The 210,708-nt window shown below is 35.9% G+C and overlaps 2 protein-coding genes across 14 annotated transcripts; one reads left to right on the top strand and one right to left on the bottom strand.

Moving 5' to 3' along the window:
• The first annotated feature begins 1,217 nt into the window (after nucleotides 1-1,217).
• ank2a (ankyrin 2a, neuronal) lies at nucleotides 1,218-122,700 on the top strand. Of its 2 annotated transcripts, XM_056461465.1 has the most exons (51): nucleotides 1,218-1,687; nucleotides 46,549-46,650; nucleotides 53,827-53,925; nucleotides 55,852-55,950; nucleotides 56,116-56,214; nucleotides 59,427-59,612; nucleotides 61,926-61,949; nucleotides 64,862-64,960; nucleotides 67,612-67,710; nucleotides 68,533-68,631; nucleotides 71,027-71,224; nucleotides 71,304-71,402; nucleotides 72,307-72,405; nucleotides 74,068-74,166; nucleotides 74,255-74,452; nucleotides 76,057-76,155; nucleotides 76,241-76,339; nucleotides 76,553-76,750; nucleotides 78,228-78,326; nucleotides 78,452-78,550; nucleotides 79,166-79,264; nucleotides 79,345-79,443; nucleotides 79,538-79,610; nucleotides 83,432-83,555; nucleotides 84,160-84,244; nucleotides 85,646-85,746; nucleotides 86,036-86,071; nucleotides 88,821-89,045; nucleotides 94,725-94,823; nucleotides 95,216-95,370; nucleotides 97,101-97,312; nucleotides 97,927-98,119; nucleotides 98,221-98,317; nucleotides 99,939-100,167; nucleotides 100,238-100,363; nucleotides 100,477-100,599; nucleotides 100,753-100,785; nucleotides 100,873-100,894; nucleotides 102,447-107,831; nucleotides 108,583-108,660; nucleotides 108,744-108,875; nucleotides 108,990-109,130; nucleotides 109,236-109,437; nucleotides 109,546-109,618; nucleotides 109,947-112,844; nucleotides 114,899-114,988; nucleotides 115,470-115,553; nucleotides 116,903-117,067; nucleotides 117,563-117,736; nucleotides 118,348-118,439; nucleotides 120,855-122,700. In XM_056461465.1, the coding sequence occupies exons 1-51, from the start codon at nucleotides 1,565-1,567 to the stop codon at nucleotides 121,018-121,020; spliced, it is 14,127 nt and encodes a 4,708-aa protein (XP_056317440.1). In that variant the 5' UTR covers nucleotides 1,218-1,564; the 3' UTR covers nucleotides 121,021-122,700. The 2 variants fall into 2 exon arrangements, with proteins under 2 accessions (XP_056317440.1, XP_056317430.1); XM_056461455.1 differs by lacking the exons at nucleotides 109,947-112,844; nucleotides 114,899-114,988; nucleotides 118,348-118,439 and adding an exon at nucleotides 79,693-79,746 and having other exon boundaries at nucleotides 120,855-120,975.
• Nucleotides 122,701-124,767: 2,067 nt separating this feature from the next.
• camk2d2 (calcium/calmodulin-dependent protein kinase (CaM kinase) II delta 2) lies at nucleotides 124,768-199,702 on the bottom strand. Of its 12 annotated transcripts, none has more exons than XM_056461345.1 (22): nucleotides 199,347-199,701; nucleotides 195,073-195,167; nucleotides 166,642-166,701; nucleotides 166,501-166,555; nucleotides 160,878-160,943; nucleotides 160,317-160,389; nucleotides 159,787-159,889; nucleotides 157,946-158,029; nucleotides 156,294-156,388; nucleotides 155,989-156,111; nucleotides 155,780-155,863; nucleotides 153,907-153,949; nucleotides 152,360-152,400; nucleotides 148,789-148,848; nucleotides 141,383-141,427; nucleotides 139,420-139,468; nucleotides 139,004-139,105; nucleotides 135,622-135,642; nucleotides 133,208-133,283; nucleotides 132,803-132,897; nucleotides 129,102-129,330; nucleotides 124,768-126,274 (listed from the first exon to the last, which is right to left on the bottom strand). In XM_056461345.1, the coding sequence occupies exons 1-22, from the start codon at nucleotides 199,406-199,408 to the stop codon at nucleotides 126,271-126,273; spliced, it is 1,665 nt and encodes a 554-aa protein (XP_056317320.1). In that variant the 5' UTR covers nucleotides 199,409-199,701; the 3' UTR covers nucleotides 124,768-126,270. The 12 variants fall into 12 exon arrangements, with proteins under 12 accessions (XP_056317320.1, XP_056317337.1, XP_056317355.1 ...); XM_056461362.1 differs by having other exon boundaries at nucleotides 152,360-152,397; XM_056461380.1 differs by lacking the exon at nucleotides 148,789-148,848 and having other exon boundaries at nucleotides 199,347-199,702.
• Between the last annotated feature and the right edge of the window lie 11,006 nt (nucleotides 199,703-210,708).

The raw sequence follows: 210,708 nt of genomic DNA, 5'->3' as shown, positions 1-210,708 counted from the left end.
GAGCACAGTGGCCTCCATCATCCGTAAGTAGAAGATGTTTGCAACCACCAGGACTCTTCCTAGAGCTGGCCGGCCATCTAAGCTGAGCGATTGGGTGGGAAGGGCCTTAGTCAGGGAGGTGATCAATAACCTGATGGTCACTCTGTCTGAGCTCCAGCGTTGTTCTGTGGAGAGGGGAGAACCTTACAGAAGGACAACCATCTGTGCAGCAATCCACCAATCAGGCCAGACGGAAGCCACTCCCCACCTGGAATTTGCCGAAAGGCATCTGAAGGACTCTCAGACCATAAGAAGGTTTTTTATTTTTAATAAATTTGCAACAATTTAAAAAATATTTTTTTCACATTGTCATTATGGGGTATTGTGTGTAGAATTTTGAGGAAATAAATGAATTTGATTCATTTTGGAATAAGGCTGTAACAAAAAAATGCGGAAAAAGTGAAGCGCTATCAGTACTTTCCAGATGCACTGTATGTCTTTGGACTGTGAGGGGACCCCAAGGAAACCAACGCGAACACGGGGAGAACATGAGATTCCACATAGAAATGCCAACTGACCAAGCCAGGGCTCGAACCAGTGATCTTCGTGCTGTGAGATGACAGTGTTACCGACTGTGCCACCATGTTACCCCTAGATGCATACTACAGTTGGATAGTTATTGAAGTATATAAAGTTTGATGCTATAATTAAGTAGATACTTGGTTAGTTAATTGTGTATATACATAAACATTAGATGGATGCTAGATAAGCAATTATATTAGACGTTGGATGGATGGATAAGTATTATAATAACTAACTAAATAGATAGGTTTTTATAGGTAGAATAGCTATTAATTAAGTGAATTAAATAGATATTGATAGATCGATATTGAATTGATAGGTGTGAGTAAGGAGCAAAGGGGATAATTTTCGCTTTTTCTGGCAACAAAGCTGTTAGTTGAGCTTTAACAAGTTGATGTTTATAGATAACGTTCCCTGCTTTTGGAGCTAAGATGTTACAATGGGAAAGTTCTCAGATATGGGCTGGCATAATTTACCAGAACTACTTGGTTAATTTTTTTCTTCTATATTGTACAAATACTTTACTCCACCGTATACCCCAAATCCCAGGCTATTAAATCCATTTTGATTCTGCCTCGTCATGTGTAAGTGGAGGTTTGGCTTATATGGAGGAGGGGAGTGAGGGAGAGCGAGAGGAGCACGGGAGGGGGCTTCTCAACACGGCGAGGAGAGCATCGCTCATATTGCGCCTCTCTTACACCATCGTATATTTATCTCAGGCTTGTCGCTAATTACCATCATTCATCCTCCATCTGTGCCAGCGTTTCAGCACTGCAGCATCCATCGGTGCGTGGGAACAGCAGGAGTGCCGCAGGACACCGCGCGCGAGACCCGCACCGTCACGCCACAGGACGTCCGTCTGTCTCCCGCTCCCCAAAATCAACCACAACATGAGCCGGAGCTTCAGCCCTGTTATCTGAGGCCGGAGCACACGGCTCTTGACAACCACAGCATCAGGACTGCCAGACACCGTTTTGTGGACACCGTCACGCGCTGAGGCTGAATGTCAAAAAGCTCGGTAGAAAGTCAGAGCAGGGGCGGCTCCGTCCGAGACGTGAGGATGGCCTCTTCCAACAATACCTCACCCGAAGGAGGCTCTCCGCCCCACCAGAACCGCATCCGCCAGGTCAGTTTGTGTGAGTGTGTGAAATGAACGCAGCATTCCGCTTTCTGATGTTCGGTGTGTGTGTGGGCGAGCGTGACACCCGTGTTTCGCGGTCTTATAGTCCATGATGCGGAGGATGAGGCGTTGTCCTGGTTACCGAATCCTTCAGAAGCATCCGTAGACTATCGCAATGAAGTCTGTTTAGCTCATTCATAGCAACGTTGTTTTACATCAGACACGCTGAGGTCTATCTATCTATCTATCTATCTATCTATCTATCTATCTATCTATCTATCTATCTATCTATCTATCTATCTATCTATCTATCTATCTATCTATCTATCTATCTATCTATCTATCTATCTATCTATCTATCTAAAATAAAGGTTCAACAAGGTGATTGTTTTGCAGTGATGTCATTGATCAAGTTAGATTTTTAAATCTGGCGAATAAGTAGCCTAAATATGTAAACTCTGGTGAAGAATTAATAAATAAACACTTTTTTCATAAATTTGTAATTAGAAATTAGTTTAAAGTTCATCAAAGCAAGGTTGTTCACAAACCATTGACACATTAAAAGGATGTTTCAACACAAATTTAAATAAAATTTGAGCAACTTCAACCAAAATTTACATTTGTAAACTGACTTTTTTTTACCCATATTTGAGTTGAAACATTATTTTTAGAGTTTATTATTATTATTATTATTATTATTTTTATTATTTAATTTATATTGATAGTTCCTTTTTGTTATTTCGGCGTCTTTTTATATTTATAATGTGGCTCATTTTTCAGACAAAATGTTTTTGTCTTGAATTGTGAATAAATTTTAAACAATTACAATTCATACTTCCTAAAGTTATGGCAAGTTAACAGGAATTTGCAATTGTGTTAACATTACAGACAGACGGACAGACATATATAATTATATATATATAATTTTAGTCACCAAACATTTTTAGAAATTTAAAGATAATACGATTAAATTCATGCCAAATATTGTAAAAAAATATATACAATCTACAAAATTTCAACTATTTTAAAATGGTTTTAGATAGATAGATAGAAAACTAAACAAATAGCAGGATACGATCGATTTGTTTTGGTTACTTTTCAGCTTAAGTGACGCTGTAGTGACTGTGTGATTCCTGCAGTGAAGTTTCACACCTGACAAACTGCCCAGTTAGAGCAGCATTGTTTGGATCCTTGGTGTTATTCTGGCATGTTTTTGAAGTGCCACCGCTTGAGATTCAATTTATTACCCTTGGTGTTTTTATGCTTGAACTCACAGCTGACGTCCATGCAGAGCTTGTTAAAAAAAGACAATAGTCAAACTCTTCTATCACGCCCTTCTAAAAGAGCCATACAGTAACACTCTTAGCCTCACTCACCCTGCTTATATGCCCTATCATAAGCTAATTTATCAATGTAAGCCAGCCATAAATAAGTGATGGCCTGGCTGAGTCATGTAGGGCATTAGCCTGTCTGCATGGATGCATAGATGCCCTTCCGTGTCACTCAAAGGTGTTATGTGATTTGTTGCTCAGAGCTTTCCCAGAGACATTTTTTCCACCCTATTTTTTTTTTGTTATATTACATTTTTGGAGCTGTCAGATCTAGTGCCTGTGGTGGGGTTTTCTTCATGGTCTGTTGAACTACATTCAAACACTGGCTCTAAATTTGCCTTTCATCTCTTCATTGTGATGAATCCTAAATCAGTCTTCCCACTGCTTCCGATCTGACATCATGGATGCACACTGTGCCAAATGCTCTTGTAAGATTCAGCAGGTATCAAATAAACTGCTCTAACAGTGGTTTGCTGTAAACAAAACAATGTTTTCTGGGATTCTTTTTTTAACAAGATAATAATATTTCAACCTTTCTACTCATACATTCACTGTTAATTTTTGTAAATTACACAGTATTTAACTGTAATATGAACTGTATTTTACTGTAGGACAGTTATGCAGTATGTTACTGTATTTTAAGGTTGCATTGTGAAAATTACTGTATTACTGTATATTATACTTTAAATATGGAAACTAAATGTCGCTGTAAATGTAAATAGAGTATTTTTGCTGTAATTGATTTACAGTAAGTTACTATAGATTCTGCAGGAAATTGTTAACAATGCTGAATTTAATATTGTGCAAATAATTGAGAAATTGTAAGAGTCAGCAGGTAACAGAAACCATGAAGCTTTGACAATGATTTTTATAAACAAACCAATGATTTCTGGAATACCTTTTAATAAGATAATACTATTTGAACCTTTCTAGTCATACATTTAATTTAACATGTTGCAAATATTTGAGAAATTGTAAGATTCAGTGGGTATCATGTAAACTCCACAGCTTTTACAGTGGTTTGCTGTAAAGAAAACAATGATTTCTGGTATACTTTTTTAAACAAGATAATATTTCAACCTTTCAACATTCACTGTTAACGATTTTTGTAAATTACACAGTATTTAACTGTGATATGAACTGTATTTTACTGTAGGACAGTTATACAGCATGTTACTGTATTTTAAAGTTGCATTATGAAAATTACTGTACACTATACTGTAAATATGGATACTAAATGGTGCTGTAAATAGAGTATTTTTGCTGTAACTGATTTACAGTAAGTTACCGGCAAACTGCTGTCAGGTAAGCTACTGTAGATTTAACAGGAAATTGTTAACAACGTGGAATTAGTATGTTGCAAATATTTGAGAGATTTGCTAGATTAAGCGGGTGGAAAAGAAACTGTTATGCTTCGACAATGTTTTTTGTAAACAAAACAATGATTTCTGGGATTTTTTTAAATAAGATAAAACTATTTAAACCTTTCTAGTCACGCATTGAATTTAATATGATGCAAATATTTAAGAAATTGTAAGATTGAGCGGGTATCAAGTAAATACCCAGCTTTGAACCTTTCTACTCATGCATTGAATTTAATATTGTGCAAATATTTGAGAAATTGTAAGATTCAGCAGATACCAAAGAAACCGTTAAGCTTTGACAGTGGTTTGCTGTAAACAAAACAATGATTTCTGGGAAACTTTTTAATAAGCTGATACTATTTAAACCTTTTTACTTGCACATTAAATTTAATATGTTGTAAAATTTGCTAGAAATGTCGTAGTGGAAACATCAAAGTTAAGTCTAGGTCATTTCATCACATATTTGTGCATATTAAATAGATTGTTCACGTTAAAAATCTTTAAATAGGCTTTTATTTACTCTCATTCAGGCCAAAAGTGTAGTAGATTTTTCATTTCCCCCCTTCAGTATGAGAAGATTTTTAGCTGAAACTGTAATCCATGATAAATTCAATGGAAGTCAGTGGCTACTGGCATATTGAGAGTGAAAATACATCAAAATATGTACATTTTATAAAATTTAAATTGCTTTTATTTGCACAGCACCTTTAATACCTATTTATTCGTACTAAGATTGCTATTTGGGTTGATTCTTTTGCATAAATCTTCAAATATACAGTTAAAAGAGTAAATAAAACATTTCTTTAGCACATTTTACAAGAAAATACAGTGTTTTATACTTAAAAACGTCATACTGCACTCATTGTGTCACTTTTGAATATTATTACTTTATTACTTTTACAACCATTTTTGATCACTGTAGATTATAGATGATACAGAACGTGCGCATCTTGAATAAAATATCCTGTTACCTGTTGTCCATATGCTGAAAGAGACAGGGCTGAACTCTCCTTCCGAAGCTATTTCCTGTCAAGCTCTCACTAATGCAGTTTCCTATTGGCTCCTGAGTTATGATATGAGAGAGTGCTGTCAGGGTCTCTCTGCGTAATTAGATTCCAGTAATGGACCGAGCACTGCAGGCACATACACACAGGCGTCATCTCATTGCATGAATACCATCTCACTGCCACTCCTAAAGCCTTTGTCCACCAGCTAAAACAACATTCGTTTGAGTATATGAAAGTCTACTAATACAGTGTGTAACCTAAATAAAAAGCGTTTCGTTTTCATTTAATTTCAGCAGTCAATTTAGGAAGTAATACTGCATAGTCTAATTCAATTAAGCCACAATCTGTTCCCAAACTCTGTGCACCAACTTCTTAAACTGAGAGGGATGAATGAAGATGGGGTGTGGTTAAAAAAACAACAGGACCGACTATATTATGGTGCAGGTCTAAAAATAGGCTACCATCAGTCTAGTCGTTCCTACTGCTACACTTTGCTTCCCTTCAGGAGAGGGTGGTGTATTTCTACCTGCAGGGCCGGCTGGGCAGAATGTATTCAACTGCACTTCTGCCACACGGAACTAGCTGTTAGCGGATGGAAGAACGCCACGAGCATTCCTCTACACTGTAGTAAACAGCATTGCTTATTGTGTTTGTGTTATTCAACAGTTTGAGCTTTTTGTATGACTAGGCAGCTTTATTTTTTATCTATAATGCTTAAAATGCTCAATCACCCAAGACTGGTTACTCACTGGACCTAATCAGGGCCGAGCCTGGTCAGTACCTGGATGGGTGACCACATGGGAAAAATAGGTTGCTGTTGGAAGAGGTGTTAGTGAGACGCTCATTCTGCAGTCTGCGTGAGACTTAATGCCCCAGTAAAAGTGAAGGGGACACTAGACGCCGTCCTTCGGATGAGACTTAAACCGAGGTCCTAACTCTGCGTGGTCATTAAAAATCCCTTGGAACTTCTCGTAAAGAGTAGGGGTGTAATCTCTGTGTCCTGGCCAAATTCCCTCCATCATCCCTTACCCATCATGTCCTTCCAATCACCCCATCCACAGAATTGGCTCTATCACTGTCTCTTCACTCCACCTATAGCTGGTGTGTGGTGAGCGCACTGGCGCCGTTGTCCTGTGCTGCCGTCGCATCATCCAAGTGGATGCTGCACACTGGTGGTATAATGAGTCCTTTCATTGGAATGGATCCACTGTTAAATAAAAAGCAGACACTATTGATTGCCAACCTTGCAATGTCTCTTCATTGTGAGTTTGAACTAAGGATATTGTTAAAATTATACTCCTCTTTGAAGAAAATGAATGGGAATTTTACTCAAGGATCTGTAAATTTGTTGTGATGCTGCACTTTTTAGGGGCAGTTGTGGCTAATGGTCAGTGACTTGTGATCAAAAAGTCTTATGTCAGGCTTGGATTGTAGGTGATGTTAATATCCAGTGCTCTATTCCACCCTCAAACCCACAACTGGGATGAGACCCTTGAGCAAGGCACCAACCCCCCAACTCCCTTTGAAATGTTCACTACTGTGTGTGTTGAACCTTTCTGATCTCACAAGGAAATGCAGCTATTTTACGTTTTGTCAGTTTAGTCGCTAAATTATATAAATTTGTACGAGTTCAGTCGTATGAAAATGTCTGATTTTTACGTTTGCACCATACCCCACCCCTAAACCCAACCGTCATTGGGAGATGAGCAAATTGCACTAAATTGTGAGAATGAGAATGTTCAAATTAATAATTAGCCACTCAATCAAGTAGTTTTGCCATGAGATGGTAGAACACAAATTTTGAGTATGCTACATCATAAATGGCAACATCAAAACTTTCCTTCCTTTCCTTTTTTAATTAGACTTCCTTGTTAAACATGACATTGGATGCTCATTTTACACAAGTTGATATTATTCTTTAGGGTCTTGGTGAACAGTCTGTAAGTTGCCTTGGATAGATTTCTCAATGGTAGTGTAAATAAATACACTTTTTACCCATTCAAAAACACCTCAGATCACAGTGAGCTGTTTTCCTTCATAACTCTTTAAATGCTAATAAGCTAGTGCTCCCCCGCCATGTGTTTTACCAATCTATTCTTGAGGAGCTAAACTCTTGTTAGCCACTTGCCTATCTGTTTACAAAAATAGGTGGGAGGAGGGTGGAGTCCATAGTTTGAAGTAGCTAGGAACGGGACTAGGGATGGACAATACCACTTATTTTCTTTCCGATTTGATGGCAAGTATTTCAAGATAAGTGTCATCGATAAAATCATCTTCAGTATTATTATTAAATAAATGGGCATAATTCATTTTTTTACATTTATTAAAATTACAGAACATTATTAATTAAACATATGGCTATACACTCTGGTTACTTTATAAGGTACACCTTATTAGTACAGGGTTGGACCCTCTTTTGCCTTCAGAACTGCCTTCATCCTTCGTGGCATAGATTCAACAAGGCACAGTGAATATTCCTCTGAGATTTTGGTCAATATTGATATGATAACATCACACAGTTGCTGCAGATTTGTTGGATGCACATCAATGATGCGTATCACCCGTTCCATCACATCCCAAAGGTGCTCTATTGGATTGAGATCTGGTGACTGTGGAGGCCATTTGAGTACAGTGAACTCATTGTCATGTTCAAGAACCAGTCTGAGATGATTCACGCTTTATGACATGGCGCGCTACCCTGCTGGAAGTAGCCATCAGAAGATGAGTACACTGTGGTCATAAAGGGATGGACATGGTCAGCAACAATACTCAGGTATAGGCTGTGACATTGACACAATGCTCAATTGGTAGTAATGGGTTCAAACTGCCAAGAAACACACACATTACACCACCACCACCAGCCTGAACTGTTGATATAAGACAGGTTGGATCCATGCTTTCATGTTGTTGATGCCAAATTCTGACCCTACCATCTGAATGTCGCTGCAGAAATCGAGACTCATCAGACCAGGCAATGTTTTTCCAATCTTCTATTGTTCAATTTTGGTGAGCCTGTGTGAATTTTAGCCTCAGTTTCCTGTTCTTAGCTGACAAGAGTAGCACCCAGTGTGGTCTTCTGCTCCTGTAGCCCATCCGCCTCAAGGTTGGATGTGTTTTGCGTTCAGAAATGCTCCTCTGCATACCTCAGTTGTAATGTGTAGTTATTTGAGTTATTGTTGCCTTTCTGTCAGCTGGAACCAGTCTGGCCATTCTCCTCTGACCTCTGGCATCAACAGGGCAAATGCGCCGACAGAACTGCCGCTTATTGGATATTTTCTCTTTTTCGGACCATTCTCTGTAATCCCTAGAGATGGCTGTGCGTGAAAATGCCAGTGGATCAGCAGTTTCTGAGATACTCAGACCAGCCTGTCTGGCTCCAACACAATCAAAGTCACTTAAATCACCATAATGCCCAATTCTGGTGCTCGGTTTGATCTGCAGCAGATCGTCATGACCATGTCTACATGTCTAAATGCATTGAGTTGCTGCCAAGTGACTGACTTATTAGAAATTAGCATTAACGAGCAGTATGACAGGTGTACCTAATAAAGTGACCGGTGAGTGTATAACACCATATATAACAAAACTTTACTACTAATATTAAGATATTAAAATCATGGATCACTCATTCAGAAAAAAAAAAAACATAGAAAAGATCGATACATTGGCATTACCGAAAATATTGACACTTTAAGATCAATACGGCCACTCCTAAACGCAACTATCCTGAGAAACATCTTGTAATTAAGGCAAATTTGGCCACCTTTGTAATGTCCTTACACCAGCCAATCAGATTGGAACTTGTCATTTCACAGCTCACCATTTTCCGTATAATATGCATCTGGTGGTCAGTTAGCAGACATATGCAAGCAGTCACTGCCAAATACCATCAAATAATAATACCAGGCGTCGTTGTATTCATCTCTTGTATGTATTTCTTTGGTGTTCACTCATACTGCATTTGCTTGAGGCTCAATGATGCTCTGTAGCTCATGCATATTAACAAATAGTCATCTGAATAGCAAGAGAGTAGATTTATCTATCTGGCCTAATGCCTTTGAAGTTTTCTCATTAATTTATCAGCATTGCCAACATCCTGCCGTTCCCTCTGTGAATTTATGTATTGTACTCAATAATTTATGCCACTGCTTTCAGCTCTGTGAGTCATTTTACAGCCGAAACCGTCTGGACAGGTGCAGATCTTGCTAACCAGTTCAGTTCATCTTTGCTTTCCTCGTCTTCTGTTTGTCCATAACTCAGTCGATCTCCCTGTGGGTGAAGTATGATGTGATGTACAGGAAGGAGACTGTAATGGAGCAGAAGGGTTTTTTTATTGCATTATACAGCTGCCCGTTGTGGGTAGCGGGTGCCAGGCCTGGTCTGCCCTCTGAGGACTGTTTCCTTGGCAACCCCGTTGTCCAGCGCTGTCTACACACGATTTAAAACTTTAATGATCAGCATTATTGACCGTCATTATCCATTATCATCATTTCCCACATTATGATTTTGATGCAATATGAAACTCTGCACAGAGGCTATATACAGTAAATGTTGGTGTTTTCTAGTCTGTAGTAGGCTGTGTGTATAGTAGTTTGCCATTTCTATGTATCAGTGAATCATAGTATCATCATATAGCAGGGGTGTCCAAACTCGGTCCTGGAGGGCCGGTGTCCTGGACGGTTTAGCTCCAACCCTAATCAAACACACCTGAACCAGCTAATCAAGCTCTTACTAGGTATACTAGGAACTTCTTGGCAGGTATGTTGAAGCAAGTTAGAGCTAAACTGTGCAGGACACAGGCCCTCCAGGACCGAGTTTGGACACCCCTGTCATAAAGTATTATAGCACAACATGTTTGACCATCTTTAATTGTGAATTTAGTTATGAATCAGTCTTCACATACAATGGGTACGGAAAGTATTCAGACCCCCTAAAATTTTTCACTCGTTGTTATATTGCAGCCATTTGCTAAAATCATTTAAGTTGATTTCTTTCCTCATTAATGTACCCACAGCACCCCAAATTGACAGAAATAACACAGAATTGTTGAGATTTTTGCATATTTATTAAAAACTGAAATATCACATGATCACTGAAGTATTCTGACCCTTTGCTCTGTATTCAGTAGAAGTAGCCTTTTGATCTAATACAGCCATAAGTCTTTTTGGGAAAGATGCAACAAGTTTTACCTCACCTGGATTTGGGGATCCTCTGCCATTCCTCCTTGCAGATTCTTTCCAGTTCTGTCAGGTTGGATGGTAAACGTTGGTAGACAGCCATTTTTTAAAACTCTCCAGAGATTCTCAATTGGGTTGAGGTCAGGGCTCTGGCTGGGCCATTCAAGAACAGTCTACAGTGTTTATTAATGGTTAATTGGTATTTTTTAACATTTCAAATGGTATAAATGAAAATTAGTTTATGTATTTCATATGAACATAATTTAAGCATTGTCTTTCTAAATTGACTAACAAATAATAACCAATAATGCTGTCATTTTAAATAATATAAACATTACCTAAATTAAATTCTAACAACAGCAAATGTTATTTTATTTAGTATTTTATTACATTTTAAAGCACTTTTGTCATTTTAATGCGTTTAAGATATACTGTTGGATATTTATTTATAATATTATTAAAAAATTTTATTCATTTTTATACAAATTTTAGTAATCATATTTTATTAAACAATGTAAATGAGAAATAATAGTATATAATAATATACTATTATTTAAATAATATAAATAACATTTTTAAATATGGCATTTAATTTTTTTGGGTATTTTCTCATAAATTTTTATATTTATTTTATTTAATTGTCGAATTAAATTGCATAAAATAGGGATTATTTAATTCACATGTGCATTCAGTTTAACTTAAAGTATTAAAATTACTTAAATAAAATGCATAAAAACAATAAAGCCTTTAAAACAGACAATAATAATAATAAAAAAACACAATCAAATTACTAAAACTATAACTTGCATGAAAATGATATTATGAAAAATCTAAACTTATAAAGATTTATTAAAAATTAAAATGCTATATCTTGATACAAAAACAATACTTAGTTAAGCATTAGTGAGAAATTCCCAATGATAACAAAATCTTATGGAAATATGAAAGAAACATAATAACAAACATGTTTAAATACTGAACGTATTAAAATCACGAGCAGCTAGTTTCATCATCAGTTAAACTGATTAAAAAGGCAAGTGTTTTATAGTTTAATCTGCATGACTGCCTGTTTGAGGGGTGAGGGTGGAACATGGAATGCATCTCATACTATAAAATATTAATGAATCACCAATCAGGACTTCCCGCAAGAATGGATCAATGATGTCTTGAGGACGAATGAAAAACAGATGGGTGTATGGACTAGGAACAATCTGAAAGAAGTGCTGGATACATTAAGGCACTAGACCTTGAGATGCAATGACTGTCTCCTGAAAAGATTTTTCGTATGATTTTCATGTCCTCAGAAGGACTGATAAACAAATAGACTCTCTGCTACCATCAACAAACCCAGAAACTGGAAAAAAATGAAAACCCAGTAATTGTCTTTTGCTGGTTTATATTTGTTATATTTAAATCAAGTATATAACATTTTCATAGTTTATGTTTTTCATAATTTTCATGTTAGTTTTAGTAATAAAATTTTTTATTTAATTATAGTAATTGTTTTACTATTTTTTGCTATTTTACTTCAGTTAAACGTATAAAAAATTTAAATGAAATAATTCACATTTTGTCCAAGCATGCAAAAAACAAACATATTTTGAGCCTTTTGTGGAGTAGGAAGGGGATCTTTTTATATATTACCACCTCTTAATCTGAACTTTCCACCTATGGAGCCACTGCAACAGTCGCCATTTTGTTTGTTGTGTTTGTTAAGGCTGACTTATACTTCTGTGTCAAGCGCACATGTTTGGTCCGGCGCAGCCTTCGCATGGTCGCATATCCCTCACCGTGGCTAATGCCAATGGTGATGCACACCTCTTAAAATTATAACTACACGTCCCGACGACGTGTAGCGCAATCCCTGTGATTGGTCGGCTTGATAGCGGTGACGAGTGTGGGTGGAGCCGAAAGCTTCGGGAGAGCAGTGAGCCCGATGGAGCGAATGTTTACAAATTTCGAGTCTTGTAAATGAGCTAAAGGTGGAAATGTTTGTTTTGTGTTTACCTCATGATTAAAGTTGTTGCACGTCCGCTTGTTCTCGCCTCTGAATGAGCGAGTTTTAGCTACTTGTAACAATCAGGAAAAACAAAACACCAGCAAAGAAACTTAACACAGAGGAACATAAAAACCTACTGCCAGCTTGCGTTTCGAAAGTGTTATTGCAGAGCAACGCAAACAGCATGCAGAAGTATAAATGCACGGCTACGCTCAAGGCAAGCGATGTCACACCGATCACTCGACGCAGAAGTATAAATCAGCCTTTAATGTGGTGCTGTGCTGTGCTGTTCACACTCATTAGCTAACCATTTGCACCAGTGTTACTTTTAACATGTAAAGATGTTTGTTTGAATACATTTTACATTGATAATGGCAATCTGCAATGTCAAGCATAGATAAATTATAGGTGCAAGAGACAGCCAGCTGCTTGTGATCTCACATTTTGTCATCATAATGTGGACATCCATTATGGCACCATCAGCTGAAGTGACTGTGGTTCTGCCCACTGAGTGGCAAAAACACTTACTGGCAGCATTTGGGTACATCGTGAAATCTGCGAAAACGTCTAAAATGGAGCAAGGTTGTTGTGCGATCTACTGTACCAACAGATTCAACATTAATTACCAATTTCACTTAACTGAATGCTTCTCAGATATCTCATATTCTAATATGATATTTATTGTAATATGAATATTATATTATCTATCCATTATAGGCAGGATGGATAGTCAAGTTACAGTAGGAAAGGCAAACAGTCTTTCCTTACAAGCAGTGCTATGCAAAGTATAGATCGACAGAAGATTAGATAGATAGACAGGCTAGCATTTAAAACATAGCAAGTAAATTGTTCAGTATTGAAATCAATAATAAAGATATTAAAGTTACCACAAATATTGAAACTTTGCTGTTAGTACGTTATTTTGGAAATCACTTTGGATAACTCATGTTGTTTTTAAATTTGATATACAAATGAATATGCAAATATATAAAAACAAAGCCCTTTGCTTAGTTGCTATCGTTATGGGTGATAATTGTCTTTTATATTGGTGTTTTTGCAGCTGCTGCTATTACAACCTGTCACTTTTTAGAATATTTTGCCATTCGAGGACATGTTTATGGGTGTATTCATGTGGAAAAGTAATGTGAATGGATACCCTTAAGCTCCGCTTTCTTCTGGAAAGCAGCAGCTCATTTTCATTTAAAGGGGCATACACAAACACGGTGCATTTTACTTATACCAAAATAGGGGTAAATTTTACGGCCTACATGTACAGTTGAAGTCAGACAGCCATCCTGAATTATGAGCCCCCCTGTTTATTTCCCCCCCCCCATTTTTGTTTAACGGACAAAAAAAAATTACACATTTCTAAACATAAAAGTTTTAATAACTCATTTCTAATAACTGATTTCTTTATCTTTACCATGATGACAGTACATAATTATATACATATATTACATATATTTTACTAGATATTTTTTCTACATACTAGCATTGAGCTCTAGGTGCAATTTAAAGGCTTAACAGGGTTAATTAGATAAGTTAGGGTAATTAGGAAAGTCTTTGTATAGTGATGGTTTGTTCTGTAGTCAGTTGCAAAAAGTTATTGCTTAAGGGGGCTGTTGTTTTGATCGCCAGCTGTGTTTTCTCTGCTGGAGATTACTTCTATTACTTCTACTTCTATTACTTCTCGGTATTTCTGAAGAACTACAACTCCCAAAACCCCTTTTCACTCATCAACTCCTGCAGCAGCTGACAATAATCCGGACACTCACACACAGACACAGCTGCAGCTCATGGTGGACTGATTACATGGACTATATATACACCTTGCATTCACATTCTCATTGCTGAGTCTTGTTTCTTCATGAACATTATAAAGCGTTTTTTTTTTTTTTTGCTTGTTTGTTTTCCTGTGTTTTTTGATTCTTGCCTTGTTCTTGTTTTAATTTGTTGCCGCCTAGCCTGACCTCTCACCTGTGTTTCGACCACATTTATTGGATTACCCTCAACAGAGCCACTGTTTTGCTCCTGTTTTTTTGCCATTGCCTGTATGACCTTGCCTGTATTAAACTGCATTTGGAACCTCACGTTCTATGTCAGCATAATAATATTGACCTTAAAAAATTTAAAACTTCTTTTATTTTAACCATAATAAAACAAAAAAAAAAGACTTTCTCCAGGAGATTTTTTTTTTTTTTTTTTTTTAGAAAATACTGTAAAAGATTCCTTACTCTGTTAAACATCATTTGGGAAATATTTGAAAAAGAAAAAAATGACAGGAGGGCTAATAATTTTGACTTAAGCTATAATAAAAATTATCTGTTGGTTATTTTGAGCTGAAACATCACAGACACATTCTGAGGACACCATCTTATGGAAAGGGCCATAATATGGTGCCTTAAACAAATTGAAAGTGTCCCAAGATTTGCATTCTGGGCAAGGTAATGTCCTGATTCTTGAAAGACTCTGCAAGGAAAGGGCAGGCTGAGTGGCTGGTCTCACACACACATGCACACACAATAGCCTGCCCTTCCCAGAGAGCTAATTGAGTAGAGTGTGTTTACGGAGGCTTGCTGATGCTCTGATGTGATTGCTGGTCCCGTCTGTTGTCTGCATACTTTCATTGATTTTTCTTTATTTTTCCCTCACAGTTTCACCCTTTGTCAATACCCGCCTTCACTTTTTCCATTTTCCTCTTAAAATTTGAGTTCATGTTTTGTCATGATGTTTCAGAATTAGCTTGGCAAACCAGTGATTTGTATTAAGTCGCGTGTCTTATGATTCATTATTTATCAGTTGTTTGGGGAGTGGCTGTTTAGCAAGCGCCTCACATAACTGATATTTCCTCTGCATCCAAATCTCATTATGATGGCTAGAGGGATAAAAGGTATTGGCAATTCAATTGTTTGCAATATTGATTCTTGATACATCAGTTAAAATTGTATTGTTTTAAAAGAGATTTGATTCCCTTTTTTAAATTAAAAATACATTTAAAGCTTTCTTTCTTTCTTTCTTTCTTTCTTTCTTTCTTTCTTTCTTTCTTTCTTTCTTTCTTTTGCTCGTTCTTTTTTTTTCTTTCTTTCTTTATTTCGATATTTATTTCTTTATTTATTCTTTATTTTATTTTTTCGTTCATTTTTGATATTTATTTATTTATTTGATTTCTTGTCTTTATTTATTTCTTTTTTCTTTTTCTTTATTGTTCTTTGATCTTTTTTCTTTATTTTCTTTATTTAGCTTTATTTTTCTTTCTTTCTTCTCTTTATATTTTCTTTTGCTCTTTCTTTTGCTCTTTCTTTCGCTGGTTCTTTCTTTCTTTCTTTCTTTCTTTCTTTCTTTCTTTCTTTCTTTCTTTCTTTCTTTCGCTCGTTCTTTCTTTCGCTCTTTCTTTCTTTCGCTCGTTCTTTCTTTCGCTCGTTCTTTCTTTCTTTCTTTCTTTCTTTCTTTCTTTCTTTCTTTCTTTCTTTCTTTCTTTCTTTCTTTCTTTCTTTTTTTCTTTTGCTCTTTCTTTTGCTCTTTCTTTTGCTCGTTCTTTCGCTCTTTCTTTCTTTCTTTCTTTCTTTCTTTCTTTCGCTCGTTCTTTCTTTCTTTCTTTCTTTCTTTCTTTCGCTCGTTCTTTCTTTCTTTCTTTTCTTTCTTTCTTTCTTTCTTTCGGTCGTTCTTTTGGTCTTTCTTTCTTTCTTTCTTTCGGTCGTTCTTTTGGTCTTTCTTTCTTTCTTTCTTTTGCTCATTCTTTTGCTCTTTCTTTCTTTCTTTCTTTCTTTCTTTTTTTCTTTCTTTCTTTCTTTCTTTCTTTCTTTCTTTCTTTCTTTCTTTCTTTCTTTCTTCTTTCTTTCTTTCGGTCGTTCTTTTGCTCTTTCTTTCTTTCTTTCTTTCTTTCGCTCGTTCTTTCTTTCTTTCTTTCTTTCTTTCTTTCTTTCTTTCTTTCTTTCTTTCTTTCTTTCTTTCTTTCTTTCTTTCGCTCTTTCTTTCTTTTGCTCTTTCTTTCTTTCTTTCTTTCTTTCGCTCTTTCTTTAGCTCTTTCTTTCTTTCATTCTTTCGCTCTTTCTTTCTTTCTTTCTGTCTTTCTTTCTTTCTTTATTTATTTCTTTCTTTCGCTCGTTTTTCTTTTTATCTTTCACTATTTCTTTCATTCTTTCTTTCTTTCATTTGTTCTTTCGTTCTTTTTATCTCTTTCGTTCATTCGTTGGTTCGCTCGCTCGCTCGTTCTTTCTCTTTTTTCTTTCTTTCGTTCATGCGTAAAACATATGCTGGATAAGTTAGCGGTTCTTTCAGCTGTGGCGACCCCTGACTAATAAAGGGAATAATCCGGAAATAAATATGATTAATAACTCTATTTGGAAATAATTCATAATTTTTTATTGATTGTGATGATTTTGTACTTGTGTAAAATATAATCAAAGTATTACAACCATAAATTAGTAAAAACTAAGATACAAATTAAATAAAGAGTGCTTTATGGTTTTGTGGAGAGTCTAACAGTATTGAGGCACAGAAATGAAAAGATCAAATGGAAAATAACATTAAAAGCTTTCATAAAAACATTCAACAACATCCATTCTTGTCTAAGGACAAATTTGAAAAACTTTTCTGATCCACTTTGAATTTTGACTACTATAGTCTTCTTTATATTAATGATTAAATGCAATTATTCTTTGTTAAAGCTACATATAAGATCATTTCTAGTGCCCAAATGGTTTAAATTCACTTGAAATCTTGCAGAGTCACATGCAGACCTAAAAAATCTGTGTTTTGGTTAATTCCCAACACAACATTGCAGATCCTGTGATGTGACAATTGCAGATTCGCACATTGTGATATTAATGCTGTAACGATATATTGTGCAGCCCTTATAAAAACCCTCAAACCACATTTTATCTTTCCGACCACTATCTTTTGATCCCTAGTCTTTTATAATGCCTACTGAAAAGCACCCTGCAATGTCTAAATTGTGGTATTGTTGTAAATAATACAGGCAAATCAATTTCCTAATACGGTGATTATGATGTGGGTTTATTGTATTTCAGAGATAACAATACTCCTAGTGAACTGATTTGACGTAACCATCAATACATTAGTGACATTTAAGCTTTAAGTCCATGCAGTTTGAAAGAGGCAAATCTTAACTATACCAACGCTCACTTATTACATCTGTACTTTTCGTGCCCATGCAAAACATTGAGCTGGGCAATGAATAAGAGGCTTCTAGACCCGGCGTCACCAGGCTTGCTGCTATTTGATTTCTGTAAATATTTTTTTCTTGATGGCGCGCCGAGTTAATGTAGGATGATTCAGACACTAAATCAGCGAGAGAATGGATCATCGTGTACTGTCTGTATGTTGTAGTAAAGATGATGTCATGGTCTGTCATATAGCTCCCTTATATTTGTATATAAGTGCAAGCTTTAGGAATGGCCTGTATCAAAATTAATTGTATGGAAAATATGACATTTAGTTGTATTTATATGCATTTAAAAAAGCAAATATAGAACAAAAAAGCAAAAAGCATATGTGAAAAGAACATAATTATAATAATAAAATACATTTTATAGACTTCAAAAATAAATAAAAATAAGTAAGTATATGGAGCTTTATGACAAGAGGACAAATGGTCGTGCCCAAATGATTTTTTTTTCCTTCACTTTCATCAACTGGTGAAGCTTTGTTCATCCCCTCTGTCGGCCCTTGGTTTGGGACTTGTGGAACTGCTCATCGATGGATATGCTCTTTAGTGTTTGGACTTTCAGTGGTGAAATTTAAACCACACAGAACTGAACTTAACTGAACTTCAGCTCTGAAAACTGGACTGACATACTTTCAATTTACTTAGCTTTTATTAAGCTGCTCTGACAAAATCTGCATTATAAAAGTGATATAGAAGTAAAGATGAACTGTATTGAATTGTTATCATTTGTCACCTTAGAATTATAAGGTTCTATCTGACATTTTGGTCAAAATTTAGTTATTGGCATATTAAATGACAAATTCTTTACATCTATGGGATGTTTTTTTATAAGTTGTTTACATTTTTAGACTTTTTATTTAAAATACAAATGTTACACTCATACTGTTTGCTATATGGAATGCAAAAACTTTGAAGCTCAATATCTCAAAATCATTTTGAACGCAGATAGAACCTTATAATTCCAAGGTGACGAATTCCTCTCATCCATCAATAAGAGGAGGTCATTTTGCTGTGTTGTTATTGTCAGACTAGCAATTATCCATAACAAAACTGATCTGCCAAATCTGGGAAAGTCAATAAGCATAAGATACATATATTTTTTTTCTTTTTGAAAACATGAGATGATTGTTTTAAGTCTATATATTGCTTTTATTTGGCAGTTGTCCAAATCAACTGTTATTTTTTAATTGCTGAATGCAGCAATTTCCGGATTTAAGGAATAATTTCGGGCATTATAATTAATAATGGGGTGTAACGGATCACTGTTGACTTGTGATCCGTACAGATCACAACCTACAGTTCGGAACGTTTGTGACCCGCAGATTAATAGCTTTTTTGAATTCGTTGGTTAATCCAACATTGCAGAGAGATCGCCTCCCATGTCATTCAAATCACATGTATGAAAGCATTTTGGCTTCCCTGTGAAATATAAAGATGATGGAAAAAGTTGTGGTGTGACCTACCTAAATGCTGTCTTAGGCTTTAAATTAAAGGTGTTTTCTGTTACTGCTTGTTCAGCCTGCATTTATGCATTCGGTGTAAAGCTGCACAATTAAACATTAAAAGATTGTGATCTCAATTCAAACCTGCACGCCATGATTGATAAATTTGCATAAGTTTATTGATAAAAATCACAGTTTGATGGAACTTGACGCTGGTGAATATTGTAGCTATTACATTGTGTAACCAATAGGTGGCAACAAACAATCATCAAAATTCCATCACTAAATAGGTTTTCCAAAATAATACACCTATGATGAACCATGAAGTTTTGTATGTGAATTGCCGAATCATTAATTGCAAATAAATATGACATGTTGTACAAGATGTTAGATTTCTATATTTAACATTATCAGCAACAATAGCTAAGATCATTTGAGTATTTGAATATGTAATATGATCTATTTGTTAAAACCAATGCTTTTTACAGTAATATTTTTATATAAATGGAAAGCAAATGACATTTGTGTCCTCCCTTTTTAGCTGATCTGAAAAATGGTCTGATCCGTGACTTAAAAACTGCAGTGTGATCCGAACACTGAGATTTGTGACTCGTTACACCACTATTTAATGACATTTATAAAATGTGTTTTTGTTCTGGTTTGGGGATTCATTTAATGACTGGATTCAAATGATTTGTTCAAAACAACTGATTCATTTAGAAACAACTTTCATTATTCACTCAAATGACTGACTTGAAAACCAAACTGTGTCTAAAATGCTTGCTAATATGAAAATAAATATCATGTTTATGATCACACTCACACGCTGATAAGCAGTGTAATATTTTATTATAAATAATAAAACAATTAAAAATCAATCAAAGGTATTTCTAACAATATTATGATAGGCTTCATCATGCTGTGAATGCTTTTGGACTCACTCAACACTGTTAGCTCAAATATAGCTAAAACAAGAATTGCAGGATTATCGTACAATAAACCACTAATAAAATAGTCTTTATTGCTTGTGCTTGGGTACATTTTGTGCCTTCAAAGTACGTCTGTGTCTGTTGGAAGACCATAGTGTTGCTCTTTTGCAAGTGTGTTGTTCTCTTGAGAGCTTCTGCGCTTGTCTGTTTTCTCACTCTCTTTTTTCTCTCATGACACTCCTGCCTTCATCTTTGCGCTTTTATATGTCTTTCTCTTGCTCTTCCTCAAGAAAAATGTCCTCTTTCTCTCTCCATGCATCTGCCTGTGCGTGTTTGGGTGTGGTCATAGTGATATGAACAGTGTCTGTGATTTGATAATTAATCTGTTTATTTCTATAGTGACATCTGAAAGCAGGAGAGAGGATCTGTTGTTCCAATCATGTCATAATGAAATGTGGAGCAATTGTTTTAGGCCTGTGTAAGATGCGGGGTTGTTTCACTGTCAGCTTCATGACATTTACAGTTGTGTGTGTGTGTATGTGAGACACAGAGATGAAAAGAAACAACAGGGTGGTTTCTTTCATGCCTTCATTTGCTTTCATTGATGTAGCATTCAGTATTTATTGTCAACAAGATGCAGGAATAGAAATATCAAAATGGTGAGGAGAGAAATATTCAGAGTGTGAGTCAAAGCGATGTCACCAAAGGAACACTCTTTCTCTATTTTTAGATGTAAGGCTCATTGGGCTTAACACAAGAGCCTTGATCGTCTTCCTGCGAATGAGCAACCAAGATTTTACAGTTAGCGACCATTTGCGCTGAACACGCAGTGAATGCAACGTATTGAGGTTTGGGCCATTAAAAACAGCTGATCCACCAAGTCTTTCAGCACTCTCTCCGAAAAAACTTGATTGTTCTCGGCTGGCGGATCAACATTCACCACATGATCGCTCTCATGAGCGCCATTGTTTGTAACTTTAGGTGGGTTTGCAAACATGTGTACTTTTCATTGCGTCTGCCTTAACTTCATTCGTTTGCATTTCCCGTGGTCACAGAAGCTCCCTGTCATCTCAGCTAGGTGCGGCTGGAAACTGCGAGCACGTTGCCTCAAGTGCGCGGCCCTCCATTAGAAATAACGAACTTGCCTTAAGCAGGTCGCACACCAAAAGCACTGCTCGGCACGCGCATGCAGCGCCATGTATTTTAGAATTCTAAACATAGGTTTCTATCAGGGTACACACACCAGCGCCACAAGTCGGCGGCTGTCCGCGGCGCCCAGCCATGACTCAGGACACTGTTCATATTTCTGCCGCTCCACAGAGCGGCATCTGAATACTTTCATTTTAAATAACATGCCAATGTGCACATCTGGTGTGTGATACTTTCAACTGTCATGTGCGCGCCGTGTCGTCGCTCTGAGCGGCGCATTCGGTGTGTGACGCCCTTTACTTATAGCCTCAGTCAAAGTTAATTCAGTTTGCATGGTTATTAGTCTTGGTGTACAAGCTCGGAACTTTAAACTAGCACACAGTTGGCTGTAAAACTATACAAAGACTCTAAATAAAGACTTTAAAATAAAGACTTTAAATAAAGCAGTCGCTTTTTACAACAAGCTTGCTTTAGTTAATGTTAGTCTGTGTATTTACTAACATGAGCTACAATTTAACAAAACTTGTAGCATTTGTGACCCTGGACCACAGAACTAGTCTTATTTTGAAAGGGTTTTGAATCTAATGGGTCAAAATGATAGATTATTCTTTTATTTCAAAGATCATTAGAATATAATGGTAAGATCATGTTCCATTAAGAAATTTAGTAAATGTAATTTTTTTAATTAGAAAATTAGAATTAGACACTTGGTTGTGTCTACATATAAGGTTTAAAGCAATGTGTTCTCATGCTTCATTTGTAAAAAATCATGTTATTTTTTGATTTATCTTACTTTATTTATATAATTTCAGCTAACATGAAAAGGACTGTCATATTTCCTAGTTCCTTCAAAAATCCCCCCTTAAAAGGCTCTGATTCGTCAGCTAACATATTGTGCTATGATTTGCGGCTCCACGTCACTAGGAAGTGTCACGTCCAGTCACGCCTCTACTAGCATGCGCTTTGCCTCTGCTGTGTAAATACTGTCAGTCAGTGTAGCTGTGTCAGTGTGGCCTGAATTAGACATAAAATGAAGAGCACACAGCTGAAGCTCATGCCTGCTCTCTAAAATAAAATCTGACAAGTGTCTTTCATATATATTTAGGTTATAAGCATGTGTGAGTACTATAAAACATATCTTTTGCAAGTTTGTTATTTGGAATGTAGGACGCAGGGAAAATGGCCACATAGAGAGACACTGCAGTGCTGGTGAAGAGTGTGGGCATTTACAGTGGTTTGACTGATAAATATGAATTTGTAGCTAAATTGTTAATGATGCTGAACAGCATTTGTTGTTTACATCCTTGTTTACATCCTCACTACAACATATCATTAACACTAGAAACTGTGCATGTAATAGATCAATTTTGACAAATAAAAACACTTACATGTTGTGACTGGCTGAAGCTGCTCCTTCTTTGAGTAGTTTTTATTTGTGGTTAGTAAACAGCATTTTAGCTTTCTCTGCTATAACATTACAGCGCCCCTGGCCATGCCCCTTCGCTGCACAGGGTGTATGCACATAACTTAAAGCATTTGTGATGTCACGAACCCGAATGTATTTTTTTGTAGTCCCCAAATTTCGCTGAAGGCTTTGCTAAGCTAACTCCGTAATGTCTCCCTTTGGATTGAACTTTGAGCATATTACATTCAGAGATGTAGGATTATGTTCTACATTACACATGAACTAAAGTTTAAAATATGATAATGTAGTGCACCGACCCTTGAAACACTTAGAAAAACACTTAAAAATCTTTTAAACCCTCAAATTCCATTATTTGTTTGCAGATTTTTATATATCTTGGCTAAATATTATCCTATACCAAGGTATGCATCATTGGAAAGCTTATTTATCCAGCTTTCAGGTGGAAATTTATGACAATTGTGGTTTTGTGCATGGGCCACATTTATTAAACATAGTAAATATTAATTTTAACATTTACTAATATTTATTATTACTAGTATTTCTAGTATGTATTAAAATCTAAAGGTTTTTGCTTGTCATGCACTGTGAGTTAACAAGAACTAACAAAGGAAGACAATATTTTTTTCATTAATTAATGTTAACAAAGATTAATAAATAATGTAATAAATGTATTAAGGGGAGGCTTGGTAGCTCAGTGGTGAAGGTCGCTGGTTCAATTTCCGACTGGGTCAGTTGCCATATCTGTTTGGAGTTTGCATGTTCTCCCTGTGTTCGCGTGTGTTTCCTCCTGGTGCTCCGGTTTCCTCCACAGTCCAAAGACATAGGTGAATATATAGGTGAACTGAATTAACTAAATTGGCTGTAATGTATGAATGTGTGTGTAAATGTGAGATTGTATGGGTGTTTTCCAGTGTTGGATTGTGGCTGGAAGGGCATCCGTTGCATAAAACTTATGCTGGAATAGTTGGTGGTTCATTCCGCTGTGGCGACCCCTGATAAATAAGTGACTAAGTTAAAGAAAAATGAATGAATGAATATATTATTCATTAGTTGCCCACATTAATAAAGTAAATAAACTAACATTAACTAATGGAACCTTGTAGTATAGTGTTAGCAGTATTGCTCATGTAGCACATTTCACTGAGATACTGCAATGTTTTTTGATGGGTTAGTTACATAAAGCATTGAGGAATAGTACTTTCCACAAAGGATATTTATGTAAGACTTGCTGTCTTTGATTTTGACCGAATTGAGATATTTTTAGAAGCAGCATGATTTGTTTGGCTACAGATTCAGACATTGGAAGTGAAGCTGAAAGATGCCAGTTTTCTGTCTGGGAAGGTGGAGGGTTTTTGAGGCTGAGCCAGGTGTTTGAGTGGCTCTGTGTGCCAGTCATTCTCACTTTATACTTAGCCTTTAAAATCCACTGTTTGTTTACATTCACTAGTGTTTTTTTTTATAGAAGAATGCAAAACACATTTGTGAGTGTAATTTGAAAGTAGCCAGTGTTAAATTTTTTTTTGTAATCATTGTGCTGGTTTGAGGAAAGCAGATGATATGAGCAGTTTACAATTCTACTTTTTAAGAGGTTGCACTATACTTATTATATAGATTTATATAGATCCGTGTTTCCCAACCCTGTTCCTGGAGACACACCAACAGTACATGTTTTGTATGTCTCCCTTATCTGACCCATTAGTGTCAGGTTTTTTTTTTTTTCTAATGTTCTGGTGAGTTGATTCAGGTGTGTTTGATTAGGGAGATGTTGAAAATGTGTACTGTTGGTGTGCCTTCAGGAACAGGGTTGGGAAACACTGATATAGATCATACTATTATGTTATTTCCTTTTTATGCTAGATTTTCATGCAGTCTTTCTTTCTGCTACACTCAAAAAATAACTCATAAGACGAACTCAATTTATAGACAGGATTTCCAATAAATTTGTTTAGTGCCAATTTAAAAAGATTCAATTTAAGAAATGAAATACAATTCAGAGTATTTTTTTTTGTAAATAATTTATTTTTATGTAACTCAGACTGGAACATTTAATTTGATTATATATATTAAAAAACAGTTAGCAATACAGTTATTTCATGTAAAACAAACACACTACAAAAGGTAACAAAAATTAAAAGAAAAAATCCTAAATTTGTAAAAAAAAAAAAAAAAGCCTTGAACTTATGTAGCTAAATAACTATTGACAACTTGTGGAAGTTTGTAAGATTTGTTGCTGTTTTAAAGGCTGTCACGGTCACCAGCAAAGAACTACAAATCTGCCACTTGAACTACAAATGCTATAATGCACTCACACATCTGGTCTAGATCCTCCATGACTGCAAACACACACAGCAGAAGCTGTTCAGTTACACAGACTATTTATATACCTTTCAAACACACACGTTGCTGAGTCTTGTTTTTTTGTTATCAGGTAACATTACAAAGCACAATACCTAGTCTTTCCGTGTCTCGATCCTTGCTTTGTTTTTGGATTACCTTTACAATTTTGTGTTTTTGGATTACCTTTACACTTCTCTTTTGCTCCTGTTTTGATCATTGCCTGCCTGACTATTCTTTGTTAATAAATCTGCACGTGGATCCCAACTCTGTTGTCCAGCGTCCATCAATTACTGTTTATTTAATCAAAATCTAGTAAAAGCAGTTTAATGTTGTTTAAAATAGCAGTTTCTTATTTAAATATATTTTAAAATGTAATTGAATTACATTAAAGCTATTACTGTTGAAATTACTGTTGTAACACTTTATTTTGATGGTCCATTTGAGTATTAGTAGACTGTCTGCTTAATATCCAGCCTGATCTCACGAGAAAACGTAAGTATTTTACGTTTTGACAGTTTAGTGGCTAATTCGAGTTCAGTCGTACGAAATTGTACGATTTTAAAAAGGAGGCGTGGCACCTAACCCCACCCCTAAACTCAACCGTCATTGGCAGATGAGCAAATCATACTAAATTGTATAAATTAGATCTCACGAATTCGTACGAATTAGCCACTAAATCGAAAAGTTACGAGTTGCCGTGAGATTGTGTTGTAACATCTGTTGGTACTGCTCCTTCAACAGACATTTAACTGACTATAAGAAACTTTGCAAGTACATTTCAACTTACACTAACCCTAAACCCAACCTAACAGTCTACTTATAATCTAATGAGAATTAGTTGACATGTAGATGCAATGTAACAAACGGACCATCAATATAAAGTTTGACCATTACTGCTGGAAGTGCAACCCTATGTAAATGTGAACAATGACTTGTGTTTTTGATTGAACTGATGTGTTCATTGATAAATCTGTTCTAGATTTTGCAATATGTAGTTCTGCACTTAGGTTTGAACATATATTAAAAAATAAATTTAAAAATGTACTAAAGTTACTGAGAAAAAGTTAACATGCTGCAAATCAAACTTTTAATCTGAGTTATTATTTTTTTTTCTTAAAAATATCTGACCTCATAATAGTTGTTGGCCATGACAAAAATAAGCCAAGAATCAGCCGATATTTCAATATTGCTGCATTTCTGCTTGAACATCTAGTGCATTAGAGTGATGGATTTGTGAAGAGAAAAGGGATTGACTGAGGGAGCTCTTATGAAAGATCAATGTGTTGACTAATGGCCTAATAACAAACACTCTAAGAGCTTCAAGACAGAACAGGTTACGGATGATGTAAGTGTAAAAGTGCAGACTCAGCTTTAAGAGCATAAACAGTGTCTACAACAAACTGCATGCACATCAATTCATATATTTGTGATTTGAATTATACTCCTTCACTTTTCCACATTTCTTATACAATATATTGTTCCAAACTACTAAAATGTCATTAAAAGTTACTTTTATAGTTGTGAAAAGTTGAAAGAGCAGAGATCAAGGTCTCATAATCCAATCAAAAGCTTTAATAAATGTTAAACATCCAAGAATCAGTAACTATTCATTAACAGATTTTTTTACTTGTGGGGATGGGGGGCTTAGGGTTGCTGCTTATTTTATATTTTCGGCGCAAATGCATTTACAATGGTATAAACCATTATAGGGGTGGTCAAATGTATCTTTACGTTATCTAATATTTAATTAGTAATATTTATTTAAGATACAGATCAGAGCAAACTATTTCTTAACTATTAAAGGTCAGACCCCCCCCCATACATGTATTTTGTTTGTTCATTGGGGGGATCAAGCGTCAATAAGGGGGGTCAGTTACCCATTCCCCATCCCCATTATAATTTGAACCACCAACTGAGTGTGAGAAAGTGTTTTAATATCATCCTTGTATTAACTGTACTGTTACTTTAAATCAAAACACATCTTCAAATGTGTACTTAGTACTTCTGAGCACATGCAAAGCTTTCATTATTTCAGCAGAAGCTCCTGACACTGCACAATTTGCCTTTTAACAGCTGTGATGGGTGAAACCTAAGCATCCTGGGTAATGATGTTCAGTAAGTGTGGAGATGATGCTAACTTGTATTCCCCTGGGAGCGTTGCTGATATCTGAGACCTGGCGCCTCGGCAAACTCTGCTCATGTATATCCGTCTATCGATTCTGTCCTCTGCTTGTCTATTTATCAGTGCGACAAGACCTGTTCAAGCTCAAATGGACCAGATGTCTCTCTTGCTTTAGTGTTTTTAGCATGTTTACTCAAGTTTTACTGCTTGATCTCAATCTTCTTTTTTATGAGGTGATAGTTAGGCAGCAACTTGGAAATTAAAGGGACAGATCACCCAAAAGGAAATTTACTCACTATTTACTCTCCCTCATATGGTTCCAAACCTTTATGAGTTCCTTGCTTCTGTTGAACACAAAGGAGGTATTTTGAAGAGCTAAAAAACCTGTAACCATTGACTTCAGTAATAAGAAAAACAAATACTATAGAAGTTAATTGTTACAGGTCTCCAACTTTCTTCAAAATATCTTCTTTTGCGTTCAACAGAATAAAGAAAATTTAGCAAGGTTACTCCACAGGTTTGGAACAAGTGGAGATTGAATATACAGTGCATTCGAAAGTATTCATAGCGCTTTTTTAAGTTACAGCCTTATTCCAAAATGGATTAAATTAATTTATTTCCTCAAAATTCTACGCACAATATCCCATACAATGTGAAACAAGACTTTTTGAAATTGTTGCAAATTAATTAAAAATAAAAAACCTGAAAATCACATGTACATAATTATTCACAGCCTTTGTTGTGAAGCTCTAATTGAGCTCAGGTACATTCTGTTTCCACTGATCATTCTTGAGATGTTTCAGCAGCTTAATTGAAGTTCACCTGTGGTAAATTCAGTTGATTGGACATGATTTGAAAGGCATACACCTGTCTATATAAGGTCCCAGGGTTGACAGTGCATGTCAAAGCACAAACCAAGCATGAAGACAAAATAATTGTCTGTAGACCTCTGAGACAGGATTGCTAGGGAAGGCTAGGGAAGGTTACAGAAAAAAAATCTGCTGCTCTGAAAGTTCCAGTGAGCACTGTGGCCTCCATCATCCGTAAGCGGAAGATGTTTGGAACCACCAGGACTTCACCAGGAGAAGGGCCTTAGTCAGGGAGGTGATCAATAACCTGATGGTCACTCTGTCTGAGCTCCAGCGTTCTTCTGTGCAAAGAGAAGAACCGTACAGAAGGAGGATCTTACAGAAGAATTTGCCAAAAGGCATCTGAAGGACTCTCAGACCATAAGAAACAAAATTCTCTGGTCTGATGAGACTGAAATTGAGCTCTTTGGAGTGAATGCCAGGCATTACGTTTTGAGAAAACCAGACAACGCTCATCATTAGGCTAATGTCATCCCTACATTGAAGCATGGAGGTGGCACCATCATGCTGTGGGGATGTTTTTCAGCAGCAGGAACTGGAAGACTAGTCAGGCTAGAGGGAAAGATGAATGCAGCAATGTACAGACACACCCTGAATGAAAACCTGCTTCAGAGTGCTTCTGACCTCAGACTGGGGTGACGGTTCATCTTTCAGCAGGACAACGGTCCAAAGCACACCACTAAATATCAATGTAGTGGCTTCACAACATCTTGGTGAATGTCCTTGAGTGGCCCAGCCAGAGCCCAGACCTAAATCCTATTGAACTGGAGAGATCTAAAAATGGCATAGAATACTTTCCGGATGCACTATATGATGACAAAATTTAGAAATTGGAACATTGAAGAAAGTAAGGTTCAAAATAATTCAGAAAATACTGTGAACAAAAAAATAAAATACATTTTTTTTTACAGAATAAAATATTGTATATAAACAGGCAAATTATATGAACATCTCTTTCTGTACAATAGTTTCTAACTAAATATATCAGAATCTTCAGCAGTCTGGTGTTGAAGTGTTCATGAAGTGAAGATGTCAGTTCAGGAGAAAAAATATATAATTTTGAGAAAACAGCCTTAAAATCTACAGACACAAATTGTTACAGTGCCATAAAATAAACACTTTAAGGTATATTTATACTGAATAACATTTTATGAAAAGATAAAAAGTCCAGAATTTTAATATTGTGATGTGCACTGTAAAACGTACCTGTAAATTAGCAGATTTCCATATTTTGTGATTAATGTTTTTATTTTCACCCATTTATATATGCTTTTGAATTGCATTATGGGACCTTGATCTTTCTTCCTAAACTTTGAAAAGTTTGAAAAAGTCACTTTTATTAACATTTTTTAATAGTTTAAAGTGATATAATGTCTGTATATTATGGTACAAAAACCTTATAATAAACTGCCAACACATTGTCTGCTATTTTACAGATTTATTTCTCTATATATTATTTCTTTTCAATTCAATTCACCTTTATTTGTATAGCGCTTATACAATGTAGATTGTGTCAAAGCAGCTTCACATAAAAGGTCATAGTAAATTGGAACAGTGTAGTTCCAATTTACTAATTTATTTCTGCTACATTCTATTATTTCAAATTACTAAAATGTCAATAAAAGTCACTTTGAGTTGAATTTTTAACATCAAAAGCCGACAGAGCAGAGATCAGGGTCCCATAAAGCAATTCACAACCGAAACTAAAGCGAAAACACTTATGAACCACAAAATACAGAAATTGTTACTTAACAGATTTTATTTACAGTGTGCAAAAATCATGCACACTACAGTATTTTTATCTCAACTTAAAATGCTGTGATTTTGACACTAAAATAGCTGATTGTGATCTGGTTAACTGTGACCTAAACAATTACTGCAGGTTGAAGGAATAACTGATCTTCAATCTTTGCTCTGCGTTAGTCTTTTTGAGCTGGTTACACACAGCTTTTGTGTTGCGCTGGAGAATATCAGTTATCATACAGGATCAATGATTTATAGATTTTTGTTCTGCATCTGAATAGATTCTTTCTGCTGATTTTCAGTCTGTTGCTTTGCGCATGAATAAATAACAACCAGCACATGTTAAGGATAAGAATCACTTACTGGAATGTAACACCATCTGTAGTAAATAAAATGTTTTTGATCCATTGTTAATAATTTATTGGAATTGTGGAATGCTGCCTTGCATGAACAGGTTTAAAATAGGGCCTGCTTTTTAAAATCTATTATTATTCATGGATTTTCCAAAAGTGAAAATAAAAGTTTATTGACTTTATTGAATTCTAAAGAAAAATGGTTTTAAAGGAATAATTAAAAAAAGTTTATGTTTTATATTCAACAGGAAAAAAACAGAATTTTATTCATTTATTCATTCAGTTTATTGTTATTAATATTCATTCCTTAATATTCTTTTCGGCTTAGTCCCTTTATTAATCTGACGTCGCCACAGTGAAATGAACCGCCAATTTATCCAGTATATGTTTTAGGCAGTGGATGTCCTTCCAGCTGCAACCCATCACTGGGAAACACCCATACACTCTCATTCACACACATACACCACATACCCACACGAACATGGGGAGAACATGCCGACTCCACTTCACAGTAATGCCAACTGACCCAGCCGAGGCTCGAACCAGCGACCTTCTTGCTGTGAGGTGACAGCGCTTCCCACTGCAACACCACGCCGCCTATTATTATAATAATAATAATTATTATTATTATTATTAATATTATCATTGTTATTATTGTTGTTTACCACAAAACTGGACAAAACACTAATAGGCCTACTGAAAAATAAAATAAAATGTTGTATATTATTTCAAATTACATCAACAATTCAGAATTTCGCTTAAATTACAACAAGTGAAAATAAAAAATTGACAATTCATGATTTGTTTGATATCATTTTTTTCTAATTCTTCAGATGATTTCAACTGAACTATTAAATAAAAATACAATGTTAAAAAATACAATCATATATATATATATATATATATATATATATATATATATATATATATATATATATATATATATATATATATATATTATATATATATATATTTACAGTTGAAGTCATAATTATTACCCCCCATCCCCCCTCCCCCCTCCTTTTTTTTCCAAATGGTGTTTAACAAAGCAAGGAAGTTTTCACAGTATGTCTGATAATAATTTTTTCGGTCCTACTTTATATTAAATGTCCTTAACTACTATGTACTTGCATCAAAAAAATAAATACAATATACTTACTGTGTTCATAATGTATTTAAGAAAACTTGTGGTGCTCTTGAGTTGGCATAGGGGTTGGATTATGGACCGGTTTGATGGTATGGGTAGGTTTAAGGGTGGGTTAAGGTGTAAGGGATGGTCAACAGTGTATTTACAAATGTAGTTACAGAAGTTATTTACAGATGTAATAATTACATACAGGTATTTATTCAAGCCTAAGTACACTGTAAATACATGTATTTACACAATAAGTACATTGTTATGAATTGTTAATTTCTGTGTAGGTACATAGTAGTTAAGGACACTTAATATAAAGTGGGACCATTTTAAGGTCAAAATTATTAGTCCCTTTAAGCTATATTTGTTTTCGATAGTCTACAGAACAAACCATCGTTATACAGTAACTTTCCTAATTACCCTAACCTGCCTAGTTAACCTAATTAACCTAGTTAAGCCTTTAAATGTCACTTTAAGCTGTATAGAAGTGTCTTGAAAAACATCTAGTCAAATATTATTTACTGTCATCATGGCAAAGATAAAATAAATCAGTGATTAGAAATGAGTTATTGAAATTATTATGTTTAGAAATGTGTTGAAGTCTTCTCTCCATTAAACAGAAATTGGGGAAAAAAAATAAACGGGGAGGCTAATAATTCAGGGGGCTGAATTATATATATATATACAGTATATAAATCTTCCTATAAAAGGTGCGTTTTTCTCAGCCTCCTATGTTTATGTTCAGTTATTTCACTTTAAATGCAATGAAAATAACCTATTTCTTGCTATAAGAGTAAAATGACTGAAACTACACACAACAGCTTGAAAAAAATTATAATTTTAGATGAAAATTACAAACGGCTCTTGGAGGTTTTTGCATCTAAACTCTTAAAATTGCAATTCGTACCAGATGTCAAATTTGCTTTGTTCTGTTTTAATTATGTTTTAAATACCCAAAATAATTTTTAGATCATAACCATCAGTTTTCACTTTTTTTTTCTTCCAAAAATAACCCTGTAACCACTAATCATGCTCATTATATGGTACACAAACGATGGTCCATTCTCAGAGAGCGTCTACATTGCTAGAGGAGTAAACCTCGCTTGAGCTCCTGGATGACTGCATAGTTTAACCAGCAGGTGTCAGTGTGCAGGTGTCTGACTCACTGAGGTGTAGTTACTTTTAGAGACCAAAAGGTGGTGTTGAAGTATTTTGCTTCTGCCATGTACACAACAGATGCGGTGTGGTAAAGTCAGCATGGGCTAGTTTGTGTATTAAGGAATATTCTGCATATATTCTGGTAAGGACTACATTTCTGAAATTTTCCTTTGAAACTGCATTGTACATTGTAAAGGCATTGTACTTGTTTGTCATATTATGATACTGATGTGTAATAAAATATATGAATACATTTCATATAATTGAATCTTGAAAGCAATCTTCCTTGATGAACAGAAAGTTCAAAAGAATCTTTTGATTATTACATTATACATTAGACATATTTGTTTGGCTTTGCATTAATGCACAGAGTTAATGCACACATAAAAATGACTTTCTTTTTTATATATATTTTAAATGAGAGTATAGTTATTTTAGACAATCTTGGCTGAAACTCAGAGAATTATGAATGGTGAGAGCTGCAAATTATGAAAACTGATGATTTCCTCATCTTTCATATAATCGACAAGAAATCTGTGCTATTTGCAGTATTTCTCTGTTTCTGTTTCCAGTTATACTTGCAGATATTTGCAAATGGCTTAACCGAGATACTCAAGAATATTTGTGAAATAAATGACTTTTTCCATAAGATCTTATCCAGTTGCCATTTAGAAGACACCTTCAAACCCTTCAAGATTTGCAGACCAATCTCTCTGCATCCTGCATCTCTGTATTTCTAAACACTGTAAAACATAAATTCAGATTGCTCAAAACATTTGAGTACACTAACTCATTATTTTTAAGCAAGTAGAACTTAACATTTTGATTTAGCACCACACCAACGTTTGTAGGTTATTTTATTTCTAGATCCATTTCTATTAAGTACAATTAATTTGTACACTATTAGAGTGTAATGAACTTATTTAATTTAATTTAAATTTTTGGTTTAACAATGAGGATGATGTGATGATGTTGTTGATGCCATGATTCGCTCCTGACACTGACAATTGACTATTTATTACCACTTTGCCACACAGCACACTACCAATCGGATATAAATTATGCATTGTTAGAAAAGCTAACTAGCTAGTCACAACTGCTTTTTGAAATGGTTGGTTCAAACTATCATTAGGGATAACTGATAACTTCTGCTGATTAAAAAGAGAAATCAGTAATGTCAGTAAATTACTAATACCATTCTAAGAACTGCTTCGCTATTCTCTGTTATTTCACTTTATTGCACAGCTCTCTGGAATAATCGATTCTGACTGGTCAATTACGACATTCCAAAGTAAATTATTCCCAGATAAAAACTACTGAAACTAATACAGATACATATAATTCGGGTTCAACAAATCATCTTGTTCATTAATAAGTATATCTGCATGCATATTTATTTGATAGAGATTTATATGGTTTTCTGTCACTCCATTTTTCTGGATTGTTTGGCTCTATCTTGTGACTGAATAGGTTAGTGTATTCTGCATTCATGTTTGTTTCTGTCAGCTTTAATGAAAGAGTAAATTATCACAGCTCATATGAGATTTAGTGCAGATTTTTGTCTAACTGCTTAGTAGCAGTGTAATAAGCAATAATAAGGGATAATGTACATCTAGGTGGTTTTTCTTGCAGTATAAAGCCCTACAATTTATTTGAATTTATAAATTTAATAAATAAAGAAGTATATGCCTAATAGACATCTAAACATAGACAGCTTGGCTTTTTTACACAAGGGGTCAAGCGTTTTTGTGTGTTTAAAAGAAGTCTAATAGACATCTAATAGACATCTAAACATAGACGTTTTGGCTAAAACAAGGCTAAATTTGGGCTGCCAGTGAAAATCTAATAGACATACGTATAGCCCAAAACTAGACTAGTTGTTAAATACACAGTTTAGACAGACTTTACATCCCAGCAAGCATTTTGTGTGTTTAAAAGAAGTCTAATAGATGTCTAATAAACATCTAAACATCGACGTCTTGGCTAAAACAAGGCTAAATTTGGGTGTCAGTGAAAATCTAATAGAGCTCTAAGAATGGCCCAAAACTAGACCAGTCCTCAAATACACAGTTTAAACAGACTTCACAAGCTTTTTGGTATGTTTAAAAGAATCCAGATAGTTGTCTAATAGACATCTAAACATAGATGTCTCGGCTAAATTTGGTTTGCCAGTGAAAATCTAATAGACATAAGAATAGCCCAAACTAGACTGATCATCAAATACACAGTTTAGACAGACTTCACATGCCAGCAAGCATTTTTTTGTGTGTGTTAGTCTAATAGACATCTAATAGACATCTAAACATAGACGTTTTGGCTAAAACAAGGCTACATTTGGGCTGTCAGTGAAAATTTACTAGACATCTAATAGGCCAAAAAGACTAGTCATCAAATATACAGTTTACACAGACATCACATCCCAGCAAGCTTTTTTTTTTTGTTTGTATGTGTGTTTAAAAGAAGTCTAATAGACATCTAAACATAAACCTCTTAGCTAAAACAAGGCTAAATTTGGGCTGTCAGTGAAAATCAAATAGACTTATAAGAATAGCCCAAAACTAGACTAGTCGTTAAATACACAGTTTAGACAGACTTCACATCCGAGCAAGCATTTTTGTGTGTTTAAAAGAAGTCTAATAGACATCTAAACATAGACATCTTGGCTAAAACAAGGTTAAATATGGGCTGTCAGTGAAAATTTAATAGTCATATAAAAATAGCCCCAAACCAGACATAAAATACACAGAAATAAATAACTACAAATGAAAAGTCTGTCTAATCTGTCTATTTTATCATTTTGGGCCATTCAGATGTCTCTTTTCACTGACAGCCCAAATTTAGCCTTGTTTTAGTCAAGACATCCATGCTAGATGTCTATTAGATGTCTATTAAACATAAAATTGCTTGGTGGGAATTCTGTCTGGCTTTATTACAAAAGCACAGACACAAATGCTTCATGAACCGCGCTTTAATTCTTCTAACCGGACTTCTTATTCTTCTAAGATCACACGGCTTGATGTCTGGTTTATTTAGCTTGAGTACATGTTCCATTAAAGTCATATTCAAATGGAAACCACGGATTTACAGGAGTCTGCAATGCAGTTTGTGATCGTTCACTGAAAAAACTGTAGGTAATAACGAAACTTGCATGCATGCAGTTTTGGGAAACACAGCAGTCTGAGTCTATTACTGCAGTAGCTGTGTGTCAGAGCGTATCATTTCCCTGCAGGTAGATTTGTATATGCGGCTTGCCCTTTGCCCCAGTGTATTCATTCCCAGTATACCTCCTCTGTGGTCTTCCCCAAACTCCACCCCAGCAACGTGATGTGCCGTAGGTGTCTCTATGGACTATCTGTTTGTCATGCTCTCCTTATTACCAATTTCAAGCCACTTCTCTGAAACAACAGCTTTTTTTTCCATCTCTACTCAATCCTGGATTGAGTCAAGCTGGATTCCTCTACATCTGGACAGACAGGTCATCTCTCTCTCTCTCTCTCTCTCTCTCTCTCTCTCTCTCTCTCTCTCTCTCTCTCTCTCTCTCTCTCTTTCTCTCTCTCTCTCTCTTTAAATCATTGCTAGAATTTAGAGTTGCAGGTGATTTTGCTTATTATAAGCAAATTGACAATGTGCCTTTTTATTAATTATAGAAGTGTTAGTGATGCTAAGTGAGTGTAGCTTTTTTTGTTCTTGTAAAATAGATTTGAGAAGTGATTTGTTTTATAGAAACAGTACATAAAAGGGTTTCAAAAGTCAAAGTCTCTCTTTCTTATTAAATCATTGCTAGAATTTACACAAAAAATGCTGGATTATTTCAACTCCTGGGTAAATTTTTTAAAATTAAATGTATAGGACCAAATTTAACCCATGGGTTAGTCCATATTTTATCCAATTTGGGTTTAAATAACCCAGGATTTCTTAGAGTGCAGAGTTGCTGTTGAATAAGCATTTTATAAACAATTTGATAATGTACCATTTTTTTATTTAATTTGAGAGTTAGAAAAGTTTTAGCAAAATTAAGTGGGTGTTTTTTGTCAGTTTATCTTTTTATTTGTTTTCCTATTTTTTTTTCTTGTAAAATTGTCTTGAGAAGTGATATGGGCTGTTTCCACTGAGTTGTACAGTACGGTACGGCATGGGTCGGTACGGGTCACCTTTATCAAGCTTGCATTTCCAGTTCCAATGGTACCCTTTTGGTGGGTGAATGCTCATTACTAACCTTTCTATGAACAAGATTTGATCAATGATAGGGCAAAATAGCCTACTGTAACATCTGCAATTATACAAAATAAATAAAAAAAAACACATATATGAACACAGACAGAAACTTACCATCTCCAATATGTTATCAATTACAGAAAAATTACACACAGCATACGTTTAGTCCTTAATTGGGTGCAAAAACAACACGCAACATATAGCCCACAGTCAGTGCAAACCTCTCATCTGTGTCTGTAATCTTCACCAGCACATGTAACCTCTGTTAGAAAGTAATTGGAGTTCATAATAGTCTAAAAGGTGATGATCATATTTAAACATGGCAGTGTGTTCATGTTTTAGGTTGCTGAAAGAATCCTTTGCTCCTTTGTTTTTTACGGCTTCTCCTTTATTTTTTTCGCACGTCACTTTCGCGTTTGTCCCTTTCTGAAAAGATCGGATGTCAAAAGTGATTTAATAATCACGTGCACGTTATTATCATCAGTTCAAGAAGTTTGTTATTTTAAATATAGATGTGCGGCTCGCACACGCGAGAAAGCAAAACCGCTCGCTCTTTAGACGGCCTTGTAAACAACTGTGGGGCACAGGGTAGTTCTTCTTCTTGGCTTTGTGGCTGTTTATCAAGACTACGACAAGGTTTGTTTAAGCTTGGGTGGACCATGGCTCGTTATTTTATGTATATATTATTACGGTGTAATGTCTTGGCTGTGTATTTAAAAATGGCGGTTCCTTTGTTTTCATTCTCCTGCTTGTGCACGAGTTAATGACGTAAATCTGTAAACCAATAGCGTTCAGCTGTGTGTCTGGCTCTGCCTTTTAGTATCCATTTGTTGTGCCAGGTAACCTTTCAAAAGGGTACCTAAAGCCTCATTCACACTATGAGTAACTCGCAGCAGCAAAGTGACAAGTGACCGTTCATTTCAATGGAGAGCGACCTCCCTCTACGCGAGCAACATCGACCAAGTGGGCGTGTCGAGCGACGCGACAAAGTTGAGAATCCTTTGGCACGGTTCGCTTATTGGTACCTTTGGAAAGTGGAAACAGCCATAAAAGCATACTGAATCGAACCGTATTGTATCGTACCGTACCACTTAGTGGAAACGGGCCAATAGAGAAACATTTTAGAGAAGTGGTACATATTAAAAAGGGTTTTAAAAGTCAAAGTCTCTTTCTCTTTCTATCTCTCTTTAAATCATTTCTAGAAATTAAGTTCCTGTTGAATGTTGAATGAGTAAGTGTGTTTTTTTCAACATAGGCTCATTCTGAAAATGTAGCCCTATATACATTTCTGGGGATCTTGAATTATGTAGCCAGAAGTATGTATGGCTGCATTAGGTCTTTAAAACGAATGCTACGGGGCAATATGAAACCGTTCCTTTTCGCACTTATTAGCTGACTGCTTACCTCTGTATGGACGGCTTTCCTGCTGTTACCACTACAGATGGAATGAGACGCAGAGAGGAATTGACCACAACGATAGGGTTCAAGTCCGTTGAAGAATGGTTCCAGAAAGCAGGTAAGATTAAAACAGAAGCCAAAAGATAAAATAAACAAGTAAATAACAGGGTGAGAATGTGGTAAAATCAGAAAATGTGGTAAAAATCAGGCGAGGGCTTTTCTTTTTCTGGATTGCTTTTGAAAACTGTCTGTTGGGTTTAGGGAAGTGGGTGGGCGGGTCAATCGGACAATCAGTCAACAGTGGCCTCTGGTGGATTTGTGTGAGAACAACAGGCGCGAATGGCACTAGCGAGAGAAATTTGAGATCTCAAAAAGCATACACAACGGCCTGTAGTGAATTCGTGAAAACAAAAAACTGCAAATAATTTACCTCCTTGGACGTATTTCGCAATCTCCAGAAATGTATAAAGCGGTACGTTTTCAGAATGAGCCTGGGTTGGTTTATTTTCATTTGTTTCTGTGATTTTTTTTTTTTGTAGCATGGTTTAGAGAAGTGATAGAGAAACATGTTAGAGAAATTGTATGTATTAAAAAGGGTTTTAGAAGTCAAAGTCTCTCCCCCTCTCTCTATCTCGCTCTCTTTCTCTGGTCTCTAGTTTGCACATGGCGATATAAATTCAGATTCAGCAAGTAAGCTTTTCTCTCCAGCCAACCACTGCACTGGACTCTCAGTGAGGGGGAAAAACAGTCAAACTGCACCGAAGAGTGAATTCACAGAGGATCACAGTAGATAAGTTATTCAGAGTGAAGGACAGAGACACGGAGCATTTGTTATCTCTTCATTCAGAGGAGGCGCATTAGTAAGGGCCATTGGGAATGCAGAACAGCGACTCCATCCTTTGCTTTACACAGCTTTAGTAATCTTTCAAGGATTATTCCACATCTGAAGTCATCTGTGTGTGATTTGGCATCATGGCACACGCTGCAGCACACCTGAAAAAGGCAAGGGAACTGGAGCAACCTCCTGAGATAAAGGCTCTCGCTAAAGCCAGAGAGAGACGCAGGAGACATAAAGAGAGGGCAGAACGCAAACGAAAGGTATTGAGATTTACAGACCACTAAAACATTTCATTTTACCTCAAATTTGTCAGACATAGCTCTGATATAGCTGACCTATTGACCTATTAGTCATATTTACTGTATAAGAGCAAACTGCTGGGTTTAAAGAAATCTGAGATCATTTATTTTAAATGTTAAATAAGTCAAAATTAATATGCTAATCATGGCAAAGGAAAGGAAATTTTCAGAAATATTCAGTGTCTTTCTTGATTATCTATTGTACTGTGTTGTTGTGCACTGTTTATTGTGTAGTAATTCATTGTAAATTGTTCATTTCTGTGCTTTTAGTGTTAGCTGATGTAAAATACTGTATCTGTGTTGAGAGTTAATCTCATTGACATTCACATGCACAGAGGGTTTATTAAGGTCAAAGGGTATGATGATGTCATACACGATATATTCTTGATTTTAATGTTCATATGGCATCTTAATAGACGTTTATGAAACTGTGCATGTCAGCTTGTTTTTTTTTTCTTCTTTTTTTTAAATTGCATTTACAGTAAGTCATTTTATAATTGTTAATAATTATCATTACATATTTCTAGTGTATGCAAATATAATTATAGCATTTTTTTTTTAATTCTCATTTGTCAAATCAGTGTTATCTGCTGTATGCAATAATTAATGAATCGTTTTATGGTGGCTTTTTTTCCAGTTTTTCATGCTGCAGATGAGCTCTAGGGATAAATCCTGTAGTCAGCTGTTCTGCACCTGTTTCAGAGCACAGATACTGGAAGAGGCTTAGAAAACAGGATCATCCTGTATGCAGATTTGTCTTTACAGGGCAAAATCTCATTGGTTGCATATGTGATGATGATATAACTTTTTTGACACGTGTTTTTTTTTTGTGAAGTTCTTGTAATCTGCCAAGCACTTTATAGTTTTAGGAAATAATCATAATGTAGCCAAATATCTGTTATAAGAAATGCTAATTATCGATTTCTTTATTTGTCATGTGACAGACATAATGGACAATCTTTCATTAAATACCTATCATTTACAAAGAAGAGGTTTGTAAGAGTTTAAAAAAGCATAAGTGCTAATGGAAGTGAAAGTGTTTGGCATTACAAATGTGCTATTAAACATGTATGGCAATTAAGTGCTTAGCTGTTTGACCCGTATGACCTCCTGGAACCTCTAACTTCTCATATAAGCAGGTTATCATAACTGAATTACATATAAGGTTTATATTCATAAAGAGAATGTATTCATAAATACTGCAGTTTTACTGTAAATACACCTTGGAAATTAAAAAGCATTGGTATATTTTGCAAAGATACAATTTAATTGTTTGGGGTCAGTAAAATATAACTTTTTAAATGTTTTTTTTACTACTTTCTAAAAAATATCCGTTACATTTGCTAAAAGCAAAGCACATTTGTAATTGCACTGAGTTGCAGGAACGAATTACATTTTATAATATTTAAAACATGTAAAAGTTTTTTATTTTTCAAAATAAACCAATAAACCAACCAGAGACCAATTGACAAATTCAATTGACATTTATGACATATTATTTGAACTGTTTATACATAACTTTTGTTTTGTGTTCTAATGATTTTTAAAATGTTGTTTTGAGCATTTTTTAAATAAAATTATAAAAAATGTGCCTTGTTTACAGACATGTACAGTATACACTCTCAGAAATAAAGGTACGCGAGCTGTCACTGGGGTGGTACCTTTTGAAAAGGTCAAATTTGTACCTAAAAGGTGCATATTAATACCTCAAGGGTACATATTAGTACCTAATAAGTACAAAAGTGTTCCTCTCAAAATATATACTTTTGAGGTACCAATATTTACCCTATAAGTACAAATGCGTAGCATAAGTAAATTAAGTAGAAAAGGTACCACCCCAGTGACAGCTTGCGTACCTTTATTTATTTTATATTAACAAAATTTATAGACAATACCAGTGATTTTATATATATATATATATATATATATATATATATATATATATATATATATATATATATATATATATATATAGACACACACACACACACACACTGTGTGTGTTAATGGGATAATCAATGAAACCAAAGACCCACCCAACATGAAGTGCACTTAAAATCCTTAACGTATGGCAAGCCCTTGATTATCATGCTTGTTTAATGGTCATTTACAAAGTTATAGACAAGTTAATTCTAGTATTGCATTTTGCAGCAAAATTGTAAGTTACAGCACTTGCCAACTCTGAATCAGTCACAGGCTGAGAGAGAGAGCTTTGTTTGAAAAGGTGCAATATGCCAGCACGGGCCATGCCACACTTTGAGCTAGACTTTATTGTATGAATGAAGGAGATGGTAAGAGAACAGTGGGATGAAGGGGAAGGGAAGTAAGAGGATAAACAGTAAACAGGTAAGTAGGTTGATTGAACATCCTACGATGATGCCCAGCGACTCAGAGTGGGGGTACCATCTTTGTTATATTTTGGTAGAGTGATTGGACCCTCCAATTCAACCTAGGAGTGAAGAGAGAGTTATAGGATTGTTAATGGGAAGCGTGAAAAAAGAGGGAAGGAGGGTTGGTTCAAGAGAACGAGAAGAATGGTGTTAGAGGGTTGGTCTGCCTTAAAAAAAGTTTTAGGGACTAGATTATTGGTTAAGGAGACAAACCGCTGCCGAACGTTTGTTAACAAGTTAACTCCATTAGATGATTGTCCCAATTTTTGTTATGCTGGTTGAAAGTCTCTTTGCATCCTAATAGTAATCATTAAATGAAGTGGTCCAAGTCTATTTATGTGTATTTTAATATTCTGTGGAAGCTGTAGGACCAAGAAAAGTTTATCCAATCAAAACTTTAAGTCTGAACATTACAATAGACTGTCCTTCCTGCTAGTCAAAATTTGTAATTGCTTACCTCTGCGCACCCTGTTTGAACAGAAAGGACTATGTCATTGGCGTGTTCACGGACAGAGAATGTATGACAAACATCAACAACCTACCTTCTTTTTCAAGTTTGGTCGTGTAATAACTAAGTGTACTGTAAACTTTTCTCTCTGGTAAATGTTTCATGATGAAGAGACATGGCTTTGGATGGCAAGAATTTGTGTTACAGTACCTGCCTCTTTGCAAATAATTCTGAGCATGTTGCCAAGGTGGTTCATCCAAGGTGATGTAAATATCAGTGTCCTCAAAACTACACAGAGAAATGTGTCTCCAATGCAGATAGAAGGTCTCAACACAGGTCACCGAGTTTACTACTAATCTTGAGGGTAGCACATTAATGTAGATCTATGAACGAACTGACTTAACTTGCACCATTAACTGTTGTAAAACCCATTGTACATTGGCATTGACAGGGCAGTGATTGGCACGTCAATATGTCTGTAGTAGAAGTCGAACTAGTGCTGACTCATAGTGTAATCAATGTGAACTACCTCAGGGCCACAGATGACCCACAGACACCAATCTGATTTACTTTACTATAGCGGTTTAGTCTCCTCGTGTGTCATTGGAATTATGTGCTGTTAACCTGCATTGCAAAAGATTTCACAGACTTTTGTAGCTCATATTCTCGCACTAAATGCAAATGGTTTGTTGTTTGGAGACCATAGATGTTTTGGTTTTTCTGAATGCGCCCTCTTTCTTTAGACGTAGTTGTCTCAGTAAATAGACATTCCTGGAGCTCAGGAGGCTCTTCCCAGCTGGCTCTTCCCGGCAGGATTGCCTCTTGCTGGTCCTTGCCCTGTCACATAGCTGCCTGGGCCTGGAGGGGTTAAAAATAACCCAGCCCAGGATTCTGGACGGGGCGGATGTTCAGCCTGATATAGCAATGGAAGACACATTTACGGCCGCAGTTGTCAGTCACGAAGCCAGGCGGGATGAGAGAGAAGACCGGAAAAGCGGAGAAGACAAGGCATCAACACCAACACGGGACCAAGATTCTCACTGAAGGCATGGGGCAGGGATCAGAGAGAGCACATTAGAGATGATGTTTGGGACCTGAGGAGAAAGATAGACATGAAAGTTTGGGGGATTTTGCATTAGCTGGATAGATGCTCTGAAGCTGATAATTGAATGGGCTCCTGGGTACTACCTGAAGACTGAGGATAATGCAAACCCATAAAGCTAAGTGCATGTGAGCCAGTTAGAATCAATCTCCTGAGTAATGGTCTGATGTTTGGTGGCTGGTTGTCACTGGTAAAGACACAGCAAGTGAGGAATCTTACGAAAGACATTAATGTAAAGTGTGGTGCTGGATTTTGCAAAGCTTTGGATCACTATTTACCATGGGCAATGCTGCAATGTGTAGGGTGTGTGGTTCGGATCAAGGCCTGCGGACTGTTGGAAGTGATCTATATCTGGAGCGTTACTACAACTATGAGACGGATACTATGGTAAGGGCATCTTAATGACATCTTGGATTAGTAGAGGATTGTCGATGTGATTTCCCACTGGAACCAACATACAGTAGTACTAACTCAGAATCTTCAGCAACTACTACGATTGCAGTTAATGTGTCATTTAGAACATTTGGTATATTAAATCTTAACAGTGTTATGGTGTTGTCATTTACTGAGCCGCATGTAATTCCTAATTAATTTGATATTATTTACATAAAAGAAGATTTTGAGTATTGTCTTTACAAAGGAACAAACGAATACATAAAAAGGAAATCAACAGCCAATAAAATGGTTTGGATACCAACATTCTTCAAAACCTTTTTTAAGACTTTACATATTATACTTTTTCATTACACTACTTAGAGAGGTTATATGGTCATCACTAATCCTAAATTTTTCATTAGCAGTGTACAGTGCATCCGGAAAGTATTCATAGCGCTTCATTTTTTTAAATGTTGCGAAAATCGATTTATTAATTATTAAAATTAATTTATTTCCTCAAAGTTCTACACACAATACCCCATAATGACAATGTGAATTTTTTTTTTTAATTTATTAAAAATAAAACACCTGAAAAATCACATGTACAAACGTATTCATAGCCTTTGCTCAATACTTTGTTGATGCACCTTTAGCAGCAATTACAGCCTCAAGTCTTTTTGAATATGATGCCACAAGCTTGGCAAACCTGTCTTTGGGATTTTTTACCCATTCCTTTTTGCAGTACCCTTTCAAGTTCTATCAGGTTGGATGGGAAGCGATGGCGTACAGCCATTTTCAGATGTCTCCAGAGATCTTCAATAGGATTTAGGTCTGGACTCTGGCTGGGCCACTCAAGGACATTCACAGAGTTGTTGTGAAACCACTCTACTGATACTTTGGCAGTGTGCTTTGGGTCGTTGTCCTGCTGGAAGTTGAACCGTCGCTCCAGTTTGAGGTCGAGAGCACTCTGAAGCAGGTTTTCATTCAGGATGTCTCTGTACATTGCTGCATTCATCTTTCCCTCTATCCTGAATAGTCTTTCAGTTTCTGATGCTGAAAAACATCCCCACAGTATGATGCTACCACTGCTTCACTGTAGGGATGATATTAGCCTGGTGATGACCGGTGCCAGGTTTTCTCCAAAAGTAACGATGGAGGCCACTGTGCTCATTGGAATAGCCAGAGCAGATCAAACAGACAAAGCAAAGGGTCAAAACACGGCTAGGCTAAACAAGGAAAAACCTGTTGAATTGCTCACAGATAAACAAGACTCAGCCCTGAAGTGTGTATGTGTTTGCGATTTATAAAGTCCATATAATGGCGGATTTGTAGTCCTTTAGCGATCTGCGTGTTTACCAACGATCTGCAGCCTCTAGATTGTTGGTAATCATAACACAACCAGTCGTATATGGTGGTCACCCAAGAGATAAAAAGTGCAACACAGAGTATCAAGTACTTTATCATCAAAACTTCATTGTTGTTATATCATGTTTAATAGTTAAATCTTTGAAGTTTCACAAACTGATTTGAACTTTTGCTGCCTGCCTGCTTGTGCAGGGCTACTTCAAATGTATAGTGTCTGTTATACTTTGGATCCCACACATTTTGGGTTGTGACCTCTGGACCTCAAAAGGAGCAGATGTCAGGAGGTCATTGCTTGAATATTTTGGTCTATAGCTTGTGGTGACCAGACACAGTAAAGCTTCACACTCTACATGACCTGAGAGTTACTGATCTATAAATTAACACCTTAAATACTACTGCCAGAGCTTAGCACCAATGCTGTTGTTTATTGTTATGTTAACAGACTGCATACCTGAATTATTGCATGGAGAATACAGAATATTTGACTTGAGTGTTTTGATATAATTTATAGTCTGACCCTGTCTACCTGTGGCATTCAATACCCAGTGTATTATTGATAATGTGGTGTTGGTATATTTCACATGCAGGTTTTATTGTCACAGTTGTGACTCCTACTGTAACTCAAATGCTTAAAGGAACTGCTCTGTAGTACAAGCTAACACATGTTCATGATTAATGCCAAATCTGAAATGAGATCATGGTGTTAATGTTATTTTTTGCATGGCAAGGCTTTCAGCTTTCAGTGCATGACTGTACACACAAACATATCGCTCTGTGTGTGTGTGTGTGTGTCTGTGTGTTTCATGTCAGCTGCCTTCATTCTGTTTTGCTGTCTATATTTAGCACAGTTATAGTCACAATTACTGATAGGAGAAGATGCTAGCAAATGCTAGCATGATATAAACTATACAAACATGCTTCTGGAATAGTCCCACCATGGTACACACATGCTATTCATCCATTCAAAAACCATGCTAGCAATATGTTAAAACATGACAGCCATATGATGAAAGGCTAGTAACATGCTAATTAATGTCAGCAACATGTTAGCAGTATTGTGATTCATGCTAGAGCTGTATTAAAACATACACTGCAACATCCCTGCTGAAAAAACAGCATATGCCGGTAAGGTATGTTTTGATGCTGGTCTTAATGCTGGTCAGCAAATCCACAATGAAACCAGCAAGACCAGCACTGAAACCAGCAAGACCAGCATCAAAACACACCTTGCCAGCATATGCTGTTTTTTTTCAGCAGGGATGCTAGTAATGTCAAGGCAATGAGCGAAAATATGCTAACAACATACTTATCTATCTATCTATCTATCTATCTATCTATCTATCTATCTATCTATCTATCTATCTATCTATCTATCTATCTATCTATCTATCTATCTATCTATCTATCTATCTATCTATCCATCTATCCATCCATCCATCCATCCATCCATCCATCTATCCATCTATCCATCCATCCATCCATCCATCCATCGTTCTACCTATCATTTGTTTATTCCGTCCATCCATTTTCGAATAGGAAGAACGCCGGATACTAACATTACTGCCTATTTTTAGAAATGTATGTCACATTGCAGTGACAATATGAGTCGAACAGTTTTTGTTTGCACGAATATTGCTTTCTAATCTGTCATTGTTTAAGAGCTGCGCAGATGTTTCCTGATGTTTTCATTGTTGGTTTGTTTCCACAGTCGGACAGTAACACCAGCTTCTTGCGAGCAGCCAGGGCAGGCAACATTGAAAAGGTGCTGGAGTTCCTCAAGAGCGGACAAGACATTTCGACATGCAACCAGGTAACTTATTAGCATACAAAAACACACTTTCATCCTTCTGAAACCAAGAAATGAATGCATTGTTTTCTTAATGTTTTCCTCTCAGCCTAAATGTATTATTTCATACACAATTCAACAACCTGGAAGTTTTGCACACTGTAACATTTCAACGCAGTTCTTAGATTATGTATTTATATGAATATGATCTAAACTGTGGGAATCTGTTGGCTAATGCTAAATTTGAAGACCTCTGACTTCCAAGAATCAGGCTGCCGTAAACGTCTTTCCAGCTTAAGAGACGGGTTCTTTCAACTCTCTGTTAGCTATATGGTTTTTAGAAAGTCCTGGTAGATTGTACTTTGTGAGTAGGGGATAATCCCGATTATTTTAAATGTGTATGTTTTTAGTTTGCTTTCACCCATTGTTGTTTAGCCTGGGCAGAAGCTGCATTGAGAGCAATGCTGATTCCTGCAAATAGTGCAGTGCCATCATGACATCACAGGCTATTTCTCTGCCAGTTCTTTCTAGTACATCAAAGCCTTTTTACTTGTGTGTGTCTCTGGCAGCTGTTCACACTCGCGACCTTCTGTACCTTCTGCATAACCAAACCCTCCCACTGCAACACTGCTGTGTTCAACCTCTTTCAAATTACCAGTGGAATAATATGTTTTATATTTTGACTTATAAAGTTTAGATAGCAGTACTGAAATGGAAACAATCATGGCTCAATTGTAACTAAGCCTCAATTGTAAGTCGCTTTGGACAAAAGCGTCTGCTAAATGACTGCTGTCTACTAAATGTAAATGTAAAAAACTAAAACTTTCCTTACTCAGTCAGATATGATGAGGTTGAATTTTAGTTAGTTTTTTTTTTTAGCAGTGAACAAAAGATGCCACATACAAAAATAGCATTTATTGAGGTTTAGCGGAGGTACAAATGACAAAATTGTTAACCAGACCTCTTCAAGTTCCGTTTTAGTGGTGTGTGCTGGTTAAATATGATATCGTAAATGAAGTACTGAGAGTTGCAGTCTAAAAAACAAATCCGGAAACCATGATATGCTGGGGGAAAGAGTTTTATGTGCCTGATTATTGCACTAAGTTGTTTTTGATTTCTATATGGTTATTTTGGGGTTTTGCAGAAAATATAAACATAGAAGGAATGTTTCAACTCACTGAAATGTCACTTCAAGTCACTGAAATGTCCAATAATTAATTATGAACACAGAATACTGTTAACATAAAACTGCATTTAATCAGTAGGATTACCATATAAACTTGATTTACTAATAACTTAATTGCATATTTCATATTTTAAAGTTTTCATATTTCAAAAATTTTGACCAATCATTTTTTTTTATCATACACTTAAATAGAAAGAAAAAAGACCGTTTCCATAAATCAGTAAAATAAATAAATTGAGAAATTGAAAAAGAAAGAAAGAACGAGAAAGAAAAATAAAATAAAATATATTTTAAACTACTGTATTTAGCTGACACTTAATAACAAAAATACCTCAATGGAAGTTAGTAATTTTAATTAACAGTACATTTTAATAGTAAATAATTAATAGTATTAATAGTAATTAATTAATTTAGTAAGTTTTAATTAACAGTTGCCAATATATCATGATTGTTGTGTGCTTTCTGTTTATTTTGATTAAATTTAAATATTTAAATAAAATTGTATTTTATTATATACAATTATTTACTTCTATTATTTTGATATATAATATATTTATTAATATTAATTATAAAGAATTAATATATAATATACATTTATTTAAATATGTAAATATTTATGTTATGTTTACTAGCAATATGTAGTGAAATATATAATTAAAGACAGAAATTATAGTTATAACATTTGCATTTAGAGTCATTTTTACTATTTTTGTCAGAAATTGCAACATATTTGCAGAATATATTATTTTTTTATTATTATATACACTGTAAGACCCATTAGTCAACTTTATCAAATGAAATGAGGGTAGTTAACTCACAATTGACTGAAAGTTAATTCTACTCATTTGAAAAGAGTTTTGAACTCAGTGTTACAGGTAATGAGTTAATTGAATACCTCATTACTTCAACTTAAATGGAGTAAGTTCACAGTACTTATATAGATTAGTTTTTTAACTCAAATGATTTGTTGCAATCGATTTCATCAAACGGTTTGAGTTGGTTTAACTTATTAAGTTTTACAGTCCTCGGTTTGAGTTCTCTTCTTTATTGGGTTTTACTGTGCTCAAATTGCTTCGTTTTCTCAAATAGATTCAGTTCACAGTACTCATTAGCATTAGATTTTGAACTTAAATGGTTTGTTGTAATCGGTTTCCTCAAATAGTTTGAGTTACCTTAACTTCTTGGGTTTTACAGTGTATACTAAATATTTTTTAATAAAATGCATATTTTTAGAGCTTGAAATATGTAGAAAAATAAATATGTTTTAAAAATGACCATGACTATTTAAGAGGTTTCTAATTCTCATGATAAAAATTATTTGAGCGAATTAAATAAAATTAGACAGTAAAGCAGCTTACATCTTGAGTTTTAGTTTATTTCTAAGCATTTATTTCTTTACATATTTAAAAATATATTTTTTATCTTAAAATATCTAGAAAAATAAATATGTATTAAAACTGACCATAGCTATTTAAGATGTCTAATATCAGGTCTAGAAAGTCTTTTTCAGGTCACACCTTTACATTTTATAATATATTATTTTATATAAATATATATTAACGTAGAGAAGATTTTTTCAACACATTTCTAAACATAATAGTTTTAATAACTCATTTCTAATAACTGATTTATTTTATCTTTGACAGTAAATAATCTTTGACTAGATATTATTTAAAGACACTTATATACAGCTTAATGTGAAATTTAAAGGCTTAACTAAGTTAATTAGGTTAACTAGGCAGGTTAGGGTAATTAAACTATCGAAAAAAAAATTACTTAAAGAGGCTAATAATTTTGACCTTAAAATGTTTTTTGAAAAATTAAAAACTGCTTTTATTCTAGCCAAAATAAAAGAAATTAGACTTTCTCCATAAGAAAAAATATTATCAGACATACTGTGAAAATTTCCTTGCTCTGTTAAACATCATTTGGAAAATATTAAAAAAAGGAAAAAAAAATCAAATGGGGGCTAATAATTCTGACTTTAACTGTATATAAATTATTAGTGCTTTGTAACTCCTTGTAAATTTTGATGCTGAAACTATTAACAAAGTGACTTTTTTAATATTTCTACTCATTTTACTCATTACTCCCTCAGGCAATCCATCTCATGAACACTTGATGATAATAATTGTGGAGCCAACATCACTACTTGCCATACACTTTTATACACATATACACTTATTTAACAACACACTTTACATGCCAATTTGCACATAACAGCTGCACATATAACGTTGTATATAGTAATAAACATGTACATTCACTTGTCAATCTGTATATTTGCACTCACTACTTCTATTTAAAAAAAAACATATTTATTATCTGTTTTTTGTCCTGTCTCTGTAATCCTGTTGCACTGTAGAAGCTCTGTCACGAAAACAAATTCCTCGTATGTGTGAACATACCTGGCAATAAAGCTCTTTCTGATTCTGATTCTGATTTGAATCAACTAGAAATATTATTTATTGAAATTAATCAAGGCGGTTTATTCTGCTGTGACGACCCCATGATGAATTAGGGTCTAAGCCGAAGAGAAATAAATCTATACAATAACAGAAAGCAGCTCCTTTCTTTATTTGTTTATTTAGTTTGAATTACTTTATAATTTAATCTATCATTTCAAACTACCAGAAATGTAAATAAAAGTCACTTTGGTATTTAAATGAGTCAGAACTAAGATCTGAATCCTCAAATGCAATGCAATAGCATAAATAAATGGACGACCAAATAAAATTAATAGTTTATTCATGTTTAGCAACTTTTTTTTTAACAGTGTATAATTGCTTATTCATTTTTACGAGTTCAATATCATAGGATTTTTATGACCCCTTTATTACGTAACATCTGAATTTGTCTCTGCTCTGATCTATAATAGATTTTACTCTGTCATTTTCTGTTATGATGTCATGTGGAGCAGTAATGAGCACAACAATGGACAGGCGTTTCATGCTGTTTTCTCTAAAATCCACTCTTTTAATCCTCGCTGAGTGATATTGCAATATAATCTGCCCATGTTTTAGCTGTTTTTTTTTTCCCTTTGCACTCTTTCACCGGAATCCCTCTCTCCGGATGTGAAAAAGTCCTCCAGCTTTCATTATCCAAATAAATGAGATTAGTGTGCAGTTAATTCTCTCCGCTGTCAATGACGAGTCTGAATGTTACACAAGAGCTGTCAGACACGGGACGAGGTGCATTAGTAGATGAAGACAGGTGCTGATAAAGGGAAGGCCTATTTACAGCTTGAGAAAAAGAGATTAAATGTTAAAATTCCACGCTTAACACGGAAGCTTGAGTTACTAATAACATAAGTGACCTTTGATGTGATATAACAGCTAAAATATGCAATATTTATTCTGCAATGATTATTTGTTACGCCAGGGATTTTCAAATGGGGCTCTGGGGAAAAGAAAAAATAAATAAATAAAAGTAAAATAAATTGTTAAAAATATACAGTAAAATAATAATTTGTCTGACTGACTAAGTAAAGGCTATATATTTATTTATGTTATTTTTTTAATTGAAATTTATTGTTTTATTATATACAATTATTTACCTACATCATTTTAATATATAATATACATTTACTTAAATAAGTATTTACATATTAATGTTTAAAAGCAATATGTAGTTAAATATATAATAAAAAAAAACTATTTTAAAATATATAATTTTGGAGTTTGAAATATCTAGAAAAAATAAATATATGTTTTAAAATTGTCTTACATGTTTGTAATTTTCCATGATTTTTCATTTATATATAACCCAGTGTAAGAAAAAATGACAGACATTGAGTGAATTAAATAAAATGAAACAGCACAGCATCTTGAGTTTTAGTTAATTTCAAAGCATTTATTTCTTAATGATTTTCAAATTGGCGTCTGGGGAAAAGTAAAATAATGGAAAAAAATACAATAAAATGATAATTTGTCTGACTGACTAACTGAATGCTATATATTCATTAATAAATTTTTAATTGTATTATCATTTTATTTTATACAGTTATTTTCCAATATCATTTAATATACACTTACCAGCCACATTATAAGGTACACCTGTCCAACTGCTCATTAGACATGGTCAAGACGATCTGCTGCAGTTCAAACTGAGCATCAGAATGGGGAAGAAAGGTGATTTAAGTGACTTTGAACATGACATGGTTGTTGGTGCCAGACAGGCTGGTCTGAGTATTTCAGAAACTGCTGATCTACTGGGATTTTCTAGGATTTTATCTCTAGGGTTTACAGGATGGGTGCAAATGCCTTGTTGATGCCAGAGGTCAGAGGAGAATGGCCAGACTGGTTCGATCGGATAGAAAGGCAACAGTAACTCAAATAACCATTTGTTACAACTGAGGTATGCAGAAGAGCATCTCTGAACAAACAATACATCCAACCTTGAGGTGGATGAGCTATAGCAGCAGAAGACCGCACCGATGCCACTCCTGTCAGCTAAGAAGAGGAAACTGAGGCTACAATTCACACAGGATCACCTAAATTGAACAATAGAAGATTGGAAAAACGTTGCCTGGTCGGATGAGTCTCTATTTCTACAGCCACATTCAGATGGTACGATCAGAATTTGTCATCAACAACATGAAAGCATGGATCCATCCTGCCTTGTATTAACAGTTCAGGCTGGTGGTGGTGGTGTAATGGTGTGGGTGATATTTTCTTGGCACACTTTGAGCCCATTAGTACCAACTGGACATCGTGTCAATGCCACAGCCTACCTGAGTATTGTTGCTGACCATGTCCATCCCTTTATGACCACAGTGTACCCATCTTCTGATGGCTACTTCCAGCAGGATAACGCACCATGTCATAAAGCGCAAATCATCTCAGACTGGTTTCTTGAACATGACAATAAGTTCACTGTACTCAAACGGCCTCTACAGTCACCAGAACTCAATCCAATAGAGCACATTTTGGATGTGGTGGAATTGGAGATTAGCATCATGGATGTGCAGCCAACAAATCTACAGTAATTGCGTGATGCTATCATGTCAATATGGACCAAAATCTCAGAGGAATATTTCTAGTACCTTGTTGAATCTATGCTATGAAGAATTAAGGCAGTTCTGAAGGCAAAATGGGGTCCAACCCGGTATTAGTAAGGTGTACCTAATAAAGTGGCCGGTGAATCTATAATATACATTTAAAGAAATATTTAAATATTAATGTCATGTTTACTAGTAATATGTAGTTAAATATATTAATAAAAACAGAAATTATAATTATTATGATTACATTTGTATTTATAGTTTTTTTATTTTAGTCATAAATAGCAAAATAGTTTAATATGTATATTTTTTTAGCTTGAAATATTTGGAAATAAATATGTTTTAAAACTGACCATCACTATCTTTAAAGCCCTCCTGTAATTTTCTTTTTCAACTATTTCCCAAGTGATGTTTAACAGAGCAAGGAATTTCTTTTATTATCTAAATTTATATATTTTTTTCCTTCTAGAGAAAGTCTTATTTGTTTTATTTTGGCTAAAATGAAAGCAGTTTTTAATATTTTAAAAAACATTTTAGGGTCAATATCATTAGCCCCATTGAGCAATATTTTTTTCAATTGTCTACAGAACAAACCAAGTTATATATATACAGTGTGTATATCTATCTATCTATCTATCTATCTATCTATCTATCTATCTATCTATCTATCTATCTATCTATCTATCTATCTATCTATCTATCTATCTATCTATCTATCTATCTATCTATCTATCTATCTATCTATCTATCTATCTATAAATGAGTTTTCTCATATATAGATTCCAGTTTTAATAAAAATTAATATAATTAGACAGCACAACAGCTTACATCTTGAGTTTTAGCTTATTTCAAAGCATTTATCTCTTATTTGAAATCATTTTAGGTCCTCTTAAACTGTGCTATTGTAAATCATAAGCAACATTTGTTTATGTCCTGTTTTTCCTATTAACTTAACATCAAATCTGCATTAAAACATTTTTTTTTAATCATATCTCTCCCTCCACATGTTCAGAACGGACTCAATGCGCTTCATCTCGCAGCCAAAGAGGGTCACGTGGAGCTGGTGGAGGAGCTTCTGGAGAGAGGGGCAGCTGTGGACTCTTCAACCAAGGTTAAACACCCATAAACACTCACAAACTGGACACATGATTCCCAAATGACCAGCGAGAATGACAGACATCCAGGAATATGATAAGTAGAGCAGGACTCGGGTGACTTCTGTCATCTGACGCACACACAAACGCACACACAAAAGCACATGCACTGACTGTAAACAAATAAGCAGCAATCACACTGACAGCGAGAGCTCTATACTGCAGGGACGAAAGCTTTGGAGACTTTGTGTGGGTCAAAAATGTGATTATTTTAGTGCTTTTTCATACCATTTGTTTTATTATAGACTAGATCTACAAAAGTCCTTTCTGTTTTTTAGGAATCAGGTCATTTGTCCCATGCAGGCACAAAACGCCTAATAGATTTTTGCCAATTACATTTTTTTATTGTTTTAAAGGGATAGTTCACCCAAAAATTAACATTTGCTAACTATTTATTCAACTTCGGGTTGTTCCAAACCTTTTTGTTACTTCATTCTGTTGAAGAGTAAAGAAGAGATTTTGAAGAAAGTTGAAATCCTGTTACCACTGACTTCCATAGTAAGAAAACAAAAGTCAATGGTTTCAGGTTTCAAACAGATTTAAAACAAGTAAAGGGATTTTTCAGTTTTGGGTGAACTATCCCTTTAAGCTTAAATGTCACTGAAATGTTTTAGTTTTGTGCTAGGATAAAAGAAAATCTAATAAAATCTTTATAAGATAAAATCTGTTTACTCTAGTTTATTTTCAAGATATTTCCTGGATTACTTATTATTTTTAATAATGTCTTATTAGATCTAAAATACAATAAATGCACTTATATTGTCCAATATTAATTTTTTAAAAATGTATTATACCTGAAAACAAAATCACATTTAAAAACAAATGTTAATGTTCTACAGGTTGTGGAAGACCTAATACACACAAAAAAAATGCAGGGTTCCACACTATTTATTTATGCTGTCCCAACACAAATCAATTAAGCCAACATAACACATTTAAGTGTACTGAACATAAAACAATGTCCCCTCAAAATCTCAAGAATTTAGTTGTTTCAGCTAATTTAAAATAAGTTGTTTGAAAAAAGTATCAAAAGTCATTTCTGCAAAATAGGATCAAACTGAAAACATAGCCTTATATACATGACTGGAGATCACAAATTATGTAGCCAGAAGAACGTTTGGCTGCATTTCGTTTGGAAAACGAATGCTACGGGGCAGTATGACATGGTTCCTTTTTGCGCTTACCAGCTGACCGTTTACCTCCATATGGACGGCTTTCCCGCTGTTACCAGTTTGTACAGTTAGCTCACCATGTACGTCAGCGAATTTGAGATGCAGAGAGAAGTTGACCATGATGACAGGGTTCGAGAATGGTTCCAGAAAGCCGGTGAGCCAAAAATAAAATAAACAAGTAAATAACAAGAAGAGAATGTGTCAAAATCTGAAAACGTGGTAAAAATCAGGTGAGGATTTTTCTTTTTCTGGATTGCTTTTTAAAACTGTCTGTTGGGTTTAGGAAAGTGGATGGTCGGGTCAATCGGTGCTTTTGAAAGCACTATTGGTTGGGTTTAGGGAAGGAGGAGGGTGGGTCAGTCGATTGCTTAGTCAGTCATTCAGTCAGTAAAACAGTAAGTCGACAGCGGCCTCTGGTGGATTTACGCAAGAAGAGCAGGTGCGAATAGTGCTCGCGAGAGAAAATTGAGATCTCAAAAAGCGCACACAGCGGCCTATGGTAGATTCAGGAAAACAAAAACTGCAAAAAAAATAGCTCCTGGGATCTATTTGGCGCCCTCCAGAAATGTATAGAGGTGCGTTTTCAGAATGAGCCTGGGTTGTTTTTTGAGTGTATCTTGTGCAATCTTGCTTCCGAAGTAACTCACTCTGTACAGAATACAAACAAATTCAATAATTAAATGTGAATACGTATCTCTCTGTCCTCTTCAGAAAGGAAACACTGCATTGCACATCGCTTGTCTTGCTGGGCAGAAAGAAGTCGCAAAGTTGTTGGTGAAAAAAACAGCTGATGTGAACTCTCAATCTCAGGTGAGAGAAGCCTGACAAAGTTATTATTATAAGAAATAATCGGATAATACACAAAATAATTATTTTCATTTTTGAATGATTAAACTGGAGTATTTCTAATGTAATAACATGATATAATAATCGATCATAATATTAATCTTTATGGTAACCTACATTTTACTCCAGAATGGCTTCACTCCACTTTATATGGCTGCTCAAGAGAATCACCTGGATGTTGTGCGATATCTGCTGGAGAATGGTGGAAACCAGAGCATGGCCACAGAGGTTTGTGATTGACAATTCTCTCTCTCTCTTGTTCTCCCTCTATCTCACTTTGTGTGCACTTGTTTATGTGGTTTACACAGACACAAAATTGTATAATGATATGGGTACGACCTAGTTGTACTCTATGAAGCTGGTTTACGAAGACATGCCTTGTGTCCTTGTAATATAAAATGCCACAATTTGCCACAGTTTTGCTGTGAAGGTTGGATTTAGGCGTAGGGATATGCCCTATAAATAAAGTTATAAAAAGCTGTTTTTACAGTAGAGATACTATAGAATACATTATGTCCTTGGAGAGTCCTCATAAACCATATAAACTACATTTGTGTGTGTGTTTGTATGCATGCTTTTGTGGCATATCAGGACACAAATTTGGGACGTATGGGAGTGTGACAGGGCTATATTTTTTGCATGTTAATAAAACTTTTGATATTATACAACATAGAAAATATTACACATCAACTTTTAGGCTAGTACATAGACCTTTTCCTCAAGAATCTGCATCTGTAATGACATTTTAGAAGTGTTTACAGACCGTTATTGCAGCTCCAAAAACAATTCGGTTACAAACATGTTCAAAATAACTTGATGACTTTAAAATAACTTCCTACGGGTTTGAAATCCTACGGGTTAAATCCTACGGGTTTGAAACGCCATTTTTGGGTGCACTGTGCCTTTCAATTAATTTTTTAAAAGTGAACATGAAAATTTGAAATTATTTTTAATGAACAAGACTTTTTGCTTGGCTAAAACGTGATAAACTGGAACAAAAGTAACTGATTTATGAAACCAAAGTGATTTAAAGTCAGGGTAAATATCAGAATGACTAGCTGCAGGAAAATCTGTTTTCGGCAGAGTCATGAGTATTGGGCGCCTTTCATTACCTGCTGATGTAATAGCTCCTATGTTAAATGTCCAATGTTGATGTCTGTTAAACCTGATCACAGCTGTACCTTCAAATCTGCTTTTGACCCAGAGACAGCCGCCTTCATGTAGGCTATGAAACAGCTTCAGTTTATTTCAAACACTCATAGTATTTCATAGAGACAGTAATAAGAATTTATAGACTCATTCATTCATTTTCCTTCGGCTTAGTCCCTTTATTTATCAGGGGTCACCACAGCAGAATGAACCACCAACTTAACCAGCAAATTATGCCTTCCTGCTGCAACCCAGTACTGGGAAACACCCTACACTCTCATATGCACACACTCATACACTACAGCCACTTTAGTTTATTCAATTCACCTGTACCGCATGTTTTTGAACTGTGGAGGAAACCGGAACACCCGAAGGAAAGCCACGCCAACACAGGGAGAACAGGCAAACTCCACACAGAAATTCCAACTGACCCAGCTGGCACTCGAACCAGCAACCTTCTTGCTGTGAGGCGACAGCGCTAACCACTGAGCCACTATGTCGCCCCACAATTTATAGCTGTTTCAAGTAAATGTTATGTACCAATTATGCTGTCGGTTTATAGTGAGCAGCGTTCAAAATAGAATAAATAAAGTAACCTGACACTTTATCTATGCCAGGGTGACACAGTGGCTCAGTGGTTAGCACTGTCGCCTTACAGCAAGAAGGTTGCTGGTTTGAGTCCCGGCTGGGTCAGTTGGCATTTCTTTGTGTATTTTGCATGAGTGGATGTTGGCGTGGGTTTCCTCTAGGTGCTCCAGTTTCCCCCACAGTCCAAAAACATGCACTATAGGTGAACTGAATAAACTAATATAGTCGTAGTGCATGAGTGTGAATGGGTGTTTCCCAGTACTGAGTTGCAGCTGGAAGGGCATCCGCTGTGTAAAACATATGCTGGGATAGTTGGCGATTCCTTCTGCTGTGGGTACCCCTGATAAATAAAAAGACTAAGCCGAAGGAAAATGAATGAATAAATGAATTTATCTATGCCAGCAGGTGGCAATAAGCATAGGCAAAAATAGTTTTCACTGTCATTTAATCCTGCTAAATCATCAAGTAATGATTCACAATTTTTAATATATATTTTTTTCAAACTTTACGCTTTATTTTGATGTCTATTCAGAATTGTGAAATATCTGTGATCTCCGTTTTAATGAAACTTGTACATCTCAATTTTGCAGCTCTAATTTACAGCGTGATTTTGATGACTTTTTAAGAAGAAATATGCGAGTGTAGGAAAGGTCATTGTTGTTTTCCCTTTCTGCATTATTTGTTAGATTTTTCGAATTATGCTGTATTACATTATCTAACTCTCTATTCTTACTAAATTGTCAATAACTCTCCATTTGATATTATTTTTTGAGTCATATCATTTTCTGTAATGTTTAGCTATCTAATCACCATTCATTCATTTTCCTTTGACTTAGTCCAACGGCCTCAAACTCAATTCCTGGAGGGCCGCAGCTCTGCATAGTTTAGCTCCAACAACCTCCAGCTCACACCTGCTTAATTGTCTCTAGTAATCTTGAACACCTTGATTAGTTGGATCAGCTGTGTTTAATTAGGGTTGGAGCAAAACTCTCCAGGAACGCTCCAGGAATCCAGTTTGAGACCTATGGTTTAGTCCCTAATTTATCAGTGGTCCGCACACCAAAATGAACTGCCCTAATCATTTAGTCATGTGACATAATGATTGTTTAAAAGAACATTAAATGCTGTTTTTAATATACCATATGTAATATAATTTTTAAAACTTGTATTGCTTCTTTTCCGAGTGCCTTTGACTGCAGATTTTGGATTCTTAATGAAGCACCAACACATTATTTATCCCTGAAGCTCCTTTTGTTTGTTTTGGATGTTACCTCATTCATTCCTTCATTCATTTTCTTTTCGGCTTAGTCCCTTTATTAATCCGGGTTCACCACAGCGGAATGAACCGCCAACTTAACCAGCACATGTTTTACGCAGCGGATGCCCTTCCAGCTGCAACCCATCACTGGGAAACACCCACACATACTCATTCACACACATACATTATAGCCAATTTAGCTTACCCAGTTCACCTATACCACGTCTTTGGACTGTGGGGGAAACCAGAGCACCCAGAGGACACCCACGCAAACAGGGGGAGAACATGCAAACTCCACACAGAAATGCCAACTGACACAGCCGAGGCTCGAACCAGCGACCCTCTTGCTGTGAGGCGATTGTGCTTCCCACTGTGCTACTGTGTCGCCTTGGATGTTACCTTTTAAATGATGACTGTTAATCTCTCTCTTCTCTGTGTTTTTTAGGACGGCTTCACTCCTCTGGCCATTGCTCTCCAGCAGGGTCATAATCAGGTGGTTTCTCTGCTTCTTGAACACGACACAAAGGGGAAAGTCCGCCTGCCTGCACTCCACATCGCTGCCCGCAAGGATGACACCAAATCTGCTGCTCTGCTGCTCCAGAATGACCATAACGCTGATGTCCAGTCCAAGGTGAGAGAGAGAGAAGAGTGGGCATTTAGTGTTCATGCTTTGTCACAGATGGTTGTAATTCTATTGTTTCTGGACATGCACGTTTATTTGCATATAACAATACTTTTGAGGTCTATAAGGGGTAACCTAAAACTGAAAACATAAAGTCACTGAAGTCATTTATGTTACTTAAAATAAAAATTAAATAATAAAGAAAAATATAACCTTTTTCTTACTTCAGCTAAATGCATATATATATATTTCACATTAATTCAGTTTGGGGTCACGGTGGCCCAGTGAGTAGCACACAGCAAGAAGGTCGCTGGTTTGAGCCTCGGCTGGGTCAGTTGGCATTTCCGTGTGTAGTTTGCATGTTCTTCCTGTGTTCGTGTAGGTTTCCTCCGGGTGCTTCAGTGTTCCCAACAAGTCCAAAGAAATGTGGCATACATTTGAAGTCGGATTTATTAGCCCCCCTGAATTATTAGCCTCCTGTTTATTTTTTCCCCAATTTCTGTTTAGCGGAGAGAAGATTTTTTCAACACATTTCTAAACATAATAGTTTCAATAACTCATTTCTAATAACTGATTTATTTGATCTTTGCCATGATGACAGTAAATAATATTTGACTAGATATTTTTCAAGACACTTCTATACAGCTTAAAGGGGCATTTAAAGGCTTAACTAGGTTAATTAGGTTAACTAGGCAGGTTAGGGTAATTAGGCAAGTTATTGAATAGCAATAGTTTGTTCTGTAGACAGGCGTAAAAAATATAGCTTAAAGGGGCTAATAATTTTGACCTTAAAATGGTTTTGAAAAATTAAAAACTGCTTTTATTCTAGCTTCAATAAAACAAATAAGACTTTGTCTGGAAGAAAATATATTATCAGACATACTGTGAAAATTTCCTTGTTTGGTTAAATATCATTTGGGAAATATTTAAAAAAGAAAAGAAAAATTCACTGATAATAATAATTCTGATTTCATTCAATAATTCTGGCTAATAATTCTGACTTCAACTGTAGGTGAATTGGGTGAGCTAAATTATCTGTATAGTGTATGTGTGTGAATGAGTGTGTATGGATCTTTCCCAGTGATGGGTTGCAGCTGGAAGGGCATCTGCTGCGTAAAACATGCTGGATAAAATGGCGGTTCATTCCACTGTGGCGGCCCCAGATTAATAAAGAGACTATGCCAAAAAGAAAATGAATGAATGATTCAGTTTGTTGATGTAGTGAAATAACTTTCACTAATAAGCAATTTAGAAATTATTGCTTTTTTATTTGAGTAGGCTATTCTAATATCAGTTCAAAATAAAATAAAATAAAATCAGTTTAATAAAATCCGTTGTTCACTGTATAAAAATATAACATTTTGAAATACGGTAATTATATTTTTCGGCCTATATATTGGTTGTCTGCCTCCAAATCTAAAGAGTTATCGATCGGTTATAATATCAGCCTAAAAATCTATACGGGTGCCTCCCTAGTGAAAATTAAATACTATATACATAGAAATTTGAATACTATATAAAAATGATATACATGTATTAAATAATGTCAAAAACATTCACACATTAAAAATAGATTAAAATAATAATAAAAAAATGTGTGTGTAAAAATATTAAAGAGAGAAATAAAAACTATAGTAGTATCTCTATAGTATATAGTAGTATTAAAATAACACTGTTTCATCATGATGAAAACATTTTTAACTTAATCATGTATTGTTTCAACATTCAGCATAGTATTGGTGGTTTGAAATCATGTAAATACTTGTTATATCAATGTGGTAAACATGTACTGAACAAAGATGAAAAGGGGCTTTCAAGCATCAAAACAATTAAATTGTAATATAGTACATTCAAGTTAGGCCACTATGATTGATTGATTGATTGAAAAAATAATGGCAAAAATATTTTAAGCATTAAATCAATTAAAATGGAATATAGTACATTCAAATTTGGCCTTTTTATTGATTGATTGATTGATTGATTGATTGATTGATTGATTGATTGATTGATTGATTGATTGATTGATTGAATGAAAATATAATGGAAAACGTATATTTTTAGCTAAAAGAAAAGGTATATCAAATTGTTTAGGTATATTTAGAACAAAAATAATAAAATGATATTTTAAAAGACTCACAGGACCTCAAATAATTACAGGGCAGTCCCAAAAACAATTAATTGTAATTACAAATTATACAAAAATACTCACTTGCCTTTGAATCTTCACTTAATTATGTTAGTGTTTTTGAAAGTTAAACATATATTTAAAATGCCATATTTCTAAAGATGCTGCATTTCCTCCCTCATGTGCGACTCTTTCAGATGATGGTCAACAGGACTACAGAGGTATTAAGACTCTCAGCAGAATCCTGCATTCAGCTGTTGTAAAGCCTAATGTGCTACTTAACACTGACAATTTCTTTTACAGTGCATGGATTCCTTATCAGTGTCATAGTGCATGCCACATTGTTGTTTTTGTTTTATTAGCAGCACCGTGTTTCCTCAAAAAAAGAAATAAAAATGGGGGTTTCTTGCTTATCAACACAGATCTCAGTGAATGTCCTGAGCAGGAATCAAGGTTTCTTTAAAGGAACTTTATTTTGGAAATACATGAAGGCTCAAATGACCTAGAGTGGCTCAAATGACCTAGAGTTCAACAGTTACGTTTTACCATATATTAATCCATTCAGCTGATCTCCGGGTCTGACTGGAGCACTTTTAGCTTAGCTTAGCATAATTCATTGAATCAGATTAGACCATTAGCATCTCATTCAAAAATAGTTTTTATTTTTCCTATTTAAAGCTCAACTCTTCTGTAGTTACATTGTGAAGAAAACTGACTCATTCTGGAGTAATAATCAAGGAACTTTGCTGTCGGACCATGGAAATAAATATATATTTTTAGATATTTACAAGTATGTAACTTTGTTCGCAAACACTTCAGGTTTTCCCGATGTCCCACCACTTTCTTAGGTTGACATAATTTTATGTCTTAAAGCAAGCAGTAAAGACTAAATCTCTAAGTTAATCAATATTTTTGCCAATTTACAGTCTCCTCCATTTGACAGTCTCCGCACCTGCTAGTCTGCGAACCTTAATATTGAAATAGACCAGGATACATGGTAAGCAGCTTTGGACAGGGTTCATTCCTCATCTATATGCACATGTCACTGCCTCATTCAATGTAAAGTGGTTCACCGAGTACACATGGTCAAAATATGCTCGCACAGATCGACCAAACTATTGATCCGCAGTGTGATAGGTGTCATTCGGGTTTAGGCACTTTAACCCATATATTCTCGACATGTACTCCTCATTTTGGGGTACAGTATTTCTCTCTCTTTCAGCCATTACTTCTATAGATAATTATAAATTACACCCTTACTTTTTAAACTTTGTGGCCTGTATTGTAATGTAATGTATTACATTGCTTGCTAGACGTGTAATTTTATTAAACTGGAAAAGCCCCTGGCCACCCTCGCATGTAAGACGGCTGAAAGATGTTCTATATTTTGTGGAACTAAGATTAGATACTCCCTTCAAAGATATAACAGAGCGTTTGTTAAAACCTGTAAGCCCCTTTTTTTTCTTATGTTAAAACTTTCCAGCTGGCCGACGGCAAAAGCCTAGTGGTAAGTGCGCTGACATATAGCACAGGGGCTTACGGCGACCCGAGTTCAATTCCCAGCTCGAGGTCCTTTGCTGATCCTTCCCCCCTGTCTGCTCCCCATGAATTCCTGTCTCAACTCCACTGTCCTATATAATAAAGGAGAAAAAAAAACCTTTTAAAAAAAACACTCCAGTTGGATCTAGACTGATCACCATTGCTAGCTCTTGACAATAACAACACATCAAGCTTTTATTAAGCTTTGTAAGCTTTTATTACTTGAATTGTAACATTAAATTTTGTTGCATAAATGTAGATATCTGGGCGACGTAGTTCGAGCCTTGGCTGGGTTGGTTGGCGTTTGTGTGTGGAGTATGCATGTTCTCCCTGCGTTTGCATGGGTTTCCTCCGGGTGCTCCGGTTTCCCCCACATATTTCAAAGACATGTGTTACAGGTAAATTGGGTAGGCTAAATTGTCCGTAGTGCGTGAGTGTGTATGGATGTTTCCCAGAGATGGGTTGTGGCTGGAAGGGCATCCGCTGTGTTAAACATGTGCTGGATAAGTTGGCGGTTTATTCCGCTGTGGCGACCCCGGATTATGAAAGGGACCGGATTATGAAAGCCGAAAAGAAAATGAATGAATGAATGAATGAATGAAGGAATTTAGTTGTGTAATTGGGTTTTATTTCATTTATTTATTTTATTTTTAAGGGTTGTTTGTTATATTTGTAAAATGTAAAATATAAAAATGTAAAAAAATAAAAAAATAAAAAATCAATTTGAGCAAGATGCTAATGGTCTAATCCGATTCAATGATTTATGCTAAGCTAAGCTAAGCTAAAAGTGCTCCCATCAAACCTGGATATGGGTTGAATGGTTTCAAAAATTGAAAAGCTGAATGGTTTTCTTTAGGTTACTTGTAAAAATGAGCCTATTTCCAAAAAAAAAACTGGAGTGTTCCCTTAAGTAGTCTGAACACTTCTTAGATTTACAAACAGACTAAACAGACGTACTGTAATTGTGCATGCAAACTCATTCTTTGTAGAAGTCTCTCGGTCACATTTTGCTGCACCTTTTTGTTAACTGTGTTTTCTAAATCGCACCATGTCTGTCAGAATGGAAAGGTAAGAAAAAAAGGCTCCATCAGACAAACTCAGTAAGACAGACAATGCCAATTTCCTATCTATGCATTCATCTTTAGCAACATGTAGTAGTGAGTAGTTGATGAATCACATTTGTTTGTTCAGATATTTTTATTCATCATCCTTTTTTCCTGTCATTGTCACTGAGAAACTTCTCATCTCTTTTGCAAAGGTTCATACGACACTGGAATGTGCTCATATATTATTATCACACAAATATAATCTTTCAGTTTCTCCCTTCATTAACGTTTATTTCTCCCCCATTCATTAACTATAGCGCATGCTGATCTATTGGTAGCCGATGAGAATCCAGACATTTCTTTAACTTTTCCATTCCTTTGTTTCTTTCCTTTTTTTTGCACAAATGTGATGGTTCATTGGAATGCTGCATGGTAGATCATTAAGGATTAATGTTTCAAATAAGCTGGAAGATCTTTATATTTACTCTGTTTCTCCGTCTCTTGTTCTGTCCCTTGTTTTATCCTAAAACTACTCCATGGTGTATCAGAGTGGCTTCACTCCTCTACATATTGCTGCTCATTATGGGAATGTAAATGTGGCCACGCTGCTGCTCAACAGAGGGGCTGCTGTAGACTTCACAGCCAGGGTATGAGCTTATACTGTTATAGTCTTGCAAAAACATTGGGTCTCATTCACTATGTATAAACATAAATTTGTGTGCGAAATCTGTGTTCAAATTAAAAATTGGATTTACAAAATGTTCACAAAAACCTCAGTCTTATGTTGCATGGGCATATATATGGCTATAGCATGTATGGGTGAAATATTGATTTGTGTTTTATGCCAAAAATCAATAGGATATTAGGTAAAGATCGTTTTCTGTGATTATATATTGTGCATTTCCTGCTGTAAATATATGAAAGCTCGGCTTTTCATTAGTATTGTGCATTGTTAATTTGGATTTTGTTAATATTTAGATTTTTTTTAATCTTTCAGATTGATTCTATCTCTACTTTTAATCTCTAGAACTTCTAATAGTTCTATCTCTGCCAAAAATATAGCCAAACCATGCATCCATGGAAAATGTGTTTATTCAGCTTTCAGATTACAGTGCATCTGGAAAGTATTGACAACGCTTCACTTTTTCCACATTTCTTTATTTTAAATTCCTCTTTGCAGTACCTCTCAAGCTCTGTGAGGTTGGATGGGAAGCAACGGTGTACAGCCATTTTCAGATCTCTCCAGAGATGTTCAATAAGATTTAGATCTGGGCTCTGGCTAGGCCACTCAAGGACATTCATCGAGTTGTTGTGAAGCCACTCCAATGATATTTTGGCGGTGTGCTTTGGGTCATTGTCCTGCTGCAAGATGAACCGTTGGCCGAGTCAAGAGCACTCTGAAGCAGGTTTTCATTCAGGATGTCTCTTTACATTGCTGCATTAATCTTTCCCTCGATCCTGACTAGTCTTCCAGTTCCTGCTGCTGAAAAACATCCCCACAGCATGATGATGCCACCTTCATGCTTCACTGTAGGGATGGCATTAGCCTGGTGATGAGCGGTGCCTGGTTTTCTCCAAATGTAACGCCTGGCATTCACTCCAAAGTGTTCAATTTTAGTCTCATCAGACCAGATAATTTTGTTTCTTATGGTCTGAGAGTCTTTCAGATGCCTTTTGGAAAATTCCAGGCGGGGAGTGGCTCTATCATACAGGCCTGATTGGTGGATTGCTGCACAGATGGTTGTCCTTCTGTAAGGTTCTCCTCTCTCCACAGAAGAATACTGGAGCTCAGACAGAGTTACCATCAAGTTATTGAACACCTCCCTGACTAAGGCCCTTCTTCCCCGATCACTCGGCTTAGATGACCGGCCAGCTCTAGGAAGAGTCCTGGTGGTTCCAAACATCTTCCAATTATGGATGATGGAGGCCACTGTGCTCACATGAACTTTCAGAGCAGCAGAAATTTTTCTGTAACCTTCCCTAGCCTTGTGCCTCGAGACAATCCTGTCTCGGAGGTCTACAGACAAATCCTTTGTCTTCATGCTTGGTTTGTGTTTTGACATGCACTGTCAACCCTGGGACCTTATATAGACAGGTGTACGCCTTTTCAAATCATGTCCAATCAACTGAATTTACCACAGGTGAACTCCAATTAAGCTGCTGAAACATCTCAAGAATGCAGTGGAAAAAGAATGTACCTGAGCTCAGTTTAGAGCTTCACGGCAAAGGCTGTGAATACTTATGTACATGTGATTTTTCAGGTGTTTTTCACATTGTCATTATGGGATATTGTGTGTAGAATTTTGAGGAAATAAATGAATTTAATCCATTTTGAAATAAGGCTGTAACACAAAAAATGTGGAAAAAGTGAAGCGCTATGAATACTTTTCGGATGCACTGTATGCAAAAATCTCAATTTAAAAAATTTGACCCTTACGACAATTTATTTTACATTTACGAAAAATTTTAATAACTGAACTAGCATGCACAAATGAACACATGCTGTCAGTGTATTTATATTTATATAAAGAGAGAAATAATATGTTTTCTATAATTTTACAATTTACATTGCTAGTGGTTTCTTTAAATAACAATGCAGATAAGCACAAACTATGCACAGCTGTAATCTGGGTTTGTACAAAAAATGTTAATTTAATTTAATGTTTTGAGTATGGCACTTTCACAGTAAGTACTGTGTATAATAACATGCACTGTAAATAAAAGATTATAAAAAGCCATCATTTACAACTTTCTAATGCATATGCATACACGTGGTGTGACTTAGGCACAAAGTTTTTGAACAAGTGCTTAAATGTAAGTTGTTGTTTTTTTTTCATGCATTGTTAATTTTTGATATTTTAGGCTATTTGAATGGTTTTCATTTGCACTTTTACATGTTTAGCTTTTTTAAGTAAACTATTTGCTTCAGTAGATCCATCATAGACACACAAAAAAAGCAATTTTCTTAAAATATAATTATATTTTTAGAAAAAAATTGTTTAAACATTTTAAGAATTGTACTGAGGCAGAAATCTCAACCTCATAGCACTTACACGCAACAATGAACAATTATTATCATTATTATTATTGTTAATGTGAAATTAACTTGTTTTAAACCTTATTTTCCAAATAATATGGAACAAATCTTAGAGTTATCAATCAACTGCATATACATTTTTTATGGATTGAGGAAAAAGTAAGCCTTTAATCAGATACTGTCTTCATTTGGGTTTTTTCAGTCACAGTATTTTCACCCATGAATGTATAATCTTTCCTAAAAGATGTATTGTTTATTCAGAATGGAATTACACCTCTCCACGTGGCCTCCAAACGAGGAAACACCAACATGATTGCTCTGCTGCTCGACAGGGGATCTCAGATTGATGCCAAGACCAGGGTGAGTTTTACAGCAGTGCCACAGCATACTCAAAAATTCAATAAAATTCTGAACTATGGCGCTCTCTAGTGCCTGTTTCCTTAACGACAGCTCAGATGTAGAATTCTTTATTAAACACAAATATAAAAGGTAATTATGATAGCTTTAAATATGCACGAAATATGCAAGCGGTTTGGCGATTTGCTGTGTTTTATGTACATTTGCTTGAGTAGTTTTTATTATATACTTCTGCATGTACAGTTCAAGTCAGAATTATTAGCCCCCTGTATATTTTCCCCCAATTTCTGTTTAACGAAAATAAGATTTTTTTTCAACACATTTCTAAACATAATAGTTTTAATAACTAGTTTCTCATAACTAATTTATTTTATCTTTGACATGATGACAGAACATAATATTGCTGGAGATATAGATACTACATATTTTTCAAGATACTACTATCTTAAAGATATTAGAAAGGGCAATTTAAAGGCTTTACTAGGTTAATTAGCTAAGTTAGGGTAATTAGGAAAATGGGTTGTTCTGTTGACGTTCGAAAAAAAATATTGCTGAAAGGAGCTAATAATTTTGACCTTAAAATGTTTGTTTTTAAATGTTTAAACTACTTTTATTCTAGCCAAAATAAAACAAATAAGACTTTCTCCAGAAGAAAAAAATATTATAGGAAATACTGTGAAAATTTCCTAGCTTTGTTAAACATAATTTGGAAAATAGTTACAAAACAAAAACAAAAAATATATAATTTTATTAATAATAATAATTTTGACTTTAACTGTACATGTATGTTTGTTTGTTTATATATGCTGTTTGTCTGTTGTACAGGATGGACTGACACCTCTGCACTGTGCTGCCAGAAGTGGACATGATAGCGCTGTGGAAATACTGCTTGAAAAAGGAGCTCCAATTCTGGCACGAACCAAGGTTAACAGAAGCATGTTTGGATGGCTAAAACATGTATTGTGCTACAGTATATTAAAATGCAGCATTACAGCCCTAATATGTAAAACAAAGGAAACATAGTTGACCATAATTAAACCAAAGACTATTTTTTTAAGGCTATCATACCGTGAAAATATTATGAAATCATATTTTATGTTTTATATATTTATAAAATGCTAAATATAATGACAAAGCCACCATTACTTTAGATTTAAGGGACACATGATCCTTGTGCTGGATGCCTTTATTTAATACCCTAATTAAATAAAGAAATCAGAATCCTCTCTTGGCTATATTTCATAGTTTTGTTTAAGACCATCTTTGTAATGTTGTTCAAGCAATAAATTAGATTCATACCTTACCACAAGGTATCTTGACGGGTTGTGCAAATGAAGCCAATGTCCACTCCAGTGAAGAAAATTAATAAAATACAATTTTATTAATAAAATAAATACAGTGAAAAAGAAAAAAACAAATACAATAGCAAAACAAAATCCTTTACTTTATTCTCTGTTGAGAATAAGAGGCCTAAGACATTCAGTTTACAAAAGTCAGTGCGGCTGGTTTGTATGCTGAAGCCTTTTAAACAGTATTCAAGCCTTGAATATAGGTGTGCCTTTAATGCTTTAAGCTATCAATATTTGATATACTTGAAGATATCAAAAGTTTCATATACTTGTGTACAACACAAATAATACAAATAAGAAATCCCTTTGAGTAAACACACAGCAAAGTAACAATCAGTGTTTGATATACTTGAGAATATCTCATAATACAGAGAAGAAATCCCTTTTTGTTCTCTAGAGCTTAGTAATTACCCCCTAGGTTGATACATTTGAACAAAAAAACCATAGCAAAGCGTTTCTTCGATTACATCAGCATTTGGGCAGTTTTCCAGGGGTCTTGTCCTCCAAAGCCATAGCTTCTAGTTGGCAAAGAATATCTTCCTCTGAAGATAACGCTCCCAGGCGTTCGGTTGTGATAGTTGGTTAGCAATGTCATCTGGACCATTTCTTTTTTTATTGTCAGCAGAAAACTAACCCACTTTAGTACGTCGTCCTTGACCTTTTCGAATTCTGTTGAAAGCATTTGTTATGCGTCTTCACATTATAACAGTTATAACAGTTTTTGCAAGCATATGGCTATCCGAATATCTTAGCCTGATCTCACGAGAAAACGTATTTGTATATGTATATTTGTAAACGTATATGTATTTTACATTTTGTCAGTTTCAGAGTTCAGACGCATGGCACCAAACCCCACCCCTAAACCCAACTGTCATTGGGGGATGAGCAAATCGTACTAAATTGTACGAATTCATACAAATTAGCCACTAAATCAAACAGTTACGAATTGCAGTGAGATTGTGCTGAATATCAAAGTAATGTTTTTGTGTCGTATACAATTAATGTCATTAAACCATCCAGACACTACACCCTTCACATAAATGTATTTTTATTAGTAGTAATAGTATTAAATGGGACCTTGTTATGTGAAGTGATGCTGAGAACAGAGGTGCAGATCCAAATGCAGAGTCTTGATTGAACAGAGAATGGTCAGGCAAGCAACAGTCAACACAGGAGCAAACAGATATAAAAGGGCAATCCAGAGTCGTAGTCAAAATAACAGGAAGATGGTCAAACAGGCAGGCAGCATACAACGTAAACAAATAAAAGAAAGTGAGGGTCAAAAAAACAGCAAGGCGTGGAAAACGCATCGTAATGTTCACTCACAGTTCAACAAGACTCAGCAACAGTGTATGTGTGTGTGTGTTTGTGCTGTTTTTTAAAGTCCATGTAATCAGTTTGTAATGATCCTCTGGCTGTGACAATGTAATCAGTCAGGATTAGGAACCGGTGTGTGTGGTGCATGACTGAATCTTGTAGTTCATAAATGGCGGATTTGATCTACAGCCGCTAGATCGCTGATAATCATAACAGACCTATTATGCCCCTTTTTACAAGATGTAAAACGAGTCTCTGATGTCCCTAGAGTGTGTATGTGAAGTTTTAGTTTAAAATAACCTACAAATATTTTTTCTAACTCTTTGAAACTGTTTAAACCCCTTATAAAAGTGATTTTTGATTAACAGGTGCCCTTTAATAGTATTATCAATGCTAAAACTTGCTAATTAATTATTTGTAATTGTTTGTTTGTTTGTAATTATTTTTTTAGTTTAATAATTTTTGGGTTAGGGCCAAAACAAATGTTTGTACTATAACTGTTGATCATTTTAAGGCATTCGTGCTACAAACAAGAATATGGGAATCATACAGAACCATGGTATTATTTTACCTGATCGAATCACTGTAATATTATTTGTAATCAGATGCTGATCTATATGTATTTTTCCCTCTCTGTTTTCCAACACACACAGAACGGTCTGTCCCCGCTGCACATGTCCGCTCAGGGTGATCACGTCGAGTGTGTGAAACACCTGCTGCAACACAAGGCGCCGGTGGATGATGTCACACTTGACTACCTGACCGCCCTTCATGTGGCCGCACACTGTGGTCACTACAGAGTCACCAAATTACTGCTGGACAAGAAAGCCAATCCTAATGCCAGAGCGCTGGTAATTCAGTGAAAGATGGTAATATTGTATATTCATTAGTGTTAATCAATGTTACAAATGTATGTATTGTGTCTGTCAGAACGGCTTCACTCCTCTACACATTGCCTGCAAGAAGAACAGAGTGAAAGTCATGGAGCTGCTGGTTAAATACGGCGCCTCAATCCAGGCCATCACTGAGGTGGGAGTCTGAGTCTAAATTTACACACTTAATGTAATCTGTAAGATAATGAGGACAATAATATTTGATTTGTCATGTGATTTCCTAATTAATTTTTAGATTTGATAAATCTTAGAGGAGAATAATATGGATCTGTTATGTTTTTTTTTGTTGTTGTTTTTTACATTTTCATAACATTGATTTTCAATCATGTAAAAAAATCTCCAAAGCTGCTAAGTGTATTGAAAAGCAACTTCTCTGTATTGCTAATCACTGTTTCTGAACTTCTTCAAATACATCGATTGTATTCCCTGGGTTATCTTCCAGGAACATACATTTCATAGTGTTCCTCATTTAAAACTTATAGGGATAGTTCACCCGCCAAAAGTGCATTTATTCTCTATTCACACACTCTCAAGTGGTTCAATGGGTGAACATTATTACGCATTTGAATCTTCAATGCTAGACCCAGTTATATCGAGCACAGAAGTATCTCTAACAACTTTAAAATATAATACTCATTCATACCTGCTGATAGCTCACCATAATTATATCAGCAGTTTATACTGACAGCAAGCCAGCAGTAAAGGGACCACCCTCCTCTGGAAAGGGGGCGGTGAGCTGCAACCGATTTACCCTTAGAGAGCCAGGAATGGGCATTTACAACATAGTATAATAAAGGATCTATGTGGTATTTTATGCTGAAATGTAATAGACAACTTCTGATGACACCTAATTTGATTACATCTCCTAAAAGAAGTATATTAGAGGCCTTTAATTATTCATCTGTCTAAAATTTAAGAACATGCACCTTTAATTTAATGTAAATTAAAGTATCTAACTGATAATATTTTTGGGAAGTGATTTGTCTGCTGCTGTTTGCTTATTGTGTTTGTCTCTTTATTTCTCTTCTCTTTTTCTCTAGTCTGGTCTGACCCCAATCCATGTTTCAGCATTTATGGGACATCTCAATATCGTTCTCCTGCTGCTACAGAATGGAGCCTCTCCTGACGTCTGTAATATTGTAAGTGCACCATCTTCATGATGGGTCGTACACTTGTTCAAAACATACTTGACTTTCTTTCTTCTGTTAATTTTGTCTTCTGGAGAAAGTCTTTTTGTTTTATTTCGGCTATAATAAAAGCAGTTTTTAATTTTTTAAAAGCCATTTTAAGGTCAAAATTATTAGCCCCTTTAAGCAAAATATTTTTCGATAGTCTACAGAACAGACTGTCGTTATACAGTAACTTGCCTACTTACCCTAACCTGCCTAGTTAACCTAATTAACCTAGTTAAGCCTTTAAATGTTGCTTTAAGCCGTATAAAATAGTCTTGAAAAATATCTAGTCAAATATTATTTACTGTCATCATGGCAAAGATAAAATAAATCAGTTATTAGAAATGAGTTATTAAAACTATTATGCTTAGAAATGTGCTGAAAAAAATCTCTCCGTTAAACAGAAATTGGGGGAAAAAATAAACAGGGTGGCTATTAATTCAGGGGGTTTAATGATTCTGACTTCAACTGTATTACCTACTATGGAAGGCCAACATTCTTCAAAATAACTTCTTTTGTGTTCAACAGAAAAAAAAAAAGTTGTGAAGGATTTAAAACAACATGAGGCAGAATAAATCATAAGGTCATTTTTGGGTGAACTTTAGTGTGAATTTTAAGGTAAACATTTGGATGAACTAAATTTACTGTAGGGGTGTGCGATTATTTATACATATACATTATTTATGCATTATTTATATATACACACACACACATATATATATATATATATATATATATATATATATATATATATATATATATATATATATATATATATATATATATATATATATATATATATATATATATATATATATATATATGTGGTTATTCATACCACAAGTGTATTTTTTTTTAAATGTGTAATGTTATCTTGTTTCTTGAAATTATTATTATTATTTTGTTTTAATGACATTTTTGAAACATTTGACATTTTTGGAAAAATGTGACATTGCGATATGTTGTTTTTCAGCTAAAGGCAGTATATTGCAATATATATACAAGTTCACCAAATGATTTGAAAAGCACAAATTGTAAATAAATAATTAATTTTGATTGACTGGGATGATTCTACAGGGGAGTGAATCACGCATAAAATGTAATAAACAACTTCTAAGCATAGATAAATGCATTAGAATATTATAAATAGCAAAATTACAAGTGAAATAAACAGTGTTTTGTGGTTTTCTGGGTAGTCAAATAGTATTCAGGTAGTAACAAAATCTACAAAATGGTACCAAAATTTGTGCCTAAATGAACTCTCACAGGGCTCAAAAATGTTTAAATGATAAATGATACTCATTATGGGTCTGTAGTAACCTCCATCTCCACAAATCTCATGCGTTCTAAACTGTGGCCATACTGAACTAAAGTCCCAACTCAACATTGCAGATATTTTGAATGCTCACATTGTGATAGCCCTAACATAAACTATCAAAGTGTGATTTTGCAAAGTGGGTGAAATACATAGTATAAGTTTGCACATCAATAAAGCAACAATGACAAAACTAATATCCACAATACATATCGTCCGCCCTCATCTTATCAGAATTTTCTAACCTACATAAATTACGCCAACATAACATTGGATTTCTTGTAATGCGGCTTGTGGTTGTGTGTGTGTTTCAGCGTGGTGAGACAGCATTGCACATGGCTGCACGAGCAGGACAGATGGAGGTGGTACGATGTTTGCTAAGAAACGGCGCTTTGGTGGATGCCATGGCCAGAGTGAGTCCATAAAATCCACTGAAAATACATTTCGATGGCTTACAAGGAGAGTTGTAAATATACTCTACTCACTGGTTTCTCTCTCCAGGAGGATCAGACACCTCTTCACATTGCTTCTCGTCTGGGTCAGACAGAGATTGTGCAGTTGTTATTGCAGCACATGGCTCACCCTGACGCTTCCACCACTAATGGATACACACCTCTGCACATCTCGGCTCGTGAAGGGCAGGTGGAGACGGCTGCGGTGCTGCTAGAGGCTGGAGCATCTCACTCGCTTGCCACGAAGGTAATTTCATTTACCATATTATTTTGTATACACATGACATGGCCATTAAAAGCTTGGGGTCAGCAAGAACTGTTTTTTAGGTTTATGAAATCAGCCAGTGCTCAGCAATGCTGCACTTATTTGATCTGAAACAAAAACAAACAAACAAAAATATAAAAAAAAAAAAATATATATATATATGTAATGACATATTTTACATACATACCTTATTGCATACATATTTTACATATTTAATACATTTTTGGCTCTATTGTTTTCTTTTATTTGTCATTCAATTCAATTTGAAAGACGATACTTTTTTATCAATATTTTTTCTTATTATTATTATCATCAGTGTTTTTTAGGATTGTTTAATAAATATAAAGTTCATGAAAACATTTTTCCATGTTTGTAGCAATGTAAAACTTCACTTTCATAAATATAAATATTTGTCATAAATTAAACTGTCTTTAATCAGGTAAATCTATCATTGAAGAATAAAAGTATCAAGTTCTTTTAAAAGGAAAAACTCCAAACCTTTTAACATTAACAAACGTTTTCCGAAATATGATCATTTTACAACTCTTGTAGAGTTAAACCTGTGAGTTTTACCCTTTTTGAATCCATTTAGCCAATCTCCAGGTCTGGCGGAAGCACCTTTAGCTTAGCTTAGCATAAATCATTGAATTGGATTAGACCATTAGCATGTTGCTCAAACTCAAAAAAGAGTTTTGATTATTTTCCATACCATAAGTGCAGCAAATGCAATGATATTATGAAGTGCTTTTACCTAGTATCCTGGCTGGGGACTATTTTGAGACTTATTTTTGGTCTCAAAATGTTGTTTTTTAATGGTCCTTGAAAATTTTAAGAAGCATTTTTATTATTCTTAATGTTTAGTTTTTTTGATGGCTTGATAAATATAAAGTTTAGAGGAACATTTTTTCATGTTTGTAGCAATGTAAAACTTTACTGTCTTTTTAAATCAGGTAAATGCGTCATTGCAGATTAAAAGCATCAATTTTGTTTAAAAAAGAAAAACTCCAAACCTTTTAACAGTAAAAAAAAAAAATTCTGAATTATGAACATTTTACAGCTCTCCTAGAGTTAAACAGTTGAGTTTTACCATTTTTTAATCTATTTAGCCAATCTCCTGGTCTGGCGGGAGTACTTTTAGCTAAGCTTAGCATAAATCATTGAATCGGATTAGACCGTTAGCATGTCGCTCAAACTCAAAAAAGAGTTTCACTTTCACTTTCCATGGCTGCAGCAGGTGCAATGATATTAAGAAGTGCTGTTACCTAGTATCCTGGCTGGGGACTATTTTGAGACAAAAATATATATATTTTTAGTCTATAAATGTTTTTTTTTTTTGCCCTTAAAAAATTTAAGAAGCATTTTTGTTATTATTAATGTTTTTTTTTTTGATTGCTTGATAAATATGAAGTTCAACTGAACATTTTTCCATGTTTGTAGCAACTTAAATATTTACATTTTTAATCAGCTAAATGCATCATTGCAGGATAAAAGCATCAATTTCTTTTAAAAAGAAAAACACGAAACATTTTAACAGTAATAAACCTTCAGCTACATTTAACCACAAATAAATATCCTCCCCTTAACAGAAAGGTTTCACTCCTCTACATGTTGCTGCTAAGTATGGAAGCCTGGATGTGGCAAAACTCCTTCTACAGCGGAGAGCACTTCTTGATGATGCTGGAAAGGTGAAAATCAAAACTTGAATCATCTACTTAGTATCATTCCTTATGAAAATATGTATTCACTTTTCTTTTTGAATTTCTCAACCAGTATGGCCTCACGCCTCTTCATGTAGCTGCTCACTATGATAACCAGCAGGTGGCGCTGATGCTCTTGGATAAAGGTGCCTCACCTCATGCTACAGCTAAGGTACTGATTTTACTGCAAGATCACAAATATCAGGCTGTCTGTCTATACATTAATATAAAAAAAAAAGACTAAGTGTTCTACGGATGTCAGTTACCACAAATTCTGGCACATTGTCAACAGCATGACACTCAAAATGCAGACCATACTGTAAAAAAAGTCAAGTAGGATTGTAAAGAATCACTAATGATAATTTCATATTCTGTTTCTGTACAGAATGGCTACACACCTCTCCACATTGCAGCAAAGAAGAACCAGACTCAGATCGCCTCTGCGCTGCTTCAGTATGGTGCAGAGACCAATGCACTGACCAAGCAAGGAGTGAGTCCTTTACACCTGGCATCTCAGGAGGGACACACCGAGATGGCATCACTACTGCTGGAGAGAGGAGCACACGTCAACGCTGCAACTAAGGTACAAGCAGGTTCAGACAGTTATTGCTTTAGCATCCTCACAGGTCATTAAAGGAACTTTTTTTTGTAATATTATCATTTTACAACTTCCCTTGAGTTGAACAGTTAAGTGTTACCATTTTTTTTTATCCATTCAGCTGATCTCCGGGTCTGGTGAGAGCACTTTTAGCTTAGCTTAGCATAAATCATTGAATGGGATTAGACCATTAGCATGTCGCTCAAAAAAATTCAAAAAGAGTTTTGATCATTTTGTGTACCCTGGCCACAGCGGGCGCAATGATATTATCAAGTGCTGTTACTTGTTTATCTAGCTGATATCATTGCACCAGCTACTGTCACAGTATGGCAGCAAAGAGTATTGATTATTACACAAGAATGAGAGTACAGTTCCTAGCCATATCAGCCTGGAAAATAGCAACTTTTAACTTTTCATTGGTCTTATAGTACACAAAGTATCCACAGAAGAGTAAAGCTTTAAAAAGGGAAAATTGTGAAAAAGAAATAAAAACTCTTTGGAATTTTGAATGAGATGCTAATGGTCTAATCTATTTCAATGATTTATGCTAAGCTAAGCTAAAAGTGCTCCTGCCAGACCCAGAGATCAGCTGAATGGATTCTTTTTAGGATTTTTTGATAAATATACAGTTCAAAAGAACTTTTTTTCCATGTTTGTAGCAATGTAAACCTTTACTCCCATTTTTCATCAGGTAAATGCATCGTTGCAGGATAAGAGTATCAATTTCTTAAAAAAATAAAAAAGAAAAACTCCAAACATTTTAACAGTAATAAACGTTCAGCTACATTTAACCACAAATAAATATCCTCCCCTTAACAGAAAGGCTTTCATTCAGCCGATCTCCGGGTCTGGTGGGGGGACTTTTAGCTTAGCTTAGCATAAATCATTGAATGGGATTAGACCATTAGCATGTTGCTCAAAAAACAAAAAAGAGTTTTGATAATTTTCCGTACCCTGGCCACAGCAGGCGCAATGATATTATGAAGTTCTGTTACTTATTTATCTATCTGGGGACAATTTTCAGGTGCTGCGTAATATCACTGCCAATTAAGCAAAGTGTATTTGTTATTACGCAAGAAGGAGAGTACAGTTCCTAGCAACATCGACTTGGAAAATTGCAACATTGGTCTTATACACAATGTATCTACAGAAGAGTAAAGGTTTAAATAGAAAAATCATTCAGAAATTCAGGAAAGAAATGAAAACTCTTTGCAATTTGAGTTGGATGCTAATCCAAGCTAAGCTAAAAGTGCTCCCGCCAAACCCAGATATCAGCTGAATTGATTAAAAAATGGTAAAACTCAACTGTTGCAGAAAAAAAAGTATATCTGCATGAAAGCTTCTCAGAAAGAGGGAGGGCCCTGATTTTCATCTGTCAGGAATTTATTGGAACGTCGTGAAAGCCTTCTATGGAGGCAACATTGTAACACACATATAAATCTTTTGTTGTCTTTTTCTTCAGAGTGGTCTTACACCTCTTCATCTCACTGCTCAAGAGGACAGAGTGCAAGCGGCTGAAATACTGGCCAAACACGACGCAAACATTGACCAGCAGACCAAAGTAAGCTTGTCCTGGAGTTTCATATTAATGTGCTCATGCTGTACTATTGTTATTATTATTATTATTTTAATGAATTGCATAATTTAGTGTCCATTTCTCATGTTACATTTGGTTGTTTCTTCTAGTTGGGCTACACTCCTCTTATCGTGGCTTGCCACTATGGAAATGTCAAAATGGTTAATTTCCTTTTGCAAAATGGCGCTAATGTTAATGGAAAAACAAAGGTAATAATGTTTTCTTCCTCTTTTTCATGTGACTTGATAACACAATTAATGAATAAATATTTATTAAACTGTATTGTTACTAAAAGACAATGCATTTTCAGTTTGTGAGAGAAATTTGAGCTATGATTAATATTTAAGATTTATATATATTTTTGGGGTCTATAATGACCCCCTCCTTTTCTTAACATTAATTTCCAAATAGTAGTCATCACACCAGCCGATAAACCATTCTACAGCCGCTCTATCTTTGTCATGAATACAGTACATAATATTTTACTAGATATATTTTCAAGATAATGATATTCATTTAAAGGCTTATCTAAGTTAATTATGTAGGTTAAAGTTAGGGTAAGTGGGCAAGTCATTAACGATGGTTTGTTCTGTAGACAATTGGAAAAAAATGTTTAAAGGGGCTAATAATATTGACCTTAAAATGGTTTAAAAAAAATTCAAAACTGCTTTTATACTAGCCGAAATAAAACAAATAGGACTTTCTCCAGAAGAAAAAATATTATAGGAAATACTGTGAAAAATTCCTTGCTCGTATTGCTATCTCTGAGATGTTTACTGTATTGATGAAGCTTTTTTCTTTGTTTATTTTTTTTGTACAACCAGAATGGTTACACACCACTTCATCAAGCTGCTCAACAGGGAAACACACACATTGTCAATGTTCTCCTGCAGCACGGAGCTAAGCCAAATGCTGTTACCATGGTATGGGCAACACTTACACTCACAGAAATCATCTTAATTCTGCATGTGACTCCTTTAACCTCACATTCTTTCTCCCTCAGAACGGAAACACTGCACTCTCTATTGCGAAGCGCCTGGGGTACATCTCAGTGGTGGACACTCTGAAAGTTGTTACTGAGGAAATAATCACAACCACAACTGTATGCATCCGTGCATTTATGTAATGTGTTTCTGATATATGCACAGACCACACAGTGAATACGCTGAATGCCTTGTTAATTTGAACTATTGCAGACGGTGACAGAGAAACACAAACTGAACGTTCCAGAGACAATGACGGAAGTTCTGGATGTTTCTGATGAGGAGGGTAAGATAATGTGTTTTATTCTGTTTTATTAAACAAAATCAGGATTTCATATATCTGTGTAAAAGCTGCTGTGCCTCTGTAGCTCAACATCAAACCGAGGAGGAGCTTTTTACTGATGTCTATATGGAGATGGAAGGTATACAGGGTATAGATATAGAGGGAACTGAACTGACCTCTTTACTAACACTACACTTATTACATTTGCCCCCCAAAAAATCTGTTCAGTTCGTTCTGTATCTATTCAGAAGTGTGCTTTGCAGTTTGTGTGCTAACTGGAACGGGCATGATTATTGTATGTAAAAACTAAACTGTGGAAAACTAACTTTGGTCTCAGTTATTTGTCTAAATCTGATAATAATTATTTTTATACAATATATCTTAAAACTGAGAACAATTGATATTTGTGGATTACAGGCAGGATGCGAATTACAGGGGGGTTTGGGGGACATCAAAACAAGTTGTATGGGGTGGGTAAGCCATTTGAATCTGAGAAAAAGTACACTCTGATCAGTATTTTAAATAATAATGTTAATAATTAAAATAATACATATCAATTCGACCACCCCTATAACAATTCATTCCATTGTGAATGCATAATCGTGCCAATCAGTTTATGCGAGGAAAAAAGTCATTCAACAGTCTGAAACCGGCAGATTTAGAGCACCGATATACACGGCAAGAGTTCACAAGACTGATTTCTCGTAAAATAGGTGTTTGCTTCTACATATACTCTAAAAGTAAAGTAAAATTAGATGCATAGTTTGTATAGTTTGACCTGAAGTAATCTGAAATAGCTAATCATGGTCACACTGTACACTAAATAGCCTATCCCACAAAACACTGAAAACTCAAACACATTTTATTAATAAATTAGATTAGTAATTTAAATAAATACCTAAATTTGATTCACTGAAGCATGTATTACACAAACTAACATGATCGTCGATGTATAATTTGCATCACAGGGCATTTAGTTGGCTTGTTCTAGTAATCATAACTATCCCTATTGCACATTCTAGAATTACAGGTAGATCTCCTAGATAAACCTATTATTTTTTCAAAAACAAAAAAATGACATTAAATCAAGTTACGTTAAAAAAAATTATTGTTTGTGTATTTAAGGGCATTTTGTCTTGAAAATATTAACTTAAACTCTCTATTTTTGGCTCCCTCTGCCTACTGAATCACACATTCAGCTTTAATTATTATGAAGTTATACTATTCAATTATACTCATTAACTCTACTTTTGCATGAAACCGCTGTTTCCGGTATTACTTGTAAGTTTAGTAATACTTTTTTATTTTTTTGTCCATCACTATGTTCTGGTCAACTCTGTTACAATGTTTATAAAACCGCCTAACAATCTGTAAAGCACTGATTTAAAAAGCATGTGACTTGCTCAATGTATTGTCACTTCCTGGCCGAAAACTCTGAATGGCATTGAAGCATGCCATTATTCTTCTCTCATTGATTTGTACAGACCAATAGTAGATTAAGTACTTGAATTTGCTCGAAATACTTGATTGAATTTCTCATTAACTTTTTAAAAACAATAATACTTATATAACACTTATATAAAATTCTGTTTCAGTTATTCCATGTGGTGTCTGGTTTGAGATTATCATCTAAAGCACAGTATTGTGGAAAAGCAAAAGTCAAAATAGTCAAAAACAATAATTAGTTACAGAATGAAATGCTCTACGGTATATAATATTTAAGCATTTTGTAGGATTTTACATTATTAATGTAGTCAGTTTACTGTAAAATTATGTATTTGATGTATATCATTGCAGTTTAAGAGAAAAGAATAGAAAACGCTTAAAATAATTTAAGCTTTTAAAGATTTAATGAACCTCAAACTATTGTTATAAGTACTATTAATATTAGTAATTCATCCTATAATCAGTGCTGGGAAGATTGCTTAAAAATTGTAAAGCAAATGACATGTAATCAGTTAATACTCAGCACTGCTTACACTACACGTGTACCATAAAAGATGGCATAATACATAGGCTAATATTAAAATATAAATTAAGATAACTGTATATTTCTTTAATTAATTTTATTTGTCTATACTGTCTCCATACTGTCTCTTTTTGATAATCTTTGTCCCTAACCTGAATGCTTATAATGTTATTTGAATGTTATTCGGTCTGAATGCAGAAAATACTACCTACTGTAGTAAATAGTGCACTTAATTAATAAAGGGTGAGTTCACTCCAAAAATAATATTCCTTTTTTCTTTTTTTGGACCACAAAAAGCAAAGTAAAATGTGTTGTTGTTGTTGTTGTTTTTTTTTCTGGGTAAGTCAGAGTGGACTGCTGTGCTAACTGAGTAACATATGCAGTCAATGATGATCAAATGTGTAGTCAGGATTTTTGTTAACATTTAGAGTAAACTAATATAAATAAATTTTGGTTTGTTTTCCATTAAAAACAATCATACTGTATACATCCAGAGCATTTGGAACATGGCATGTATCGCATATTGGACAACTCTCTGACACTTTTATGTCTGAAGCTTAAAGGACCTTTTTTTTTGGAAATAGGGGCATTTTACAGTTGAGTTTTATAATTTTTTTTTTATCCTTTTAGTCTGTCTCTGTGTCTGGTAGGAGCACTTTTAGCTTAGCATAGCTTAAATCATTGATTGGATTAGACCATTAGCATCTTGGTTTATTTAATTTTTTCTAAGAGTTTTGATCATTTTCCTATTTAAGGTCATATTATGCACCCAGCGCAATAAGGCACAAGATGTGTTTGGCCCGATGTGTTCTCGTGTTGCTATTTTCAGACTAATTGTCCCGCTTTGCGTCACATTGTTTAAATAGTAAATCCATTTGCGCCGCAGTGTGGACTCATGGGTGTGCCAGTCTAGGATGGCAAATATCTTTACAAATAAAAATAAATGAAAGGATTAAAATATTACAAATATGTATTTTTTTACATAAATATAAAAACTACTGCCTCCATCTCGGGGGGCTTTTTTTAACACCGTTGCCTTATCCACAAAAGTGAAGGATCGAGTAAAGAGTAAAAGAGAAAGTAAAGATCTAGTGAAGCATTCAGTTTTTCCACTTAAAAAGTCTGATATGTAAATAGCAAATGCGCCATTGCATGACGCAACTGAATCTTAAAGGGAATGGGAAATGAGTCTCTGATTGGTTTAATGCACATTATTTTCAAAACACACTCATTAAGAGAATAAGCACAACCCTGTTAGACTATGTGCCAAGGCGAAAACCTTATTTTTCCGTCCTTAAAATAGCAAAAGTGGATTCGGACAGGCCCTTAATGCTGTTGCGCCATGCACTTTAGACTTTGCACCTAGATCGTTAAATAGAGCCCCTTTAGTTACTAAGACCAACAGATATAGAATGTTGCTGTTTTCTAGGCTGATATGGCAAGGAACTATACTCTCATAAACAGGAAAATGATAAAACTATTTCTAATCCGATTCAATGATTTATGCTAAGCTAAGCTAAAAGTTCTCCCACCAGATCCAGAGATCATCTGAATAGATTAAAAAATGGTAAAACTTAACTGCTTAACTCTAGATAGCTTGTAAAATGAGCCTATTTTCTGAAAAAGTGGAGTGTTCCTTTAATGCTGGCTGCTATTCACTTCCATTACATGAACAAGCATGATCATTTATTTAATACTTCCATTGTATAGTCCGAAAAAGAATGAAGGGTAAACAAAATTAGATCAACACTTTAGTAAGTAAATGATGAACTAATAAATTTTTTTGAGTGAACTAACCCTTTAGGTCAGCCATTTAAACATGCAATACTCAATGAGGCGATGTGTTTATGAGCAGGTGAAGACACAATGACAGGTGATGGAGGAGAATATCTGAGAGCAGAGGACCTGAGAGAGCTTGGGGACGATTCTCTACCTGGACATTACCTGGATGGCATGAGCTACACTCACAATCTAGACCGGTAAATTAAAGCACAGTGTATTTTAGTTTAAAACAATGAAGTTAATGCTTTACCAACAGATTATTACAGTTTTGTAAAGCAATTTTGCTTTTCAAATTATCCTGGGTATCTTTTTTGGGCATTTGGCTTTTAAAGGTCATGTGCAGTGCTTTGAAATGTGCATTTCTGTTTTAATGTGTGACATAATATGTACTGAAACATAAAAACAGGGTGGAACATAGTAGCCCCTAACCAGCCAATAGCATTCTGACAGTGAGCGTGATTGAGCTCAAGCGCATAACGCAATAATGTCTTAAAGGGATGGGGCATGTCAGATACTAGAGAGCATTCGATTGATCAGAATATTTAATGAGAAACAGAAGTATAATGTGATATAAAATAAAGTTGATCCATTAAGCGGAAGTTACAAACTGGCAGCTTTTGATGTTTATGTCTTCTTAATGCAAATTTTGTCACTGTTTTGGGGCACAATATTGATAGATATCCGTAAGAATAAAATACTCATACTAAAATCTAAAAAATATTATTTTGATTTTACAGGTTATTTAAATATGTAACACATGTAATTCTGTCTTGCTCACCTGTTTGTATTGTCCTGCCTCAGGTCTCATGAAACCCCCAGTCATCTTGCTTACAGAGGCGAAGGAATTCTGATCGAAGACATGATCGCCAGCCACCAGATTAACAAGGTGAATTACACCTCCCTTGTAGCTTAAATGAAATAAATAGTTTAGAAAGAAATATTTTGATTCAACATAGAATTTTTAAAACAAACATTTTAGGCTACAAAAGTTAGTTCCATCTAAATTGCTTTTTTCATTTAGGTTTACTACTTACTAATGTTTTACTATTGTTTATTATTTAATGCTAGTTAACATGAGCCAATAATAGACTTTAGATCACCTTGTCTGTCAGTGAATATGTTCAAATCAATTTACCTGTACTTACATCCACATTCATTCATATGTATCTGCTTGCCAGTCACGCAGCGTTTTTGACTGTTTTAGACTGCTTGTGAATGAATAATACGTAGGTCTGCTGTAGTCAGCCATTTTCGTTTGTCAGCTGTGCGTTTTGACTGTTTGGCGCCATCTTGTGACTGAATAATGTGCAGGTTGGTGCAAAGTCTGTCAGTTATGCGTTTAATTCATTCATTCAGGCAGCTGTGTAATAAGTGAGATAAAGTACACCCAGAAAGTTTTTTTTCCACAGAATAAAGCCCTTCATGCCTTTGTGTCAGGCAGCCGATAAGCCTGTCAGGCTTTACACTGCGATAACATCCTCCAGGATGTACTAAAAATAAAATAAATAGGTACTGCAATTATGGTATTGTTCACTATTTGTTCATAGATACATTAACTTGAACTAATACAAACTTATTGTATAGTGTTACTGAAATATTTGCAGATCATTTGGGCGATTACTCATTCATTCATTTTCTTTTTGGCTTAGTCCCTTTATTAATCCGGGGTCGCCACAGCGGAATGAACCGCCAACTTATCCAGCACATGTTTTACACAGCGGATGCCCCTCCCCTCTGGGAAACATCCATACACACTCATTCACTACGGACAATTTAGCCTACCCAATTCACCTGTGCCACATGTCTTTGGACTGTGGGGGAAACCGGAGCACCCGGAGGAAACCCACGCGAACGCAGGGAGAATATTCAAACTACATACAGAAACGCCAACCAACCCAGCTGAGGCTCGAACCAGCAACCTTCTTTCTGTGAGGCGACAGCACTACCTACTGCGCCACCATATTATACTAAAATATTTTTATGTGAGCAATCCTATTATTTTTTATTTACTTATCTATTTGGATTACTGATTCACTCAATTTATTCTCTTTATACGAAAGGCTTTATATGAATCATGAAGTAGGCCTACTAAAATGACAAAAACTTTATAAAATGAAAATAATTTATGAAATAAATAGAAATAAATATTTTTAAACCTTAAATAACAAATATTTTAACTCCACTTTAAATATGAAATGTAAATAAATGCTTATATTAACAAAAATAAACTAATAATAATAGGTTTCACCTCATGATACACAGTTTTATATTCTGATTGTGTTGTCAGGTGTCTGCATTTCGAGAGCATGAGAAGGACTCGTATCGACTGAGCTGGGGTGCTGAACATCTGGATAATGTGGTGCTAACCAGCACTCTTCTGCAGTCAGGGTTAGTAAGTTTTATACACACTCAGACAGAATTGAAACACACAAACACCCTTGCCTCTCTGTCACGTAAAGCAAGAACATATGACGTTGTGTATCCTTGGTCAAAGCTGGTATGCATTAGATGCTAAAACTTTGAAACATTATAGATATCTGTTCTTTTTTTCTTCTCATTGTTATTTTAAACTTTTTCCTCTCTCTTTCTCTCTCCTTGATTACACTCACGTCATCTCCCTGAATCACTCGGTGTCTCTCTCTGCTCTTCGTGATTGTGTGTTTTGTCCGTCTTTTAGCCAGTCTACCCCATGCCTTGACCATGACAACAGCAGGTGATCCTCCACTACTCTTCCTTGAGCCCCATTGCTTCCCATTATCATAATACATTATCGCATGTTAAAATGAGCATTTTTGTGCTCATTCAAATTTTAATATGCATGTTTTGATAAACTCAGTGAGTCATGTCTCAGTATTCATAGAAAACCTGTGAATAATATGCAATATTATTCAGTTCTTCTCGCATGGGTGATATGAAACTGGACACACTGCGTTTCTCAACTCCTACGCTATTTTTTTCCCCAGTACCTCTCTAGCATGTTCATTCTGTATTATCTAATCTCCCTAGATAATTGATCTTTTTCAGACTTTCTTTATGAACTTCATTTCTTTATGGACAATATATAACTTAACATTCAACATTAAAGCAACACTTAATAATAACATTATTACATTCGTTCAAAAGTTTGGAGTCAGTACAATTTGCATTAAATCAATATGATTGCATTAAATTAAAAACAGTTAAGACATTTGTTGCAAAAAAAATCCCTATTTATAATATTTTCTATAAATATTAGAATCTACACTGAAAAATAGCAGACAGTGTTATTGTAACTTTAACAGAGTTAAGCATAATTTACACTAGAAGCAATTTTGTAGTTTCCTGTCGCTCTGGGTGGCGACCTGCTGCAAATGCTGGCCTGTGTCTGACTACAGCATGGAGAATACAACTAGCCTCTGAGCGAGCTGAGAGAGGATCATGTGAGCTCTATTGGTGCTCCTATTGGCTGTCACTCAAGAAAGTCGCTCTGCATTTGCATAAAGTTGAAAGATTCTCGACTTTGTCGTGTCGCTCGACATGCCCACCTGGTCGCCAATGGTGGCTGTCGCTTGCGTAGATGGAGATCGCCGGAATTCTCTCTCTCTCTCCATTGGAATGAACGTACGATTGTCGCTTTGGTGCTGAGAGTCGCTCGTAGTGTGATTAAGGCTTTAAAATCAACTCTGAGAATAATGGGACAATATGTTCACTCATTCAGAGTTAAAATAACACACTCAAGAGAGTTACTCGTACAACACTATAAATGAGTTATATTTACACTGTATCGAGTTAAAAATAACTGTTCTACACTACTGATTGTTCCCTCACTCTAGAGTAAAAACTGAAAATTCAACACTTTAACAGAGAGACTTTAAACTTTAATTTAACATAGAGATTTTTTTTACTCTAGTCTTTCCTAGTAAACATTAAATACTCATGATTGATAGTTCAAATAACTTGCAACACACAATTCTCCAAAAATTATAGAAAAAATATCACAATTATAATTATGTTATTAATCATTTTTATCAACAAAACATGTTAACACTTGACAACCAGCAAAGCAAATTTACACTTTTTACAAATTAACACTTTTAAGACTGGCATGGCTATTGTGTTCAAATAAGATTTTTGGTCAAATTAATATCTGGATGTTGGAAATAACACCATCATTGATTTAACACTGGAATAAATAAGCTTCGAACTCTGATTGTGTTCATTTATTAAAATCTAACTCTATAACGTCAACACTTCACTCTGAAATGCTTTAACATGGAGAATTGAACACTGATTAATTTGCTGTGTAAGGAATATTTGGATTTCTAAAGGTTTATGCGACACTAAATAGTGGAGTAATCATGTTTAAAAAAAAAAGCTTAGACAATATTAAATTACAATTTAAAATATACTGACATAAAAAGCAGTGGCTTGTATTTTTGATCAAAAAAATGCAGCATGGCTGAACTTAGACTTATTTCTTCTTTCAAAAATGTTTTTCAAATCTTACTGAGTACAAACATTTCAATGGCAGTCCATGTCAGTGCACTGTAAAACTGAAAAAGTTAAGGTAACTCAAACCGATTGCAACAAATCATTTTTGTTCAAAAAGTAGTCCTGAGTACTGTGAACTTAATCCATTAAAGTAAATTATGAAAATTGAGAACAGTAAAACCCAATAAATGAAGAGAACTCAAACCAACTGAGTACTGTAAAACCCAATAAGTTAAGGTAACTCAAACCATTTGAGGAAACCGATTGCTACAAACTGTTTGAGTGAAAAAAAAAACTAAGTACTGTGAACTTGCTCCATTAAGGTTGAAGTAATGAGATATTTAATTACCTCATTATCTTCAACACTGAATTCAAAATTCCTTTCAAATGAGTTGAATTAACTTTCAGTATTTGATAAAGCTGACTGTTAGGTTTTACAGTGTGGTTTTGTAAATTCATCATTTTACAACGTAATGGCATCTGATAATAAAATCAGTTTTTATAAGCTTTTTAATCTTGAAAGCAAACAATTGGACCTTAATCATCTCTGGTGAAATTCGTAATTTTAAAAGGGAAAATATTAAAATGAGTTTATTTTATTCTGTGGAAGCCCACAGAGGATATAAAATAAGTATGGAATCTTAGAAAAATAATAACCTTTACACAATAACCACATGAATATCACATGCGCTTCAAAACATGTGAAACGCATGTGAAACACACATGAAGCATTTGGCTTTAGAACATTTTCATGTACAGAAGAAAAATCATGAGATCACATTTCTTCCACATGAAAATGTTCCAAAACACGTGTGTTCCTAATGTGTTTCCTGTATGACTTTAACATGATTTTTTTGGGTGTTTTTAAGGGAAAAGCTGTGGTTAATCTGTAAGTTTTAGAAATGATCATTTACACACTCTTGCAGTATTCAAATTCACTGTCTTCTTGGTGATGTTCAGCTCTGTCACTTGCTTTGTTTCTACATAAACAGTTTCCTGGTCAGTTTTATGGTGGATGCCCGTGGTGGAGCCATGCGTGGCTGTCGTCACAATGGACTACGCATTATTGTTCCACCTAGAAAATGTTCAGCGCCTACACGAGTCACATGTCGCCTGGTGAAGAGGCACAGACTGGCTTCTATGCCCCCAATGGTGGAAGGAGAGGGGCTTGCAGGCAAAGTCATTGAAGTGGGTCCCACCGGAGCACAGTTTCTTGGGTAAGAAGGTTCAAAAGTTTGAAAATGAACATTTATGCTTTATCACTATGAACATTTTTATGTGTGTGTAAGACGCTGTTATATGTTCTCTCTTTTGTGGTGTCTTGACTGACAGAGCAGATGAGTGTCAATGTTTGACGTGTTCTTACCAGAAGCGATGTTGGAGGGTTTATAGTGACAGTTAATTTGTTTGTTCATGCTGAAACAGCATGAAAGGTTAACCCTTGAGATTAAGTGAATGGAAATCAAGATATTATTTTCTTACTTAGTATTTTTGTCTTCTTTTACAGTACAAATATACATATATAGAGAGTAAAAATAATAATTCAACTTTTCTATTATTATTATTATTATTATTATTATTATTATATAAATGTATTTATATTTACATACATATTTATGGTGGCTTGAAAAGCCAGCATACTGTTATCTATCTTAAACTTATTCTTCTTCTTCTTCTTCTTCTTCTTCTTCTTCTTCTTCTTCTTCTTCTTCTTCTTCTTCTTCTTCTTATTCTTCTGAGACTAATTTCTAAGTGTATCTCCTCCTAGGCCTTTCAAGCTACATACTTCAAACTTTCGTCAAACCTTCGAACTGGTCTGACTCGGGTTGCTATATCTTTTCTAACTGATCCGACCTTGGGTTTTCCGAAAAACGACCCAGAAAAATCCCAAAAGTCCCATTGACTTAACATTGGGTCAAACTTTGTGAGCTCATAACTCTGCATCAGACTGTCCTACAGACTTCTTACTGGACTCATTTAACTCAGTCTAGCCAGCAGCCAATAACTGATGACTTTTTAACTTACTAGCCACTCCCTAGCAACCAATTTCAGCACCCTAGCAACTGTCCCATAGACTTCCATTGTAAAAGACTCCCATTGACTTAACATTGGATCAACCTTTGTGAGCTCATAACTCTGCATCAGACTGTCCTACAGACTAGAGTCTGACCTCATTCAACTCAGTCTAGCCAGCAGCCAATCACTGATTACCTTTAAACTTACTAGCCACTCCCTAGCAACCAATTTCAGCACCCTAGCAACTGTCCCAGAGACTGTGACTAGCTATTCTAACACACGCTAACAGTTTTAACATCCTACTGACATGCTAATCTTGCTAGAAAGGTGCTAGCAACACGATAGTGACATGCTAGTCATGCTAGTAACATGCTAATTCATGCTAGAATCATGCTAACAACATGCTAATTCATGCTAGAAACAAGCTGATTCATGCTAGAATCATGCTAGTAACATGCTAGTTACATGCTAATTAATGCTAGAATCATGCTAGTTACATGCTAATTCATGCTAGAAACATGCTAATTCATGCTAGAATCATGCTAACAACATGCTAATTTATGCGAGAAACATGCTAGTAACATGCTAATTCATGCTAGAAACATGCTAGTAACATGCTAATTCATGCTAGTAACATGCTAATTCATGCTAGAAACATGCTAGTAACATGCTAATTCATGCTAGAATCATGCTAGTAACATGCTAATTCATGCTAGAATCATGCTAATTCATGCTAGAAACATGCAAACAACATGCTAATTCATGCTAGAAACATGCTAGTAACATGCTAATTCATGCTAGAAACATGCTAGTAACATGCTAATTCATGCTAGAAACATGCTAGTAACATGCTAGAATCATGCTAGTAACATGCTAATTCATGCTAGAAACATGCTAATTCATGCTAGAAACATGCTAGTAACATGCTAATTCATGCTAGAATCATGCTAGTAACATGCTAATCTATGCTAGAATCATGCTAGTAACATGCTAATTCATGCTAGAATCATGCTAGTAACATGCTAATTCATGCTAGAATCATGCTAGTAACATGCTAATTCATGCTAGAATCATGCTAATAACATGCTAATTCATGCTAGAATCATGCTAGTAACATGCTAATTCATGCTAGAATCATGCTAGTAACATGCTAATTCATGCTAGAAACATGCTAGTAACGTGCTAATTCATGCTAGAATCATGCTAGTAACATGCTAATTCATGCTAGAATCATGCTAATAACATGCTAATTCATGCTAGAAACATGCTAGTAACATGCTAATTAATACTAGAAACATGCTAGTAACATGCTAATTAATGCTAGAAACATGCTAGTAACATGCTAATTCATGCTAGAATCATGCTAGTAACATGTTAATTCATGCTAGAATCATGCTAGTTACATGCTAATTCATGCTAGAAACATGCTAGTAACCTGCTAATTCATGCTAGAATCATGCTAGTAACATGGTAATTCATGCTAGAAACATGCTAATTCATGCTAGAATCATGCTAATAACATGCTAAATCATGCTAGAAACATGCTAGTAACATGCTAATTCATGCTAGAAACATGCTAGTAACATGCTAATTCATGCTAGAATCATGCTAGTAACATGCTAATTCATGCTAGAAACATGCTAATTCATGCTAGAAACATGCTAGTAACATGCTAATTCATGCTAGAATCATGCTAGTAACATGCTAATCTATGCTAGAATCATGCTAGTAACATGCTAATTCATGCTAGAATCATGCTAGTAACATGCTAATTCATGCTAGAATCATGCTAGTAACATGCTAATTCATGCTAGAATCATGCTAATAACATGCTAATTCATGCTAGAATCATGCTAGTAACATGCTAATTCATGCTAGAATCATGCTAGTAACATGCTAATTCATGCTAGAAACATGCTAGTAACGTGCTAATTCATGCTAGAATCATGCTAGTAACATGCTAATTCATGCTAGAATCATGCTAATAACATGCTAATTCATGCTAGAAACATGCTAGTAACATGCTAATTAATGCTAGAAACATGCTAGTAACATGCTAATTAATGCTAGAAACATGCTAGTAACATGCTAATTCATGCTAGAATCATGCTAGTAACATGTTAATTCATGCTAGAATCATGCTAGTTACATGCTAATTCATGCTAGAAACATGCTAGTAACCTGCTAATTCATGCTAGAATCATGCTAGTAACATGCTAATTCATGCTAGAAACATGCTAATTCATGCTAGAATCATGCTAATAACATGCTAAATCATGCTAGAAACATGCTAGTAACATGCTAATTCATGCTAGAAACATGCTAGTAACATGCTAATTCATGCTAGAATCATGCTAGTAAGATGCTAATTCATGCTAGAATCATGCTAGTAACATGCTAATTCATGCTAGAAACATGCTAATTCATGCTAGAATCATGCTAGTAACATGCTAATTCATGCTAGAATCATGCTAGTAACATGCTAATTCATGCTAGAATCATGCTAGTAACATGCTAATTCATGCTAGAATCATGCCAGTAACATGCTAATTCATGCTAGAATCATGCTAGTAACATGCTAATTCATGCTAGAAACATGCTAGTAACATGCTAATTCATGCTAGAATCATGCTAGTAACATGCTAATTCATGCTAGAATCATGCTAATAACATGCTAATTCATGCTAGAAACATGCTAATTCATGCTAGAAACATGCTAATAACATGCTAAATCATGCTAGAAACATGCTAGTAACATGCTAATTCATGCTAGAAACATGCTAATTCATGCTAGAATCATGCTAATAACATGCTAAATCATGCTAGAATCATGCTAGTAACATGCTAATTCATGCTAGAAACATGCTAGTAACATGCTAACTCATGCTAGAAACATGCTAGTAACATGCTAATTCATGCTAGAATCATGCTAATTCATGCTAGAATCATGCTAGTTACATGCTAATTTATGTTAGAATCATGCTAGTTACTTGCTAATTCATGCTAGTAACATGCTAATTCAGACTCGGCTTTTCAAGCCACCATAAAGTTTGTCTTCAAACTTTAATATCTAGTTAATAATTTTTATTTAAAAAATACTTAAGTTAACTTACATTGTTATGCAAATGGAACTTTCAATTTTTATTTCATATCAAGATTGAATGTTTTTTTTTTCATTTTAATAGTTTGAATACTTCAAATACTTTATTATTTATATAAAGCTGAAATAAAATAACTCAATTCAATGAAAAAGTTCACCCAAAAATGAAAATTTACTCACGATTTACTCATTCTCAAGTTGTCACGGGTGTATGGTGGGGAAAGGAGCGAGGACTCAAGTGCAGGGAAAATGATGGGTTTTTATTAATAATCAAATAAAAACCATTGCGAAAAACGAAAAACATTAACAAAAAGGCAAAACCAAACTAGATTCGGCTGGCAGAGCAGGAAGAGCAGGGCTGGACAAGACAGGACACGACAGGACAAGGCGATTAACAACGACGACGAAGTGGCACAGGACAGCAGACATGAGGAGACTATAAGCAGAAATAATTAACAAACAAACAGGTGAATTGAATAAACTAATAAGGGGTTAACAACGAGGGTGGGAAAACACAATAGGCAGGAGCACATTACACAAAGAAACAACACAAGGTATGTGCTCATGTAAAAACAGGACTAGAACATGCAGCCAATAAAAGAACTCATTAACCATGTGTTCACATGAAACACGGTGCTAAAGCGTGCAGCCACAATGTAAACATCAGACGGTCACACTTTATTTTGATGGTCCATTTATTGAATTTAAGTCACATTGCAACTAATTCTCATTGGATTATAAGTAGACTGTTAGGTTGGGGTTGGGGTTAGGGTTAGTGTAAGTTGACATGCACTTGCAAAGTTTCGTATAGTCAGTTAAATATATATTCGTATAGTCTGTTAAAGGAGCATATCAAGAGATATTTAGCAGACAGTCTACTAATTCTCAAATGGACCATCAAAATAAAGTGTTACCTAAAACACTTACCGTGCACTCACACATGCAACGTGCATGTTTCATCCCAGCGCCAACAAAAAACCGAAACCAACTACACTGAGATGCTTGGAATGAATTGGCACGCTGCAGACAGAACAAACACAAACACCAGGATGAGAGTGTGCATCCTGAGGATGCCCAGACGGCCTAAGCTCAACCAAGATGGCGCTCGTACAAAAGACAAAGGCAGACATGAAATACGAGTGCTCGACTTGAGAAAACTTGAGCCGAGCACAACATAATAGACAAGTCAGAACTAGTGTCTGCACTCTGCCACCAAAACAAGAATGAACAAGACCGAAGTGGCAGAATACTGACATAAGTGATTATAAACCGTTATGAGTTACTTTCTTCTGTTGAAAACTAAAGAAGATATTATGAACAACGCTGAAATAACTATTGATTTCTGTAAACAAATACTATGCAAGTCATTGGTTACAGTTTTCCAACTTTCTTCGAAATATCTTCTCTTGTGTTCGACAGAAGAAAAAACTGTTCTGGAACAAGTTAAGGATGATTAAATGATGACAATTTTCAGTTTTGGGTAAACAATTCCTTTTAAAGTATTTGAAGTAATACTTTTTAAAACTATTATTTAATTTCAACTTTATTTCTATTAAGAAAATGTTTATAGCTAGTTTTGAAATCCTGGTTGAATTTGAAAAACCCTGAAAAATATCGCAGCTGGTTAGGACAAAAACTCATGTAAGAGCTTTAAGTGTTCATCTGGCATAGTTAGGAAACTTGTCATCTCTAGTTTGGAGGAACACAATGTTCCTCTGAAGTCAATGGGGTTCACAGTGTGCCTTGTGTGTGTGTTTTTTAATGGCTGCGATCGGAACAGTAAACTGCACCTCCCAACAGCCCCTCCTCCTCTAAATGAGGGTGAAAGTCTTGTCAGCAGAATTCTGCAGTTGGGTCCACCCGGCACCAAATTCCTCGGGTAGGACAGATCCTGATGCCAAAAATCCACTGGATACAAAAATCCACCCCTAATTATTTTATAAACATCTTCATCTCCAAGATCTTCCTTTTATTTTCTCTTATTTTTTCAATATTTGTTTTTGATAGTTTTAAGATGTTCCATGAATTTACCTTTCCCCCCTTTTTGCCTTTTGGATATCATTTGATTTTAAACTGTCTTCACGTGCTTGATGTATGCTGTATGTTGCATTGTCCATTGTTTTGTTTGTTCTCTTTTTATACCATGTCGCATGCCGCATTTTTCTGTCTTCAGTATACGTAATATCTATTTCAGACCGACAACCCTCATTTTGAAACCCTTAAAAATGTAAAGTGGTGCACTTGGCTGAAGTAGTGCCCCATATTTTCCAGGCCTGTAATAGTGGAGATCCCGCACTTTGCTGCATTGCGTGGGACGGAGAGAGAGTTAGTGATTCTGCGGAGTGAGACGGGAGAGAGCTGGAGGGAGCATCACTGTGAACATACGGAAGAAGAGCTCAATCAGATACTCAACGGCATGGATGAGGGTGAGTGAGTCCTGAATGCACACAGAAACAACACACACTCAGGTTAAGCTCAGGCAGTTGCACTACAATGCTCTTTCTCCACCATTGATGAGATATTTCATCAATTAAGAGACAATGCTTCCCTGCCATTGAGTTTTTACAGCGATCCATGCTTTGGGTGTATAATGATAAGGGTAGCCTGTCTGCATTCAAGAGGTAATATAGCCAACATAGGCTCATTCTGAAAACGTAACCCTATATACATTTCTGGAGATTGCGGCTTTTCCGTTGTTACCAGTTTGTCCAGTTAGCCCGACATGTACGTCGGCGGACTTGAGACACAGAGCAGAATTGCAGTGGGGTTCGAGTCCGGTGAAGAACGGTTCCAGAAAGCAGATAAAACAAAAGCCAAAAAATAAAATAAACAAGTTAAAAACAGGGTGAGAATGTGGTAAAATCTGAAAACGTGGTAAAAATCAGGCTGCTGTGAGGGCTTTTCTTTTTCTGGATTGTTTTTGGGTTTAGAGAAGGGGGTGGGCGGGTCAATCCATGCTTTTGAAAACAATATTGGTTGGGTGTAGGGAAGTGGGAGGTTGGGGGATTGATCGGTTGGTCAGTCAATCAGTCGACAGCGGCCTCTGGTGGATTTACATGAGAACAGCAGAAGTGAATGGCACTCGTGAGAGAAATTTGAGATCTGAAAAAGCACACACAGCTGCCTCTGGTGGAAACAAAAAAAAAAAACAGCTCCTGGGATGTATTTGGCGCTCTCCAGAAATGTATATAGGGGTACATAATCAGAATGAGCCTGGGTTGTAATATGAACATGTGAAGAGATAATAAAATGTGTTTTCTATTAAGCAGAGTCAGTAATTTTTTTATTTTGTTTTATAATATGTTCATATATTCCAAATAGAAAATACTCTGAGGGCCATCAAATTTAGCAGAAAACACTGGTGAGGAAAAAGTAGTCTTTTATGCTCACCAATGCAAGTGTTTGATAGAAAATGTAGGCAAAACAATGATATTCATTTAAAAGTGACATTTATTTTATTCCTGTAAGTGCATCACTCCAGTCTTGACTCTAGATCCTTCAGAAAGTAATCTAATATAATGATTTTTTTGTAAACATTTTAAACCTTTAATATATTATTTTTCTTTCATGATTCTTTGAATAATCAAAAATATAACTGAAAAAAAAATGAAAAAGTATAAATGTATAAAAATATGAATAAATATTTTACTGGTGATTTTTATTTTAAAATGTAGTGTCGAAGTAGGTTTAGTGTCCTGTTGGACCGTATAACAGATCTGTGAAAAGTGTTGATTTTTTTTTTAAGTAATAGGTAATATAGTAAAGTAATAGTACATATACATAACTAATAGTAATAAAGTAATAAGTATTGCAACTTTAACATACAGTTCAATAAACCTTTTATGTTAACACATTGGTCATTGAGATAAACAGCTAGATGCATTTGGAAGTTTATTTTGTGTGAGCTGTTCACTGAAATATAATCACCATTCATCTGATTTGATACATTTTTTAAACTGCCCCTAATTTAAAGGTTCCTCATTTTGTCTCATACTAAATGTTTACATGCTATTTACATTTACAGTTCCCTCATATCATAAAGAGCCTGAATTTATTTGTTTTGTTAGTTTAAAGTTACGCTTTAAATCATACATGAAATCTCCCTTGATAAAAAAAAATATTGTTTATGAAATGTCATTTCTAATTTTACTCCCAGAATTGGACCCTCCTGAGGAGCTGGAGAAAAAGCGAATCTGCCGCCTCATCACACGCGATTTCCCACAGTACTTTGCAGTAGTGTCCCGTATTAAGCAGGACAGTCACCTGATTGGTCCAGAGGGAGGGGTGTTGAGCAGCACACTTGTTCCGCAGGTCCAGGCTGTGTTCCCAGAGGGAGCACTCACTAAACGTATACGTGTTGGGCTACAGGTAATCCACTATGACATATAGGCTTGAACATGGAAAGTGAAAATTATTATTACATGTCTCTTTGGAATACTTGATTCTGATTGGCTAATCATGACATTTTACTGCTTTATTTACTGCTCTTCAAACTATACAACTTGAATAGGAATATTTGTAAAATAATTCAAAGTGTAATGAAAAAGTGTGATAAGATTTGAGTCAGTTATTTTTTTCGCAATCATAATAGCTTATTTAATTTGTTCTTTTTTGTATTTTATTTTTCTTATTGTTTGTATTGTGACTTTTCAATGCTAATAATTTACTCATTAAATCCTTTCAGTCGATTTTTTTAATGAGAAAGAGGATTTGCGTAGGCACAAGTTGTTGGTAAATCTGGCCCCTGGTGGCTTTCTTATGACTAATTCAGTTGAGATTTGGAAGTTTATCAATGTAGCAGCAATTTTATGTATGTAAAGGCAAAAAAATATTATGCTGAGAAAGTAAGACTAAGGTGGTATTTTTTTTTAAAGTCTTGTTCAGTGGTTCTTGTTGAAAGTGAAAATTAAAAAAAAAAATCTGATTTTATGGGCAAAAAAGGTTTTTTTTACCATTTGCATTTCTCTCCTCTCTTTTATTAGGCCCAGCCAATCGGTGAGGACCTTGTCAGGAAGATCCTGGGTAATAAAGCTACATTCAGTCCAATTGTTACACTGGAGCCCAGAAGACGCAAGTTTCACAAGCCCATCACCATGACTATTCCTGTCCCTAAAAGCCCAACCAGTGACGGGACCAACAGTACACCCACTCTACGACTGCTATGTAGCATTACTGGTATGTGAGAATAAAGTGTAGGAGTTTATCTAACAGGAAAAATTGTTGCATAAGCGAGCCATTAAAAGGTGTGAATGGCTCTAAGATTTGTATTTTTCCAGGTGGGACGACTCCAGCACAGTGGGAGGACATAACTGGATCCACACCACTAACATTCATCAACCAGTGCGTTTCTTTCACCACCAATGTGTCAGCAAGGTGAGTTCGTCACAGTGGCAGTCTGTTGACAGGTTTCCCTGGGAAAATAATTTAATAGAACACTCCACTTTATTGGAAATAGACTTATTTTACAATTCACGCAAAGTTAAACAGTAGAGTTTTACCATTTTTGAATCCATTACTTGATCCCTGGGTCTGACAGGGACACCTTTAGATTAGCTTAGCATAAATCATTGAATCATATTAAACCATTAGCATTCTCCAACAATTTAAAAGCACATGTTTAATAACTGACATTGTAGCAGAAAACGTGATTTAAAAGAAGCATTTTTTCCTAAAATCTATATTTGTAACGTAAGTAACGAAATTACATTGACTTTAGTAACTGTAATCAAATTACACTCATTTAAAATGTAATTCGCTGCATTACTGGGTTCCCCAAAAATGCAATCCACTGATTAAGAAATAATAATCAAATAATCAAGAAATTTGATGTCATGCCATGGCTGCAGCACTCATTTTAAGGTGCTGCATAATACCATTGCACCTGCTGAAGCCATGGTTAGGCAGCAAAGTTCCTTGTTTATTACACTAGAATGAGTATAGGGAGAGTATATTTCCTAGCAATATTAGCCTAGAAAATAGCAACTTTACCTTTTCCATCAGTATTAGTACACAGTTTAACTAATTGTAAATAGAAAAAACAGTAACACTTTACAATAAGTACATGAATAATGATGTATTAATATGTGAACTAGACATTACTTTATTATGAATTAATGATGCGTTTAGCCATGCGCTAATCATGAACTAACTTTAACGACAACATGAGTCACATGAGTGTATGTGTGAATAATGGTCAGCTTAATTACTTGTTAGTACATGTTGTTAATTAATGTATTAATTAACATTTAAGTTTAAGCTAAATGTAACCAACATGAACACGTGCTGTTAATGAATAATTATGTCATGACTTTACTTGAAGGGGCACATCACCATTAACTCATCCTTAACTACTCCTGTGCTTAAACTGTTCATGTTGATGTTGACAGAACACTTTTCTATTGTTATTCAGTGTAAATTCCAGACAGAAATCTATAAGGAGCTCATGAGTAGTAAAGAATTGGTTAATGATGATGTGCCCCTCCAAGTAAAGTCATGATATAATTATACATTAACATATCGTGAGATCATGATGGTTAAATTAATCATAAACTAATGTGCTAATTAATACATTATTTAACAAACAAGCATGTACTAAGAAGTAATTAAGATAGCCGTTATGCACACATAAACTTATGTGACTCATGTTGTAGTTAAAGTTAGTTCATGATTAGCGCATGACTTGACCCATCATTAATACATAATAAAGTAATGTTTAGTTTACATATTAACACATCATTATTCATGTACTGTTATTGTAAAGTGTTACTGAAAAAACTCTTTTGGTCGAATCTGATTCAATGATTTATGCTAAGCTAAGATAAAAGTATGCTAATGGTCTAATCTGATTCAGTGACTTATGCTAAGCTAAGCTATAAGTGCTCCAGCCACACCAAGAAATCGGATGAATGGCTCAAAAAATGGTCAAACTCAACAGTTTACTTTGAGGTCCAAACAAAGTGGACAGTTCCTCTAATACATAGATCTTTTTTCTCAGGTTTTGGCTAATAGACTGCCGTCAGAGTCAGGAGTCTGTCAACTTCTCCAGTCAGCTGTATCGTGAGATCATTTGTGTTCCCTATATGGCCAAGTTTGTTATCTTCGCTAAGACATTGGACCCCATCGAAGCACGACTCCGCTGCTTCTGTATGACTGATGATAAGATGGACAAGACACTGGAGCAGCAGGAGAACTTTACTGAGGTGGCCCGTAGTCGAGATGTTGAGGTAAGTGCGGTTTAGCTAGTCTTCTCATTGCAAAATGCAAAAAAACCCTATTCTATATTTATTTTTACAGGTACTAGAGGGAAAGCCAATCTTTGCAGACTGCTTCGGGAATCTAGTCCCTCTGACTAAAAGTGGACAGCACCATGTGTTTAGTTTCTATGCCTTTAAGGAAAACCGTCTTTCTCTCTTTATCAAAGTAAGCGATTGTCATTTGTAGTTCTATTTATAGTAGATAAATGTGGACAAAAAGACATTGAGTTATAGTTTACTCATTTTGATGAAACAGTATATTGCTGGTTGTTTTAACAGATTCGTGACAGCACTCAAGAACCGTGTGGTAGATTGTCTTTTACAAAAGAGCCAAGAACATATCGAACTCTAAATCACAATGCAATATGCAATCTGAACATCTGCCTACCTGTCTATTCAAAGGTAAGTGCAAAACACTCAACTAATATTAACTTACAGCTACACACTGTATACTGTGCATTTGCATACACAAACACATCAAAAGCCAATGGCTTTTATTCAAATTGTATTTAGTTAAGCCAAATTTAATCTGACAGTTGTGTTTTTACTCTAAAGGATTCTGACTCAGACCAAGATGCAGATGAGGAGGTAAATACCAGTTTTACACACACACAGAAAGAAGTTTTCATTGCTAATGCTATTAACGTTCTTTGTTTTAATGCAATTTCTTTATAGAGTGAGAAGACACATGAGAAATGTAAGCACTTTTCAAGTCAATTAATAAAAATATTTATAATCTGACATTATGTTTAACGTCTTGTAACTACAGGTTACTAATTTATTAGTTCACTATATTGTAGAAAGCATATTAACCAGTGATTTTAACAGAAGTTATATTTGAAGAGTTTAGATGGGAAAACTTCTAAAAGCCATTTTATATTTTCTTCTAAAATGAGTATTTTTCTCCAAGTCCTGTATGTAGGCTCAATAATTTTAGTTTCATAGTGACGAATAAGTTCTTTTCAAATCAAATAACTGAACATAAACATAGGAGGCTGTGAAAATGCTCATTTTAGGAGAATATTTCAGAGGGCATTTACAGGTTTTTGCATCTGAACTCTTCATTTGTGGATCCCTGATTGCTGTGCTATGGCTGATAAACATCACTTCTTCCATTTTTATGTTTAATGGTCTGCTGTTCTCATAAAACATTACATTCAGTTCTATTCTCTCACTGTAGTATCTTACTTCTGGCATGATGGTTTTTAAAAAATGTTTATTTAATAATAATGATTTAAGTAAAGTTTTTTTTACATGCCAGAAGAGATACTGAAAAACAAACCATTCTCCTTGAAAACAGAATTATACAGAGCAGGCACAGATTAATTTGCCTGTGATGAAACCACTTAATTTGCTTGTCACAAAACTCACCTTTGCATGGATCATTTTCCTTGCATGGAAATAACTTGACTTACACATATTATATTATTGTGTATGTATGTGTGCGAGTGTGTCTGCTTAGCCTGAATGTGTGGATATTTTTTTTATGAAAATATGCATAATTTATGTGACATTTTTTTCTATCACTCACATTCTTTATTTGATTTGATTCACTTGTATTTTTTACCCCCTCCCCCTCCTCAAAAGAAAAAAAATCCTTATCATTTACCTCAGTCTTAAAACAAATTCCCATATGTTAAACCGCTCCATGATTGACTGAAAGTTCTACATAACTAAACAAAGCCATAGCATTTGATAATTATTAAGTGGTTTATGAGAAAACCCTCTGATTTTATCTCAGTGCTGTTTTAAGGGCATATTGGTTTGAACATGCTTTCTGTGTTTGTATTGACACGGGCTCTTCATGTTGAGAACAATCTTGAGATGCCTCATTGGTACAGCTTCACTCTGTGTCATGATTACTTTCCCCATTTGTTCTTTGTGCACAGGTTTATGTGTTACTTTTTCTTACCCTTTGTTTTTCTTTCTACTTGCCTTGTGCAAGCGTATGAGTGGATTCTTGAATCAATATAACATGTTTAAGCAAGTTATTTCCTGCCCATTTCCTGTCTTCACTCTGTAATTCTTTAGTAATTGCTTTGCTTAACTGCTCCTATGCCTTTCCCAAATCCTTTGGATCCAAATTTAGACAAATTTAACGATGTTCATCATTCTATCAGGTAGTTTCCTCATGATGTGAACTAAAGAGAGTATGTATTGCTCCTGCCCTGACTAGTTTTCCAATGTCTTTTGTCCTCTTCATTTCCCCCTTTGTTCTTCACAAACATTTTGTTCTGTTAAAATGGAAGATTATGATGGATCTGATTCAACAGAGCTTTCCATGCTGCAAATCATACATGATCCTGCTACGCTCGCAAGTCCAGATCTGCTTTCAGAGGTTTCTGATATGAAGCAGGACTTGATTAAAGTATCAGTCCTTCTAACCTCTGAAAAGTCATCCTCCTCTAATACTGGAAAGCGATTAAACCAATCTGGAGATGAGGAAGTGGATGAGCCATTTGAAATTGTTGAAAAAGTGAAAGAGGACTTGGAGAAGGTTGAAGTGATCCTCCGGGAGGGAACAGTGGATGAAATTAGTGCAATTGGAAGATCTGTAACCATTGATGATGAGGAGTGGGTGCTACTCAGTGAGAAGGATGTTGACGAATTCAAAAGCAAAAACATCACTGAAGTCCAAGAGACACTTGTTCAGGAAGTTCGGATTATAAGAGACACTTTGTCTAGCTCTTCCCCTAAGAGGGATATGACAGGGATGGTTTCGTATCTTAGCAATGACTTAGAACAGTGCCTGCAGGAAATGCCTGTACCATCTAGTCATTCACATGATGTGGATATTGTTCAAGAAAGCTTTAAAGAGGTTGTTTTGGCCCGTGGTAAGCACCGTCCAGTAGAAATAAAAAAGCCAGCAAGGAAAAAGCGCAAAGAAAGAGAGTTTGCAAGTGGCAGTTCAGAGGATGACTTGGAAAGGATGAGTAGGAGTCAGTCTGAGGAGTCTCTTGATGAAGATGCAATTATTGGTGGATCTGAATATGTCTTTGGATCTGTTCCTGTGTCTCCAAAAGTTGTAGAAACTCCCATTGGTTCCATTAAGGACAAGGTTAAGGCACTGCAAAAGAAAGTTGAAGAAGAAAAGGTGACAGACAGTCAAAAGTGGAATTCTCAAAAAGTGAGTAGTTCTCAGAGGACTTCCTATATTGCAGAGACTGAAAAATCATACCAGTATCCTCCAAAATCCCCTAAATCTCCAAGGTCACAGACAGAAAGGCTTGAGGAAACCATGTCAGTAAGAGAGCTAATGAAGGCCTTTCAGACTGGCCAAGATCCATCAAAAAGTAAGTCTGGACTTTTTGAGCATAAAGCAATTACAACTGTTACCTCTGAAAGTTCTGATGTGATGCAGGTTCCCACAGCATTTGATAACCAAATGACAGTAACAACCCAACATTTACATGAAAGAATATTTACAACTGTAACATCTGATGCTTCAGGTTCTGATGTTGTTCAAGTTCCTGTAGCATATGATGACCAAACAACAACCTCAACCCAATATTTACAAGAAAAGGTTGCAGTAGAAATTGAGATTTGTCAAGAATTGTCTACTGACCCAAACACTATTCTACATAAACCAGTGATTAGTGATGGTGAATCACTTTCGACAATGTCCACTCAAAATAAAGATGATCAAGCTGTAACTACCAAGACTATTTTCTGCTTAGAAGAAGAAAAAGATTTAGATGACCTGCTCCCTAAGCTTAAAACTCACCAACATGAAAAACCATCTCAGGAACCAGGAAGATTTGAGACTGAGAAACATGTTACTTCTGAACTACTTGGAAACAAAGAAATTGCGATGCTATCCTCTGAAAAGCAAAGTTCTGATGTGATGCTTATTGCTCCAACATATGATGGCCAAATGGCAGTAACAAACATAAATGTACAAGAAAGAGACATTCCAACTGTACGTTCTGAAGCTACAAGTTCTGATGTAATACAGGTTCCTACAACATATGATCACCAAATGATAGTCCCATCCCAACATCTACAAGTAGTAGAAAACAAATTCCTTCAAGAATCATCTATTGACCCTAACACAGTTCAACATAAGCCAGTGGTTGGTGATGGGGACACACTTTTAACAACTATAAGTAGTTCTTGGTCCATTCAAAATAAAGATGAACAAGTTGTAACTTCCAAAATTGTCTTGAGCTTTGAAGAGGAACACTCTCCAGAGGACCTTCTATTTAAGCCTAGAACAATTGACCAACATGGAAAACCATCTAGGGAGCCAGGACGTTTTGAGACTGAGGAACAACAAATGACTTCTGAACTACTTAGAAATGAAGACATGGGGTTGATACCTGAGAGAATGTATTATGAAGATAACATCTACCAGAACAGGAGATTGTCTGTGGAACCTCAAATCAGCCCAGACAGGAAACCATCAGAGGACTTCAGTGCAGATATTAAGGCAGAACTTGAAGACAATCCTGAATATCTGCTCTTTAGGCGAACTTCAGGTGGAGCAAGTAAACGTCATATGATGTATAGCGATGCTCCTTCTAGTGATGAAGAGCAGATACAACAGATGGCTGTGGATCCAAGTAATTCAAACATAATCACTGCATTTGCTACTGCAATGGTGCAAGGAGAACCTTTACTTAAAAGTGCAGCAGATGATGGAGCCTTGTTAGGAAGTCTAGATGGTGACAAACATGAAGCCTTGGCAGAGTCTCCTGGTGGTAGCATAGGCTTGAGAACTCCTCACTCAAGCTCAGGGGACAGTGAGAAACACGAGGGACTTGCTGAAACTCCTCAAAAAAGCCCTGAAATCCTTGTTTTGTCTTCCAGAACAACTACTAAAGAAACAGAAGACGGAATACAAGGCAATCAGGAGACAACTCACAAAACAAAGGTGTTGACATCACATGAAAGAACAGAGATGTGTGAGGATGAAAAATTATATTCAGTAACTTCCATAATAAGCAAAACAGAATCACCATCTCCTTATGATCCTGAAACTGAATCACCTTCTCTGTTCACCGAAAGTGAATTGGCCTCCATTAAAGATTCTAAAATACATTCTCCTTCCCCATCCACCAAAACAGAGGCATTATCTTTTGCTAAAACAAATACATTAATTCATGACACAATTAAATGTGTGAAATGGGACAGTGAAGTATCAGCACATAATATGAAAAGTGATTCATCCTGCATAGACAGTGTGAAGCTGATAAAAACAGATGTAATCATAGAGTCCGAGAAAATACTTGAACAAAGCCAAGATACACCAGACAGGCCTTATAGTTTGGATGTTCTGCAGCCTGCAACCATGAGTGACTTTAAAATTCTCTGTCGAACAGACTCGCTTGAGACTACTCCTATCAGAGAAGATGGGTCATCCCAAAAAACCCCAGACTCTATTGAGCCAAGCCCAACCAAAGAGTCCCCCTGTCAAGACTCTTTAGAGGGAAGTCCCACCGGGCAAGAATCTGGACAATTAAGTTTTACTGAAAAAGTCTTCTCAACAAGTCAGGCTTTTGTTTCTGACTCTAGGGAAAATATAGATATTGAAATTGTTTCTGAACAAGACATCCATTTAGACAGTGAGTTATCTCAAGAGTCCCATGAGACTCAAGATATGCAGTGCCTTTCCATCACCCTGGACCAAAGAGAAAAGTTACTTGAAAGTGAGGATCTTCATGACTTTGATGCTTTACAAAGGCAATTCACTCCAGAAGAAGAGATGTTTAAGATGGCTGCAAAGATTAAAACATTTGATGAAATGGAAAAGGATGCAAAAGTTAAAAAGGTCAAATTTGATTTTGAACAACCAAAAGAAGAAATGCTGTCACCACATTATAGTTCACTTGACACATTGTTAACCAAAGAATCAGAAGACAAGTACTTGGAGAACCTGAACGAATCTGGCCCATTGCATTCTTCACTGTCAGATGATGATTATTATAGTCCTGAGTTGGATGAGTCCTCTCATAAGGTCTCCGGACAACCAAGTGAGGTTTTAGAGACCCCAGACAAACATGATCAGGACCATACCCATTTGAAGTCTGTTGATCTGCAAGCATGCACAGATATACCATATATGCAAAAACATGTCGATAACAAAGAAGATTATGATCAGTTTCATTCAGAGTACCAAAGTAAAATGACTGATGAGACTAAAACTGAGAAGGAGCTCATTACTACACCAGTAGAGAGCAAAATGGGAATTGAGCCAGACAGTGATGTTGATTCAGTGTCCCCTGTTAAGAGCACAACATCTGAAAAAGCAAATGAACCCATTTCCCCCATTGATATTGTAGACACTACTGCAGCAAAGGTTGTGCAGGATGAATCTCAGCTATATTTATGTGATTATGAAGAGGACAATGAAGAGAAGCCAGAAGAAATCCCAGGGTCAAGTCCAAGAGACTTAGTTCCCTGGAGTGCTGGAGTAGAGGATGATGAGGCATTTGATGCACGAATTGAGGCTGAGGAACAGAAAATACTTGCCTTCAATACAGACAGGCAGTCCCATGGAACCACCCCTGACACAACTCCAGGAAGGTCGCCAACTGAAGAGGGGACGCCAAATCCTTTTCTCTTTCAAGAGGGAAAACTATTTGAGATGACCAGAGGTGGGGCCATTGACATGACTAAAAGGACAATGGAGGAAGAAGAAGAAAGATTAGCCTTTTTCCCAATAAATGAAGATCCAAGTGAGGAATTTGAACAAGTCAATTTTAACATTATTGAGTCTGAAGTTGCTTTATTTGAGTTGACTTCTAATGATTCAGTAAATCAACACACAATTAATGAGGAACTTGAAGCCAAGTCTAATGACCTTAATAATACTGGAACCAAGAATGTTCAACCAGAACACCCAGAACCAATTGAATTTTCTATCCAAAATGAACCAAGTAGCCCCACAGACAATAATGGAGTCCATGAAGATACGCTGATCTCAAATGTTGATACCACCACTTACACAGTAACACAAACAATTCATTCTGAGCAAGACTTGGAATCCTCAGATTCTTCAGTGGATGATGAACATATTTCTGTTGTTGAAATGCCTATATCCACCCAAGTATCTACAATTTCCTCCAGTGCCTCAGTTCACACTGTTCGTGAAGATCAGTTTCAGACATCATCTTTAATGTCCACTTCATTCAAGGATATTGCAGCTGAAAATGAAGACACAACATCTAAACCAAAAATAGCTGTGAAAGCAGCAAGCTTTGACCAAATTTTAGAACCAGGAGACTCAATTGAGCAGAACCTAAGGCCTAAATCTGAGGCAGATACTGGTGACTCTGAATGGTCCATGTCTGTTGCAGAAGATCCGATTAACATAGACACTATCTACACCATACCAAAGACTTCTTTCTCCCAAATGCCTGTTTCACCAACACAGACTCCTCCACCATATACTGTATCTAGTCAACCTAAACTTCCTGCCGAATTCTTTCAGAATCTGGACTCAAATAACACCAAGTGCGATGAAACCAAAAGAGACAAAGCCTCTACCGACTTAGGTATAGATAGTAGTTTGAAAGCAATTCGACCCCCGTCTGTAGGCGATGATGTCTTTGAGGCAAGACCCAATTGGGAGGATTGTGTGGAGACACAGATGCAGAGAATCTCAGACAGCACTACCCCAGACCAAAGTAAAGGTATCTCTACTTGGCACTTGCCCCTCCCCCGTATTAATTACTCCAAAATTTATCTTAATTCCATGAAAGTCTCTTTTCTTTAGATTTCTTTTTGTGTTTTATTTGTTCTGTGTTGTATTGTGCTCTGTTGTTTATGTATTGTGTTGTTTTGTGCTGTACTGTCTCATCTCAGTGTTGTCTTGTGTGTGTCATGTATTGTGAGTTTTTTTATGTCATGTTTTATTCATTTCCATATCAGTGTAAACATGAATACTGAAATCTCAAGATTGACTGTCTCTACATTTGTTTACTAATAATAGTTTCTGTGCAATGCATGCCCACTACTGCATGTTTCATCTGAGGAATAATAATAAAAAAACATCACAAGGGCACATTTTCAGTCTAAAATGGTTTAAAAATATACTACGGCAAATATTATATAACAGATTTTCATTCACTATGTTGACCATACATTAATGATATTTATACAAAATGTAAAAAAACAACCCAGCACTGTGTAGCATTTTTGCTTTTTTTAAATGCCACCATTAGAAAATGAAACTAAAATGAAAGAGATGTGCTAATGATAAGATAAACAACTCTACTCATGTGTTTATGTGATATCTAAAATATCACTAGTTCCTAGTCCATATTATAGAGTCAGACATGGCCCATTAGCAGTCCAAGTAGTTCATATAGCAAATGAAAGTGTTATCTGAAAGCACATCAATCATTAAATATTAATTAAATGAGCTTTGACTGATGTTTACAGTGGACTGGCATGAAGATGCAGATAGGAAAGAAGAGACTTTGGCCATCATTGCAGACCTTTTAGGATTTAGCTGGACAGGTGAGTCAGTATGATTTTCTTTTAAAGAAGGAAGTAAAATACATTAAGATACCTTTCCCAGTAAAATATTACTTCATTTTCAGAGCTGGCCAAAGAGTTGGAGTTTAATGAAGATGAGATTCAGCATGTGCGTGCTGAAAACCCAAATTCACTGCAAGAGCAGTCTCATGCACTCTTACAGCGCTGGGTAGAAAGAGAAGGGAAGCATGCAACTGGTTAGTCCTGCTTATATACTCCTTTGTGCGTGTGTAAAAAAGTGAAAAGTAAAATCATTGCATATTGAAATGCATTTCAATGAATATATTCCAATTATGTCTCAAATTCCACAGAAGACACATTGATTAAAAGACTTACTAAAATAAATCGCATGGACATTGTTCATCTTATTGAGATTCAAATGCACAAGTCAATTCAGGAACAAACCTCAAGAACATATGCAGAGATTGAAAGAACCCTGGACCACAGTGAAGGTATGAAAATGGGTTCTTGTTTTGCACAAAAGGATCCTAGATGCAATTATGTGAAGCTTAAAAAAGCTCTGATGAGAGTCACAATAGATGTTTTTGTTTTTGCAGCACTCTCCTCAGTCCAAGAGGATGTTGACAGTCTTCGGGTGGTGCGGAGAGTGGAGACCTCTCAAAGGCATCCTCCAGCTGTGTCAGAAGAAGACTTATCTGTGGCCTCTCTCCTTGACATTCCTTCATGGGCTGAAACAATGGGAAACACCCATTCAGAGAGCATTCATGGGGATCTTATGGAGGAACTGGAGATCAACCAGTAAGCTATTTGTTTAAATTTACATTTACAGTGATGATTACACCCAGTTGATTTGTCTTCTTGTAGTACACACCTAGTGATTAACTATACACTCTCAATTTCTCCTAGGGACAGCTTTACTAATCCATGGATGTTTCATGAGATCAAGACAGAATCCGCAAAGGAAGTAGAAGATGAAGAAGTAAGTTTGAGGCATTGTGCATTTAAAGGTTAACATCCCAAATTTTCTACCCCTAAGAAACCCTCCATGGGTGTTTTCTAGTTCCTAAAAAAATAAAGGTGAATGGATAGCTGAAGAATGTTGTTGCAGGACCAACAAAAGACATTGTCTTAACAGATGACTGCAGACTGCTCTCTCCTGACCTGCCCTAATAGACACAATAAAATGTTTCTAAAATGGTTATTGAATGTGATGTTTTGATTTGTTCTTTGATTGGTTATATAAATCCCTTCATTATCATCACTTTTCCCTTGTCATATTTTTCCATACCTCATAATTTATCCCATAGGTTTCAACAGCATCTGAGGAGGAAAATCAAGCTCAGGTTGACCTTTCAGACCATAAAAATGCTTGTCTCTCGTCATCACAAGTCAGTTTGAAAAGTCAGTCTGATGACCACCAACAATCAACAACGACATCTCAAAATGTCTTTGATTTCAGCCAGGTATCTATTGCAAGATTTTCATCTAGTGAAAATTCAGTTTTGTCAACAGCTGAACCTGGACAAGCAGTACCTGACCTACTGCAACACACTTCACCAGTGACACTAGAGGATGAAACACAGCTCCAAGAACCAATGTATCAAGATGAAAGTTCTGCTTGTGTTGATCAAGTTTCACCTGTATATGAAAAAAGCGATTTAGAAAGCAGTGAAAAATCATTAGATGCACAACTATTTGAATTAAATGGATCTTCAGACACCATGCAGTCCCTTTTATGGCGCGAAAATAAACCATCTAAAGCTGATGAACTGATTCCTGAGAACAACCAAATACTAGGCCAAAATATTAGTCCTTCAATTCCCCCTGATGCAGTTGAAAGGGAGGCTGATGAAGTTCTCTCACGCAGTGATGAAGTAAATCCAGTGGTTTCAAGTGTGACTCCAGACCTCATTAAGGGCTCTCCAGATTCAGATCAGGTATTTTTTACTCCTGATAAGTTTATTGATTTGAATCCAGTGTCATCAATGCAAAGCAACATAGTAGTAGAGCAAAGTTTTGTTCAGTCCCCTCCTGCAGCTGGCTCAGCATCACTGGAGTCACCTATCTATGATGACATCACAGTTTTAAATCAAAAACAATCGGATACCAACACCTTATCACAGGAACTTTCAGAGCCTGATGTTGATACTAGGAAAGAACAGCAAACTTGTGCTCATGAACAGGAGCCATATCTGCAGTCATTAGAGTCTCCAGAGCAAAAACCAGAAGCCTTAGGAGACCATTGTAATGTCCAAGAAGATAGATATTGTCCTGGTAAAGCAAGAACACAATTAGATTCAACCACTGATGCTTTTATTGATGACTGTCAGGATTTTAAGAATGAACTGTTGTCCCAATCTGAGACTGACCAAGACACATGGATTGAAAGGGGAACTGCACAGCTGAGGGAAACCTCTCCTTTCTGCTCTGACCTCAGTCAACAACCAGAAGCATTTATGTCTTGTCAACATTTTGACTTCAGGGAAATGTCTTCAGAACTTGGAACAGAAACCAATAAGCAACCAGTTTCACATGAAATAATGGCAGCCAGAGAAATAAAACGACCACAGTCTGAATCATTACTCTCTGGTGCAACCCAGCAGAAAAAGCATACTGAACACTGTCTCTCTGAGTCATCTGAACCCTTGGTACTCAATCTAAAGATTAATTCAGCACTTGAGAAAGCGGTTTCACAAGAGGAAATACAAGCTTTACCGTTGTCTCGGGATGGCAGTGACAAGGCTTTACCTTCCAAAGAGTCTAAACGTCTACTCTCAGACTCAGTTTTGTCTTGCGCAAAATCCCAAAAATCACAGGAAAAACATTCTGCCCGTTGTCTCTCTGATTCTTCTGAAACTTTGATGCTTGATGAACTTAAGAAAACTGATCATACAGTCATCTCAGAGTTGAGTGTTTCAAATCTCACTGCAAGATCCCAAGATACATTCACAGGGGAACAACAATCAGTGGTTGAAGAAACATTAGTGGAGTCACCTAAATCCCAGATTGATCTGAGTGAACATGCACAGTTTTCTCAATCTGAGACTGGCCCAGACATGTGGATTCAAAGGGAAACTACACAGATGAGTGAAACTTCTTCTTTGTGTAGCTCTGACCTCAGTCCACAAACACCAGAAACAGTCATAACTTGTCAACATTTTGACTTCAGGGAAAAGTGGTCTGAACTTGAATCAACAGGTGCTATAAAGTCTGATTCCAAGGGGGCAGTGGAATCCAAAGGTTTAAGACGACCTCAGTCTGAATCGATCATCTCTGGAGCAACCCAACAGTCAGAAGAAAAGCATACTGACCGCTGTTTCTCTGAGTCCTCTGAACCCTTGGTAGTCTCTCTGAACATAGATCCGGCACTTGAGAAAGCTGTTTCCCATGAGGCCATACTTGCTTTGCCACTGTCTCAAGATGGCAAGGTCTTACCTTTAAAAGATTCCCAACGACTACTGTCAGACTCAGTTATGCATGGTTCAATATCCCAAAAAAACGAAGTAAATAATTCTGGACCTTGTCTCTCTGACTCGTCTGAGGACTTAGCTTTTAACATGAGTTCAGCACCTGAGGAAATTAAGAAAGCAGTTCAACCAGAACAACCAATATCTGATCAAACAGTCAACAATGAGGTGAGTGTTTCTTCAGTTACTGCAGTAACCCAAGACATGTTCATTGGGGAACAACAATTAGCAGTAAAAGAAACATCACCGGACTCACCTAAATTTCAGACTTATCTGAGTGAACATGATGACTTAAAAGCCAGTGAGATGCCAAAAGCTGAAAAACCAAAGCTTGTTGGTGTAATAAGTACTGACCAACAACATGAAGACTCAGATCTTGAGAGTTTTTTTGACTGCAAACAGACCATCTCAGATTATTCTGAAGCAGAAGATGATGAACATTGGAAAGGCACAATGACACTTAATGATCAATTCTTAACATCAACCATTCATGAGCTACAAAACACAAATGTCAGAAGTCCCTCAACCCTTCTAGAGCCTGACGAGAGCCCTTGTTGGTCAGTCCAGTCATCAGATAGTGAAGATTTTGAGGACTCTCAGATCATCCATGAACCCAGTGATGAGGCTAAAGTGAGAGACTTTTCAAGCAAGGATAGTCTTAAAACTTCAGCACAAACTCCTCAAGAGCTTCCTCCTAGAGGAGGGGCTGAGTATAATAATGATGATGATCTAAGGAGGGTAAGCATCATCAGCATGACATCCCCTTCCCCATATCCTTCTCTGATCTACCCTAATCCATTTCCCACTAAATGAGTTTGCTGAAGGGATGGTGTTTGGTTCCTTTGATTAAAAAAATTCACTAAATAGGTTGATTTTAAAACCTGAAAAAATATTGACTTACTGTACCAAAAGTAACCAAATAAATAAAAAACATACTGTCATATTTAGGCCTTAACACCATCATGATCACTGTCAGCTTGTTCAGATAGTGCTGATGCATGTACTATATTTATGACATTAGAAGGTCATATACTTAATATGCAGGATTTTGCAGCAAGATATAACTGTACCATAATTTCAAGAGTTCACACATAGCTGATGATTTATAATAAGCTTGTTTGGCATGCTGTCTCGAAAGAGAGCCCTGAGCTCAAAGGATTCTCGAGCCCAGGGCTCCCTCTCGTTCGCAGGGTGAGAGGGGAGATTGAGCTCAGGTAGATCTCAAAAGCTCCCCCACTGATGTGGCTAAAGGTAAAAATACTGATGCTGGGAGCTAGACTATGGTGCCCATTTGGCTTAGTCGGTTTACGTATGGTGCATGTTTTTGAACGGTGGGAGGAAACCGGGGAACAGAAGAACATGCAAACTCCACACAGAAACGCCAACCGGCCCGGCGAGAACCAGAGCCGGTGGTGTTCTTGCTGTGGGGCAACAGTGCTAGCTACTGGGCTGGCATGCCACAAAATCTAGGTAAAGTGGGGAGGAGAAGGGGAGGAAGGAGGGTTTCTTCCAGATGAAGATGGTTGTGGAGTGAAGACTGTGCCCTGCAGGCACAGGATGTCAACATGACATCTTATTGACAATGTACCCCAAAGTACCCCAGCATCGTGGGGACGTTGGATTTTGTTCGAAAATGAAAATCAGGTTGATATCAGAATGCAGTGTCAGGCGAACATCAACGTCTAACATAAAATCAACCTAAAATCAACATCTAATCATGTTACACCTTGTCGTTGTGTGGACGTTACCACTATGACATCTATCAGACGTTGGATTTTGGTCGCTTTCCAACACAACCTAAAATCAACCAAATATCAACGTAATTTAACTGTGATTTTTGACGTCAAACTAACATTGTCCTTAGACGTTGGCTAGATATTGAATTTTGGTCACCTGACGTCATGACCTAAATCTAACCTAATATTAATGTCTAAAGCTGCGGTCACACCGGGCTTTGTGTGTGCGAAATTCTGTCGTGCGGTGCTGCAAAAAGGGGCGGGATAAAACAATTTGTTTAGACATTAAAAAAGCAAGCGATTGCTCCATGTTTTAAATTTCTGTCCAGAGAGGTCCTATTTTGATCCTCGATCGGTCTCACACAGTCAAGTGATGCGATTTCGCAGGTCAGAGTTTGCACTGCACCGCAGCGACATGCGAAACTTGATGCATGACCCTGCGCTTCTGGTCTGACGCATTCGCGTGCATATGAATGGAAGTCTATGGGAGGAAAAGCCCAGTGTGACCACAGCTTTATGATGTTGTGCGCCTGCTGGGTGGTTATTTATAGTGACTTAGGAACCATCTGATTGAAGGATAATGTATTAGCTAATGCGGGACCGGCTGTGGTCAATCATAAGCACGTGATCCTCTCTAAATTATTTTATAAATAAACTTCACATAAATTACAATTAAGTTTTTTAGTTCCCATAGACACACAGAACTTGTATAATTGATTGCTGTTTTGAAGTAACTTGGCAGATAATTGTGTAAATTAACCATATATATATATATTTTTTTTAATAATGCATGTTGTGTCGATAACAATGTTTTGTTGCCTGATCTTCTAATCTCTTTTTTGATAAAAAGGAATTGGTATGTAATGTGTTTCAGTTATTGATCTCGATAATAAATTACAAATTGTAGTAATGTTAATGTTTTTTAAAGAGGGGGCAACATTACATTCATTTCTAAAATGTATTTATCTAAACATTGATCCTTTTATATTTCATGCACATCTCAATCATACAGTACTTGCATGTTTTTTCATACATACTGTTGAATCTCCTGGTCAGGAGATTGAGGATGCATTAGGTATGCTGTCGGATAGCTCTGATGAGGATGTGCTGACCACCAGAATAGTGCGAAGGAGAGTAATTATTCAGGTACATCTGTAGCTTGCTCCGTTGTGGAGGTTAAGTGTGAAAGCTGTTGTTTCTTGTCATACACTTGTTGTGCATCCATGGATGGCAAGATTTACAGAGTAACCTATTGATAATTTAGTTTGATCATTTTTAAATATAATTGTACATTTTTTTTCGGAAACTCACACAATTTTAGAATCCTGCATTTTCAGCTGTGACTTAACCTGCCTGCTTTTCAATTGTTAGTAAAAGTTGTCCATTTTAAACTTGGAGCCTTACTCCCCTACACTATATTTCTGAAGTTGAAGACCCTTGACAATTACAAAATGTACAACTTTTACATGAATTGTTATTCTTATAACACTGGACGAATATTTTCAAAATTATTTATTTTTTGCTAACCCTAACCTTTACCCAAGCCAGGGCAGCTGTTTCCTCTTATGGAGAACACTGCTTTAAGGGGCATGACATGTACTGATTGTGTGTCTGGTTTCTTGCATAGGGTGATGATGTTCCAGATATTCCTCCACAGTCAGTAACAGAAGAGCAATACACAGACGCTCAAGGCAACTTGGTTGTGAAAAAGGTAAAAATCTAAGATATGCAAAACATGTAAACTTTCCACCATACATTTTAACCTTACCTATAACCCTTACATTCATCTGTCCTGTCATCCATCCATCTTTTCAAGAGTTCAAACTTAGATATTGCTTGATAATAATAACAGGTTTGGCATGCTGTATCAGGAGAGAACCCTGAGCTCAGAGATAATTGAGCCCAGGGCTCCCGCCTGGTCAATGAGTATGTAAGGGGGTATGAGATCAGGTAGTCAAACAAAGATGAGGGAGTAATGTTAGTCGGGCTATTTATAGTGAGTTTGGAATGATCCAATTGGCTTACTAATGATTACAGATGACCAGCCGCTATCATCATACCATGTGCTCCTCTCGAAATTAGTTTGTGAAACTTCACTTCATTCATCTATCTTCCATTCATTCCATCCACTTACCTTTTTATTTATCCATTCAACCATCTGCCAATCCATCCATCCTTCAGGCCATCCATCCATCCATCCTTCAGTCAGCCAATGTACCTATCCTTTAATCCATCAACCCTTACATCTAGTCTATTCATTCATCTACTGGTTAATCTCTCCATTAGTTGTGCAGAAGGTAAAGATTCAAGATATGCAGAACACATACAGTCCCAAGGGGTACCCAAGGGGTTGTAATAAATTCAGGGTTTACTTTGTGTATTTACATATAGTGAAAAATTACCATGGGGAATAAATAGATTCGGGCTTGCCTGTATTTACATATTATAAACCCTCCACCATCAATCAAATATGTCAGGCCTTTAACCCTTACATTCATCTGTTCTATCATCCATCCATCATTCAGTCCATCCATCTATCCATTACCCCTCCTGTACTTTTTCCATTTATCCACCTTTAATCTGTCTACACATCTGTCCTTCCTTACATTTAACCTTTAATCATCTCTTCATCCATCCACCCTTAAATCCACCCATTTACCTAAACTTGAATCCATCCTACTTTTCATCCATCCATACACTCTTTACAGTAGTTCATCCATTCATCCAACTAATAATCTGTCAACACATCCATCCGCATAACCTTCAATGTAATGTCTACATATCTATCTATCCATACATCTACCTGTAAGTCAATTTATCCCTCCATCTATTCTTCCATTAATTTACACTTTAATCCATCCATCTACATAACATTTCATAAGATCATCATTTCCTCTATTCTTTAAACATTCCATCTATATATACCCTTTAATCCATTAATACTTTAGTCCTTCCATACATCAGTTTACCTATTTTTTTACTTACCTACAATATTAGTTTATTCAATAAAACATGTCCAATCAAATGTGTTACCCTTACTTTTTTTTTTTACCTACTCAGGTGACCAGGAAGGTGATTAGACGATGTGTGTCGTCTGATGGGGTGGAGACAGAGCAGGTGAGGGTGGAGGGCTCTGCTCAGCAGCCTGTCCATGTGGCTCTGGGGGACGGTTACTCCAAAGTAATAAAGAGGACAGTACTGAAGAGCGAAGGACATGAAACAGAGGTGTGTAATACTGCAGTGGCCTAATACATTCATTCATTCATTTTCCTTCGGCTTAGTCTCTATTTCAGATGTTGCCACAGTGTAAAGAGCCGCCAACTATTCCGGCATATGTTTTACTCAGCGGATGCCCTTTCAGCCGCATCCTAGTACTGGGAAACACCCATACACACTCATTTAGACACACACTTGTACACTATGGCCAATTTAGTTGATACAATTCACCTACAGCACATGTCTTTGGACTGTGGGGGAAACCAGAGCAAAAACACCACAAAAAACCACACAAACACAGGAAGAACATGCCAACTGGCCCAGCTGGGACTCGAAGCAGCGAACTTCTTGCTGTGAGGCAACAGTGCTAATCACTGAGCCACCATGCCACCCTAATACAATGATATGTAATCAAAATAAGCCAATTTGTTTCAATGTCATGTACACACTCACTGCATTGAGCCATTTTGATCAATAAAAGATGTGTATTTTGTTTAACTTCAGGTGACTTTCGATGAGAAAGACAGCATTTCGGCTTCAAGGGGGGAGTCTGCTGCTGGTCAAGAAGTCAGACAGATGGTCCAGACAACGGTGGTACATGGAGAGCAGTTGGAAAAGCATGAGGGGAATCCATTCCTTGCCAGAGACCTGCCCTCTGCTCGGGATGACTTCACCCAGGTGAGCTGCCAAACACAGCAGCCATTACTTACATCTTTACTACAAAGTGTTTGGAGGATTAGCAGTTATTTTAGGGAGAATCTGGCTGTAATGATTTTTTTTTAAAACCTAACAAAAACTTCTGGCTTATGTTACATTATGTAATCAACTGGGATAGGGATAATATTATATAGATGTTATGATGTTCCATATCTGTGATGAACATTTGTTTTAGCTATTATAATATGTTTTAATAATACTATTTTAGAATTCTGTGATGGTTTAATCAAACTATTAAAAATACAGTATTACAGCATTCTGTCTTAGAAATAAAGACAGTGATTTAACTTTTTTAAGTTTTAAATATTTGATACGATTCCAAAGTAGTAATATGAATTACTATGAATAAAGTAAAATATAAATATATAATTTATATGATTTATAAGATTTAAGTACTATGAATTAATTTTACAGTAGTAATATGGTATTATGGTGTTTTAAACCATGGGAGCCATGGGAGTTTAAGGTATATTCTGCTGTATAGTCCATCACACACAGAGTTTCTCCATGAAGTTTGCCCTTTTTTTCAGGGTTCCTTTATTGTTAATGTGGTATGTGCCTCATTCCCTTAGGCTCTAAGCTACTTTGGAGGTTTTAGGAAGGTGCAGATCCCTCGAGTTGTAGAGCAGGATATACTGCAGCCTAATGGATCTGTGATCAGGAGGTTTGAGAGACGGGCATGGTGTTTATGTGCATATTAGTGTGAAAATGTGTGTGAGGGGGAAGAACAAGAAGGAAAAAAATGTATCTACTCCACATTTAGTGTACTTGAAAGTATTTTATGCACATCCAGGCTAGAAATAGTTAAAAGATTGATATTCAGAAATGTTATTGCTATTATATATATATATATATATATATATATATATATATATATATATATATATATATATATATATAATTGTGCATATTAATATATAACACAGGGTGATACAAAAAGAATACCACAACTTTGAAAATCTGTACCAGAATCAGAAAGAGCTTTAGAACATACCTATTGCCAGGTATGTTCACATATTTGTTTTATTTGAATTTGTTTTAGTGACAGAGCTGACAGTGCAACAGAATTACAAAGACAGGACAAAAAACAGATAATAAATGTATAATGTATAATAAATGTTTAAAAATAGAAGTAAGTAGTAAATGCAAATGTACAAATTGTCAAGTGTATGTAGGGGTGTATATTACTATATACACCGTTATGTGTGCAGCTGTTATGTGCAAATTGGCACGTAAAGTATGTTGTTAAATATCAAGTATATTGTCCATCATGTTATTTAATCAAAGAAACATGATGGAACCTTGTGTAATAAATCAATGTGAAGAGTACTTAATTAATCAATGTGAAGAGTACTTAACAAAGTGAAGAGTACTGAATTTTTTTTCAGTAGAAAGCAAGTACATAAATGTTCAATATGACCCCCTCCACAGTGACTTCAACCCGAAAGTTGTGATATTCTTTTTGAATCACCCTGTATATTTTAATATTAATGCTGTGAATGCCAAAATACCAATGTTAAGACTTCAGTAATAATTCTAATATGCTAATTTGGTACAAAATAGACACTTCTAATTATTACAGCAATATTATAATCACATATAAACTGATGCATTTTTTTATTCAGAAAAAAACAGCATTCAGTTTAGTAACAATTCGCTAATTAAATGCACTTTTCAATATTGATGCAGGTAATGTCATGATTTTGCAGTGATTGTCTTATTAGTGTAGAGTTGTTATATTTGACATTGATGTGTGCATATTTATTAAAAAAGCATGTCTTTACGTCGTATTTCTCTCTAATAACATTTTCTCTCTGTCCATCATGGATGTATACCAGTAGCAAAATTCATTTTGAAATGTAATATGAAAAACGGCAATGAAATATGTAAAATGACAACATATTTCTTTATTTATATGTGCATTCTCCATGACAAATGTGCAAAGTTTGGTGGAAAAAAAGAAAGTCAAATTATGTAATTTAGATTTGCCATTTGCAACCATAGTTTTAATATATAAATTACATACAAATTTTAATTTTGCTAAATTACACAGAAAATAAAATACCCTGATTTATATGATGTGTGTAACATCAAAGCAGAAATGGTAGCAAAATTATAATTTCAATGTTATTTGCCCTAATTGCATTTAGACTCAGGGTTAGGAAAAGTAGGATTGCATTTTAATCATTACACTGTGGGATGTTTGCAGCAAGTTTCAGTGTTTATATCAAAATGCATTCTGAGCCAAATATATGGCACAATTTCCATTTTAATTTTTAATGAATACATTATAACATGTTAAGTGGAAGTAACTTTATCCCATTTCCACTGAGTGGTAGAATATTACGGTTTGCTTCGGTATGCTATTATGGCCATTTCCATTGTCAAAAGGTACCAAAAAGTGAACCGTATCGTACCATGACAAATTTCTATTGGTACCCTTTTGGCAGTGGAAACGCAAGCCTGATAAAGGTGACTCGTACCGACCTGTACTGTACCGTACTGTAGCATTCAGTGGAAACGATAATTAACGATAATTAAAAAATTGGCCAGTTAACTAAGAAATCATTTAACCAGTTTTTCTTAAATATACTTTGCCATGTTACATATTGCATTGCCATTCTGCGTATTACATTTCAAGAGTTCCCACTTAGATATGCTTGGCGTATAAAGCAGGTTTGGCATGCTGTCCCGGGAGAGAACCCTGAGCTCGGAGATATTTGAGCCCAGGGCTCCCGCCCTGTCGATAAGCATATCAGGAGATCCGAGATCAGGTAGGTCTCGAGAGCTCCCCCTTTAGAAAAGCGAGGAAAAGGAGGAGATGGGGTGGAGGGCGGGATTCTTCCAAACGAAGATAGAACAGTAGGGAGAAAATGATCCATTTATAGTAAACTAGGATCACTCTGATTGGATTATTACTGATTACAGATGAGTGGCCAGACGTGCTCAATCATATCACGTGCTCCTCTTGAAATTAGTTTATGAAACTTCACTTCAAAACGAATTTTGCAACTGATATGCTTCCATACATCCTTCTCCTGACTCTGGTATTTGTAAAAGACTGATCGTTCTTTCACAGGACGAGGATGCAGAAGTCTAGAACCCACAGGAGGTCAGCAATGAGGGATGCTGGGGGACAGAAGCGGGTCTGTGTGGAGCGGATAGACGATCGGTCTGAGCCCCATGACAACCTACAGCATCACCTCCATCACCTCATTCACCGTTACTGTGCCCAAAACGACTGAGAGGAAAGAAGTGCGAGTTTATTAAAGGGTGCGATGCTTTCCCACTTCATTTTCCTCTCCAGACCTCCATCGCTCCTCTCTTTGAGCCTGTCCTAACCACTCCTATGCACCACGCTCATGCAATCCCAGAGTGCACTTCACTCCTGCCACTTCCAGTCTTCCTGTCCAGTCAATCTGGATGTTTGCCCGGTTTAAGACTATTTTATCAATCCTAACTCTCCGACAAGTGTTGTTTCCGTCTTTCATAGTGACCAAAGGGTATTCTTTCCTTTCCTTTGCTTTTTAACTCCCTCGGTTATTGAAATAACGAACACAGCACCGAAAATAAATCACAATAACCAAAATGTTTTTATTAAAAAAATTAAGAAAAATACTTTGAACATTTAAGCTTGAACTAACAGAACCTGTACTGCACTGCCTATCACGACTATTGAATATCATTGCATTATATCGCCACATCATGCCATGCTCTTTTGATCTCAACGGTTGAGATGTCTGAACTTCTTGCCTTCTTTATCAGCTGTTGGGGTATCGTGTGTCTGTGTATTCTGTCCATGGAGAGTATATAATATGCATTTTTAAAATGACAGTAGATCACATTAGTCACCTCTAAAAGGATATTAGCAGGCATGCTTAGCTAGCCGCAGTCACTTACTGTATTGAAAAAAAAACTTTCTATGGTTAGACGACTGTCATTTTTCTGTCTTTTTTGTCTCACCCTTCTTGTGTCTGTGATCTGTAGCGATTCTAGTCTTCATCGACATCATCTCTAGAGTTTACACATGTCAGTACAGCTTTGTTTGTAATAAAACACACGCTTCGGTTTTCAAGTTACTTTTGTAGTAATTTGGCGAGTATTTCAAGAGGGACTCAGGAAGCAAAGGTGGAATCAAAATCAAATGATCGGTTAAACTTATAACTCTATTTTAAACGCGTTGAGTGTGTGTGAAAACAGAAATGTGATTTAAAAAAAGTATATTATTTTTGTTTTGTACATATTGCTATCAATTTGCGGCAAGGAATCTTGCTCTGAGGTATTTGAATGACTTGAATTATGTTATTGATTTGGGAAGTGAGCATTAAGGATGTGTGTGTGCGTTTTTTTTTTTTAACAGAAACTTTTATTTTGATGTATTTTATTTATATACTTTATCTGTGTCACGAAACAAGTGCAGCAGAGTGCAAATGATTAATATTATTTAGGATTCACCAAATCACTGTTGGCTTCTGTTGAGACTGCTGGGAAAGAGCGTGCCATGTGATGTTCTAATTACTTTTGTGGGGGTATTTAATGCAGCTGTGTTAGCAGAGGTTGTAGTTTTTTTTTGGTGCTGATCTGAGACCAGCTCTGCTGTTCCCCTATCTCTTATAATAATTTGGCTTTGGGAAGCTGGTCCTGGAACAGCATTAAAAGTCATCCTCTAACCAGAGCAATGTCATTAAGTTGAACACTTCTACTACTTTCACTGTGACTGGCCCACGTTTGATTTACTGAATCCGCATTCTATGTCTGTGGAGATAAGAATATGCATATAAATATATATAGTATATAAATATCTATCCATAAAGGCATGTATTAGTTTACTATATGACTTTTAAAAAAGACATTTAAACACTATACCATTGGCTGCAGTGTGTGTTTATGGCTGAACGAGAATAAAAGTGTATAAGTGTCATAAACTTTGTGTCATGGTTGTTGTTTGGTTTTTTTGGTTACACTTTATTTTTATGGTCCCATTCAGACATTCTGTTATGTAGGTAGCCTAATGTGTAAGTAATATAGCTAAACTACTTGTTTGTAAAGTTTGTAATGAGACAATGAAGCTTTATTTGAGCAAACCAGGTGAGTAAAAACTATTCAAATTATCAATTTAGGTGTAACTACAGATTCAGAGATAAGTTTGCACCCAATTAAATGATTCTGGGCAAAAATATGTACTTACAATTTAAAATGTACTTTCCCAGACGACAAAATACTGTAGTAATGTTAAGTAAATACTATAATAAAGTGTATTATACTGAGTATATTATAATTTTTACAACAACGTGTTAATGAATGCTACAGCATAATGTAATAACTACCGTGATCTTGTAAACATAATAATATTGAAGTACTTTAGTTTTTTACTACAGTAAACAATTGTGTATTGTATATATAGTTGTAAAAAAACTACAGTATATATATATATATATATATATATACAGTACAAGGTCATTTGACTATAGTTTTTGTATTACCATAGCAGCTAGAGAATTACCACAAAAGATTAATTCAGGTAAATACTATGGTGGTTCATAAATACTATAGTTTTTACTACGTTATATAGTACTTTTCATGTGGGTTAGTATTATAAATGTGAAAATACCCAAGAAAAGCAAACGGCTGAAGTATAAGGTAGACTCAATGAGAAGTACACATGTTTGCAAACCTACCTAAAGATACAACCAATAATTCCGATTAGAGCGATAATGTGGAGAATATTGTTCTTGTGTTGAGCCAAATGAGCCTTGCATCTAAAAATAGAGCAAGGGTGTTCCTTTAGTGATATTGCTTCGACTCACGCTGAAAATGGCGGACGTGAATCAACAAACTGAGGATATGGTGACGCGCCTGTCAATCAATATTGGTGGGCGGGGGGACCGCACTCCTATGTCAAGTTGCGGTCGGTCTGAAAACCGCTTCAATTGGTCCACTGTTTTTATGTTGTTAAATTGAAAAAAGCACTGGGTGTGCTTATATCACCCCAATATGACGTTCTATACACCATACATGCACACATGTCTGTCCAAACAGCTTGAAAAGTAATTTTTTTCCATAGGTGCCCTTTAAAAGTAGTTTTTTGTCCTAACCAACACCTCGAATTGATATATTAGAAACGGCTTCTATTTCTCACAGTTGAACAACAGAAAACTGACAATGATCACCTCAGGTACACCTCATGAGCTTTAATCAGTGTTAAATGCTAACAATGTGAGTTTGAATGTCATAAATGCCATTTATTGCCATATACTGAAAGCAGCAGCAGATAGTTCAGATCTTGAAAATAAAATAAACCATTTGAAATTTAACTTTAGAACTAAACTCATATCAGTGATTCAGCATGTAGCGTACATTTAGAGAGGTTTAATATGTGTTAATTAGATTATAAACCTTACCGTTTCACAAGTGAGGGCATATTCTGTGCTTCTGAATGACTGTGTTTAAATTTGTCATGTTTCATCTGGAGCAAACAGCCAAATTGCTTCTTGCTGTAAATATTGTCACACGGCATGTTGTTAGGACACAGGGTTACAATGTAACCTGCTTACCTAATGTTTATATTCGTAATATTTATATTATTTGCTTATTTATAACCTCAAGTGGAACTCTGAATCTGTGTTTCAATTCGGAGTCTGCTACTGTCCACCAGACGTCACATTTTGGTTACGGACGCATGCTTTGAGAGCCTTTCTGAATGAATGAATGAATGAATGGAATACGTATGTGAAATGCAAGAGTGGAACTTATTGGTTCTCACATGTCAAGCAAGCATGGCTGAAATTACATGACAAAATGTGTTCTGAACAGAAAATTACATGAAGACGAGTTATTAATTAAACAGTTTCATTTTGGGTTAAACTAACCTAATACTCTAGTAGGCTAATCTAGATGTGTTAGTGGAAAATTTCCTTAACAGATTGTCTAACGCTCCCTTATTTTGTGTTTACTGTATGTGTTGATAGAAAGCTGACACATGACAAGAAACGTACAGTACATATCACACCTTTATTGTATTTTTCATTAAATATGTTGATTTGCTAGCGCCACCATGGCAACAAATTATGAAGTTCACATCCTCATATTGGCGTTGAGGTTCTGTAAGTATCAGCAGAGGAAATGTCTTTAAGAAGAGAAAAAGGAACATGGAGAAACGGAAAGTACGGTGTTGGCATAGTCCAGTAGTGCTGAGGTTTTTCCTCAAGGAAGACCGTTCCATTCCGACATCGCTCTCTATGACATCATCTTCCGATTAAGTGGCGCACGGACACAATGTCGCCACTAGGGGCAGTGTGCATGCTTGAAATTCAGACTCGTTCGCTTTCGCTCTTCTTGCCATAGATGAAAATAATGTCGGGAGAAATCAAAAGCACAAATATGCGTGAAAATGATACATGTAGTTTCTCGTAAGCTACTTATATTTCGTTTTCTCATACAGCCATGATATAAAGTCAAAGGATAATATTTTCACAGCCACTCAATATAGGAAAATTAAGCTACATAGATCTGAAAGTAGGGTGATACTTATAGATATGTCGGGTTGTAACGATGAAAATCGCTATCATCATTACCGTATCAGAGCCTTATGATATCGATAGAAATAAAACTTTGATAAGGAAACCATGAATTACACAACATAAACAAGAGCTGAAAGAAAACAATTCCCAGCATGGTCATTCAGAAAATAGTCCTCCATGCATTACCCAATGCTTGTCAGTTTGATGTATCGTATATGCTACATTCTCTTTGATATCTGTGTGTTGTTGTTTTTTTCTTCTCATATTCTATGACATAAAGGTAAACATACAGTCCATATTAGTATTCTGCAGTTCTCTTAAACCAAGTTAAACCAAGTAAGAGCCAAACATTGTATAAGCTAGCGAATATAAACAAAGCTTTATGACGGCAGTTACTAAAGTTTTCAATTTTGCTGTAAGCCAGAATTTAAAGTACATATTTTTTAAAAGTTTCTTAAAGTTTCTTTTTTTTTTAAAGATTTTTATTTTAGCGTTTTTTTATCTGAACGATCACGACATATGTACATCACCAGAACAATAGCAAGCTCAATATTAACATTCTTATCTTTCAAAAGTTGATATATTGCACACACATAAATAGACATAAAAATACAGTACAGACTTGGGGAGGAAAGGTGATTCTCTTTACATATCTATACATTTAAAATGCATACCAAAACAGCTTAAAAAAAGAAAGAGAAAATCAAATGTTAAAAATACACTCCTTTTAATAATGTCCATATACTGTATGCGAATGGCCCACGGGTTTTCGTGATGAACTTTAGCAAAATGCTTGAACTCTCTGGTCCATGTGCGAAAAAACATGTAAACGACCCTCAAGGGGGAAGGGTGGGTGGGCGTGGTTATTGGGTGTGGGCGTGGCTTAGCAGACACACCTCCAGCTTGACTGACAGACGGTTGGGTTTTTGCTGATGGTTTCTCCTCAGTTGGGAAAAATTGAAGCTTAATATTCCATTAACTACAAAATATACACAAACACACATCAATAAAAGCTAGAAATCAACATGACATTCAGCATTATTTGATAGTCACTTTGCTTAGTGACCCAACTCTGTCCTGGAGGGTGGGTGTCCTGCAGATGTTAGCTCCAACTTGCTTCAACACACCTGCATGGATCTTTCCAACCCAGGCTCGTTCTGATTATGTACCCCTATATACATTTCTGGAGGGAGCAAAATATGTCCCAGGAGCTACGTTTTTTTGCAGTTGTTGTTTTTCGCGGATCCACTGGAGGCCGCTGTGTATGCTTTTTGAGATCTCAAGTATCTCTCGCGAGTGCCATTCGCACCTGCTCTTCTTGTTTAAATCCACCAGAAGCCGCTGTTGACTAACTCACTGACTGACTGACTGATCCCCCCCACCCTCCACCTTCCCTAAACCCAACCAATAATGTTTTGAAAAGCCTCTATTGACTCGCCCAACAACTTTCCTAAACCCAACTGCAGTGTTTTGAAAAGCAATCCAGAAAAAGAAAAGCCCCCTGATTTTTACCACATTTTCAGATTTTGCCACATTTTCACCCTGTTATTTACTTGTTTATTTTATTTTTTGGCTACTGTTTTCGTCTTGCCTGCTTCGTGGAACCGTTCTTCACCGGACTGGAACCCCGTCGTCACAGTCAACTCCACTCTGCATCTCAAGTCTGCCGACGTATGTGTCAAGCTACTAGACAAACTGGTAACAGCGGGAAAGTCGTCCACATGCAGGTAAGTGATCAGCTGTTTAGGGAGCTAAGGAATCATACCGCCCCGTAGCGTTCGTTTTAAAGATGAAATGCAGCCATACGTACTTCTGGCTACATAAAAGTATCTCCAGAAAAGTATATAGGGCTTTGTTTTCAGAATGATCAAATCTTGGATCTTTCTATACTTAGTAATGCCATGGTCACGCTAGAGTTTGACCATGCAAAATTCGGTCGTACAGTGCTGTGAAAAGGGACGGGATTAAACAAGATGATTAGACATTTAAAGAAGCGAGCGATTGGTCAATATTTACATTTTTTGTAGAAAGATATCATGTTTTGATCTTTGATTGATGTGATTTCGCAGGCCAGAGTTTACCAAGGTTGAACTTTGCAACACAGCAAACTGCGAAACTTGACTCACGAGCTTGCGTTGCTGGTCTGACGCATTTGTGTGAGTATGAATGGAAGTCTGAGGGGCTGGAAGAGGAAGTCTAAACTTTACAGGACACTGGCCCTCCAGGACCAAGTTTGGGCACCCCTGATTTAGTGCAAGTTCTAAGCCACTGAAAGCAAATGAATTTTTGTCTTCATTTACACTACCATTCAAAAGTTTGGGTTCGGTTTGGATTTTGTAAATGTTTGAAGAAAGTCTTATTCTCTTTCAGGATTTATAAATAAACAAATACAGTAAAATCAGTAATCCAGTGCTCAGCATAATTGAGTACACCCCATTTTGAAAATGAATATTTGTATCCATTTCTCAGTGAATAAAGGCAATGTATTTTGATGCATTTAAACAAAACAGATTTATTAAACAGATATATTTATTCAAATAATATTCTAGTCACAAAACATATTTAGAAATTGAAAGATAATACAATTAAATTCAAACAAAATATTGCAAAAAAAAATTACAACTTACAAAATTTCAACTACATTTTTTCTATTTTTTTGCTTCTCTTGTTTTTTCCTCTTTTTAAAATTAGTATTTAATATTTTTTTTATAACATATAAATTTGGGTGTACTAGTTATCGTAAGTTATTTTGTTAGGTAAGCTCCAGATATGGCTTCAGTACTGACTAATCTAATGTATATGCACAAATATAATATTACAGTATTTAGCTTACTATTAAAAATATAAAATTAAATGATTTGAGAGGGGTGTACTCATATATGCTGAGCACTGTATTAAATATTATTAGAATTTAGATTAGAAAGCATATTGGCAAATGTTTGGTGTCACATGATCCTTCAGAAATATTATTAATATGCTGAATATGTGCCAAATTAAAACAATTGTGTTTTGTAATATTTTATTAATTTGAAGATTTTTTAAAAAATATTTTAAACCTTACAAATGTCAATGTCATGAAGTGTATCCATCCTATAATAAAGAATTATTATCGTTATTAGATTATGATTATTATTATTATTATTGTAGCTAATTATTAACTTAATGACTCCAAACTTTTGAACAATTTTGAACTGAATGAATAAACTGTTATTCATTGACTCCTGAGATTGAAAACATATATTAAAAAAGACAGATTTAATAAATTAAATGCTAAAAACATTTTCAAGCTCCTTCTTGGAAAGGAGACTTTTTTGATCAACATTACCATATAGAGTTGAGTCAAAATGTCAATATAAGTCAAAATGATTAGCCCTCCTGTGATTTTTTTCTTTTCATTTTCAAATATTTCCCAATTGATGTTTAACAGAGCAAGGAATTTTTCACAGTATTTCCTTCTGGAGAAAGTCTTATTTGTTTTATTTTGGCTAGAATACAAGCAGTTTTTAATTTTTTAAAAACTATTTTAAGTTCAATATTATTAGTCGGCTTAAGCAATATATTTCTCGATTGTCTACGGAATAAACCATCATTATACAATTATTTGCAGAGTTACCATAACTAGTTAACCTAGTTAAGCCTTTAAATTCCCATTAAATTCATTATGTTTAGAAATGTGTTGAAAAAAAAAATATTTCTGTTAAACAGAAATTGGGGAAAAGAATATACAGGAGGGATAATAATTCAGGATGGCTAATAATTCTGACTTCAACTGTTCATGAACATTAGAGATGCTCTATGAGACTTACTTGATGGGCACACTGGGGGCTCCAGAGCGATGGAAGTGGATGTTCAGCCACTTGCCGTCTCGACGGTGCCAGACACGGGTCTCCTCCGACTGCATGGTGCGTGGCATCCCACTGCCGTCCATGTACTGGGTCAAGCGGATGTACGCAATACAGGCTGCATCCTCCCCGATCAGGTGCACATGAGGGTTCAGAAGGATAGTGTGTACAGGTTTGTTACCTTTGGACAGCGCTAAAGGGGATGACAAGAAGCACTGATCAAGTATACAGTTAAGAAAATACAGTTTTTAATGATGTTTTCAAGACTGTGTTTAGATACTAATTAACAGTTTGGCAAACAGCACAAACTTAAATTACAGAAGTTAAATTACACAAATAAAAGAAACTTGACTACTGTAAGCCTTATTCACGTTATATATTTAAATACTTTCTGAAAGTATGAAACAAACAGGCTAAACTATTGATTACATAAAGCACCACCAGGAGGGGGCACCAGTGAGCACACCAGAAAGATTTATTTTAATCAAAAATTAATTGTGATTAAGCGCATCCAGAATAAAAGTTTGTTTTGACACAATATATATGCCACAATCACCAGCGATCTAGCCTATGCAGATCGATGGAGAACTACATCTGCCACCATATGTAATACAACTCCCAGAGGTTTTTGCACTTACACACCAGTTCCTGATCCCCCTAATTACACACAAAGCTGTAGCCCTTGAAGATTAATTAGTAGGACTATAAAGACTCTCATTCACACACTCTTTGCTGAGTCTTGTTCATCTGTAAGAGAGCGCTTCCTTGTCCTGCCTACCATGGTTTTGACCTTTGCTTTGTTTATTGTTTTATGTTGTTCTGCCGCCTGTCCCGACCATTGGCCTGCTTTTATGGCTACGCTTTGGATTACCTGTATGCTCCAGTTTGCTCTAGTTTTGACCATTGCCTGCCTGACTAATTTGTTTAATAAAGCTGCTCGTGGATCCTCACCTCTGTTGTTCCTGACTCATTACAGTATGTGTTTGTACTGTGTATATTTATTATGTACATATAAACATACAGATTCATGGATATATTTGAGAAAATGTTTATATTTTGATATAATATATATATATATATATATATATATATATATATATATATATATATATATATATATATATGTGTGTATGATACAACTGATATATAAATTTGAATATCCATGTAAAAAAATGGTTTTGTACAGTTTTGTTTATATGTATGCATGTGTATCACATATAGATAATAAATATATAAAACACACACACATATATTATGTCAAAACAAACTTTTATATTGGATGTGATTATTCATAAATTAATATTTGCCCAGCATTTATTTATTCATTTATTTATTTGGTTAAAATTGTATGAATAATATGATAAAAATTAAATAAATGCTGTTGTATTTATTTAATCCTATTACAAGCATCGCTCATTTATTTTCCTTAATTTAAAAACACTAATATAATTGTACAGTGGAATGTGAAATTATAAAATAATAATATGGAGCACATTTGTGGATTTATGGAGTGGGAAACAAAGCAAAACTGAAAGCAAATCTTACTTTTTTGTAATACCTTTTGATGCTAATATGTTTAGACAGCATTGTGAACAGAACAAAAAATGTGTAGCGTACTATTTAAATAAGGGATTGCACTTTATTTTAAGGTGATTACCGTGTAACTATTCATTTAACTACTGAGAAATATTAATTAACTACAAGTACTTACATGGTTGGGTATACAATGTGGTTTGTTTAGGGTTAGTTACATGTAATTATGCATAATTCATTGTAATTACTATAGTAAGTGCATGAAACATGTATAATATATGATATTAAATTAAAGTGTTAACAAATAAGGCAATGTCTTAAATTTAATTTGTAATGTTTAAAATCATAAATTCAATTAATGAAAATTCAACTAATTGTAAAACTGAAACATTAAGAGGGTTTGTGCTGGTAAAAGCTGTATAATTTTCAACCCAGGCTCATTCTGAGAACGTAGTCCCGGGGACGTTTCTGGAGACCGCGAAATACGTAGCCGGGGGTACGTACGGCTGCATTTCATTTTTTTAAGCGAACGCTGCGGGGCGGTGTGACGCCGTTTCCTTCGGCGCTTGCCGGCCGGCCAGCCGGCCGCTCGCCTCCATGTGGAGAGCTTTCCCGCTGCAACCAGTTTGTCCGGTTAGCTCTTTGTGTACTCTGGCGGACTCGAGGCGCAGAGAGGGGCTGACCACGATGATGACGACGACCGGGTTCGAGTCTGGGGAAGAGCGGTTCCAGAAATCAGGTAAGAAAACAAAAACAAAATCCAAAAAATTAAGCGAACAAGTTCGTCACAGGGTGAGAATGTGGTCAAAATCCGAAAACGTAGTAAAAATCAGACGAGGGCTTTTCTTTTTCTGGACGGCTTTTGTGAATTGTCGTTGGTTGGGTTTAGGGACGGAGGAGGGTGGATCAGCCGATTGGCCGGTCGCACGGTCAATCATCCTGTCATCCAGGCAGACAGGCGGAAGGTCGTTCGACAGCGGCTTCTAGCGGGTTTACGCGAGAACGGCGCGGCGACACTATTGTCCTCTATAGAGCTGTTGAACCAGATTTTCCAATGGTCTTGTTATAACTGATAATTTTTGTGTCCCACTTTATGTTAAGTGACGTAAAAATGAACTTACACTGAAATTAAGAATTTGTTGCAATGTACTTATTGTGTATACATCTTAGTACTTAAATAACTTCATGTAATTAATTTCTGCAATTACAATGTTAACCATCCCTTACACCACAGGTGTCAAAGCCAGTTCCTGGAGGGCTGGAGCTCTAGTTCCAACTCTAATTAAACACACCTGATCAAACTAATCAAGTCCTTCAGGCTTGTTTGAAACCTACAGGTAAGTGTGTTGAAGCAGGGTTGGAACTAAACTGTGCAGGGTCACCTCTCCAGGACACCTTACACCATAACCCACACTTAAACCAACCCATACCACCAAACCTGTCCCTAACCCTACCCATATCCCACCTCAAAAGCACCAAAAGAGTTCTGGTTATGGATACATTATGAACACTTTTAGTACAACATATTTATATTTTCATGCAAGTTCAGAGTAGTTAAGGTCACTACAGCTACTAATAGCTGAATTCATTATACAGGAGAATTTGTCTCATATTTGATGAAGTCTTGATTAAAGACTGATTTTTGTTCCCCATTCATTACTGTGAAGCTGTTTTAAAACAGTCTGTATACACTTCCTGACAAAAGTCTTGTCGCCAATCCAAGTTTTTTATCCTGCTGAAGAATTTGCCCTCTCCTGTTATTTGCAAAGTAATGGGCAGTACAAATATCTTGATACCTTAGGCTGTTGATGTTGCCTTCCACTCTGCAGATTTCTTGCACGTCCCTATACTGAATGTAACCCCAAACCATGATTTTTTTCTTCACCAAACTTGACTGATTTCTGTGAGAATCTTGGGTCCATGTTGGTTCCAATAGGTCTTCTGCAGTATTTGTGATGATTGGGGTGCAGTTCAACACATTATTTATCAGAAAAGCCTACCTTTTGCCACTTTTCCAAATGATTAACTAGAAGTCAAGTTATATTTGTTGTTTTTACGACAAGACTTTTGTCAGGTAGTGTATAAATCGTTATATAAAGAAATCTGACTTCAAACATATATTTTCTATATACCATTTTCAAAGTAGAACCTGTGGAAATCATGCCCCTCCACCAGGTTTCCCAAAGCTTCAGGCTCAAAGGAAGTAAGACCAGGATCGCAAATCTTTCTGTAAAGAAAAAGACCAGAACGTAAAATAAAATAATTGTGTTCATTGGGAAAAACATTAATATAAAAGCAGCAGGAGCGCTCCACTTTTTAAATCAATCTGAAAATATGCGGCTGAACATCATCTGAGCTTCCTTCTGATGTTCAATCTGCCAATCAAAAGCTGTAATTAACTGAGGCTTGGATCTAATTATAGATGGATCGCCTGTTGTGAAAAGGTGACCATTAAATATAATCTCTGTAATCAAGAGAAAATGAAGCGATGCATTACTGTTCTTAAGAGTCATATGGACGGGTTTGTGTTCACTCACGCATAAGCCTCAAAGTCGCCGTTGTTGATGGATTCAATCAGCTGCTCGGTCACCTTTATGATCTCCTGCTTTCGAGCTGAAACACACAAAGACGTCTAGCGTGTGAGACACAGAATTATTAAGAAACATCCCAACTCATTTCTCAATTTATTCAATCCACAAAAATGCAAACCTTTGTTTAGAAAGCACCAGACAAATTTAAACAGTGATCCGTCATAGCTTCTGTTTTCATTTTCAAGTTATTTGCTGAATTGAGGGCTGGGTGATATATTTAATATTTGTAATGTTTATGAAGCATGTAATGAAGTCAATACTATTTTATGTTGTGATTAAGGTAGTTTTACAATTAATTAATTAATTTTCTTTTCGGCTTAGTCCCTTTATTAATCCGGGGTCACCACAGCGGAATTAACCGACAACTTATCCAGCACATGTGTTTACGCAGCTGATGCCCTTCCAGCTGAAACCCATCTCTGGGAAACAACCATACTCATTCACACTCTTACACTACGGATAATTTAGCCTACCCAATTCACCTGTATCACATGTCTTTGGATTTTGGGGGAAACCGGAGCACCCGGTGGAAACCCACGCGAACGCAGGGAGAACATGCAAACTCCACACAGAAACACCAGCTGGCCCAGCCGAGGTTCGAACCAGTGACCTCCTTGCTGTGAGGCGATAACACTATCTACTGTGCCACTGCGTCACCTTTTATAATTAATGTTATGTATTTATTTATTCTTATATTTGTTATTACAGTTCATAAATATGACTGTTTTAATGTAGGGTTTGATTTCAACATAAGTAAAATAAAATGTATCAGTTTAACTGATTAAATTAAATCACACCTAATTGTTCATTTTAATTAATTACATAATTGAGGCAAAACAGAATTCTTGTGATTCTTGTGCATCATTAACCTATTCACAATGTTAGTAAATGACTGAAAAATGTATGCATTTAAGTATAAAGTAAATATTTTTTGTTCATTTTGTGAAAAATAGTGTGGAAAAATAATCTGCCTTGAATATTAAACTGAAAAAATGGCAGGCTAAAATTGTACAAGGTAATGTCAATTTTACACATTTAAAGGGACAGTTCACCAAAAATGTAAAGTTCTTTTATCATTTATTCATCCTCCACTTGTTGCAAACCTTTCTCACAGAGTTTCTTTTTTTAGTAAAAAAGTAAAAAAGCAGCGTAATTGTTTTCCTATTATAGAAGTGAATGACTACTTTTCCTCCTAAATTCTTTAGAATATCTTGTTTTGTGTTCAGCAGAAGAAAAAATCTATTAAGTGTAAGTGAATGGAGATGAAATGTTTATTTTTGGGTGAACTATCCATTTAATAATTTACACATTTATTTACACATTAATAAAAATTATTGTAAAAAATGCAGGGCTCCACACAATTCATTCATGTTTTCCCAACACAAATCGAAGTTAACTTAACAAATTTAAGTGGATTGAACATAAAACAATTAAGTTGTTCACAAAAATTTCAGGAATCGTGTTGTTTCAGCTCAATTTAAATAAGAAGTTAGATATTTTTGTGTGTATTATTTCATGTGATATGAGCTATCGTGAATGGATTAAAAAGATAAATACTGTAACAAATCTATTTCTCATTGGTAGTTATTGCGGATATATAACTATCACTCTGAAAACTGGACTGACACAGTTTCAATTTACTAGAACTTCTACTGTATATTAAGCTGCTTTGACAATCTACATTGTAAAAGCGCTATAGAAATAAAGATGAATTAAATCGAATTGAATTAGCTAATGGGACTTTACTGTATAGTGTTGCAATATATAACAAAAAAGCTAACTAAAATTTACACAACATTTTCAACTTATTGATTCACAACATCTACAAAACAATATCAAACTTTATATGCAGTTTGGATATTCCCTCAAATATATATATATATCTGGTGGTTCAAACTACTTATTTAAAATGAGCTGATTAATACAATTCCTTTTTTTGGGGACAACTTAATTGTTTTATGTTCAATCCACTTAAATTTGCAAAAAACACTTAAGGTAACTTAATCGATTTGTGTTGGGATGACGAAGGAATTGTGTGAAACCCAGCATTTTTTTACAGTGTTCATTAGCACTGTCAGGCAGTTTGAGGAGCTGAAAATAACTTATATCACCCAGCCCTAAATTTGGCCTATACAGAGGTTGTGTGAATTTCCCATATTGACAATTTACACTCTGTAGTAGTTCTGTTCACTGTGTTATTACAAAAAGGTAATTTTGACACTCGATAAACAAAGGGGCACCCAAAGGAAAGTGTATTCCAGAAGTCCTAGTGCTCTACGATGAGTTTCAGAATGAGCAGTGTTTACTGGTAGAAAATCACAGGCAACACTTTCATTCAAAGAATTAAAGGTTCGATTTACCTTTATTGATAACTTGGCAAGCTGAGGGACAGCAAAAAGATGGCTCATAATTGGTCAAAAAGGCAATTTCTTATGAAAGCACCAAAGAAAACTAGTGCAATGTATCTACGTCTACTGATGATGACATAATAACTCCAGCCCACCGGGCAAAAAGACGTTAAATGCACTTTGTACTTTAAATATTTAACAGTTCGTTTAATGTGAAATATTAATTCTATCGTTAAATCACTCATTCTCCAGCACTGAGTTTATGGTGGCTGCAAATTAATAGATGAAAAGAAAAAAAGGAATGGATACGTCTTCTAGCTGATGTCTTTCGCCCGGAAGGCACTGAATGACAAATGAGATGGAAAAGGGGTTTGCGGCTTTCAAATGAGAAGAAGAGGACTTTACTTTTCTTCAGAAAAGCATTCCATCCAATGCTTGTTTCTTTTTACAATGAACATGCTTTGTAACATGGGACCTTCAACCTTTTTTCAACATCATTTTCATTATTCAGCATAATGCGGCTGTTAGCATGTGTGGAAATGCCATTCTCCTCTGTGTTTCATAAGATATCAAAATGCTTTCTTTGAAACGTCAACAATAACTAAAGCTGTCAATTTTGTCTGTTTAATTACAGTATTAAATTATTAACATTATCTTCATGCAATGCCATTGAATTATCTTTATTTGGTGCTTTTAATATACTTTTAAAAAATCATCATGTGAAACACAGACTCTTGACAAAATGCATTTTGTCACATAGTCATGTCAAAATAAAGTGCCAACAGAATCTGACGTTGAAAAACAGCGTATTGTCCTTTCAATACTGGTTTAGGTCCATTCCATATTACTGAGCTTGAACAAATCCAAAGAGATTCTATTTGTCTGAATGTACACAAATAAATCTAGACTTTTTTTGTTGTTTTTTCTGGCTGGATTGGTGGGAGGGGGAGAGAGATACTGAACAGAAGGAGCAAACATCAGGCTCTCAGGCATGGAGCAGGATGGGATACCGAAACAAGCACACTCCTAGTGCAGTGGATCTCTCCGTATTAGGAATGTTGGGTGCAATACAGGATAATGCAGAATCTAGTCCTGAGACACAGGGGCAAAAGGTCAACTGAACAGTTTTTAGCAACCCAGGCTCATTGGAAATACGTTGCTGCATTTTTGCAAAACGGTTATGTTGCACATGTTGTTTCCTTGCAGCTTCTCATGATAAATCCTATAGAGTGCATTTTTGCGAATTTAAAATGTGCTACTTTGGCAGTGTTTTGTAATACATGTCATTTACATGTCCTTCTTATACACTTCCCTGATCCAAACATTTCCCTAGACAAAACTGATTGTGTTTTTTAAGCAAACGTAAGAGAAAATGGCATCGCAGCCACATAGATTTACCATCATTTTACATTGTTTTTACCCACTGTGTGGAACGTGCTTTACCAGATTAAAACCACTCAGCAAATACAACACCGCACAAAGTAAGCTACTAAGTAAACTGACCACAGCAGAAAAGATGTCAACCCAGACTCATTCTGACTACGTACCCCTAGATACAATTCTGGAGAGTGCCAAACACGTCCCAGGAGCTACGTTTTTTTTGCAGTTTTTGTTTTCGCGAATCCACCAGAGGCCACTGTGATGCTTTTTGAGATCTCAAATTTCTCTCGCAAGTGCCATTCGCGACAGCTCTTCTTGCAGTTGAGAGGCTGCAGTCGACTGACTGACCAATCGACTGACTGATCCACCAATGCTCACCCACCCCCTTCCCTAAACCCAACCGATAGTGTTTTAAAAAGCAAAGATTGACCTGCCCACCCACTTCCCTAATCTCAACTGACAGTGTTTTGAAAAGCAATCCAGAAAAAGAAAAGCCCTCCCGGCAGCTTGATTTTTACCACGTTTTCAGATTTACCCTGTAATTTAACTGTTTATTTAATTTTTTGCCTTTTGTATTATCTGCTTTCTGAAACCATTCTTCACTAGACTCAAACCTAATCGGCAGCTTAAATGGCGCTCTAGGCAAACGACGTCATGGCGCCATCACGGTGTTGTTGTGGACAAAACCCCTAGCAAGATTCCGGTTCCTCACACTGTTCGCGCCACCCTTTTGTGGATGAAAGTGAAGGGGGGGATGGGGTTGAGGAGTGGGGTTTGTCTCCATGATGCTGCCCTGGGCAATCGCCCACATTACCCATGCCTAAATCCACCACTGCTCGTCGTCACAGTCATCTCCGCTCTGCATCTTAAATCCTCCAATGTATGCGACAAGCCACTGAAAAACCTGGTAAGAGTGGGAAAGCCGTCCATACGGAGGTAAGCAGTCAGCTAGTAAGGAGAAATGAACGGCATCATACCGCTCTGTAGTGTTTGTTTTAAAGATGAAATGCAGCCATACGTTCCTCTGGCTACATAATTCGTGACCTTCAGAAATGTATATAGGGCTTTGTTTTCAGAATGAGCCTATGTTGAAAGATGTTCATATGGGGATAGACAGGTGAGGCAAACATATTCGATTACAAATCCTAGACACTTTTAAGTTGCTTTGTGGTATTTATTTGGTGTTGCGCAAAGAACTTCACGAAAATAATCCTTTATTCAAATATCAGTAGCGTGAAATGAACAAAAGTTGTCGCCGTCATACTGCTCCGCATCATTCATTTCACCTAGAAACTAAAGTCAAATTAAGTTGAAGTATGTTTTTGAGGTTTCACAAAAAAGTAGACTGAAACATAAATTTCCAATGAGCCTGTGTTGGTTTTTAGAGTAATAAGAGGTTAGTTAGTGGTGCAACTGGAAGGCCTCAAGCACCTATAATGAGCTTAAAAACACATTTTACCAAAAATGAAGAGAATTAAACTCAAAAAAAAAGGTCTTTCTTCCACGTTGAGGGCATTTGACGGTGAAGAGCATGTTCAAAGAACATTCTGGTGCTTGCACATCACAACCTGAATATTGAGCATCTATTGATTCAGAGATTTGCTTTTTAATCCATCAGCCTTTTCTAACACATGCTACACGCATCTATGCCTCCCTCTCCTTCATAGACTGTGCTTTTGCTTTAAAAAAAGGCTGTCGAAATGGCTTTTAATATCAGTCAGATTTGTACTCTCTCTCCCTACAACTACAGTGAGTTATGCTGAAATCTTACAGTGCACAGCCAATGAAGAACAGGCCGACACAAACGTGTGTCTGATAGAAGCAGCTGGATGGATTAAAACATTCTGAGCGCTGATGAAGAATCAAGTTTGGAGTTGTCAATTAGAGATTATCCTTAAAAAAGTTCTGATTTGAGTTGTTGAGGGGTCTCTTGTTCATACAGGGGGGTTCGAAGCATTTGAGCGACGTTAGGGGAGGACGGGGTGATTTTATCTCCTGCCCGTTACGGACTTACTCTGCACCGAGGAGTTGGGCGCCTGCTTGGGCTCGGAGTTTTGCGGGCGGCCAACCGAGGGTTGCCAGATTGAATTAATGCTGAGGTTTCCAAAGCGTCTGGCTGTACATTGAACCAATGAGAGGAAGAAACAACAGGAGCAGGACAAACGAAAAAGAAGACATTTCAAATAGCACACTCGACAAGAAATACTGAAACAGACACCCTTAAGCGGGGAAACGAACGAAGGATGACGGGGAGGGAGGAATGGAAGCAACGGGCAGAACTTGTGTACAAATTCGGTGGGGAAAATAAACAGGAGAGGGTGTACATATGACTGAGGAGAAGCACAGATGAAAGACATATCGAGGAGGGAGAACAGCAACAAACGGCACATCTACGGGCAGACGTACAGGCAGAGTGATACCAAAGTTTACCTTTAAGGTCTTCGTCCTCAATAGTTGTGTTGGCACTCTCTGTAGACTCCTGGACAGATTATGAAGAATAATCGTCAATCACTTTCTGTATTACCATGCACTTGTTATGTATATAATGAAAATCTATTTTTTGAAACTGACAACTTCTTGGCCCTATCATACACATGGTGCAATAAGGTGAAAGACGTGTTTGGCATGATTTGTTGCTATTTTGAAACCAGCGCAACCCTACTTTTCATGATTTGCACCATGTTGTTTAAATAGCTAATCCATTTTTGCCACTTTGTGGACTCATGAGTGTTCCCATTTATAAAGGAGGTGTGTGTTAAGGTGCATTGTTGGAACGTTGCTATTTTGAAGAACTGAAATAGACCACGTCTAAACTCCAGCACAGAGCGCGTTAGTTATACACCTGCAAGTTAAAAACGCATACACACAGAATGTAAAGCAATACACAAAAATCTTTCAATCAAATCAAAAATATGAAAAAAATGTAAGAATTAAAATGTTACAAAAATAATTATTTTCTACATAAATATAACAACCACTACCTCCATGCCCTCTTCACCTCGGGGGGCTTTTTTTCAGTTTATTCATGACAATTTGCATTTGTATAATGTTATTATTATTATTAGTAGTAGTATTTATATGAATATTTATATTTGTTTAGATCTGTCCACCTGTTGGGTTTTTGGAGACGAGTTATGCATCACTATATGGGGATTAAGAATAGGACGTGTGTTTGGATATAACTCAGTTTTGGCTTGCTGGAAATTAGAACTGAATTTAGAAATAGCTTTGAAATGAATCGTTGCACTTAACAAACGAAAATAAATATGTAGGCTAATGGATGTCTTCAGTGGAGTGCGTACAACACCGTTTCCTTATCCACAAAAGTAAAGGAGTAAAGTAAAGAGTAAAAGTAAAGTAAAGAGAAAGTAAAGAGGCTGAATGGAAGAGGCTCGTTGTTTATCCTCGCGCTGCAGATGGTTTGTTTAACTGTTTTCTCGCTAGTGAAGAGTTCGGTTTTTCCATTTACAAAGTCTACCATGTAAATAGCAAATGCGCTGCGGTGCAACTGACTCTTAAAAGGAACGGGAGATGAGACTCTCATTGGTTTAATGCATGTTATGCTCAGAACACATTAAGAGAATAAGCACAACCATGTTAGACCAAAGCATATTTTTCTGTCTGTAAAAGTGGATTTGAACATGCCTTTTGTGCCATATGCTTTAGACTTTGCGCCTAGATCATTAAAATAGAGCCCTCTGAATGTGAATTTTGTCATTTTGAAGCACACTATTTTATAAACAGTAACCTTAAGTAGGGCTGCTATAGAAAAACTATTGAAAAAATCTGATATTACAATATTTTACTTTTCTGTGATACATATTATGACATGAATAGAGTTTCACAAGACAGTTTAAATAGCACCATTTGATGGTTTTCTGGGGAGCCTAACAGTATTCAGGTACAGAAAATAAATAATCACTATTCAATAAATGCTTTACTTTGTCTCGTTTCTAGTCTAAATATCAAAAAAATTCTTAGATCAAGTAAAAATATTATTTTGTTTTTAACTTGAGAAGAAATACATCAAAATTTTTTCCTTTTTTCCTTGAAACAAGCCCAATTATCTGCCAGTGGGGTAAGTAAAATAATATTGTTTTTGCTTTGACACTTAAGATATTTGAACTAGAAACAAAACAAAAATTAGAAGTAAGAAAAATCACATATATTTCATTTAAATACAGTAATTAAATACAAATTTGTGGCTCCTGTTTAACTATAATTGAGACTCAACATTGTATATCTAGTGATGTGACTATTGCGAGTGTACACATAGCGATATCGATGTTAAAATGATATATTATGCAGCCCTAACCTTAAGACTAACAAATTGTTAGTAATACCAAAAAAAACATTTGATTTTTACTACTGCAAAAAAAAAAAGCCATATTACCTTGTTTCTGTCCACTGGGTTGTGGATCACGGTAGTTTGTGGCTCCTAAAAGAATGAAAGGGAATATAAAATGTTATTTGTATGTGGAAAAGAAGCCTAATAAAGCATAATGGCAGATAATGGCTGTGTACTAGACACAACATGCATGGAAAAGCAAATGATTTTTTGAAGCTACTGAAGGGGAAAATACAAACTACTAAATATATCCAACCAGCAAAACAAGACTACCAAATGTAGACTCGCTATTTCCATTAGTGGTTTATTATATTGTACAGATGGCCTCCGTGAAAACAGTCTGGACCTCAATCGCAGCACACAAACTTAAAACACACACAATCTTCTTTCTCCCATCCCTGCTACGTTCCACATTCCTTCCAGAAATACACCTGGAGTATTTGAAACACATCTGCATGTGGAGTTGTCAAATAATATTTTTAAAGTTGACTTATTATTAATGTATTGGTTATCTAAAATGGCTTCATTCCAGTTCGGCTAAAAAAAAAGAGATGGAACAAAAATATCCCATCAGTTTGAAGCATAATTAAAACTGCCACAGCCTTAACATATTTATAGTAAGCCTTTTCTTAGCTAAGCAACTCAAATGAAGTGCAATAGCAGTTACCAATAAGACATGAAATAGCAAAAGCATTAAGCTGTAATTTGTCTTATACCAAAATCTGACATATGGCAGACATTACATGTGAAATACATACAGTATCATTCAAACATACTTTTATTCAGCATGGATGCATCAAAATTATTATAAGTGACTATAAAGACAATTATGCTGTTATAAAAGATTTCTATTGCAAATAAATGCAGTTCTGATGTATAGTTTATATTCATCAGCCAATTCTTCAAATAAAAAAACAAAATTATTATGCACATTTCTGCACCCGCTTTGAATGTTATCACTTGATTAAATGGGCGTTATCAGTGGTTATCAACTGATAGATATGGGCCAGCAGGGGCCTTCTGCGCCTACTGGTAGGCTCCACATGGTTAATAAGCTGCACTAATAGAGAAGACTCCAAATCCAGATCTGTTTTTACCAAGCGGCAACCTCCTGTTCTCCATTCGCTAATACGAAGTAACTGAAACTGCAATTCGTCTAGTCCTGGCTTCATATTAGAGCAAATTTCTGTTGACCCCACTGTTAAAATGGCCAACTTTACAGCAGAAAAAAAAGATGTTTACAGCATGGTACAAAGAAGGATTTTGGTTCATATAGCTAATATTACCCTTCATTATAGCTGTGAGGGGGGTGATTTTGTTTATAACTCATCCGTTTCGTTTATATTAAGTTATGTTAAGTCTGCGTAATTAAGGGCTTGGCCACCTGAGTGACAGCTAGGTCTCGCTGGTCACCGTCACTTCACCTCAACTGATTCCGACTGATTAGCCGCTGAGCTCGGCATATACGCTGTATTTTTGTTTTGTTTTATGTGGCTTTACACAGTCAGTTGCTTTTTGGATTTATTTCTTACAATTATCAGATAATGTAGCATGCTGTGCGCACTTAATTGTGCTCACAAACTGTTCACATGGCCTCCATTTGCCATGTAAGTAAAATTATATACTTTTATATCATATAAATGTATTTGAAGAGTTCAGATGCAAAAACCTCTAAATGCCATCTAAAATTTTCTCCTAAAATTTGTGTTTTTCAGCCTCCTATGTTAATGTTGAAGTATTTCACTCTAAAGGCAATGAAAAGAACTTATTCGTCACTATAAAAGTACAATTTCTAAGCCTACATTCAAGAGTCTGAGAAAATTGTTATTTTTAGAAGAAACTATTGAACGGCATTTAGAGGTTTTTGCATCTAAACTCTTCATTTGTTTTATTTAAGATAATTTATAATTTTCTTTAAAACTATAATGAATCTGACAGACTAATTAGCTGTAGGCTCTAGAACAGTAATCTGAAACGTTGTCATACAGTGTTATGCCTGGATTTCAGAAATAGCCTTGCATTTACTAACACAGACTACATTTTAATTATTTATAAGTAATTCGTCATAAGAACAATGCTTAGTGGCTCAATGTATTACAACAGTGTTTTTAAAAGTCTAAACACTGTTTATTAATATAGTATACAACCAAACAGATGTAGTCAGAACACAAACGAGTTGCAGGTAATAAAGTATTAAGCGTTTCTCCCAAAGAAAAACCCATCCAAGCAAAATGCTAGCAACCGTCTGTAGCTCCACTCACGCTCCGCCTCTTTGCCCTTATTTGGTTACCCCCGGTTGGAGCAAAGGAGCGCAAACAAAATGGCAACAGTTGGCCACGCCTACTTGTAGCTTCATTTGCGCTCTTTAGAACCCTATGGGGTGACGTCACGGTTACTACGTCCATATATTTTACAGTCTATAGTTTTTACATTACTGTGATGGTTGGGTTTTGGGATATGTAATAATGTGATCTATAACTGATTTACCATTTGGATGGATGATAACAGCCTTCTGAGCCTACCAGTAGGCGCAGAAGGCCTCTACTGGCCCATATCTATTAGCTGATAACCACTAATAATGCCCATTCAATCAGGTGATAACATTCGAATCGGCTGAGTAGTGATACTGTATACTATCCTGTTATACTGATGACTGAAATAATGATGCTTAAAATTCAGCCGTCATCAGATGAATAAATTACATCTTAAAATTCATCAAAATGGAAAAGTGTTATTTTTAATTTTGAAAAATATTAGTATTTAAATATAAATATAATAGTTTTTTGATCATGTAAATGCAGCTTTTGTGGGTTTTATTAAATATGATCTTCACTTTAACATCATGTAGTACATGCTTGAAATACAAATTAATGGCATATTTTGATATCAGTGAAATTCACGAACAGTACATGGTAGTATATACTACTGCATATGTGTTTTTCATGTATTGCTTGCCATATCTGCATGATTTCTGTTATGAATTATGCAAATTGTTAAATAAACCTAAATAAAAGAAATTCTACAGACTTTGGATCAGTTTTTTTATATCAGCTACTGTAGATCTTCTTTCTTTAAAAAAAAACATTTAAAAGAAACATTGGATGACTGCACTGAGGTGATCTCTACTCTAAATCACAGATGCACGCACTCTCTCACACACACACACACACACACACAAACGCGCACACAGTAAATACAAAACAATTGATAATCCTTTGAGCGGGACTGAGCGGAACTGACCATGTCTTGATCAACACCAGCTTAGTGAAGATTACATACACATGCTTGTCATTGGTCTAAGAAACATCATCTCCTGAGTGTGCTTGTGTGTGACAGAGAGGGAGGAACAGTCTGTGTGCGTCACTGTGTCGTCAGTCTGAGAGACGAGGGTTTACGTGCATGTCTGCGTCATTATGGAAGGCAATGTCAAGCTACACACAGCGAAGAGCTCCAAGCACATGACCCTATCAAAGCAATGCTAAAACCAGCCATGCACTGCAAAACATTTACTCCAAGTACTTCAATTATGCATCTGCAAATTTATCACATTGAGATTCAGCAAATGGGAAGTACAAAATGGGTACAAATAGTACACCATGAAAGTGCAAGCAAAACCACAAGTGTTAAATGGATTTTTTGTGCTTGAAATGGCATGTAGCTACATCGATAGGAAACATCAAGCAGCTGCAATCGCTTTTGATGTTTCAAAGGCAGTTTGATTGAATACAATACCATAAATTTCCTGGAATTAAGAGTTAAAATGGTAAAACAACACACATGTGACATGAAGGTGATATGAGAGGAGATTAAAATCATGCAAGGTCTCTGAACTTTGGGTAGACGACACACCAACAGTGCCAGATTTACCAACCCTTGGTTTTCTTTGCATGTTTTTTTTTTTTTGCTTGCTTGCTTGACAGGAAAATCTGAAGATCATAACCTGTTTAATGTACCTTAAATGCATTGTTTAAGACATAAAGGTGATGCTTAAGCTTATTAGCATTTAAGGCAAAGACAAATAATGTGAAAGTGACTGCAAAATCTAGGTAGCAACATAGGCAAAACCTACAGTGAGGCAGGCAGCATCATATAAATCCTTTTCAGATAAACCAGAAGTAATGCTTGTAAATATAAGTACTATAGACTAATGCTGCATGTTTTCTACTTGTATTGTTAGCTTAGCAACATTAGCAATCTTTTGGAATGAACAACCCAGGCTCATTGGAAATACAGTACGTGCCTCAGAATATATTTTTGAAAAATGGAAAATACGTTGTTCCGGGTATCTTTCGTTGCACGTTTCAGATAACAAATCCAGTAGAGGGCGCTGTCTACATTTTTGCAAATCTAAAATATGTTACTTACTGTAGGGTGTGTTTTGTTGTACGATTCAGATATATGCTCTTCTTGTACATGTCCACAAGAAGATGTCTTGTCAGATCACCTAGACCACAGGTGTCAAACTCAGTTTCTGGAGGGTTGCAGCTCTGCACAGTTTAGTTCCAACCCTAATCAAACACAGCTGATCAAACTAACCGAGTCCTTCAGGCTTGTTTGAAACATACAGGTAAGTGTGTTGGACCAGGGTTGGAACTAAACTGTGCAGGGCTGCGGCCCTCCAGAAATCGAGTTTGACACTCATGATCTAGACCAGTGTTCCTCAACCACGTTCCTGAAGGACCACCAACACTACATGTTTTAGATGTCTCCTTTGTCTTTCACACCACTTACCGGCCTTTCGGTCTCTGCTAATCAGCTCATGATCAGAATCAGGTGTGTTAGGCTAAGGAGACATGGAAAATGTGCAGAGCGGGTGGTCCTCCTGGAATGTGGTTGAGAAACATTGATCTAGACCAGGGCTATTCAATTAGTTTGTCATGGGGCCAGTTAAAAAAAAGCATCCCAAATGAGGGGCCGGAGAGATATGAATTGCAATATGAGTGATGACACAACAGCATATAAGAGCCCATATGCTGTATTATTGCTCTTTAAGACACCCAAGTTCGCTTTTTTTACATTAAAATGTTAATATATTGTAGTGATGTGATGTTGTGCACCGAGGCTTTGAAGCATGTTTAAACACCCCCATGGGTTAGTAAAGTGTATAGAGAGAAATTAGGCGTCCATTACATACATTTCTAATGTTTCAAAGCACTGCACCGGTCCCATACACCAGTAATTAAACTAAAATACAATAGTAATTTATAGTAAAAAGGTTTTGAAGCATACTAAAGTGTATTAGCGTATTTTTTTACAAGTATCTTTAAAGAAAACCACTGCATATCGTAGTATAGTCTTTAACGGAGGCCATCTGGCGACTGCACCCCAAAAGCATTACTCACATAGCCTCCTCCTTAGAGCATTCGCCTCCCATGCAGGAGTTGCTGGTTTGATCCCGCTTGGAACGGGAATAGTTGTAATATGATAAGTGTAAGCACTTTTGAATACCTTGGATTAAACTACAGTCATCGGTCGTGTAATGTAACAAACATTACATTACTGTTGTTGTATTACTACATGAATGAGTTGGTCAGTTGTGAACATTTGACATTATTGCAACACAGTGCTTTCCCACACTCTAATCAGAAGAGGTCCTCATCGAGCACTGATTTAGAAAGCTTCGAGTAACGAATCTTTTTCCGATACGATTGAGTCGAGCACTTCACTGGTTCAAAAAGCTTCATTTCACCATCTCTAATATATTGTATTTTGAAACTTCATAATATTAGTGCATAGTACAATAGGCTTTTTTTTTTACAAACAATTAAATGTTGAATTTCAAAGCACAACAAAAGCAGTGCATTGCTTAAATAGGCTTCATCTACATTCAAACACATTCATGTTTCGAACGGCATAACAATTAGGGATGCCACAGTTAACTTGCCCGTGGAAAAGACACGATGTGTGAATGGCCCGCTGCTATAGTTAATCCAGTGTGCATGCGTATTAGCATTGGTGTATAAGCTCGGAACTTTAAACTAGCGCACAGGTGGCATAACTTTGTTTAGTTGCAGCAGTTTCGATTAGTGCAACAGAAACGCTGTGTTGAGAAGCCTTTACGAGTAAGCATAGATTTGACGAAGTATCCAAATGTTTTCGGCTGCTTGCATCACTCACTCGCTTAATGTCAGGTGAATCACGCTCTGTGCAACCTAAACTGCAGCTCGTGCTGTATTGAACAGACGCACGTCACTTCATAACTATAAACGGCCATTTTATGACTGAACTAAATTTATTTTGATGTCTTGGTGGTACTATTTTGAGGGCCAGAACAAATTGCCTCGCGGGCTAGATAGTATGCAAAAAAAGTATGTGAGCCAAGTAGTATGTCCGAATTCATAGAATTCGAAAATCAGTATGTGAGAAGTACCTGGATGACCTACTACCTCCGGTGAGATTCTGAAGTGCACATCGAATGAGCGCTGTACTATCCCATCATGCCCCGCGATTGAATTCATGAATAGAAGTGAAGAGATGCAACTTACGCGGGTAGGTCACATGATAATGACAAAATGGTGGATGTAATACGTCCGAGTTCCATACTGTACTCACATTTATACTGTATGGAACCTACTATTCTAATGGCCGAGTAGTACATTTAAATTCAAATGAAGTACCTATTGAGTAGTTTCACGAATCATGTTTCACAAGTATAACACGGTACCGTATGTGAGCTAGCAAGCAAACCAGCCATGCCAGATAAACAGATGAGGAAAACTTAATCAATTAGAAGTCATAGACACCATTAAGCTGTTTTGTGGTAATTATTTGATGTTGTGCAAAGAATTGCACAAAGAAAATGATTGAAAATATGTCTCTGTAGGTATCATTAGTGTGAAAAGGAAACAAGTAGCTGGCGTCTTATTTTATCAGGAAACTGCAGTCAAACATATGCTGAAGTATAATTTTGTATTTTCACAAAAATATAAGCAGAAGCATGTATTTCTAATGAGCCTGTGTTGAACGTGAATTCTGTATGTTGTTCACTTTACATGATAAATGCAAATTTTTGGCTTGACAGTTAAAGCCCCAGTACTTTTTAAGCAAAATCAAAGAACGAACTAGTCATTTTGAACAAAATCCAGCCAAAACTAAGTTTGTTTCATAAGTTTCAAACTGAACTTTGCCAAAAAAAGTTTCCTTCAGCTTGTAAACACCTTCAAACAACCAAAATATGACAAAAGATAAGTCATCGCCTTCTTTATATAAAACTGTCACAGATTTATCACCTTCTCTGATTCATTAAAAGAAAAAATAACTTCTTTGTAAGTACGTTAGGGCCTTTAAGATGTTGCCATAGAAACTATGTGCCTATGTAGGCCGTACACAGCAAGGCAGCTCGCTAGGTTTTGGAACAGAGCCATTGTAAGCAAATCTGGCTAGTTGGTCAAAAGGGGAGGGTCTACTGGGGTGATGTCGTGCAAGGGGGTTGGGGTTGTTGTCGTGGGTACCAGTGCTGGGGCGGGGCCTGTGTCTTTGGGGCTGCTGGCTAGGTTGGTTTTGTTGTTAACCTGCAAGTGGGATGAGGAGCAGATCACACATTACCAAATATCACACCGACGGGGCCTACTGCATCACACTAGGGTTACGAAATTACACAAGACGGGAAAAAAGGAGTTCTGTGACAGGCCATCATTACACAGATGTACTGACAAACACATATACACATGAGGGAGCTGATGATGAATGATCTTATGAATACAGCAACGGGCACATACAGTACAGTAATGCATAATGGAGGACACAAGCGTGAACATACATTCGGAGCCATAAATAATAAAAAGAACTAAATTATAAAATTAAAGGTCCTGAGTTGTTTTAATAATGTTTTAATAATAAGTTGTCTTTGATCGACCTTGTGAAACTCACAAATTTAAGGTGATCGTACAGTATACCAATCAAATTTGCACCAATTTACTTTCTTAATGTATGTTTCTGGCATTCCAGTGAAAGATGTATCAGTGGTCATTCTTCCAAGGCAAAAACAATTTCACTACTTGCACTGCTTCCAAAAAGTACCTGGAAACATATTAACTGACACTGGAAGGTCATGTGAAAGCAGCAACTTAAGCATCCAGTTAGATCACACGATTTTGGTAGGATTTCCTTGACGTAGAGTGTCGTAGAGATTCGTAAACGACAAATGGATGTCGTGACACAAGATTCAATCGTTTCTTCTCATGTAATGTGGTATAGATCACAACAACCGATACCATGCCTGCGACGCCTCACGACACCATCTCAGAAAGTCTAGCATGTTTAATTTTCTTTCCCGTTCTTCACGAGTTCCGTCAAGTGGGTGACACTGGGCAACAGGAGTACATCATTTCTCAGTTATATCCGCAGGTGATGCTGTAAATTCGCAGGTCAGGTAATCAAAAAATAAGCTGTATATTTAGCCTACTCATGGGTGGGTCTCAGGTGGATAAGATCAATGATTGATTATACAAACTTTAACTACTTTCTCTAAAATATTAAAGTGTTTTAAGCAATTTTATTTGACAGACTGGCACAAATTTGCAGACATCTCCATTCTCACAATGAGTTTCTGAGCTCTTTCATCCTTCCAACCGAGTTCATTCTATCGAGGTAATCTGGAAACAGGTTCAGTGCTGTTAACACATTGTAAAATCCTGTCTTGCTTATTCAAATTACTTGACTGAACTAATTAAATTGAAATTCACCGGCAATGGGTAATTTTGTCATTTAATATAGGCTTCTCTGAAACTGTGAATATTTCAATTAAATTTTTTTTAGACTCGTTTTTTTTACAAAGTTTGTGCTTTGGCACTGAAGCACGGCGGACTGGTTTTGAAGAACTTTACCTCAGATGTTATTCGTTATTCTTGTTTATCTAGTAGATAATATACCAACAAAAATACATTAAAGTTAAGATACGAATTATACCAAACGAAATACATTTCAAAAAGATACATTTTCCAAGAAAAATATACAAAATATAATTTTTTTGTTTGTGCCCATGATGGCTGATTAGTTTCGCACCGTGGAAAATAAATATTTAATTAATGCTTCCCTGTAATTGTTGTATCACAAACCTCTGTCATATATTTGCAATTTTTTTAATATGTGATTGTTTTGTCTAGAATATAAGATGTTTCCTTGGTGCTGATTTGCTTTAATTTTCTCCGTCTCACTCAAATGAGTTAGAAATGAGTTATTAAAACTATTATGTTTAGAAATGTGTTGAAAAATTCTTTCCGTTAAACAGAAATTGGGGAAAAAATAAACAGGAGGTATAATAATTCAGGGGGGCTAATAATTCTGACTTCAACTGTATGTTTTAAATTCACTTAAAATTTAAAGTCATTACATTTTTTAATATTTAAAAAATAAGATTTAATAAGATTATTGACGGTAGCTGTTGTGGTTGCTGTACGGTGATGAAATCTGTCCTCTGCAGGCTAGATAGTCTCATTTCAAAATGCTCGGTTCGGCCTGTGTGGACTTCGAAGGACTCACCTTGGAAGTCTACATTCTTAGGAAGATGCAGCCTCTGAAATGAGACAGCTCTGGAATCTAATCATAAGCTTGGCAAGCAATTTTAGAGAATTTGATGTTTTCCCATTCAAACAGAATGCCTGGCCATACTGCCCAAGGGGTGTTTCAAAGATGACCGCCGAGTGCAATGACTTGCCTTAAAGGGACTTTGGTAGAAATCAGTTTGCAGGCGACTGCATGTTGTTATTCCTTTTTTCAAATTGCTATTTAGGCTCCATTCTGATCTGTAACACTCATTATTTATGATCAAATCATTTCCTGAAGCTAAACCCAAGTCATACCTCTATACCTGTTTTTCTGTGGAATTTCAACCAAAGATACAGTATGTCACATTATGAAAGTAAAATGGGTTGTGAATGGCAATTCACTCAATTGTTTATCAAAAATAAATAAAGTCTTGATTTTGATCTTAAAATCCAATTGATTTACAATGTTTTTCTAAAATCTTATAAAGACATAAAAGACACATGACTGACAGCACTGTGTGGTAAACAAACATCACATTTTACAACTCGTCAGAAACAGATGCCATGATTTTTAAAAATGTACTTCAATACAAGAAACTCAGGAACTAAAACATATTGGGGAGACGCAAATGGGGAGAATTCACTTACTGAAATTTATGGTATAATCTCCAGTAAAAATCTGAAGCACCATGAACAACTGCTATTTGTTTTGGAAAATGATCGCTGTTTTTCAATGTGATTAGACTTATTACAGATTGTAGTTAGTTTGTGGACTGTTTCTGCTTTTACCCTATTTCAGGAGTGTCCATAGTTGGTCCACTGCCCTGCAGAATTCAGCTCCAACTTGCCTTAACACACTTGTCTGGAAGTTTCAAATATGCTTAGTACATGATTCTGATTAGCTGGTTCAGTTGTGTTTAATTAGAGTGAAATCTAGACTATTAAAAACAGTGACCCCCCAGGAGAAGCATTAGATATCATTTGCATAATTACATAATATCTATAGTAAATATGCACAAGTAATTCTTAGTAAATTCCCCCCATAATACTTTAATAAATAAATTATGCACATACATATACATACACACATATACTGTATATAGACATACATATGCAAACACATCCATATTCAGTAAGTAAACAAGACACATAAAAGTGAGAGTAATGGCTAATTCCATTTAATTTCCAGCAAATTCAGGGAATTAATCTAAACAATTTAATAATGAAAGGACCAAATACATTTAATTAACCAAATTGTCAATATATTTTCTGAAGAAAACCCTGATAATTGGAATTGAAATGGAATTGATCAACACGCCACACAGCACTCTACTATATTAACTATACTGTCACTGAATTGGAAACTGATCCAATTAAAGAGCTCAGAATTTCTGGAAAATAACAACCAACAAACAAATGCAAACTTGAAGGACGCACAATGTTCTGCTGCAAAATTATTCTCAGACAATGCCAAGTATTCATGGTCTTTATACGTCTTTGCCAAAACAAAAATGAATAGGAAACAGATTTAACCCACCTTCACACCATCTGGCTTCTTGTTCAACAAGCTTTTGGCTGCTGTTGGGTGAAGAATAAAAGGGAAGCATGAATATCTGTGCATTAAAACTTCACAAATCCATGAAGGCACATGCAGCAGGCATTCTGGGATTATTGTTCTCCTTATTGTGTCACAAGACCTCGGGCAGGAGAAACAATTCACAATCATACAAATCGTTAATTTTTTTAGGATAAGAACTCTTGGTACACAAATGCAAGGCTAAGGGTTCAAGAAGATTAAACAATCAAAACCAGAGCAAACAACTCGTTCTTAGAAGAAGTGTGTTTAATGATGATGTATGATCGTAATCTCCATGTTGGTGAACAAGAACTGTAATTTTCCAGAAGAATTGCCACTCATTTGCACATTATTCCAGCAATATAAATATAAATATAAATAATATTCCAGTAATATTGTATCATATTATATTATATTATATTATATTATATTATATTATATTATATTATATTATATTATATTATATTATATTATATTATATTATATTATATTATATTTTTTATATTATATTATATTATATTATATTATATTATATTATATTATATTATCATACAGTTACCACATATTAAGGCACAGTTCAGACATTTTATTTCCAGATATTTGTCATGTTTTGTCAACAAAATGCTACTACAAACAGACACATTTGTCCTCGAAGAAAGAGTTGCTTTAGAATACAGATTATCACAAATTTAGTGCAGACATCCATACAGTTATGACCTGATCTATAACATATTGACAACTATATTTTGCTAGGTGCTAGTAAATTCTACACCCTTAAATTATAATACCTTATTTATAGATGTAACATTGCAGAATGCACAAAACATATCCAGATCAACATGAAACCAGATCATGAGCAAGCATTCAAGATACTTGTTTGATTAGCAAGACAGTAGACATTTATTCTTCCAGTAAGTCAACATTATTTTTTGTGATTACATTCATAAAGTACTTTTTGATTATTATGGCATTAATATAGTTTAAACTAATGCAAATGTATTAGTTTAAATATTCCTTTTATAGAAGTTATACACAAATTGCGAGTTGACGATATGAATGTAATCTGTTTGATAACATGCAAACAAGGGTAATTAGTATCTCAGAGTAACAGGGAAGTGTGTCAAACAAGCAAACCAGTTCACTGGTAAGAGTAAAAACACATCCCCTTCTTATGTCCAGTTAGACTCTTACCTCACGGGACACACAGGACCCCCCCAAAAAGAGACAAAGCAATGATAAACAGGAAAGAAATGTTAAATAAAATGTCTGAAAAGTGGTAGTGTACCACCTTACTTTAAAACAGACTTGTTTTAAAAAATTAAATCAATAATAAACACCAAATTAACCACAAAACAAGAATGTTCTTAAATGATATTTAAGAAAAGAAAATTATAGCACTTTGAATCAAGTTTACAGTACTTGTGCAGGAAAATAACAACGGAGGGAGTTTATTGCAGCAGTAGAATTGAAACGCACTTAAACATACAGGTCAGCAGAGCCAGACGTACCTGAGAAGTTTCTTGTGACCAGGAGAGTGGTCAGAATTGCACCCTAGTTGCAAAAAAAAAAAAAGTTTTGGAAATGGAAGAAAAGGGGAAAAAAAAAGAAGAAGCAAGAGAGAAGTGAAAGAAAGAATAGCACAGAAGCAACAGCAGGAGCAATGTCATCTCTTTTTTTTTTGTTTATTTACAAGATTAAATCCTTTCTAGTTTGAAACCATTCTCATAATGACTTTTTATAAATAATTACAAAATGCAATTTAGGTTTAATTAGCCAAAAGCAATGCTGTTGTGTACTGAATTACTTTTAAAGCCAACATTTCTCTGGTCCTTTCAATCTATTTATTAGCATGCATTCAAATGCATCTCATGTGATCGCTGTGACAAAACCCCCTTTTCTTATTTAATCAAGCACCATATCACTTTTGCAGGAAAGCTCATATGCATGATCTAAGGAAAGAACCAATGTTACATGGATTACTAGTAGGACCGGACAGAATCTGCAGACATTTTTTGGTATTTCTGCGCAGAATGTTGTATATATATTGTATAGATTTTTGGAGTATCGTAACTAAAACCTTAATATATGAAATAAAAAAATTATACTTTTTTAACTTTTATTTAACGTTTACAATGCAAATCCAATTAGATCTACTTGTTTGGTAAACAAAGCAAGTCTCTCATATATAATATATATACTAAAAGACTCATAATATTACTTTGTGAAATGTATTGTAAATAAATCAAATGAACACTTTCATAGCTGTCAATAATATTACTGAAATTAATTAAAAACTGAATAAATATACATTTACACACATTTACACAAGTAAATAAATAGAATCAGTGATGGGCTAAAAATCTGCAGATCCATGTGGCCTAGTTAGTAGTAACTGTGAAAGCAATCTTCTATTGTAATCAGCCTTAATTTTCATTTTTCAAGGGAAAGAAACGTGTACTGACTGATCCTAAAATAATACTGCAAAAAATGGCCATTTGTTTAATGGTAATAAACTGTAAAAATGCCACAGTAAAACCCCTGGTTTACCTGGTTAACAGTGAGTGTCGTTAGTATATATGTTAAATAATTGTAAATTGACTTTCCCAGAATTCCCTTAATGACCTTTTTTGTTTTTTTGTTGACATTTCTATGGTTCTTTTTATGGTAACACTTTATTTTAATTGGTCCATTTGAGTATTAGTAGACTGTCTGCTTAATATCTGTTGATACTGCTCCTTCAACAGATATTGACAATAAGAAACTTTGCAAGTACATGTCAACTTACACTAACACTAACCCTAACCTAACACTCTACTTGTAATCTAGGGAGAATTAGTTGGCATGTAGATGCAATGTAACTTCAATTCAACAAATGGACCATCAAAATAAAGTGTGACCCTTATTATTTTATCAGCTATATGCATTAGAATTTATTTTACATCTATTGTGTAAATTAACAAAATACGGTAGCTTACTGTAAATTTAGATATGCCTCTACTGTATTTTAACCGTATAAAAAACCGAACCATGCTTTGGCACATCTCTTCCAACCAGGCCAGGGCTGGCCAACTGATCCACGGCTGGGCCCAATTCGGAGCACTCACACTTGTCAAACAAACCGGGAAACAAGCCTGATAGCATAGTGTGAGTGCACCCTAAGCCCTGTCTGTGAAACCAGGCCTTTGATTCATCTACTTGTAATTACACTGATGAAAATGCATCTTAATACCTGGTGTAAACAGGGTCTCTGTGAGTCGGATTTAATGAAAAAGCAAGTGCACACACAGTGGTGAAGCTCTGCGAAGTAAACTCTGAAGGTGTGGAGAAAGCTAAAGGTTGGTCAAAAGTAGAAAACTGTAAAAGATCAGACAAAAAACTAACCTTGAGTTTCCTTCTGGCGTTGAATTTCTTCAAGCACTCCACGGTTTCCTGTCTGTGCATCATTGAGGCTACAGTGGAGCGTTGCTGAAGGAAGAGAAAGATGACAGAAAAATTACTAGTCATTAGTAAAGATTAGGACGGTCCTTTGTTGTTCTGTGTATAGAGGAGCTTGTATACTAGTGTGTGTTTGTGTGTTAAAAAAAACGTACGCAGATCCAGGGGTGTTTGAGGGCTTCAGCAGCTGTGATGCGTTTAGAGGGATTGATAGTCAACATCTTATTTATCAGATCTTTAGCTTCAGGGGTCACGGTGTCCCACTCAGGAGAAGGAAACTAAATGTGGAGATAAAACAACACATTTGAGCACCGTTTCATTATTTTGTATGAACGTGTTATCATCAGTGTTGCCCAATGGTTATCAACAGTCTCATCATATTTTGCGTATGTAGCTCTAACAGAGTGTTCTTATATAGTATGAACACTTTGCAGGAGAAACCTTAGAAATTCAGGCTTACATCATAGGCACCAGCCTTGATCTGCTGATAGAGGCGATGCTGGTCTTCATCCCAAAATGGCGGATATCCAACCAGCAGAATGTAGAGGATCACACCTGTGAGAACCAGAAAGCTCCTTTTATGGCCACATTCAGAGAGAAAACTTCTTCACAGCACATACTTCAAATAAATTCAGCTTCAAAATTATATTTATGCACTGAGTGTGATGAAATCAATAGTTTTTTAGGTCATTACAGTCAGCATGAAATTAAAATGTACTCTTCTTATTTTTTTGTGTACATAGAGTGCTTGTTATAAACGATGTATCTGCGCACTTCATTATTTTGTGAAAATTCTTTTGCCCATAAAGAATTTTTTGCCCATTTGATCATAATCTTTTATCAAATACCATAACCATCTCTCCCCTTTCAAAATGAATTTTCTTCACTTCTGGTCACATGGAATGCCTTGAAGGCGGGGCTATCAGGGCATATCCCGTTTCTGCCCTGCTTTCGTCCATTCATTGATCATTCATTTTGTTAGCAACACCCTTTCTCCAACAATCCAATCCAATCCATTTACATTTTTTTCTCAATTTAGGAACGTTTTAATCAGATGTGTGTCACGATAGGGGAAAAAGTACATCTTAACTTCCGTTTCATTTCGACTTCAAGGGCGGTGTATTTAAGAAATAGTTTTTGTAATTACAAATAAAAAAAAGAGTCCTTCTCTAAATACTCTCATTCATCAACACCAGTTAACATTTATAGGCAGTAGAATTGCTACAGAAGCCAGTGTTACTGGTGTTACATCAGAATCAGAATGGCACTGTTCAATGTATTCTGAGCTTCATTAACATATTTCCTAAAGCGCATAATACTGCTAAGACTGCCGGTACTACATCCAACCCTATATACAGAACATGACATTCTCAAAAAAATAAAAAACACATACACTTAAAAAAAAGTACCCCACATTTTGATAGCATCTAAATGTAGCTATATAAAAAGTTTTTTGCTGTTAATTTAATTTAATTTAATTTATTTAGTTTTCTATTATTTTGATAATATTTGTGCTGTATATTTATTTAAAGTTAAGGTAATTGTCATTAAAAATATGATATAATTTTATCTGTAACAAAATAAAATAAAATAAAATAAAATAAAATAAAATAAAATAAAATAAAATAAAATAAAAATAAATAAATTAAAAAAAAATAATAAATAAAATAAAATAAAATAAAACAAATAAAATAAAATAAAATAAAATAAAATAAAAATAAATAAAAGGCAGCCATTGTCTCTTGTATGTGTGCATAAATATAGTAATCATTCTGCAATATTCAGAATGTACTTCCCGAAGTACCATGATATTAACATCAGTCCTTGCAGTAATTTTCATCTATTCAGCTACCTTCAATAATTATGCAATCCTTTTAACATCAAGACTAAATTGAAACATTCATTCAACTGCTTGGTTTGGACTAACTCGTTTTAAGCCTAAAAACAGAAAGACAATTTACCAGGGACACTCCATTTAGCAGATTAGATTTAACGCTGCTTAAAAACTCAGTCTGCAGTAATTTAATAATCGGTTAATGAGCTTCAACATTGACATCCATCACACCGGCTCACTTATAAAGCTGATGTTTCTGTGGCTCATTCATTCCTTACCGCAGGCCCACATGTCCACTGGTTTGCCATAAGGATCTTTCCTCAGCACCTCTGGAGACAGATACCCTGGAGTACCAGCAAAACCTGAACAAAGAGAGTGGTTGAGAGCAATAAAACAGCAGTTTATTTGGCTAAATTGGCATGAAAAAGCTTAGTCATGCAAAATTGTTTATAGCAAAATGATTAATAAAGCAGTGTTCCCTGTTTAGCCTTTACTGGTCCCAAATATGTTCTAAATAAAAGAGAACTGTGTGTGTGGAATATTGGTTTTCATTATATACTCGACATTACAACATTACTCTAAAGTGTTCTAAATGCTGATAAGTGCTGTTTAAAAGTTTGGGTCAGGCTGACTTTTTAATGCTTCTGGAAGGCACCTCTTATGCTTAGCAAAGCATTTATCTGATCAAAAATACAGTAAAAACACATATTGCGGAACAAATTCACAAAAAAAGAACAGTTTTTATTTTAATATATTTAAAAATGTAATTTATTCCTGTGATGTAAAGCTGATTTTTATTTCTTTGTCATGTGAGTTGAAGGCTAAATTATTTTTTCCCAAGTGCTGCTAAACAGAGTGAATATTTTGCAACATATTTGTAAATATAATAGAGTTAATAACTAATTTCTATAACTTTTAATTTAATAACTATTTTGTCTTTGCCATGATGATAGTACATAACATTTTACAGTTTAAAGTTATTTTGTAAGATATTAATATTCAGCTTAAAGTGTAGGTTAATTGGGCAAGTCATTGGACAACAGTAGCTTGTTCTGTAGCCAAGGTTGGGGGCTAAAAATATATGTATAGTTGAAGTCAGAATTATTAGCCCCGTTTGAATTTTCTTTTCTCTTTTAAATATTTCCCAAATGTTGTTTAACAGAGCAAAGAAATAGTCACAGTATGCCTGATAATATTTTCTTCTAGAGAAAATCTTATTTGTTTTATTTCATCTAGAATAAAAGCAGCTTTTACTTTTTTAAATTCCATTTTAAGATCAAAATTATTAGCCCCTTTAAGCTTTATTTTTTTTGTCGATAGTCTACAGAACAAACCATCGTTATACAGTAACTTGCTTAATTACGCTAACCCAATTCACCTGTACTACATGTCTTTGGACTTGTGGGGGAAACTGGAGCACCCGGAGAAAACCCACGCGAACACGGAAAGAACATGCAAACTCCACACAGAAACGCCAACTGACCCAGCTGAGGCTCGAACCAGCGACCTTCTTGTTGTGAGGCGAACATGCTACCCACTGCGTCACCCCTTCAGAAATCACTCTAACAATAATAATAACAATAATAATAATAATAATAATTATTATTATTATTATTATTGTTGTTATTAATTGTAATAGTAATAAAAGCAATATGACTGAAGTAATCATTTTATTTGAAACTACATACATTAAGTAACTTATTTATCATAATTTATTTAAAATTTGAATAAAGATTTATCAATTTAACACTTTTTTTACACTTAATAAATTCCGCCTTGATGAACAGAATAATTTTCTTAAAAAAAAAAAATCTAAACTGACCCCAAACTTTTGACCGGTAGTGTATGTTTGAAGGGTAGTGAACAAACAACACTGTCGAATGTAAATTAACCAACTTAATTGCTCTTAATTGCCAGCTCTTAATTGCACCACACTGATCACACAATGCTTGCCTTTGCATTTATCAAATTGTTTAATATTACAAAATAATTATATTAGCAAATAAAACTTGAAACTATAAGCACAGGATCTCCTTCCGAATAGGGATGCAGAAAACACTGTTTCACAGATGTAAGTGAATAAAACCATTTTCCCCCAAATAAATCTTATGTTACTCACCAAACCAAGCCTGCTGATCACCCTGGACCTCAATGGCCAAACCAAAGTCAGCAAGCTTAACTGCCGCCCCCTTCATCTTACTGGCCAACAGCAGATTCTCGGGCTTTAAGAACAGCAAACAGACACACAAGCAAGTCACTAAATGCTCTTAATTCTCCCCTAGGTAATGGCTTTTCTAAAAGCAGCTATTTATTGAATAAAAGAGCAGCAGCCACCGAGGGTGACTCATTCCTCCTCAGCAGGTTGAAAGACACTTTGGACGGAGAACAGGAAAGCTAAATCTGTCAGAGTGTGAATTGTATGCCCCACAAATGCGGATTGATTATCACTAGCTAAAAGGCTTTGTGAAGATTTCAACAGACAAAGGGATAAAATATTAGATTCTCAGACACAGCAGGGCTATTTTCTGATAGACAATACAGGATCCGGCTACGTCAGACTGTGCTAAATTTGGCTCGGACTGTGCTACATCGAGAGCCACTGTCTGGGGAGGCGCAAGTGTGTGTGCGTGTATGTGTGTGTGTCCTGACCTTCAGGTCCCTGTGGACGATCCCATTAACATGGCAGTGATGAACACTCTCCAAAATCTGCTGAATGCAGTGACTGAGAGAGAGAAAGAAACAGTGAAAGAGAAAGGTAAGACTGAGGGAAAGTGTGATAATGCAGGCCGAAAGAAACACAAATCAAGTAGAATCAGGGAACTTAGAGGAAAACAGACACAACAGGGACTTAATCAGCCTTTACTGAAGCAAGAATGCAGTTGTGCAGGATTGAACATAGAGTTATCCGTTCATTAAAAGCAAGCAGGCATTAATCCTCTATAAATAACATGCTGCACATTTTCTTGTCCAGCCCCGAAGACACACATGCACATTTTCCTTTACACATGCGAAATTACACTCAAGGAGGCGAGGCTGTGGAGGGAAGCAGTGTATAATTTATCATCAGTATAAATAACTTGCGCGCAGTGAAACAAAGAGTCGTGTGTCCTAAAAGAACTGTCTGTAAGCATATTTTATGTGGAACGAACTTGATGCTGATGAACGCTCTAATGTGCTGCTGTTGTAATGTGTCAGTCTGCATGTTCTTACCTGGCATCAGCCTCGCTGTAATACTCTCTCGCTACGATGTCCTCGAACAGTTCACCTCCAGTGACCCTGGAATCAAAGTTCAAGGTTACTCAATATCAAAGGCATCTTTGAGCAATTCAACATGACAGCCATAAATGACAGAATTTAAAAAAAGGGATTTCTATGCACATCCTGAAGCCAGATAGATTCACTAATCTGAGAAGTCGCTGTTCCCATAGAAACAGCAAGTGCCTTTTTTTTTGCAAACCAGTGGTAGATAGTTAGAGTGGAGTAACAATAGACTTTGTTGGGGGTGGACAGACAATTAAGCCGACGCTCATTATGGTGGTTGTAGGAAGGACCTTTCAATCAAAAGAACAAGCTAATTACAGCCAAGGCAAAGACATTCCTTCTGAAAACGATGTGCACTTTAGCAAGTTTTACACAAATATTATACCTCAAAATACACTTAATTGCATGCATTTGCATTCTGACATGTATTACAGTTTTTACAATTGTTTTGCCACAAATTTTAAAACCCTGGAGTCAATATTCAAAACTCGAAACATAAACTTCACAACCACTGGCAAAATTGCATAATTCTGCACAAAAATGGCACAAAACGGCAGCTAGGTCTCTGCAACTCTCACATGATCACCCACTGAAGCTAAGCAGGGCTGTACCTGGATGGGAGACCACATGAGAAAACTGTGTTTCTGCTGGAAGTGGTGTTAGTGAGGCCAGCGGTGGTGCTCAATATGCGGTCTGTGTGGGTCCTAAAGCCCCAGTATAGTGAAGGGGACATTATACTGCTCAGTGAATGAAAATTTGCCCACTGGCCTCCTAACCATCCCCATATCATAATTGGCTTCATCACTCTGTCTCCTCTCCACCAGTCAGTTAATGTGTGGTGCAATATGGCTGATGTCGTGTCATCCAGGTGGATGCTGCACTCTGGTGGTGAATGAGGAGATTCCTCCCAACGTATAAAGCACTTTGAGTGTCTAGAAAACCGCTATTTAAATGTAAGGACTTAATAATATTATTATTAAACACTTGGATACAATACATATAAGTCAATGCAACATGGAAACTCCACACAGAAACGCCAACTGACCCAGCCAGGACTCCAACGACCAGTGACCTTCTTGCTGTGAGGTGACAGTGCTAACCACTGAGCCACCGTGTCACCCATTCAATATTTACAGTAACTTTATTCTTTTCTTTGTAGTCTACAACATATACTTAAACCAGTACATTAGCTTTAGAGAATCGACATTTATCACTGAAAACTACGGTGGCCGAGAGAGTTTAATGTGCTGTAATTTAAAAAAACGCATACAATTACAAAAAACCCCAGCAAATTATTATTATCTTCATCTGTTTAAGAGTGTATGTGTTGCAAATCCTCACAACGCAAACACAATAAGAAAAGTGTTGCAAATTGTAACAACGCGAACAAATTAATAAAACGTGCTGCAAATTCTCAAAACACATGCAGATAGCACAGAACACTACAGAAATATTTCAAGGGGACCCGACCTTGTTATTGTGCAAGGATTATTGCTCAATGAAGCTCAATGAGTTTTTTAATTTAACATCCTGAATACCTTGTCTTTTGTATATTATTAGACTAAAGGTGCTTTCACACCTGTAGATAGATTATTTTGTTCCGAAACATGGATTAAAATTGTTACAATGTTGCTTTTTGTTCTTGGTGCGGTTCACTTTTACGCGGCAAAGTTTCTAAACGGACCAAAATAGCTAAAACAAGTCACGTGCGAGTAAACTCTTCTCACATTGGGGAGAGTTCCACGGTTTATTTTTCAGAGTTCTCAGCTGTCAATGCGTCCTTATTTTAATTTTTTACGATGATACAGTATGCCTACTACATATCTATAATACACTGTGGTAGAGCCTAGTTCGTTGGATCGTTTTGCTTTCTCACTACAATCGATCCGCTACAGAGTTCGTTTCAATCGATCCGAGACCACCTCATTCAGGCGATCTGTTTTGGCGCGATTGCTGGATTCTCATATGCCAAATGAACCAAGCTAACTGGTGAAACATGCCAGATTCCAAAACAAAAGTCCAGGGCTTCGTCCGAAACCGCATACTTCCATATTATATAGGACGCTAAAATCTGTATGCGAGCAGAGTAGTACTGTATGTCCGAATTCGCAGAATTGGAAAATCAGTATGCGTGAAGTACCCGGATGGCCTACTACTTCCGGCGAGATTCTGAAATATGCATCCCATGCACAATGCGCTATCCCATTATGCCCTGTGAGAGAATTCATTCATACTGCTCACATTCGTACTTTTCTAACGGTCGAGTAGTACGTTTAAATGGTTGTTGCTAGATTGGATATGGATGCGGCCGGAAGTTAACGAGAATTATTTGTATTATTTATTACATTTCCCATTTGTTGTATTTTATTAACGTCTACCCCCACCCCCTGCCCAACCCTAAACCCAACCATCACAGTAATGTAAAAACAGTAGTTGTACCGAGTATTTATGTTATCTATTAAATTACCCAATAAAGTGTATTTTTATCCATCCCAACCCTAAACCCAACTGTAACAGTACTGTAAAAATATAAATTATTGTTAAACAGCGTCATTAAAAAAAATGCTGCTATATTGATGTGGATATCGCATGATATACCGACCGGCCGCGTATCTCATCTAGACTACCCGTTTAAATTCAAATGCAGTGCCTACTGAGTAAATAGCTGGGTCCGTCATGTTTGTGGGTCCCCTTGAAACATTTCTGTTGTGTTCTGTGCTATTTGCTATTTGTGTTGTGATAAATTGCAGCTGCATATTTGCATTAGTTCAGAGGATTTGTTATAGCATTTAAACTAGTCTTTTAAAACATTTCAACTCAACATTTGAAGTCATTTAAACTAGTGAATACTTGAAAGTTTCTGTCATCTGATTGGCTGAATTCTTAATGGTTGAATTCTGAATAGTTGAATTCTGTGTTTGGTTGGTAGCTTATAGAATCTACTGTAGTTCAATAATAAAGTGTGTGGTGTTGTGCTCTGTTCAAAACCTAAACAAACAAAAAAATCTAATAAAATTCATACAAAATCTGACAGTATTCAAAAATAGCAGTGCAAGCAGTTGTCATACTGTGCGAATCTGGGTCACAAACAGTTGAATATTACTGAATATGACAGCTTGTGTCTCTCTCCCTGTTTGTCTCTGCTTGCCTGTCCTTGTGTTCTCCTATCTGTTTGTCTGCCTTTTCTCCAACAGCCACGAGCAGAACTACATCATAAGCCATTTTTTTTCAAGCAGACAGAAGTCAGCATAATCCATTGGTCTGCGCTATTCTAAAGGCTACATTCACACAGTTGGTGTTCAGAATTGAAAATCATATTCACAAACAGGTGCAAATATTGAATTTTCCAGTTCATACAGTGATTGAAACATGATTGAACTGGGGTTGTCACATTTCTATAACTGAACTGTTTGTGAACGTTACTATTAACCCTAAAAATAGTTCACCCCAAAATGAAAATTTGCAATTAATTTACGTTCAGGTCATCCAAGATTGAATTACTCTCTTGAGTACAACACAAAATGAGGTTACTATATTATAGGTTATAAACGTGTGTGTGAGAACTAAACCGATGCCACTGTTGCTGAATAGCATCAGCTCCCAGTAAAGTATTGTTTTGAGTGTGTCTAAAACCAATACATTTTAAATATTTTAACTTTAAATGTTACGGGTCTCACAATCCTACAAATTTAACATGAACTTTAATTTACATTTTTGACATTTCTAGATCATCTACATAAGTATTTAAGAACAGTTATGAAAGTGTACTCTAAGCACATTTATGTTGTTTTAATTTGCATAATATTATAATAATTCCATGTTTTTATATACTTTAAGAATTTTAAGTACTGTATAATACAAGGTAATGCTGCGGGAGGTTATTATATTTTATACAACAGTTCTGGCTTGTTTCTCGAAATAACAGCACGAGTACAGCCTCTTCACCCTTCTGTATTACTCCACCCACATAGAGTGACAGCAGATCAATAAACTCATTAGTTTGACAAATATTGCAGCTGTTAACGTGACAACATGATGTACTTTTGAGGCTTTTATAGGTAAGAATGTTTCGAAGATTCAGCGCGTCAGCAGTCATCAGCCTGTCATACTGAGCAGAGCCAAGACGGTTGACATTCCGCCACAAGATGGCGACAGAGACCGCATAATAAACCCATCATAAAAACATAATTTCTTAGCGTAACTTTACGTTTCAATACAGCTGAACAAATCATTACAGAACAGGTCAGTGACATTCTAAGTCAATCTCTCTCTTTTGTATGTTGCAGTGCTGTATTTATACCACAGTATGCTGTATTTATACCACAGTAATCTGGTAGTGTTTGCTTTGCTTTGGCTTTGGGTTAATTACTGTGAAATCCCGATTGCAACAGTGAAATCTCTGTAGACTGATGGCACTTCATGAGCAAAATCATCTGTTTCGTCATCATTATAGACATTATGCTAGAGAATCATTCAAACACTAGCTTTAAAGTGACATTTGTGGATTAGTAATGGTTTCTGCTGTTCTGACGTCAGCTGCAGATGTGAATGAATGGCGGAAGAAAGTAGTTCCTCATACAAAAGGTTTTTGATTTTCTTTTTTATATACACAATTATGCCGTCGAACTGTTGTATAATCACAATATCACACAATTAGCAGTGCGATATGGCTGTATATCGTCACTGGTGGGACACTAAGGCAAACACAACACCTCCCACCAGTGTCGAAATACAGCCACATCGCACTGCTACTCATGTGATATTGCTCAAATACATCATAATCGTGTGTGTGTGTGTGAGAGAACTGAACTGATGCCATTGTTAGTGGATGGCATCAGTTCCCAGAAAGTATTTTTGTGTGTTGAATAGACATCGAATAATTGGTTAAAATAAGGCTAAATTTAGGCTTTTCTTTAAAAATTTAAAGGGATAGTTCACACAAAAATGAAAATTCTTTGATAATTTACTCTCTCTTCACTTGTTTCAAACCCATTTGACATAATTTCGTCTGTTGAACACAATAGAAGATATTTTGAAGAATGCTGAAAACCTGTAACCATTGACTTCTATAGGATCTGCTTTTTGAAAGTTGATGGTTACAGGTTTTCAGCTAGTAATTGTGATAACAAAGCATTGTAATAGAGACTGTGAGAGTCCTCATTATTTAATTTAAATCGAAAAAAAGTGCTAATTTGTAATAAACCAAGGCGATTTGCAGAAATCTGCAATAAATCTAGGTGGGTCAACTGACAGTACATTTTAATTTTGGGTAGAACTAACTCTTCCAGCACTCATAAAAACCAGATTGACAACTGTATTCAGCTGCTGCGTAAACACAGCCAAAAATGTCTTTTTCTTCCGTAAGTCAGTTCTAAAAGTAATTCTGAAAGTGGGCTCATTGGCTCAGCGGTTTGCCGAAGGCTGCCCTCTGGGCGCTGTCCTGCTATCACATAAATATCAGTAGCACTTTGTAAATGGGGCAGTCTAATGCGATCTGCCCAGACTCTGAGGAAGCAATGACAGAAAAAAAGCCTGTGGAGAAAAAGAGAAGATTAAGCTAATATATACTTACAGATCAAAAACGAGGTAATGGAAGCCCTCCTCCGATATGCTGTCATGCAGTCGAACTACAAAGAGAATTTTGTTCCGTCTTTAGTTAGCATTAGGTCATATACATCTCTGGTAGAATGTCTCTAGAAAAAAAGTCTGTTACCAATATTCGGGTGTTTCAAGAGACGGCAAATCCTGGCCTCTCTCTCCAGCTTCTGGTGATCTGAAAGACAGAAAAAAATGTAATTGTTTAGATTATGATATGACATTATTATGATATGATTATATTATGATATGGGACTGCGGTTTGATTCTGTTCCTAACACAGAGATTTTCAAGCCTAGTGTTGCTGCGAGAGCTCTGCAGATCTCTGAAGCTCCACCAGAGGGCAGTGTTTTGATGCCTGTGAGGGTGTATGCGGGGCAGATGGCACCCTGACCTGCAGGAAACTATAAATAACCACATGCGCTCTTCTCTCTTCTGTACTAATCCGATATAAAAAAAACATACTAAACTTAACTGGCAAACAGAAAAACACAATTGTCCAAAGAATCATGTGACACAACTCAAGATTTATAATAAATTATGTACTCAACCACCATGATTGCACACGAAATTTGGATGATATAAAAAGGAATTAACATGTAAAATATGCTTGTTACGGCACAGTATGTGATATATACTGCCTGCTGTTTAAAAAACGTAAAAGAAATGTGCAGAAAGCAGTGATAAAGGCTTTAAAGTACAGTGTAAATTGCTGTCATGTGACCTCATTATGTTGAATGTTAAATTCAGCAAGTGCTGGTGAAACGATATCTCATAAAAAGTATTAGCATTTCTAAAATCATGTTTTTGTAAAATGTCTTAAAGTTTGTAAGTCTAGACATTTGGTTACACTGCTTTTTAAAGTGCCCTCATTACACATGTACTTACGATAACAATAACAGCAAATGATGCAGAATTAACGCTATGCCAAATCAAACTGCTTATATATATATGTGTGTATATATGTGTATATATATGTGTGTGTGTGTGTGTGTGTGTGTGTGTGTGTGTGTGTGTGTGTGTGTGTGTGTGTGTGTGTGTGTGTATATATTACTCAGTGCTTAACATATTTTAAGGAATAGTTTACACTAAAATGAAACTGTACTCACTATTTACTCACCTCACTTGGTTTTAAACCTTCCTACATGGAAGGAACCTATATGAGGATATACGCGTATATGAAACCTATCTGCAGTATATACTGAATGTACATATATGATAATATATACAATGCATATATGCATATATTCGCCACATCATAAAGGCAAAATTGAGCTGCATATATGTGAATATACAGGCCATATAGGTCTCCTGTTTTGCTTCTTTATATCCACAAATAAGCCCTATATGTAAATACAAGATAGGTCTCCTATATAGCTCATATCTCACTTTGGCAACTGTTATACATGATGCCTAGCTCATATTTTCTATTATCAATGCAATAACAAAAAACGTATGTCTGTGGGAACACTTGAAATTGATATCACATGTAATTCGCATGTTATGGAATTTAACTTTGGCAAATAAGTGAGAGCCCACACGGAAAGAACCTATATAAACATAAATGTTTTAATATAGGTTTTTCATTTATGTGACATATATAAAATTTGCCGTTTTCCTATATTATATGAACATATAATACAGGAAAAGAGCCAATTTTATATCACATATATTAAAAGCCTATATTAAAACATATATGTTTTATTTTATATATATATATATATATATATTAAAGCATATAAGATATTTATTATTACTTATTTGTTTTGTTTTAATGAACACCTAAGAAGATATTTTGAAGAAAGCTGCACTCCTGTAACCATTGACTTCTATGGTATTTGTTTTTCCTACTATGAAAGTGAATGGCCACAGGTTTTCATCAATTATCTTCTTTTGTGTTCAACAGAACAAAAAAAACTCTTTTTAGTTTTGGGTGAACTACTCTTTTAGGTAAATAATTATACCAACAAAGACATCTTAAAGCCAAGTATAACTGATAATAAAACGTATGCCCTTCCAGCTGCAACACATCACTGGAAAACATCCATACACACTCATTCACACAAGAAGGTTGCTGGTTCGAGTCCCGGCTGGGTCAGTCGGCATTTCTGTGTGGAGTTTGCAAGTTCTCCCCTTGCTCGTGTGGGTTTCCTCCGGGTGCTCCGGTTTCCCCCACAGCCCAAAGACATGCAGTATAGGTGAATTGAATAAACTAAATTGGCCATAGTGTATGTGTGTGAATGAGAGAGTGTATGGGTGTTTCCCAGTACTGGATTGCAGCTGGAAGGGTATATGCTGGATAAGTTGGCGGTTCATTCCGCTGTGATAAATAAAGGGACTAAGCCGAAGGAAAATGAATGAAAATCATATCATAATATAATTAATGTTAAAGTGTCCCTGTTATTCGATGCATGTGTGTACAATGGTTACAACAGTAAATGATGCATACTTGATGCAACTAACCCTAAACCTAACTTAATCTCATCCTTACAGTAAGCACATGGTTTAACATTAATCTGTACTTACACATATAATACAGTAAGTTTGACAAATATACTAACAAGGACGGCTGCATGGTGCCACAGTGGGTAGCACATTCGCCTCACAGCAAGCAAGTCGCTGGTTCGAACCTCGGCTGTACAAGTTGGCATTTCTGTGTGGAGTTTGCATGTTCTCCCCGTGTTTGCATGGGTTTCCTCCGGGTGCTCCGGTTTCCCCCACAAGTCCAAAAACATGCGGTGTAAGTGAATTGGGTAGGCTAAATTGTCCATAGTGTGTGTATGTGAATGAGTGTGTATGGATGTTTCCCAGTGATAGGTTGCAGCTGGAAGGGTATCCGCTGCGTAAAACATATGCTGGAAAAGTTGGCGGTTCATTCTGCTGTGGCAACCCCTGATTAATAAAGGGACTAAGCTGAAAAGAAAATGAATGAATGTATAAGGACATGTCTAAATACAGGATAAAACAGATGCAAACTGCACATTTAGGCAGATGTGCTATTTCGTGCATGCTCTGTGCACATTATAAATCCAGCAAAAATAGTATGAAAAGCCTGCAAGTATGCAATCTGCATGTCTCCATAGTCACAGCTGATTCATAGTGAAATGAAGCCGGGTGAATCATATGAAAATGTGATTCATTTGAATTTGAATTGCGATCATAAATGAATAGCTCATGTGTGCTCATGCAGCTTTAGGCCACATTTAGTTCCTTCTCACATTTTCGTTCAGATGGAGGGAATAAATTAGGTTTTGAAGGAGACGAGGGGGATAAAATAGCAGAGTTTCCTGTTTTTCCTCTTTTACAAATCTGCGTATTGCGGTTTATCACAGTTTTGGTCGTTTATTCTCAGTTTCAGCAGGTTTATCTGTGGATCTTTCTTCTCTTTGTCACAAATCAACTCCCCCCACCTCCAGCTCCACAGGTAGCCCACCTACCAACCGGCCAGACATCTGTTGTCTAGCAACTCCTCCACCAATCAGAAAGCAAAGGCCTCTCTTCCTCTCTGCAGTGGAACCAGCACTGCATGCAAATACAGGAACCCTCTGGATCCCACAGAACCCCAGCAAATCACAGCACAAAACTTTGACACCAAACTTTAACAGCTTATACAAATGCGGCTACATGTCAATAAACAGGTCAACATAATCACAGTGCCATTTTAGCATGACGACATGAATTACTGGTTGCATATTTCTCACATTACATGTTTAAACGAATATTGAACGAAATGTTGCAGCACAAGAAGTATGCGCAGATAAGTATGTCATTCCCAAGACGAGCTCAGATCTTCAACAGAGCAGATGGCTTATTCATATACTGAACAACATCAGTGCTATTAATCTGGCTGCGCACCAAGAACAACCACCGTCATAAATAACACTTGCATTATTGGACAACAGCTATGAAACAATTAATGCGGCAGACCAGAATTATGGATAGCATTCATGTTCTGAATCTAACAAATAGAGACATGAAAACACATTCACACACATACATTTATATTCCTATCTTTTTCATACAGCATGATCACTCTTAAATGTTTACGGCCACTTTATTAGGTACACCTTACTAGAACAGTGTTGGACCCCTTTTGCCTTAAGAACTGCCTTAATTCTTCAAGGCATAGATTTAACAAGGTACTGGAAATATTCCTCAGAGATTTTGGTCCATATTGACTTGATAGCATTATGCAGTTGCTGCAGATTTGTCGGCTGCACACCAATGATGCAAATCTACCATTCCACCACATCCCAAAGGTGCTCTATTGGATTGAGATCTGATGACTGTGGAGGCCATTTGAGTACAGTGAACTCATTGTCATGTTCAAGAAACCAGTCTGAGATGATTTGCGCTTTATGCCATGGCGCGTTATCCTGATGGAAGTAGCCATCAGAAGATGGGAACACTGTGGGAACACTAAAGGGATGGACATGGTCAGCAACAATACTCAGGTAGGCTGTGACATTGACACAATGCTCATTTGGTACTAATGGGCCTAAAGTGTGGCAAAGAAATACCTCCACACCATTATACCACCACCACCAGCCTGAACCGTTGACACAAGGCAGGATGAATCCATGCTTTCATGTTGTTGATGACAAATTCTGACCCAACCATCCGAATGTCACAGCAGAATTGAGACTCATCAGACCAGGCAACGTTTTTTCCAATCTTCTATAGTCCAATTTTGGTGAGCCTGTGCAAATTGTAGCCTCAGTTTCCTGTTCTTAGGTGACAGGAGTGGCATCGTTGTGGTCTTCTGCTGCTGTAGCCAATCTGCCTCAAAGTTCAACGTATTGTGTTCAGAGATGCTTTTCTGCATAACTCGGTTGAAACGAGCAGTTATTTGAGTTACTTTTGCCTTTCTATCAGCTCGAACCAGTCTGGCCATTCTCCTCTGACCTCTGGTATCAACAAGGCATTTGTGCCCACAGAATTGCCGCTCACTTGATATTTTCTCTTTTTCTGACCATTCTCTGTAAACACTAGAGATGGTTGTGCGAGAAAATCCAAGTAGAGCAGCAGTTTCTGAAATACTCAGACCAGCCCGTCTGGCACCAACAACCATGCCACGTTTAAAGTCACTTAAATCACCTTTCTTTCCCATTCTGATGCTCGGTTTGAGTCTCCAATTGAGTGATTAGATGGGATGTGAGATGTTCATTTTCAACTAGTTTCAAAGGGGAAGAATGATGTGGTGTCCATACAGTGATTATTCATGTCACACCATAGAGAAGTCAAGGATGTTTTTAGAGGCTAAATTCAAATCAAATTCCAAATCAAACTGCGCAGACTACTTTAGAATTTGATATCTACTTTGAAAAAATTCTCAAAAGTATGAAAAAATATGATTTATTCATTCTCTTTTCAGCTACGTCCCTGTATAAATCTGGGGTCGCCACAGCGGAATGAACCACCAACTTATCCAGCATATGTTTTACGCAGCGGATGCCCTACCAGCTGCAACCCATCACTGGGAAACATACACACTCATTCTCACACATACACTACGCCCAATTTAGCTTACCCAATTCTCCTATACCACATGTCTTTGGACTTGTGGGGGAAACCAGAGCACCCGGAGGAAACCCATGTGAACACGGGGAGAACATGCAAACTCCACTCAGAAATGCCAACTGACCCAGCCGAGGCTCGAACCAGCGACCTTCTTGCTGTGAGGCGAATGTGCTACCCACTGCACCACCGCATCGCCAATATGATTCATATTCCTCAAAAAGCATAAACAAGAATAGGTGGCGCTCTCATATGGTCACCAATGGAACCTGAATGTCAACCGGTGGTCATGTCTAGTATTGCAGCCAAACAAAATTTACTGAAAGCCTGTTTTTGAGGTATAACTTCAAATTTAGAATATTATTTATTCAGATATTTAGCTTAGATATTATGTCAAATTTGAGCTTTTAATTTTATTAAAACTTTTAATACATAACTTAAAGCACATAACGTTAACTTTAATACCTAACATAACATAATGCACATAACTTTTATTTTACTTAGCTTTTTCAAATTTTTCAACTGTCTTCTTTAAAATGAGACCAAGCTTAAATCTATGCACCAAAGCATTGAATATAGCAACCATTTAAGTTGTGCAAATAATCCATGTTCAAAAAGTAGGTGTGACAGTTAATGGGTTAAAAGCAAACTCTATTAAACTAAAAGTTTTAAATGAAATCCCATTAGCCCAAACTACATTTTCAATACGAATACATGAACAGTTACACCTCTAATATATTCACTAAATGTCAAACATGTTATGGTGCTGTTAATCATCAAATGCCACAAAAATGAGTCAGACATTCACATGCACTGCTAACATGCCATGTTTTTTTCTCTATATAAAGTACTATCATTTGCAGAATCCATTTGAAAGAAAAATGAATACATCTAAACCAAACACCATGCGCTGAATATTTTGTGAAATGACAGCAGAATTGTGAATCCTGACATTTATATTTACAGCAGACAATCCATGACGTATTATTTGCTGGACTATACAGTTTTATAATCAGGCTTGTGAGTATTAAAGCAGTGTGATGTACACTATATCTACAGTATGTGTAAAATGCACTTTGGTCAGTCACAGGGAAAGGCCTACATTTGACAGTCCCGCCTCCTCCCCACTTTTTTTTCCTGCTGTTCTCTTTTTTACTTGCTATCTGAAGCCTTCCGCACTGCAGCAGTATGTGTGTGTGTGAGTGTGTGTATGTGAGAGAGAGATAAAGAGTATTCCTTCATGTTTTGTGCTGCTTTTCCAGGAGATTAATGAGAGATTTGAGATCATCGGAGAGAGAGAGAGAGAGAGATAGAGAGAGAGGGAAGCAATAAACCTCTGGAATGAATGACCAAACCCTTTGCCTTGAGTATAGCAATCATGCGTGATAAATAAATAAATAATAAGGGTCACAATCTTCTGATCTGGAACCAGCTGCTTATATTCAGAGCAGACAAGAGCAACTTTTCATCATCCACATAGAGCTCAATTTACATGCAGCACATGTTGAAATGAAGGGAAACCGAAGCTGTATATGTAAATTCTAAAACATTTGCAAACTGTATTGAATTGTATTACACGATACATGTAGTCTGACAAATCAAACGCATTTGCAAATCATGGTAGTTACTGCTCCTAGCAACTGGGAAGTCAACTTGAACTTGATTACTCACAGACTTACTCTATCATTAACCCTGCAGCTAAAACTCCCACTCTCAAGTCTCACAAAGGACACTGCACACTTAAGATTTCATGTAAACTCTCCGATAGGGTTTTCAGATTTTATCAGTGCGAAATGCTGATTCTGATAACTAGAAAACAAAAACATCTGCACATAGTACAATGTTCAAAATTAAGTATATTAAATATGACCATTATTTTTTATGAATGCAAAATTGGTGAAATAATGAATTTGTGATTTATTTTAGGAAATCATTAAAAATTACTTTGAAAATCTAAACAAATAAGTAGGGTTAAATAAAAAAGATTTAAAAAGAGTAAATTTAAAAAAAAGTACTTAAAAATACTAAAAGTTAATTTTTTAAAAAATTCTAAAAAATAGATAAAATAAAACAAAATAAAATAGATAAAATAAAACAAAATAAAATAGATAAAATAAAACAAAATAAAATAGATAAAATAAAACAAAATAAAATAGATAAAATAAAACAAAATAAAATAGATAAAATAAAACAAAATAAAATAGATAAAATAAAACAAAATAAAATAGATAAAATAAAACAAAATAAAATAGATAAAATAAAACAAAATAAAATAAAATAGATAAAATAAAGCTAAATAAATTAAAATAAAATAAATAAGATAAAATAAAACTATAATGGATAAACTAAAACAAAACAAAACAAAATAAAATAAAACAAAATAAAATAGATAAACTAAAACAAAATAAAATAAAACAAAATAAATAAAATAAATAAACTAAAACAAAATAAAATAAAACAAATAAAATAAAATAGATAAAATAAAACAAAATAAAATAAAATAAAATAGATAAACTAAAACAAAATAAAATAAAATAGATAAACTAAAACAAAATAAAATAAAACTAAATTAAATAAAATAAACAATTAAATTAAATTAAACAAAATAAAATAAAAAAAGATCAAATAAAATAAATAAAATAGATAAAATAAAATAAATAAATAGATAAAATTAAATAAAGTGTCAAGAAAAACCTTCCTAAACCAGGATGCACACAGAGACCCGTTTTGTTCTTATTATGTAATTTCTACAGCAAACATTCTTATAAAGAAGTCTTTGTCATTTTGTGGACCCAATATGTTACAAAACAATGTGAAGCACTCCATAGTTTTGAAGTTGAAATCTCATTAGTTGCACTATAGAGTTTTACATTATAGAGTTTTCAGGAAATGTCTGTTGTGATTTTTAACACTTAACACTGCCTAGAAACAAAAACTTCATGTTGCCAACTGCCAAACCCACTCATGAAAGAGAAAAACCTGATACTCTAACAGATATAGCCGGGGAGGGTTCGGGTAGTTCAAAAAACCCACCATTCAACTGACAAAGACCAGAAATTGGCCCCTATATGAGCTCATTTGTCCCATTTTGAAAGTGACGAGAGAGAAGAAGGCTTCAGGACTAATTTAATTTCTAGTTATTCAAATTTATGAATTTGACTGAGGAAATGAGCTGGCTATTTGTTATTTACTAAATAGACTACAGTTTTAATATGTTTTAGCAGGTTTTTAATAAGTTTTAAGAGATTCCTAATTGTTTTTTAATGATGTATGATAATAATTTTTTCATACTTCTTTATATAAAATGTTTCGTTTAAAATCACATAACAGTATTTATAAAACTGTAATAACTCAGTTTAAACGCACATTTCTAAATAAACAGTTCGTGGTAAAAGAGTATGATAAGCTAAGCACTTTGACAAAATTGTAGGAAATATTTTTGTTATAACAAGCTAATGCAGCAAAGATTAGTGCATGAAATGTCACTAAAATGCAGTACTTGAACCTCATAATTTAATAGACATTTAGGAGAATAACTGCAAAAATGTCCACTTTTTGAGAATAAAGAGCCAGCCCTTTCAATAGGCTGCCTACGAGCCTGTCTAAACAACCATTACAATGAGTACTTTTCAGGATCAACTAAACACTGGATTTCTCAAACATACAATATGTCACCCCCAGTGCCGGCCCATTCAATAGGCAATATAGGCGTTTGCCTAGGGCCCCGCATCTCTAGGAGGGCCCCATGAGCACTGCTCTTGAATACTCACTGTAAATGTAAGCGCGAGGACGAGAGTGTACATTTAAATCATTAACAATGCGCAATGCCCATTAAATGAGATACAATTCACAACGACAGTGAGAAAAAATAACCTCCACATTTCATTAAAAGAATAGATCTATATAATTTATATATGACAAATAGCTGAAAACGTTAATAAATACACAACAACAGTATGAATAAATAGAGAGAATATTAGAAACATACCCAGCAGCACCACACTCTATTCGCATAACACTGCCCGCTATTGAGTGAACTAGAATGACGTAACGTATTCCTACACAGATCCCATATATCACTCCAATTTGCTTACGTTGGATATAAAGCCGAACAATGTCTTAAAGTCTTAAGTAATATAACGTCACAAGTGTTGTTGCTATTTTTAATCGATCTTAATAGAATTTTTATTTTGAAATGAAATGGCGTCCAAACCAAACGGCATCTTTCCGGAGCTGAAAAAGGAAGAAAAGAAAAGCAGAGGAAGAAAGGCAAGCTCAAAGTAAAGGTATGTTCTGCTGTGCAATTACATTATTTAGTAGTGCAGTATGAGGACTTGTTTTAATAAACACAACGATGCTCATAATTGCAGAAATACTTGAGTGATATGTGAGAAAAAAGAGGCCACATTCAGCATGTTTCATTAAATATTCAATTAATTATCTATCCTACTATTTCACCCTGCTGAAGAAACACAGGTTTCTCCCTTATTTGGTCAAAATTGAAATTTACAACATCTAAAGTTTTGTTTGTGTAAATCTCTGTGTAAAAAATGCTAAAATGTCTCCTGCATTTCTAGTTATTTATGCATATATTTTTGTTATTCATTTACAAAAAATGCATTTGATTCAAGTTTTATTTGTATATGTCATACTTTATTTTTTTAAATGAGTGCTGTCTTGCTTGCAAACTTATTTGTTTAAATCGGAGTAAATATTTTTACATATGTATTATAGGTTAAATATGTTACAGTTAAAATAAAATATTATATTATATTATTATACACTTAAATATTAAAATTGTATTTTTTTGTGCTTTCTTCTCACTGTTTTTACACCAGTGGGCCCAATTTTATTTTTCTCACCTAGGGCCCCTCAACCATACGGGCCGGCACTGTTCACCCCAGATTATTTTTCTTCAGGCGTTTAGTGTATTTTGTACACTTAATTTTATTTCAGCTAGATCTGCTTAAAGCTTTCACTCCCCTAAACATAATACTGACCAAAACACACTGTGATTGGTAGCTTTACATGTGGGTCAGATGGTCTCTAGGGTGGTCTTTGGCCAATAAAAACTGTGATGAATTCAGACCTTCTGTCATCAGTTTGAAGGTCTAGTTATGCATGCTTAAGGAAAGTACAAGATTTAGCAAAGTCTGTCTTTTATGATGCCTTCAGCTGCATTGCAAATGATGTAATTAAATGGAGTGTTGGCCACTGACTACATTACTGTCAGAGGACGGGGTGTCTAGTTTATTTTCTTATTTAAATGATCATGATATTTTCTGGCAGATTCACATGTTTAAAAAAGTCTTGTTGTAAACACAGATGCTCATTTTAGAAACATTTCACAAACCCCACCCCTAACCCGACCCCTCATTGGGCGATAAGCAAATCCTACTAAAATGTACGAATGAGATCATACAGGTGTGAATGAGTGTGTATGAATGTTTCCCAGTGATGGGTTGCAGCTGGAAGGGCATCCGCTGCGTAAAATATGCTGGATAAGTTGGCAGTTCATTCCACTGTGGTGACCCCAGATTAATAAAGGGACAAAGCCGAAAAGAAAATGATTGAATGAGATCATACAGTCAGTCTTTCAGTCATTTTCTTTTCGTCCCTTTATTAATCTGGGGTCGCCACTGTGGAATGAACCGCCAACTTATCCAGCATATGTTTTTAAACGCAGCGGATGCCCTTCCAGCTGCAACCCATTACTGGGAAACCCCCATATACACTCTTTCACACACATACACGACCAATTTAGCTTACTCAATTCACCTATAGCGCATGTCTATGGACTGTGAGGGAAACTGGAGCACCCTGAGGAAACCCACGCGAACACAAGAAGAACTTGCAAACTCCACATAGAAATGCCAACTGACCCAGCCGAGGCTCAAACCAGCAACCTTCTTGCTGTGAGGCGATCGTGCTACCCACTGTGCCACTCTGACGCCCCTTTTACAGCGTATATATAGTTTATTTTATTGTAAACTAGCACTGTGAGTGGCTCCAATATATGCTAAAATATAAACAGAAGTCATCCATTATTCATTGACTATGTTGGTCGATTCTGAAACCAACACTAGAAGAGGCATTAAGCGGACATCAGGGAGAGCTATTACTTCTGTTAATTGGCCAAGCGGGGCCAATAAACTCAAAATGGCTGATTTATTGACACGGCTGATTTATAAGTCCTTCACTCCTGCTAAGAGAAGCCTTCAATGCAAACTGTTTGGCCTGTCAGAATATCGCATAATCACAATTGAGGACACACAGTGATCAACTTCAACCACTCAGAGGAGAGCTTAGAAAAGAACATTCAGTTCTCGATAGATAGAAACATGGCACGGCATGAAACGTTACGCAGACTATTCTGCAAACAGCGAAGAGGTTTTGCTCCTCTGGCTCTCAGGGACAGCGGACAACAAGAGACCTCCGTGTCTCTCAGGCAAGTGACCCATTGGCTCCAATGAGACCACAGACTCCAGAGAGTGCCCTCAGACATGAGAAAATCTGAACTACTGGTCAAAGAGCAAAAAAGGGAGACGGGGAACTGAGAGAATGTGTCTCTAATTAAAAGTGCCCTAGCTATCTCTCCTCAGAATTCCATGGCCTAGTTTATTAAAGTGGGCATTGAGTTCTCTGTGTGCTACACCACACAGTCTGAGCACTGACCTACTAGTTTTGCACATAGCCCGAACAGAGAAACGGGGTGTATTCAAAAACTGAAAAATGCTGTCTTTGCAGGTGTGATATGGGCAACAATGCAGCTGCTTCAGAGTTTGGATGCTGAATGAGAGCATGATATCTCACAAGCACCAGTGGTTTATGCAAGCAGAAGATTTTCACCTGCATCTGAAAACTGCTTTCACTGTAAAAAAAATCTGGGTTTCACACAATCAATTTGTGCTGAGACCACATGAAGGAATTAAGTTAACGTATTAGCATTTACAAACATAAAACAATTCATTTGTCCCAAAAAAAACCCTCAAGAATTGTGTTTTCATAGGTCATTTTAAACGAGTAGTTTGAACAAAGAGCAAAGGCTACTTACTTCTTGACTACTATATAGGTTGGCATGAAATAAACCCTTGCAACCATCCTTTCTTTCCCATTGTGATGTACTGTATATCTGAGAGAAGCTGCTTCTTGACTAAAATAAATGTAGGACAGGACTTGATTTTGTTCATTGTGAACTGATTGGATCGTTGAATCCCCAGTGAACACATCATCAGAGAAGTGATGTCAAGGGAAGGAGAAGGAAATAGTACTATAAGTGGATGAATCATTTATAGTAAATACACCAACATCAAAAAGAAAAATCCATTTTGATTTCATAGGGAGTTTAACCCTTAAATCCATACTTTGGGTCTTTGTCGACTTGGGACAGCATTTATTAATCATCCCTTTGTTCTTTTTTTTTAGGTCAACCATGTTATTATTACTCAATCGATTCATAATAAACCACTAAATAAATGACTAGAGAAAGTGTATCCGTGCTATATTCAACCCAGGCTCATTCTGAAAACGTACCTCTATATACATTTCTGGAGAGCGGCAAATACGTCCCAGGAGCTATGTTTTTTTTTCTTTGCAGTTTTTGTTTTCGCGTATCCACCAGAGGCTGCTGTGTATGCTTTTTGATCTCAAATTTCTCTCGCGAGTGCCATTTGCACCTGCTGTTCTCACATAAATCCACCAGGGGCCACTGTAGAACTGACTGACTGATCGACTGACCCACCCTGCTCCTTCCCTAAACCCAACCAATAGTGTTTTCAAAGCCATCGATTGACCAGCGCCCACCCCCTTCCCTAAACCAAACCAATAGTGTTTTCAAAGCCACCGATTGACCAGCGCCCACCCCCTTCCCTAAACCCAACCAATAGTGTTTTCAAAGCCACCGATTGACCAGCGCCCACCCCTTCCCTAAACCCAACCGACAATTTTAAAAAGCAACCCAGAAAAAGTAAAGCCCCTGCCTAATTTTTACCACATTTTTTTTTTGATTTTACCACATTTTCACACTGTTATTTACTTGTTAATTTAATATTTTGGCTTGTTTTTGTTTTACCTGCTTTCTGGAACTCAAACCCTGTCATCGTGGTCAACTCCTCTTTGCGTCTCAAGTCCGCCGACGTACATGGCGAGCTAACTGGATAAACTTGTAACAGCGGGAAAGCCGTCCATACAGAAGCGAACAGCTCGTAAACGCAAAAAGGAACGGCCTCATACCGCCCTGTACCATTCATTTTAAAGACAAAAGGCAGCCCTCCGTACTTGTGGCTACATAATTCGCGATCTCTTATTTAAAATAAAAAACGCTGTTTTTGCAGGCATAACAATTTTTCAGATGCTGCAAAACAACAGCACAATATAGCATAAACATACTGAAATTGTATGTAATAAGTAGGTTCCATAATTGTATTTGCGTGTGCAAGGGTTAAACTAGGGCACAAGTGTGGCGTTCCACTTTCTTAAAATACTTTACTGCATCAGAATTTGTATATTATATAGTAGATTCTGCATTTGATTCAATTACTTGCTTCTTGACTATGAAGGCCAATTGTATACTTCTATGTGTGTGTGTACTGTATAGGCGCGTATGAGGAGGTGCAGTCTGAGAAACCAGTGAGTTTATTTTTAGCTTTGCAGCACCACAGCCTCTCATGTGATTGTAGTCTCTCTCTCTCTTTCTCTCTCTCTCTCACCATGAGTGAATGACTCAACGCAGGTCAAGGAGATTCAGAGGTAGTGAACATTCGGTCTTGAAAAGCAGCTCTGAAAAAGCTCACCTGAATTCTCAGTTAAATCTGCTTGTCAGATGAATTATTGTCCGAGATATTCCTATATTCCTCCCGGATTGTTCAATTTACCATCTTTTTGTGAAAGTATGAATTCATTATGAGTGAAAAATACACTAAATATGGCATATGCGGTCGACTGAACAGATTGCTCTGCCAAGCTGAATGGAATAAAACACCTCTGAAATGTGAAATGCTCTGCTCTAAAAATGCTTGCCGCAAAGAGAGTTAGATAATCATGTGTGATTTCTTTTATATAGAAGGTGTGGAAATCAATACTTGAGACAATATTTATTTCCTTCCACAAAATTAGAGCTGCCAAACTAAGACCCTGCCTAAGAACTGATATTAGAATACTCCTGCACTCTTAAATTTATTAATAACAATTAGGAAATTATAAAAACCAAGCATAATTTCTATAAGCAGAGGTCAAATTATCTTTTTTTTTTAAATGACAATAAAGATACCAAGTGACTCCCAACCTTTTTGACTCCAGGGCTTCCCATTGTAATATAATGGAGAACAGTAAAGATGTTGTTTTTTTCTACTCAAAACATTATTCTTTTGTTAAATTGCATTTTCTTCATTCATTCATTTGTTTTCCTTTGGCTCAGTCACTTTTTTATCAGGGGTCGCCACAGTGGAATGAACCGCCAACTATTCCAGCATATGTTTCACACTTTTTAGTTTATCCAATTCACATATAGCGCATGTCTTTGGACTGTGGGGGAAACCAGAGCACCTGGAGGAAACCCACACGAACACAGGGAGAACATGCAAACTCCTCACAGAAATGCCAACTGGCCCAGCCGGGACTGGAACCAGCAGTGGTGGAAAGAGTTCTGAAAATCATAATTAGGTAAAAGTACCATTAATTGCCTAAAAATGTAGTGCGAGTAAAAGTATGTGTTTTACATATTACTCAAAGTATGAGTAAAAAATTGTCCTTTCAAAAGTACTCAAGAGTAGTGAGTATTACGCTGTAAATTACATGTAATTTGTGATTGTGTGTAAACGTAACGTTCTGTAGTGCATTTACTTATTGCCCAGCAGGCACACATCATCATAAGAAGTTAATATTAGGTTAGATTTAGGTTGTGATGTCAGGTGACTAAAATTCAATGTCTTGCCAGTGTCTAAGGAAATCGTTATTTTAATGCCCAATAACAACATTAAATTATGTTGATATTTGGTTGATTTTAGGTTGTGTTAGAAAGTGACGAAAATCCAGCGTCATATTGATGTCAAAGACTGACATTTATTCAACAGGTATGGCAACCAAAATCCAACATCTAATAGACGTCAAAGTAACGTCAAAGTAAAGTGCAAAATTTGTTTGCCAGCTGTTAAAATATGTTTGACATCAAAGGCTTTAATGTCGAACCTGAGGAAGCATCTACAGGTATGTAGCCTAGCCTAGCCTTTATTTTATAAAAGCTAATTGTTTTTGTTGTTATCGTGAGTATACAGAAATAAAAACAGACCCTTTCCAATGGTATATTATGACTCACAAAGTTATCGATTGTGAAATTCAGGGCACCAACAGACTCCTCTGGCCAAAGGGATTTTATCACATTAATAGTGTTGGGCAGCGTCGCTACAAGTAGTGATGCTAGTGGCTTAACTACATTTCTCAGTAGCGTGGCGGTAGCGTTGCTACTTTATAAATCAAATAGCTTTTCAATAGTGAAGCTATTTTATTAGTGAAGTAGCACAGTAGCGTCCACACATAAATTACTACAGTATTGTAACTGTGTAACAGCTGGTTTTATTGGATTTTTTTGTTTTTGCTGTTATATGCAATAATTTGTTTCTGTTTAGTACAGCATATTATGTGACGTAATAATTGAACTGAACAATTTTTTGTTATAAGGTCTGATTTTGTGGTGGCTGTACTTTAAAATTAAATTAATAGAATCTTAATTCAAGTGATGAAAGATTTTGAAATTCTAACAGTAAACAGAGTGCTACTGTAAGATACTGTAATTTGTAATCTGTAATCTATTACATTTACAAAGTAACCTCCCCAACACTGGTTAACATTAACATGTTACTTTTTTAGCACAAAAAGTTCGTAACATACAAAAACGTAAAAAAAAAAAACCCAAAATCTTACCTGTGAAATGTAGTGCCTTTATGTTTTTTTGTTTGTTTGTTTGTTGTTTGTTTGTTTGTTTGTTTGTTTGCTCATTACTACACCCGTATGCAGCACAGAAGTCCGGCATCTTCAGATTGGCTTTAGTCTAGTTTAGTCTTTAGACTAGTGCAGTTGAATAACATTTGTCCTGGGAGCACTGTACAAATGTGGCGGTGGTATTGACACATGCTCAGGGTCAGTTTGCAATATCTAGTGTATATATCTATGGTCCATTCATCATTCTCCTTCATTTTGTTTGCAACACCCATCATCCAACTATCCAATCAGTTCCAAAAGCACAAAATCATGCACCGCCATGCACTTTTTTCTCTTCATTTTAGGACTGTTTCAATTGGATGCACATCACAAGATAAAAACGGACTTAAATGGACTTGTTGAATTAAAATTACAATATAAATATACAGAAAAAAAATCATTTCACATGAAATAGTCTCTCTCAGTTTTATGGAAGCAGTGATTATAAAATGAGGTGAAAAACAGCTCCTCAATACTCAGGAGTACTAAATGAGGACAGATAAAGTCAGAAAGATCTGTTTTCCCCCCTCAGTAATCTCCACCATCAAGAGTCTCAGTCGTAACAAACTAGCAGATTTTTTCTTTCAGCGTTCATCTGGTATAACACAAACACATACATGAGCACCATCAACATGGACAATGACCATCTGGTGGTTTTGTCAGACTGCATTTCTGCTCTCGCATCCTCTCCCTTCCCTTCATCAACTCCAACACCATCCTCCTTCTTGCTGTTCTTTTCTCTATTTAGCTGTCTCCGTTCTTGTGCATGGCATTTGTCTTATGTAATACGCAATCTGTACTCGGCTTGTCTGTTGACCTCTCTTTTGCCTGTTATCTTATTTCAGTTCTGTTGTTTATCCTCCTCTCTTTTTCTATTTTTACGCTAAATAAATCTGATTAATCAGTATCTGCCATTTTGTAAAAAGCTTTATAAGTAACAGATCTAAACATCTTAATATATATAGATATATATATAGATGCATTTACTTGAGAAACAAAATGTGTATCATGATATTAAAATGTTTATTTTAATACATAATATTCTGAGGATAATGGAAGTGGATTTATTTTAGTTTTAATGTCAGATTTGTATCGCTTCATTATTCTCAGTAAATTTAGAGCTGTGAGAAGACCTGTTTTCGCAGCTAACAAACACATTTCTGGTTTGGTGTTTATGATGAGTGCTTTTCCGATGGGTATATACGGAAAAAGGTTGGGAAACACCAGTTAACAGTGAAAATATCGCCAAAAATACACATCTCAAAAAAGCGGCTTCTTACAATGTAAAACTGACAAAAATATTTGTTTTTTTAACGTTAATATCAGCTTAGATTTAGGTCATGATGTCAGGTGACCAAAATTCAATGTCTAGCCAGCGTCCAAGGACAACGTTATTTTGACATCCAATAATAATGTCAAATTATGTTGATATTTTGTTGATTTTAGTTGGAAAGTGACCAAAATTCAATGTCTGATAGATGTCATAATGGTAACGTCCACACAACGTCAAGGTGTAACATGATTAGACATTGATATCTGGTTGATTTTAGGTTGATTTTAGGTTGGACATTGGACATTGACGTTGGCCTGACGTTGGGTTCTGACGTCAACCCGATTTTTCTTTCCAAACAAAATCCATGTCCCCACAACGTTGGGGTTTGTTGGGGTACAATGTCAATATGAACAGTGTTTTATTCTGTAACCAATCCAAAAATAAAAAAATTAAAATGGCGGCTAATAATATTGAACTGATTTTTTATATCTTATTGTATTCCACCCAAACTAAAAAACTTAAAAGACTTGAGCCAGAAGAAAAAATACTATAGGAAATATTGTGAAAATGTCCACATTTTTTGAGAGATATTTTAAAAATAATTCAAGTTTCACTTTTTTTTTTTTGCTAATTTTTAAATGAATTCATAATAATGTCCATACATTTAGCACAATTCCTTTTCTTTACTTATGGTCACATGGAATGCCTTTAAGGCGGGGCGAACAGGGCGTGTCTGTTTGTGTCCATTCCTTATTCTTCCTTCATTTTGTTAGTAACACCCAGCTTCCAATTATCCAATCAGTTCTCAACGAACAAAATCATGCACCGCCCTACAGTTTTTTCTCATTTTAGGACCAATTAAATTCATTGAATTCATAATACTGTCTATACATTTAGCACAACGGCTTATTTTAACATACATGCTGTTTGTCTTAAATCATATTCAATTTAAGTTGGTAATTCTTTTGATTTTAAACTTATACATAATTAAAATGTGTTTAACATAGTACGATGATGCCGTGTGATTCTATTTGCCATGCCACCTACACTTTCAGAAACAAAGGTACAAAATCTGTCACGGGGGCAGTACCTTTTTAAAAGGTACACTTTTGTACCTAACAGGTCCACAATTTGACCCTAAATGTACAAATTAGTTCCTAAAAAATACAAATATGTCCCTCATTGTACAAAAGTGTATCCTTTACGTACAAATGTACACCTGTTAGGTACAAAAGTGTACCTTTTGAAAAGGTACCATCTGGGGATGTCCAGACCCGAGACGCTATTGGTTAAATGCCAGCAAAGTAGTAAACAGAAGCAACTTGAAGCAGAAAGCGCGAGTATGTCTGCGGTCTGGAGGTATTATAAAGTTGATGACAACAGTATTGCCATAGCAAACTGTGAGATATGTAAACTTGGGATTGCCTGCTGGGTATTTTAAGTTGAGGTGCTATTTGTTTTTATATTAGATTTTTGTTTTATATTTACTGTTGCACTAAAGTCCAAAGGTGAAGAATTGATATTTATTACTTGATTGTTCAAGTTACCGCACAGAAGTGCTCTGTTTGTTAACAGAGTTGTTGAATGTTTAAATAAGGTGAATAACATAAAAAATAAGGAGCATCCTGGATCTGTTTCTTCGCTCTTCTTTATTCTTTTTCGTATGTATTATAGAAGTATCGGATCGGGTTTCGGTATCGGTAGATACTCAAAATCAACTGACTCGGATTCGGACTGAAGGGCAAAAAAACCTGATCAGGTCGGCACCAGTGGTGTAGTGGTTAGTTTGTCGACACATGCACTCCGGTGCTCACGGCGACCTATGACGATCCTTCCCCTCTCTCTGCTCCCCATGCTTTCCTGTTAATACTCTATACTGTCCTGTCCATTAAAGGTGAAAACCCTAAAAAAATAGTTATTAAAAAAAAAAAAAAACTTATCAGGACATCCCTATTACCATCCCAATGACATGCTTTGTATCTTTATTTCTACAGTGTACTGTACACGTGTCAGATGTATCTGCAACTCACAAATGCTATCTTGTGTTCTCATGGGACTCTAAAGTATGAATGCAAACACTGAATGCAAACTTCTAAATCTCACAAAAAGTAGTAGGTCATCTGAGTATTTTTTATTATTTTTTTTGGTCTTGTTAATCAAGACTGCTACATAAATATGAAGCTACATATAAGGGGAAATAAGAAATGTCCTTAATAATATTCAAAGAATAAGCAGTAATAAAATTCAGGTTGATCAGCACTAATCTTCTAGTACGCTCAACATGAGTGATCAATGCAATCAAAGCCGTAAAATAGTCACTAATTTGTTTTTAATAATCACAATAGGTTACATTGGAAAACACTGGATCACCATCAGTGTGAGGCAATCGAATATGAAAATGACCTTTAGCTTGTACAAAGTTGCATGCAATGCTACTGTATAAGCATTAACTCATAATGCATTGGGTTATGTTGTGCTTGGAATCATTCATTCATTCATTCATTTTCTTTTCGGCTTAGTCCCTTTATTAATCTGGGGTTGCCAGAGCGGAATGAACCGCCAACTTATCCAGCACATGTTTTAAGCAGCGGATGCCCTTCCAGCTGCAACCCATCTCTGGGAAACATCCATACACACTCTTTCACACTCATACACTATGGGCAATTTAGCCTACCCAATTCACGTGTACCGCATGTCTTTGGACTGTGGGGGAAACCAGAGCACCTGGAGGAAACCCACGCGAATGCAGGGAGAACATGCAAACTCCACACAGAAACACCAACTGACCCAGCCGAGGCTCGAACCAGCAACATTCTTGCTGTGAGGCGACAGCACTACCTACTGCGCCACTGCGTTGCCCTTTGCTTGGGATCTATACACTAAATCAAAATGTGTGATCAGCCAGCAGTAATGGTTTACTAATGTTTGATGAAGTTATACAGACTATAATACATGCCAAAAGCTGCATGATATGATTTTCCACCTAAAACAAGTATATTTGTATTCTGCTATGGACACCACTTCACAATTTTTTTTTCAATTTTAGTTTCATACTTTTTACATTTTGTTTTTCAGGGGGAATAAAAAGATAATGCAGTTTTTATCTGCTGAAATTTACATCCTTTTTATCTCAAGTTCTGTGAAACTGTGTACTTTTATTTAAAAGTAAGAACAGAGTTCCACCATATACACCAAGGTCCCTCACCACTGATGAATATAAAATAGGACATAATACTTGACTCACATACTGAGTTTAATCCCACTATATAGTAGAAAAGCCCATTCAGATGCTAAAAGTTTATATATTCCTCAACCTAAAATAGTTTTTAAAATAATATTTTATTTAACATTTATAAGATATTTAACAAAACAGTGCAATATCAACAAAAAGAAGAAAGAAATTGTACAGAAAAACTGACAATAACCCCCCAGCCCCCCACCTTCACATAAAAAATATATATATATATATATATATATAAAACTTAAAAAAAACATAAAATGCTAAATTACCAAGAGTCTTAGGTCCCCATTTGGTTTCAGCTTTTTTTCTGTGAAGTTTCAAGACGTGGTTGTTCCATTTGAATGACATAAAGCAACTCGTTCAACCGTCTCTTATAACAGGGAGCCTTTGGAGATTTCCTCATGCCAAAAATCTCGGCTTGCTGTTGGGTTAACGGAAAGGTGTCTATTGTATTAAAATAGCCAAAAATAGGCAAATTGCTGTCAGTTTGGATATTTGTTCCACAAGCACTGGAAAACAACTCACCCGACATAGTTCTTTATGGCACATTTATTACTGTAAAACTCTCACTCATTTATGTACAAAATAAAGGTCTTTGTGGGAACAGGTAGAGCTTTAAAGAAGATTATACAACTTTAAACAGCAGAGAACCACAAATTTTCAATCCACAGTAAGTTAATTACAATGGAAAAGGGTTCTTTAGATCAAATGTTTCTCACACTTTAGAAAATCGTTGTTACTAAAATACTCTTAACTAAACTATTTTTTGGAAAACCAAATATACAGTAGTTCTTCTATGACATTACTGCAGAAACTCCCTTTTGGAAGTTTTATCTTTAAGAGTGTGGCCAGTTTAGAGATTTTACTTTATTTCTATTAGTGAAAAATATTAATTTCCCCTCTACTAGACTGAATTCTCAAAACAAGAAGAACATCGTATAGACTTTATCTTGTCCGTTGGGAATTGACTAGATTGTTAGTTCATTGTCATCTGCTATTGGCCAACTCATGTGAGTGACAAGTTCTTCCATTCTCAAACTAGTAAACGAGTCATCAGAGAAAAGTAGAGATGTCATTATTAAAAGAGGGAAGATATTTTAATGAAAGATTGAAAGTGCAAATTTTAGGCTGTGGTTGTTTAATGTTGAAATGCAAAAATAAATGTTTTAAAAACAAATTGAATTTTAATAAATATAAATTAAATATATATAATTGTCATGGCTTATACTAAATGCAGCTCCCAGAGTTCTTACCAGGTCTAGAAAATATGATCATATCACCCTAATTTTATCCTCCTTACACTGGCTGCCTGTTAAGTTCTGTATTGATTGTAAAATATTGCTTTTTACCTATAAAACTTTAAACAATCGAGCTCCTGTTTATCTTACCAACCTTCTGTCTCGCTAAAACCCGCTCTTTAGGATCTCAAAACTCAGGGCTTCTATTAGTACCCAGAATAGCAAAGTCTACTAAAGGAGGTCGAGGCTTCTCATTTATGGCTCCTAAACTCTGGAATAACCTTCCTGATAATATCTGAGGCTCAGACACACTCTCTCAGTTCAAAACTGGATTAAAGACCTATCTTTTTAGTAAAGCGTACACACAATGCATCACATAACGGTATGATGCATGAATGTGCTGCATGCAGGTGAGTGGGCTTGACAACCTCCTGTTGGACACACTCCTTCTGTCTACCAGACATTTTGCTAGAAATACTTATAGGCGTTACATGTTTGCTTCTATGTTTGGTAATATAACTCCAATTTTCATTTATAGTGCTTAATTTTTCGCATTGACATTTAATATGTCCTGTTCAAATACATTATGAACAGCAGCTAGACTAATTATTTTCTTTGTTCTCTAATTCCCCCTGGGGGTGCCCATGCCAGGCTTCTAGAGACCGTGCAGCAGCATTGATGGGATCCAAGACCTGTTAAGAGATGATGCCAACCAACGAGGACTTCGAGGACAACACATACACATAAACATTACGCAAAGACGTCACCCATTTGCTGTAAAATTGCAGGTTACTGTAATGTATGGATGTCTGTATATATCAACTTATATTTGATTGTAACTTTCACTAATGTGTGCCTTTTGTAAAGCTGCTTTGAAACAAAAATTATTGTAAAACACGCTATACAAATTACCTTGAATTGAATTGAATTGAATTATACTTTTTAAAAAAGTATACCAAATAATTTTTACAGTGCAGTTTTCAATGGAATACATATATATTGAAATTCCAAGTGTTATAATGAAAACCATCAGGATATTGGCCAGTCAGTAATCACCTCGCCTTCTAAATGTCACCCTTTGCTGTGCATTAATCTCGGACTGGAGGTCATGATCCCACTAGCAAGGAAGCCGCTAGTGTCAGTGTGTGTGCGTTTGAGTGTCTGTGTGCAGTGGCATTTATATACATGCGTGTGCTCATGGTTTTGCAGTTCCTGGGCTTATCACAGAAAGAGGTTAAGACCATCTCTACACTAAACAGCATCCAGTGCAGCAGAGCACTGCAGTCCTCCACCAGTACGGGAGAGAGAGAGAGATATTAACACAACATACACTGCCACACCACCCAATGCTGTATTTTTGGAAACGCTATCCCAGCATGCACCACTGCACTGATACTGATCCCGGAATCTAGGTGTCCATTTCAATCGCACTGTGCACAAAGGGAGGGGGGGTGTAATTCAATCCTAATGATCCAGAAAATAATCTCATTTTCCCTTCCCAAATCCACACTTTGGAAAACGAACTTTAAAGCCAAAAGACAAAATTGTTGCTGAGAAAAAGGCGGCCATAGGATTGGCTCTGAGCAGGAGAGATGCTGTGTGAGGTGCAAAATGATTGGCTGTGCTGAAAGGGGGAAGGAGGCCGATTGGTTGTTTTGCCCTATAGCGGCAGAGCCCGCAGGCAAACAGGCCAACAGCAACAATTACACTGACGGATCTGAAAGAACTGGGTCGCTCTATGCCCACATATTCCAACAGGGGATAAGACCAGCCAAAGCCTTTGAAAGCACACACACACACATATATATATATATGAACCTAAGATCTATTACCTTGCTTTTATACACAGTATGTATTGTAATAATATCTATATTTTTATACTTATTTTTTATAATAATATATTTACGTGAATTTACTAATGCGCATTCATTAGCTACTAGTGTTGATTACTAGAGATTATTCCTTAGTTAATATTTTTAGAGGTACAATACTACAGATTATTTCTTAGGTTCTGGTATTTTTCAAGGTACAATACTAGAGATTATTATTTAGTTACTGGTATTTTTCAAGGTACAATACTAGAGATTATTATTTAGTTACTGGTATTTTTTAAAGGTACAATACTAGAGATTATTATTTAGTTACTGGTATTTTTTAAAGGTACAATGCTAGAGATTACTCTTTAGTTACTGGTATTTTTCAAGGTACAATACTAGAGATTATTATTTAGCTACTGGTATTTTTAAAGGTACAATGCTAGAGATTACTCTTTAGTTACTGGTATTTTTTAAAGGTACAATGCTAGAGATTATCATTTAGCTAATGGTATTTTTAAAGGTACAATGCTAGAGATTACTCTTTAGCTACTGGTATTTTTTAAAGGTACAAAACTAGAGATTACTCCTTAGTTACTGGTATTTTTTAAAGGTATAATCACGTTTTCATTAGATACTAGTTTTGGTTTATTGGATAACATCACTGGTTAAACAAACACTAGTACTTGCTTCACTACTAAACTGGGGTGCGTTTCCCAAACAACGACGTAACTCATGGCTGAACTATCATAGTACGATGCATTGTTTGGAAAAAGAATGATGTAGTGACTAGTGTTTCCCAAAACCATATTTTCTGTGTCGCAGATCCATCATTTGAACCACGTTATTTAAAACATAAAACGCCCATAATGACGCTCTATAAGCGCTATACAAATAAAGGTAAAGGCTTTAAACGGAGTGGAGTAACTACTTTTTTTAAAGAAGCTAAGCTAACACGTATTCTAATCTCATATATAAATCATATAATTAAGTAGGATTTTATTTTTTATTTTATTTTTTGGAAAAGTCTACTTTTACAATTTGACACATGCAAACCACTGCAGAAATGTTTTAACCAACAGGCCCATGTGATATGCAGTACAGATACATTTCTTAATAAATAACCTACTATAAATGAAAACCAATAACGTTTGTTATGTTTTTTGTTTTCACAAGCTTTGGAGACATAACATAAATTCCGCTTTTAAATAATAGGTCACCTATAGCTTTCGTCACAAGCCACGGCTGTGTTCAAAATGACATCAATGTTTTCAAAGTGCACTACTAAGGAAAGCGCAATTGTCAATATAAAGATCACTAAAACTGAATTGAAAAATACTTTGAAAGCAAATTACACCTAAGAGTGATGACTTTAATGCTTTTTTAAAATCATTCCAAGTTTAAACATCAGAATGTTCTGTACAAATAGGGCATAGGGGGCATAACTGAGAATAGAACACAGTCAGAAACTATGCTTCTGACTACAGCTCAAGAGGTATAGTTGCAAGTGTACAAGTTTGCGAAGCAGTTTGCGAATGTTCATTGAAACGACAGATTTGGGAAACACCAAATCAACAAACTATGTTTGTAACGACGGAACTTGCGACCTTAGTTGGCTAATGATGGTTTTTGGAAACACACACAAAAAATAAACTTGTTACTAGTAAAGATAGAATAGTTACTAGCCACTACTGAAATAAATTCTAGTATTAGGACTACATGCTAGTATCTAATTAATAGGTAGTAGTATATAATGAATATAGTGTCTTTTTATAGGTATCTAATGAACATATACCAGGGCTAATAGGCCTGCACAATATATTGCTTGTTTATTGTTATCGTGATAATAAAATGCAATATATGTATCATGTAAACATTTATTTTAGGTATTTGACCAATCAGATGGAGCCTTACTATCTTTATTCCTATCTTCCCAGTACTTGCTTTTCTGCTATTGGCTGGAGCAGCGCAAAGGTTAATCCAGAGCTGAAAATAGATACTAATGGTGGGAATCAAGACAGGACAAGCCAATCAGAGTCAGAATATCTGCTGAGGTTTTCACCCATTCATAGGGCTCTATTTAACGATTGAGACGCAAAGTCTAAAGTGCATGGTGCAAAAGCATTAAGGATGTTTTGCTATTTTATGAATGGAAAAAATACTCTCTGCGCCACGGCGCATGGTCTAACAGGGTTGTGCTTATTCTTTTAATGAGTTATGTGTGTGTTTTGAGAATAAACCAATCAGATTTCCCATTTCTTAAGAGTCAGTCGTGTTACGCCATGGCACATTTGCTATTTACGTGGCGAACTTTGTAAGTGTAAAAACTGAACGCTTCACTAGCGAGAAAACAGTTAAACAGACCATCTGCACAAAGATAAAGAATGAGCCTCCTCCAATCAGCGTTTACTTTCTCTTTCTCTTTTTCATGGATAAGGAAACGGTCTTGTACACTCCACTGAAGACATTCATTAGCCTACATAATTAACTTCGTTTGTTAAGCGCAAGGATTTGTTTCAAAACTATTTCTAAATTTAGTTCTAATTTCCAGCAAGCAAATAAATGAGCAATAATAACCAAGTGTTGTCAAAAAACTTATATCCAAACACACGTCCTATGCCCCATATGGTTCAAAACCTGACAGGTGGACAAATCTAAGCTTGTTTTAAATAAAACAAATATAAATATGCATATAATAAATAATAATAATAACATTATACAAAAGCAAGTTTTTGTGAATAAACTGAAAAAAGCCCCCCGAGATGAGGCATGGAGGCAGTGGTTTTTATATTTATGTAAAAAATAAAAATGTATGTAATATTTTAATCCTTTTTTTTTTTTGTAAAGATATTTGTGTATTGCTGTACATCCTGTGTGTATTAAGCAGTGTGTAAGTGGGGTGCACAACTAATGCGCTCTGAGCTGGACTTTAGACCTGCTTTCAGCTGGTCTATTTCACGATATATTAGTTCCTCAAAATAGCAGCGTGCCAACAATGCGCCTTAACACACCTCTTTTCTAGACCAGAACACCCATGAGTCCACAAAGTGGCACAAATAGATTCCCTATTTAAACAACGTGGTGGAGGGCGACGCAGTGGCGCAGTAGGTAGTGCTGTCGCCTCACAGCACAAAGGTCGTTGGTTCGAGCCTCGGCTGGGTCGGTTGGCATTTCTGTGTGGAGTTTGCATGTGTGTTCGCGTGGATTTCCTCCGGGTGCTCCGGTTTCCCCCGCAGTCCAAAGACATGCGGTTCAGGTGAATTGGGCTAAATTGTCCGTAGTGTATGAGCGTGGGTGAGTGTGTATGTTTCCCAGAGATGGGTTGCGGCAGGAAGAGCATCTGCTGCGTTAAACATGTGCTGGATAAGTTGGCAATTCATACCACTGTGGCGACCCCGGATTAATAAAGGGTCTAAAGAAAATTAATGAATGACAACATGGTGGATAAAGGGAAAATTAAGGTTGCGCTGGTCTGAAAATAGCAACACGTCAGGGCAAACATGCCTTGTGCCTTATTGCGCCAGGTGTATGATAGAGCCCATAGCGTTTTAAAGACTAAATGTTTGCACCTTGACACTGTTTTTAGTCCGAATTAGAATTAATTAAATCTGAAAAATATAATTATTTAAATATCATTAAATAAATAAATGATTTAAAATCATAGCTAATAAAAAAATTGCACTTTTCTGGGTAAATTTTATAAAGATATATCGTTATCCAGCCTGATCTCACGAGAAAACATGGGGTATTTTACGTTTTGTCAGTTTATGGCTAATTCATATGAATTCATACGAGTTCAGTCGTATGAATTGTACGATTTTAAAAAGGAGGCATGGCACCTAACCCCACCCCTAAATCCAACCGTTACTGGTTGATGAGCAAATCGTACTAAATTGTATGAATAAGATCGTACAAATTCATACGAATTAGCCACTAAATCAAAAAGTTACGACTTGCCGTGAGATTGCGCTGCGTCGTCTCAATACTCAACAACAATATTGAATATTTTTCCAGCATTGTACAGCCTTAGTTTATAATGAATACTACTTAAGATATTTTAAAAAGATCCAGGATTCCTAATAACCCCCTGTGGAAGTGAAAAAAACACTAGTATGTAAAACAAATAAGTATTAGTAGCATGAAAACAGACACTAGTGTGTTATACTGAGGAAGTAATGGTTTGACATACACATGCACTCAAAACCCTTAATCCAGACTCATTCATCTACAGTTTTTCAGACTGATATGTGGATGCATGCGATTCTCGAACATATAATCCCTTTAGATTCTTCACAGCTCCACTTAGACACAAGCAAACGTTACGTCAGAACACACGCACGGAGCTCCAGATGAGACCCAGATGCAAAGTCTATCCCGGTTTAACCGGATGTGCAGCAGAATGTTGCCATGTTCGGCTTCACTAGACGCTCCACTGCCTGTATTCAAACCTGCCCCGCACCTGACAGGAGCCCACTAAATAAAAATCACCTACCCCTGGCGGACAGCTTCTTTGTGTTGATGATTTTGGCCGCATACTCTTGGCCGGATGATATCTTCACGCATCGCCTCACGACAGAGAACGCGCCCCTGAAGAAGAGGGAAAAAAGAGAAGACAGTGAGGGAAAAAATGGGCACGAGGCCCTGATGCCGAACAGATAGAGCATATGGCATGGAGAGCAGAATCTGTGCCATGATGGAGGCACAGCCTGAGCACTTCCAAGGTTACACAACTACCATTTTCCACGGTTGTTTGTCCGTGTGTGTTTGATGAGCGTGTGTGGGTGTTTTGAAATTGCTTAGCATATTCGCTGCACACACTAAATCTGTCTATGTACTTGTAAGAAATGAGGGGGTTAATTATGTATCACCTTAAATGTGCTTTTGTTCTTCTAATATGAAGAATAAGGCAATGATTTGCAGAATTTGCTTCAAATTAATTGTCATCAACTACTATGTATGGACATGCATGATCAAATTAATCATAGCATACACTTACAGTATAATGATGATACATGAATTTACATTGTACTTATGTTTAATACTACCTACAGATGTAAATACCTGTCATTTCTGTTAATATGACTTTGATTACATGCTTTACCCAAACCCTAGCTCCTAAACAAACCTTAAATGTTCTCATACCACTAAACCTGTTATTAGCCTTGACTGTATTTAACGTCAAGAGCAACAAAAACCACTTGCAATCAAGCATGAACACAAATACATGTTTACATATGAATCTTTACCTGTAAGTACAGAGTAATTCAATTTAAAGATTAAATAATACACCTAATATAAGGAGTAAAAGACAAAACGTGGCCTTTTACTATAAATACTTGCTGTAAAGACAAAGACAAACCAGCAGACTGAGGTACAGCTTTTTCCCTAGAGCTGTCTCTCTTTTGAACTCTGCCCCCCACTGACTCTTTTGCCCCCTCATACACCCCCACATTCTCCTCATAACTTATACTCCCCATAATCACTGCACTATTTAATATTTGCACATTTAAAAATGCACATATTCATTGCACTGATTCAATCAATGCATTTTGAATTGTACAGACCCACTGTACATATACATTTGTAATTATGTTCATATCTATCTGCACACTTCTGATTATTAATAGCAACCTGTATATATATTTATCGCTTGTTAATCTCTGTTTATAGCCAATACAACCTGTTTATAATGTTCATAGTACATCCACCTGTAATTATCATCATAGTTTTTCTATAACTGCACTTTATAACCTAAACTTGCTGCTATTGCACACCTGACCTAAACTGCATTTCGTTCCCTTGTACTTGTACATGTGTAGTGACAATATAGTTGAATCTAATCTAATCTAAAAATGTACACTCTCGAATGAATTATTATTATTGGTATTATTATTAAGTATTATTATTATTAAGTATTGTTATTATTAGTGTTATTATTCTTATTGTTGTTGTTATTGTTATTAATAATAATAATAACTGTAAATAAGCCAGAGTTAGCCACATGGGCTAATTTTCATCTGTTGCCCCAACTACACTGTAAAAAACGCAGGGTTCCACACAATTCATTCATGTTGTCCCAACACAAATTGATTAACTTAACTTAAACGCTTTTAACAATCGTATGTGGATTAAACATAAAAAAATTAAGTTGTCCCAATGAAATCTCAAGAATTGTTTTGTTTCAGCTCACTTTAAAAAAGTAGTTTGAACGAGCAAAAAAAACAAAAAATATTTTTTGTGTAAATGCCCCCCCCCATCCTCCCCCCAACCCCCATCTCCCCCCCTACCCCACCCACCCCCCACCCCCCCACAAAAAATTTTGAGTAAAATGCTTTCATTTAGATAATGTTCATATTACTAACAATACCATGTTTTTACTTTAATAGATTTAGATAATATATTTTTGGTGAAATAACCCTGATTTTCAACAAAATGTTATTTAAAATAGACATTTTTATTCTGATCAGTTATAATTTTTTGGTTAAAAATGCTTTACATGTCAATCTTTTTATTTAGAAATAAAGGTACGCGAGCTGTCACTTTTGTACTTTTTAGGAACTAATATGTACTCTTGACGTATCAATAAGGACCTTTTAGGTACAAATTTGTACCTTTTGAAAAGGTACCACCCCAGTGACAGCTCGCGTACCTTTATTTCTGAGAGTGTATAAATAGACTTGATTTTGATTCATTTGTTCGTTTTATACATCATCACCTTAGAATTATAAGATTCTATCTGACATTTTTGTCAAAATTGCATTATTGACATATTCTTAATAAATGACAACTTATTTACAACTTATTAGAGGTTTTTTTTATGTTGTTTACATTTTAAGACTTTTTATAAAAAAAAAAAAAAACAATATATGGATTGCAAAAAAAAAAAAAAGCTCAATATCTCAAAATTATTCAGAACGCAGATAGAACCTTATAATTCCAAGGTGACGAAATGTCTGAGAACGTTTCTTACAAATCCTAAATAAAAAGATTGACATTTAAAGTATTTTTAACCAAAAAATTATAACTGATCAGAATAAAAATGTCTATTTTCAATCACAATTTGTTGAAAATCAGGGTTATTTCACCAAATATCTATTATCTAAATCTAATAAAGTAAAAACATGTTTTTTTATTAAAAAAATTAATATGAACATTATCTAGATGAAAGCATTTTACTCTAATTTTTTTGTTTTTGGGGGGGGGTGCCATATACACAAAAAAATATATATATTTTTTTTCTCGTTCAAACTACTTGTTTAAAATGATCGGAAACAAAACAATTCTTAAGATTTAATTGGGACAACTTAATTTTTTATGTTTAATCCACATAAAATTGTTAAAAGTGTTAAGTTAACTTAATCAATTTGTGTTGTAACAACATGAATGAATTGTGTGGAACCCTGCGTTTTTTACAGTGTAGTTAGGGCAACAGATGAAAATTACCCCATGTGGCTAACTCTGGCTTATTTACAGTTTTACTGTTGATTAATGAGCATTGTCTCTTTTAAACAAACACATTTCATTTCAAACAAAACAAAAGCAGATAAATTCAGAGAACTAAGAGCTGAAGCGGGGACCTCTAGTTTAGTGGATGTGATGATCCTAATGGAATGTGCTCGAGCAGCATACTGTTGCTATAGTAACCTCCTCTTCAGGTGAAAGTGACATAATACATAATAATGTCTAGCTAGTGTACCCTGACCATTATGTTAATTTAGTGCTTCAGTGAAATGTTGGTTGAAAACACTGCTACAACTTATACTTAAAATAACAAGGTATCGTTTGATTAAAATTGTAGGTTAATAATTGTTTTAAGGTTTTATGGAGCTCACTGCACTCAAATTCATTCTAAGCAAATCCAGAGACACAGAAAATTATCTGGCGGTCAAATATGCATATTCAATAACTGCATTTATGTATAACTCATGCATGACCCTCGACCTGTGGTTTCAGTGATTTCGCTCAATATCAGCCTATGTTTTATGAAAAAATGCATATGCAACAGTGGAAGCCAACGCGTGCTGCCCATTCTTCATACATGATGCCACCGCGCAGATGGCGCAGAGACGCTTCGACAACATCATATTTTACGCAACGTTATTCCACTGATTTCAATTTAAGGTCACAGCGGGCTTAAAAACGGACTCGATCCGGGTCATTTTGCATCTGAACCCATAAGCACGTCGGAATGTAAATGTATTACATGCTCAAAGGGTATCTCCTCAAACACGTAAAGATCGGGACCACTGATGTTGGCCTCTGCTGCACTCCCTCCCCCTCCCCGGTCAAACGCAGCGCAAGGAATCCCCAACGCGATAATTAACGGCACGGGAATGCGTGTCTGCACTGTTGTCGCATTGCCATGAGTATTTCTGTCTCCGGGGGGGAAAAATCCCGAGCCCCACCCCCCTTAAAATGTACATTATACCAGCTGTTCGGGTATCTGACGTGATGATCACAATGGCCGCGTCACAGAACCTAGAACTGTGCCCACATACGCTGCATTTTTGGGCATCGCGTTTGGATATGCACTGTTCCAAACGCGCCCGATATTGTCGGTGAACGCCGTCTGGTTTGGCTGCTAGCAACGCGACTCAAGTGTTCAAGCGCTCACGGCAAGGTTATTATTAAAAGCGTTTGCTGCAATTCAAGCGGAGCTGTCAAATGCAAGACGCGTCATTTCATTGTGCGTTCGGAAACCTCAAGCGTGCGTATTATATAACAAAACGCACAGGAATGATATGCAGGAGAAAACCCAGCACTCACTTTCCGAGCTCCTCAAAAAGCTGATATTCGTCCGTGAATCTGGTGCAGATGGTCAGAGCCATTGTGATGGGGAATCGGCAGCGCGAGGAAGAGGATGATGATGCGGGGAAGCGCAGTCAGTCTCCTCTCTCGTCCCTCCTGTAGACCAAAAGGAGAGCACTTGAAGGTTTTTTTTTTTTTTTTCTTAGCTTCTGCTTCGGTTCCTGGTCTCTCGAAGTGAGATGCGCCGATCAGAGTCTGATGATCAGATATGTAAACCAAGGGGTTGATGATCACCAACGGGAGGAAGAAGCGCGTTCACATCCGACGGTTCCATGGGTTCATCATTATGCGCGTTGACGTTGCCATCTCTCTCTTGAACGTGTTTGCATACAGCAGCACCTCGCCCCCTTCTCCCCTCCCTTCCAAAACCATGCCCCGCCCTCTCAAATATCATGCACTTGTAGAGTTTTCGTATTCATACATCATAAATCGCCATGGCGGTAATATTATTAATAAGGTCAAATGAATAATTGATCGCATAAAAGCATATTAAAATGAACCGCTCCGAAAGATAAATCGTGATAAAACTGTCACTTTTTAAATTTTGTTTAATTAAAAAAATGAAGAAAGTTTACTTTTGTGGATAACTTAAAAAAAACAAGTCATGTAGCCTACTTTCATTAAATTTATTTACATTTATACAAATTTTATTTACCTTGTTATTATTATTATTATTATTATTATTATTATTTGTATTAATTATTATTATTGGAGGCGACGCAGTGGCGCAGTAGGTAAAGCTGTCGCCCCACAGCAAGTGGTTTTCCTCCGGGTGCTCTGGTTTCCCAGGCTAAATTATCCGTAGTGTATATGTGTGAATGAGTGTGTGTGGATGTTTCCCAGAGATGGGTTGCAGCTGGAAGAGCATCTGCTGCGTAAAAACATGTGCTGGATAAGTTGGTGGTTCATTCCGCTGTGGCGACCCCAGATTAATAAAGGGACTAAGCCAAAAAAGAAAATGAACGATTGAATTATTATTATTGGTATTATTATTAAGTATTATAATTATTGTAATTATTATTATTATTATTATTGTTGTTGTTGTTGTTGTTGTTGTTGTTATTGTTAGCATTAATAAAAATTATTATTATTGGTATTATTATTGGTATTAATTATTACTATTAATTATTATTAGTAGTAGTAGTAGTATTAGTATTATTTTTGTTTTTTATTAGTAGTAGTAGTAGTAGTAATATCATTATTATTATTATTGGTATTATTATAACTAATTATTATCATTATTGTTATTTTATTATTATTATTATTATTATTATTATTATTATTATTGTTATTAAGAATTATTATTATTATTATTATTATTATTATTATTATTATTATTATTGGACAGCATGGTGGCGCAGTGGGTAGCACAATTGCCTCACAGCAAGAAGGGTGCTGGTTTGAGCCCCAGTTGGGTCAGTTGGTATTTCTGTGTGGAATTTGCATGTTCTCCCTGCGTTCGCGAGGGTTTCCTCCAGGTCCTCAGGTTTCCACCCACAAATCCAAAGACATGTGGTATAGGTGAATTGGGTAAGCTAAATTGTCGGTAGTGTATGTGTATGGGTTGTGATGGGTTGCAGCTGGAAGGGCATCCACTGCATAAACATATGCTGGATAAGTTGGCGGTTCATTCCGCTGTGGCGACCCCAGATTAATTAAGGGACTAAGCCGAAAAGAAAATAAAGAAATTAATTATTATTATTAATGGTTTTATTATGCTGATAATAATAATAATAATAATAATAATAATAATAATAATAATAATAATAATAATACATTTGTCATCTTAGTTTATGCAGAAGAGTGTGCCAACCAACACATTTGTGTTTTATTGTTATAGATTAGATGCATTGAGTGCATTTTGTATTGTTTTCAGTAAATAACAATTTAGATTCTAAATAGTTTTCTTCAGACACAGCTGGTGCTAAAATAAAATCATACAATTCAAGATACCTTAAATTGCTATTGATCCTAATGTATACAGATCAGCAGGTTAATCTGATCTACAAAAAAAATTCAGGTGAGCCTATTTACATAGGCTACATAGGCCAAAATACTTGCAAAAATATCATATTAAAATTGTTCATACTCAAAATACATTTTGCAATCATATGTGAGAAACAAGGTTTAAGATGCACAGTAATAATAAAAATTCCTTCATTCATTTTCTTTTCGGCTTAGTCCCTTTATTAATCAGGGTTTACCCACAGCGGAATGAACCGCCAACTTATCCAGCACTTATTTTACGCAGCGGATGGCCTACCAGCTGCAACCCAGTACTGGGAAACACCCATACACACTCATGTTTACATACATACACCATGGCCAGTGGGGAAAACCGGAACGTGAACACAGAGAGAACATACAAACTCCAGCAACCTTCGACCTTCTTGCTGTGAGGTGAAAGTGCTACCCACTGAGCCACCGTTCTGCCCCAATAATAAAAATCTTAAATCTTACTTTTATTAGATCTTTTTAACTTATATTTTTTACAACATGACTATCAATCAGAATTGAAGATATACACCTAGTTAAGAGAAAATAACCAGTTACAGCTATTAAATAAATAGGACAAATCAAATAAACGCATTAATTAATTAATTAATCAAACCAATTTAGTAGTCTATTTGGACAATTTATTGAAGAATTAAATCTTTAAAAATGGATGTCCAAACTGGAGAGCGACTGTCCTGCAAAGTTTATAGGAAGTTACCAAGCCAAAACCTTTATTTAACTATTAGTGTGGTTAATTAGGGTTGGAGCTAAAAATTTGCTGCACAATTTCCCTCCAGGAGCGAGTTTAGACATCCCTGCTTTAAAGAAAAGAATCTATACCCTCAATCTCGATATGATGCCCGAGCGCAGAACTGTTATGACGCATCATCACATCTCCAGCTGGCATCTCTATTCTCTACGCATGCCTATGAGATGAAATATATGGTGCACTACTACATGCTGAACACAAGAGTGCGCTGCTGTACAGACCATATTGTTTGGTCTGTACAAATTGTTCATCTGGTTCAGGGGTCTCAAAATCAATTTACCTGAGGGCCGCTGGAGGCCGAGTCTGGATGAGGCTGGGCCCGTGGGCCGCATCAGGTTTTTAATTTCTAATTTGTTTATTTTTCATCTTAGTTTGTGTTAAAAAAAAATAAAAATAAAGAGATTTGAGAAGATTGGAATTTTTTAACACAAAATCAGATGAACAAAATATAAAAAAAATTAATAAGAAAGTAATTCAATCAGTAACAATAATAATAATTAGATTTACTGTTATCTGCTGTGCTGTTGTTAAAAAGGCAACATTGTGTTATCATTTGTTTTGACTATTTTTACATAGAAATATATGTATATGTTCATTGTGTGAGGCAATGCAAGTAGTGCAATGCAAATGACCCACAAATAAAGATGCGAGCCTATAATTGGACAGATGGACAGGTGTCGATATGTGTCGATATGTGTCTGCAGACGATTACATTAGGCTGCGCTAGGTTCATTACTTTTCTTTTATCCCTTTTCTTTTATTATTGTATGCATCACTTTGATTTATTTTGTCTGAGAGAGAGAGAGAGAGAGAGAGAGAGAGAGAGAGAGAGAGAGAGAGAGAGAGAGAGAGAGAGAGAGAGAGAGAGAGAGAGAGCTCACATTAACTCTCTAAGTGCCATTTCAGTTCACTTCCAAGTGAAAATAGTAATTAAATATCTCACTCTGTCTATAATCTTCAAGAAGAGCCCAGTTAGCTCCTCCGTCATGTTCTGTAGCTGACTTGACTCACGTTGCTTCTATATCCAGCTATCCAGATCCAGGGAGGCAGCTTCTGGAGATTTTTTGATCAGCATCATTTTCAGATTTACTCGTGGCTTTAAAGAAATTAAAATAAGCTTGATTGCCTCTTTGCTATTTTAAAAAATACAGATATTATTTCGGTAAGCCACTATGCCATTATTTATCTTCGCTGTTCACTGCGCGCGCGAAACAATAACCACCAACCAAAGGAAGTGATTGTAAGAATAAGAAAGATGACTGGCTGAAAAGATTGTTCAGGACCAATAGTTAAGGGTGATTTATACTTCTGCAGGCTGATTTAAACTTCTTCGTCGAGCGTGGACGCATAGCCCCTCGCCCTGGCCGTCGGCGTCGCTGACGCGCACCTCTCAAAAAATGTAACGCGTACGCGTAGCGCAAGCTCTGTGATTGGTCGGCTTGGTAGCGCTGACGAGTGTGGGCGGAGGTGAGAGCCGCGCGAGCATGATGCAGCGGGTGTTTACAAGTGTGGAGTCCCGTGAAGGAGCTCCGCATTGAGACTGCTGTTTTGTGTTTACCTTATGATTAAAGTTGTTGCACGTCCGCTGGTTCCCGCCTTAAAATGAGCGAATCTGAGTCACTTGTACATTTAAGGAAGCGTTCAGAAAAAACAAAACACCAGCGAAGGAACTCGACACAGAGAAACATAGACACCTACTGCCAGCTAGCGTTTCGGAAGTGTATTGCAGAGCAACAAAAAAAAGCGTGCAGAAGTATAAATGCATGGCTACACGCAAGGCTTGCGCCGTGGGTCACGCCGATCACTTGACGCAGAAGTACAAACCAGGCTTGCGCCAAAAGTACGTGTATGCTACGGCGCAGCCTACGAGTGGACGCATAGCCCTCGCCGTAGCTGTCAACGTCGCTGATGCGCATCTCTTGAAAAATGAAACTACATGTCGCAATGACGCATAAAGCAAACTCTGTGATTGGTCGGCTTGGTAGCGTTGACAAATGTGGGTGGGACCATAGCCGCGCAAGCACGATGGAGCGATTGTTTACAAGTGTGGAGTGCCGGTAATGAGCTGTGGATGAAAAGTTTTGTTTTGTGTTTACCTTATGGTAAAAGTTGTTGCACGTCCGCCAGTTCCTGCCTCAAAATGAGCGAGTTTGAACCACTTGTACTATCACACACTTTATCACACACATTTAAACCACTATCACACACACACTATCAGCCTTCGCATGCACATTCTCTCTAGAGGCTGATTTATACTTTTGCGTCAAGCAGGGCCACAAACTATCTTCTCGCGGGCCGCGAGTTTGAGAACCCTGACCTAGTTAATTGAGGACGTTCAAAGTCTTCCACTTTCAAATGTTTTAAAATGTGTTTTTGTTAAGTACATATTTCAGCTAAAAACGTGAAATGTCAACATTTGTTATTTGGAATTTGCTTTTAGGACGAATGTGATGCTGAGGTCAGGTAGAGTTCGCCGAAGATTTGATTAACATTTTATGTTTGCTACATTTGTATTCACATTTCCCCCCTATGAAAACAAACAAACAATCAAACAAGCAAACACAACATTACCATTTTGTGGAGAGCTCTGAAAAGCACAATGACAGCATAATCAAAACAATTTTACCACTTGTCTGTCTCTCTACTGCAGGGTGCGATTTTCAGGAGGGTTTGGGGGGGGGGGGGGGGGTCTGACCCCCTAATTAATGCTTGATCCCCCCTGAAGGACATCAAAACAGGATGTATGTATGGGGAAGTCTGCTAGTTAAGAAATAGTTTGTTCTGATCTGTATCTTAAATAATATTAATAATTAAAATAATAGATACCTTTACTATACATTTGACCACCCCTATAATAGTTTATACCATTGTAAATGCATGTTTGCGCCGAAAATATTAATTAATCGATTTAAAACGGGCAAATCTAGAGACACCGACAGACAGTGTTCAAAAAACATGTTTCTTAAGTGAAGTTTAAATGTTAAACTAATTTCGAGAGGAGCATGTGCTCATGATTGACCCAGCTGGTCCACATTAGCTAATTATGATCCTCCAATCAAAGGATCCCAAGTCACTATATATATCCTCATTTCCTCTCTACAACTATCTTCATCTGGAAGAAACCCCCCTCCTCCCCTTCTTCCACCTTTATCAAGAATGGGCGGCACGGTGGCCTAATGACTAGCACGTTTGCCTCACAGCAAGAATACCAATGGCGTTGGGTCTTCACTAGGCCATCTGGTGTTTCTGTGCGGAGTTTGCATGTTCTCCGTGTGGGTTTCCCCCGGGTTCCCTGGTTTCCTCCCACCATGCAAATGTGCTCTATATTATTGATAAAATAAGCCTAAATCTTTTTCTAATGTCTTACTCTCAGGAAGTTCACCTTGGCCTCAGCAGCGGGGGAGTTTCAGATCGACCTGAGCTCAGTCTCCCCTCGCCCTGTGAAAGGAGGGAGCCCTGGGCTCGAGGATACCTTGAGCTCAGGGCTCTCTCCCGGGACAGCACGCCAAACAAGCTATGTATAAATCGTTGAGCTAAGTGTGAACTCTTGAAAACAGGGTGTTTGTATTGTGTCTGTAAAACTAGATGCATAGTTTGTATTTTATGATACACTTGTTCGCACATGGAAGTAAAATAAATACGTGCAGTCTTTGATGGTCATCCATTAAGAGGTGTGCAGGAAAGCAAACCAGTCGCCTTTTCTTTAATATCACAAATGTCATTGAGGACCACTCAGAATCCCTCAAAACACTGAAAACATGGTAACAAGTTTGATTAATAAATTAGATGTGATTGAATTAAATAGATAACGTTGGTTCATTGAGGCATATTATTAAACATAACTGAAAAACTTGACCCCCCATTGGCGACTTGGCTCAGTGTGTAGCACTGTCACCTCACAGCAAGAAGGTCGCTGGTTCGAGTCCAGGATGGGTCCGAGTTGGCAACTGACACCTAAAGTTGTGCTATAGGTGAATAAAATAAACTAAATTGACTGTAGTGTATGTATGAGTGTGTATGGATGTTTCCCAGTGTTGGGTTGGAGTTGGAAGGGCATCCGCTGTGTAAAACATACGCTGGATAAGTTGGTAGCTGGGACTAAGCTGAAGCAAAATGAATGAAATCCAGATAGCTTTCACTACATGTCACATATGTATGCCCAAGCATTTCCCATGACCATTCCAAAGCTCAAAAGCTTGTTTTGGTTAAATAAATATTTAAATAGTGAAGTACTTACGAAAAAAGCAAATGAGGATAAATAAAATTCAAAAGCAATAAATCTCTTTCTTTCTCTCTCTCTTCAGCTAACTGGAATAAGACTTTAAGTTCTTGGCCTTGATCAAGTAAACACTGGGAGAAGAGTTTACAGGAAGAGCTCTTCTGTTTAATACATTTGCACCTTTCTGCAGAATCACGATACAGAAATAACCAGCTATAACAACCATTTCAATGATCCTGTTATGCCTAAAATGGACAGAATATAATACCTTTGACCTAATGAGTATTGTGTGATTGATATACAGTACTTTATTCAGGGTTGACAGCATTTAAACCAATATAAACCTGCCATATACCTGAAAATGCCTATGAACTGTGTTATAAATCCTAGCACTATTAAAACAGTAGCTGAAAAGTAGCCAGATGATCCAATATTTCCTGATAAGATTTGAATGTATGTATCTAATTTTTCATTTCAGGACTTTTTATCATATGCATATGATAATACAGTTTAATCATACTAAATAGCCTATTTCTTTCATTTCAGACATGACATTTCATAACACAGAGCCACTTACCCCAGCTATATGCTTCCTGTTTCTGAATAAAGTATTTTATGAAGAATGAGTATACTGTATAATATATTTTTTATCTCTTTTTACTTTATGCACATCATAATTTTGATTAATCCAGGAGAAATCATGACATTTCATTATCAAATAAGAGCCAGTATCACTTCTCCATTTTAAAACCGCACGCATGAAAATCACCCAAACAAATATTCCAGGATTTTGCAATTGCATTTGGAAAGACTGCAGTGGTTAAATGTGTTCAATGTCAAACAGGTAAACATCTGAAGCACATGTGCTGCTCTTCACCATCAGAAAAATGCTCCCACACCTACAAAGCAATTAATAGACTGTAATTTTTTAATACCGTTAAGGGAAAAGGTGCCTTAGGGTTTTACTCTTGAGGTGTGTGTCTTATTTATAAAGTAATTGTGAAGAGCCACAATAATACAAAATAACTGCATGTTCTCACGTTGTGCAGTGCACATCTATCATGCTGATGACAAAATAGTAGCTTTATGTTTATGAACACACACACACACACACACACACGCACACACGCACACACACACACACACACACACACACACACACACCTGACACTAAACATAACATGCATCTGACTCATATTATCTGAATCTGCAATTTGTTTAGTCCATTAGAAATTTCCCACTTCCTCCTGTGAGGATGAACAAATCTGGGGAAAACATCCACATCTTCCTTACAATAATGTGTTTGAGAAATCCATGTATAACAGGAAATCGGTTTTAAATAGATTACAAAGTGTCATTTATTGATTAACTGACTGAGCGTAACAGAGAGAACGAGTGATGTTTGTTGCCCAGAAATGAAGATTTACTCACTATTTACTGACCCTCAAATGGTTCCAAACCTTTATGAGTTTCTTTCCTTCTGTTAAATGCAAAAGAAGATATTTTGAAGAAGGCTGAAAAACTGTTTTTTTGCAGTTTTTGTTTTCACGAATCCACCAGAGGCCGCTGTTTACACTTTTTGAGATTTTAAATTTCTTTTGCAAGTGCCATTCACGTCTTCTCTTCTCGCATGAATCCACCAGAGGCCGCTGCAACACCCACCCACCCCCTTCCCTAATCCCAACCGATAGTGTTTTAAAAAGCACCGATTGACCAGCGCCCACCCTCTTCGCTAAATCCAACCCAGTACCGTCGCAAACTTAACTGGCGCTCTAGGCAAATGACGATCGTTCGTGGACAAAAGTGAAAAGCGGGGCGATGGAAGAGGTGCGGTGTCGTGAATGAAAGTGGATCTCCATGCCGCCCCTGACAAGATGCCATGCACCCTGGGTGATCTCCCATATTGCCCATGCCTAAATCCGGCACTCACCCAACAGACAGTGTTTTTAAAAGCAATCCAGAAAAAGAAAAGCCCCCAGATTTTACTACATTCTCACCCTGTTATTTACTTGTTTATTTTATTTTTTTGCCTTTGTTTTTGTCTTATCTGCTTTCTGGAACCATTTCTTGAACCCTGTCATCGCGGTCAATTCCTCTCTATGTCTCAAGTCCGCTGACGTACACCACTGGACAAACTGGTAATAGCAGGAAAGCCGTCCATACGGAGGTAAGTGGTCAGCTGGTAGCACAAAAAGGAAGTGTCATACCACCATAGTAGGCAAAACAAATGAATATAGGTTTCCAGCTTTCTTCAAATTTTAACAGTTTAACAGAAATTAAGTTCAATTTTAACAGAAGAAAGAAAATCATAGAGTGAGTAAATGATGACAGATCATTTCACTGTTTGCCAATTCTCTGTTGTTGATTAATGCACAATCCCAATTCAACCTCTTAGTCCTTCCCCCTACTCCTGCCCCTCATTTTGCACATTCACATGAAGGGGTAGGGGTGTTCCAATACTCTTTAGCTTGAAGGTGTAGGGCTAAGGGGAGGGGCTAGATAGCCCTCGAAAAGGAGATTTTTCAGGACCACACTCAAAACCAAGGGGTAAGACAATTTCCCAGAATACACCAGCCACAACTGCAGGATAGCTGCACCCGGAACTAAAGAGATGCACAAATTAGTATTTTTTGTCATTAATTAACGAATTTTTACAAAAAACAAGCATATGTTTTAATACATTCATAACAGCGTTCATGTTTTATCGTCATGCTTTACAAAAACCGCTAAAATAAAAACCGCAAAGATTCGCTATCTATAATCCCTAACAATAATTCCTGTATAATAGTCCTACAACACTCTGACACTGAAATTGTACATCTTATTGCCACATTATATCATAATAACATAATATATGCCTTCAGTGATTTCCTGATCACCAAAAAATAAAGCAACTGGAATAACTACAGCAGTCGCGATCGTCGATCTCAAATGAAGTAAGAGATCACAATGACATATGATGATGAGTACAGGTGCTGCAGTGCTATCTCTTTTCTTAGGGGTAAATGTTGAAGGAGGTTTTTGACATGTGATTGGCTGATGTTTGCATGAATAAGCAGTCATAATATACATATATATACCCTGTACAAAAATATCCGTAAATTAGCAGTTTTCTGTATTTTGTAATTAATTTTTTTCTTTTTTCCCCATTTATTTATGCTTTTAAATTGCATTATGGAAACTTGATCTTTCTTCTAACAACTGTTACTATTAGAAAAGTTTAAAAAGTGGCTTTATTGACATCTTTAATAGAAAAACCGACATCAGAAGTCGACAGAGCAGAGATCAAGCTCCCATAATGCAATTTACAACCGTAAAGTAAACAAAAAAAACTTGTGAACCACAAAATAACTGTTAATTAACAATTATTTCTTTACAGCATTGCTAATACATTAGCAAGTGAATGCACTATAAATTAAAAACTTTAGATCATACATAATCAATATATTATTGTTTAACTTATTGGATTGAAGACACACCCGAATTGTGGGAAAGCCCATGCAGCTCACACTTCATCAGATAAGATGGTTTACTCATAGGTTCAGATAAGATGATTTACTCATAGGTTCACATTAGACAGTCTTGTATTACCATCACTTGATTATTGACAAGCGTAGAAAATGCATCTCTCTGGAAGGGAGATAACCTTAAAAGTAATTAGAGTATTTACACTCAGCTGTCAAGTCATCAAGATGGAAATCTTCCTGAAATGTCTGTGATGGAATAAAGCCAGACCTTCGAGGAAAAAAGGTGTGCCATCTTACAGGTCCAACTCTCTTTATGAGTTTTTAAAATGTGTAGACATGTGCATAGAGTGGTTTTTACTTATGATTTTGTTACCTCTGTATGGAGATACTTATATGTCAACAGCAGGATGGACTGCACAGTAATCTACTATTGAACTGTTTTGCTTATTTATGCTTATTAAACCATGGAAAAGTGTGTGTAAGCATGCTTAATCATTAAGATTCAGATTTAGAAAGGACTTCGGAAATGTTTTGACAAGTTCGATTTAATATGAGCAATTCCATGCAGATGTCAACCTTGTCATGAAAAAAAATTAAGTTTTAATAGAAAACATAGAGAAACCGTTTCTACATTTTTTGTGTAAGCAAGTATTTTACAGTACTTTGGAAATACTCAAAAATGTATCTGTCAGCGTTTTCAAACTATTCTTTTTGATTTACCAAAGTCACACAAGTGGCAATTTCACATCTGTCACATCCATAACAGAAAAGTGTCACATCTATAACGAAGCTTTTACCTCATAAATGCAAAAATGTCAAATTAAATAAAATCAATCATGTTTGTTCTATAGTGAGCCAACTCTTATTCTT

The sequence above is a fragment of the Danio aesculapii genome, chromosome 1 (genome assembly GCF_903798145.1).
Source record: "Danio aesculapii chromosome 1, fDanAes4.1, whole genome shotgun sequence".
NCBI lineage: Eukaryota > Metazoa > Chordata > Actinopteri > Cypriniformes > Danionidae > Danio > Danio aesculapii.
The sequence above is the reverse complement of the archived record's forward strand: the minus strand, read 5'-3'. Positions and strand labels throughout refer to the sequence as shown.

Bases quoted from the DNA above. Each gene is read 5' to 3' on its own strand.
- ank2a (XM_056461465.1), top strand. From the start codon at position 1,565: ATGTCAAAAAGCTCGGTAGAAAGTCAGAGCAGGGGCGGCTCCGTCCGA. The intron at 76,340-76,552 runs GTACTGATTTTA...GTTTCTGTACAG, and splicing joins CACCTCATGCTACAGCTAAG to AATGGCTACACACCTCTCCA. The intron at 86,072-88,820 runs GTGATCCTCCAC...CTACATAAACAG, and splicing joins CTTGACCATGACAACAGCAG to TTTCCTGGTCAGTTTTATGG.
- camk2d2 (XM_056461353.1), bottom strand. From the start codon at position 199,408: ATGGCTCTGACCATCTGCACCAGATTCACGGACGAATATCAGCTTTTT. The intron at 166,702-195,072 runs GTAGGTGATTTT...TCTGTCTTTCAG, and splicing joins AAAGAAGCTGTCCGCCAGGG to ATCACCAGAAGCTGGAGAGA. The intron at 152,401-153,906 runs GTACGTCTGGCT...TTCACCCAACAG, and splicing joins GGTCACAAGAAACTTCTCAG to CAGCCAAAAGCTTGTTGAAC.